General features: G+C 46.5%; 4 protein-coding genes across 9 annotated transcripts in view; 2 read left to right on the top strand and 2 right to left on the bottom strand.

Moving 5' to 3' along the window:
• The window catches only part of LOC115117097 (fibrillin-2), a 261,948-nt gene extending 227,062 nt beyond the window's left edge, over positions 1–34,886 (top strand). Inside the window, exons 52-65 of the mRNA XM_065017208.1 lie at positions 941–1,066; positions 6,188–6,307; positions 6,812–6,934; positions 9,678–9,809; positions 10,321–10,446; positions 12,260–12,466; positions 14,521–14,646; positions 15,187–15,309; positions 16,091–16,207; positions 16,449–16,577; positions 18,867–18,986; positions 21,369–21,597; positions 28,415–28,577; positions 31,813–34,886. Coding sequence (XP_064873280.1) covers positions 941–1,066; positions 6,188–6,307; positions 6,812–6,934; positions 9,678–9,809; positions 10,321–10,446; positions 12,260–12,466; positions 14,521–14,646; positions 15,187–15,309; positions 16,091–16,207; positions 16,449–16,577; positions 18,867–18,986; positions 21,369–21,597; positions 28,415–28,577; positions 31,813–32,196 — 2,225 coding nt within the window. The 3' untranslated portion in view covers positions 32,197–34,886. The remainder of the gene's footprint in view (positions 1–940; positions 1,067–6,187; positions 6,308–6,811; positions 6,935–9,677; positions 9,810–10,320; positions 10,447–12,259; positions 12,467–14,520; positions 14,647–15,186; positions 15,310–16,090; positions 16,208–16,448; positions 16,578–18,866; positions 18,987–21,368; positions 21,598–28,414; positions 28,578–31,812) is intronic.
• A 1,104-nt stretch (positions 34,887–35,990) lies between these two features.
• LOC135571352 (uncharacterized) lies at positions 35,991–130,469 on the bottom strand. Its single transcript, XM_065017129.1, has 5 exons — positions 130,440–130,469; positions 129,970–130,008; positions 129,834–129,872; positions 129,740–129,744; positions 35,991–37,140 (listed from the first exon to the last, which is right to left on the bottom strand). The coding sequence occupies exons 1-5, from the start codon at positions 130,467–130,469 to the stop codon at positions 35,991–35,993; spliced, it is 1,263 nt and encodes a 420-aa protein (XP_064873201.1).
• A 7,978-nt stretch (positions 130,470–138,447) lies between these two features.
• mapkap1 (MAPK associated protein 1) lies at positions 138,448–268,885 on the bottom strand. Of its 2 annotated transcripts, XM_065017205.1 has the most exons (12): positions 268,695–268,885; positions 255,031–255,603; positions 250,504–250,593; positions 249,984–250,132; positions 233,642–233,814; positions 223,424–223,600; positions 208,486–208,595; positions 179,758–179,865; positions 178,699–178,839; positions 161,845–161,982; positions 143,108–143,205; positions 138,448–140,533 (listed from the first exon to the last, which is right to left on the bottom strand). In XM_065017205.1, the coding sequence occupies exons 2-12, from the start codon at positions 255,296–255,298 to the stop codon at positions 140,420–140,422; spliced, it is 1,566 nt and encodes a 521-aa protein (XP_064873277.1). In that variant the 5' UTR covers positions 255,299–255,603; positions 268,695–268,885; the 3' UTR covers positions 138,448–140,419. The 2 variants fall into 2 exon arrangements, with proteins under 2 accessions (XP_064873277.1, XP_064873278.1); XM_065017206.1 differs by lacking the exons at positions 255,031–255,603; positions 268,695–268,885 and adding an exon at positions 251,405–251,586.
• A 9,140-nt stretch (positions 268,886–278,025) lies between these two features.
• Positions 278,026–279,494, top strand: part of LOC115126271 (pre-B-cell leukemia transcription factor 3-like) — a 172,890-nt gene continuing 171,421 nt past the window's right edge. For all 5 annotated transcript variants that reach the window (XM_065017203.1, XM_065017201.1, XM_065017202.1 and 2 more), the window contains exons 1-2: positions 278,026–278,971; positions 279,419–279,492. In XM_065017203.1, coding sequence (XP_064873275.1) covers positions 278,772–278,971; positions 279,419–279,492 — 274 coding nt within the window. In that variant the 5' untranslated portion in view covers positions 278,026–278,771. The remainder of the gene's footprint in view (positions 278,972–279,418; positions 279,493–279,494) is intronic.

The following is a 279,494-nucleotide window of genomic DNA, read 5'->3' as shown; positions in this document are numbered from 1 at the left end:
ATGAATGATATCACTGTAAAGGTTTGGAATGAATGATATCACTTTAAAGGTTTGGAATGAATGATATCACTGTAAAGGTTTGGAATGAATGATATCACTGTAAAGGTTTGGAATGAATGATATCACTGTAAAGGTTTGGAATGAATGATATCACTGTAAAGGTTTGGAATGAATGATATCACTGTAAAGGTTTGGAATGAATGATATCACTTTAAAGGTTTGGAATGAATGATATCACTGTAAAGGTTTGGAATGAATGATATCACTTTAAAGGTTTGGAATGAATGATATCACTGTAAAGGTTTGGAATGAATGATATCACTGTAAAGGTTTGGAATGAATGATATCACTGTAAAGGTTTGGAATGAATGATATCACTTTAAAGGTTTGGAATGAATGATATCACTGTAAAGGTTTGGAATGAATGATATCACTGTAAAGGTTTGGAATGAATGATATCACTTTTGGAAGGTTTGGAATGAATGATATCACTGTAAAGGTTTGGAATGAATGATATCACTTTAAAGGTTTGGAATGAATGATATCACTGTAAAGGTTTGGAATGAATGATATCACTGTAAAGGTTTGTAATGAATGATATCACTGTAAAGGTTTGGAATGAATGATATCACTTTAAAGGTTTGTAATGAATGATATCACTGTAAAGGTTTGGAATGAATGATATCACTTTAAAGGTTTGGAATGAATGATATCACTTTAAAGGTTTGGAATGAATGATATCACTTTAAAGGTTTGTAATGAATGATATCACTGTAAAGGTTTGGAATGAATGATATCACTTTAAAGGTTTGGAATGAATGATATCACTTTAAAGGTTTTGTTTTTGTGTCGAACCTTTGATGTGATTACATGAAACAGCATGAATGTGATTTGAATAGATGTTGGGATGGATAATACTCTTAACATTGCACATCTCCAGACTTGAATGAGTGTGTGGAGAACCCAGGCATCTGTAACAACGGACACTGTATCAACACAGACGGCTCCTTCCGCTGCGAGTGTCCAATAGGCTACACTCTCAACTACACTGGGGTACACTGCATCGGTGAGACACACCCCTACACAACACACCTATTCTATATGAATTAACTGCCTATAGAGTTAACAGGAAACCTGTTCCACAGTCAACTACACTGGGGTACACTGCATGGGTGAGACACAACCCTACACAACACACCTATTCTATATGAATTAACTGCCTATAGAGTTAACAGGAAACCTGTTCCACAGTCAACTACACTGGGGTACACTGCATGGGTGAGACACAACCCTACACAACACACCTATTCTATATGAATTAACTGCCTATAGAGTTAACAGGAAACCTGTTCCACAGTCAACTACACTGGGGTACACTGCATCGGGTGAGACACAACCCTACACAACACACCTATTCTATATGAATTAACTGCCTATAGAGTTAACAGGAAACCTGTTCCACAGTCAACTACACTGGGGTACACTGCATGGGTGAGACACAACCCTACACAACACACCTATTCTATATGAATTAACTGCCTATAGAGTTAACAGGAAACCTGTTCCACAGTCAACTACACTGGGGTACACTGCATGGGTGAGACACACCCCTACACAACACACCTATTCTATATGAATTAACTGCCTATAGAGTTAACAGGAAACCTGTTCCACAGTCAACTACACTGGGGTACACTGCATGGGTGAGACACAACCCCTACACAACACACCTATTCTATATGAATTAACTGCCTATAGAGTTAACAGGAAACCTGTTCCACAGTCAACTACACTGGGGTACACTGCATGGGTGAGACACAACCCCTACACAACACACCTATTCTATATGAATTAACTGCCTATAGAGTTAACAGGAAACCTGTTCCACAGTCAACTACACTGGGGTACACTGCATGGGTGAGACACAACCCTACACAACACACCTATTCTATATGAATTAACTGCCTATAGAGTTAACAGGAAACCTGTTCCACAGTCAACTACACTGGGGTACACTGCATGGGTGAGTCACAACCCTACACAACACACCTATTCTATATGAATTAACTGCCTATAGAGTTAACAGGAAACCTGTTCCACAGTCAACTACACTGGGGTACACTGCATGGGTGAGACACAACCCCTACACAACACACCTATTATATATGAATTAACTGCCTATAGAGTTAACAGGAAACCTGTTCCACAGTCAACTACACTGGGGTACACTGCATGGGTGAGACACACCCCTACACAACACACCTATTCTATATGAATTAACTGCCTATAGAGTTAACAGGAAACCTGTTCCACAGTCAACTACACTGGGGTACACTGCATGGGTGAGACACAACCCCTACACAACACACCTATTCTATATGAATTAACTGCCTATAGAGTTAACAGGAAACCTGTTCCACAGTCAACTACACTAGGGTACACTGCATGGGTGAGACACAACCCTACACAACACACCTATTCTATATGAATTAACTGCCTATAGAGTTAACAGGAAACCTGTTCCACAGTCAACTACACTGGGGTACACTGCATCGGTGAGACACAACCCTACACAACACACCTATTCTATATGAATTAACTGCCTATAGAGTTAACAGGAAACCTGTTCCACAGTAAACTACACTGGGGTACACTGCATGGGTGAGACACACCCCTACACAACACACCTATTCTATATGAATTAACTGCCTATAGAGTTAACAGGAAACCTGTTCCACAGTCAACTACACTGGGGTACACTGCATTGGTGAGACACACCCCTACACAACACACCTATTCTATATGAATTAACTGCCTATAGAGTTAACAGGAAACCTGTTCCACAGTCAACTACACTGGGGTACACTGCATGGGTGAGACACAACCCCTACACAACACACCTATTCTATATGAATTAACTGCCTATAGAGTTAACAGGAAACCTGTTCCACAGTCAACTACACTGGGGTACACTGCATGGGTGAGACACAACCCCTACACAACACACCTATTCTATATGAATTAACTGCCTATAGAGTTAACAGGAAACCTGTTCCACAGTCAACTACACTGGGGTACACTGCATGGGTGAGACACAACCCTACACAACACACCTATTTACATTTTTTTTTATATATTCAAGTTTTAAAACACTCACCTAGTGGTCAATACAAATTTAAATCCATGAGCGATTAGACAAATACAACCTGTTAGAACCAGCTCCCTTTAGTTTCCTTTCAATGTATTATTTTCATGTTAGGAGAAGAGCAGAAGGCACTAAACCAATGTGAGACGAGATGCAGACCATGTTAGGAGGGGAGCAGAAGGCACTAAACCAATGTTAGACGAGATGCAGACCATGTTAGGAGAAGAGCAGAAGGCACTAAACCAATGTGAGACGAGATGCAGACCATGTTAGGAGGGGAGCAGAAGGCACTAAACCAATGTGAGACGAGATGCAGACCATGTTAGGAGGGGAGCAGAAGGCACTAAACCAATGTGAGACGAGATGCAGACCATGTTAGGAGGGGAGCAGAAGGCACTAAACCAATGTGAGACGAGATGCAGACCATGTTAGGAGGGGAGCAGAAGGCACTAAACCAATGTGAGACGAGATGCAGACCATGTTAGGAGGGGAGCAGAAGGCACTAAACCAATGTGAGACGAGATGCAGACCATGTTAGGAGAAGAGCAGAAGGCACTAAACCAATGTGAGACGAGATGCAGACCATGTTAGGAGGGGAGCAGAAGGCACTAAACCAATGTGAGACGAGATGCAGACCATGTTAGGAGGGGAGCAGAAGGCACTAAACCAATGTGAGACGAGATGCAGACCATGTTAGGAGGGGAGCAGAAGGCACTAAACCAATGTGAGACGAGATGCAGACCATGTTAGGAGGGGAGCAGAAGGCACTAAACCAATGTGAGACGAGATGCAGACCATGTTAGGAGGGGAGCAGAAGGCACTAAACCAATGTGAGACGAGATGCAGACCATGTTAGGAGGGGAGCAGAAGGCACTAAACCAATGTGAGACGAGATGCAGACCATGTTAGGAGGGGAGCAGAAGGCACTAAACCAATGTGAGACGAGATGCAGACCATGTTAGGAGAGGAGCAGAAGGCACTAAACCAATGTGAGACGAGATGCAGACCATGTTAGGAGGGGAGCAGAAGGCACTAAACCAATGTGAGACGAGATGCAGACCATGTTAGGAGGGGAGCAGAAGGCACTAAACCAATGTGAGACGAGATGCAGACCATGTTAGGAGGGGAGCAGAAGGCACTAAACCAATGTGAGACGAGATGCAGACCATGTTAGGAGGGGAGCAGAAGGCACTAAACCAATGTGAGACGAGATGCAGACCATGTTAGGAGGGGAGCAGAAGGCACTAAACCAATGTGAGACGAGATGCAGACCATGTTAGGAGGGGAGCAGAAGGCACTAAACCAATGTGAGACGAGATGCAGACCATGTTAGGAGGGGAGCAGAAGGCACTAAACCAATGTGAGACGAGATGCAGACCATGTTAGGAGGGGAGCAGAAGGCACTAAACCAATGTGAGACGAGATGCAGACCATGTTAGGAGGGGAGCAGAAGGCACTAAACCAATGTGAGACGAGATGCAGACCATGTTAGGAGGGGAGCAGAAGGCACTAAACCAATGTGAGACGAGATGCAGACCATGTTAGGAGGGGAGCAGAAGGCACTAAACCAATGTGAGACGAGATGCAGACCATGTTAGGAGGGGAGCAGAAGGCACTAAACCAATGTGAGACGAGATGCAGACCATGTTAGGAGGGGAGCAGAAGGCACTAAACCAATGTGAGACGAGATGCAGACCATGTTAGGAGGGGAGCAGAAGGCACTAAACCAATGTGAGACGAGATGCAGACCATGTTAGGAGGGGAGCAGAAGGCACTAAACCAATGTGAGACGAGATGCAGACCATGTTAGGAGAAGACTCATATAGGACAGGCTCTACCAGGTGGTGCTCATATAGGACAGGCTCTACCAGGTGGTGCTCATATAGGACAGGCTCTACCAGGTGATGCTCATATAGGACAGGCTCTACCAGGTGGTGCTCATATAGGACAGACTCTACCTGTCATGTATTGTCATGTTATGTCTTGTCCCTGTGCTTTCTCTTCTCTTCGTTTCCCCCTGCTGGTCGTATTAGGTTACTTTCTCTCTCTCTCTCTATCTCTCTCTCTCTCTATCGTTCCGTTCCTGCTCCCAGCTGTTCCTCATTCTCCTAACGACCTCGTTTACTCTCTCACACCTGTCCCCTCTTTTGCCCTCTGATTAAGTCTCTATTTCTCTCTCTGTTTCTGCTTTTGTCCTTGTCGGATTCTTGTTTGCTTTGCCCTTGTCCCGTCCTGTCGTAATCTGCCTCTTCATCAGATGCTGCGTGTGAGCAGGTGTCTCTGTCCTCTACGGCCCGCGCCTACCCGGAGGGACCAGCAGTCTGTTGCCGCTAGCCCTGCTATTCTCCTCTACTACTAGAAGGGGGACTCTCCTGTAAAGATAGAGGATTTATGTTTTCCCTGTTTGGACATCTCCTGTAAAGATTGAGGATTTATGTTTTCCCTGTTTGGACATTAAAAGACTCTGTTTCTGTTAAATCGCTTTTGGGTCCTCACTCACCGGCATAACACTACCAGGTGGTGCTCATGTAGGACAAGCTCCACCAGGTGGTGCTCATATAGGACAGTCTCTACCAGGTGGTGCTCATATAGGACAGGCTCTACCAGGTGGTGCTCATAGGTGCTCATATAAGACAGGCTCTACCCGGTGGTGCTCATATAGGAGCTATACAGAGGAAACACTCTACTACACCAGAATGCACTGTGTCCTCTAACGCCACTAAACCTTGACATACCTCCTCTGTACTGTGCCATCTCATAGCGTCTATATTGAAGAAAACATATGGAGTTGACCAAACAATTAGGTTCATGCATCTAAATAACAGGTTTCCCCAGACACATATTAAACCTAGTATTGGACTGGAAAACATGGTCAATGGAGAATCTCCGTAATATTAATCTGTGTCTGGATAACCGCCCCATAAAGTACAATAAACGTTGGTTTTCTGTGCAATACTGTGATCTGGAAATTCTACTGTAATCTTATCCTTGACTAGTCCAGTTACAGTTTGGTTAATTGTCCAACCGTGTGGTCCTGACCAGATGTTGACGAGTGTTTGGTGGGGAGCCTATGTGGCAACGGGACGTGCTCTAACGTGATTGGAGGGTTCGAGTGTAACTGTGAGGAGGGCTTTGAGCCAGGCCCCATGATGACCTGTGAAGGTGGGTGGAAGTGGAAACCTATTGGACATGTTGTCAATGTGGTGGAGATTTATTTCTTTAGTATTGTGTTGCAGTCATTGTAATTTAAACACGTTTTCATCAAGTATGTGATTCAGTATTTACATTTTTTTTTATATACTTTTATTTTCCGAGTTTTAGTATATTGAAAATCAAATAAAATCATGATCTTAACATTGGCAAACGTGTTTAATTGCAAATGGAACATATTAATATTATATTAATCTAGTGTGAAATGTTCAGTAGGAAAGTTAAACCATATGGATATAAATATATGAATATATAAATATGTGCTGGATGTATTGAAGGCAGGATGCAAATTTAAATGCAGAAATGTTCTAATGAGACTGATTATTTGCCTGAAGGTTGTGCTGTGTTGTGTGCGTGTGTGTGTGCGTGTGTGTGCGCGCGTGGTTCATGGGATATCGATTTTGACTGCTCGTGTTGTCCTCTGTCTGTCTGTCTACGTCCCGTTCTCTGGGTCAGATGTCAACGAGTGTGCAATCAGCCCCCTGCTGTGTGCATTCCGCTGCATCAACACCTTCGGAGGATACGAGTGCATGTGTCCCGGTGGCTACACTCTGAGAGAGAACCAGAGGATGTGCCAGGGTGAGATGCACACGCTACATGCTCCACACTTACACACATTATTACTCTTCACCCTGAAGGGATAGTTCAACCAAATGACGAGTCACGCTAACTCCCAAAACACACACACACACACGGACGGACACGCTTACACACGCTTACACACTCTACACACTCTACACACTCTACACACTCTACACACTTCACAATCTACACACTCTACACACTCTACACACTCTACACACTTCACACTCTACACACTTCACACTCTACACACTCTACACACTCTACACACTCTACACTCTACACACTTCACACTCTACACACTCTACACACTCTACACACTTCACACACTCTACACACTCTACACACTCTACACACTTCACACTCTACACACTCTACACACTTCACACTCTACACACTCTACACACTCTACACACTCTACACACACTTCACACTCTACACACTCTACACACTCTACACACTCTACACTCTACACACTTCACACTCTACACACTCTACACACTCTACACACTACACACTCTACACACTCTACACACTCTACACACTCTACACACTCTTCACAAACGCTGCTGCTGCTCTGTTTACTATCTATCTTGATTGCCTAGTTACTTTTCTACATGTACATGTTACCTCCATTACCTCCACTACTTCGTTCCCCTGCACATTGACTTGATACCGGTACTCCTTGTATATAGTTATTTAAAAATATATATTTATTTCCTTCTTTATTTTTGTATTATTCTTTTTTAAATGTATTGTATTGTAGAAACACCAGTATACATACAAGAAGTATACCAACAGACAATGATAACATATGCTAGTGGATACAACAAATGACAGATTATACAAAGACCTTAGTCAACACTTTTTGTTTTGGTTACTACATGATTCCATATGTGTTATTTCATAGTTTTGATGTCTTCACTATTATTCTACAATGTAGAAAATAGTACAAATAAAGAAAAAAAAACTTGAATTGAGTAGGTGTGTCCACACTTTTGACTGGTACTGTATGTGTCATCAGCCCCAGGAGATGTATTCTTGTTTAAGGTGTTCATTTAGAACAAATGACCTCTTCAACTATAATAGGGTCATCACATTGTACCCTTTCAGCCTCCACAACTGATTTCACATCCCGCAGATAATACCAACAAACAAAGAAAAAAGAGGTGAGGTCACCTCACAGTACTTAGAACTATCTACAAAACAACAGCTTTGTTTCCCCATCATTTCTCCCCGTGGGCATATAATATTAAAACAACTCAGACTATGGTGGGTTTTTACACACATCCAAACCTTTCACAGTAGCTGGACAAAGATCCAATATAAATACCAACGGGAGAATGTCCACTCACCGTTTTACTGCTTTCAAATAGGCCTGTGTTTTTTATGAACATAATCGGAACCATCTTACAGTTAAAATCGTGTTTTCTCGTCTCCAGAAGTTGCATTGCAAACACGCGACGTGAATCATCCTAATAAGTTCGGTTGTAATAAACTTAAATGAAAAACAAACTGTTTTTTTTTTTTTTTTAGCTAAACAACAAGTAAAAATGTAATGAGATGATAAAATCTCCAGGATAAATAAGACGCATGTCGAACCAACCTTTGGTTATAGAATGCTTAAGGGAGAGCTTGAGTTTTTTACCATATGAAATGGAGAAAGAAAAACATTTTTTTACAGGTAACTTCTAAATACAAGGGTCACCAGTATTCACCGATAAATAAGACGCATGTCGAACCAACCTTTGGTTATAGAATGCTTAAGGGAGAGTTTGAGTTTTTTACCATATGAAATGAACTTCTAAATACAAGGGTCACCAGTATTCACCGAGGTACTCATCTCTCATTTCATGATCGGCACGTAGCCTACTGTACATCATGGAAGGTTTTTTTCTTCGCATGTCCAAAATGGGATCTGCGCATGGCTAAAATAATGTGGGCCTGTCTACAATGCTTAGATTAAAAGGGAACGTTAGCTCACTGGTTTACTCCACTCAAACTTTAATATTTTAATAAAGCTTTAGTGATTAAGATTGATTTTCCAAGCGGTCTCAGGAGCCAAACCCTTTATCGAAAGACTAAATCGCGATTGCATTGGGCAGACAAAGAAAAGCCTTCATTGAGAGGAAGGGATGCTATGCTTGGTTTTTAATCTAACACATTTTTATACATTTGTTTTTTATTATATCTAAATAGGAAGTATACAGGCACCAAAAGCACTTTAGGCTACACTTATTCCATGTTCATATGGGCAGTGTGTGTCACGGCTGGATAGACTGCATTTCCACTGTCTAAATTCATGCCATAACCCATCTGCGTTACTGCTAAAACCAGCTTTTGGTTGATCTTAAATATCCCCATCAGTACTGCTGGAAATTAGCACTGGATCATGTTTTTAAGGACACACCTCAAATACTTCCACCTCGCCCATGTGAGCTCAAGCCAGCTGATATAAGACAGGTCAATTGCTGCGTTATGGCTTCAAAAATGCCAGTGTGGCAGGTTTTACATGACGAAATTACAAACAAACGTGCGTTTGACACTAGCTTCGTCTTAACGCCAGCCGGAAATAGAGCCCATTGGGTGTGAATCGTTTCGGAAGGCACTGTATAACACGAGGTACATTTGTCATTTCGGATGAACGTTAAGTCTACAGACAAGGCTGAGAAAAATTGTTCATACTCACTAAAAAAACATATTTCTTCCATACAAAAGTACCGTGCTATCATTTCCTCAGATCTGGATGAGTGTTCCGAGGGGCTCCACGACTGTGAGTCCAGAGGCATGACCTGCAAGAACCTCATCGGCACCTTCATGTGTGTGTGCCCGCCGGGGATGGTGCGGCGCCTGGACAACGAAGTGTGCGAGGGTAAGGAAAGGGTCTACAGTACATTGATAGGACTGTTCAACAGTGACGTGTTCCCATTTCGCTGTGGTCATTGATAGGACTGTTCAAGACTGATCCCACTGGGCAGAGATGTCAGTTCAATGTTTCGTTTTTGATTTACAATTGGTTGAATTTTCAACTAGCGTGAATTCAACGTAAAATCAATGTAATTGGATTTAGGTTAAAAGTTAGGTGAAAAATTTAGCAAATCTAAATCAGTTTTCCACGTTGATTCAACGCCATCGCATAGATGGGTTGAAATAATGTGGGAAGAATGTTAATTCAACCAGTTTTCGCCTAACTTTTTTGGAGGGGAAATGCAAAGTTTGATTTTAAACATATATCTCCCCTCCTACTGAATCTTTAACTTTATATTTGTCTTTCTCTCTCTAACCCCTTTCATCTTTCTCTCTCTCTCTCTCTCCATCACATTCTCACCTCCCTTTTATCCCTCCCTCTGTCTCTCTCTCTCTTGCTCTGTTTCTCCATTCAGATGAGAATGAGTGTCGTAGCAAGCCGGGGATCTGTGAGAATGGTCGTTGTATCAACACGATAGGCAGCTACATGTGCGAGTGTGGAGGCGGATATGAGTCTGACTCTACACGGACACAGTGTCTCGGTAAGAATCATACACACTCCTCCGGAACACACTTCTACTGTGTGTGTGTGTGTGTGTGTGTGTGTGTGTGTGTGTGTGTGTGTGTGTGTGTGTGTGTGTGTGTGTGTGTGTGTGTGTGTGTGTCTGTGTATCTGTGTGTGTGTGTGTGTGTGTCTGTGTCTGTGTCTGTGTCTGTGTGTGTGTGTGTGTGTGTGTGTGTGTGTGTGTGTGTGTGTGTGTGTATCTGTGTGTGTGTGTCTGTGTCTATGTATCTGTGTATCTGTGTGTGTGTGTGTGTGTGTGTGTCTGTGTATCTGTGTGTGTGTGTGTGTATCTGTGTGTGTGTGTGTCTGTGTCTATGTATCTGTGTATCTGTGTGTGTGTGTGTGTGTCTGACAGTCAGTGTTCTGTACAGTATATGTCTAAAATGAGCTATAAGTCGTTTATTTAGTTAGTGATACAACAGTTTTTCTCCCGCCCACTTGAGAAACAACTAGAGCAGATTGTAGTCTTCTTATTTTTGTTAGCGCCTGTGCTACATCTGGACGGTTACATTTCCTCTCCTGTATAAATGTCTGTGTTTAAAAAAAAAAATGTAAATGGAGAAAAATGTCTTACAAACGCCTGTTCTTTTTTTCATGTGTAATGTGTTGAATGACTTGTTTAAATGTCTGTCTGTTCTGTATAGAGCCTGTGTTCTAACGCCAACGCTCCTGGTTGCTCTCAACCAATCATAGTCTTCCCTCACCGGGAAAACAGGCTTCAATCCCCCACAACGTCCTTTCTGTCTCTCCCACTTATCTGCCTCCCCCCTCTGTTTCATAACACCTGCATTGCTGGCTGTTTGCTTGCTGTTGGCTTGCTGTTTGCTTGCTGTTTGCTTGCTGTTTGCTTGCTGTTGGCTGGCTGTTAGCTTGCTGTTTGCTTGCTGTTTGCTTGCTGTTGGCTTGCTGTAGGCTGGCTGTTTGCTTGCTGTTGGCTTGCTGTTTGCTGGCTGTTTGCTTGCTGGGTTTCTGTACAGCCCTTTGTGACATCAGCTGATTTAAGAAGGGCGTTATAAATACATTTGACAAGTGCCTCAATAAAGTTTCAAAAATACCCCAATATATATATATATATATATATATATATATATATATATATATATATATATATATATATATATATATATAGAGAGAGAGGAAATTAGCATTTCACTACACTCGCATTAACATCTGCTAACCATGTGTATGTGACCAGTATCATTTTATTTGATTTAGAATATTTTCACTGAGTGTACAAAATATTAAGGACACATTTATAATATTGAGTCCCCCCCGCCCCCCTGCTCTCACAACAGCCTCAATTTGTCGGGGCATGGACTCTACAAGGTGTTGAAAGCGTTCCACAGGAATGCCCATGTTGACGCCAGTGCTTCCCACAGTTTTGCCAAGATGGCTGGTTGTCCTTTGGGTGGTGGACCATTCTTTATACACACAGGAAACTGTTGAGTGTGAAAAACACAGCAACGTTGCAGTTCTTGACACACTCAAACCGGTGCTCCTGGGCCCTACTACCATAACTGGTTTAAAGGCACTTACATATTTTGTCTTGTCCATTCACCCTCTGAATGGCACACATATACAATCCATGTTTCAATTGTCTCAAGCCTTAAACATCCTTCTTTAACCTGTCTCCTCCCCTTCCTCTGGACTCATTCAATGGATTTAACAAGTGCCATCAATAAGGGATCATAGCTTTCACCTGATCAGCCTATGTCATAGAAATAGGTGTTCTTAATGTTTTGTACACTCAGTGTATAGATGCAGTCTGTCTGTTCTGCCCCTCTCTCTAGACTACAGGGAGGGCTTCTGCTTTACCGAGGTGCTCATGACTATGTGCCAGATGTCTTCCAGCAGCCGGACCCCCACCACCAAGTCCCAGTGCTGCTGTGACGGAGGCCGCGGTTGGGGTAACCAGTGTGAGCTCTGTCCCCTGGCTGGCACGGCAGGCTACAGGAAGCTCTGTCCCCACGGCCCGGGATACGCCACCGACGGCATGGGTGAGAGGTCAAAGGGTTGAACAGTGGAAGTGCCTGTTGGCAGAAGTGCCTTGATGATAATGCTTGAGATACAGGTTAAATGTGTATGGCTTTCGGTCAGCTGGTCAATAGTTTCTTCTAGGCTTTTTAAATAATTCCAAATAGGCCATTATTCCATTCCCCTAGGCACTAGTGTAGATCTAAAATGATAGGATAGGTGTAAGCGATATGGCAACATGCCCATCCGACTATTCAAAAGGCAAGATGTAGCAATTACCACATATAAGTTCAAGGAATGATCCAGTGAAAGGAATGTCACCTCGCCCTAGGCCAGGACGAGTGTTTCAGTGTTATTTTTAGAGTGTCAACTTGTAATTCATACTATTTTTTTTTCTCTCGGGTTGTCCACTAGAATGCAAGAGTAACCTCGCAAACTTAATAAACCCTTGAATTGAATCAAGATTAGTAATCGGAAAACAAGAAATTATACATGGGACACGGAACAAGCCGATTAAATTGACCCTATAGACGATGGCCACGCAACTTTTTCAGTGGAATTTTTTTTATTTTCTAAATGTTATTTTTTAAAATTTATTATTATTATAATTTATTTTTTTACCCCATTTTCTCCCCAATTTCATGGTATCCAATGGTTAGTAATTACTATCTTATCTCATCGCTACAACTCCCGTACGGGCTCGGGAGAGACGAAGGTCGAAAGCCATGCGTCCTCCGAAACACAACCCAACCAAGCCGCACTGCTTCTTAACACAGCGCGCATCCAACCCGGAAGCCAGCCGCACCAATGTGTCGGAGGAAACACCGTGCACCTGGCGACCTTGGATAGCGTGCACTGCGCCCGGCCCGCCTAAATGGTTTTGATTTAGGAAATCTGTTCCCAAGTATTACCACAAATCAATAGAGAAGTGATCATGTCTCAATGTAATCAAGGTATGAAATGATTATGTTATTGTTCAAAAACAATATCTGTTTGGGCTTACTTCCACTCAATTTACAGTGTACAAATGTGTTTCGGGCCCTATGACCATCCATTCAGAAAATAATTACTCCATGGCTGAATCTAATTGTCACCCCTGCTTTAGACTATGGGTATATTTCTTATTCAGCTGAATCCTGAATGGTCCCGTCCTCTCTGAATGGTCCCGTCTTCTCTGAATGGTCCCGTCTTCTCTGAATGGTCCCGTCCTCTCTGAATGGTCCCGTCTTCTCTGAATGGTCCCGTCTTCTCTGAATGGTCCCGTCCTCTCTGAATGGTCCCGTCCTCTCTGAATGGTCCCGTCTTCTCTGAATGGTCCCGTCTTCTCTGAATGGTCCCGTCCTCTCTGAATGGTCCCGTCTTCTCTGAATGGTCCCGTCTTCTCTGAATGGTCCCGTCCTCTCTGAATGGTCCCGTCTTCTCTGAATGGTCCCGTCTTCTCTGAATGGTCCCGTCCTCTCTGAATGGTCCCGTCCTCTCTGAATGGTCCCGTCCTCTCTGAATGGTCCCGTCTTCTCTGAATGGTCCCGTCTTCTCTGAATGGTCCCGTCTTCTCTGAATGGTCCCGTCTTCTCTAAATGGTCCCGTCTTCTCTGAATGGTCCCGTCTTCTCTGAATGGTCCCGTCCTCTCTGAATGGTCCCGTCTTCTCTGAATGGTCCCGTCCTCTCTGAATGGTCCCGTCTTCTCTGAATGGTCCCGTCTTCTCTGAATGGTCCCGTCTTCTCTGAATGGTCCCGTCCTCTCTAAATGGTCCCGTCTTCTCTGAATGGTCCCGTCTTCTCTAAATGGTCCAGTCTTCTCTGAATGGTCCCGTCTTCTCTGAATGGTCCCGTCTTCTCTGAATGGTCCCGTCTTCTCTGAATGGTCTCCTCTTCTCTGAATGGTCCCGTCTTCTCTGAATGGTCCCGTCTTCTCTGAATGATCCCGTCTTCTCTGAATGGTCTCCTCTTCTCTGAATGGTCCCGTCTTCTCTGAATGGTCCCGTCTTCTCTGAATGGTCCCGTCTTCTCTGAATGGTCCCGTCTTGTCCCGTCTTCTCTGAATGGCCCTGTGCTCTCTGCCTTTTTGTCCTACAGATATAGACGAGTGTAAGGTAATCCCTGACACGTGTAAGAATGGACGCTGCATCAACACCATGGGATCCTACCGCTGCCACTGCAAACTGGGCTACACTTCCACCATCACTGGAACGGCCTGCGTGGGTAAGGCACATTCCACTGTTACACTTCTATTGGTCAGAACAGTATTATGATGCGACATGGAGTCTGTTGTGAAACCTACTGAGTGGTTGTGATTGAAGCCCATTGTGACTGTTTTTAAAAACCTGGTGAGTGGTTGTGATTGAAGGTTATTGTAACTGTTTTTAAAAACCTGGTGAGTGGTTGTAATTGAAGGTTATTGTAACTGTTTTTAAAAACCTGGTGAGTGGTTGTAATTGAAGGTTATTGTAACTGTTTTTAAAAACCTGGTGAGTGGTTGTAATTGAAGCCCATTGTGAATGCAACCAAATCTATGATTTGTTGTATCAGCGATTTATTGCAGGGCGGGAGCAAAATTGCACTCCAATACCAAGGCTGTGTTGGGATACATGGAAAATACATCGTTCTCTCCTTGCCTCTTTGAAGTCGTCACTAATTTGACCATTTCCCCTTTCACCTATCAGATCATAGATAAATGATTACAACATTATAACATTATAACCCTCCCTCCCCTGTTGATCTTCTGTGTTCTCTTCCTGTCAGATCTGGATGAGTGTGTCATGTCCCCCAAGCCGTGTAATTTCATCTGTAAGAACACCGAGGGGAGTTACACTTGCTCCTGTCCCCGTGGTTACGTGCTCCAAGAGGACGGCAGGACCTGCAAAGGTACAGGGAAACTACAGTTCCCATGATGCAAAGCAACAGTCTTTTTTTTTTTTTGCTCGATGGCTGTCTGCTGGATTTCTAGATTGGATAAGGTTACTTAGCGGTATTATAGCCTGGTCCTAGATCTGAGTGTTCTGTGCTGCAAACGTCTATGGTCATTGTCACGTCACGACACAACAGATCTAGGACCAGGTTAGAGGTTTTACAGATCAAACCCAACATCTATCAACTTCATTTCAACGGTACCTGCTGAACTGTGTATGCGACCAATAAACTTAAGATTTTTATTAGATTTTTACTAGCTAGCTAAAATGATCTCTTCATTATTAGTGAGTGATTAGTGAGTGCTGTCCACACTATAGGAATAGATTAATGAGATGACAGATGCTGCTCAACAGCCAGTCATTACTGTAGTTGATTGTCCTGTATCACAACGTGGCGACAGACCTAAATCACAGTGACTGAATACACTGGTTGAATGAGTCATGAACAGTGCTGGAATGAATTGAATCGCAGCATAGGGGGCTCTGTCCATTGAAAAGGGGTCAACACAAAATAATCGAATGTTGTGTAATAACAGGGTGTAATGTTTTGTGTGTTTGATCTGAGAGCTTTGGTTTACTGTGTGTGTGTGTGTGTGTGTGTGTGTGTGTGTGTGTGTGTGTGTGTGTGTGTGTGTGTGTGTGTGTGTGTGTGTGTGTGTGTGTGTGTGTGTGTGTGTGTGTGTGTGTGTGTGTGTGTGTGTGTGTGTGTGTGTGTGTGTGTGTGTGTGTCCGTTTAGATTTGGACGAGTGCCAGACCAAGAGGCACAACTGTCAGTTCATGTGTGTCAACACCGTGGGCGGATTCACCTGCAAGTGTCCCCCTGGCTTCACCCAGCACCACACTGCATGCATAGGTAAGGCAATACGTCTGTAGTGTCCGTGTCTTTAAACTGCAGCTATAAGGGTTACCATGGTTATGTTCAATAGGACACACCCTTTTAAAACGGAAAACAAAAAATGACCATTTCTTATTGGACAAGTTCAACAAAGTCCCAACCCTGTTTCAGTCTGTCCTTTTTAAAATTCTGTTTGGTGCTCAATGAACACAACTCAGGTAAAATACAAACTACATAAATGCAATGCTCTCTCTGTCAGATAATAATGAGTGTGTCGGGGAACCCTCCCTGTGTGGCACCAAGGGCATCTGTCAGAACTCCCCTGGTAGCTTCAACTGTGCGTGCCAGCGGGGTTACGAACTGGACGACACCGGACTGCACTGTGATGGTAGCTACAATTTAGTTTTTATTTCTTCCTTTCGTCATTCCATTTCTTACGGGAAACATCCACATGACACACTTCATATGAATTATGCTTTTTGTTTCAATAAATCGGGGAGGCAGGTAGCCTAGTGGTTAGAGCGTTGGGCCAGTAATCGAAAGGTTGCTAGATCGAATCCCCCGAGCTGACAAGGTAGAACTCTGTCGTTCTGCCCCTGAACAAGGCAGTTAACCCACTGTTCCTAGGCCGTCATTGTAAATAAGAATTTGTTCTTAACTGACTTGCCTAGTTAAATTTTAAATAAATATAGAATTAGCATCATTGAACAATCATAAGGAATTGTTCAATATTTTTGCCATATCATCATCTTACTCTATGTAACCTGATGGCTAAGTTTGCATTGCACCGTTGCCTCACCTCCCTAAAACCTGAAGATATGATGTCCCCCGATCAACCAATGCCATGGTTTTGGCTACGTTTGCATTGCACCGTTGCCTCACCTCCCTAAAACCTGAAGATATGATGTCCCCCGATCAACCAATGCCATGGTTTTGGCAACGTTTGCATTGCATCGTTGCCTCACCACCCTAAAACCTGAAGATATGATGTCCCCCGATCAACCAATGCCATGGTTTTGGCTAAGTTTGCATTGCATCGTTGCCTCACCACCCTAAAACCTGAAGATATGATGTCCCTGATCAACCAATGCCATGGTTTTGGCTAAGTTTGCCTTGCATCGTTGCCTCACCACCCTAAAACCTGAAGATATGATGTCCCCCGATCAACCAATGCCATGGTTTTGGCTAAGTTTGCATTGCATCGTTGCCTCACCACCCTAAAACCTGAAGATATGATGTCCCCCGATCAACCAATGCCATGGTTTTGGCTAAGTTTGCATTGCATCGTTGCCTCACCTCCCTAAAACCTGAAGATATGATGTCCCCCCCCCGATCAACCAATGCCATGGTTTTGGTGAGCTAGTGGTGAAATCTGTATCTTAAGCATACAGTGGGGCAAAAAAGTATTTAGTCAGCCACCAATTGTGCAAGTTCTCCCACTTAAAAAGATGAGAGAGGCCTGTAATTTTCATCATAGGTACACTTCAACTACGACAGACAATATGAGGGGGAAAAAATCCAGAAAATCACATTGTAGGATTTTTAATGAATTTATTTGCAAATTATGGTGGAAAATAAGTATTTAAGAAGAACTGTGGGATTGAACCTCAGTGGCAGAGATAAACCTCCTGGTAAACAAAATGTTTTTGGCAGTTTGGTGGTAGTTTTTCCACCTGTATTGTCAGAAGCAACATATTTAAAAAATACATAAACAATGAAGTTAAAAGATGAAAATATATATTTATATTTATATTATACATATATTTTAAAGACTTCTCAAAGTGGCACTACTGTCGTAAAAGCGTAGGAAATCAAGGCCTACTTGACTGTTCTCTCTAACAGCATTTGGCTGACTGCGACTTCAAGGCCTCAAACATTTCGCCAACTCTCCTTTTATTGAAGTCTCCACAGAGTGGCAATGCCCAAAACCACAAGTCCTACTGGCAATATCTAAATGAACTCTGTGCCATCGCTCCACAAACAAAATAATTCACTTTCAAAACTCAACAAAAAATATTTTGTTACAGGTTGACTGTAAGTATTGTACGGGGAGAGAATTCAGGGCAGTGGTTTGGTTTGTGCCATGGACTCTGTAAAAGCTCAAATCCAGGTTGAACGTTATCCTCTGTTTTGAGCTAAAGTTTACCTGGTTTGCGTTACTCGAAAGCAGTGGGGATGAATGGATATGATTTTTGTTTGACTAAATGAAAAGCATTCGGCTTAAATAGGCCATTTTCCCACATCTATAGGAGTGTGTATTAGAAACAGATGGCGAGTCAACCTGCCAATTCATTATGAAGGGTCAATTGTACACACCAAGGGAATCCATACAACTAGGCAGCTAAAGGCAGATTTGTTCTACTAGCATTTTGGGTGTAAACGCAATTGAAATACCCTAACATAGATTTCAAGCTCATATATATATTTTAGAGGAGCTGATGCAGGAAACTCACAATTGCATCATACTGCATTGTACAGTAGCTTAAGGGTATATTAATGTTCCAATCTAAATATGCAATGTAACCAGGATGGGAACGGTGATGATGATGAATAGAAATTAGGAATATGGTGATGATAATGATGAAGATTAGGAAAGTAACGTTGATGATGATTATTAGGATGGTGAAGATGACGGATGGGCCAATGCATATGTGTTCTTCTGCCTTTTGACCGTTAGACGTGAACGAGTGTGACAGTAACGACAGGTGTCAACATGGCTGCCAGAACATGCTGGGAGGCTACCGTTGTAACTGCCCTCAGGGCTACACACAGCACTACCAGTGGAACCAGTGTGTGGGTGAGTACCACACACACGCACACAGAGGGCGCCATCGAAAACTTGTGTTAAAGCAATGACAGGAAGTCTACAGCAACAACTAGCATACCAGCAGTTCCAGTAGACTTCCAGCCATTTCTCTAACGCTAGTTAGCCATTGCTCTAACGCTAGTTAGCCATTGCTCTAACGCTAGTTAGCCATTTCTCTAACGCTAGTTAGCCATTGCTCTAACGCTAGTTAGCCATTGCTCTAACGCTAGTTAGCCATTGCTCTAATGCTAGTTAGCCATTTCTCTCTAACGCTAGTTAGCCATTGCTCTAATGCTAGTTAGCCATTTCTCTCTAACGCTAGTTAGCCATTGCTCTAACGCTAGTTAGCCATTGCTCTAACGCTAGTTAGCCATTTCTCTCTAATGCTGGTTAGCCATTGCTCTAATGCTAGTTAGCCATTTCTCTCTAACGCTAGTTAGCCATTGCTCTAACGCTAGTTAGCCATTTCTCTAACGCTCGTTAGCCATTGCTCTAACGCTAGTTAGCCATTGCTCTAATGCTAGTTAGCCATTGCTCTCTAACGCTAGTTAGCCATTGCTCTAACGCTAATGCGATTTAGCAACTTCCTTCAAACTGCACACAGGGATTGGAAGGTTGGGAGTTCGATCCCCAGCAGAGTCATACCAAAGACTGTAAAAATGGGACCCGATGAGCTTTAAGACTGTAAATTGGGGGTAAGGCCCTGTGATAGACTAGCGTCCTGTCCAGGGGCTGTACTTGTATTTCAAGCTGTCTCACGCTACAGAAACAGGAAATAGGCTCCTGCTCCCATGAGCTGTTCTGGGTCACACAAGCGAAGACTTGTGCAAGGCTACTTACTTATATTGACGGTTGGGTTAAGACTTGTTTTGCGTTATACGTTTGCAACCTGGCCATTGATTAAATCTGTGCATTGGTTTTACTTCGCTGGGCGTCATTAAAGTGTCCATCACAAGCTGAGTCGCCCTTTCCTGCAGTCAAGGACCAAAAGCACCTTCTTTGACCTCATAGGTGGAATGTTATTCATAAATTATTTATTTATTTTTAAACGACCAAAATCCGGTGTTTCTATGTCAAATAGTTTTGTTAGTTTTCAGTCTTCTGTGATGTATATAAAGTGTAATATTGGGATGAAAACTCGAAATGTAATACATTTCAACTTTACATCTGACATGGTACAGGTTTCTTCTTTATTTAAGCCCATAACCATGTGTGTGAGGTGTATACTTTTGTTTCAAACTAGATTTGTTTTTAAGACTACCGAGAAGCACTCTGTGTGACCCTGTTTTAACCCACTCAGTAAAAGGTTGATAGCCATTTAATAAATCATAGTTTTTGGGGGTTTGTGTGCTCGTAAAATGAGTTGTACAGTAGAGGACGGGAGTATTATATTTCTTAATCATTGTAAATTAACATTCTCTGTTAGATGCATTATCATCTTGTCTGTTGGGGGTGATATCTAACTTTTACTTAAGTCGTATTTTCACTTAGTTAAACATTGTTGTCAATAGGAGATAAATAAAAAAAGCATTTGGAAGTTAGGATTCAGCACATAGAGTTAAGATAAACCAAAGGTTATTTAGATAATAAAGTAAGTTTCTGTTGTATGGTGAAATTCATTGTCACAGAAAATGATGTAAAAGTGCTATGTGTGCATTGGCAGAAGGGTACTTTCAACTACTTGCTGCAAACAAATGTTTTTGAAAACAATATTGGACTACCTTCCATTTACAGGTCGAGTAAACAGAACCACATTGCCACCTGCTGGACAATAAGAGAAAGGTTCTCTCTCTCTCTCGTACCAATGGGTTCCAGAACGTTGATATTATTACAGTAGTGTTCTAATGTTCTATAGATTCATTGTGATCCACTGTCAAAAAGCAAATGCATTGTCACCTAGATTCAGACATTTTAGCTTAAGATGTATTTTCCAATGCTGCTTTAACCCTGGGGGTGTGGGTCACAGCAAGGTGTGGGGGGTGTGGGTCACAGCAAGGTGTGGGGGTGTGGGGGTGTGGGTCTCAGCAAGGTGTGGGGGTGTGGGTCACAGCAAGGTGTGGGGGTGTGGGTCACAGCAAGGCGTGGGGGTGGGGGGTGTGGGTCACAGCAAGGTGTGGGGGGTGTGGGTCACAGCAAGGTGTGGGGGTGTGGGGGTGTGGGTCACAGCAAGGTGTGGGGGTGTGGGTCACAGCAAGGTGTGGGGGTGTGGGTCACAGCAAGGTGTGGGGGGTGTGGGTCACAGCAAGGTGTGGGGGGTGTGGGTCACAGCAAGGTGTTTCAATCATTCTATGTCCTGGTTGACCTCAATAACAAGTCAAACTAATTCTCCTACCCCCTCTCTTAACTCCTCCACCCCCTCCTCCCCTCTCTCAGATGAGAACGAGTGCTCCAACCCGGGCAGCTGTGGATCGGCCTCCTGTTACAACACGCTAGGCAGCTTCAAGTGTGCCTGCCCCTCAGGCTACAGCTTCGACTCATTCAGCAGCAGCTGTCAGGATGTCAACGAGTGCTCCAACAAGAACCCCTGTAGCTACGGCTGCTCCAACACAGAGGGAGGCTACCTGTGTGGTTGCCCGCTGGGCTATTTTCGCATGGGCCAAGGGTAAGGAGGCAGGGACCTGGAGCTAACTCTGCAAATAGCACTGCTGGGTGATTTGAAAAGTCATAATCAATCTATCATTTATATAATAATGCTCTTAGCAAAAAAATTGTATCTTTAATTGACAATCTGTAGAAACTATGAGAATAGAAAGTTTCAGAACGTTTTGTGAAACATCACAGAAAAATACATGGCAAATAGAATGGTGTTCTGAGATAGATGGGAGGGGTTGAGGGGACTGGATGGTGTTCTGAGATAGATGGGAGGGGTTTGATGGGACTGGATGGTGTTCTGAGATAGATGGGAGGGGTTTGATGGGACTGGATGGGGTTCAGAGATAGATGGGAGGGGTTTGATGGGACTGGATGGTGTTCTGAGATAGATGGGAGGGGTTGAGGGGACTGGATGGTGTTCAGAGATAGATGGGAGGGGTTTGATGGGACTGGATGGTGTTCAGAGATAGATGGGAGGGGTTTGATGGGACTGGATGGTGTTCAGAGATAGATGGGAGGGGTTTGATGGGACTGGATGGTGTTCTGAGATAGATGGGAGGGGTTTGATGGGACTGGATGGTGTTCTGAGATAGATGGGAGGTGTTTGATGGGACTGGATGGTGTTCTGAGATAGATGGGAGGGGTTTGATGGGACTGGATGGTGTTCTGAGATAGATGGGAGGGGTTTGATGGGACTGGATGGTGTTCAGAGATAGATGGGAGGGGTTTGATGGGACTGGATGGTGTTCTGAGATAGATGGGAGGGGTTTGATGGGACTGGATGGTGTTCTGAGATAGATGGGAGGGGTTTGATGGGACTGGATGGTGTTCAGAGATAGATGGGAGGGGTTTGATGGGAACTGAAGGATAGGACTGGATGGTGTTCAGAGATAGATGGGAGGGGTTTGATGAGACTGGATGGTGTTCAGAGATAGATGGGAGGGGTTTTATGGGACTGGATGGTGTTCAGAGATAGATGGGAGGGGTTTGATGGGACTGGATGGTGTTCAGAGATAGATGGGAGGGGATTGATGGGAACTGAAGGATAGGACTGGATGGTGTTCAGAGATAGATGGGAGGGGTTTGATGGGACTGGATGGTGTTCAGAGATAGATGGGAGGGGTTTGATGGGACTGGATGGTGTTCAGAGATAGATGGGAGGGGTTTGATGGGACTGGATGGTGTTCTGAGATAGATGGGAGGGTTTGATGGGACTGGATGGTGTTCAGAGATAGATGGGAGGGGTTTGATGGGACTGGATGGTGTTCAGAGATAGATGGGAGGGGTTTGATGGGACTGGATGGTGTTCAGAGATAGATGGGAGGGGTTTGATGGGACTGGATGGTGTTCAGAGATAGATGGGAGGGGTTTGATGGGACTGGATGGTGTTCTGAGATAGATGGGAGGGGTTTGATGGGACTGGATGGTGTTCTGAGATAGATGGGAGGTGTTTGATGGGACTGGATGGTGTTCTGAGATAGATGGGAGGGGTTTGATGGGACTGGATGGTGTTCTGAGATAGATGGGAGGGGTTTGATGGGACTGGATGGTGTTCAGAGATAGATGGGAGGGGTTTGATGGGACTGGATGGTGTTCAGAGATAGATGGGAGGGGTTTGATGGGACCGGATGGTGTTCAGAGATAGATGGGAGGGGTTTGATGAGACTGGATGGTGTTCAGAGATAGATGGGAGGGGTTGAGTGGAGCCGAAGGATGGGACTAAAAATAAACAAAAGACAACTATTGGGAAATGTGTCTGTAAAATGTATATAATATGTATAAGCTGGAAGTAGAAGCCTAAGTATTGTTGTCCATTACTTTACTCAAATTAGGGGAGGTATGGCAGGGTTAGGGGAAATATATATATTTAAAAACAATACATATACACTACCAGTCAAAAGTTTGGACACACCTACCAGTTCCCATGGGGCGGCAGGGTAGCCTAGTGGTTAGAGTGTTAACCCCCGAGAGTTCAAACCCCCGAGCTGACAAGGTACAAATCTGTCGTTCTGCCCCTGAACAGGCAGTTAACCCACTGTTTCTAGGCCGTCATTGAAAGTAAGAATTTGTTCTTAACTGACTTGCCTAGTTAAATAAAGGTAAAATAAAATAAAAATTCAAGTTTATTTTTTTACTATTTTCTACAAGACATAAAAAATATGAATAACAACAATGGAATTATGTAGTAACCAAAAAAGTGTTAAACAAATCTAAAGATATTTGAGATTCTTCAAATAGCCACCCTTTGCCTTGATGACAGCTCTGCACACTCTTGGCATTCTGTCAATCAGCTTCACCTGGAATGCTTTTCCAACAGTCTTGAATGAGTTCCCACATATGCTGAGCACTTGTTGGCTGCTTTTCCTTCACTCTGTGGTCCAACCCATCCCAAACCATCTCAATTGGGTTGAAGTTGGGTGATTGTTGAGGCCAGGTCATCTGATGCAGCACTCCATCACTCTCCTTCTTGGTAAATAGCCCTTACACAGCCTGGAGGTGTGTTGAGTCATTGTCCTGTTGAAAATCAAATCAAATCAAATGTATTTATATAGCCCTTCGTACATCAGCTGATATCTCAAAGTGCTGTACAGAACCCCAGCCTAAAACCCCAAACAGCAAGCAATGCAGGTGTAGAAGCACGTTGGCTAGGAAAAACTCCCTAGAAAGGCCATAACCTAGGAAGAAACCTAGATAGGAACCAGGCTATTCTGGCTGTGCCGGGTGGAGATTATAACAGAACATGGCCAAGATGTTCAAATGTTCATAAATGACCAGCATGGTCAAATAATAATAATCACATGCAGAACAGTTGAAACTGGAGCAGCAGCACGGCCAGGTGGACTGGGGACAGCAAGGAGTCATCATGTCAGGTAGTCCTGAGGCATGGTCCTAGGGCTCAGGTCCTCCGAGAGAGAGAAAGAAAGAAAGAGAGAATTAGAGAGAGCATAATTAAATTAACTCAGGACACCGGATAGGACAGGAGAAGTACTCCAGATGTAACAAACTGACCCTAGCCCCCCGACACATAAACTACTGCAGCATAAATACTAGAGGCTGAGACAGGAGGGGTCAGGAGACACTGTGGCCCCATCCGATGACACCCCCGGACAGGGCCAAACAGGAAGGATATAACCCCACCCACTTTGCCAAAGCACAACCCCCACACCACTAGAGGGATATCTTCAACCACCAACTTACCATCCTGAGACAAGGCCGAGTATAGCCCACAAAGATCTCCGCCACGGCACAACCCAAGGGGGGGCGCCAACCCAGACAGGAAGATCACATCAGTGACTCAACCCACTCAAGTGACGCACCCCTCCTAGGGACGGTATGAAAGAGCCCTAGTAAGCCAGTGACTCAGCCCCTGTAATATGGTTAGAGGCAGAGAATCCCAGTGGAGAGAGGGGAACTAGCCAGGCAGAGACAGCAAGGGCGGTTCGTTGCTCCAGAGCCTTTCCGTCCACCTTCACACTCCTGGGCCAGACTACACTCAATCATATGACCAACTGAAGAGATGAGTCTTCAGTAAAGACTTAAAGGTTGAGACCGAGTTTGCGTCTCTCACATGGGTAGGCAGACCATTCCATAAAAATGGAGCTCTATAGGAGAAAGCCCTGCCTCCAGCTGTTTGCTTAGAAATTCTAGGGACAATTAGGAGGCCTGCGTCTTGTGACCGTAGCGTACGTGTAGGTATGTACGGCAGGACCAAATCAGAGAGATAGGTAGGAGCAAGCCCATGTAATGCTTTGTAGGTTAGCAGTAAAACCTTGAAATCAGCCCTTGCCTTGACAGGAAGCCAGTGTAGGGAGGCTAGCACTGGAGTAATATGATCACATTTTTTGGTTCTAGTCAGAATTCTAGCAGCCATATTTAGCACTAACTGAATTTTATTTAGTGCTTTATCCGGGTAGCCGGAAAGTAGAGCATTGCAGTAGTCTAACCTAGAAGTGACAAAAGCATGGATTAATTTTTCTGCATCATTTCTGGACAGAAAGTTTCTGATTTTTGCAATGTTACGTAGATGGAAAAAAGCTGTCCTTGAAACAGTCTTGATATGTTCGTCAAAAGAGAGATCAGGGTCCAGAGTAATGCCGAGGTCCTTCACAGTTTTATTTGAGACGACTGTACAACCATTAAGATTGATTGTCAGATTCAACAGAAGATCTCTTTTATTCTTGGGAAATTGGAAAATAAATGATAGTCAGTTAGTGCTAAATATGGCTGCTAAGCCCAAACCAAATGGGATTGCGTATCTGTAACGGTTGTCTTCGGTGGAAGGAGAGGAGGACCAAAGCGCAGCGTGGTATGTGTTCATGATATATATATATATATATTTTTTGTTTGTTTTTGTTTAGAATTTTACCCCTTTTTCTCCCCAATTTCGTGGTCTCCAATTGTTGTAGTAGCTACTATCTTGTCTCATCGCTACAACTCCCGTACGGGCTCGGGAGAGATGAAGGTTGAAAGTCATGCGTCCTCCGATACACAACCCAACCAAGCCGCACTGCTTCTTAACACAGCGTGCATCTAACCCGGAAGCCAGCCGCACCAATGCGCCGGAGGAAACACCGTGCACCCGGCCACCTTGGTTAGCGCACACAGGAGTCGCTGGCGCGCGATGAGACAAGGACACCCCTACCGACCAAGCCCTCCCTAACCCGGGCGACGCTAGGCCAATTGTGCGTTGCCCCACGGACCTCCCGGTCGCGGCCGGTTACGACAGAGCCTGGGCGCGAACCCAGGGCACAGTACAGCGCCCTTAACCACTGCGCCACCCGGGAGGCCATCATGATATATTTTAATGAAATATCACTGGACACAGAAAACAAAAGGAACAAGAGAAATAAATGAAAACCGACACAGTCCCGTGTGGAACAAACACTGACACGGAAAAATAAACACCCACAAAACACAGGTGGGAAAAGGCTTCCTAACTATGATTCTCAATCAGAGACAACGACACCTGCCTCTGATTGAGAACCATACCAGGCCAAACACAAAACCACAACATAGAAAAAGGAACATAGACTAGTCACCCCAACTCACGCCCTGACCAAACTAAAACAAAGACATAACAAAGGAACTAAGGACAGAACGTGACAGTATCGCTGCATAATGCTATGGTAGCCATGCTGGTTAAGTGTGCCTTGAATGCTAAATAAATCATGACAGTGTCACCAGCAAAGCACCCCCACCCCATCACACCTCCTCCTCCATGCTTCACGGTGGGAACCACGTATGCAGAGATCATCCATTCACCTACTCTGCGTCTCACAAAGACACGGCAGTTGGAAACAAAATCTAAAATTTGAACTCATCAGACCAAAGGACAATTGCTCGTGTTTCTTGGCCCAAGCAAGTCTCTTCTTCTTATTGGTGTCCTTTAGTAGTGGTTTCTTTACAGCAATTTGACCATGAAGGCCAGATTCTCGCAGTCTCCTCTGAACAGTAGATGTTTAGATGTGTCTATTACTTGAACTCTCTGAAGCATTTATTTGGGCTGCAATTTCTGAGGCTGGTAACTTTAATGAACTTATCCTCTGCAGCAGAGATAACTCTGGGTCTTCCTTTCCTGTGGCGGTCCTCATGAGAGCCAGTTCCATCATAGCGCTTAATGGTTTTTGCGACTGCACTTGAAGAAACTTTAAAAGTTCTTGAAATTTTTCGGATTGACTGACTTTCATGTCTTAAAGTAATGATGGACTGTCGTTTCTCTTTGCCTATTTGAGCTGTTCTTGCCATAATATGGACTTGGTCTTTCACCAAATAGGGCTATCTAGAGATATACCAAACCCTACCTAGTCACAACACAACTGATTGGCTCAAACGCATTAAGAAGAAAGAAATATCACAAATGAACTTTTAACAAGGCACACCTGTTAATTAAAATGCATTCCATGTGACTACCTCATGAGGCTGGTTGAGAGAATGCCAAGAGTGTGCAAAGCTGTCATCAAGGCAAAGGGTGGCTACTTTGAAGAATCTAAAATCTAAACTATATTTAGATTTGTTTATCACTTTTTTGGGTTACTACATGATTCCATATGTGTTATTTCATAGTTTTGACGTCTTCACTATTATTCTACAATGTAGAAAATAGTAAAAATAAAGAAAAACCCTGGAATGAGTATGTGTCCAAACTTTGACTGGTACTGTATTTACCACAAAACATATATGTGGGATTGGAAATAATGCAGGCAATTACATTGATGGAAGCTACAATCTATCTGCAATATCAAACTGATCTACCCCCCCCCCAAAAAAAAAACAATACCAAAGGAGGCATTCTGCCAGATGACAGATGGCTGGTCCATATTTAGCCCAGTGGGTCTAAATTGGGATTTTAGAGTAGAAGTATCATTATTTATCTTATAATGAGGGCATCAAGGGGGGGGGGGGGAGAGCCGTGTTTTAGACATGCCAGGGACGATTCGTAAGGAGTGGATGGGATTGGGGTCAGGGCCCTTAGAAACACTTGTTGGGACGGGCCCATCAGGAACAGCTTAGCTTTTGACTTGTGTTTCCCAATCTGTTTCTCTGGGATTTCTGCAAATATTTGTTCTACCCCTGCACTAGCACACCTGACTGTTATGTTTCATGTATAATTTCATGGGTCAGAAGGATTTCCATTGTTGTAATGAAGAAGTTGTCGACTGCACTCTCCAATGCACTCTCTCATGCTCGTCTGTGTGCGTGCCTGTCTGACTGTGTGTCTCTGTGTGCGTGTGTGCCTGTCTGGCTGTGTGTCTCTGTGTGCATGCGTGCCTGTCTGACTGTGTGTTTCTGTGTGCCTGTCTGACTGTGTGTTTCTGTGTGTTGTTCAGTCACTGTGTGTCAGGCTTGGGCTTTGGGAAGGGCCAGTATGAGGGGCCAGAGATAGAAGACAACACTCTCTCCCCAGAGACCTGCTACGAGTGTAAGATCAACGACTACCCCAAGAAGCACGGCCGCAAGAGGCGCAACGCCAATGGAACGCAACCCATAGAGGTACAGTATATTGGGAGCATTGACACTTATAACAGTAGCGGTAACATGTTGGAGTGTCTGTTCTCTATTCTGGAGATGTATAGATGTATGTATATAGAGAGGTGAAAGGTTACTGCCCACTTTCATATGATGCAGAGAACTCTCATTCCATTAGTGATTCTCCGTTATTCCATTAGTCTGTGTGAACTATCTTGTCTCACATTTCAGTTCGCACCGGCCTAATGCACACTGACATTACATAGTCCTTCTTAGTTAGTTATGCCAAAGTGTAACACAGCAAAGCAAAATTGGTTCTGTGAAAGTTCCCAGAACATTTCCTAGGTCGGGCGACAAGTGTTCTCATAAAACAAAAAATATAATAATAAATTCAGTCGTGCTGATGATCATAGAAAGTTTGTATAAAACGTTTGCCTGATGTTGCAAGAACGTTCCTAGAACCCATTTACTTGGTTCTTTAAAAGGTTGACGGAATGTTTCTTTTAGGTTGTGGGAACATTGTGGGGATATGACAAGAGATAGGTTTCCAAAACGCTAACACTGACCATGTTTCTGTCAGGGTGCACAAAGCATTTGTTAGAAGAGGGTATGAGGAAGGAGCATGTGTTAGAAGAGGGTATGACGAAGGAGCATGTGTTAGAAGAGGGTATGAGGAAGGCACCATCCGTACGGTGAAGCATGGTGGTGGCAGCATCATGCTGTGGGGGTGTTTTTCAGCGTCAGGGACTGTGAGACTAGTCAGGATCGAGGCAAAGATGAACGGAGAAAAGTACAGAGAGATCCTTGATGAAAACCTGCTCCAGAGTGCTCAGGACCTCAGACTGGGGTGAAGGTTCACCTTCTAACAGGACAACAACCCTAAGCACACAGCCAAGACAACGCAGGAGTGTTAATATCTGTTGTTAAAAAAAGTAGATTTGCTCGAAAGTAGAGTCTATCTTGTCCGATATGAGAATGATCTGTTATCACTGTATCATACGTTTTTGAATCCAGTAAATTGTTGAATGTATTTTTGCAAATAAAAATGTAGTCAATTCTTTCTAGCTGAAATAATAAATGTAATACAAATATTATATAAATGTCATGAAGCAAAAATATACACAAATGAATACATTATCTGATCAAATGTATTTAGAAAGGGGCACAAGACAGGGTTGTCCTCTCTCCCCACTCCTTTTTGCACAGCTATTGAACCGCTAGTAGAAAGAATTAGACAGGACCCAAACGTAACAGGTATTGGTAAACACGAACATAAACTAATTGCAGATGATCTCCTGTTATACCTGACCAATATTAAAAACGCAATGCCCCCTTTGCTAAAAAAAATTTACATTTTCAGAATACTCTAAATTCTCAGGATATAAAATGATCATGGAGAAAACAAAATAATGGCAATAAGAAAAAGAAAAATAACAACTCACAATAACTCACGTTACTTTTCATTTACTTTAAATTCGTCTGTCTGCATATTTCAAGAAATAGCATATGAGGTTGCACTGAGATACCTGATGGGTTGGGCGATACTTTTCTCATCAATCATCTTTAAAAAAACATATACTTAAAAACTGGCAATCAACCAATCCTCCATCCTTTACATAATGGAAAGTGTGTTGGCGACGGAGAGAAACAAAATGATGCAGTTTGAGGCCATGTGTCGGAAAGTGATGCGGGCGCTGGAGAAGGGGGTGTGTGCTAGTGGGTCTAGGCAGGGGTGGTGTAGTTGATGTTTGCATGATGTTGTCGTTTGTATGTGTATGTTTCGTATTGTTTATAAAACATTCAATAAAATCGTACAAAAACAATCATCTTTTGATGATGCTAGAATGTTGACAGAACAGCCTTTCTGAGTTCTTTAAAGATTCCCTGACCATTTTAATTAGGCTGTGGGAACAGTGTGGGGACATTACAAGAGAGAGGTTCCCAAAATAAAAAATATGCTCAGTTGTTTAAGTTAGGTTGCACAGGACATTCCCTTAAATGTTGTAAGAATGTTGACAAAACCAAGGTTCCCAGAACATTTAAATAAGTTATGGGAGTTGTCTGGGGGGTTGTTGCCAGAATATTCTTGTGATATTCACATAGGTTGCACACAACATAATATTCCATTAATGTTCATGCAATATACATCTCAACTCATCTTGGAGGTCCTCAGAACATTTCAAGAAAATTTAGGAAATGTTATATTTAAATTTGACCAAATATCACCACAACATTCTCAGGATGCAAATGTATAGCTTCTTAAAGCAGGTTGGAATCCCCATTTTGTTTCTCTCCAGATTTAAATGGCAAAAAAATATGCTATGAACGTCATAAAAACAAACAGACTTAATTTGGAAATTGTGGAACATTATGCAACATTGTGGTAATGTTCTGTGCAACCTTTGCGAATATCACAAGAATATTCTTGCAACATTAAGGGAATGTCCCCTGCAACCTAACTTAAACATTGTATGAATATCATATTTTGAAAACGTTTATGTTTTGGGAACCGCTCTCTTGTATCCACACCGTTCCCACAACCTAATTAAATGGTCTGGGAACCTTTTTAAAGAACTCAAAGGTTGTTCTGTCAACATTTTTGCAACATCAAAAGGAATGTTTTGCGCACCCTGATACAAACATTATCTGAATGTCAGCACAACTGGACAGTTGTGTTTTGGGAACATATCTTTTGTGATGTTCCCACAATGTTCCGATCTGAATGTTACCACAACCTAATGAAACATTCTGGGAACCTTTAAAGAACAGACAAAATGTGTTCTGGGAACATTCTTGCAACATCACCCGACTCTTTTATACAAACATTGTATAATCAGCACGACTGGACAGTTTTTATGTTATGTGAACATTTGCTGCAACCTAATGAATGTTCTGTGAACTTTCACTTTCACAGAACCAATTTTGGTTTTCTGGGAAAACATTACTGGTACATTGTGTTATTACGTTACCTGGAAACCTAATGAGAACGTTTGGGGAACGTTCTGTGGTGGTTGTTACAGATTGTTGTTTACGACATTTTAGTGAACGTTAGAACATTCCAAGGATATTTCATTTAAAAAAACAAAAAATGATTTTGTCATCCTAATATTGGATAAACACTAATTAGAACTTAATGGGAATCTAATGTTCTGGGAATGTTCCCGGTTTGCTGGGAACCCTGTGCCTCTCATTGACAGAGTCCATGGTTACTTAGTAAGTTAGTAACCCCACGGCGTAACCCTGTCTGTCTCACCATCAGCACAACCAGGTGAGCCTAGCCAGTCTGGACATGGAAGTTCCTGTCACCCTGCTGCTCAACGTGTCCCAGCTCAACCCCAAGGAGCACATCCTGGAGCTGGTGCCTGCCATCAAGCCCTTGGTGGGCCACGTGCACTACGTCATCACCAGCGGCAACCGCAAAGGCCTGTTCCGCATCCAGCAGCGTGACGGCCTCTGCTACCTACACAGCACCAAGAGGAAGGGGGCACTGGCGGCACCGCAGGATCACACGCTGGTGATCGCCAGCTTGCCGCTCTACGGCAAAGCCCAGTTCAAAGAGCTGGAGGACCGCCGGGACCAAGACTACCTTACGGGGGAACTGGGGGAGAACCTGCGCATGAGGCTGCACATCCGACTGCAATAGCTGGAGTGGGATTGGGGAAACACAGGGAAACAACCCTTGTTTTCCCTTCAAACTGGTGTTTTTCAGTTCACCATTTTAAAGCCAAATGAGTGGAAGGAATGGGGTTTTTCTCTTCTTCTGTTTGGCATTTTTTTCTTGTTTTTTGCGTTTTTGACCTCAAAGTACTGTCCAGAATCTCTCTAGGGCAGCCCAATTCTAAAAAATAATAATAAACTTTCACTGATTTGTTTTTCAGTGGAAAATATATCAGAATTGAGCTGCCTATGTAAACACAGCCTAGGAAAAGAGTGAACATGAGACTTTACATCTTTCACAGGTTCTCCCTCGCTGTGAGTGACCTCATGCCATGACCATGTACACGAGTGGAAGACCAAGAGCAAGACATGATGTTCAAATTACCTGGACAGTTTAGTTGGTCAGTTCATGGTAAGGAAATAGCATGTGATGTTCTGGCGATAGGCAGGCTCTGAAAGTACACACGGCTAGTACATCTGCAGCATGGTGGGTTGCTACAATACAGTTGGACAATTTTACGGAGGTCAGCTTGGTTATTTTAGTGACTAGACACACTCTTGGTGAATTCCTAGTTGACTGTTGTAGAGCTGCCACAGTCCCACATTAATTTTGTAGTGGTCCGACAGACTATTGCAGCTCTGTGGCTGTGAACTTGTGAATTGAGCATTACAGGGCATAGCACCCTCCTGTAAGAGTTGGTAGTTAGCTATTGGTCGTGGTAGAACATTGTCAATATGGGATTTGGTGCCTTCAAAAAGGGAAACTGATATTTTAGGACACAACATGGAATCACATCATTATAAAGAATAATAGTAATTAAACATAAAAATTGTATTCTTACATATGTACATATTAACAATCAGTATTTCAATTATTGTGAACTGATTTTTTTTGTATTTATTTTAGTATTTAATACAAAGTTGTACACTATTGGTCAAATTCACATCTAATAAAATGACACACAAAAAAAAAGTGGCATTTACGTTTTTACACACCCTCAATGTGTATTCTCTTTGTGTATTACAGAAAGACACATCAGTTGTTAGAAACACATGTGTTTTGTATAATATACAGGAGTATGTATGTTCATATTGCACAATTACCTCAACGTTTAGTCTCTACAGATAAGGCTATGTGACCAATGAAAGCATGTATCAATCCAATTTCTTAAATCAGCTGTTGAAGGATATGGGTTTATTAGAATTTAGTTTATGTTGAAATTGATCATGGAAGTCATTGAGAAAGAGGTGGGCGCTATCCCACTTAGGGAGATGCTTCACTCATTGAAACGTTTGACCAAAGAGAAGTGTGTTTCAGTAATAAATATGAAGCTGTCTGGAGGTGTAATGTACGGTCATATGTAATCAAGGACTGTAGATGTGGTGAACACCTTGTTTTGCTTTTTGTTTTGTCTTCCATTTAAAAGCTTTTATTTCATTTCTCCCGTGGCATCAGTTCTCAAAATGTAAGTCGCATTTGGTTGCAGGATTTCTATACTCGCAAAGAAGCAATAGCAAGTAGCCCACAGAAACCAGGACATTTATTTTGTTGTCATTTTGTTTACATGTTTAAATATATCTACACAGAGTAAACTAACAGGGGTACAGTCAATAATGTATATAAACACTAGATCACCCACATGGGGTGTTGTTTTGAAGCCACTGCGCCACCATCTTTGTTCTCCTCCACCATCTTTGTTCTCCTCCACCATCTTTGTTCTCCTCCACCATTGTTTTAAAGGTTTTGGAAAATATAGAAATGCATTTATCAATGTCTATATTGCAGACACCTTATCACATACTTTTTACATTATATTTTATGAACTGAACTAACCCGTAAAGTATACTTTTTTGAAAGTACTGCTACTGTTCCCGCTACAACAAAGAAATACTTAGATCCATGTAATTTTATTCTTTTAATATTCCATTCATTCATATGGAACACTGCGCCTTCTGAGCAGTACACTTTTAGAAGAAAAAAAAACGATAAAAAAAACCCAAAAAGAGGGTTATTTCGACTGTCCCCATAGGAACCAAAAAGGGTTCTTCAAATGGTTATCCTGCTCAGAAGGAAGAAGAGCCGAAGAACTCTTTTCGGTTCAGAACCTTTTTTTTTTCCTAATATGGTGGCAATGGCTTCAGAGCCTCTCATTGGCCAATACATAGCATCAGCAATCTAGTATTTATATACATCATTGGGTACAATGACTCATGTAAGTGCACAAACATGCAATAGCCTTTTGTTCTACAGCTTTTTTTGGGGGGCGGCGATGTCCTACTAACAATGTGTAATACATTTACGTAACGATGCTACATCAACAGTAAGTAGGAGTATTGCTACTAGTATTATAAATGCTCCCTACTTAGGATGTTGTTAACGAAACCATTAGACAATATAGAGGTACTGTAGCGATGTCGAACTGGTGCTCAATGATGGCAGTATTGTATACACAGACATTTTCAGAAGTTACAAACTTACTGCATCGATGCGAAGACATGTCAAAACAAATGTATAACAGTCGGTTTGTTGTTGTATTTTTGAACTCTTGAACTGAACGTATTCTTTTTTACATGTTACCATGCAGTTGCTCACAAATAGATATGTTTGAATCTTTGTACTCATGTCCAGTTTTATTCATTGTAAATCTTTTTACAGTAAAGGTGTTTTTTTTTTGAGGTGTATTTCTTGGGACTATTCACTTTGCAAAATAATATTTGTGCTGTTGAACATAGCATGCGACACCAGTATCTAAATATGTGACGGCACAGTTCTATGTGAGCTTAAGTTAAAAATATATATCTTTTTTAGAATATTTAGGTTTGATAAAAGTACAGACTCAGAGATTCAAACCAGTGTAGTTGGAGAAAACATGGGAAAGTCATGCTGCTGGGAAAGATTTTTGCTGTGATTTTCACACTAAGAGAGACCTTCTTTGTTTACGCCCATTCAGCATCATTCACACCCTCTTAAACCTCACCAATCTCTAAGAATTCACATGTCAACGCATGTGAGTCATTATGGCTCAAAGTCGTTTCTACTTTAAGTTTCTCCCTCTGTGCTTTGTCCAGGTACATTCAGGGCAGCAATGTTGTTGAGAGCTGTAGCAACACTTTTGCGGTAGCAAAGATGATCTATATACTGACCAGGGAATCCCCCTTTCTGTTATAGGGGCAGGTTGTTTCGCATGGCTCGGTGCCCCAGATGGAATGGTCTGAAATATGCAAACTCCTCCCACCAGGGGCACTGGGCTTGCAAAACAAACTCCGCCCACCAGGGGCGCTGGGCCTGCAAAACAAACTCCGCCCACCAGGGGCGCTGGGCCTGCAAAACAAACTCTGTCCATAGACAGAAGCCTGTATGCTAGAGGCGTCACTACAGAGCCTGGTTCATTTCCAGCCTGTATCACATCCGGCCGTGATTGGGAGTAACATAGGGCGGCGCACAATTGGCCCAGCGCTGTCCGGGTTTGGCCGGGGGTAGGCCGTCATTGTAAATAAGAACTTGTTATTAACTGACTTAGCCTAGCTAAATAAAGGTTAAACATTTATTTTATTTTATTAAACATCATTGCCATGGATGAGACAGCAGTGTGGTTTGACGTGATCGGCTCAACAACGGTGGATACAAGAGGCGTAACAAGTGCTGGACCTCCATGCTGGCCTCCCCCTGATCACCCGCTGGCCTCCCCCTGACCACCCGCTGGCCTCCCTCTGACCACCCGCTGGCCTCCCCCTGATCACCCGCTGACCTCCCTCTGACCACCCGCTGGCCTCCCCTGATCACCCGCTGACCTCCCCTGACCACCCGCTGGCCTCCCCTGACCACCCGCTGGCCTCCCCCTGACCACCCGCTGGCCTCCCTCTGACCACCCGCTGACCTCCCCCTGACCACCCGCTGGCCTCTCCCTGACCACCCGCTGGCCTCTCTCTGACCACCCGCTGGCCTCTCTCTGACCACCCGCTGGCCTCTCTCTGACCACCCGCTGGCCTCTGACCACCCGCTGGCCTCCCTCTGACCACCCGCTGGCCTCTCTCTGACCACCCGCTGGCCTCTCTCTGACCACCCGCTGGCCTCTCTCTGACCACCCGCTGGCCTCCCTCTGACCACCCGCTGGCCTCCCCCTGACCACCCGCTGGCCTCCCTCTGACCACCCGCTGGCCTCCCCCTGACCACCCGCTGACCTCCCTCTGACCACCCACTGGCCTCCCCCTGACCACCCGCTGGCCTCCCTCTGACCACCCGCTGGCCTCCCCCTGATCACCCGCTGACCTCCCCCTGACCACCCGCTGGCCTCCCCCTGACCACCCGCTGGCCTCCCCCTGACCACCCGCTGGCCTCCCCTGACCACCCGCTGGCCTCCCCTGACCACCCGCTGGCCTCCCCCTGACCACCCGCTGGCTGACCACCCGCTGGCCTCCCCTGATCACCCGCTGACCTCCCCTGACCACCCGCTGGCCTCCCCTGACCACCCGCTGGCCTCCCCTGACCACCCGCTGGCCTCCCCTGACCACCCGCTGGCATCCCGCTGACCACCCGCTGGCCTCCCCCTGACCACCCGCTGGCCTCCCCTGATCACCCGCTGACCTCCCCTGATCACCCGCTGACCTCCCCTGACCACCCGCTGGCCTCCCCCTGACCACCCGCTGACCTCCCCTGATCACCCGCTGGCCTCCCCTGACCACCCGCTGACCTCCCCTGATCACCCGCTGGCCTCCCCCCTGATCACCCGCTGACCTCCCCTGATCACCCGCTGACCTCCCCTGACCACCCGCTGACTTCCCCTGACCACCCGCTGACCTCCCCCTGATCACCCGCTGGCCTCCCCTGACCACCCGCTGGCCTCCCCTGACCACCCGCTGGCCTCCCCTGACCACCCGCTGACCTCCCCTGACCACCCGCTGACCTCCCCTGATCACCCGCTGGCCTCCCCTGATCACCCGCTGACCTCCCCCTGATCACCCGCTGACCTCCCCTGACCACCCGCTGACCTCCCCCTTACTACCCGCTGGCCTCCCCTGATCACCCGCTGACCTCCCCTGACCACCCGCTGGCCTCCCCTGACCACCCGCTGACCTCCCCTGATCACCCGCTGGCCTCCCCTGATCACCCGCTGACCTCCCCTGACCACCCGCTGGCCTCCCCTGACCACCCGCTGGCCACCCCCTGACCACCCGCTGACCTCCCCTGACCACCCGCTGACCTCCCCTGATCACCCGCTGACCTCCCCCTGACCACCCGCTGACTTCCCACTGTTACCCTAGTCTCAATCCTGTTACCCTAGTCTCAATCCTGTTACCCTAGTCTCAACCCTGTTACCCTAGTCTCAACCCTGTTACCCTAGTCTCAACCCTGTTACCCTAGTCTCAATCCTGTTACCCTAGTCTCAACCCTGTTACCATCTTCAACCCTGCTGCCCTAGTCTCAACCCTGTTACCCTAGTCTCAACCCTGTTACCCTAGTCTCAACCCTGTTACCCTAGTCTCAACCCTGTTACCCTAGTCTCAATCCTGTTACCCTAGTCTCAACCCTGTTACCATCTTCAACCCTGCTGCCCTAGTCTCAACCCTGTTACCCTAGTCTCAACCCTGTTACCCTAGTCTCAATCCTGTTACCCTAGTCTCAACCCTGTTACCATCTTCAACCCTGTTGCCCTAGTCTCAACCCTGTTACCCTAGTCTCAATCCTGTTACCCTAGTCTCAATCCTGTTACCCTAGTCTCAACCCTGTTACCATCTTCAACCCTGTTGCCCTAGTCTCAACCCTGTTACCCTAGTCTCAAACCTGTTACCCTAGTCTCAACCCTGTTACCATCTTCAACCCTGTTGCCCTAGTCTCAACCCTGTTACCCTAGTCTCAACCCTGTTACCCTAGTCTCAACCCTGTTACCATTTTCAACCCTGCTGCCCTAGTCTCAACCCTGTACCCTAGTCTCAACCCTGTTACCCTAGTCTCAATCCTGTTACCCTAGTCTCAACCCTGTTACCATCTTCAATCCTGTTGCCCTAGTCTCAACCCTGTTACCCTAGTCTCAATCCTGTTACCCTAGTCTCAACCCTGTTACCATCTTCAACCCTGTTGCCCTAGTCTCAACCCTGTTACCATCTTCAACCCTGTTGCCCTAGTCTCAACCCTGTTACCCTAGTCTCAACCCTGTTGCCCTAGTCTCAACCCTGTTGCCCTAGTCTCAACCCTGTTACCATCTTCAATCCTGTTACCATGGTCTCAACCCTGTTACCCTAGTCTCAACCCTGTTACCCTAGTCTCAACCCTGTTACCATCTTCAAACCTGTTACCATAGTCTCAACCCTGTTACCCTAGTCTCAACCTTATTACCCTAGTCTCAACCCTGTTACACTAGTCTCAACCCTGTTACCCTAGTCTCAATCCTGTTACCCTAGTCTCAATCCTGTTAACCTAGTCTCAACCCTGCTGCCCTAGTCTCAACCCTGTTACCCTAGTCTCAACCCTGTTGCCCTAGTCTCAACCCTGTTACCATCTTCAACCCTGTTGCCCTAGTCTCAACCGTTGCCTTAGTCTCAACCATGTTACCCTAGTCTCAACCCTGTTACCCTAGTCTCAATCCTGTTACCCTAGTCTCAACCCTGTTACCATCTTCAACCCTGCTGCCCTAGTCTCAACCCTGTTACCCTAGTCTCAACCCTGTTACCCTAGTCTCAAGCCTGTTACCTAGTCTCAACCCTGTTACCATCTTCAATCCTGTTACCATAGTCTCAACCCTGTTACCCTAGTCTCAACCCTGTTACCCTAGTCTCAACCCTGTTGCCCTAGTCTCAACCGTTGCCCTAGTCTCAACCCTATTACCCTAGTCTCAACCCTGTTACCCTAGTCTCAACCCTGTTGCCCTAGTCTCAATCCTGTTACCATAGTCTCAATCCTGTTACCCTAGTCACAACCCTGTTACCCTTGTCTCAACCCTGTTACCCTTTTCTCAACCCTGTTGCCCTAGTCTCAACCCTGTTACCCTAGTCTCAACCCTGTTACCCTAGTCTCAACCCTGTTACCATCTTCAATCCTGTTACCATAGTCTCAACCCTGTTACCCTAGTCTCAACCCTGTTACCCTAGTCTCAACACTGTTGCCCTAGTCTCAACCCTGCTGCCATAGTCTCAACCCTGTTACCCTAGTCTCAACCCTGTTACCCTAGTCTCAACCCTGTTACACTTGTCTCAACCCTATTACCCTAGTGTCAACCCTGTTACCATCTTCAACCCTGTTACCCTAGTCTCAACCCTGTTACCCTAGTCTCAACCCTGTTACCCTAGTGTCAACCCTGTTACCATCTTCAACCCTGTTACCCTAGTCTCAACCCTGTTACCCTAGTCTCAACCCTATTACCCTAGTCTCAACCCTGTTGCCCTAGTCTCAACCCTGTTACCCTAGTGTCAACCCTGTTACCCTAGTCTCAACCCTGTTACCATCTTCAACACTGCTGCCCTAGTCTCAACCCTGTTACCCTAGTCTCAACCCTGTTACCCTAGTCTCAACCCTGTTACCCTAGTCTCAACCCTGTTACCATCTTCAACCCTGCTGCCCTAGTCTCAACCCTGTTACCCTAGTCTCAACCCTGCTACCCTAGTCTCAACCCTGTTACCCTAGTCTCAAACCTGTTACCCTAGTCTCAATCCTGTTACCCTAGTCTCAACCCTGTTACCATCTTCAACACTGCTGCCCTAGTCTCAACCCTGTTACCCTAGTCTCAACCCTGTTACCCTAGTCTCAACCCTGTTACCCTAGTCTCAACCCTGTTACCATCTTCAACCCTGTTGCCCTAGTCTCAACCCTGTTACCCTAGTCTCAATCCTGTTACCCTAGTCTCAACCCTGTTACCATCTTCAACCCTGTTGCCCTAGTCTCAACCCTGTTACCCTAGTCTCAACCCTGTTACCCTAGTCTCAATCCTGTTACCCTAGTCTCAACCCTTTTACCATCTTCAACCCTGTTGCCCTAGTCTCAACCCTGTTACCCTAGTCTCAAACCTGTTACCCTAGTCTCAACCCTGTTACCATCTTCAACCCTGTTGCCCTAGTCTCAACCCTGTTACCCTAGTCTCAACCCTGTTACCCTAGTCTCAACCCTGTTACCATTTTCAACCCTGCTGCCCTAGTCTCAACCCTGTACCCTAGTCTCAACCCTGTTACCCTAGTCTCAATCCTGTTACCCTAGTCTCAACCCTGTTACCATCTTCAACCTCAACCCTGTTACCCTAGTCTCAACCCTGTTACCATCTCAACCCTGTTACCATCTTCAACCCTGTTGCCCTAGTCTCAACCCTGTTACCATCGTCTCAACCCTGTTACCCTAGTCTCAACCCTGTTGCCCTAGTCTCAACCCTGTTGCCCTAGTCTGAAACCCTGTTACCCTAGTCTCAACCCTGTTACCATCTTCAACCCTGTTGCCCTAGTCTCAACCCTGTTACCCTAGTCTCAATCCTGTTACCCTAGTCTCAACCCTGTTACCATCTTCAACCCTGTTGCCCTAGTCTCAACCCTGTTACCATCTTCAACCCTGTTGCCCTAGTCTCAACCCTGTTACCCTAGTCTCAACCCTGTTGCCCTAGTCTCAACCCTGTTGCCCTAGTCTCAACCCTGTTACCCTAGTCTCAACCCTGTTGCCCTAGTCTCAACCCTGTTGCCCTAGTCTCAACCCTGTTGCCCTAGTCTCAACCCTGTTACCCTAGTCTCAACCCTGTTACCATCTTCAAACCTGTTACCATGGTCTCAACCCTGTTACCCTAGTCTCAACCCTGTTACCAGTCTCAACCCTCTCTTCAAACCTGTTACCATAGTCTCAACCCTGTTACCCTAGTCTCAACCTTATTACCCTAGTCTCAACCCTGTTACCCTAGTCTCAACCCTGTTACCCTAGTCTCAACCCTGTTACCATCTTCAACCCTGCTGCCCTAGTCTCAACCCTGTTACCCTAGTCTCAACCCTGTTACCCTAGTCTCAAACCTGTTACCCTAGTCTCAACCCTAGTCTCAACCCTGTTACCATCTTCAACCCTGTCTCAACCCTGTTACCCTAGTCTCAACCCTGTTACCAGTCTCAACCCTGTTGCCCTAGTCTCAACCCTGTTACCCTAGTCTCAACCCTGTTACCATCTCAACCCTGTTACCCTAGTCTCAATCCTGTTACCCTAGTCTCAACCCTGTTACCCTAGTCTCAACCCTGTTGCCCTAGTCTCAATCCTGTTGCCCTAGTCTCAACCCTGTTACCATCTCAACCCTGTTACCCTAGTCTCAACCCTGTTACCCTAGTCTCAACCCTGTTACCCTAGTCTCAACCCTGTTGCCATCTTCAACCCTGTTGCCCTAGTCTCAACCCTGTTACCCTAGTCTCAACCCTGTTACCCTAGTCTCAACCCTGTTACCATCCCTTCTCAACCCTGTTACCCTAGTCTCAACCCTGTTACCCTAGTCTCAACCTGTTACCCTAGTCTCAACCCTGTTACCATCTTCAACCTGTTGCCCTAGTCTCAACCCTGTTACCCTAGTCTCAATCCTGTTACCCTAGTCTCAACCCTGTTACCATCTTCAACCCTGTTGCCCTAGTCTCAACCCTGTTACCATCGTCTCAACCCTGTTACCCTAGTCTCAACCCTGTTGCCCTAGTCTCAACCCTGTTGCCCTAGTCTCAAACCCTGTTACCCTAGTCTCAACCCTGTTACCATCTTCAACCTGTTGCCCTAGTCTCAACCCTGTTACCCTAGTCTCAATCCTGTTACCCTAGTCTCAAACCTGTTATCATCTTCAACCCTGTTGCCCTAGTCTCAACCCTGTTACCTTATCTTCAACCCTGTTGCCAGTCTCAACCCTGTTACCCTAGTCTAGTCTCAACCCTGTTGCCCTAGTCTCAACCCTGTTACCCTAGTCTCAACCCTGTTGCCCTAGTCTCAACCCTGTTGCCCTAGTCTCAACCCTGTTGCCCTAGTCTCAACCCTGTTACCTAGTCTCAACCCTGTTACCATCTTCAAACCTGTTACCATGGTCTCAACCCTGTTACCCTAGTCTCAACCCTGTTACCCTAGTCTCAACCCTGTTACCATCTTCAACCCTGTTACCCCTAGTCTCAACCCTGTTACCTAGTCTCAACTTTAGTCTCAACCCTGTTACCCTAGTCTCAACCCTGTTACCCTAGTCTCAACCCTGTTACCTCAACCCTGTTACCAGTCTCAATCCTGTTACCATAGTCTCAACCCTGTTACCCTAGTCTCAACCCTGTTGCCCTAGTCTCAACCCTGTTATCATCTTCAACCCTGCCCTAGTCTGTTACCCTAGTCTCAACCCTGTTACCCTAGTCTCAACCCTGTTGCCCTAGTCTCAACCCTGTTACCCTAGTCTCAATCCTGTTACCCTAGTCTCACCCTGTTACCATCTTCAACCCTGTTGCCCTAGTCTCAATCTTTACAACCCTGTTACCCTAGTCTCAACCCTGTTACCTAGTCTCAACCCTGTTGCCCTAGTCTCAACCCTGTTACCCTAGTCTCAACCCTGTTACCATCTTCAACCCTGTTACCCTAGTCTCAACCCTGTTTGCCCTAGTCTCAACCCTGTTACCCTAGTCTCAACCCTGTTACCCTAGTCTCAATCCTGTTACCCTAGTCTCAACCCATCTTCAACCCTGTTGCCCTAGTCTCAACCCTGTTACCCTAGTCTCAACCCTGTTACCCTAGTCTCAACCCTGTTACCATCTTCAACCCTGTTACTCAGTCTCAACCCTGTTACCCTAGTCTCAACCCTGTTACCATCTTCAACCCTGTTACCCTAGTCTCAACCCTGTTACCCTAGTCTCAACCCTGTTACCCTAGTCTCAACCCTGTTCACCCTAGTCTCAACCCTGTTACCCTAGTCTCAACCCTGTTACCCTAGTCTCAACCCTGTTACCCTAGTCTCAACCTCATCTTCAACCCTGTTACCCTAGTCTCAACCCTGTTACCTAGCTTAGTCTCAACCCTGTTACCATCTTCAACCCTGTTACCCTAGTCTCAACCACCCTAGTCTCAACCCTGTTACCCTAGTCTCAACCCTGTTGCCCTAGTCTCAACCCTGTTACCCTAGTGTCAACCCTAGTCTCAACCCTGTTACCCTAGTCTCAATCCTGTTACCCTAGTCTCAATCCTGTTACCCTATCTTCAACCCTGTTACCTAGTCTCAACCCTGTTACCTTAGCTTAGTCTCAACCCTGTTACCTTAGTCTCAACCCTGTTACCTAGTCTAACAACCCTGTTACCATCTTCAATCCTGTTACCATAGTCTCAACCATGTTACCCTAGTCTCAACCCTGTTGCCCTAGTCTCAACCCTGCTGCCCTAGTCTCAACCCTGTTACCCTAGTCTCAACCTGTTACCTAGTCTCAACCCTGTTACCATCTCTCAACCCTGTTGCCCTAGTCTCAACCCTGTTACCCTAGTCTCAACCCTGTTACCCTAGTGTCAACCCTGTTACCATCTTCAACCCTGTTACCCTAGTCTCAACCCTGTTACCCTAGTCTCAATCCTGTTACCCTAGTGTCAACCCTGTTACCATCTTCAACCCTGTTACCCTAGTCTCAACCCTGTTACCCTAGTCTCAACCCTAGTCTCAACCCTGTTGCCCTAGTCTCAACCCTGTTACCCTAGTCTCAACCCTGTTACCCTAGTCTCAACCCTGTTACCCTAGTCTCAATCCTGTTACCCTAGTCTCAAACCTGTTATCATCTTCAACCCTGTTCCATCTTCCCTAGTCTCAACCCTGTTACCTTAGCTTAGTCTCAACCCTGTTACCCTAGTCTCAACCCTGTTACCAGTCTCAACCCTGTTGCCCTAGTCTCAACCCTGTTACCCTAGTCTCAACCCTGTTACCATCTTCAAACCTGTTACCATGGTCTCAACCCTGTTACCCTAGTCTCAACCCCGTTACCCTAGTCTCAACCCTGTTACCATCTTCAACCTGTTACCATAGTCTCAACCCTGTTACCCTAGTCTCAACCTTATTACCCTAGTCTCAACCTGTTGCCCTAGTCTCAACCCTGTTACCCTAGTCTCAACCCTGTTAGTCTCAACCTGTTACCTAGTCTCAATCCTGTTAACCTAGTCTCAACCCTGCTGCCCTAGTCTCAACCCTGTTACCCTAGTCTCAATCCTGTTACCCTAGTCTCAACCCTGTTACCATCTTCAACCCTGCTGCCCTAGTCTCAATCCTGTTACCCTAGTCACAACCCTGTTACCCTTGTCTCAACCCTGTTACCCTTGTCTCAACCCTGTTGCTGTTCACCCTGTTGCCCTAGTCTCAACCCTGTTACCCTAGTCTCAACCCTGTTACCATCTTCAATCCTGTTACCATAGTCTCAACCATGTTACCCTAGTCTCAACCCTGTTGCCCTAGTCTCAACCCTGCTGCCCTAGTCTCAACCCTGTTACCCTAGTCTCAATCCTGTTACCCTAGTCTCAACCCTGTTACCATCTTCAACCCTGTTGCCCTAGTCTCAACCCTGTTACCCTTGTCTCAACCCTATTACCCTAGTGTCAACCCTGTTACCATCTTCAACCCTGTTACCCTAGTCTCAACCCTGTTACCCTAGTCTCAATCCTGTTACCCTAGTGTCAACCCTGTTACCATCTTCAACCCTGTTACCCTAGTCTCAACCCTGTTACCCTAGTCTCAACCCTATTACCCTAGTCTCAACCCTGTTGCCCTAGTCTCAACCCTGTTACCCTAGTGTCAACCCTGTTACCCTAGTCTCAACCCTGTTACCCTAGTCTCAATCCTGTTACCCTAGTCTCAAACCTGTTATCATCTTCAACCCTGTTCCCCTAGTCTTAACCCTGTTACCTTAGCTTAGTCTCAACCCTGTTACCTTAGTCTCAACCCTGTTGTTAGTCTCAACCCTGTTACCTAGTCTCAACCCTGTTGCCCTAGTCTCAACCCTGTTGCCCTAGTCTCAACCCTGTTACCCTAGTCTCAACCCTGTTACCATCTTCAAACCTGTTACCATGGTCTCAACCCTGTTACCCTAGTCTCAACCCTGTTACCCTAGTCTCAACCCTGTTACCATCTTCAAACCTGTTACCATAGTCTCAACCCTGTTACCCTAGTCTCAACCTTATTACCCTAGTCTCAACCCTGTCTCTCAACCCTGTTACCCTAGTCTCAACCTGTTACCTAGTCTCAATCCTGTTACCTAGTCTCAACCCTGTTACCCTAGTCTCAACCTGTTACCCTAGTCTCAACCCTGTTGCCTAGTTAACCCTGTTAGTCTCAACCCTGTTGCCCTGTCTCAACTGTTACCTAGTCTCAACCCTGTTACCTAGTCTCAATCCTGTTACCCTAGTCTCAACCCTGTTACCATCTTCAACCCTGCTGCCCTAGTCTCAATCCTGTTACCCTAGTCACAACCCTGTTACCCTTGTCTCAACCCTGTTACCCTTGTCTCAACCCTGTTGCCCTAGTCTCAACCCTGTTGCCCTAGTCTCAACCCTGTTACCTAGTCTCAACCCTGTTACCATCTTCAATCCTGTTACCATAGTCTCAACCATGTTACCCTAGTCTCAACCCTGTTGCCCTAGTCTCAACCCTGCTGCCCTAGTCTCAACCCCTGTTACCCTAGTCTCAATCCTGTTACCCTAGTCTCAACCCTGTTACCATCTTAACCCTGTTGCCCTAGTCTCAACCCTGTTACCCTTGTCTCAACCCTATTACCCTAGTGTCAACCCTGTTACCATCTTCAACCCTGTTACCCTAGTCTCAACCCTGTTACCCTAGTCTCAACCCCCTAGTGTCAACCCTGTTACCATCTTCAACCCTGTTACCCTAGTCTCAACCCTGTTACCCTAGTCTCAACCCTATTACCCTAGTCTCAACCCTGTTGCCCTAGTCTCAACCCTGTTACCCTAGTGTCAACCCTGTTACCCTAGTCTCAACCCTGTTACCCTAGTCTCAATCCTGTTACCCTAGTCTCAATCCTGTTATCATCTTCAACCCTGTTCCCCTAGTCTTAACCCTGTTACCTTAGCTTAGTCTCAACCCTGTTACCTTAGTCTCAACCCTGTTACCCTAGTCTCAACCCTGTTACCCTAGTCTCAACCCTGTTGCCCTAGTCTCAACCCTGTTGCCCTAGTCTCAACCCTGTTACCCTAGTCTCAACCCTGTTACCATCTTCAAACCTGTTACCATGGTCTCAACCCTGTTACCCTAGTCTCAACCCTGTTACCCTAGTCTCAACCCTGTTACCATCTTCAAACCTGTTACCATAGTCTCAACCCTGTTACCCTAGTCTCAACCTTATTACCCTAGTCTCAACCCTGTTACCCTAGTCTCAACCCTGTTACCCTAGTCTCAACCCTGTTACCCTAGTCTCAATCCTGTTACCCTAGTCTCAATCCTGTTAACCTAGTCTCAACCCTGCTGCCCTAGTCTCAACCCTGTTACCCTAGTCTCAACCCTGTTGCCCTAGTCTCAACCCTGTTACCATCTTCAACCCTGTTGCCCTAGTCTCAACCGTTGCCCTAGTCTCAACCCCTGTTACCCTAGTCTCAACCCTGTTACCCTAGTCTCAATCCTGTTACCCTAGTCTCAACCCTGTTACCATCTTCAACCCTGCTGCCCTAGTCTCAATCCTGTTACCCTAGTCACAACCCTGTTACCCTTGTCTCAACCCTGTTACCCTTGTCTCAACCCTGTTGCCCTAGTCTCAACCCTGTTGCCCTAGTCTCAACCCTGTTACCCTAGTCTCAACCCTGTTACCATCTTCAATCCTGTTACCATAGTCTCAACCATGTTACCCTAGTCTCAACCCTGTTGCCCTAGTCTCAACCCTGCTGCCCTAGTCTCAACCCTGTTACCCTAGTCTCAATCCTGTTACCCTAGTCTCAACCCTGTTACCATCTTCAACCCTGTTGCCCTAGTCTCAACCCTGTTACCCTTGTCTCAACCCTATTACCCTAGTGTCAACCCTGTTACCATCTTCAACCCTGTTACCCTAGTCTCAACCCTGTTACCCTAGTCTCAATCCTGTTACCCTAGTGTCAACCCTGTTACCATCTTCAACCCTGTTACCCTAGTCTCAACCCTGTTACCCTAGTCTCAACCCTATTACCCTAGTCTCAACCCTGTTGCCCTAGTCTCAACCCTGTTACCCTAGTGTCAACCCTGTTACCCTAGTCTCAACCCTGTTACCCTAGTCTCAATCCTGTTACCCTAGTCTCAAACCTGTTATCATCTTCAACCCTGTTCCCCTAGTCTTAACCCTGTTACCTTAGCTTAGTCTCAACCCTGTTACCTTAGTCTCAACCCTGTTACCCTAGTCTCAACCCTGTTACCCTAGTCTCAACCCTGTTGCCCTAGTCTCAACCCTGTTGCCCTAGTCTCAACCCTGTTACCATCTAGTCTCAACCCTGTTACCATCTTCAAACCTGTTACCATGGTCTCAACCCTGTTACCCTAGTCTCAACCCTGTTACCCTAGTCTCAACCCTGTTACCATCTTCAAACCTGTTACCATAGTCTCAACCCTGTTACCCTAGTCTCAACCTTATTACCCTAGTCTCAACCCTGTTACCCTAGTCTCAACCCTGTTACCCTAGTCTCAACCCTGTTACCCTAGTCTCAACCTGTTACCCTAGTCTCAATCCTGTTAACCTAGTCTCAACCCTGTTGCCCTAGTCTCAACCCTGTTACCATAGTCTCAACCCTGTTGCCTAGTCTCAACCCTGTTGCCCTAGTCTCAACCCTGTTACCCTAGTCTCAACCCTGTTACCCTAGTCTCAACCCTGTTACCCTAGTCTCAACCCTGTTACCCTAGTCTCAACCCTGTTGCCCTAGTCTCAACCCTGTTACCCTAGTCTCAACCCTGTTACCATCTTCAACCCTGTTACCCTTGTCTCAACCCTGTTGCCCTAGTCTCAACCCTGTTGCCCTAGTCTCAACCCTGTTACCCTAGTCTCAACCCTGTTACCCTTCAATCTCAAGTCTCAACCATGTTACCCTTGTCTCAACCCTGTTGCCCTAGTCTCAACCCTGCTGCCCTAGTCTCAACCCTGTTACCCTAGTCTCAATCCTGTTACCCTAGTCTCAACCCTGTTACCATCTTCAACCCTGTTGCCCTAGTCTCAACCCTGTTACCCTTGTCTCAACCCTATTACCCTAGTGTCAACCCTGTTACCATCTTCAACCCTGTTACCTAGTCTCAACCCTGTTACCCTAGTCTCAATCCTGTTACCCTAGTGTCAACCCTGTTACCATCTTCAACCCTGTTACCCTAGTCTCAACCCTGTTACCCTAGTCTCAACCCTATTACCCTAGTCTCAACCCTGTTGCCCTAGTCTCAACCCTGTTACCCTAGTGTCAACCCTGTTACCCTAGTCTCAACCCTGTTACCCTAGTCTCAATCCTGTTACCCTAGTCTCAATCCTGTTATCATCTTCAACCCTGTTCCCCTAGTCTTAACCCTGTTACCTTAGCTTAGTCTCAACCCTGTTACCTTAGTCTCAACCCTGTTACCCTAGTCTCAACCCTGTTACCCTAGTCTCAACCCTGTTACCCTAGTCTCAACCCTGTTGCCCTAGTCTCAACCCTGTTACCCTAGTCTCAACCCTGTTACCATCTTCAAACCTGTTACCCTAGTCTCAACCCTGTTACCCTAGTCTCAACCCTGTTGCCATCTTCAAACCTGTTACCATAGTCTCAACCCTGTTACCCTAGTCTCAACCTTATTACCCTAGTCTCAACCCTGTTACCCTAGTCTCAACCCTGTTACCCTAGTCTCAACCCTGTTACCCTAGTCTCAATCCTGTTACCCTAGTCTCAATCCTGTTAACCTAGTCTCAACCCTTGCCCTAGTCTCAACCCTGTTACCCTAGTCTCAACCCTGTTGCCCTAGTCTCAACCCTGTTACCATCTTCAACCCTGTTGCCCTAGTCTCAACCGTTGCCCTAGTCTCAACCCTGTTACCCTAGTCTCAACCCTGTTACCCTAGTCTCAATCCTGTTACCCTAGTCTCAACCCTGTTACCATCTTCAACCCTGCTGCCCTAGTCTCAATCCTGTTACCCTAGTCACAACCCTGTTACCCTTGTCTCAACCCTGTTACCCTTGTCTCAACCCTGTTGCCCTAGTCTCAACCCTGTTGCCCTAGTCTCAACCCTGTTACCCTAGTCTCAACCCTGTTACCATCTTCAATCCTGTTACCATAGTCTCAACCTGTTACCCTAGTCTCAACCCTGTTGCCCTAGTCTCAACCCTGCTGCCCTAGTCTCAACCCTGTTACCCTAGTCTCAATCCTGTTGTTACCCTAGTCTCAACCCTGTTACCATCTCAACCCTGTTGCCCTAGTCTCAACCCTGTTGCCCTAGTCTCAACCCTGTTACCCTAGTCTCAACCCTGTTACCATCTTCAATCCTGTTACCCTAGTCTCAACCCTGTTACCCTAGTCTCAACCCTGTTGCCCTAGTCTCAACCCTGTTAGTCTCAACCCTGTTACCCTAGTCTCAACCCTGTTACCCTTGTCTCAACCCTGTTGCCCTAGTCTCAACCCTGTTGCCCTAGTCTCAACCCTGTTACCCTAGTCTCAACCCTGTTACCATCTTCAATCCTGTTACCATAGTCTCAACCATGTTACCCTAGTCTCAACCCTGTTGCCCTAGTCTCAACCCTGTTGCCCTAGTCTCAACCCTGTTACCCTAGTCTCAATCCTGTTACCCTAGTCTCAACCCTGTTACCATCTTCAACCCTGTTGCCCTAGTCTCAACCCTGTTACCCTTGTCTCAACCCTGTTACCCTAGTGTCAACCCTGTTACCATCTTCAACCCTGTTACCCTAGTCTCAACCCTGTTACCCTAGTCTCAATCCTGTTACCCTAGTGTCAACCCTGTTACCATCTTCAACCCTGTTACCCTAGTCTCAACCCTGTTACCCTAGTCTCAACCCTATTACCCTAGTCTCAACCCTGTTGCCCTAGTCTCAACCCCTGTTACCCTAGTGTCAACCCTGTTACCCTAGTCTCAACCCTGTTACCCTAGTCTCAATCCTGTTACCCTAGTCTCAATCCTGTTATCATCTTCAACCCTGTTCCCCTAGTCTTAACCCTGTTACCTTAGCTTAGTCTCAACCCTGTTACCTTAGTCTCAACCCTGTTACCCTAGTCTCAACCCTGTTACCCTAGTCTCAACCCTGTTGCCCTAGTCTCAACCCTGTTGCCCTAGTCTCAACCCTGTTAGTCTCAACCCTGTTACCATCTTCAAACCTGTTACCATGGTCTCAACCCTGTTGCCTAGTCTCAACCTGTTGCCCTAGTCTCAACCCTGTTACCATCTTCAAACCTGTTACCATGTCTCAACCCTGTTGCCCTAGTCTCAACCTTATTACCCTAGTCTCAACCTGTTGCCCTAGTCTCAACCCTGTTACCCTAGTCTCAACCCTGTTACCCTAGTCTCAATCCTGTTACCCTGTCTCAATCCTGTTAACCTAGTCTCAACCCTGCTGCCCTAGTCTCAACCCTGTTACCCTAGTCTCAACCCTGTTGCCCTAGTCTCAACCCTGTTACCATCTTCAACCCTGTTGCCCTAGTCTCAACCGTTGCCCTAGTCTCAACCCTGTTACCCTAGTCTCAACCCTGTTACCCTAGTCTCAACCCTGTTACCCTAGTCTCAACCCTGTTACCATCTTCAACCCTGTTGCCCTAGTCTCAACCTGTTACCCTAGTCTCAACCCTGTTACCCTTGTCTCAACCCTGTTACCCTAGTCTCAACCCTGTTGCCCTAGTCTCAACCCTGTTACCCTAGTCTCAACCCTGTTACCCTTCAATCCTGTTACCATAGTCTCAACCATGTTACCCTAGTCTCAACCCTGTTGCCCTAGTCTCAACCTGTTGCCCTAGTCTCAACCCTGTTACCCTAGTCTCAATCCTGTTGCCCTAGTCTCAACCCTGTTACCCTATCTTCAACCCTGTTGCCCTAGTCTCAACCCTGTTACCCTAGTCTCAATCCTGTTACCCTAGTCTCAACCCTGTTACCATCTTCAACCCTGTTGCCCTAGTCTCAACCCTGTTACCCTAGTCTCAACCCTGTTACCCTAGTGTCAACCCTGTTACCATCTTCAACCTGTTACCCTAGTCTCAACCCTGTTACCCTAGTCTCAACCCTGTTACCCTAGTCTCAACCCTGTTACCTAGTCTCAACCCTGTTACCCTAGTCAACCCTCAAGTCTCAACCCTGTTACCCTAGTCTCAATCCTGTTACCATCTCTCAACCCTGTTCCCCTAGTCTTAACCCTGTTACCTTAGCTTAGTCTCAACCCTGTTACCTTAGTCTCAACCCTGTTACCCTAGTCTCAACCCTGTTACCCTAGTCTCAACCCTGTTGCCCTAGTCTCAACCCTGTTGCCCTAGTCTCAACCCTGTTACCCTAGTCTCAACCCTGTTACCATCTTCAAACCTGTTACCATGGTCTCAACCCTGTTACCCTAGTCTCAACCCTGTTACCCTAGTCTCAACCCTGTTACCATCTTCAAACCTGTTACCATAGTCTCAACCCTGTTACCCTAGTCTCAACCTTATTACCCTAGTCTCAACCCTGTTACCCTAGTCTCAACCCTGTTACCCTAGTCTCAACCCTGTTACCCTAGTCTCAATCCTGTTACCCTAGTCTCAATCCTGTTAACCTAGTCTCAACCCTGCTGCCCTAGTCTCAACCCTGTTACCCTAGTCTCAACCCTGTTGCCCTAGTCTCAACCCTGTTACCATCTTCAACCCTGTTGCCCTAGTCTCAACCGTTGCCCTAGTCTCAACCCTGTTGCCCTAGTCTCAACCCTGTTGCCCTAGTCTCAACCCCTGTTACCCTAGTCTCAACCCTGTTACCATCTTCAACCCTGCCCCTAGTCTCAATCCTGTTACCCTAGTCTCAACCCTGTTACCCTTGTCTCAACCCTGTTACCCTAGTCTCAACCCTGTTGCCCTAGTCTCAACCCTGTTGCCCTAGTCTCAACCCTGTTACCCTAGTCTCAACCCTGTTACCATCTTCAATCCTCAAGTCTCAACCATGTTACCCTAGTCTCAACCCTGTTGCCCTAGTCTCAACCCTGCTGCCCTAGTCTCAACCCTGTTACCCTAGTCTCAACCCTGTTACCCTAGTCTCAACCCTGTTGCCCTAGTCTCAACCCTGTTGCCCTAGTCTCAACCCTGTTACCCTAGTCTCAACCCTGTTACCCTAGTCTCAACCCTGTTACCATCTTCAACCCTGTTGCCCTAGTCTCAACCCTGTTACCCTAGTCTCAATCCTGTTACCCTAGTGTCAACCCTGTTACCATCTTCAACCCTGTTGCCCTAGTCTCAACCCTGTTACCCTAGTCTCAACCTGTTACCCTAGTCTCAACCCTGTTACCATCTTCAACCCTGTTACCCTTGTTTGCCCTAGTCTCAACCCTGTTGCCCTAGTCTCAACCCTGTTACCCTAGTCTCAACCCTGTTACCAGTCTCAATCCTGTTACCCTAGTCTCAACCCTGTTACCCTGTCTTAGTCTCAACCCTGCTGCCCTAGTCTCAATCCTGTTACCCTAGTCTCAACCCTGTTACCCTTGTCTCAACCCTGTTGCCCTTCAACCCTGTTGCCCTAGTCTCAACCCTGTTGCCCTAGTCTCAACCCTGTTACCCTAGTCTCAACCCTGTTACCATCTTCAATCTCCAAGTCTCAACCATGTTACCCTAGTCTCAACCCTGTTGCCCTAGTCTCAACCCTGCTGCCCTAGTCTCAACCCTGTTACCCTAGTCTCAATCCTGTTACCCTAGTCTCAACCCTGTTACCATCTTCAACCCTGTTGCCCTAGTCTCAACCCTGTTACCCTTGTCTCAACCCTATTACCCTAGTGTCAACCCTGTTACCATCTTCAACCCTGTTACCCTAGTCTCAACCCTGTTACCCTAGTCTCAATCCTGTTACCTAGTGTCAACCCTGTTACCATCTTCAACCCTGTTACCCTAGTCTCAACCCTGTTACCCTAGTCTCAACCCTGTTACCCTAGTCTCAACCCTGTTGCCCTAGTCTCAACCCTGTTACCCTAGTGTCAACCCTGTTACCCTAGTCTCAACCCTGTTACCCTAGTCTCAATCCTGTTACCCTAGTCTCAATCCTGTTATCATCTTCAACCCTGTTCCCCTAGTCTTAACCCTGTTACCTTAGCTTAGTCTCAACCCTGTTACCTTAGTCTCAACCCTGTTACCCTAGTCTCAACCCTGTTACCCTAGTCTCAACCCTGTTGCCCTAGTCTCAACCCTGTTGCCCTAGTCTCAACCCTGTTACCCTAGTCTCAACCCTGTTACCATCTTCAAACCTGTTACCATGGTCTCAACCCTGTTACCCTAGTCTCAACCCTGTTACCCTAGTCTCAACCCTGTTACCATCTTCAAACCTGTTACCATAGTCTCAACCCTGTTACCCTAGTCTCAACCTTATTACCTAGTCTCAACCCTGTTACCCTAGTCTCAACCCTGTTACCTAGTCTCAACCCTGTTACCCTAGTCTCAATCCTGTTACCCTAGTCTCAATCCTGTTAACCTAGTCTCAACCCTGCTGCCCTAGTCTCAACCCTGTTACCCTAGTCTCAACCCTGTTGCCCTAGTCTCAACCCTGTTACCATCTTCAACCCTGTTGCCCTAGTCTCAACCGTTGCCCTAGTCTCAACCCTGTTACCCTAGTCTCAACCCTGTTACCCTAGTCTCAATCCTGTTACCCTAGTCTCAACCCTGTTACCATCTTCAACCCTGCTGCCCTAGTCTCAATCCTGTTACCCTAGTCACAACCCTGTTACCCTTGTCTCAACCCTGTTACCCTTGTCTCAACCCTGTTGCCCTAGTCTCAACCCTGTTACCCTAGTCTCAACCCTGTTACCATCTTCAATCCTGTTACCATAGTCTCAACCATGTTACCCTAGTCTCAACCCTGTTGCCCTAGTCTCAACCCTGCTGCCCTAGTCTCAACCCTGTTACCCTAGTCTCAATCCTGTTACCCTTGTCTCAACCCTGTTGCCCTATCTTCAACCCTGTTGCCCTAGTCTCAACCCTGTTACCCTAGTCTCAACCCTGTTACCCTAGTCTCAACCCTGTTACCATCTTCAACCCTGTTGCCCTAGTCTCAACCCTGTTACCCTTGTCTCAACCCTATTACCCTAGTGTCAACCCTGTTACCATCTTCAACCCTGTTACCCTAGTCTCAACCCTGTTACCCTAGTCTCAACCCTATTACCCTAGTCTCAACCCTGTTGCCCTAGTCTCAACCCTGTTACCCTAGTGTCAACCCTGTTACCCTAGTCTCAACCCTGTTACCCTAGTCTCAATCCTGTTACCCTAGTCTCAATCCTGTTATCATCTTCAACCCTGTTCCCCTAGTCTTAACCCTGTTACCTTAGCTTAGTCTCAACCCTGTTACCTTAGTCTCAACCCTGTTACCCTAGTCTCAACCCTGTTACCCTAGTCTCAACCCTGTTGCCCTAGTCTCAACCCTGTTCAACCCCCTAGTCTCAACCCTGTTACCATCTTCAAACCTGTTACCATGGTCTCAACCCTGTTACCCTAGTCTCAACCCTGTTACCCTAGTCTCAACCCTGTTACCATCTTCAAACCTGTTACCATAGTCTCAACCCTGTTACCCTAGTCTCAACCTTATTACCCTAGTCTCAACCCTGTTGCCCTAGTCTCAACCCTGTTACCCTAGTCTCAACCCTGTTACCCTAGTCTCAACCTGTTACCCTAGTCTCAACCCTGTTAACCTAGTCTCAACCCTGTGCCCTAGTCTCAACCCTGTTACCCTAGTCTCAACCCTGTTGCCCTAGTCTCAACCCTGTTACCATCTTCAACCCTGTTGCCCTTGCCCCTAGTCTCAACCCTGTTACCCTAGTCTCAACCCTGTTACCCTAGTCTCAATCCTGTTACCCTAGTCTCAACCCTGTTACCATCTTCAACCCTGTTGCCCTAGTCTCAATCCTGTTACCCTAGTCTCAACCCTGTTACCCTAGTCTCAACCCTGTTACCCTTGTCTCAACCCTGTTGCCCTAGTCTCAACCCTGTTGCCCTAGTCTCAACCCTGTTACCCTAGTCTCAACCCTGTTACCCTAGTCTCAACCTGTTATCATCTTTGTCCCCTAGTCTTAACCCTGTTACCTTAGCTAGTCTCAACCCTGTTACCTTAGTCTCAACCCTGTTACCCTAGTCTCAACCCTGTTACCCTAGTCTCAACCCTGTTGCCCTAGTCTCAACCCTGTTGCCCTAGTCTCAACCCTGTTACCCTAGTCTCAACCCTGTTACCATCTCAAACCTGTTACCATGGTCTCAACCCTGTTACCCTAGTCTCAACCCTGTTACCCTAGTCTCAACCCTGTTACCATCTTCAAACCTGTTACCATAGTCTCAACCCTGTTACCCTAGTCTCAACCTTATTACCCTAGTCTCAACCCTGTTACCCTAGTCTCAACCCTGTTACCCTAGTCTCAACCCTGTTACCCTAGTCTCAATGTTACCCTAGTCTCAATCCTGTTAACCTAGTCTCAACCCTGCTGCCCTAGTCTCAACCCTGTTACCCTAGTCTCAACCCTGTTGCCCTAGTCTCAACCCTGTTACCATCTTCAACCCTGTTGCCCTAGTCTCAACCCTAGTCTCAACCCTGTTACCCTAGTCTCAACCCTGTTACCCTAGTCTCAATCCTGTTACCCTAGTCTCAACCCTGTTACCATCTTCAACCCTGCTGCCCTAGTCTCAATCCTGTTACCCTAGTCACAACCCTGTTACCCTTGTCTCAACCCTGTTACCCTGTTCAACCCTGTTGCCCTAGTCTCAACCCTGTTACCCTAGTCTCAACCCCTGTTACCATCTTCAATCCTGTTACCATAGTCTCAACCATGTTACCTAGTCTCAACCCTGTTGCCCTAGTCTCAACCCTGCTGCCCTAGTCTCAACCCTGTTACCCTAGTCTCAATCCTGTTACCCTAGTCTCAACCCTGTTACCATCTTCAACCCTGTTGCCCTAGTCTCAACCCTGTTACCCTTGTCTCAACCCTGTTACCCTAGTCTCAACCCTGTTACCATCTTCAACCCTGTTACCCTAGTCTCAACCCTGTTACCCTAGTCTCAATCCTGTTACCCTAGTGTCAACCCTGTTACCATCTTCAACCCTGTTACCCTAGTCTCAACCCTGTTACCCTAGTCTCAACCCTATTACCCTAGTCTCAACCCTGTTGCCCTAGTCTCAACCCTGTTACCCTAGTGTCAACCCTGTTACCCTAGTCTCAACCCTGTTACCCTAGTCTCAATCCTGTTACCCTAGTCTCAACCTGTTATCATCTTCAACCCTGTTCCCTAGTCTTAACCCTGTTACCTTAGCTTAGTCTCAACCCTGTTACCTTAGTCTCAACCCTGTTACCCTAGTCTCAACCCTGTTACCCTAGTCTCAACCCTGTTGCCCTAGTCTCAACCCTGTTGCCCTAGTCTCAACCCTGTTACCCTAGTCTCAACCCTGTTACCATCTTCAAACCTGTTACCATGGTCTCAACCCTGTTACCCTAGTCTCAACCCTGTTACCCTAGTCTCAACCCTGTTACCATCTTCAAACCTGTTACCATAGTCTCAACCCTGTTACCCTAGTCTCAACCTTATTACCCTAGTCTCAACCCTGTTACCCTAGTCTCAACCCTGTTACCCTAGTCTCAACCCTGTTACCCTAGTCTCAATCCTGTTACCCTAGTCTCAATCCTGTTAACCTAGTCTCAACCCTGCTGCCCTAGTCTCAACCCTGTTACCCTAGTCTCAACCCTGTTGCCCTAGTCTCAACCCTGTTACCATCTTCAACCCTGTTACCCTAGTCTCAACCCTGTTACCCTAGTCTCAACCCTGTTACCCTAGTCTCAACCCTGTTACCCTAGTCTCAATCCTGTTACCCTAGTCTCAACCCTGTTACCATCTTCAACCCTGCTGCCCTAGTCTCAATCCTGTTACCCTAGTCACAACCCTGTTACCCTTGTCTCAACCCTGTTACCCTTGTCTCAACCCTGTTGCCCTAGTCTCAACCCTGTTGCCCTAGTCTCAACCCTGTTACCCTAGTCTCAACCCTGTTACCATCTTCAATCCTGTTACCATAGTCTCAACCATGTTACCCTAGTCTCAACCCTGTTGCCCTAGTCTCAACCCTGCTGCCCTAGTCTCAACCCTGTTACCCTAGTCTCAATCCTGTTACCCTTGTCTCAACCCTGTTGCCCTAGTCTCAACCCTGTTAGTCTCAACCCTGTTACCCTAGTCTCAACCTGTTACCCTAGTCTCAACCCTGTTACCATCAACCCTGTTGCCCTAGTCTCAACCCTGTTACCCTTGTCTCAACCCTATTACCCTAGTTCAACCCTGTTACCCTTCAACCCTGTTACCCTAGTCTCAACCCTGTTACCCTAGTCTCAATCCTGTTACCCTAGTGTCAACCCTGTTACCATCTTCAACCCTGTTACCCTAGTCTCAACCCTGTTACCCTAGTCTCAACCCTATTACCCTAGTCTCAACCCTGTTGCCCTAGTCTCAACCCTGTTACCCTAGTGTCAACCCTGTTACCCTAGTCTCAACCCTGTTACCCTAGTCTCAATCCTGTTACCCTAGTCTCAATCCTGTTATCATCTTCAACCCTGTTCCCCTAGTCTTAACCCTGTTACCTTAGCTTAGTCTCAACCCTGTTACCTTAGTCTCAACCCTGTTACCCTAGTCTCAACCCTGTTACCCTAGTCTCAACCCTGTTGCCCTAGTCTCAACCCTGTTGCCCTAGTCTCAACCCTGTTACCCTAGTCTCAACCCTGTTACCATCTTCAAACCTGTTACCATGGTCTCAACCCTGTTACCCTAGTCTCAACCCTGTTACCATCTTCAAACCTGTTACCATAGTCTCAACCCTGTTACCCTAGTCTCAACCTTATTACCCTAGTCTCAACCCTGTTACCCTAGTCTCAACCCTGTTACCCTAGTCTCAACCCTGTTACCCTAGTCTCAATCCTGTTACCCTAGTCTCAATCCTGTTAACCTAGTCTCAACCCTGCTGCCCTAGTCTCAACCCTGTTACCCTAGTCTCAACCCTGTTGCCCTAGTCTCAACCCTGTTACCATCTTCAACCCTGTTGCCCTAGTCTCAACCGTTGCCCTAGTCTCAACCCTGTTACCCTAGTCTCAACCCTGTTACCCTAGTCTCAATCCTGTTACCCTAGTCTCAACCCTGTTACCATCTTCAACCCTGCTGCCCTAGTCTCAATCCTGTTACCCTAGTCACAACCCTGTTACCCTTGTCTCAACCCTGTTACCCTTGTCTCAACCCTGTTGCCCTAGTCTCAACCCTGTTGCCCTAGTCTCAACCCTGTTACCCTAGTCTCAACCCTGTTACCATCTTCAATCCTGTTACCATAGTCTCAACCATGTTACCCTAGTCTCAACCCTGTTGCCCTAGTCTCAACCCTGCTGCCCTAGTCTCAACCCTGTTACCCTAGTCTCAATCCTGTTACCCTAGTCACAACCCTGTTACCCTTGTCTCAACCCTGTTACCCTTGTCTCAACCCTGTTGCCCTAGTCTCAACCCTGTTGCCCTAGTCTCAACCCTGTTACCCTAGTCTCAACCCTGTTACCATCTTCAATCCTGTTACCATAGTCTCAACCATGTTACCCTAGTCTCAACCCTGTTGCCCTAGTCTCAACCCTGTGCCCTAGTCTCAACCCTGTTACCCTAGTCTCAATCCTGTTACCCTAGTCTCAACCCTGTTACCATCTTCAACCCTGTTGCCCTAGTCTCAACCCTGTTACCCTTGTCTCAACCCTATTACCCTAGTGTCAACCCTGTTACCATCTTCAACCCTGTTACCCTAGTCTCAACCCTGTTACCCTAGTCTCAATCCTGTTACCCTAGTCTCAACCCTGTTACCATCTTCAACCCTGTTACCCTAGTCTCAACCCTGTTACCCTAGTCTCAACCCTATTACCCTAGTCTCAACCCTGTTGCCCTAGTCTCAACCCTGTTACCCTAGTGTCAACCCTGTTACCCTAGTCTCAACCCTGTTACCCTAGTCTCAATCCTGTTACCCTAGTCTCAATCCTGTTATCATCTTCAACCCTGTTCCCTAGTCTTAACCCTGTTACCTTAGCTTAGTCTCAACCCTGTTACCTTAGTCTCAACCCTGTTACCCTAGTCTCAACCCTGTTACCCTAGTCTCAACCCTGTTGCCCTAGTCTCAACCCTGTTGCCCTAGTCTCAACCCTGTTACCCTAGTCTCAACCCTGTTACCATCTTCAAACCTGTTACCATGGTCTCAACCCTGTTACCCTAGTCTCAACCCTGTTACCCTAGTCTCAACCCTGTTACCATCTTCAAACCTGTTACCATAGTCTCAACCCTGTTACCCTAGTCTCAACCTTATTACCCTAGTCTCAACCCTGTTACCCTAGTCTCAACCCTGTTACCCTAGTCTCAATCCTGTTACCCTAGTCTCAATCCTGTTAACCTAGTCTCAACCCTGCTGCCCTAGTCTCAACCCTGTTACCCTAGTCTCAACCCTGTTGCCCTAGTCTCAACCCTAGTCTTCAACCCTGTTGCCCTAGTCTCAACCTGTTGCCCTAGTCTCAACCCTGTTACCCTAGTCTCAACCCTGTTACCCTAGTCTCAATCCTGTTACCCTAGTCTCAACCCTGTTACCATCTTCAACCCTGCTGCCCTAGTCTCAATCCTGTTACCCTAGTCTCAACCCTGTTACCCTTGTCTCAACCCTGTTACTTGTCAACCCTGTTGCCCTAGTCTCAACCCTGTTGCCCTAGTCTCAACCCTGTTACCCTAGTCTCAACCCTGTTACCATCTTCAATCTCCATAGTCTCAACCATGTTACCCTAGTCTCAACCCTGTTGCCCTAGTCTCAACCCTGCTGCCCTAGTCTCAACCCTGTTACCCTAGTCTCAATCCTGTTACCCTAGTCTCAACCCTGTTACCCTTGTCTCAACCCTGTTACCCTTGTCTCAACCCTGTTGCCCTAGTCTCAACCCTGTTGCCCTAGTCTCAACCCTGTTACCCTAGTCTCAACCCTGTTACCATCTTCAAACCTGTTACCATAGTCTCAACCCTGTTACCCTAGTCTCAACCTTATTACCCTAGTCTCAACCCTGTTACCCTAGTCTCAACCCTGTTACCCTAGTCTCAATCCTGTTACCCTAGTCTCAACCCTGTTACCATCTTCAACCCTGTTGCCCTAGTCTCAACCCTGTTACCCTTGTCTCAACCCTATTACCCTAGTGTCAACCCTGTTACCATCTTCAACCCTGTTACCCTAGTCTCAACCCTGTTACCCTAGTCTCAATCCTGTTACCCTAGTGTCAACCCTGTTACCATCTTCAACCCTGTTACCCTAGTCTCAACCCTGTTACCCTAGTCTCAACCCTATTACCCTAGTCTCAACCCTGTTGCCCTAGTCTCAACCCTGTTACCCTAGTGTCAACCCTGTTACCCTAGTCTCAACCCTGTTACCCTAGTCTTAATCCTGTTACCCTAGTCTCAATCCTGTTATCATCTTCAACCCTGTTACCCTAGTGTCAACCCTGTTACCCTAGTCTCAACCCTGTTACCCTAGTCTCAATCCTGTTACCCTAGTCTCAATCCTGTTACCATCTTCAATCCTGTTACCATAGTCTCAACCATGTTACCCTTGTCTCAACCCTGTTACCCTTGTCTCAACCCTGTTGCCCTAGTCTCAACCCTGTTGCCCTAGTCTCAACCCTGTTACCCTAGTCTCAACCCTGTTACCATCTTCAATCCTGTTACCATAGTCTCAACCATGTTACCCTAGTCTCAACCCTGTTGCCCTAGTCTCAACCCTGCTGCCCTAGTCTCAACCCTGTTACCCTAGTCTCAACCTGTTACCCTAGTCTCAACCTGTTGCCTAGTCTCAACCCTGTTGCCCTAGTCTCAACCCTGTTACCCTAGTCTCAATCCTGTTACCCTAGTCTCAACCCTGTTACCATCTTCAACCCTGTTGCCCTAGTCTCAACCCTGTTACCCTTGTCTCAACCCTATTACCCTAGTGTCAGTGTTACCATCTTCAACCCTGTTACCTAGTCTCAACCCTGTTACCCTAGTCTCAATCCTGTTACCCTAGTGTCAACCCTGTTACCATCTTCAACCCTGTTACCCTAGTCTCAACCCTGTTACCCTAGTCTCAACCCTGTTACCCTAGTCTCAACCCTGTTGCCCTAGTCTCAACCCTGTTGCCCTAGTGTCAACCCTGTTACCCTAGTCTCAACCCTGTTACCCTAGTCTCAACCCTGTTACCCTAGTCTCAATCCTGTTATCATCTTCAACCCTGTTCCCCTAGTCTTAACCCTGTTACCTTAGCTTAGTCTCAACCCTGTTACCTTAGTCTCAACCCTGTTACCCTAGTCTCAACCCTGTTACCCTAGTCTCAACCCTGTTGCCCTAGTCTCAACCCTGTTGCCCTAGTCTCAACCCTGTTACCCTAGTCTCAACCCTGTTACCATCTTCAAACCTGTTACCATGGTCTCAACCCTGTTACCCTAGTCTCAACCCTGTTACCATCTTCAAACCTGTTACCATCTTCAACCCTGTTACCCTAGTCTCAACCTTATTACCCTAGTCTCAACCCTGTTACCCTAGTCTCAACCCTGTTACCCTAGTCTCAACCCTGTTACCCTAGTCTCAATCCTGTTACCCTAGTCTCAATCCTGTTAACCTAGTCTCAACCCTGCTGCCCTAGTCTCAACCCTGTTACCCTAGTCTCAACCCTGTTGCCCTAGTCTCAACCCTGTTACCATCTTCAACCCTGTTGCCCTAGTCTCAACCGTTGCCCTAGTCTCAACCCTGTTACCCTAGTCTCAACCCTGTTACCCTAGTCTCAATCCTGTTACCTAGTCTCAACCCTGTTACCATCTTCAACCCTGCTGCCCTAGTCTCAATCCTGTTACCCCTAGTCACAACCCTGTTACCCTTGTCTCAACCCTGTTACCCTTGTCTCAACCCTGTTGCCCTAGTCTCAACCCTGTTGCCCTAGTCTCAACCCTGTTGCCCTAGTCTCAACCCTGTTACCATCTTCAATCCTGTTACCATAGTCTCAACCATGTTACCCTAGTCTCAACCCTGTTGCCCTAGTCTCAACCCTGCTGCCCTAGTCTCAACCCTGTTACCCTAGTCTCAATCCTGTTACCCTAGTCACAACCCTGTTACCCTTGTCTCAACCCTGTTACCCTTGTCTCAACCCTGTTGCCCTAGTCTCAACCCTGTTGCCCTAGTCTCAACCCTGTTACCCTAGTCTCAACCCTGTTACCATAGTCTCAACCATGTTACCCTAGTCTCAACCCTGTTGCCCTAGTCTCAACCCTGCTGCCCTAGTCTCAACCCTGTTACCCTAGTCTCAATCCTGTTACCCTAGTCTCAACCCTGTTACCATCTTCAACCCTGTTGCCCTAGTCTCAACCCTGTTACCCTTGTCTCAACCCTATTACCCTAGTGTCAACCCTGTTACCATCTTCAACCCTGTTACCCTAGTCTCAACCCTGTTACCCTAGTCTCAATCCTGTTACCCTAGTGTCAACCCTGTTACCATCTTCAACCCTGTTACCCTAGTCTCAACCCTGTTACCCTAGTCTCAACCCTATTACCCTAGTCTCAACCCTGTTGCCCTAGTCTCAACCCTGTTACCCTAGTGTCAACCCTGTTACCCTAGTCTCAACCCTGTTACCCTAGTCTCAATCCTGTTACCCTAGTCTCAATCCTGTTATCATCTTCAACCCTGTTCCCCTAGTCTTAACCCTGTTACCTTAGCTTAGTCTCAACCCTGTTACCTTAGTCTCAACCCTGTTACCCTAGTCTCAACCCTGTTACCCTAGTCTCAACCCTGTTGCCCTAGTCTCAACCCTGTTGCCCTAGTCTCAACCCTGTTACCCTAGTCTCAACCCTGTTACCATCTTCAAACCTGTTACCATGGTCTCAACCCTGTTACCCTAGTCTCAACCCTGTTACCCTAGTCTCAACCCTGTTACCATCTTCAAACCTGTTACCATAGTCTCAACCCTGTTACCCTAGTCTCAACCTTATTACCCTAGTCTCAACCCTGTTACCCTAGTCTCAACCCTGTTACCCTAGTCTCAACCTGTTACCCTAGTCTCAATCCTGTTACCCTAGTCTCAATCCTGTTAACCTAGTCTCAACCCTGCTGCCCTAGTCTCAACCCTGTTACCCTAGTCTCAACCCTGTTGCCCTAGTCTCAACCCTGTTACCATCTTCAACCCTGTTGCCCTAGTCTCAACCGTTGCCCTAGTCTCAACCCTGTTACCCTAGTCTCAACCCTGTTACCCTAGTCTCAATCCTGTTACCCTAGTCTCAACCCTGTTACCATCTTCAACCCTGCTGCCCTAGTCTCAATCCTGTTACCCTAGTCACAACCCTGTTACCCTTGTCTCAACCCTGTTACCCTTGTCTCAACCCTGTTGCCCTAGTCTCAACCCTGTTGCCCTAGTCTCAACCCTGTTACCCTAGTCTCAACCCTGTTACCATCTTCAATCCTGTTACCATAGTCTCAACCATGTTACCCTAGTCTCAACCCTGTTGCCCTAGTCTCAACCCTGCTGCCCTAGTCTCAACCCTGTTACCCTAGTCTCAATCCTGTTACCCTAGTCACAACCCTGTTACCCTTGTCTCAACCCTGTTACCTTGTCTCAACCCTGTTGCCCTAGTCTCAACCCTGTTGCCCTAGTCTCAACCCTGTTACCCTAGTCTCAACCCTGTTACCATCTTCAATCCTGTTACCATAGTCTCAACCATGTTACCCTAGTCTCAACCCTGTTGCCCTAGTCTCAACCCTGCTGCCCTAGTCTCAACCCTGTTACCCTAGTCTCAATCCTGTTACCCTAGTCTCAACCCTGTTACCATCTTCAACCCTGTTGCCCTAGTCTCAACCCTGTTACCCTTGTCTCAACCCTATTACCCTAGTGTCAACCCTGTTACCATCTTCAACCCTGTTACCCTAGTCTCAACCCTGTTACCCTAGTCTCAATCCTGTTACCCTAGTGTCAACCCTGTTACCATCTTCAACCCTGTTACCCTAGTCTCAACCCTGTTACCCTAGTCTCAACCCTGTCTCAACCCTGTTGCCCTAGTCTCAACCCTGTTACCCTAGTGTCAACCCTGTTACCCTAGTCTCAACCCTGTTACCCTAGTCTCAATCCTGTTACCCTAGTCTCAATCCTGTTATCATCTTCAACCCTGTTACCCTAGTGTCAACCCTGTTACCCTAGTCTCAACCCTGTTACCCTAGTCTCAATCCTGTTACCCTAGTCTCAATCCTGTTATCATCTTCAACCCTGTTCCCCTAGTCTTAACCCTGTTACCTTAGCTTAGTCTCAACCCTGTTACCTTAGTCTCAACCCTGTTACCCTAGTCTCAACCCTGTTACCTTAGTCTCAACCCTGTTGCCCTAGTCTCAACCCTGTTGCCCTAGTCTCAACCCTGTTACCCTAGTCTCAACCCTGTTACCATCTTCAAACCTGTTACCATGGTCTCAACCCTGTTACCCTAGTCTCAACCCTGTTACCCTAGTCTCAACCCTGTTACCATCTTCAAACCTGTTACCATAGTCTCAACCCTGTTACCCTAGTCTCAACCTTATTACCCTAGTCTCAACCCTGTTACCCTAGTCTCAACCCTGTTACCCTAGTCTCAACCCTGTTACCCTAGTCTCAATCCTGTTACCCTAGTCTCAATCCTGTTAACCTAGTCTCAATCCTGCTGCCCTAGTCTCAACCCTGTTACCCTAGTCTCAACCCTGTTGCCCTAGTCTCAACCCTGTTACCATCTTCAACCCTGTTGCCCTAGTCTCAACCGTTGCCCTAGTCTCAACCCTGTTACCCTAGTCTCAACCCTGTTGCCTAGTCTCAACCCTGTTGCCCTAGTCTCAACCCTGTTACCCTAGTCTCAACCCTGTTACCATCTTCAAACCTGTTACCATGGTCTCAACCCTGTTACCCTAGTCTCAACCCTGTTACCCTAGTCTCAACCCTGTTACCATCTTCAAACCTGTTACCATAGTCTCAACCCTGTTACCCTAGTCTCAACCTTATTACCCTAGTCTCAACCCTGTTACCCTAGTCTCAACCCTGTTACCCTAGTCTCAACCCTGTTACCCTAGTCTCAATCCTGTTACCCTAGTCTCAATCCTGTTAACCTAGTCTCAACCCTGCTGCCCTAGTCTCAACCCTGTTACCCTAGTCTCAACCCTGTTGCCCTAGTCTCAACCCTGTTACCATCTTCAACCCTGTTGCCCTAGTCTCAACCGTTGCCCTAGTCTCAACCCTGTTACCCTAGTCTCAACCCTGTTACCCTAGTCTCAATCCTGTTACCCTAGTCTCAACCCTGTTACCATCTTCAACCCTGCTGCCCTAGTCTCAATCCTGTTACCCTAGTCACAACGCTGTTACCCTTGTCTCAACCCTGTTACCCTTGTCTCAACCCTGTTGCCCTAGTCTCAACCCTGTTGCCCTAGTCTCAACCCTGTTACCCTAGTCTCAACCCTGTTACCATCTTCAATCCTGTTACCATAGTCTCAACCATGTTACCCTAGTCTCAACCCTGTTGCCCTAGTCTCAACCCTGCTGCCCTAGTCTCAACCCTGTTACCCTAGTCTCAATCCTGTTACCCTAGTCTCAACCCTGTTACCATCTTCAACCCTGTTGCCCTAGTCTCAACCCTGTTACCCTTGTCTCAACCCTATTACCCTAGTGTCAACCCTGTTACCATCTTCATACCTGTTACCCTAGTCTCAACCCTATTACCCTAGTCTCAACCCTGTTGCCCTAGTCTCAACCCTGTTACCCTAGTGTCAACCCTGTTACCCTAGTCTCAACCCTGTTACCCTAGTCTCAATCCTGTTATCATCTTCAACCCTGTTCCCCTAGTCTTAACCCTGTTACCTTAGCTTAGTCTCAACCCTGTTACCTTAGTCTCAACCCTGTTACCCTAGTCTCAACCCTGTTACCCTAGTCTCAACCCTGTTGCCCTAGTCTCAACCCTGTTGCCCTAGTCTCAACCCTGTTACCCTAGTCTCAACCCTGTTACCATCTTCAAACCTGTTACCATGGTCTCAACCCTGTTACCCTAGTCTCAACCCTGTTACCCTAGTCTCAACCCTGTTACCATCTTCAAACCTGTTACCTAGTCTCAACCCTGTTACCCTAGTCTCAACCTTATTACCCTAGTCTCAACCCTGTTACCCTAGTCTCAACCCTGTTACCCTAGTCTCAACCCTGTTACCCTAGTCTCAATCCTGTTACCTAGTCTCAACCCTGTTGCCCTAGTCTCAACCCTGTTACCCTAGTCTCAACCCTGTTGCCCTAGTCTCAACCCTGTTACCATCTTCAACCCTGTTGCCCTAGTCTCAACCGTTGCCCTAGTCTCAACCCTGTTACCCTAGTCTCAACCCTGTTACCCTAGTCTCAATCCTGTTACCCTAGTCTCAACCCTGTTACCATCTTCAACCCTGCTGCCCTAGTCTCAATCCTGTTACCCTAGTCACAACCCTGTTACCCTTGTCTCAACCCTGTTGCCCTAGTCTCAACCCTGTTGCCCTAGTCTCAACCCTGTTGCCCTAGTCTCAACCCTGTTACCCTAGTCTCAACCCTGTTACCATCTTCAATCCTGTTACCATAGTCTCAACCATGTTACCCTAGTCTCAACCCTGTTGCCCTAGTCTCAACCCTGCTGCCCTAGTCTCAACCCTGTTACCCTAGTCTCAATCCTGTTACCCTAGTCTCAACCCTGTTTCCATCTTCAACCCTGTTGCCCTAGTCTCAACCCTGTTACCCTTGTCTCAACCCTATTACCCTAGTGTCAACCCTGTTACCATCTTCAACCCTGTTACCCTAGTCTCAACCCTGTTACCCTAGTCTCAATCCTGTTACCCTAGTGTCAACCCTGTTACCATCTTCAACCCTGTTACCCTAGTCTCAACCCTGTTACCCTAGTCTCAACCCTGTTACCCTAGTCTCAACCCTGTTGCCCTAGTCTCAACCCTGTTACCCTAGTGTCAACCCTGTTACCCTAGTCTCAACCCTGTTACCCTAGTCTCAATCCTGTTACCCTAGTCTCAATCCTGTTATCATCTTCAACCCTGTTCCCCTAGTCTTAACCCTGTTACCTTAGCTTAGTCTCAACCCTGTTACCTTAGTCTCAACCCTGTTACCCTAGTCTCAACCCTGTTACCCTAGTCTCAACCCTGTTGCCCTAGTCTCAACCCTGTTGCCCTAGTCTCAACCCTGTTACCCTAGTCTCAACCCTGTTACCATCTTCAAACCTGTTACCATGGTCTCAACCCTGTTACCCTAGTCTCAACCCTGTTACCCTAGTCTCAACCCTGTTACCATCTTCAACCTGTTACCATAGTCTCAACCCTGTTACCCTAGTCTCAACCTTATTACCCTAGTCTCAACCCTGTTACCCTAGTCTCAACCCTGTTACCCTAGTCTCAACCCTGTTACCCTAGTCTCAACCTGTTACCCTAGTCTCAACCTGTTACCATCTTCAACCCTGCTGCCCTAGTCTCAATCCTGTCTCAACCCTGTTACCCTAGTCTCAACCCTGTTACCCTAGTCTCAACCCTGTTGCCCTAGTCTCAACCCTGTTGCCCTAGTCTCAACCCTGTTACCCTAGTCTCAACCCTGTTACCATCTTCAATCCTGTTACCATAGTCTCAACCATGTTACCCTAGTCTCAACCCTGTTGCCCTAGTCTCAACCCTGCTGCCCTAGTCTCAACCCTGTTACCCTAGTCTCAATCCTGTTACCCTAGTCTCAACCTGTTACTGTTACCCTTGTCTCAACCCTGTTACCCTTGTCTCAACCCTGTTGCCCTAGTCTCAACCCTGTTGCCCTAGTCTCAACCCTGTTACCCTAGTCTCAACCCTGTTACCATCTTCAATCCTGTTACCTAGTCTCAACCTGTTACCCTAGTCTCAACCCTGTTGCCCTAGTCTCAACCCTGTTGCCTAGTCTCAACCCTGTTACCCTAGTCTCAACCCTGTTACCCTAGTCTCAACCCTGTTACCATCTTCAACCCTGTTGCCCTAGTCTCAACCCTGTTACCCTTGTCTCAACCCTATTACCCTAGTGTCAACCCTGTTACCATCTTCAACCCTGTTGCCCTAGTCTCAACCCTGTCTCAATCCTGTTACCTGTCAACCCTGTCTCAACCCTGTTACCCTAGTCTCAACCCTGTTACCCTAGTCTCAACCCCATTACCTAGTCTCAACCCTGTTGCCCTAGTCTCAACCCTGTTGCCCTAGTCTCAATCCTGTTACCCTAGTCTCAATCCTGTTATCATCTTCAACCCTGTTCCCCTAGTCTCAACCCTGTTACCTTAGCTAGTCTCAACCCTGTTACCTTAGTCTCAACCCTGTTACCCTAGTCTCAACCCTGTTACCCTAGTCTCAACCCTGTTGCCCTAGTCTCAACCCTGTTGCCCTAGTCTCAACCCTGTTACCCTAGTCTCAACCCTGTTACCATCTTCAAACCTGTTACCATGGTCTCAACCCTGTTACCCTAGTCTCAACCCTGTTGCCCTAGTCTCAACCCTGCTGCCCTAGTCTCAACCCTGTTACCCTAGTCTCAATCCTGTTACCCTAGTCTCAACCCTGTTACCATCTTCAACCCTGTTACCCTAGTCTCAACCCTGTTACCCTAGTCTCAACCCTGTTACCCTAGTGTCAACCCTGTTACCATCTTCAACCCTGTTACCCTAGTCTCAACCCTGTTACCCTAGTCTCAACCCCCCTAGTTCAACCCTGTTACCATCTTCAACCCTGTTGCCTAGTCTCAACCCTGTTACCCTAGTCTCAACCCTATTACCCTAGTCTCAACCCTGTTGCCCTAGTCTCAACCCTGTTACCCTAGTCTCAATCCTGTTACCCTAGTCTCAATCCTGTTATCATCTTCAACCCTGTTCCCCTAGTCTTAACCCTGTTACCTTAGCTTAGTCTCAACCCTGTTACCTTAGTCTCAACCCTGTTACCCTAGTCTCAACCCTGTTACCCTAGTCTCAACCCTGTTGCCCTAGTCTCAACCCTGTTGCCCTAGTCTCAACCCTGTTACCCTAGTCTCAACCCTGTTACCATCTTCAAACCTGTTACCATGGTCTCAACCCTGTTACCCTAGTCTCAACCCTGTTACCCTAGTCTCAACCCTGTTACCATCTTCAAACCTGTTACCATAGTCTCAACCCTGTTACCCTAGTCTCAACCTTAACCCTAGTCTCAACCCTGTTACCCTAGTCTCAACCCTGTTACCCTAGTCTCAACCCTGTCTACCTGTTACCCTCAATCCTGTTACCTAGTCTCAATCCTGTTAACCTAGTCTCAACCCTGCTGCCCTAGTCTCAACCCTGTTACCCTAGTCTCAACCCTGTTGCCCTAGTCTCAACCCTGTTACCATCTTCAACCCTGTTGCCCTAGTCTCAACCCTGTTTGCCCTAGTCTCAACCCTGTTACCCTAGTCTCAACCCTGTTACCCTAGTCTCAATCCTGTTACCCTAGTCTCAACCCTGTTACCATCTTCAACCCTGCTGCCCTAGTCTCAATCCTGTTACCCTAGTCACAACCCTGTTACCCTTGTCTCAACCCTGTTACCCTTGTCTCAACCCTGTTGCCCTAGTCTCAACCCTGTTGCCCTAGTCTCAACCCTGTTACCCTAGTCTCAACCCTGTTACCATCTTCAATCCTGTTACCATAGTCTCAACCATGTTACCCTAGTCTCAACCCTGTTGCCCTAGTCTCAACCCTGCTGCCCTAGTCTCAACCCTGTTACCCTAGTCTCAATCCTGTTACCCTAGTCTCAACCCTGTTACCATCTTCAACCCTGTTGCCCTAGTCTCAACCCTGTTACCCTTGTCTCAACCCTATTACCCTAGTGTCAACCCTGTTACCATCTTCAACCCTGTTACCCTAGTCTCAACCCTGTTACCCTAGTCTCAATCCTGTTACCCTAGTGTCAACCCTGTTACCATCTTCAACCCTGTTACCCTAGTCTCAACCCTGTTACCCTAGTCTCAACCCTATTACCCTAGTCTCAACCCTGTTGCCCTAGTCTCAACCCTGTTACCCTAGTGTCAACCCTGTTACCCTAGTCTCAACCCTGTTACCCTAGTCTCAATCCTGTTACCCTAGTCTCAAACCTGTTATCAGCTTCAACCCTGTTCCCCTAGTCTTAACCCTGTTACCTTAGCTTAGTCTCAACCCTGTTACCTTAGTCTCAACCCTGTTACCCTAGTCTCAACCCTGTTACCCTAGTCTCAACCCTGTTGCCCTAGTCTCAACCCTGTTACCCTAGTCTCAACCCTGTTACCATCTTCAAACCTGTTACCATGGTCTCAACCCTGTTACCCTAGTCTCAACCCTGTTACCCTAGTCTCAACCCTGTTACCATCTTCAAACCTGTTACCATAGTCTCAACCCTGTTACCCTAGTCTCAACCTTATTACCCTAGTCTCAACCCTGTTACCCTAGTCTCAACCCTGTTACCCTAGTCTCAACCCTGTTACCCTAGTCTCAATCCTGTTACCCTAGTCTCAATCCTGTTAACCTAGTCTCAACCCTGCTGCCCTAGTCTCAACCCTGTTACCCTAGTCTCAACCCTGTTGCCCTAGTCTCAACCCTGTTGCCCTAGTCTCAACCCTGTTACCATCTTCAACCCTGTTGCCCTAGTCTCAACCGTTTCCCTAGTCTCAACCCTGTTACCCTAGTCTCAACCCTGTTACCCTAGTCTCAATCCTGTTACCCTAGTCTCAACCCTGTTACCATCTTCAACCCTGCTGCCCTAGTCTCAATCCTGTTACCCTAGTCACAACCCTGTTACCCTTGTCTCAACCCTGTTACCCTTGTCTCAACCCTGTTGCCCTAGTCTCAACCCTGTTACCCTAGTCTCAACCCTGTTACCATCTTCAATCCTGTTACCATAGTCTCAACCATGTTACCCTAGTCTCAACCCTGTTGCCCTAGTCTCAACCCTGCTGCCCTAGTCTCAACCCTGTTACCCTAGTCTCAATCCTGTTACCCTAGTCTCAACCCTGTTACCATCTTCAACCCTGTTGCCCTAGTCTCAACCCTGTTACCCTTGTCTCAACCCTATTACCCTAGTGTCAACCCTGTTACCATCTTCAACCCTGTTACCCTAGTCTCAACCCTGTTACCCTAGTCTCAATCCTGTTACCCTAGTGTCAACCCTGTTACCATCTTCAACCCTGTTACCCTAGTCTCAACCCTGTTACCCTAGTCTCAACCCTATTACCCTAGTCTCAACCCTGTTGCCCTAGTCTCAACCCTGTTACCCTAGTGTCAACCTGTTACCCTAGTCTCAACCCTGTTACCCTAGTCTCAATCCTGTTACCCTAGTCTCAATCCTGTTATCATCTTCAACCCTGTTCCCCTAGTCTTAACCCTGTTACCTTAGCTTAGTCTCAACCCTGTTACCTTAGTCTCAACCCTGTTACCCTAGTCTCAACCCTGTTACCCTAGTCTCAACCCTGTTGCCCTAGTCTCAACCCTGTTGCCCTAGTCTCAACCCTGTTACCCTAGTCTCAACCCTGTTACCATCTTCAAACCTGTTACCATGGTCTCAACCCTGTTACCCTAGTCTCAACCCTGTTACCCTAGTCTCAACCCTGTTACCATCTTCAAACCTGTTACCATAGTCTCAACCCTGTTACCCTAGTCTCAACCTTATTACCCTAGTCTCAACCCTGTTACCCTAGTCTCAACCCTGTTACCCTAGTCTCAACCCTGTTACCCTAGTCTCAATCCTGTTACCCTAGTCTCAATCCTGTTAACCTAGTCTCAACCCTGCTGCCCTAGTCTCAACCCTGTTACCCTAGTCTCAACCCTGTTGCCCTAGTCTCAACCCTGTTACCATCTTCAACCCTGTTGCCCTAGTCTCAACCGTTGCCCTAGTCTCAACCCTGTTACCCTAGTCTCAACCCTGTTGCCCTAGTCTCAACCCTGTTGCCCTAGTCTCAACCCTGTTACCCTAGTCTCAACCCTGTTACCATCTTCAAACCTGTTACCATGGTCTCAACCCTGTTACCCTAGTCTCAACCCTGTTACCCTAGTCTCAACCCTGTTACCATCTTCAAACCTGTTACCATAGTCTCAACCCTGTTACCCTAGTCTCAACCTTATTACCCTAGTCTCAACCCTGTTACCCTAGTCTCAACCCTGTTACCCTAGTCTCAACCCTGTTACCCTAGTCTCAATCCTGTTACCCTAGTCTCAATCCTGTTAACCTAGTCTCAACCCTGCTGCCCTAGTCTCAACCCTGTTACCCTAGTCTCAACCCTGTTTCCCTAGTCTCAACCCTGTTACCATCTTCAACCCTGTTGCCCTAGTCTCAACCGTTGCCCTAGTCTCAACCCTGTTACCCTAGTCTCAACCCTGTTACCCTAGTCTCAATCCTGTTACCCTAGTCTCAACCCTGTTACCATCTTCAACCCTGCTGCCCTAGTCTCAATCCTGTTACCCTAGTCACAACCTGTTACCCTTGTCTCAACCCTGTTACCCTTGTCTCAACCCTGTTGCCCTGTCTGCCCTAGTCTCAACCCTGTTCAACCCTGTTACCATCTTCAATCCTGTTACCATAGTCTCAACCATGTTACCCTAGTCTCAACCCTGTTGCCCTGTTACCCTGCTGCCCTAGTCTCAACCCTGTTACCCTAGTCTCAATCCTGTTACCTAGTCTCAACCCTGTTACCATCTTCAACCCTGTTGCCCTAGTCTCAACCCTGTTACCCTTGTCTCAACCCTATTACCCTAGTGTCAACCCCTGTTACCATCTTCAACCCTGTTACCCTAGTCTCAACCCTGTTACCCTAGTCTCAATCCTGTTACCCTAGTGTCAACCCTGTTACCATCTTCAACCCTGTTACCCTAGTCTCAACCCTGTTACCCTAGTCTCAACCCTGTTGCCCTAGTCTCAACCCTGTTGCCCTAGTCTCAACCCTGTTACCCTAGTGTCAACCCTGTTACCCTAGTCTCAACCCTGTTACCCTAGTCTCAATCCTGTTACCCTAGTCTCAAACCTGTTATCATCTTCAACCCTGTTCCCTAGTCTTAACCCTGTTACCTTAGCTTAGTCTCAACCCTGTTACCTTAGTCTCAACCCTGTTACCCTAGTCTCAACCCTGTTACCTAGTCTCAACCCTGTTGCCCTAGTCTCAACCCTGTTGCCCTAGTCTCAACCCTGTTACCCTAGTCTCAACCCTGTTACCATCTTCAAACCTGTTACCATGGTCTCAACCCTGTTACCCTAGTCTCAACCCTGTTACCCTAGTCTCAACCCTGTTACCATCTTCAAACCTGTTACCATAGTCTCAACCCTGTTACCCTAGTCTCAACCTTATTACCCTAGTCTCAACCCTGTTACCCTAGTCTCAACCCTGTTACCCTAGTCTCAATCCTGTTACCCTAGTCTCAATCCTGTTAACCTAGTCTCAACCCTGCTGCCCTAGTCTCAACCCTGTTACCCTAGTCTCAACCCTGTTGCCCTAGTCTCAACCCTGTTACCATCTTCAACCCTGTTGCCCTAGTCTCAACCGTTGCCCTAGTCTCAACCCTGTTACCCTAGTCTCAATCCTGTTACCCTAGTCTCAATCCTGTTACCCTAGTCTCAACCCTGTTACCATCTTCAACCCTGCTGCCCTAGTCTCAATCCTGTTACCCTAGTCACAACCCTGTTACCCTTGTCTCAACCCTGTTGCCCTAGTCTCAACCCTGTTGCCCTAGTCTCAACCCTGTTGCCCTAGTCTCAACCCTGTTACCCTAGTCTCAACCCTGTTACCATCTTCAATCCTGTTACCATAGTCTCAACCATGTTACCCTAGTCTCAACCCTGTTGCCCTAGTCTCAACCCTGCTGCCCTAGTCTCAACCCTGTTACCCTAGTCTCAATCCTGTTACCCTAGTCTCAACCTGTTACCATCTTCAACCCTGTTGCCCTAGTCTCAACCCCTGTTACCCTTGTCTCAACCCTATTACCCTAGTGTCAACCCTGTTACCATCTTCAACCCTGTTACCCTAGTCTCAACCCTGTTACCCTAGTCTCAATCCTGTTACCCTAGTGTCAACCCTGTTACCATCTTCAACCCTGTTACCCTAGTCTCAACCCTGTTACCCTAGTCTCAACCCTATTACCCTAGTCTCAACCCTGTTGCCCTAGTCTCAACCCTGTTACCCTAGTGTCAACCCTGTTACCCTAGTCTCAACCCTGTTACCCTAGTCTCAATCCTGTTACCCTAGTCTCAATCCTGTTATCATCTTCAACCCTGTTCCCCTAGTCTTAACCCTGTTACCTTAGCTTAGTCTCAACCCTGTTACCTTAGTCTCAACCCTGTTACCCTAGTCTCAACCCTGTTACCCTAGTCTCAACCCTGTTGCCCTAGTCTCAACCCTGTTGCCCTAGTCTCAACCCTGTTACCCTAGTCTCAACCCTGTTACCATCTTCAAACCTGTTACCATGGTCTCAACCCTGTTACCCTAGTCTCAACCCTGTTACCCTAGTCTCAACCCTGTTACCATCTTCAAACCTGTTACCATAGTCTCAACCCTGTTACCCTAGTCTCAACCTTATTACCCTAGTCTCAACCCTGTTACCCTAGTCTCAACCCTGTTACCCTAGTCTCAACCCTGTTACCCTAGTCTCAATCCTGTTACCCTAGTCTCAATCCTGTTAACCTAGTCTCAACCCTGCTGCCCTAGTCTCAACCCTGTTACCCTAGTCTCAACCCTGTTGCCCTAGTCTCAACCCTGTTACCATCTTCAACCCTGTTGCCCTAGTCTCAACCGTTGCCCTAGTCTCAACCCTGTTACCCTAGTCTCAACCCTGTTACCCTAGTCTCAATCCTGTTACCCTAGTCTCAACCCTGTTACCATCTTCAACCCTGCTGCCCTAGTCTCAATCCTGTTACCCTAGTCACAACCCTGTTACCCTTGTCTCAACCCTGTTACCCTTGTCTCAACCCTGTTGCCCTAGTCTCAACCCTGTTGCCCTAGTCTCAACCCTGTTACCCTAGTCTCAACCCTGTTACCATCTTCAATCCTGTTACCATAGTCTCAACCATGTTACCCTAGTCTCAACCCTGTTGCCCTAGTCTCAACCCTGCTGCCCTAGTCTCAACCCTGTTACCCTAGTCTCAATCCTGTTACCCTTGTCTCAACCCTGTTGCCCTAGTCTCAACCCTGCTGCCCTAGTCTCAACCCTGTTACCCTAGTCTCAATCCTGTTACCCTAGTCTCAACCCTGTTACCATCTTCAACCCTGTTGCCCTAGTCTCAACCCTGTTACCCTTGTCTCAACCCTATTACCCTAGTGTCAACCCTGTTACCATCTTCAACCCTGTTACCCTAGTCTCAACCCTGTTACCCTAGTCTCAATCCTGTTACCCTAGTGTCAACCCTGTTACCATCTTCAACCCTGTTACCCTAGTCTCAACCCTGTTACCCTAGTCTCAACCCTATTACCCTAGTCTCAACCCTGTTGCCCTAGTCTCAACCCTGTTACCCTAGTGTCAACCCTGTTACCCTAGTCTCAACCCTGTTACCCTAGTCTCAATCCTGTTACCCTAGTCTCAATCCTGTTATCATCTTCAACCCTGTTCCCCTAGTCTTAACCCTGTTACCTTAGCTTAGTCTCAACCCTGTTACCTTAGTCTCAACCCTGTTACCCTAGTCTCAACCCTGTTACCCTAGTCTCAACCCTGTTGCCCTAGTCTCAACCCTGTTGCCCTAGTCTCAACCCTGTTACCCTAGTCTCAACCCTGTTACCATCTTCAAACCTGTTACCATGGTCTCAACCCTGTTACCCTAGTCTCAACCCTGTTACCCTAGTCTCAACCCTGTTACCATCTTCAAACCTGTTACCATAGTCTCAACCCTGTTACCCTAGTCTCAACCTTATTACCCTAGTCTCAACCCTGTTACCCTAGTCTCAACCCTGTTACCCTAGTCTCAATCCTGTTACCCTAGTCTCAATCCTGTTAACCTAGTCTCAACCCTGCTGCCCTAGTCTCAACCCTGTTACCCTAGTCTCAACCCTGTTGCCCTAGTCTCAACCCTGTTACCATCTTCAACCCTGTTGCCCTAGTCTCAACCGTTGCCCTAGTCTCAACCCTGTTACCCTAGTCTCAATCCTGTTACCCTAGTCTCAACCCTGTTACCATCTTCAACCCTGCTGCCCTAGTCTCAATCCTGTTACCCTAGTCACAACCCTGTTACCCTTGTCTCAACCCTGTTACCCTTGTCTCAACCCTGTTGCCCTAGTCTCAACCCTGTTGCCCTAGTCTCAACCCTGTTACCCTAGTCTCAACCCTGTTACCATCTTCAATCCTGTTACCATAGTCTCAACCATGTTACCCTGTCTCAACCCTGTTGCCCTAGTCTCAACCCTGCTGCCTAGTCTCAACCCTGTTACCCTAGTCTCAATCCTGTTACCCTAGTCACAACCCTGTTACCCTTGTCTCAACCCTGTTACCCTTGTCTCAACCCTGTTGCCCTAGTCTCAACCCTGTTGCCCTAGTCTCAACCCTGTTACCCTAGTCTCAACCCTGTTACCATCTTCAATCCTGTTACCATAGTCTCAACCATGTTACCCTAGTCTCAACCCTGTTGCCCTAGTCTCAACCCTGCTGCCCTAGTCTCAACCCTGTTACCCTAGTCTCAATCCTGTTACCCTAGTCTCAACCCTGTTACCATCTTCAACCCTGTTGCCCTAGTCTCAACCCCTGTTACCCTTGTCTCAACCCTATTACCCTAGTGTCAACCCTGTTACCATCTTCAACCCTGTTACCCTAGTCTCAACCCTGTTACCCTAGTCTCAATCCTGTTACCCTAGTGTCAACCCTGTTACCATCTTCAACCCTGTTACCCTAGTCTCAACCCTGTTACCCTAGTCTCAACCCTATTACCCTAGTCTCAACCCTGTTGCCCTAGTCTCAACCCTGTTACCCTAGTGTCAACCCTGTTACCCTAGTCTCAACCCTGTTACCCTAGTCTCAATCCTGTTACCCTAGTCTCAATCCTGTTATCATCTTCAACCCTGTTCCCCTAGTCTTAACCCTGTTACCTTAGCTTAGTCTCAACCCTGTTACCTTAGTCTCAACCCTGTTACCCTAGTCTCAACCCTGTTACCCTAGTCTCAACCCTGTTGCCCTAGTCTCAACCCTGTTGCCCTAGTCTCAACCCTGTTACCATCTTCAAACCTGTTACCATGGTCTCAACCCTGTTACCCTAGTCTCAACCCTGTTACCCTAGTCTCAACCCTGTTACCCTAGTCTCAACCCTGTTACCATCTTCAAACCTGTTACCATAGTCTCAACCCTGTTACCCTAGTCTCAACCTTATTACCCTAGTCTCAACCCTGTTACCCTAGTCTCAACCCTGTTACCCTAGTCTCAATCCTGTTACCCTAGTCTCAATCCTGTTAACCTAGTCTCAACCCTGCTGCCCTAGTCTCAACCCTGTTACCCTAGTCTCAACCCTGTTGCCCTAGTCTCAACCCTGTTACCATCTTCAACCCTGTTGCCCTAGTCTCAACCGTTGCCCTAGTCTCAACCCTGTTACCCTAGTCTCAACCCTGTTACCCTAGTCTCAATCCTGTTACCCTAGTCTCAACCCTGTTACCATCTTCAACCCTGCTGCCCTAGTCTCAATCCTGTTACCCTAGTCACAACCCTGTTACCCTTGTCTCAACCCTGTTACCCTTGTCTCAACCCTGTTGCCCTAGTCTCAACCCTGTTGCCCTAGTCTCAACCCTGTTACCCTAGTCTCAACCCTGTTACCATCTTCAATCCTGTTACCATAGTCTCAACCATGTTACCCTAGTCTCAACCCTGTTGCCCTAGTCTCAACCCTGCTGCCCTAGTCTCAACCCTGTTACCCTAGTCTCAATCCTGTTACCCTAGTCACAACCCTGTTACCCTTGTCTCAACCCTGTTACCCTTGTCTCAACCCTGTTGCCCTAGTCTCAACCCTGTTGCCCTAGTCTCAACCCTGTTACCCTAGTCTCAACCCTGTTACCATCTTCAATCCTGTTACCATAGTCTCAACCATGTTACCCTAGTCTCAACCCTGTTGCCCTAGTCTCAACCCTGCTGCCCTAGTCTCAACCCTGTTACCCTAGTCTCAATCCTGTTACCCTAGTCTCAACCCTGTTACCATCTTCAACCCTGTTGCCCTAGTCTCAACCCTGTTACCCTTGTCTCAACCCTATTACCCTAGTGTCAACCCTGTTACCATCTTCAACCCTGTTACCCTAGTCTCAACCCTGTTACCCTAGTCTCAATCCTGTTACCCTAGTGTCAACCCTGTTACCATCTTCAACCCTGTTACCCTAGTCTCAACCCTGTTACCCTAGTCTCAACCCTATTACCCTAGTCTCAACCCTGTTGCCCTAGTCTCAACCCTGTTACCCTAGTGTCAACCCTGTTACCCTAGTCTCAACCCTGTTACCCTAGTCTCAATCCTGTTACCCTAGTCTCAATCCTGTTATCCTTCAACCCTGTTACCCTAGTCAACCCTGTTACCCTAGTCAACCCTGTTACCCTAGTCTCAATCCTGTCTAGTCTCAATCCTGTTATCTGTTACCAGTCTTAACCCTGTTAGCTTAGTCTCAACCCTGTTACCTTAGTCTCAACCCTGTTACCCTAGTCTCAACCCTGTTACCTTAGTCTCAACCCTGTTGCCCTAGTCTCAACCCTGTTGCCCTAGTCTCAACCCTGTTACCCTAGTCTCAACCCTGTTACCATCTTCAAACCTGTTACCATGGTCTCAACCCTGTTACCCTAGTCTCAACCCTGTTACCCTAGTCTCAACCCTGTTACCATCTTCAAACCTGTTACCATAGTCTCAACCCTGTTACCCTAGTCTCAACCTTATTACCCTAGTCTCAACCCTGTTACCCTAGTCTCAACCCTGTTACCCTAGTCTCAACCCTGTTACCCTAGTCTCAATCCTGTTACCCTAGTCTCAATTACCCCTGTTCACCCTGTTGCCCTAGTCTCAACCCTGTTACCCTAGTCTCAACCCTGTTGCCCTAGTCTCAACCCTGTTACCATCTTCAACCCTGTTACCCTAGTCTCAACCCTGTTACCCTAGTCTCAACCCTGTTACCCTAGTCTCAACCCTGTTGCCCTAGTCTCAACCCTGTTGCCCTAGTCTCAACCCTGTTACCCTAGTCTCAACCCTGTTACCATCTTCAAACCTGTTACCATGGTCTCAACCCTGTTACCCTAGTCTCAACCCTGTTACCCTAGTCTCAACCCTGTTACCATCTTCAAACCTGTTACCATAGTCTCAACCCTGTTACCCTAGTCTCAACCTTATTACCCTAGTCTCAACCCTGTTGCCCTAGTCTCAACCCTGTTACCCTAGTCTCAACCCTGTTACCCTAGTCTCAATCCTGTTACCCTAGTCTCAATCCTGTTAACCTAGTCTCAACCCTGTTGCCCTAGTCTCAACCCTGTTACCCTAGTCTCAACCCTGTTGCCCTAGTCTCAACCCTGTTACCATCTTCAACCCTGTTGCCCTAGTCTCAACCATAGTCTCAACCCTGTTACCCTAGTCTCAACCCTGTTACCCTAGTCTCAATCCTGTTACCCTAGTCTCAACCCTGTTACCATCTTCAGTGCTAGTCTCAATCCTGTTACCCTAGTCACAACCTGTTACCCTTGTCTCAACCCTGTTACCCTTGTCTCAACCCTGTTGCCCTAGTCTCAACCCTGTTGCCCTAGTCTCAACCCTGTTACCCTAGTCTCAACCCTGTTACCATCTTCAATCCTGTTACCATAGTCTCAACCATGTTACCCTAGTCTCAACCCTGTTGCCCTAGTCTCAACCCTGCTGCCCTAGTCTCAACCCTGTTACCCTAGTCTCAATCCTGTTACCCTAGTCTCAACCCTGTTACCATCTTCAACCCTGTTGCCCTAGTCTCAACCCTGTTACCCTTGTCTCAACCCTATTACCCTAGTGTCAACCCTGTTACCATCTTCACCCTGTTACCCTAGTCTCAACCCTGTTACCCTAGTCTCAATCCTGTTACCCTAGTGTCAACCCTGTTACCATCTTCAACCCTGTTACCCTAGTCTCAACCCTGTTACCCTAGTCTCAACCCTATTACCCTAGTCTCAACCCTGTTGCCCTAGTCTCAACCCTGTTACCCTAGTGTCAACCCTGTTACCCTAGTCTCAACCCTGTTACCCTAGTCTCAATCCTGTTACCCTAGTCTCAACCCTGTTATCATCTTCAACCCTGTTCCCCTAGTCTTAACCCTGTTACCTTAGCTTAGTCTCAACCCTGTTACCTAGTCTCAACCCTGTTACCCTAGTCTCAACCCTGTTACCCTAGTCTCAACCCTGTTGCCCTAGTCTCAACCCTGTTGCCCTAGTCTCAACCCTGTTACCCTAGTCTCAACCCTGTTACCATCTTCAAACCTGTTACCATGGTCTCAACCCTGTTACCCTAGTCTCAACCCTGTTACCCTAGTCTCAACCCTGTTACCATCTTCAAACCTGTTACCATAGTCTCAACCCTGTTACCCTAGTCTCAACCTTATTACCCTAGTCTCAACCCTGTTACCCTAGTCTCAACCCTGTTAAGTCTCAATCCTGTTACCCTAGTCTCAATCCTGTTAACCTAGTCTCAACCCTGCTAGTCTCAACCCTGTTACCCTAGTCTCAACCCTGTTGCCCTAGTCTCAACCCTGTTACCATCTTCAACCCTGTTGCCCTAGTCTCAACCCCTAGTCTCAACCCTGTTACCCTAGTCTCAACCCTGTTACCCTAGTCTCAATCCTGTTACCCTAGTCTCAACCCTGTTACCATCTTCAACCCTGCTGCCCTAGTCTCAATCCTGTTACCCTAGTCACAACCCTGTTACCCTTGTCTCAACCCTGTTGCCCTAGTCTCAACTGTTGCCTAGTCTCAACCCTGTTGCCCTAGTCTCAACCCTGTTACCCTAGTCTCAACCCTGTTACCATCTTCAATCCTGTTACCATAGTCTCAACCATGTTACCCTAGTCTCAACCCTGTTGCCCTAGTCTCAACCCTGCTGCCCTAGTCTCAACCCTGTTACCCTAGTCTCAGTCCTGTTACCCTTGTCTCAACCCTGTTTCCATCTTCAAACCTGTTACCATAGTCTCAACCCTGTTACCCTAGTCTCAACCTTATTACCCTAGTCTCAACCCTGTTACCCTAGTCTCAACCCTGTTACCCTAGTCTCAACCCTGTTACCCTAGTCTCAATCCTGTTACCCTAGTCTCAATCCTGTTAACCTAGTCTCAATCCTGCTGCCCTAGTCTCAACCCTGTTACCCTAGTCTCAACCCTGTTGCCCTAGTCTCAACCCTGTTACCATCTTCAACCCTGTTGCCCTAGTCTCAACCGTTGCCCTAGTCTCAACCCTGTTACCCTAGTCTCAACCCTGTTGCCCTAGTCTCAACCCTGTTGCCCTAGTCTCAACCCTGTTACCCTAGTCTCAACCCTGTTACCATCTTCAAACCTGTTACCATGGTCTCAACCCTGTTACCCTAGTCTCAACCCTGTTACCCTAGTCTCAACCCTGTTACCATCTTCAAACCTGTTACCATAGTCTCAACCCTGTTACCCTAGTCTCAACCTTATTACCCTAGTCTCAACCCTGTTACCCTAGTCTCAACCCTGTTACCCTAGTCTCAACCCTGTTACCCTAGTCTCAATCCTGTTACCCTAGTCTCAATCCTGTTAACCTAGTCTCAACCCTGCCCCTAGTCTCAACCCTGTTACCCTAGTCTCAACCCTGTTGCCCTAGTCTCAACCCTGTTACCATCTTCAACCCTGTTGCCCTAGTCTCAACCGTTTACCCTAGTCTCAACCCTGTTACCCTAGTCTCAACCCTGTTACCCTAGTCTCAATCCTGTTACCCTAGTCTCAACCCTGTTACCATCTTCAACCCTGCTGCCCTAGTCTCAATCCTGTTACCCTAGTCACAACGCTGTTACCCTTGTCTCAACCCTGTTACCCTTGTCTCAACCCTGTTGCCCTAGTCTCAACCCTGTTGCCCTAGTCTCAACCCTGTTACCCTAGTCTCAACCCTGTTACCATCTTCAATCCTGTTACCATAGTCTCAACCATGTTACCCTAGTCTCAAGCCTGTTGCCCTAGTCTCAACCCTGCTGCCCTAGTCTCAACCCTGTTACCCTAGTCTCAATCCTGTTACCCTAGTCTCAACCCTGTTACCATCTTCAACCCTGTTGCCCTAGTCTCAACCCTGTTACCCTTGTCTCAACCCTATTACCCTAGTGTCAACCCTGTTACCATCTTCATACCTGTTACCCTAGTCTCAACCCTGTTACCCTAGTCTCAATCCTGTTACCCTAGTGTCAACCCTGTTACCATCTTCAACCCTGTTACCCTAGTCTCAACCCTGTTACCCTAGTCTCAACCCTATTACCCTAGTCTCAACCCTGTTGCCCTAGTCTCAACCCTGTTACCCTAGTGTCAACCCTGTTACCCTAGTCTCAACCCTGTTACCCTAGTCTCAATCCTGTTACCCTAGTCTCAAACCTGTTATCATCTTCAACCCTGTTCCCCTAGTCTTAACCCTGTTACCTTAGCTTAGTCTCAACCCTGTTACCTTAGTCTCAACCCTGTTACCCTAGTCTCAACCCTGTTACCCTAGTCTCAACCCTGTTGCCCTAGTCTCAACCCTGTTGCCCTAGTCTCAACCCTGTTACCCTAGTCTCAACCCTGTTACCATCTTCAAACCTGTTACCATGGTCTCAACCCTGTTACCCTAGTCTCAACCCTGTTACCCTAGTCTCAACCCTGTTACCATCTTCAAACCTGTTACCATAGTCTCAACCCTGTTACCCTAGTCTCAACCTTATTACCCTAGTCTCAACCCTGTTACCCTAGTCTCAACCCTGTTACCCTAGTCTCAATCCTGTTACCCTAGTCTCAATCCTGTTAACCTAGTCTCAACCCTGCTGCCCTAGTCTCAACCCTGTTACCCTAGTCTCAACCCTGTTGCCCTAGTCTCAACCCTGTTACCATCTTCAACCCTGTTGCCCTAGTCTCAACCGTTGCCCTAGTCTCAACCCTGTTACCCTAGTCTCAATCCTGTTACCCTAGTCTCAATCCTGTTACCCTAGTCTCAACCCTGTTACCATCTTCAACCCTGCTGCCCTAGTCTCAATCCTGTTACCCTAGTCACAACCCTGTTACCCTTGTCTCAACCCTGTTGCCCTAGTCTCAACCCTGTTGCCCTAGTCTCAACCCTGTTGCCCTTGTCTCAACCCTGTTACCCTAGTCTCAACCCTGTTACCATCTTCAATCCTGTTACCATAGTCTCAACCATGTTACCCTAGTCTCAACCCTGTTGCCCTAGTCTCAACCCTGCTGCCCTAGTCTCAACCCTGTTACCCTAGTCTCAGTCCTGTTACCCTTGTCTCAACCCTGTTTCCATCTTCAACCCTGTTGCCCTAGTCTCAACCCTGTTACCCTTGTCTCAACCCTATTACCCTAGTGTCAACCCTGTTACCATCTTCAACCCTGTTACCCTAGTCTCAACCCTGTTACCCTAGTCTCAATCCTGTTACCCTAGTGTCAACCCTGTTACCATCTTCAACCCTGTTACCCTAGTCTCAACCCTGTTACCCTAGTCTCAACCCTATTACCCTAGTCTCAACCCTGTTGCCCTAGTCTCAACCCTGTTACCCTAGTGTCAACCCTGTTACCCTAGTCTCAACCCTGTTACCCTAGTCTCAACCCTGTTGCCCTAGTCTCAACCCTGTTGCCCTAGTCTCAACCCTGTTACCCTAGTCTCAACCCTGTTACCATCTTCAAACCTGTTACCATGGTCTCAACCCTGTTACCCTAGTCTCAACCCTGTTACCCTAGTCTCAACCCTGTTACCATCTTCAAACCTGTTACCATAGTCTCAACCCTGTTACCCTAGTCTCAACCTTATTACCCTAGTCTCAACCCTGTTACCCTAGTCTCAACCCTGTTACCCTAGTCTCAATCCTGTTACCCTAGTCTCAATCCTGTTAACCTAGTCTCAACCCTGCTGCCCTAGTCTCAACCCTGTTACCCTAGTCTCAACCCTGTTGCCCTAGTCTCAACCCTGTTACCATCTTCAACCCTGTTGCCCTAGTCTCAACCATGTTGCCCTAGTCTCAACCCTGTTACCCTAGTCTCAATCCTGTTACCCTAGTCTCAACCCTGTTACCCTAGTCTCAACCCTGTTACCATCTTCATCCCTGCTGCCCTAGTCTCAATCCTGTTACCCTAGTCACAACCCTGTTACCCTTGTCTCAACCCTGTTGCCCTAGTCTCAACCCTGTTGCCCTAGTCTCAACCCTGTTACCCTAGTCTCAACCCTGTTACCATCTTCAATCCTGTTACCATAGTCTCAACCATGTTACCCTAGTCTCAACCCTGTTGCCCTAGTCTCAACCCTGCTGCCCTAGTCTCAACCCTGTTACCCTAGTCTCAATCCTGTTACCCTTGTCTCAACCCTGTTTCCATCTTCAACCCTGTTGCCCTAGTCTCAACCCTGTTACCCTTGTCTCAACCCTATTACCCTAGTGTCAACCCTGTTACCATCTTCAACCCTGTTACCCTAGTCTCAACCCTGTTACCCTAGTCTCAATCCTGTTACCCTAGTGTCAACCCTGTTACCATCTTCAACCCTGTTACCCTAGTCTCAACCCTGTTACCCTAGTCTCAACCCTATTACCCTAGTCTCAACCCTGTTGCCCTAGTCTCAACCCTGTTACCCTAGTGTCAACCCTGTTACCCTAGTCTCAACCCTGTTACCCTAGTCTCAATTCTGTTACCCTAGTCTCAATCCTGTTATCATCTTCAACCCTGTTCCCCTAGTCTTAACCCTGTTACCTTAGCTTAGTCTCAACCCTGTTACCTTAGTCTCAACCCTGTTACCCTAGTCTCAACCCTGTTACCCTAGTCTCAACCCTGTTGCCCTAGTCTCAACCCTGTTGCCCTAGTCTCAACCCTGTTACCCTAGTCTCAACCCTGTTACCATCTTCAAACCTGTTACCATGGTCTCAACCCTGTTACCCTAGTCTCAACCCTGTTACCATCTTCAAACCTGTTACCATAGTCTCAACCCTGTTACCCTAGTCTCAACCTTATTACCCTAGTCTCAACCCTGTTACCCTAGTCTCAACCCTGTTACCCTAGTCTCAACCCTGTTACCCTAGTCTCAATCCTGTTACCCTAGTCTCAATCCTGTTAACCTAGTCTCAACCCTGCTGCCCTAGTCTCAACCCTGTTGCCCTAGTCTCAACCCTGTTACCATCTTCAACCCTGTTGCCCTAGTCTCAACCGTTGCCCTAGTCTCAACCCTGTTACCCTAGTCTCAACCCTGTTACCCTAGTCTCAATCCTGTTACCCTAGTCTCAACCCTGTTACCATCTTCAACCCTGCTGCCCTAGTCTCAATCCTGTTACCCTAGTCACAACCCTGTTACCCTTGTCTCAACCCTGTTACCCTTGTCTCAACCCTGTTGCCCTAGTCTCAACCCTGTTGCCCTAGTCTCAACCCTGTTACCCTAGTCTCAACCCTGTTACCATCTTCAATCCTGTTACCATAGTCTCAACCATGTTACCCTAGTCTCAACCCTGTTGCCCTAGTCTCAACCCTGCTGCCCTAGTCTCAACCCTGTTACCCTAGTCTCAATCCTGTTACCCTAGTCACAACCCTGTTACCCTTGTCTCAACCCTGTTACCCTTGTCTCAACCCTGTTGCCCTAGTCTCAACCCTGTTGCCCTATTCTCAACCCTGTTACCCTAGTCTCAACCCTGTTACCATCTTCAATCCTGTTACCATAGTCTCAACCATGTTACCCTAGTCTCAACCCTGTTGCCCTAGTCTCAACCCTGCTGCCCTAGTCTCAACCCTGTTACCCTAGTCTCAATCCTGTTACCCTAGTCTCAACCCTGTTACCATCTTCAACCCTGTTGCCCTAGTCTCAACCCTGTTACCCTTGTCTCAACCCTATTACCCTAGTGTCAACCCTGTTACCATCTTCAACCCTGTTACCCTAGTCTCAACCCTGTTACCCTAGTCTCAATCCTGTTACCCTAGTGTCAACCCTGTTACCATCTTCAACCCTGTTACCCTAGTCTCAACCCTGTTACCCTAGTCTCAACCCTATTACCCTAGTCTCAACCCTGTTGCCCTAGTCTCAACCCTGTTACCCTAGTGTCAACCCTGTTACCCTAGTCTCAACCCTGTTACCCTAGTCTCAATCCTGTTACCCTAGTCTCAATCCTGTTATCATCTTCAATCCTGTTCCCTAGTCTTAACCCTGTTACCTTAGCTTAGTCTCAACCCTGTTACCTTAGTCTCAACCCTGTTACCCTAGTCTCAACCCTGTTACCCTAGTCTCAACCCTGTTGCCCTAGTCTCAACCCTGTTGCCCTAGTCTCAACCCTGTTACCCTAGTCTCAACCCTGTTACCATCTTCAAACCTGTTACCATGGTCTCAACCCTGTTACCCTAGTCTCAACCCTGTTACCCTAGTCTCAACCCTGTTACCATCTTCAAACCTGTTACCATAGTCTCAACCCTGTTACCCTAGTCTCAACCTTATTACCCTAGTCTCAACCCTGTTACCCTAGTCTCAACCCTGTTACCCTAGTCTCAACCCTGTTACCCTAGTCTCAATCCTGTTACCCTAGTCTCAATCCTGTTAACCTAGTCTCAACCCTGCTGCCCTAGTCTCAACCCTGTTACCCTAGTCTCAACCCTGTTGCCCTAGTCTCAACCCTGTTACCATCTTCAACCCTGTTGCCCTAGTCTCAACCCTGTTACCATCTTCAATCCTGTTACCATAGTCTCAACCATGTTACCCTAGTCTCAACCCTGTTGCCCTAGTCTCAACCCTGCTGCCCTAGTCTCAACCCTGTTACCCTAGTCTCAATCCTGTTACCCTAGTCACAACCCTGTTACCCTTGTCTCAACCCTGTTACCCTTGTCTCAACCCTGTTGCCCTAGTCTCAACCCTGTTGCCCTAGTCTCAACCCTGTTACCCTAGTCTCAACCCTGTTACCCTAGTCTCAACCCTGTTACCATAGTCTCAACCATGTTACCCTAGTCTCAACCCTGTTGCCCTAGTCTCAACCCTGCTGCCCTAGTCTCAACCCTGTTACCCTAGTTTCAATCCTGTTACCCTAGTCTCAACCCTGTTACCATCTTCAACCCTGTTGCCCTAGTCTCAACCCTGTTACCCTTGTCTCAACCCTATTACCCTAGTGTCAACCCTGTTACCATCTTCAACCCTGTTACCCTAGTCTCAACCCTGTTACCCTAGTCTCAACCCTGTTACCCTAGTCTCAACCCTATTACCCTAGTCTCAACCCTGTTGCCCTAGTCTCAACCCTGTTACCCTAGTGTCAACCCTGTTACCCTAGTCTCAATCCTGTTACCCTAGTCTCAATCCTGTTATCATCTTCAACCCTGTTCCCCTAGTCTTAACCCTGTTACCTTAGCTTAGTCTCAACCCTGTTACCTTAGTCTCAACCCTGTTACCCTAGTCTCAACCCTATTACCCTAGTCTCAACCCCATTACCATCTTCAGTCATGCGATGATATGGTGTGTGGTCCTCCCACTACGACTCAGGAAAAGCATGCAGTTTACTAGGCTACAGATTAAATAATTTACGAACTTCACAGGATGGTGACATGTTACTGTTAACTTGATCTTCATGACCAAACAGTAGATGGTGTCATAGAGCTAAAAAAAAAAAAAAACACGCCTAGCAACAACGAGATTAAAATGTTCCAATTATTGTGAATCAACCCATTGTATTAAGGAGTGTTGATAGTTCAGGAGGCAATGACTTGTCCAACTTCTACTCTTTATTTGATTTAAGCCTTCAATCCAATAGTAGTAGTAGTTCTGTACATTTTGTAATGTAGGATTTTGGCTGTATGTAGAACAAAGCGAGGGACATTCCAACATCTAATACAGGGCAACGGTTAAAAAGCTACTATGTATTTTGAGCTGGGTGGTATGTAGGTATGAGGTTGGGCTGGGCTGGCCTGCGTGGTATGTAGGTATGAGGTTGGGCTAGCCTGGGTGGAATGTAGGTATGAGGTTGGGCTGGGCTAGCCTGGGTGGTATGTAGGTATGAGGTTGGGCTAGCCTAGGTGGAATGTAGGTATGAGGTTGGGCTGGGCTGGGCTGGCCTGGGTGGTATGAGGTTGGGCTGGGCTGGGCTAGCCTGGGTGGTAATGTAGGTATGAGGTTGGGCTGGCCTGGGTGGTATGTAGGTATGAGGCTGGGCTGGCCTGGGTGGTATGTAGGTATGAGGTTGGGCTGGCCTGGGTGGTATGTAGGTATGAGGTTGGGTTGGGCTGGGCGGTATGTAGGTATGAGGTTGAGCTGGGCGGTATGTAGGTATGAGGTTGGGCTGGGCGGTATGTAGGTATGAGGTTGGTTTGGGCTGGGTGGTATGTAGGTATAAGGCTGGGCGGTATGTAGGTATGAGGTTGGGCTGGTCTGTGTGGTATGTAGGTATGAGGCTGGTTTGGGCTGGGTGGTATGTAGGTATGAGGCTGGGCTGGATGGTATGTAGGTATGAGGTTGGTTTGGTCTAGGTGGTATGTAGGTATGAGGTTGGTTTGGGCTGGATGGTATGTAGGTATGAGGTTGGTTTGGTCTAGGTGGTATGTAGGTATGAGGTTGGTTTGGGCTGGATGGTATGTAGGTATGAGGTTGGTTTGGGCTAGGTGATATTTTTTTTAATTATTTTTTTTTATTTCACCTTTATTTAACCAGGTAAGCAAGTTGAGAACAAGTTCTCATTTACAATTGCGACCTGGCCAAGATAAAGAAAAGCAGTTCGACACATACAACGACACAGAGTTAGACATGGAGTAAAACAAACATACAGTCAATAATACAGTAAAAAAAAAAAAATTTTTAAAAAAGTCTATATACAATGTGAGCAAATTAGGTGAGAAGGGAGGTAAAGGCAAAAAAGGCCATGGTGGCAAAGTAAATACAATATAGCAAGTAAAACACTGGAATGGTAGTATTGCAATGGAAGAATGTGCAAAGTAGAAATAAAAATAATGGGGTGCAAAGGAGCAAAATAAATAAATAAATTAAATACAGTTAGGAAAGAGGTAGTTGTTTGGGCTAAATTATAGGTGGGCTATGTACAGGTGCAGTAATCTGTAAGATGCTCTGACAGTTGGTGTTTAAAGCTAGTGAGGGAGATAAGTGTTTCCAATTTAAGAGATTTTTGTAGTTCGTTCCAGTCATTGGCAGCAGAGAACTGGAAGGAGAGGCGGCCAAAGAAATGTAGGTATGAGGTTGGTTTGGGCTGGATGGTATGTAGGTATGAGGTTGGTTTGGGAAATATGTAGGTATGAGGTTGGTTTGGGCTAGGAGGTATATCGGTATGAGGTTGGTTTGGGTTGGTTGGTATGTAGGTATGAGGTTGGTTTGGGCTGGATGGTATGTAGGTATGAGGTTGGTTTGGGCTGGATGGTATGTAGGTATGAGGTTGGTTTGGTCTAGGTGGTATGTAGGTATGAGGTTGGTTTGGGCTAGATGGTATGTAGGTATGAGGTTGGTTTGGGCTGGATGGTATGTAGGTATGAGGTTGGTTTGGGCTAGATGGTATGTAGGTATGAGGTTGGTTTGGGCTAGGTGATATGTAGGTATGAGGTTGGTTTGGGCTGGATGGTATGTAGGTATGAGGTTGGGTTGGGCTAGATGGTATGTAGGTATGAGGTTGGTTTGGGCTAGGTGATATGTAGGTATGAGGTTGGTTTGGGCTGGATGGTATGTAGGTATGAGGTTGGTTTGGTCTAGGTGGTATGTAGGTATGAGGCTGGGCTGGATGGTATGTAGGTATGAGGTTGGTTTGGTCTAGGTGGTATGTAGGTATGAGGTTGGTTTGGGCTGGATGGTATGTAGGTATGAGGTTGGTTTGGTCTAGGTGGTATGTAGGTATGAGGTTGGTTTGGGCTGGATGGTATGTAGGTATGAGGTTGGTTTGGGCTAGGTGATATGTAGGTATGAGGTTGGTTTGGGCTGGATGGTATGTAGGTATGAGGTTGGTTTGGTCTAGGTGGTATGTAGGTATGAGGTTGGTTTGGTCTAGGTGGTATGTAGGTATGAGGCTGGGCTGGATGGTATGTAGGTATGAGGTTGGGCTGGGCTGGCCTGCGTGGTATGTAGGTATGAGGTTGGGCTAGCCTGGGTGGAATGTAGGTATGAGGTTGGGCTGGGCTAGCCTGGGTGGTATGTAGGTATGAGGTTGGGCTAGCCTAGGTGGAATGTAGGTATGAGGTTGGGCTGGGCTGGCCTGGGTGGTATGAGGTTGGGCTGGGCTGGGCTAGCCTGGGTGGTAATGTAGGTATGAGGTTGGGCTGGCCTGGGTGGTATGTATGTATGAGGCTGGGCTGGCCTGGGTGGTATGTAGGTATGAGGTTGGGCTGGCCTGGGTGGTATGTAGGTATGAGGTTGGGTTGGGCTGGGCGGTATGTAGGTATGAGGTTGAGCTGGGCGGTATGTAGGTATGAGGTTGGGCTGGGCGGTATGTAGGTATGAGGTTGGTTTGGGCTAGATGGTATGTAGGTATGAGGTTGGTTTGGCTAGGTGATATGTAGGTATGAGGTTGGTTGGGGCTGGATGGTATGTAGGTATGAGGTTGGTTTGGTCTGGGTGGTATGTAGGTATGAGGCTGGGCTGGATGGTATGTAGGTATGAGGTTGGTTTGGTCTAGGTGGTATGTAGGTATGAGGTTGGTTTGGGCTGGATGGTATGTAGGTATGAGGTTGGTTTGGTCTAGGTGGGTTGGTTTGGGCTGGATGTAGGGTATGAGGTTGGTTTGGGCTAGGTGATATGTAGGTATGAGGTTGGTTTGGGCTGGATGGTATGTAGGTATGAGGTTGGTTTGGTCTATGGTATGAGGTTGAGGTTGGTTTGGTCTAGGTGTGGGTATGTAGGTGGTATGAGGTTGGTTTGGGCTGGCCTGGTATGTAGGTATGAGGTTGGTTTTGGTGGAATGTAGGTATGAGGTTGGGCTGGGCTAGCCTGGGTGGTAGGTATGAGGTTGGTTTGGGCTAGGTGGAATGTAGGTATGAGGTTGGGCTGGGCTGGCCTGGGTGGGTTGGTTGGGCTGGGCTGGGCTAGCCTGGGTGGTAATGTAGGTATGAGGTTGGTTTGGTATGTATGTATGAGGCTGGGCTGGCCTGGGTATGTAGGTATGAGGTTGGTTTGGCCTGGGTGGTATGTAGGTATGAGGTTGGTTTGGGCTGGGCGGTATGTAGGTATGAGGTTGAGCTGTTATGAGGTTGGTTTGGGCTGGATGGTATGTAGGTATGAGGTTGGTTTGGGCTGGGTGGTATGTAGGTATAGGTTGGTTTGTAGGTATGAGGTTGGGCTGGTCTGTGTGGTATGTAGGTATGAGGTTGGTTTGGGCTGGATGGTATGTAGGTATGAGGCTGGGCTGGATGGTATGTAGGTATGAGGTTGGTTTGGGCTAGGTGGTATGTAGGTATGAGGTTGGTTTGGGCTGGATGGTATGTAGGTATGAGGTTGGTTTGGTCTAGGTGGTATGTAGGTATGAGGTTGGTTTGGGCTAGGTGATATGTAGGTATGAGGTTGGTTTGGGCTGGATGGTATGTAGGTATGAGGTTGGTTTGGGCAATATGTAGGTATGAGGTTGGTTTGGGCTAGGTGGTATATCGGTATGAGGTTGGTTTGGGTTGGTTGGTATGTAGGTATGAGGTTGGTTTGGGCTGGATGGTATGTAGGTATGAGGTTGGTTTGGGCTGGATGGTATGTAGGTATGAGGTTGGTTTGGTCTAGGTGGTATGTAGGTATGAGGTTGGTTTGGGCTGGATGGTATGTAGGTATGAGGTTGGTTTGGGCTAGGTGATATGTAGGTATGAGGTTGGTTTGGGCTGGATGGTATGTAGGTATGAGGTTGGTTTGGGCTGGATGGTATGTAGGTATGAGGTTGGTTTGGTTGGTGGTATGTAGGTATGAGGTTGGTTTGGGCTGGATGGTATGTAGGTATGAGGTTGGTTTGGGCTAGATGGTATGTAGGTATGAGGTTGGTTTGGGCTGGATGGTATGTAGGTATGAGGTTGGTTTGGGCTAGATGGTATGTAGGTATGTAGGTATGAGGTATGAGGTTGGTTTGGGCTGGATGGTATGTAGGTATGAGGTTGGTTTGGGCTAGATGGTATGTAGGTATGAGGTTGGTTTGGGCTAGGTGATATGTAGGTATGAGGTTGGTTTGGGCTGGATGGTATGTAGGTATGAGGTTGGTTTGGTCTAGGTGGTATGTAGGGCTATGAGGTTGGTTGGTTTGGTCTAGGTGGTATGTAGGTATGAGGTTGGTTTGGGCTGGATGGTATGTAGGTATGAGGTTGGTTTGGTCTAGGTGGTATGTAGGTATGAGGTTGGTTTGGGCTGGATGGTATGTAGGTATGAGGTTGGTTTGGGCTAGGTGATATGTAGGTATGAGGTTGGTTTGGGCTGGATGGTATGTAGGTATGAGGTTGGTTTGGTCTAGGTGGTATGTAGGTATGGTATGTAGGTTGGTTTGGTCTAGGTGGTATGTAGGTATGAGGCTGGGCTGGATGGTATGTAGGTATGAGGTTGGTTTGGGCTAGGTGATATGTAGGTATGAGGTTGGTTTGGGCTGGATGGTATGTAGGTATGAGGTTGGTTTGGTCTAGGTGGTATGTAGGTATGAGGTTGGTTTGGTCTAGGTGGTATGTAGGTATGAGGTTGGTTTGGTCTAGGTGGTATGTAGGTATGAGGTTGGTTTGGGTCTAGGTGGTATGTAGGTATGAGGTTGGTTTGGGCTGGATGGTATGTAGGTATGAGGTTGGTTTGGGCTAGGTGATATGTAGGTATGAGGTTGGTTTGGGCTGGATGGTATGTAGGTATGAGGTTGGTTTGGTCTAGGTGGTATGTAGGTATGAGGTTGGTTTGGTCTAGGTGGTATGTAGGTATGAGGCTGGGCTGGATGGTATGTAGGTATGAGGTTGGTTTGGTCTAGGTGGTATGTAGGTATGAGGTTGGTTTGGGCTGGATGGTATGTAGGTATGAGGTTGGTTTGGGCTAGGTGATATGTAGGTATGAGGTTGGTTTGGGCTGGATGGTATGTAGGTATGAGGTTGGTTTGGGCTGGATGGTATGTAGGTATGAGGTTGGTTTGGGTTGGTTGGTATGTAGGTATGAGGTTGGTTTGGGCTGGATGGTATGTAGGTATGAGGTTGGTTTGGGCTAGATGGTATGTAGGTATGAGGTTGGTTTGGGCTGGATGGTATGTAGGTATGAGGTTGGTTTGGGCTAGATGGTATGTAGGTATGAGGTTGGTTTGGGCTAGGTGATATGTAGGTATGAGGTTGGTTTGGGCTGGATGGTATGTAGGTATGAGGTTGGTTTGGGCTAGATGGTATGTAGGTATGAGGTTGGTTTGGGCTAGGTGATATGTAGGTATGAGGTTGGTTTGGGCTGGATGGTATGTAGGTATGAGGTTGGTTTGGTCTAGGTGGTATGTAGGTATGAGGCTGGGCTGGATGGTATGGGTATGAGGTTGGTTTGGTCTAGGTGGTATGTAGGTATGAGGTTGGTTTGGGCTGGATGGTATGTAGGTATGAGGTTGGTTTGGGCTGGATGGTATGTAGGTATGAGGTTGGTTTGGGCTAGGTGGTATGTAGGTATGAGGTTGGTTTGGGCTGGATGGTATGTAGGTATGAGGTTGGTTTGGGCTGGTGGTATGTAGGTATGAGGCTGGTTTGGTCTAGGTGGTATGTAGGTATGAGGTTGGTTTGGGCTGGTGGTATGTAGGTATGAGGTTGGTTTGGGCTGGATGGTATGTAGGTATGAGTTGGTTTGGGCTATGTATGTAGGTATGAGGTTGGTTTGGGCTGGTGGTATGTAGGTATGAGGTTGGTTTGGTCTAGGTGGTATGTAGGTATGAGGTTGGTTTGGGCTGGTGGTATGTAGGTATGAGGTTGGTTTGGTATGAGGTTGGTTTGGGCTAGGTGATATGTAGGTATGAGGTTGGTTTGGGCTGGATGGTATGTAGGTATGAGGTTGGTTTGGTCTAGGTGGTATGTAGGTATGAGGTTGGTTTGGTCTAGGTGGTATGTAGGTATGAGGTTGGTTTGCTGGTGGTATGTAGGTATGAGGTTGGTTTGGTCTAGGTGGTATGTAGGTATGAGGTTGGTTTGGGCTGGATGGTATGTAGGTATGAGGTTGGTTTGGGCTAGGTGATATGTAGGTATGAGGTTGGTTTGGGCTGGATGGTATGTAGGTATGAGGTTGGTTTGGTCTAGGTGGTATGTAGGTATGGTTGGTTTGGTCTAGGTATGAGGTTGGTTTGGGCTGGATGGTATGTAGGTATGAGGTTGGTTTGGTCTGGTGGTATGTAGGTATGAGGTTGGTTTGGGCTGGATGGTATGTAGGTATGAGGTTGGTTTGGGCTAGGTGATATGTAGGTATGAGGTTGGTTTGGGCTAGATGGTATGTAGGTATGAGGTTGGTTTGGGCTAGGTGATATGTAGGTATGAGGTTGGTTTGGGCTGGATGGTATGTAGGTATGAGGTTGGTTTGGGCTAGATGGTATGTAGGTATGAGGTTGGTTTGGGCTAGGTGATATGTAGGTATGAGGTTGGTTTGGGCTGGATGGTATGTAGGTATGAGGTTGGTTTGGTCTAGGTGGTATGTAGGTATGAGGCTGGGCTGGATGGTATGTAGGTATGAGGTTGGTTTGGTCTAGGTGGTATGTAGGTATGAGGTTGGTTTGGGCTGGATGGTATGTAGGTATGAGGTTGGTTTGGTCTAGGTGGTATGTAGGTATGAGGTTGGTTTGGGCTGGATGGTATGTAGGTATGAGGTTGGTTTGGGCTAGGTGATATGTAGGTATGAGGTTGGTTTGGGCTGGATGGTATGTAGGTATGAGGTTGGTTTGGTCTAGGTGGTATGTAGGTATGAGGTTGGTTTGGTCTAGGTGGTATGTAGGTATGAGGCTGGGCTGGATGGTATGTAGGTATGAGGTTGGTTTGGGCTAGGTGATATGTAGGTATGAGGTTGGTTTGGGCTGGATGGTATGTAGGTATGAGGTTGGTTTGGTCTAGGTGGTATGTAGGTATGAGGTTGGTTTGGGCTAGGTGATATGTAGGTATGAGGTTGGTTTGGGCTGGTGGTATGTAGGTATGAGGTTGGTTTGTCTAGGTGGTATGTAGGTATGAGGTTGGTTTGGGCTGGATGGTATGTAGGTATGAGGTTGGTTTGGGCTAGATGGTATGTAGGTATGAGGTTGGTTTGGGCTGGATGGTATGTAGGTATGAGGTTGGTTTGGTCTAGGTGGTATGTAGGTATGAGGTTGGTTTGGGCTGGGCTGGTATATGTAGGTATGAGGTTGGTTTGGGCTAGGTGGTATGTAGGTATGAGGTTGGTTTGGGCTGGATGGTATGTAGGTATGAGGTTGGTTTGGGCTAGGTGATATGTAGGTATGAGGTTGGTTTGGGCTGGAGGTTGGTTTGGGCTGGATGGTATGTAGGTATGAGGTTGGTTTGGGCTAGATGGTATGTAGGTATGAGGTTGGTTTGGGCTGGATGGTATGTAGGTATGAGGTTGGTTTGGGCTAGGTGGTATGTAGGTATGAGGTTGGTTTGGGCTGGATGGTATGTAGGTATGAGTTGGTTTGGGCTAGGATGGTATGTAGGTATGAGGTTGGTTTGGGCTGGATGGTATGTAGGTATGTAGGTATGAGGTTGGTTTGGTCTAGGTGGTATGTAGGTATGAGGTTGGTTTGGCTAGATGGTATGTAGGTATGAGGTTGGTTTGGGCTAGGTGGTATGTAGGTATGAGGTTGGTTTGGTCTAGGTGGTATGTAGGTATGAGGTTGGTTTGGGCTGGATGGTATGTAGGTATGAGGTTGGTTTGGGCTAGGTGATATGTAGGTATGAGGTTGGTTTGGGCTGGATGGTATGTAGGTATGAGGTTGGTTTGGTCTAGGTGGTATGTAGGTATGAGGTTGGTTTGGTCTAGGTGGTATGTATGTGGTTTGGGCTGGAGGTATGTAGGTATGAGGTTGGTTTGGGCTGGATGGTATGTAGGTATGAGGTTGGTTTGGGCTGGATGGTATGTAGGTATGAGGTTGGTTTGGGCTAGGTGATATGTAGGTATGAGGTTGGTTTGGGCTGGATGGTATGTAGGTATGAGGTTGGTTTGGGCTAGGTGGTATGTAGGTATGAGGTTGGTTTGGGCTAGATGGTATGTAGGTATGAGGTTGGTTTGGGCTGGATGGTATGTAGGTATGAGGTTGGTTTGGGCTAGATGGTATGTAGGTATGAGGTTGGTTTGGGCTAGGTGATATGTAGGTATGAGGTTGGTTTGGGCTGGATGGTATGTAGGTATGAGGTTGGTTTGGGCTAGATGGTATGTAGGTATGAGGTTGGTTTGGACTAGGTGATATGTAGGTATGAGGTTGGTTTGGGCTGGATGGTATGTAGGTATGAGGTTGGTTTGGTCTAGGTGGTATGTAGGTATGAGGCTGGGCTGGATGGTATGTAGGTATGAGGTTGGTTTGGTCTAGGTGGTATGTAGGTATGAGGTTGGTTTGGGCTGGATGGTATGTAGGTATGAGGTTGGTTTGGTCTAGGTGGTATGTAGGTATGAGGTTGGTTTGGGCTGGATGGTATGTAGGTATGAGGTTGGTTTGGGCTAGGTGATATGTAGGTATGAGGTTGGTTTGGGCTGGATGGTATGTAGGTTGAGTTTGTTTGGCTAGGTGGTATGGTATGAGGCTGGGCTGGAGGTATGAGGTATGAGGTTGGTTTGGGCTGGTGGTATGTAGGTATGAGGTTGGTTTGGGCTGGTGGTATGTAGGTTTTGGTTTGCTAGGTGGTATGTAGGTATGAGGTTGGTTTGGTCTAGGTGGTATGTAGGTATGAGGTTGGTTTGGTCTAGGTGGTATGTAGGTATGAGGTTGGTTTGGGCTGGATGGTATGTAGGTATGAGGTTGGTTTGGGCTAGGTGATATGTAGGTATGAGGTTGGTTTGGGCTGGATGGTATGTAGGTATGAGGTTGGTTTGGGCTAGGTGGTGGTATGTAGGTATGGTATGGGTATGGTTTGGTTTGGTCTATGGTGGTATGTTGGTTTGGTCTAGGTATGAGGTTGGGCTTTTGGGCTGGATGGTATGTAGGTATGAGGTTGGTTTGGTCTAGGTGGTATGTAGGTATGAGGTTGGTTTGGGCTGGATGGTATGTAGGTATGAGGTTGGTTTGGTCTAGGTGGTATGTAGGTATGAGGTTGGTTTGGGCTGGATGGTATGTAGGTATGAGGTTGGTTTGGGCTGGATGGTATGTAGGTATGGTATGGTAGGTATGAGGTTGGTTTGGTCTAGGATGGTATGTAGGTATGAGGTTGGTTTGGGCTGGATGGTATGTAGGTATGAGGTTGGTTTGGGCTAGGTGATATGTAGGTATGAGGTTGGTTTGGGCTGGATGGTATGTAGGTATGAGGTTGGTTTGGGCTAGGTGGTATGTAGGTATGAGGTTGGTTTGGTCTTGGTTATGAGGTTGGTTTGGTCTGGTGGTATGTAGGTATGAGGTTGGTTTGGGCTGGATGGTATGTAGGTATGAGGTTGGTTTGGTCTAGGTGATATGTAGGTATGAGGTTGGTTTGGGCTGGATGGTATGTAGGTATGAGGTTGGTTTGGTCTAGGTGGTATGTAGGTATGAGGTTGGTTTGGTCTGGATGTAGGTATGTTTGGTCTAGGTATGAGGTTGGTTTGGTCTAGGTGGTATGTAGGTATGAGGTTGGTTTGGGCTAGGATGGTATGTAGGTATGAGGTTGGTTTGGTCTAGGTGGTATGTAGGTATGAGGTTGGTTTGGGCTGGATGGTATGTAGGTATGAGGTTGGTTTGGTCTAGGTGGTATGTAGGTATGAGGTTGGTTTGGGCTGGATGGTATGTAGGTATGAGGTTGGTTTGGTCTAGGTGGTATGTAGGTTGGTTTGGGCTGGATGGTATGGTTGGTTTGGGCTGGATGGTATGTAGGTATGAGGTTGGTTTGGGCTAGGATGGTATGTAGGTATGAGGTTGGTTTGGGCTAGGTGGTATGTAGGTATGAGGTTGGTTTGGGCTGGATGGTATGTAGGTATGAGGTTGGTTTGGTCTAGGTGGTATGTAGGTATGAGGTTGGTTTGGGCTGGTGGTATGTAGGTATGAGGTTGGTTTGGTCTAGGTGGTATGTAGGTATGAGGTTGGTTTGGTCTAGGTGGTATGTAGGTATGAGGCTGGGCTGGATGGTATGTAGGTATGAGGTTGGTTTGGGCTAGGTGATATGTAGGTATGAGGTTGGTTTGGGCTGGATGGTATGTAGGTATGAGGTTGGTTTGGTCTAGGTGGTATGTAGGTATGAGGTTGGTTTGGTCTAGGTGGTATGTAGGTATGAGGCTGGGCTGGATGGTATGTAGGTATGAGGTTGGTTTGGGCTGGAGGTGGTATGTTGGTTTGGGTTGGTTGGTAGGTATGAGGTTGGTTTGGGCTGGATGGTATGTAGGTATGAGGTTGGTTTGGGCTAGGGTATGTAGGTATGAGGTTGGTTTGGGCTGGATGGTATGTAGGTATGAGGTTGGTTTGGGCTAGATGGTATGTAGGTATGAGGTTGGTTTGGGCTAGGTGATATGTAGGTATGAGGTTGGTTTGGGCTGGATGGTATGTAGGTATGAGGTTGGTTTGGTCTAGGTGGTATGTAGGTATGAGGCTGGGCTGGATGGTATGTAGGTATGAGGTTGGTTTGGTCTAGGTGGTATGTAGGTATGAGGTTGGTTTGGGCTGGATGGTATGTAGGTATGAGGTTGGTTTGGTCTAGGTGGTATGTAGGTATGAGGCTATGGGCTGGATGGTATGGTGATATGGGTATGAGGTTGGTTTGGGCTGGATGGTATGTAGGTATGAGGTTGGTTTGGGCTGGATGGTATGTAGGTATGAGGTTGGTTTGGTCTAGGTGGTATGTAGGTATGAGGTTGGTTTGGGCTGGATGGTATGTAGGTATGAGGTTGGTTTGGGCTAGGTGATATGTAGGTATGAGGTTGGTTTGGGCTGGATGGTATGTAGGTATGAGGTTGGTTTGGTCTAGGTGGTATGTAGGTATGAGGTTGGTTTGGTCTAGGTGGTATGTAGGTATGAGGCTGGGCTGGATGGTATGTAGGTATGAGGTTGGTTTGGTCTAGGTGGTATGTAGGTATGAGGTTGGTTTGGGCTGGATGGTATGTAGGTATGAGGTTGGTTTGGTCTAGGTGGTATGTAGGTATGAGGTTGGTTTGGTCTAGGTGGTATGTAGGTATGAGGTTGGTTTGGTCTAGGTGGTATGTAGGTATGAGGTTGGTTTGGTCTAGGTGGTATGTAGGTATGAGGTTGGTTTGGTCTAGGTGGTATGGTATGAGGTATGAGGTTGGTTTGGTCTAGGTGGTATGTAGGTATGAGGTTGGTTTGGGCTGGGTGGTATGTAGGTATGAGGTTGGTTTGGGCTGGATGGTATGTAGGTATGAGGTTGGTTTGGTCTAGGTGGTATGTAGGTATGAGGCTGGGCTGGATGGTATGTAGGTTGAGGTTTGGGCTGGTGGTATGTAGGTATGAGGTTGGTTTGGGCTGGATGGTATGTAGGTATGAGGTTGGTTTGGGCTAGGTGGTATGTAGGTATGAGGTTGGTTTGGGCTGGATGGTATGTAGGTATGAGGTTGGTTTGGGCTGGATGGTATGTAGGTATGAGGTTGGTTTGGGCTGGATGGTATGTAGGTATGAGGTTGGTTTGGGCTAGGTGGTATGTAGGTATGAGGTTGGTTTGGGCTGGATGGTATGTAGGTATGAGGTTGGTTTGGTCTAGGTGGTATGTAGGTATGAGGTTGGTTTGGGCTGGATGGTATGTAGGTATGAGGTTGGTTTGGGCTAGGTGATATGTAGGTATGAGGTTGGTTTGGGCTGGATGGTATGTAGGTATGAGGTTGGTTTGGGCTAGGTCTATGGTATGTAGGTATGAGGTTGGTTTGGGCTGGATGGTATGTAGGTATGAGGTTGGTTTATGTAGGGCTGGATGGTATGTAGGTATGAGGTTGGTTTGGGCTAGGATGGTATGTAGGTATGAGGTTGGTTTGGGCTAGGTGGTATGTAGGTATGAGGTTGGTTTGGGCTGGATGGTATGGTATGAGGTTGGTTTGGGCTATGATATGGGTATGAGGTTGGTTTGGGCTGGTGGTATGTAGGTATGAGGTTGGTTTGGGCTGGATGGTATGTAGGTATGAGGTTGGTTTGGGCTGGATGGTATGTAGGTATGAGGTTGGTTTGGGCTAGATGGTATGTAGGTATGAGGTTGGTTTGGGCTAGGTGGTATGTAGGTATGAGGTTGGTTTGGGCTGGATGGTATGTAGGTATGAGGCTGGTTTGGTCTGGATGGTATGTAGGTATGAGGTTGGTTTGGGCTAGGTGGTATGTAGGTATGAGGTTGGTTTGGGCTGGATGGTATGTAGGTATGAGGTTGGTTTGGTCTAGGTGGTATGTAGGTATGAGGTTGGTTTGGGCTGGATGGTATGTAGGTATGAGGTTGGTTTGGTCTAGGTGGTATGTAGGTATGAGGTTGGTTTGGTCTAGGTGGTATGTAGGTATGAGGTTGGTTTGGTCTAGGTGGTATGTAGGTATGAGGTTGGTTTGGGCTGGATGGTATGTAGGTATGAGGTTGGTTTGGGCTGGATGGTATGTAGGTATGAGGTTGGTTTGGTCTAGGTGGTATGTAGCTGAGGCTGGGCTGGATGGTATGTAGGTATGAGGTTGGTTTGGTCTAGGTGGTATGTAGGTATGAGGTTGGTTTGGGCTGGATGGTATGTGGGCTGGAGGTATGAGGTTGGTTTGGTCTAGGTGGTATGTAGGTATGAGGTTGGTTTGGGCTGGATGGTATGTAGGTATGAGGTTGGTTTGGGCTAGGTGATATGTAGGTTGAGGTTGGTTTGGGCTGGATGGTATGTAGGTATGAGGTTGGTTTGGGCTGGATGGTATGTAGGTATGAGGTTGGTTTGGTCTAGGTGGTATGTAGGTATGAGGTTGGTTTGGGCTGGATGGTATGTAGGTATGAGGTTGGTTTGCTGGATGGTATGTAGGTATGAGGTTGGTTTGGGCTAGGTGATATGTAGGTATGAGGTTGGTTTGGGCTGGATGGTATGTAGGTATGAGGTTGGTTTGGTCTAGGTGGTATGTAGGTATGAGGTTGGTTTGGTCTAGGTGGTATGTAGGTATGAGGTTGGTTTGGTCTAGGTGGTATGTAGGTATGAGGTTGGTTTGGTCTAGGTGGTATGTAGGTATGAGGTTGGTTTGGGCTGGATGGTATGTAGGTATGAGGTTGGTTTGGGCTAGGTGATATGTAGGTATGAGGTTGGTTTGGGCTGGATGGTATGTAGGTATGAGGTTGGTTTGGTCTAGGTGGTATGTATATGAGGTTGGTTTGGTCTAGGTGGTTTGGTCTATGTAGGTATGAGGCTGGGCTGGATGGTATGTAGGTATGAGGTTGGTTTGGTCTAGGTGGTATGTAGGTATGAGGTTGGTTTGGGCTGGATGGTATGTAGGTATGAGGTTGGTTTGGGCTAGGTGATATGTAGGTATGAGGTTGGTTTGGGCTGGATGGTATGTAGGTATGAGGTTGGTTTGGGCTGGATGGTATGTAGGTTTGGGCTGGTGGTATGAGGTTGGTTTGGGCTGGATGGTATGTAGGTATGAGGTTGGTTTGGGCTGGATGGTATGTAGGTATGAGGTTGGTTTGGGCTAGGTGGTATGTAGGTATGAGGTTGGTTTGGGCTTGGTATGTAGGTATGAGGTTGGTTTGGGCTGGTGGTATGTAGGTATGAGGTTGGTTTGGGCTGGATGGTATGTAGGTATGAGGTTGGTTTGGGCTAGATGGTATGTAGGTATGAGGTTGGTTTGGGCTAGGTGGTATGTAGGTATGAGGTTGGTTTGGGCTGGATGGTATGTAGGTATGAGGTTGGTTTGGTCTAGGTGGTATGTAGGTATGAGGCTGGGCTGGATGGTATGTAGGTATGAGGTTGGTTTGGTCTAGGTGGTATGTAGGTATGAGGTTGGTTTAGGCTGGATGGTATGTAGGTATGAGGTTGGTTTGGGCTGGATGGTATGTTGGTATGAGGTTGGTTTGGGCTGGATGGTATGTAGGTATGAGGTTGGTTTGGTCTAGGTGGTATGTAGGTATGAGGTTGGTTTGGGCTGGATGGTATGTAGGTATGAGGTTGGTTTGGGCTAGGTGGTATGTAGGTATGAGGTTGGTTTGGGCTGGATGGTATGTAGGTATGAGGTTGGTTTGGTCTAGGTGGTATGTAGGTATGAGGTTGGTTTGGGCTAGGTGATATGTAGGTATGAGGTTGGTTTGGGCTGGATGGTATGTAGGTATGAGGTTGGTTTGGTCTAGGTGGTATGTATGGTATGAGGTTGGTTTGGTCTAGGTGGTTTGAGGCTGGGCTGGATGGTATGTAGGTATGAGGTTGGTTTGGGCTAGGTGATATGTATGAGGTTGGTTTGGGCTGGATGGTATGTAGGTATGAGGTTGGTTTGGTCTAGGTGGTATGTAGGTATGAGGTTGGTTTGGTCTGGTGGTATGTAGGTATGAGGTTGGTTTGGTCTAGGTGGTATGTAGGTATTTGGTTTGGTCTAGGTGGTATGTAGGTATGAGGTTGGTTTGGGCTGGATGGTATGTAGGTATGAGGTTGGTTTGGGCTAGGTGATATGTAGGTATGAGGTTGGTTTGGGCTGGATGGTATGTAGGTATGAGGTTGGTTTGGTCTAGGTGGTATGTAGGTATGAGGTTGGTTTGGTCTAGGTGGTATGGGTTTGGGCTGGATGGTATGTAGGTATGAGGTTGGTTTGGTCTAGGTGGTATGTAGGTATGAGGTTGGTTTGGGCTGGATGGTATGTAGGTATGAGGTTGGTTTGGGCTAGGTGATATGTAGGTATGAGGTTGGTTTGGGCTGGATGGTATGTAGGTATGAGGTTGGTTTGGGCTAGATGATATGTAGGTATGAGGTTGGTTTGGGCTGGATGGTATGTAGGTATGAGGTTGGTTTGGGCTAGATGGTATGTAGGTATGAGGTTGGTTTGGGCTAGGTGATATGGTATGAGGTTGGTTTGGGCTGGATGGTATGTAGGTATGAGGTTGGTTTGGTCTAGGTGGTATGTAGGTATGAGGCTGGGCTGGATGGTATGTAGGTATGAGGTTGGTTTGGTCTAGGTGGTATGTAGGTATGAGGTTGGTTTGGGCTGGATGGTATGTAGGTATGAGGTTGGTTTGGTCTAGGTGGTATGTAGGTATGAGGTTGGTTTGGGCTGGATGGTATGTAGGTATGAGGTTGGTTTGGGCTAGGTGATATGTAGGTATGAGGTTGGTTTGGGCTGGATGGTATGTAGGTATGAGGTTGGTTTGGTCTAGGTGGTATGTAGGTATGAGGTTGGTTTGGTCTAGGTGGTATGTAGGTATGAGGCTGGGCTGGATGGTATGTAGGTATGAGGTTGGTTTGGGCTATGATATGTAGGTATGAGGTTGGTTTGGGCTGGATGGTATGTAGGTATGAGGTTGGTTTGGTCTAGGTGGTATGTAGGTATGAGGTTGGTTTGGTCTAGGTGGTATGTAGGTATGAGGTTGGTTTGGTTTGGTATGTAGGTATGAGGTTGGTTTGGTCTGGGTGGTATGTAGGTATGAGGTTGGTTTGGGCTGGATGGTATGTAGGTATGAGGTTGGTTTGGGCTAGGTGATATGTAGGTATGAGGTTGGTTTGGGCTGGATGGTATGTAGGTATGAGGTTGGTTTGGTCTAGGTGGTATGTAGGTATGAGGTTGGTTTGGTCTAGGTGGTGTAGGTATGAGGCTGGGCTGGATGGTATGTAGGTATGAGGTTGGTTTGGTCTAGGTGGTATGTAGGTATGAGGTTGGTTTGGGCTGGATGGTATGTAGGTATGAGGTTGGTTTGGTCTAGGTGATATGTAGGTATGAGGTTGGTTTGGGCTGGATGGTATGTAGGTATGAGGTTGGTTTGGGCTGGATGGTATGTAGGTATGAGGTTGGTTTGGGTTGGTGGTATGTAGGTATGAGGTTGGTTTGGGCTGGATGGTATGTAGGTATGAGGTTGGTTTGGGCTGGATGGTATGTAGGTATGAGGTTGGTTTGGGCTTTATGGGTATGAGGTTGGTTTGTATGGTATGGGTATGAGGTTGGTTTGGGCTAGATGGTATGTAGGTATGAGGTTGGTTTGGGCTGGATGGTATGTAGGTATGAGGTTGGTTTGGGCTAGATGGTATGGAGGTTGGTTTGGGCTAGGTGATATGTAGGTATGAGGTTGGTTTGGGCTGGATGGTATGTAGGTATGAGGTTGGTTTGGTCTAGGTGGTATGGTATGTAGGTATGAGGCTGGGCTGGATGGTATGTAGGTATGAGGTTGGTTTGGTCTAGGTGGTATGTAGGTATGAGGTTGGTTTGGGCTGGATGGTATGTAGGTATGAGGTTGGTTTGGTCTAGGTGGTATGTAGGTATGAGGTTGGTTTGGGCTGGATGGTATGTAGGTATGAGGTTGGTTTGGGCTAGGTGGTATGTAGGTATGAGGTTGGTTTGGGCTGGATGGTATGTAGGTATGAGGTTGGTTTGGTCTAGGTGGTATGTAGGTATGAGGTTGGTTTGGTCTAGGTGGTATGTAGGTATGAGGCTGGGCTGGATGGTATGTAGGTATGAGGTTGGTTTGGGCTAGGTGATATGTAGGTATGAGGTTGGTTTGGGCTGGATGGTATGTAGGTATGAGGTTGGTTTGGTCTAGGTGGTATGTAGGTATGAGGTTGGTTTGGTCTAGGTGGTATGTAGGTATGAGGTTGGTTTGGTCTAGGTGGTATGTAGGTATGAGGTTGGTTTGGTCTAGGTGGTATGTAGGTATGAGGTTGGTTTGGGCTGGATGGTATGTAGGTATGAGGTTGGTTTGGTTTGGGTGGTGGTATGTAGGTATGAGGTTGGTTTGGGCTGGGTGGTATGTAGGTATGAGGTTGGTTTGGTCTAGGTGGTATGTAGGTATGAGGCTGGGCTGGATGGTATGTAGGTATGAGGTTGGTTTGGTCTAGGTGGTATGTAGGTATGAGGTTGGTTTGGGCTGGATGGTATGTAGGTATGAGGTTGGTTTGGTCTAGGTGGTATGTAGGTATGAGGTTGGTTTGGGCTGGATGGTATGTAGGTATGAGGTTGGTTTGGGCTAGGTGTATGTAGGTATGAGGTTGGTTTGGGCTGGATGGTATGTAGGTATGAGGTTGGTTTGGTCTGGTGGTATGTAGGTATGAGGTTGGTTTGGTCTAGGTGGTATGTAGGTATGAGGCTGGGCTGGATGGTATGTAGGTTGGTTTGGTCTGGTGGTATGTAGGTTGGTTTGGGCTGGTGGTATGTAGGTATGAGGTTGGTTTGGGCTGGATGGTATGTAGGTATGAGGTTGGTTTGGGCTAGGTGGTATGTAGGTATGAGGTTGGTTTGGTCTAGGTGGTATGTAGGTATGAGGTTGGTTTGGTCTAGGTGGTATGTAGGTATGAGGTTGGTTTGGTCTGGATGGTATGTAGGTATGAGGTTGGTTGGTTTGGTATGTAGGAGGTTGGTTTGGGCTATGATATGTAGGTATGAGGTTGGTTTGGGCTGGATGGTATGTAGGTATGAGGTTGGTTTGGTCTAGGTGGTATGTAGGTATGAGGTTGGTTTGGTCTAGGTGGTATGTAGGTATGAGGCTGGGCTGGATGGTATGTAGGTATGAGGTTGGTTTGGTCTGGTGGTATGTAGGTATGAGGTTGGTTTGGGCTGGATGGTATGTAGGTATGAGGTTGGTTTGGGCTGGGTGATATGTAGGTATGAGGTTGGTTTGGGCTAGATGGTATGTAGGTATGAGGTTGGTTTGGGCTAGGTGATATGTAGGTATGAGGTTGGTTTGGGCTGGATGGTATGTAGGTATGAGGTTGGTTTGGGCTAGATGGTATGTAGGTATGAGGTTGGTTTGGGCTAGGTGATATGTAGGTATGAGGTTGGTTTGGGCTGGATGGTATGTAGGTATGAGGTTGGTTTGGTCTAGGTGGTATGTAGGTATGAGGCTGGGCTGGATGGTATGTAGGTATGAGGTTGGTTTGGTCTAGGTGGTATGTAGGTATGAGGTTGGTTTGGTCTGGTGGTATGTAGGTATGAGGTTGGTTTGGTCTAGGTGGTATGTAGGTATGAGGTTGGTTTGGGCTGGATGGTATGTAGGTATGAGGTTGGTTTGGGCTAGGTGATATGTAGGTATGAGGTTGGTTTGGGCTGGATGGTATGTAGGTATGAGGTTGGTTTGGTCTAGGTGGTATGTAGGTATGAGGTTGGTTTGGTCTAGGTGGTATGTAGGTATGAGGCTGGGCTGGATGGTATGTAGGTATGAGGTTGGTTTGGGCTAGGTGATATGTAGGTATGAGGTTGGTTTGGGCTGGATGGTATGTAGGTATGAGGTTGGTTTGGTCTAGGTGGTATGTAGGTATGAGGTTGGTTTGGTCTAGGTGGTATGTAGGTATGAGGTTGGTTTGGTCTAGGTGGTATGTAGGTATGAGGTTGGTTTGGTCTAGGTGGTATGTAGGTATGAGGTTGGTTTGGGCTGGATGGTATGTAGGTATGAGGTTGGTTTGGGCTAGGTGATATGTAGGTATGAGGTTGGTTTGGGCTGGATGGTATGTAGGTATGAGGTTGGTTTGGTCTAGGTGGTATGGTATGGTTGGTTTGGTCTAGGTGGTATGTGGTATGAGGCTGGATGGTATGTAGGTATGAGGTTGGTTTGGTCTAGGTGGTATGTAGGTATGAGGTTGGTTTGGGCTGGATGGTATGTAGGTATGAGGTTGGTTTGGGCTAGGTGGTATGTAGGTATGAGGTTGGTTTGGGCTGGATGGTATGTAGGTATGAGGTTGGTTTGGGCTGGATGGTATGTAGGTATGAGGTTGGTTTGGGTTGGTTGGTATGTAGGTATGAGGTTGGTTTGGGCTGGATGGTATGTAGGTATGAGGTTGGTTTGGGCTAGATGGTATGTAGGTATGAGGTTGGTTTGGGCTGGATGGTATGTAGGTATGAGGTTGGTTTGGGCTAGATGGTATGTAGGTATGAGGTTGGTTTGGGCTGGATGGTATGTAGGTATGAGGTTGGTTTGGGCTGGATGGTATGTAGGTATGAGGTTGGTTTGGGCTAGATGGTATGTAGGTATGAGGTTGGTTTGGGCTAGGTGATATGTAGGTATGAGGTTGGTTTGGGCTGGATGGTATGTAGGTATGAGGTTGGTTTGGTCTAGGTGGTATGTAGGTATGAGGCTGGGCTGGATGGTATGTAGGTATGAGGTTGGTTTGGTCTAGGTGGTATGTAGGTATGAGGTTGGTTTGGGCTGGATGGTATGTAGGTATGAGGTTGGTTTGGTCTAGGTGGTATGTAGGTATGAGGTTGGTTTGGTCTAGGTGGTATGGGGCTGGATGGTATGGTATGAGGTTGGTTTGGGCTAGGTGATATGTAGGTATGAGGTTGGTTTGGGCTGGATGGTATGTAGGTATGAGGTTGGTTTGGTCTAGGTGGTATGTAGGTATGAGGTTGGTTTGGTCTAGGTGGTATGTAGGTATGAGGTTGGTTTGGTCTAGGTGGTATGTAGGTATGAGGTTGGTTTGGTCTAGGTGGTATGTAGGTATGAGGTTGGTTTGGGCTGGATGGTATGTAGGTATGAGGTTGGTTTGGGCTAGGTGATATGTAGGTATGAGGTTGGTTTGGGCTGGATGGTATGTAGGTATGAGGTTGGTTTGGTCTAGGTGGTATGTAGGTATGAGGTTGGTTTGGTCTAGGTGGTATGTAGGTATGGATGGTATGTAGGTATGAGGTTGGTTTGGTCTAGGTGGTATGTAGGTATGAGGTTGGTTTGGGCTGGATGGTATGTAGGTATGAGGTTGGTTTGGGCTGGTGGTATGTAGGTATGAGGTTGGTTTTTGGTCTAGGTGGTATGTAGGTATGAGGTTGGTTTGGGCTAGGTGGTATGGTATGGTATGAGGTTGGTTTGGTATGGTATGGGTTGGTTTTGGGCTAGGTGGTATGTAGGTATGAGGTTGGTTTGGGCTGGATGGTATGTAGGTATGAGGTTGGTTTGGGCTAGGTGGTATGTAGGTATGAGGTTGGTTTGGGCTGGATGGTATGTAGGTATGAGGTTGGTTTGGGCTGGATGGTATGTAGGTATGAGGTTGGTTTGGGCTAGATGGTATGTAGGTATGAGGTTGGTTTGGGCTGGATGGTATGTAGGTATGAGGTTGGTTTGGGCTGGATGGTATGTAGGTATGAGGTTGGTTTGGGCTATGGTATGTAGGTATGAGGTTGGTTTGGGCTAGGTGGTATGTAGGTATGAGGTTGGTTTGGGCTGGATGGTATGTAGGTATGAGGTTGGTTTGGTCTAGGTGGTATGTAGGTATTGGGCTGGATGGTATGTAGTTTTGGTTTGGTCTAGGTGGTATGTAGGTATGAGGTTGGTTTGGGCTGGATGGTATGTAGGTATGAGGTTGGTTTGGTCTAGGTGGTATGTAGGTATGAGGTTGGTTTGGGCTGGATGGTATGTAGGTATGAGGTTGGTTTGGGCTGGATGGTATGTAGGTATGAGGTTGGTTTGGGCTGGATGGTATGTAGGTATGAGGTTGGTTTGGTCTAGGTGGTATGTAGGTATGAGGCTGGGCTGGATGGTATGTAGGTATGAGGTTGGTTTGGACTAGGTGATATGTAGGTATGAGGTTGGTTTGGGCTGGATGGTATGTAGGTATGAGGTTGGTTTGGGCTAGATGGTATGTAGGTATGAGGTTGGTTTGGTCTAGGTGGTATGTAGGTATGAGGTTGGTTTGGTCTAGGTGGTATGTAGGTATGAGGTTGGTTTGGGCTGGTGGTATGTAGGTATGAGGTTGGTTTTGGTTTGGTCTAGGTGGTATGTAGGTATGAGGCTGGGCTGGATGGTATGTAGGTTGGGTTTTTGGTCTAGGTGGTATGTAGGTATGAGGTTGGTTTGGGCTGGATGGTATGTAGGTATGAGGTTGGTTTGGGCTAGGTGATATGTAGGTATGAGGTTGGTTTGGGCTGGATGGTATGTAGGTATGAGGTTGGTTTGGGTTGGTTTGGTGTAGGTATGAGGTTGGTTTGGGCTGGATGGTATGTAGGTATGAGGTTGGTTTGGGCTAGATGGTATGTAGGTATGAGGTTGGTTTGGGCTGGATGGTATGTAGGTATGAGGTTGGTTTGGGCTAGATGGTATGTAGGTATGAGGTTGGTTTGGGCTAGGTGGTATGTAGGTATGAGGTTGGTTTGGGCTGGATGGTATGTAGGTATGAGGTTGGTTTGGGCTAGATGGTATGTAGGTATGAGGTTGGTTTGGGCTAGGTGGTATGTAGGTATGAGGTTGGTTTGGGCTGGATGGTATGTAGGTATGAGGTTGGTTTGGTCTAGGTGGTATGTAGGTATGAGGCTTGGTTTGGGTCTAGGTGGTATGTAGGTATGAGGTTGGTTTGGGCTGGATGGTATGTAGGTATGAGGTTGGTTTGGTCTAGGTGGTATGTAGGTATGAGGTTGGTTTGGGCTGGATGGTATGTAGGTATGAGGTTGGTTTGGTTGGTGATTGTAGGTATGAGGTTGGTTTGGGCTGGATGGTATGTAGGTATGAGGTTGGTTTGGTCTAGGTGGTATGTAGGTATGAGGTTGGTTTGGGCTGGATGGTATGTAGGTATGAGGTTGGTTTGGTCTAGGTGGTATGTAGGTATGAGGTTGGTTTGGTCTAGGTGGTATGTAGGTATGAGGTTGGTTTGGTCTAGGTGGTATGTAGGTATGAGGTTGGTTTGGTCTAGGTGGTATGTAGGTATGAGGTTGGTTTGGGCTGGATGGTATGTAGGTATGAGGTTGGTTTGGGCTAGGTGATATGTAGGTATGAGGTTGGTTTGGGCTGGATGGTATGTAGGTATGAGGTTGGTTTGGTCTAGGTGGTATGTAGGTATGAGGTTGGTTTGGTCTAGGTGGTATGTAGGTATGAGGCTGGGCTGGATGGTATGTAGTATGAGGTTGGTTTGGTCTAGGTGGTATGTAGGTATGAGGTTGGTTTGGGCTGGATGGTATGTAGGTATGAGGTTGGTTTGGGCTAGGTGATATGTAGGTATGAGGTTGGTTTGGGCTGGATGGTATGTAGGTATGAGGTTGGTTTGGGCTGGATGGTATGTAGGTATGAGGTTGGTTTGGGCTAGATGGTATGTAGGTATGAGGTTGGTTTGGGCTGGATGGTATGTAGGTATGAGGTTGGTTTGGGCTAGATGGTATGTAGGTATGAGGTTGGTTTGGGCTAGGATGGTATGTAGGTATGAGGTTGGTTTGGGCTGGATGGTATGTAGGTATGAGGTTGGTTTGGGCTAGATGGTATGTAGGTATGAGGTTGGTTTGGGCTAGGTGGTATGTAGGTATGAGGTTGGTTTGGGCTGGATGGTATGTAGGTATGAGGTTGGTTTGGTCTAGGTGGTATGTAGGTATGAGGCTGGGCTGGATGGTATGTAGGTATGAGGTTGGTTTGGTCTAGGTGGTATGTAGGTATGAGGTTGGTTTGGGCTGGATGGTATGTAGGTATGAGGTTGGTTTGGTCTAGGTGGTATGTAGGTATGAGGTTGGTTTGGGCTGGATGGTATGTAGGTATGAGGTTGGTTTGGGCTAGGTGATATGTAGGTATGAGGTTGGTTTGGGCTGGATGGTATGTAGGTATGAGGTTGGTTTGGTCTAGGTGGTATGTAGGTATGAGGCTGGGCTGGATGGTATGTAGGTATGAGGTTGGTTTGGGCTAGGTGATATGTAGGTATGAGGTTGGTTTGGGCTGGATGGTATGTAGGTATGAGGTTGGTTTGGTCTAGGTGGTATGTAGGTATGGGTTGGTTTGGTCTATGGTATGTAGGTATGAGGTTGGTTTGGGCTGGATGGTATGTAGGTATGAGGTTGGTTTGGGCTAGGTGGTATGTAGGTATGAGGTTGGTTTGGGCTGGATGGTATGTATGGTATGAGGTATGAGGTTGGTCTAGGTGGTATGGGTATGAGGTTGGTTTGGTCTAGGTGGTATGTAGGTATGAGGTTGGTTTGGGCTGGATGGTATGTAGGTATGAGGTTGGTTTGGGCTGGATGGTATGTAGGTATGAGGTTGGTTTGGGCTTGGTTGGATGGTATGTAGGTATGAGGTTGGTTTGGGCTGGATGGTATGTAGGTATGAGGTTGGTTTGGGCTAGATGGTATGTAGGTATGAGGTTGGTTTGGGCTAGGTGATATGTAGGTATGAGGTTGGTTTGGGCTGGATGGTATGTAGGTATGGTTGGTTTGGTCTAGGTGGTATGTAGGTATGAGGCTGGGCTGGATGGTATGTAGGTATGAGGTTGGTTTGGGCTAGGTGGTATGTAGGTATGAGGTTGGTTTGGGCTGGATGGTATGTAGGTATGAGGTTGGTTTGGTCTAGGTGGTATGTAGGTATGAGGTTGGTTTGTAGGCTGGATGGTATGGACTAGGTATATGTAGATGAGGTTGGTTTGGGCTGGATGGTATGTAGGTATGAGGTTGGTTTGGGCTAGATGGTATGTAGGTATGAGGTTGGTTTGGGCTGGAGGTGGTATGTAGGTATGAGGTTGGTTTGGTCTAGGTGGTATGTAGGTATGAGGTTGGTTTGGGCTGGATGGTATGTAGGTATGAGGTTGGTTTGGGCTAGGTGATATGTAGGTATGAGGTTGGTTTGGGCTGGATGGTATGGTAGGTATGAGGTTGGTTTGGTCTAGGTGGTATGTAGGTATGAGGTTGGTTTGGTCTGGTGGTATGTAGGTATGAGGCTGGGCTGGATGGTATGTAGGTATGAGGTTGGTTTGGTCTAGGTGGTATGTAGGTATGAGGTTGGTTTGGGCTGGATGGTATGTAGGTATGAGGTTGGTTTGGTCTAGGTGGTATGTAGGTATGAGGTTGGTTTGGGCTGGATGGTATGTAGGTATGAGGTTGGTTTGGTCTAGGTGGTATGTAGGTATGAGGTTGGTTTGGTCTAGGTGGTATGTAGGTATGAGGTTGGTTTGGTCTAGGTGGTATGTAGGTATGAGGTTGGTTTGGTCTAGGTGGTATGTAGGTATGAGGTTGGTTTGGTCTAGGTGGTATGTAGGTATGAGGTTGGTTTGGGCTGGGTGGTATGTAGGTATGAGGTTGGTTTGGGCTGGATGGTATGTAGGTATGAGGTTGGTTTGGTCTAGGTGGTATGAGGCTAGGTATGAGGTTGGTTTGGGCTGGATGGTATGTAGGTATGAGGTTGGTTTGGTCTAGGTGGTATGTAGGTATGAGGTTGGTTTGGGCTGGATGGTATGTAGGTATGAGGTTGGGCTGGGCTGGATGGTATGTAGGTATGAGGTTGGTTTGGGCTGGATGGTATGTAGGTATGAGGTTGGTTTGGTCTAGGTGGTATGTAGGTATGAGGTTGGTTTGGGCTGGATGGTATGTAGGTATGAGGTTGGTTTGGGCTAGATGGTATGTAGGTATGAGGTTGGTTTGGGCTGGATGGTATGTAGGTATGAGGTTGGTTTGGTCTAGGTGGTATGTAGGTATGAGGTTGGTTTTTGGTCTAGGTGGTATGTAGGTATGAGGCTGGGCTGGATGGTATGTAGGTATGAGGTTGGTTTGGTCTAGGTGATATGTAGGTATGAGGTTGGTTTGGGCTGGATGGTATGTAGGTATGAGGTTGGTTTGGTCTAGGTGGTATGTAGGTATGAGGTTGGTTTGGTCTAGGTGGTATGTAGGTATGAGGCTGGGCTGGATGGTATGTAGGTATGAGGTTGGTTTGGGCTGGATGGTATGTAGGTATGAGGTTGGTTTGGGTTGGTTGGTATGTAGGTATGAGGTTGGTTTGGGCTGGATGGTATGTAGGTATGAGGTTGGTTTGGGCTAGATGGTATGTAGGTATGAGGTTGGTTTGGGCTGGATGGTATGTAGGTATGAGGTTGGTTTGGGCTAGATGGTATGTAGGTATGAGGTTGGTTTGGGCTAGGTGATATGTAGGTATGAGGTTGGTTTGGGCTGGATGGTATGTAGGTATGAGGTTGGTTTGGTCTAGGTGGTATGTAGGTATGAGGCTGGGCTGGATGGTATGTAGGTATGAGGTTGGTTTGGTCTAGGTGGTATGTAGGTATGAGGTTGGTTTGGGCTGGATGGTATGTAGGTATGAGGTTGGTTTGGTCTAGGTGGTATGTAGGTATGGTATGTAGGTATGAGGTTGGTTTGGGCTGGAGGTGATATGTAGGTATGAGGTTGGTTTGGGCTGGATGGTATGTAGGTATGAGGTTGGTTTGGGCTTGAGGTTGGTTTTGGTTTGGATGGTATGTAGGTATGAGGTTGGTTTGGTCTAGGTGGTATGTAGGTATGAGGTTGGTTTGGGCTGGATGGTATGTAGGTATGAGGTTGGTTTGGGCTAGGTGATATGTAGGTATGAGGTTGGTTTGGGCTGGATGGTATGTAGGTATGAGGTTGGTTTGGTCTAGGTGGTATGTAGGTATGAGGTTGGTTTGGTCTAGGTGGTTGTAGGTTGAGGCTGGGCTGGATGGTATGTAGGTATGAGGTTGGTTTGGTCTAGGTGGTATGTAGGTATGAGGTTGGTTTGGGCTGGATGGTATGTAGGTATGAGGTTGGTTTGGTCTGGGTATGTAGGTATGAGGTTGGTTTGGTCTAGGTGGTATGTAGGTATGAGGTTGGTTTGGTCTAGGTGGTATGTAGGTATGAGGTTGGTTTGGTCTAGGTGGTATGTAGGTATGAGGTTGGTTTGGTCTAGGTGGTATGTGGTATGAGGTTGGGTATGGTAGGTTGGTTTGGTCTAGGTGGTATGTAGGTATGAGGTTGGTTTGGGCTGGGTGGTATGTAGGTATGAGGTTGGTTTGGGCTGGATGGTATGTAGGTATGAGGTTGGTTTGGTCTAGGTGGTATGTAGGTATGAGGCTGGGCTGGATGGTATGTAGGTATGAGGTTGGGCTGGGCTGGATGGTATGTAGGTATGAGGTTGGTTTGGGCTGGATGGTATGTAGGTATGAGGTTGGTTTGGTCTAGGTGGTATGTAGGTATGAGGTTGGTTTGGGCTGGATGGTATGTAGGTATGAGGTTGGGCTGGGCTGGATGGTATGTAGGTATGAGGTTGGTTTGGGCTGGATGGTATGTAGGTATGAGGTTGGTTTGGTCTAGGTGGTATGTAGGTATGAGGTTGGTTTGGGCTGGATGGTATGTAGGTATGAGGTTGGTTTGGTCTAGGTGGTATGTAGGTATGAGGTTGGTTTGGGCTGGATGGTATGTAGGTATGAGGTTGGTTTGGTCTAGGTGGTATGTAGGTATGAGGTTGGTTTGGTCTAGGTGGTATGTAGGTATGAGGCTGGGCTGGATGGTATGTAGGTATGAGGTTGGTTTGGTCTAGGTGGTATGTAGGTATGAGGCTGGGCTGGATGGTATGTAGGTATGAGGTTGGTTTGGTCTAGGTGATATGTAGGTATGAGGTTGGTTTGGGCTGGATGGTATGTAGGTATGAGGTTGGTTTGGGTTGGTGGTATGTAAGTATGAGGTTGGTTTGGGCTAGGTGATATGTAGGTATGAGGTTGGTTTGGGCTGGATGGTATGTAGGTATGAGGTTGGTTTGGGTTGGTTGGTATGTAGGTATGAGGTTGGTTTGGGCTAGGTGATATGTAGGTATGAGGTTGGTTTGGGCTGGATGGTATGTAGGTATGAGGTTGGTTTGGGCTGGATGGTATGTAGGTATGAGGTTGGTTTGGACTGGATGGTATGTAGGTATGAGGTTGGTTTGGGCTAGGTGATATGTAGGTATGAGGTTGGTTTGGGCTAGGTGGTATGGAGGTTGGTTTGGGCTGGATGGTATGTAGGTATGAGGTTGGTTTGGTCTAGGTGGTATGTAGGTATGAGGTTGGTTTGGTCTAGGTGGTATGTAGGTATGAGGCTGGATGGTATGTAGGTATGAGGTTGGTTTGGGCTAGGTGATATGTAGGTATGAGGTTGGTTTGGGCTGGATGGTATGTAGGTATGAGGTTGGTTTGGTCTAGGTGGTATGTAGGTATGAGGTTGGTTTGGTCTAGGTGGTATGTAGGTATGAGGTTGGTTTGGTCTAGGTGGTATGTAGGTATGAGGTTGGTTTGGTCTAGGTGGTATGTAGGTATGAGGTTGGTTTGGGCTGGATGGTATGTAGGTATGAGGTTGGTTTGGGCTAGGTGATATGTAGGTATGAGGTTGGTTTGGGCTGGATGGTATGTAGGTATGAGGTTGGTTTGGTCTAGGTGGTATGTAGGTATGAGGTTGGTTTGGTCTAGGTGGTATGTAGGTATGAGGCTGGGCTGGATGGTATGTAGGTATGAGGTTGGTTTGGTCTAGGTGGTATGTAGGTATGAGGTTGGTTTGGGCTGGATGGTATGTAGGTATGAGGTTGGTTTGGGCTAGGTGATATGTAGGTATGAGGTTGGTTTGGGCTGGATGGTATGTAGGTATGAGGTTGGTTTGGGCTGGATGGTATGTAGGTATGAGGTTGGTTTGGGCTAGATGGTATGTAGGTATGAGGTTGGTTTGGGCTGGATGGTATGTAGGTATGAGGTTGGTTTGGGCTAGATGGTATGTAGGTATGAGGTTGGTTTGGGCTAGGTGATATGTAGGTATGAGGTTGGTTTGGGCTGGATGGTATGTAGGTATGAGGTTGGTTTGGGCTAGATGGTATGTAGGTATGAGGTTGGTTTGGGCTAGGTGATATGTAGGTATGAGGTTGGTTTGGGCTGGATGGTATGTAGGTATGAGGTTGGTTTGGTCTAGGTGGTATGTAGGTATGAGGCTGGGCTGGATGGTATGTAGGTATGAGGTTGGTTTGGTCTAGGTGGTATGTAGGTATGAGGTTGGTTTGGGCTGGATGGTATGTAGGTATGAGGTTGGTTTGGTCTAGGTGGTATGTAGGTATGAGGTTGGTTTGGGCTGGATGGTATGTAGGTATGAGGTTGGTTTGGGCTAGGTGATATGTAGGTATGAGGTTGGTTTGGGCTGGATGGTATGTAGGTATGAGGTTGGTTTGGTCTAGGTGGTATGTAGGTATGAGGCTGGGCTGGATGGTATGTAGGTATGAGGTTGGTTTGGGCTAGGTGATATGTAGGTATGAGGTTGGTTTGGGCTGGATGGTATGTAGGTATGAGGTTGGTTTGGTCTAGGTGGTATGTAGGTATGAGGTTGGTTTGGTCTAGGTGGTATGTAGGTATGAGGTTGGTTTGGTCTAGGTATGTAGGTATGAGTTGGTTTGGTCTAGGTGGTATGTAGGTATGAGGTTGGTTTGGGCTGGATGGTATGTAGGTATGAGGTTGGTTTGGGCTAGGTGATATGTAGGTATGAGGTTGGTTTGGGCTGGATGGTATGTAGGTATGAGGTTGGTTTGGTCTAGGTGGTATGTAGGTATGAGGTTGGTTTGGTCTAGGTGGTATGTAGGTATGAGGCTGGGCTGGATGGTATGTAGGTATGAGGTTGGTTTGGTCTAGGTGGTATGTAGGTATGAGGTTGGTTTGGGCTGGATGGTATGTAGGTATGAGGTTGGTTTGGGCTAGGTGATATGTAGGTATGAGGTTGGTTTGGGCTGGATGGTATGTAGGTATGAGGTTGGTTTGGGCTGGATGGTATGTAGGTATGAGGTTGGTTTGGGTTGGTGGTATGTAGGTATGAGGTTGGTTTGGGCTGGATGGTATGTAGGTATGAGGTTGGTTTGGGCTAGATGGTATGTAGGTATGAGGTTGGTTTGGGCTGGATGGTATGTAGGTATGAGGTTGGTTTGGGCTAGATGGTATGTAGGTATGAGGTTGGTTTGGGCTAGGTGATATGTAGGTATGAGGTTGGTTTGGGCTGGATGGTATGTAGGTATGAGGTTGGTTTGGGCTGGATGGTATGTAGGTATGAGTTTGGGTATGAGGTTGGTTTGGGCTGGATGGTATGTAGGTATGAGGTTGGTTTGGTCTAGGTGGTATGTAGGTATGAGGCTGGGCTGGATGGTATGTAGGTATGAGGTTGGTTTGGTCTAGGTGGTATGTAGGTATGAGGTTGGTTTGGGCTGGATGGTATGTAGGTATGAGGTTGGTTTGGTCTAGGTGGTATGTAGGTATGAGGTTGGTTTGGGCTGGATGGTTTGGGCTGGTGATATGTAGGTATGAGGTTGGTTTGGGCTGGATGGTATGTAGGTATGAGGTTGGTTTGGTCTAGGTGGTATGTAGGTATGAGGTTGGTTTGGTCTAGGTGGTATGTAGGTATGAGGTTGGTTTGGTCTATGGTATGTAGGTATGAGGTTGGTTTGGTCTAGGTGGTATGTAGGTATGAGGTTGGTTTGGGCTGGATGGTATGTAGGTATGAGGTTGGTTTGGGCTAGGTGATATGTAGGTATGAGGTTGGTTTGGGCTGGATGGTATGTAGGTATGAGGTTGGTTTGGTCTAGGTGGTATGTAGGTATGAGGTTGGTTTGGTCTAGGTGGTATGTAGGTATGAGGCTGGGCTGGATGGTATGTAGGTATGAGGTTGGTTTGGTCTAGGTGGTATGTAGGTATGAGGTTGGTTTGGGCTGGATGGTATGTAGGTATGAGGTTGGTTTGGGCTAGGTGATATGTAGGTATGAGGTTGGTTTGGGCTGGATGGTATGTAGGTATGAGGTTGGTTTGGGCTGGATGGTATGTAGGTATGAGGTTGGTTTGGGCTAGATGGTATGTAGGTATGAGGTTGGTTTGGGCTGGATGGTATGTAGGTATGAGGTTGGTTTGGGCTAGATGGTATGTAGGTATGAGGTTGGTTTGGGCTAGGTGATATGTAGGTATGAGGTTGGTTTGGGCTGGATGGTATGTAGGTATGAGGTTGGTTTGGGCTAGATGGTATGTAGGTATGAGGTTGGTTTGGGCTAGGTGATATGTAGGTATGAGGTTGGTTTGGGCTGGATGGTATGTAGGTATGAGGTTGGTTTGGTCTAGGTGGTATGTAGGTATGAGGCTGGGCTGGATGGTATGTAGGTATGAGGTTGGTTTGGTCTAGGTGGTATGTAGGTATGAGGTTGGTTTGGGCTGGATGGTATGTAGGTATGAGGTTGGTTTGGTCTAGGTGGTATGTAGGTATGAGGTTGGTTTGGGCTGGAAGGTATGTAGGTATGAGGTTGGTTTGGGCTAGGTGATATGTAGGTATGAGGTTGGTTTGGGCTGGATGGTATGTAGGTATGAGGTTGGTTTGGTCTAGGTGGTATGTAGGTATGAGGCTGGGCTGGATGGTATGTAGGTATGAGGTTGGTTTGGGCTAGGTGATATGTAGGTATGAGGTTGGTTTGGGCTGGATGGTATGTAGGTATGAGGTTGGTTTGGTCTAGGTGGTATGTAGGTATGAGGTTGGTTTGGTCTAGGTGGTATGTAGGTATGAGGTTGGTTTGGTCTAGGTGGTATGTAGGTATGAGGTTGGTTTGGGCTGGATGGTATGTAGGTATGAGGTTGGTTTGGGCTAGGTGATATGTAGGTATGAGGTTGGTTTGGGCTGGATGGTATGTAGGTATGAGGTTGGTTTGGTCTAGGTGGTATGTAGGTATGAGGTTGGTTTGGTCTAGGTGGTATGTAGGTATGAGGCTGGGCTGGATGGTATGTAGGTATGAGGTTGGTTTGGTCTAGGTGGTATGTAGGTATGAGGTTGGTTTGGGCTGGATGGTATGTAGGTATGAGGTTGGTTTGGGCTAGGTGATATGTAGGTATGAGGTTGGTTTGGGCTGGATGGTATGTAGGTATGAGGTTGGTTTGGGCTGGATGGTATGTAGGTATGAGGTTGGTTTGGGTTGGTTGGTATGTAGGTATGAGGTTGGTTTGGGCTGGATGGTATGTAGGTATGAGGTTGGTTTGGGCTAGATGGTATGTAGGTATGAGGTTGGTTTGGGCTGGATGGTATGTAGGTATGAGGTTGGTTTGGGCTAGATGGTATGTAGGTATGAGGTTGGTTTGGGCTAGGTGATATGTAGGTATGAGGTTGGTTTGGGCTGGATGGTATGTAGGTATGAGGTTGGTTTGGTCTAGGTGGTATGGGTATGAGGCTGGGCTGGAGGTATGTAGGTTGAGGTTGGTTTGGTCTAGGTGGTATGTAGGTATGAGGTTGGTTTGGGCTGGATGGTATGTAGGTATGAGGTTGGTTTGGTCTAGGTGGTATGTAGGTATGAGGTTGGTTTGGGCTGGATGGTATGTAGGTATGAGGTTGGTTTGGTCTAGGTGGTATGTAGGTATGAGGTTGGTTTGGTCTGGTGGTATGTAGGTATGAGGTTGGTTTGGGCTGGATGGTATGTAGGTATGAGGTTGGTTTGGGCTAGGTGATATGTAGGTATGAGGTTGGTTTGGGCTGGATGGTATGTAGGTATGAGGTTGGTTTGGTCTAGGTGGTATGTAGGTATGAGGTGGGCTGGATGGTATGTAGGTATGAGGTTGGTTTGGTTTGGGCTAGGTGGTATGTAGGTATGAGGTTGGTTTGGGCTGGATGGTATGTAGGTATGTTGGTTTGGGCTAGGTGGTATGGTATGAGGTTGGTTTGGGCTGGATGGTATGTAGGTATGAGGTTGGTTTGGGCTGGATGGTATGTAGGTATGAGGTTGGTTTGGGCTAGATGGTATGTAGGTATGAGGTTGGTTTGGGCTGGATGGTATGTAGGTATGAGGTTGGTTTGGGCTAGGATGGTATGTAGGTATGAGGTTGGTTTGGGCTAGGTGGTATGTAGGTATGAGGTTGGTTTGGGCTGGTGGTATGTAGGTATGAGGTTGGTTTGGGCTGGATGGTATGTAGGTATGAGGTTGGTTTGGTCTAGGTGGTATGTAGGTATGAGGTTGGTTTGGGCTGGATGGTATGTAGGTATGAGGTTGGTTTGGTCTAGGTGGTATGTAGGTATGAGGCTGGGCTGGATGGTATGGTTGAGGTGGTTTGGTCTAGGTGGTATGTAGGTATGAGGTTGGTTTGGGCTGGATGGTATGTAGGTATGAGGTTGGTTTGGTCTAGGTGGTATGTAGGTATGAGGTTGGTTTGGGCTGGATGGTATGTTTGGGTATGAGGTTGGTTTGGGCTAGGTGATATGTAGGTATGAGGTTGGTTTGGGCTGGATGGTATGTAGGTATGAGGTTGGTTTGGTCTAGGTGGTATGTAGGTATGAGGCTGGGCTGGATGGTATGTAGGTATGAGGTTGGTTTGGGCTAGGTGGTATGTAGGTATGAGGTTGGTTTGGGCTGGATGGTATGTAGGTATGAGGTTGGTTTGGTCTATGGTATGTAGGTATGAGGTTTTTGGTCTAGGTGGTATGTAGGTATGAGGTTGGTTTGGTCTGGGTGGTATGTAGGTATGAGGTTGGTTTGGGCTGGATGGTATGGGTATGAGGTTGGTTTGGGCTAGGTGATATGTAGGTATGAGGTTGGTTTGGGCTGGATGGTATGTAGGTATGAGGTTGGTTTGGTCTAGGTGGTATGTAGGTATGAGGTTGGTTTGGTCTAGGTGGTATGTAGGTATGAGGCTGGGCTGGATGGTATGTAGGTATGAGGTTGGTTTGGTCTAGGTGGTATGTAGGTATGAGGTTGGTTTGGGCTGGATGGTATGTAGGTATGAGGTTGGTTTGGGCTAGGTGGTGTAGGTATGAGGTTGGTTTGGGCTGGATGGTATGTAGGTATGAGGTTGGTTTGGGCTGGTATGTAGGTATGAGGTTGGTTTGGGTTGGTTGGTATGTAGGTATGAGGTTGGTTTGGGCTGGATGGTATGTAGGTATGAGGTTGGTTTGGGCTAGGTGGTATGTAGGTATGAGGTTGGTTTGGGCTTGGATGGTATGTAGGTATGAGGTTGGTTTGGGCTGGATGGTATGTAGGTATGAGGTTGGTTTGGTCTAGGTGGTATGTAGGTATGAGGTTGGTTTGGTCTAGGTGGTATGTAGGTATGAGGTTGGTTTGGTCTGGTGGTATGTAGGTATGAGGTTGGTTTGGGCTGGATGGTATGTAGGTATGAGGTTGGTTTGGTCTAGGTGGTATGTAGGTATGAGGTTGGTTTGGGCTGGATGGTATGTAGGTATGAGGTTGGTTTGGGCTGGATGGTATGTAGGTATGAGGTTGGTTTGGTCTAGGTGGTATGTAGGTATGAGGTTGGTTTGGTATGAGGTGGTATGTATGGTATGAGGTTGGTTTGGTCTAGGTGGTATGTAGGTATGAGGTTGGTTTGGTCTGGTGGTATGTAGGTATGAGGTTGGTTTGGTCTAGGTGGTATGTAGGTATGAGGTTGGTTTGGTCTAGGTGGTATGTAGGTATGAGGTTGGTTTGGTCTAGGTGGTATGTAGGTATGAGGTTGGTTTGGTCTAGGTGGTATGTAGGTATGAGGTTGGTTTGGTCTAGGTGGTATGTAGGTATGGTTGGTTTGGTCTAGGTGGTATGTAGGTATGAGGTTGGTTTGGGCTGGATGGTATGTAGGTATGAGGTTGGTTTGGGCTATGTAGGTATGAGGTTGGTTTTGGGCTGGTGGTATGTAGGTATGAGGTTGGTTTGGGCTGGATGGTATGTAGGTATGAGGTTGGTTTGGGCTGGTGGTATGTAGGTATGAGGTTGGTTTGGTGGATGGTATGTAGGTATGAGGTTGGTTTGGGCTGGATGGTATGTAGGTATGAGGTTGGTTTGGTCTGGATGGTATGTAGGTATGAGGTTGGTTTGGATGGTATTTTTGGTCTAGGTGGTATGTAGGTATGAGGTTGGTTTGGGCTGGATGGTATGTAGGTATGAGGTTGGTTTGGTCTAGGTGGTATGTAGGTATGAGGTTGGTTTGGGCTGGATGGTATGTAGGTATGAGGTTGGTTTGGTCTAGGTGGTATGTAGGTATGAGGTTGGTTTGGGCTGGATGGTATGTAGGTATGAGGTTGGTTTGGTCTAGGTGGTATGTAGGTATGAGGTTGGTTTGGGCTGGATGGTATGTAGGTATGAGGTTGGTTTGGTCTAGGTGGTATGTAGGTATGAGGTTGGTTTGGTATGCTAGGTGAGGTTGGTGTAGGTGGTATGAGGTATGGGTTGGTTTGGGCTGGATGGTATGTAGGTATGAGGTTGGTTTGGTCTAGGTGGTATGTAGGTATGAGGTTGGTTTGGGCTGGATGGTATGTAGGTATGAGGTTGGTTTGGTCTAGGTGGTATGTAGGTATGAGGTTGGTTTGGGCTGGATGGTATGTAGGTATGAGGTTGGTTTGGGTTGGTATGTAGGTATGAGGTTGGGTTGGTTTGGGCTGGTGGTATGTAGGTATGAGGTTGGTTTGGGCTAGGTGGTATGTAGGTATGAGGTTGGTTTGGGTTGGTGGTATGTAGGTATGAGGTTGGTTTGGGCTAGGTGGTATGTAGGTATGAGGTTGGTTTGGGCTGGTGGTATGTAGGTATGAGGTTGGTTTGGGCTGGATGGTATGTAGGTATGAGGTTGGTTTGGTCTAGGTGGTATGTAGGTATGAGGTTGGTTTGGGCTGGATGGTATGTAGGTATGAGGTTGGTTTGGGTATGAGGTTGGTTTGGTCTAGGTGGTATGTAGGTATGAGGTTGGTTTGGTCTTGGCTGGATGGTATGTAGGTATGAGGTTGGTTTGGTCTAGGTGGTATGTAGGTATGTTGGTTTGGGCTGGTGGTATGTAGGTATGAGTTTGGGCTAGGTGGTATGTAGGTATGAGGTTGGTTTGGTCTAGGTGGTATGTAGGTATGAGGTTGGTTTGGTCTAGGTGGTATGTAGGTATGAGGTTGGTTTGGTCTAGGTGGTATGTAGGTATGAGGTTGGTTTGGGCTGGTGGTATGTAGGTATGAGGTTGGTTTGGGCTGGTGGTATGTAGGTATGAGGTTGGTTTGGTCTAGGTGGTATGTAGGTATGAGGTTGGTTTGGGCTGGATGGTATGTAGGTATGAGGTTGGTTTGGTCTAGGTGGTATGTAGGTATGAGGTTGGTTTGGGCTGGATGGTATGTAGGTATGAGGTTGGTTTGGTCTAGGTGGTATGTAGGTATGAGGTTGGTTTGGTCTAGGTGGTATGTAGGTATGAGGTTGGTTTGGTCTAGGTGGTATGTAGGTATGAGGTTGGTTTGGTCTAGGTGGTATGTAGGTATGAGGTTGGTTTGGGCTGGATGGTATGTAGGTATGAGGTTGGTTTGGTCTAGGTGGTATGTAGGTATGAGGTTGGTTTGGTCTGGTGGGCTGGTTTGGGTGGTAGGTATGAGGTTGGTTTGGTCTAGGTGGTATGTAGGTATGAGGTTGGTTTGGGCTGGATGGTATGTAGGTATGAGGTTGGTTTGGGCTAGGTGGTAGGTATGAGGTTGGTTTGGGCTGGATGGTATGTAGGTATGAGGTTGGTTTGGTCTAGGTGGTATGTAGGTATGAGGTTGGTTTGGGCTAGGATGGTATGTAGGTATGAGGTTGGTTTGGTCTAGGTGGTATGTAGGTATGAGGTTGGTTTGGGCTGGTGGTATGTAGGTATGAGGTTGGTTTGGGTCTTGGTGGGCTGGATGGTATGTAGGTGATGAGTTGGTTTGGTCTGGGTGGTATGTAGGTATGAGGTTGGTTTGGGCTGGATGGTATGTAGGTATGAGGTTGGTTTGGTCTGGTGGTATGTAGGTATGAGGTTGGTTTGGGCTGGATGGTATGTAGGTATGAGGTTGGTTTGGGCTGGTGGTATGTAGGTATGAGGTTGGTTTGGTCTAGGTGGTATGTAGGTATGAGGTTGGTTTGGTCTGGTGGTATGTAGGTATGAGGTGGGTCTATGGTATGTAGGTATGAGGTTGGTTTGGGCTAGGTGGTATGTAGGTATGAGGTTGGTTTGGGCTGGATGGTATGTGGTAGGTATGAGGTTGGTTTGGGCTAGGTGATATGTAGGTATGAGGTTGGTTTTTGGGCTAGGTGGTATGTAGGTATGAGGTTGGTTTGGGTTGGATGGTATGTAGGTATGAGGTTGGTTTGGGCTGGGTGGTATGTAGGTATGAGGTTGGTTTGGGCTGGGTGGTATGTAGGTATGAGGTTGGTTTGGGCTAGGTGGTATGTAGGTATGAGGTTGGTTTGGTCTAGGTGGTATGTAGGTATGAGGTTGGTTTGGTCTAGGTGGTATGTAGGTATGAGGTTGGTTTGGGCTGGATGGTATGTAGGTATGTAGGTATGAGGTTGGTTTGGTCTAGGTGGTATGTAGGTATGAGGTTGGTTTGGGCTGGTGATGGTATGTAGGTATGAGGTTGGTTTGGTCTAGGTGGTATGTAGGTATGAGGTTGGTTTGGGCTGGATGGTATGTAGGTATGAGGTTGGTTTGGTCTAGGTGGTATGTAGGTATGAGGTTGGTTTGGTCTAGGTGGTATGTAGGTATGAGGTTGGTTTGGTCTAGGTGGTATGTAGGTATGAGGTTGGTTTGGGCTGGTGGTATGTAGGTATGAGGTTGGTTTGGTCTAGGTGGTATGTAGGTATGAGGTTGGTTTGGTCTAGGTGGTATGTAGGTATGAGGTTGGGCTGGATGGTATGTAGGTATGAGGTTGGTTTGGTCTAGGTGGTATGTAGGTATGAGGTTGGTTTGGTCTAGGTGGTATGTAGGTATGAGGTTGGTTTGGGCTGGATGGTATGTAGGTATGAGGTTGGTTTGGTCTAGGTGGTATGTAGGTATGAGGTTGGTTTGGGCTGGATGGGTTTGGTCTGGATGGTATGTAGGTATGAGGTTGGTTTGGTCTATATGTAGGTATGAGGTTGGTTTGGGCTGGATGGTATGTAGGTATGAGGTTGGTTTTGGTTTGCTGGTGGTATGTAGGTATGAGGTTGGTTTGGGCTGGATGGTATGTAGGTATGAGGTTGGTTTGGTCTAGGTGGTATGTAGGTATGAGGTTGGTTTGGGCTGGATGGTATGTAGGTATGAGGTTGGTTTGGTCTAGGTGGTATGTAGGTATGAGGTTGGTTTGGGCTGGATGGTATGTAGGTATGAGGTTGGTTTGGTCTGGTGGTATGTAGGTATGAGGTTGGTTTGGGCTGGTGGTATGTAGGTATGAGGTTGGTTTGGGCTGGATGGTATGTAGGTATGAGGTTGGTTTGGTCTAGGTGGTATGTAGGTATGAGGTTGGTTTGGGCTGGTGAGGTATGTAGGTATGAGGTTGGTTTGGGCTAGGATGGTATGTAGGTATGAGGTTGGTTTGGGCTGGATGGTATGTAGGTATGAGGTTGGTTTGGGCTGGATGGTATGTAGGTATGAGGTTGGTTTGGGCTGGATGGTATGTAGGTATGAGGTTGGTTTGGGCTAGGTGATATGTAGGTATGAGGTTGGTTTGGGCTGGATGGTATGTAGGTATGAGGTTGGTTTGGGTTGGTGGTATGTAGGTATGAGGTTGGTTTGGGCTGGGTGGTATGTAGGTATGAGGTTGGTTTGGGCTGGTGGTATGTAGGTATGAGGTTGGTTTGGGCTGGATGGTATGTAGGTATGAGGTTGGTTTGGACTGGATGGTATGTAGGTATGAGGTTGGTTTGGGCTAGGTGATATGTAGGTATGAGGTTGGTTTGGGCTAGGTGATATATAGGTATGAGGTTGGTTTGGGCTGGATGGTATGTAGGTATGAGGTTGGTTTGGTCTAGGTGGTATGTAGGTATGAGGTTGGTTTGGGCTGGATGGTATGTAGGTATGAGGTTGGTTTGGTCTAGGTGGTATGTAGGTATGAGGTTGGTTTGGTCTAGGTGGTATGTAGGTATGAGGTTGGTTTGGTCTAGGTGGTATGTAGGTATGAGGTTGGTTTGGGCTGGATGGTATGTAGGTATGAGGTTGGTTTGGTCTAGGTGGTATGTAGGTATGAGGTTGGTTTGGGCTGGATGGTATGTAGGTATGAGGTTGGTTTGGTCTAGGTGGTATGTAGGTATGAGGTTGGTTTGGGCTGGATGGTATGTAGGTATGAGGTTGGTTTGGTCTAGGTGGTATGTAGGTATGAGGTTGGTTTGGTCTAGGTGGTATGTAGGTATGAGGTTGGTTTGGTCTAGGTGGTATGTAGGTATGAGGTTGGTTTGGTCTAGGTGGTATGTAGGTATGAGGCTGGGCTGGATGGTATGTAGGTATGAGGTTGGTTTGGTCTAGGTGGTATGTAGGTATGAGGTTGGTTTGGTCTAGGTGATATGTAGGTATGAGGTTGGTGTGGGCTAGGTGATATGTAGGTATGAGGTTGGGCTGGATGGTATGTAGGTATGAGGTTGGTTTGGTCTAGGTGGTATGTAGGTATGAGGTTGGTTTGGGCTAGATGGTATGTAGGTATGAGGTTGGTTTGGTCTAGGTGGTATGTAGGTATGAGGTTGGGCTGGGTGGTATGTAGGTATGAGGTTTTAGGGTCTTGTGGGTGGATGGTATGTAGGTATGAGGTTGGTCTGGGTGGTATGTAGGTATGAGGTTTTAGGGTCTTGTGGGTGGATGGTATGTAGGTATGAGGTTGGTCTAGGTGGTATGTAGGTATGAGGTTGGGCTGGGTGGTATGTAGGTATGAGGTTGGGCTAGATGGTATGTAGGTATGAGGTTGGTTTGGTCTAGGTGGTATGTAGGTATGAGGTTGGTCTAGGTGGTATGTAGGTATGAGGTTTTAGGGTCTTGTGGGTGGATGTTATTGTTATTGTTTACACCATTTCACTTCAATTGAGGAAGAACAATGTTTTGTGTTGTAAATCCATTTTTGTAGAGGAAATATGGTAATTCCAAGCCTCTCTCATATCCACACCCTCACACCAACGTCAATCGCAGCACTCGTGCTAAGACATTTCACTTGCCTCAGAACTAGTGGTCAAAGCGGTCTCATTTCTTCTTGTGGTGCGGTTGAAGCATAGGTCAGGGAGACCGTCTTCAACGTTCACAAAGGAACTAAGAGCAGCACAGCAAACGGTTACCTCCAGACGTCTCAGACGGATCGCGGCTTACGAGTCCATGTTTGAATTAACAGCTCGGGCCCTTCACAAAGACAAGGGGCTGTTAGACATGGATCTACACCAACGAGGTCATTTCCATAACCCTTTGTGTGACGGAGATGATTTCATGTGGTCTATTGCGGCAATCTTTCAGGGCTAGAGACATAGAGCTGATTAGTTCACTCTTTGAAAAATGGGTTCCAAAAGGGTTCTTCAGCTGTCCCCAGTGGAGACAGGGTTCTACCTGGAACCAAAAAGGGTTCTTCAAAAGGTTATGCTATGGGGACAGCCAAATAACCATGTTTTTCTATGAGTGTTGAAGCTATTAGAGAGGTGTTGGAAGGTGCAGCCCACCGGAGCGACTTGGCTCAAGAACCACCCATTTCAACTTTAGGGGTTATGTAGGTGATGACTAAAGTGACTACACGATGTGGAAATCAGAAGTTTATAGGCCTAGATTAAATACAAAATGCGGAAGATTTAAAGGCAATGTTCCCGCGTTCCTGGAAACTGCATTCACGGTAAACGCAGCATATGTCGACTCATTCGGGCATTACCTTTTAATTCCGCTAATAACGCGAATCTTCTGTGATACGGACTGAATCTTTAATGTGTAACGGTTTGGTTTGGAAGAAAAGTTAGGACTATTGCACCATCAGGACAGTTTGAAAAAAGTGAACTTTTATCCCCTAGATGGCAGGCTTGCTATTCGTGAACATAGGAATTTATTCATGAACTCTGATGAATAAAGCTCTGATACAGTATGAGAAAAGGTTTTGTTTTCATAGCAAAGATATTATCACATGATCAGTAAATAGTAATAGTGTACTGTTGGGCATCACTGTAATAGTGTTCTGTTGGGCATCACTGTAATAGTGTACTGTTGGGCATCACTGTAATGGTGTACTGTTGGGCATCACTGTAATAGTGTTCTGTTGGGCATCACTGTAATAGTGTACTGTTGGGCATCACTGTAATAGTGTACTGTTGGGCATCACTGTAATAGTGTACTGTTGGGCATCACTGTAATAGTGTACTGTTGGGCATCACTGTAATAGTGTACTGTTGGGCATCACTGTAATAGTGTTCTGTTGGGCATCACTGTAATAGTGTACTGTTGGGCATCACTGTAATAGTGTACTGTTGGGCATCACTGTAATAGTGTACTGTTGGGCATCACTGTAATAGTGTACTGTTGGGCATCACTGTAATAGTGTACTGTTGGGCATCACTGTAATAGTGTTCTGTTGGGCATCACTGTAATAGTGTTCTGTTGGGCATCACTGTAATAGTGTACTGTTGGGCATCACTGTAATAGTGTACTGTTGGGCATCACTGTAATAGTGTTCAACTGAAATGGAACAATGACATCGACAGATGTGTGAACATGCAAGCTACAGTCTGTGATCTGGGAACCTACTTGAAGGGGGCAATCTGCAGTTCAAAAAAATATCAAAACGGTCAGCATGCCTCTTTTTTGTGGGGTGAGCGAAATGTAACCACTCAAACTCGTAGACAGAGCTACGGATGCAAGGATTGACCACCAACGATACAGAAATTAGGCCAAGATTCAATCAGATCAGCGTTATCCTGCGGCAACCGACAACGGCATAGGATATTGTTTTTGTTTCGGCAATGAGGAAGGTGTTACTGCGTTGGAACTGTCAAATCCACAAGCGGCTCCCGTCGTTATACCATTAAACGCACAGAGTCACATGAATAGAAATCCCATTGCAGCCGTGTTACGAGTTTGAAACCCCAGCATGTGTGATGTAATCTACACCTCAGGCTGATAGAATTCCTTATTATTTAGTTCCCCAGCCCCATCCCAAAGCTGTACACCTGGTCTGCCATTTTGCAACAACAAAATAGATCTTTAATGTTATTTTTAATGTTAGTTCAATGTCAGTTAAAATGGACCTCAGTAGGAAGTGGTGCTTTGGAACATTACGAATGGAGCCACGTTTCTGGAATTCACTGTGAATCTCTTGATTCACAACAAGTGAATAATGATTTGGCGCTCACTATTCATCAAATGGTGGCTCGCCATCAAATGGTGGCTCGCCATCAAATGGTGGCTCGCCATCAAATGGTGGCTCGCCATCAAATGGTGGCTCGCCATCAAATGGTGGCTCGCCATCAAATGGTGGCTCGCCATCAATGGTGGCTCGCCATCAATGGTGGCTCGCCATCAATGGTGGCTCGCCATCAAAAGGTGGCTCCCCATTTTGGAATGTCTACATGGTAATTAATAGTGACGCTGACAATATAGTGTGAATGTACGAAACTGACATAGTACCAAGTAGAATCCTGTGTTAAAGCTGAACTGACATTGTGGCACTGAGAATGTGTACCAAAACCTAACTGACATGGCCTGGAGAATGTACGTGGTAGCTTAGAATGAGTGTGTGAACAATGTGTTTGCTATGACAGAGCTGGTTTGCCAGAGGTGACGAGAGATGTTAGCAATGATAAGACAACAGACCGAACCTGAGAACAAGAGAACCAGAGAACAAGAGAATCTGAGAACAAGAGAATCTGAGGACAAGAGAACAAGAGAATCTGAGAACAAGAGAAACTGAGGACAAGAGAACAAGAGAATCTGAGAACAAGAGAATCTGAGGACAAGAGAACAAGAGAATCTGAGAACAAGAGATTCTGAGAACAAGAGAATCTGAGGACAAGAGAACAAGAGAATCTGAGAACAAGAGAAACTGAGGACAAGAGAACAAGAGAATCTGAGAACAAGAGAATCTGAGAAAAAGAGAACAAGAGAATCTGAGAACAAGAGATTCTGAGAACCTAAGAACAGGAGACAGAATATTTTTGTGTTACACTGGGATGAGAGAAAAACTGTCCTTTTTCTAGATGAGTTGTCATTGTGCATTACTGTAAATGTCTGAGAACATTTCAGGGATATTTTCAACTGTGTTCTGCGTCTGTCTTACAATAGAACATAAGTACTTAACTCATCCAAAGGGTTCACATCCAAACCAATGTTAAACTGGATTAAATAAAACATCACATTTCATCATATTGTATCATATCATTGTGATATGATGGAACACTTTCTGTTATTATGGGAGCAGTCCAACGACCAGAAGAGATGGCAACCCACGCTCTGAGTTTGCATACAAAATAACAGCAGCATGGACTAAACTGTCTGCCAATAACAATCACCTCACAGTGACAAACATTTGCGATCCCTTAGACATTCGCAAACGATAATCCACATCAAAGCTTTTATTTTGTGATTTTTGCAGTTTAACCGGTTAATTCATACAACTACAGAGATGACAGGGATGTGGATAAAGCCCAGCAGAGGAGGCATAATACCTATTATTCTCCTCTGAAGGTATTTCATGTGTTAACACTCCATTGCACTGCACTGCTGCCCAATGAACCTCACACTGAACCTTACCAACCTCACACTGAACCATACCAACCTCACACTGAACCATACCAACCTCACACTGAACCTTACCAGCCTCACACTGAACCTTACCAACCTCACACTGAACCATACCAACCTCACACTGAACCTTACCAGCCTCACACTGAACCTTACCAGCCTCACACTGAACCTTACCAGCCTCACACTGAACCTTACCAACCTCACACTGAACCTTACCAACCTCACACTGAACCTTACCAGCCTCACACTGAACCTTACCAACCTCACACCGAACCTTACCAGCGGCAACACTGACAGTACCAAGGAATTCTGTCTGTTCTCCTGGGTGAGGATAGTAGTAGAGTGATCCGTTTAGGGTCAAGCCTATTACATGTCCAGACAGTTTGCCATCAGGGACTACATGCGAATGCGTGTGCTCACTTTACGGTATTTTTGCATTGCGTAGCATACTGGGTTTTGTGTATTTGTATGCTGACCTCAGACGAATACATTTCTCTGCAAATGGACAATAACGTTATCTTATTGTGATCGAGTCCCTAATAGGGGTGAACAACATGACTCTAGTGGGTTAAGGTTAGGGATCCATTTGAAATGGATCTACTGTGCTGACCTGTGTGTGAACTGGACTTGTTCTGTTATTGCATTAGGTCTGACAGTACAGACCTGTGATAAAGCTCTATCCAGACATGGTGTAGAATCTCAATCCCCCCACCTTTCTAGCTCACATGTATGATTACCAGTTAATATAGATTACCAGTAAATGTAGATAACTGCCAATCTATATTGATTCATAATCTAGATGTACCAGTAAATATACACTACCAGCTAATATACAGTGCATTTGGAAAGTATTCAGACCCCATACACACAATGACAAAGCAAAAACTTGTTTTTATACAAATATATATATATATATATATTTTTTTAAATACTGAAATATCACATTTACATAAGTATTCAGACATTTTACTCAGTAGTTTGTTGAAGCACCTTTGGCAGCGATTACAGCCTCGATAGTTTTTGGGTATGACGCTGCAAGCCTTGCACACCTGTATTTGGGGAGTTTCTCCCATTCTTGCCTGCAAATCCTCTCAAGCTCTGTCAGGTTGAATGGGGAGCATTGCTGCACAGCTATTTTCAGGTCTCTCCAGAGATGTTCGATCGGGTTCAAGTCCGGGCTCAGGCTGGGCCACTCAAGGACATTCAGAGCCACTCCTGCGTTGTCTTGGCTGTGTGCTTAGGGTTGTTGTCCTGTTGGAAGGTGAACCTTCACCCCAGTCTGAGGTCTTGAGCACTCTGGAGCAGGTTTTCATCAAGGATCTCTCTGTACTTCGCGCCATTCATCTTTGCATCGATCCTGACATGTCTCCCAGTCCCTGCCGCTGAAAAACATCCCCACAGCATGATGCTGCCACCACCATGCTACACCGTAGGGCATTCAGGCCAAATCGTTCAATCTTGCTTTCATCAGACCAGAGAATCTCGTTTCTCATGGTCTGAGAGTCTTTAGGTGCCTCTTGGTAAACTCCAAGCAGGCTGTCATGTGCCTTTTACTGAGGAGTGGCTTCTGTCTGGCCACTCTACCATAAAGGCCTGATTGGTGGAGTGCTGCAGAGATGGTTGTCCTTCTGGAAGGTTCTCCCATCTCCACAGAGGAACTCTGGAGCTCTGTCAGAGTGACCATCGGGTTCTTGGTCACCTCCCTGACTAAGGCCCTTCTCCCTGATTGATCAGTTTGGCCCGGCCTCCAGGTCTAGGAAGAGTCTTGGTGGTTCCAAACTTCTTCCATTTAAGAATGATGGAGGCCACCATGTTCTTGGGGACCTTCAATGCTGCTGACTTTTTTGGTACCATTCCCCAGATCTGTGCCTCGACACAATCCTGTCTCTGAGCTCTACGGACAATTCCTTTGACCTCATGGCTTGGTTATTGCTCTGAAATGCACTGTTCACTATGGAACCTTTTCAGACAGGTGTGTGCCTTTCCAAATCATGTCCAATCAATTGAATTTACCACAGGTGGACTCCAATCAAGTTGTAGAAACATCTCAAGGATGATCAATGGAAACAGGATGCACCTGAGCTCAATTTTGAATCTCATAGCAAAGGATCCGAATACTTATCTAAATAAGGTATCTGTTTTTTAAAACCTTTTATACATTTGCAAGAATAAAAAAAACAACTGTTTTTGCTTTGTCATTATGGGGTATTATTGTGTGTAGATTGATGAGAAAAAAACATCTTAGAATAAGGCTGTAACATAACAAAATGTGGAAAAAGTCTAGGGGTCTGAATACTTTCCGAAGGCACTGTAGATTACCATATAGATAGAGATTACCAGTAGATAGAGATTACCATATAGATAAAGATTACCAGTAGATAGAGATTACCAGTAAATACAGTTGAAGATGGAAGTTAACATACATTTAGGTTAGTGTCATTAAAACTCGTTTTTCAACCACTCCACAAACTTCTTGTTAACCAACTATAGTTTTGGCAAGTTGGTTAGGACATCTACTTTGTGCATGACACAAGTCATTTTTCCAACAACTGTTAAAAGACAGATTGTTTCACTTGTAATTCTTGTAATGTTGTAATGTACATCCACTAAGTTGACTGTGCCTTTAAACAGCTTGGAAAATTACAGCAAATGATATCATGGCTTTAGAAGCTTCTGATTCACAAAAGTTATAGAACACCTACTTATTCAAGGATTTTCCTTTATTTGTACTATTTTCTACATTGTATAACAATAGTGAAGACATCAAAACTATGAAATAACACATATGGAATTATGTAGTAACCAAAAAAGTGTTCAACAAATTAAAATATATTTTATATGAGATTCTTCAAATAGCAACTCTTTGCCTTGATGACACCTTTGCACACTCTTGGCATTCTCTCAACCAACTTCACCTGGAATGCTTTTCCAACAGTCTTGAAGGAGTTCCCACTTATGCTGAGCACTTGTTAGCTGCTTTTCCTTCACTCTGCGGTACGACTCATCCCAAACCATCTCAATTTGTTTGAGGTTGGGGGATTGTGGAAGCCAGGTCATCTGATGCAGCACTCCATCACTCTCCTTCTTGGTAAAATAGCCCTTACACAGCCTGGAGGTGTGTTGGGTCATCGTCCTGTTGAAAAACAAATGATAATCCCAATAAACCCAAACCAGATGGGATGGTGTATCGCCGCAGAATGCTGTGGTAGCCATGCTGGTTAAGTGTACCTTAAACTCTAAATAAATCAGTGTCACCAGCAAAGCACCCCCACACCATAACACCTCCTCCTCCATGCTTCATGGTGGGAAATACACATGCGGAGATCATCCGTTCACCCACACCACGTCTCACAAATACATGGCGGTTGGAACCAAAATTCTCCAAGTTGGACTCCAGACCAAAGGACAAATTTCCACCGGTCTAATGTCAATTGCTCGTGTTTCTTGGCCCAAGCAAGTCTCTTCTTCTGTCCTTTAGTAGTGGTTTCTTTGCAGCAGTTCAACCATGAAGGCCTGATTCACGCAGTGTCCTCTGAACAGTTGATGTTGAGATGTGTTTGTTACTTGAACTCTGTGAAGCAATTTTTTAGGCTGGAATTTCTGAGTAACTCTAATGAACTTATCATTTGCAGCAGAGGTAACTCTGGGTCTTCCTTTCCTGTGGCGGTCCTCATGAGAGCCAGTTTCATCATAGCGCTTGATGGTTTTTGCGACTGGACTTGAAGAAACATCTTGAAATATTCTGTATTGACGGACCTTCATGGCTTAAAGTAATGATGGACTGTCGTTTCTCTTTGCTCATTTGAGCTGTTCTTGCCATAATATGGACTTGGTATTTTACCAAATAGGGCTATCTTCTGTATACACACCCTACCTTGTCACAACACAACTGATTGGCTCAAACGCATTAAGGAAAGGAATTCCACAAATTAATTTAAGGCACACCTGTTAATTAAAATGCATTCCAGGTGACTACCGCATGAAGCTGGTTGAGAGAATTGCAAGAGTGTGCAAAGCTGTCATCACGGCAAAGGGTGGCTATTTGAAGAATCTCAAATATAACATATACTTTGATTTGTTTAACACTTTTTTGGTTACTACATGATTCCATATATGTTATTTCATATTTTTGATGTCTTCACTATTATTACACAATGTAGAAAATAGTACAAATAAAGAAAAACCTTTGAATGAGTAGGTGTTCTAAAACTTTTGACCAGTAGTGTAAATTACCAGTCAACCAGTAAATATAGATTACCAGTAAATATAGATGACCAGTTAACAAGTAAATAGAGATTACCAGTTAATAGAGATTACCAGTTAATATAGATTTACAGTTAGAGATTACCAGTTAATATAGATTTACAGTTAGAGATGACCAGTTAATATAGATTTACAGTTAATAGAGATTACCAGTTAATATAGATTTACAGTTAATAGAGATTACCAGTTAATATAGATTCAGTTAATAGAGATTTACAGTAAATATCTGTTACCAGCTAATATAGATTTACAGTAAATATCTATTACCAGTTAATATAGATTTACAGTAAATATATGTTACCAGTTAATATAGATTTACAGTAAATATCTATTACCAGTTAATATAGATTTACAGTAAATATCTGTAACCAGCTAATATAGATTTACAGTAAATATCTATTACCAGCTAATATAGATTTACAGTAAATATCTATTACCAGTTAATATAGATTTACAGTAAATATCTGTTACCAGTTAATATAGATTTACAGTAAATATCTTACCAGTTAATATACATTTACAGTTAGAGATTACCAGTTAATATAGATTTACAGTAAATATCTGTTACCAGTTAATATAGATTTACAGTAAATATCTGTTACCAGCTAATATAAATTTACAGTTAGAGATTACCAGTTAATATAGATTTACAGTTAGAGATGACCAGTTAATATAGATTTACAGTAAATATCTGTTACCAGCTAATATAGATTTACAGTTAGATTACCAGTTAATATAGATTTACAGTAAATATCTGTTACCAGTTAATATAGATTTACAGTAAATATCTGTTACCAGTTAATATAGATTTACAGTAAATATCTGTTACCAGCTAATATAGATTTACAGTAAATATCTGTTACCAGTTAATATAGATTTACAGTAAATATCTGTTACCAGCTAATATAAATTTACAGTAAATATCTGTTACCAGTTAATATAGATTTACAGTAAATATCTGTTACCAGCTAACTGCTGTATTTTGACGTATTTGCCTTCCTGTGTCAAAACGTTGGATCCCCTGAACATTATTTTGTTCCTTTCCATAACCAGTAGTGTTGTGCAGTGGATTTGCTCACCATGACAACTATACAGCATTACCCATCTGACTCCAAAACTAAAATGGACATAGCCGTTTTTGTCACGCTGCTTAATACATTGCCCGTTGACACAGCACAGGGTGGTGTGATGGCAATTTGGTGCTCTGTGGAACATTTGGTTGCCCTCTGGCCTAAGAGTCACTTCCTGGAGAGAGAGAGTTGATCAGAGTGACATGGAGGATTTGTGGGACTGGGCACCACCCGAAAACCGCCTCAGGTGAAATGTTAGCCACTGCTCCTGGTCCACACGAGAAAAACACACACACACACACGCCTATATAGGTCACAGGTCGCCAGAAATTCGTTTTTCATAAATGACACCAACTGTATTTTGTTTTCATGGTCAAATTAAAAGCAAACCAATAATTCTACTGTCTGATAGCAACAGCAAATGACACGGTATGTACAATAACTAATGTTTCAAATACCTTCTCCATATCTGGTAAATTGTATTTATTCCGTGTAAAGAGACAGTTCAGACCTTTTTAGAAATGTGTTTTCTTTTCAGAAACTTTTTCAGATTTCTCTTGCCAATGGAATAGTCCCCAAAAGTGCAAACCCTACCCATCTTGCACTACAAGACAGGCTCAATCACAAGCTCAAAAGTAAAATGTCAAATTCTACTTGAACCCAGGTCTGGTAGGGATAGCGAGAGATAGACTGTGTTGACCTCCTGTGATCCTGGCTGAGTGCATCAGCTGTGACCCCCAGGGGTCTGACAATCACATAGCCATCTTAAACCAAACAATAAACAACATTATATAAACAGCAACTGCTATCATTATTTTCCTGTCAGGCGCATGAGGAGCAACTTGAAGCAAAGTGACCCTACAAAGCTATGGTAAATTTATTTTGAAAGGAAAAATGTTTGCAACCCTCATGCAATTTAATTACAAATATGTTCTTAAAGCCACAATCTGTAAAAATGTTCATATACACATATGTAGAAGTTTTAGAAATGACTAGAAATCTAGACTTGTGGCTTTATAAGATCAATATTTGGACTACTCGGGTAAGTTAATCAAGGACCTGCCTGTCCACAAAATGTATTAATGAGAAAGGACAAGATAGGCCTAACACTAGTACAATAAGCAACACATAAACTACAAGACATTCTGAGCCGGACAAATTGCAACTTCATCAACATTGGGAGTTTAACCTCGGTGGAGGTTGGGGAGGGACGGTGGAGGTTGGGGAGGGACGGTGGAGGGACGGTGGAGGTTGGGGAGGGACGGTGGAGGTTGGGGAGGGACGGTGGAGGTTGGGGAGGGACGGGGGAGGTTGGGGAGGGACGGGGGAGGTTGGGGAGGGACGGGGGAGGGACGGTGGAGGTTGGGGAGGGACGGTGGAGGTTGGGGAGGGACGGGGGAGGTTGGGGAGGGACGGTGGAGGTTGGGGAGGGACGGGGAAGGGACGGTGGAGGTTGGGGGGGACGGGGAGGGACGGTGGAGGTTGGGGAGGGACGGGGAGGTTGGGGAGGGACGGGGAGGTTGGGGAGGGAGGGACGGGGAGGGACGGTGGAGGTTGGGGAGGGACGGTGGAGGTTGGGGAGGGACGGGGGAGGTTGGGGAGGGACGGTGGAGGTTGGGGAGGGACGGGGGGAGGGACGGTGGAGGTTGGGGGGGACGGGGAGGGACGGTGGAGGTTGGGGAGGGACGGTGGAGGTTGGGGAGGGACGGTGGAGGTTGGGGAGGGACGGGGAGGTTGGGGAGGGACGGTGGAGGTTGGGGAGGGACGGGGAGGGACGGTGGAGGTTGGGGAGGGACGGTGGAGGGACGGTGGAGGTTGGGGAGGGACGGTGGAGGTTGGGGAGGGACGGGGGACAGATTTACTGTTGCAGCCACTTCAGGAGCCACTGAGTCATCAGCTTCGTCCCCCATATTTCCAGGTCTGGAAACTGACAAGCCAGTTTGTGTTAGAGCCCCCAGGAGTCCCATTCATTAAACATCACTTATACGCCATGCCGGGAGGAGGAGAGAGAAGCCCGACACCACACCTGGCTCCGTCCTCCACATAAGCCTCCCAGAAAAAGGGACAGATTTGTGGTTTGCTTTACGATGGGAGTTTGGGACTGAATATGTTGAGAAGACAGCTTGAAGCTTGCCACACAACAACTGCAGTGTATGATGGGAAGTCTCCTTTTTTTCCACCCCATGTGATATTTTTATACCAGTGAGATCGGATGTTTACACTTCATGCCCGAATTGTGCCTCGTGGATCATTCAAGTTGTATTGCGTTTGAATTTAGAATGAGTGGAAAGCTCTGCTATACACTTCTATCAGCAGACGCTGCCCTGCTTTGTGTCTTCTGAACGTATCCCAGAGGCACTTCAAGCTGTTCTGTTGCAGATGACACTATAAGAAACGCGTTTAAAAAAAGAAAAAGGGAGAGAAAGACGACAAAAGGCAACAACATATGAGCAGAATTTATATAATGTCATTGTATTAACAACATCAACAAAATGCTGTAAATGTAATACATTCCTTATGTGCCTCCCATCGGGACAGTCTGAACATACATGATCTGTTCAACAGACAGTGCTTCATTCATTATTTTACAGTCCATAGATACAATGAAGAAAAAAATTATTGTATAGATCACAGTAAAAAGTACAGGTAATAAGTACATTTTTTTTGTTTGTTTTGTTTGAAATCATAAAAATCTGTCAGGTCGTACCCCTTCCTATCCCCTTGCTACCTTTATTCACAATAAGTCGTTTTGAGAGTTTTCTTTCAGACTCGAAAGTATGGAAAATGCCTTCCTTTATGTACTCGTCTTGCTTGTGTTTTTAAAAACCCTCACAGCACCTCAGCAGAACTGGCATTGATTGGTAGTGAGCCACTATTTTAAAGGTTTCAGGCACTGAATGTACTATGGCCAAAGCAGGTTTCATCATATCATTTAATTAACCCCTGAATGTAATCATTATCTATATACAAATAAAAATGTAAGGATGTTCCCTTTACATACCAATGTACAACATAAGACTGATTAAGTTTACATCTCCATACGTAGAGAAGAGCAGAAGCGAGGGATTTAGTATTTTCATTGTCCTGATGGCTTCGCTTTTCACTCGAGCCATCGGTATATGCATTCAACTCTCAAATGTAGAATTGATTTGTAGGCGGTGGATGGAACAAGGTTTCGTTGATTGACACTGGTGTTAAAGCAACACCGTGGTCCTCTGATCCATCCTGAGTTCATGGGATTGACAATAACAGGGGGGAGTTGCATTCCGTCATCTCCTTCAGAATAGGACTACAAGCCTTGTTCTTGTTTTCTATGTTTAAGCATTCCTAAAAGGACAAAGGGCAGGCAGGGAACATTAGATCTGATATGGCTAGCGAGTGGAGACCCTTTTGTGAAGACATTGGAGTTTAGGAGGCAGCTCTTTAATTATCTAGGATCAAGACGCATCTCCCTCATAGCTGCGAGAAGTAAGGGTGTCGAGGGTGCTACAGCACCCCCTGATGAATCTACATAAAATATATATTTTTCAAAATTAGTGAACTAGGCCTTTACTGTATGAGCAGAGAACGAAAAAACATCTTCCTGCGGCCTTGATCTCCCTCTCTTTTTATTTCTCATCATCTCTCACTCTTATTATATCTCTGACTGTGACACTCTTCACTCTCTCCCTTGGCCCTCTGCTGTGAGAGTGAAGTCAGTGGCTCCAGGGTCTAGACAGTGGCTCCAGGGTCTAGACAGTGGTCCCAGGGTCCAGACAGTGATTCCAGGGTCTAGACAGTGGCCCCAGGGTCTAGACAGTGGCCCCAGGGTCTAGACAGTGGCTCCAGGGTCTAGACAGTGGCTCCAGTGTCCAGACATTGGCTCCAGGGTCCAGACAGTGGCTCCAGGGTCCAGACAGTGGCTCCAGGGTCCAGACAGTGGCTCCAGGGTCCAGACAGTGGCCCCAGGGTCTAGACAGTGATTCCAGGGTCTAGACAGTGGTCCCAGGGTCTAGGCAGTGGCTCCAGGGTCCAGACAGTGGCCCCAGGGTCTAGACAGTGGTTCCAGGGTCTAGACAGTGGCTCCAGGGTCTAGACAGTGGCTCCAGGGTCTAGACAGCGATTCCAGGGTCTAGACAGCGGCTCCAGGGTCTAGACAGCGGCTCCAGGGTCTAGACAGTGGCTCCAGGGTCTAGACAGCGGCTCCAGGGTCTAGACAGCGGCTCCAGGGTCTAGACAGCGGCTCCAGGGTCTAGACAGTGGCTCCAGACAGTGGCTCCAGGGTCCAGACAGTGGCTCTAGACAGTGGCTCCAGGGTCTAGACAGTGGCTCCAGGGTCTAGACAGTGGCTCCAGGGTCTAGACAGTGGCTCCAGGGTCTAGACAGTGGCCCCAGGGTCTAGACAGTGGCTCCAGACAGTGGCTCCAGGGTCTCTCCTCTACTTCTTCTCCTTCTGGAAGCTGAAACTGGTGCGCCGGCTCAGTTTACGCTGCTTCTGGGCAAAGTAGTCCGCCCGCGACGTGCTGGCCCGAGACTCCAGGATGTAGTTCACCTGAGAATGATAAAACAAGGGATTGTGGGAAGTGTTTCGATCAAAATATATAGAAACATATGTATACTACGCTACATAGTACAACTGGTTATTTGTGACACAGAAAAAAAAAAAACATATTTGGTGTTGAAATTTCAACTAGTCACAATTAATAAAAACTATTAGAAAATCCAATAGCAGGACATAATAGCTTTTTCAAGGGGCATGGGAAACCAGATGACAGACAGTCAGAATGACACACTCATGTCTCGTTACATCCAGTAGATGTCACTAAATGGGAACACATGCTACTTTAAGGAGAAACATGGACGGCTCATAAAAGGCAGACTTAAGAGCAGGGACGGCGGAGGTGACGATAACGTTGATCATTTTAACGGAGGTTTAATGCCTAGACCCGAGATATAAAAAGTTAAGCCTTAAAGAGAGAAGGGATACTTCAAAAAACGAGTTTTAAAGGCGGAATTACCACGCCCTGTGGGATCCTCCTCATCCATGCTGTTTTATGGGTAAAGGCATAAACATGGTGTCAATAATTTCATGGCTAGTAAAATCCTTGGCATTCACATGGAAACCCTGTGCTTTGACCAAAACATTCACACTCAGGTTTTTTTTTTATATGGTCTGGTGTTTGGTTATAATGTGCCTCAAGGGCACAGCTGTGATGTGTGTGTGTGTGTGTGTGTGTGTGTGTGTGTGTGTGTGTGTGTGACTACAGCTTTTATGATGACGGGAAGTGAGGGGGCCCACTCAAACGAGACAGATGAGAGGTATGAGTTTGGATCAGGTGAACATTCAAATACTCAAGAGAAATATTGTTGCTGGAAATATATCATAACTTTATATTTAATTTTTTTAAGTAAAATGTTTGTTTCTAATGTCCTCTCCTCTCATCTGCTTTATACGGAGGTATAGATATATTTATAAATTTATTGCTCTTCTTTTTCGACCCCCCCAAGCCACATTGGCTTGTAGTAATGAAAGCATTATTCCCCGCAATGTGTGGTCACGCTCAAGAGGAATACCCCAGGGGTCAACTCCGGGCCCACTGAGATTTCAAAATGGAATCATCAGGATAAGGACACTCATGGGTCACACCTGCCAACCCCGGTTGACATGCCTCCACGGCGATGACACGCTACTTAAAGCCCTGTCCCCTGAGAGTAGGGGACTAGAGTCCTCGCAATTACCTGCAATTTCACCCTAACTTCTCTGGCCTTCAATCTTCACCCCACCTGCCCTGGTCTTCAATCTTCACCTCACCTGCCCTGGTCTTCAACCTTCACCCCACCTGCCCTGGTCTTCAACATTCACCTCACCTGCCTTCAACCTTCACCCCACCTGCCCTGGCCTTCAAAATTCACCTCACCTGCCCTGCCCTGCCCTTCAACATTCACCTCACCTGCCCTGGCCTTCAACATTCACCCCACCTGCCCTGGCCTTCAACATTCACCTCACCTGCCCTGCCCTTCAACATTCACCTCACCTGCCCTGCCCTTCAACATTCACCTCACCTGCCCTGCCCTGCCCTTCAACATTCACCTCACCTGCCCTTCAACATTCACCTCACCTTCCCTGGCCTTCAACATTCACCTCACCTGCCCTGGCTTTCAACATTCACCTCACCTGCCCTGCCCTTCAACATTCACCTGCCCTGCCCTGTCCTTCAACATTCACCTCACCTGCCCTTCAACATTCACCTGCCCTGGCCTTCAACATTCACCTCACCTGCCCTGGCCTTCAACATTCACCTCACCTGCCCTGGCCTTCAACATTCACCCCACCTGCCCTGGCCTTCAACATTCACCCCACCTGCCCTGCCCTTCAACATTCACCTCACCTGCCCTGGCCTTCAACATTCACCTCACCTGCCCTGCCCTTCAACATTCACCTCACCTGCCCTGGCTTTCAACATTAACATTCACCTGCCCTGCCCTGTCCTCCAACATTCACCTCACCTGCCCTGTCCTTCAACATTCACCTGCCCTGCCCTGTCAACATTCACCTCACCTGCCCTTCAACATTCACCTGCCCTGGCCTTCAACATTCACCTGCCCTGGTCTTCAACATTCACCTCACCTGCCCTGGCCTTCAACATTCACCTGCCCTGGCTTTCAACATTCACCTGCCCTGGCCTTCAACATTCACCTCACCTGCCCTGGCCTTCAGGAGATGCTTTTCCCATGCCCCACTTTCAAGACTTATTACAGAAAGGTCCTTAAAAGTAAATTAATCATCATTAATGCTAATTAAAGAGAGTATCATTATCTTCCCTATTTTAATGGTTACAGTTGAATTATCATACGCCGATGTGGTAAAAATGCCTCACGGCCTTAATCTACATTTTTAATAGGATATTTCATATTTGCATCTCTGAGTGCGCATACAATTAGGTTTTTTAGCCCTACGGGTATATGTGGGAGACTGCATAATAATATTGTCAAACCGTCAATATCTGTCAATAGTGACTTGTACCCTGCAGACCTGACTTTGTAAAGTAGAGGAAGTGGTTGCTAAAACAACATATTTCCATGTGATATGGAGGCAAAAGGCACATGGAACCTCCCTATTACTCACCTTAAGCACGATCTCATTGACAGTAGCAGCATCACACTCAAAGTACAAGGGCTTGTAGTCGTGGTTACTGAGGTATGTGAGCTTGAATATTGCATGACCTGCAACACAAGGAGGAAGAGGATGTGAAATACAAGACAGTAAAACAAGGAATTTACACAAACCAAGAGACTGTAAAATCATTGTTCCCACAGTTGGGATAAGGCTCACCTTTATATTACAGTCAAGAGACAGGGCCTAGACCTTTATATTACAGTCAAGAGACAGGGCCTAGACCTTTATATTACAGTCAAGAGACAGGGCCTAGACTTTTATATTACAGTCAAGAGACAGGGCCTAGAGACAGGGCCTAGACCTTTATATTACAGTCAAGAGACAGGGCCTAGAGACAGGGCCTAGACCTTTATATTATAATCAAGAGACAGGGCCTAGAGACAGGGCCTAGACCTTTATATTACAGTCAAGAGACAGGGCCTAGACCTTTATATTACAGTCAAGGGACAGGGCCTAGACCTGTATATTATAGTCAAGAGACAGGGCCTAGACCTTTATATTATAGTCAAGAGACAGGGCCTAGAGACAGGGCCTAGACCTTTATATTATAGTCAAGGGACAGGGCCTAGACCTTTATATTATAGTCAAGAGACAGGGCCTAGACCTTTATATTATAGTCAAGGGACAGGGCCTAGACCTTTATATTACAGTAAGAGACAGGGCCTAGACCTTTATATTATAGTCAAGGGACAGGGCCTAGAGACAGGGCCTAGACCTTTATATTATAGTCAAGGGACAGGGCCTAGACCTTTATATTATAGTCAAGAGACAGGGCTTAGACCTTTATATTATAGTCAAGGGACAGGGCCTAGACCTTTATATTACAGTCAAGAGACAGGGCCTAGACCTTTATATTACAGTCAAGGGACAGGGCCTAGATTGCGGGAGCACTACAGAGTACCACATCTATTAATGGAAAAAGTGCTTTTAGCCAAATAAAAGCTAAGGTGACGCATTAAACCCCCAACGTGAGGCAGTAAACCCAACGCACAAATCAATAACATCTACTGGCAGTTCAATGTGCGTATGATAAATAAATAAAATGGGGACGACTATACACAGTACTGTACACACAAACATCATATTCTACTACACATGTTGTCCAAGAGTGAACGGTAGAAGTTCCTCCTTTAAGGAACATTTCTATGGTAATGAATTCATGCTATGTCGTTACTGATTGATGGGGGCTTTTAATTCAGCTTCCTGGAGCATCTCTGTGCAATCCACTACAATGAAAGTTTACATCAACTGAGTTAACTCTGTTGGCTATGTTTCCTCGTTTCTACCCTCCCTTGTCTTTTGGTCTCTCCTGTAGGGCGTTTCTGATTTCATGGCTAACCTTGTGCTCTGAACAACCCATTCATTACTGTTAATGCATTGCCATCTCATGTAAATCAACCAGGGGGCTCAATAAGCAAGTGAAGGCTAACATATGCAGATGTACAATTCCCAAAAGTATCACCCCCCCAACCCCATATATCTGAGAGTCTAGCCAATTAGCCACAATCAATTCTGGGGGATTTAAGTGGCTGGTATTAATTCATTTTTCTGCCCGCAACTTTCCTCAAAAGAGGTTTGGTCTACGAAGAACAGGACCCTAGAATCATGCATCTTGGGCAATAAAAATCTGTGCAAAGACAACATGTCAAAGCTGGGGAAAAACGGCTCTTGCTAATGGATTCGCAACAGAAAATAGCTTTTAAGTAATCAATCTTTTAGTTTTTTTATTCAAGAAAAAACAAATCTTTCTCATTAAAGGAGCTGGGTGTCATAGCCTCTTTGTGGCTATATGGCGTAATGAAAACGGCATTACCATTGATCACAATTATAAGGGTTCATGCTGATATCCCGTCGATTACCACACCACTTCCTTGTTTCACTAACAAATACGTAAGCAGATTAATTTCAACTCCCTTGCAGCCACTCTGAAATACACATTTTGAATAATACCCAAGATAGGAAAAAGAACGATTAACATACACTGAACAAAAATATAAATGCACCATGCAACAATTTAAACAATTTCACAATTTCATATTAGGAAATCGGTCAATTTGAATGAATTCATTAGGCCCTAATCTATGTCTTTCACGTGACTGGGCAGGGGCGCAGCCATGGGTGGGCCTGGGAGGGCATAGGCCCACCCACTTGGGAGCTATGCCCAACCAATCAGAATTCGTTTTTTCCACACAAAATGGCTTTTTTTTTACAGACAGAAATACTTCTCAGTTTCATTAGCTGTCCGGGTGGCTGGTCTCAGACGATCCCGTAGGTGAAGAAGGATGTGGAGGTCCTGGGCTGTCGTGGTTACACGTGGTTTGTGGTTGTGAGGCTAGTTGGACTTACTGACAAATTCTCACAAACCGACGTGGGAGGCGGCTTATGGTAGAGAAATGAACATTAACATTTTTGGCAACAGCTATGGAGAATATTCCTGCAGTCAGCATGCCAATTACACGCTCGCTCAACACTTGACACCTGTGGCATTGTGTTGTGTGACAAAACTGCACATTTTAGAATGGCCGTTTATTGTCCCCAGCACAAGGTTCATCTGTGTAATGACCATGTTGTTTAATCCGTTTCTTGATTTGCCACACCTGTCAGGTGGATGGATTATTTTGGCAAAGATAAGCTTTCTGTGCGTATAGAACATTTCTGGGATCTTTTATTTCAGCTCATGAAACATGGGACCAACACTTTACATGTTGCCTTTATATTTTGGTTCAGTATAGTAACCATTTCAATAATTTTAACCTTTTAAGACGCATTTAGAAATTATACTTCTCATTGTGAGAAGCGTGGTCGACCCACACGCATCAAAGAGATGTCAAGAGGTTGATCTGTAACTATTGAGAATTATTCTATTCAAGCATCAAAGCGATGTCACGTGGTTGATCTGTAACTATTGAGGATTATTCTAGTCAAGCAAAGAGATGTCAAGAGGTTGATCTGTAACTATTGAGGATTATTCTACTCAAGCAAAGAGATGTCAAGAGGTTGATCTGTAACTATTGAGGATTATTCTAGTCAAGCAAAGAGATGTCAAGAGGTTAATCTGTAACAATTGAGGATTATTCTATTCAAGCAAAGAGATGTCAAGAGGTTGATCTGTAACTATTGAGGATTATTCTAGTCAAGCATCAAAGCGATGTCACTTGGTTAATCTGTAACAATTGAGGATTATTCTACTCAAGCAAAGAGATGTCAAGAGGTTGATCTGTAACTATTGAGGATTATTCTACTCAAGCAAAGAGATGTCAAGAGGTTGATCTGTATCACCCTCAATGCCATTGGTAGACACTGCATGTAGTGTTCGCACAGCTCTATGTCCCAACACCAGAATCTCTTCTATATAAAAAGGAAAGTGACTCGGCCTCCTATTAGACACCAGTACTCTACCAGAGACCATTTTCTAGCGGAACCGGCGACGTGGAACAAATGTCTCGCCCAAAGTGGAGAAGGCAGTGCAAGGAGGAAGACAATGGAGGAGGCGCGCTGTGGCTTTCTTCCCTCGACGTGTGTCTGCAGAAAGGAGCAAGGCCTTCATTAACTCTGACACCGGCTCTTAAGTATCCCTTTATTAGAGGGGGTAAGAATAGAGACTCTTATGTATCCCTTTATTTGAGGGGTAAGAATAGAGACTTTACGTATCCCTTCATTAGAGGGCCTGCTCATTGACTACAGCCTTCAACACCATAGTACCCTCCAAACTCATCGTTAAGCTTGAGACCCTGGGTCTCGACCACGCCCTGTGGTCCTGGACTTTCTGGCCGGCCGCCCCCAGGTAGTGAACCCCGCTGATCCTCAACATTAGGGCCCCCACAAGGGTGCGTTCTCAGCCCTCTCCTGTAGTCCCTGTTCACCCACGACTGCATGGCCATGCACGCCTCCAACTCAATCATCAAGTTTGCAGACGACACTACAGTGGTAGGCTTGATTACCAACAACGACAAGACTGCCTACAGGGAGGTGGTGAGGGCCCTCGGAGTGTGGTGTCAGGAAAATAACCTCTCACTCCACGTCAACAAAACAAAGGAGATGATCGTTGACTTCAGGAAACAGCCGAGGTAGCTGCCCCATATCCACCGACGGGACAGTAGTGGAGAAGGTGGAAAGTAGAGGTCGACCGATTAATCTGCATGGCTAAGAATGGGTAATCAGCCTTTTTGGATGCCGATTATGGTCGATTAAATTGCAATCCACAAGGAAACTGCGGTGCAGGCTGACCACCTGTTACGCGAGTGCAGAATCAAAATGACCTTGTGGCTGCAAGGAGCCAAGGTAAGTTGCTAGCTAGCATTAAACTTATTTTATAAAAAACGATCAATCTTCACATTAACCTCTCTGGGACGCTTGGCCAAAAGCCAGTGAAAATGCAGAGCGCCAAATTCAAATAAATTACTATAAAAATCTAACTTTCATTAAATCACACATGCAAGATAGCAAATTAAAGCTACACTCGTTGTGAATCCAGCCAACATGTCAGATTTCAAAAAGGAAAAAAAAGCAAAAGCATAAGATGCTATTATCTGATGATAGCACAACAGTAAACAATGAGAGAGTAGCATATTTCAACCCTGCAGGCGCGACACAAAACGCAGGAATAAAATATAAATCATGCCTTACCTTTGACAAGCTTCTTTTGTTGGCACTCCAATATGTCCCATAAACATCACAAATGGTCCCTTTGTTCGATTAATTCCATCCATATATATCCAAAATGTCCATTTATTTGGCGCGTTTGATCCAGAAAAACACTGGTTCCAACTTGACCAATGTCACTACAAAATATCTCAAAAATATCTGTAAACTTTGCCAAAACATTTCAAACTACTTTTGTAATACAACTTTAGGCATTTTTAAATGTAAATAAGCGATAAACTTGAAGATGGGATGATCTGTGTTCAATACAAAAAGAAAAACTGACGCTACTTTTCTGGTTATGCGCCTCTCTCAAACAGTCCACTTCAAGTGACTGCGACCTGTTCGATAAAATATTGAACGGTTCCGTATTTCACTGAAAAAAATCAACATTTTGTATTCGAAATTATAGTTTCCGGATCTGACCTAAGGCTCGTATTTCTGTGTGTTTATTATAATTAAGTCTATGATTTGAAATTTGATAGAGCATTGATAGTCTGACTAAGCGGTGGTAGACAGCAGCAGGCTCGTAAGCATTCATTAAAACAGCACTTTACTCCGTTTCAACTTCCGAGATTAGGCTGGTAATACTAAAGTGCCCACAAGAACATCCAATAGTCAACGGTATATGAAATGCAAATGGTTTAGAGGGAAATAGTTGTCATAAATTGTATAATATCTACAACCTAAAATTTCCTAACGGGGTATATTGAAGACTCATGTTAAAAGGAACCACCAGCTTTTATATGTTCTCATGTTCTGAGCAAGGAACTGAAACGTTAGCTTTCTTACATGGCACATATTGCACTTTTACTTTCTTCTCCAACACCATTTTTTTTTGCATTATTTAAACCAAATTGAACATGTTTCATTATTTACTTGAGACTAAATTGATTTTATTTATATTAAGTTAAAAATAAAAGTGTACATTGTTCATTCAGTATGGTTGTAATTGTCATTATTACAAATATATATATATATAAATCTGCCAATGAATCGGTATCTGCTTTTTTTGGTCCTCCAATAATCAGTATCGGTGTTAAAAAATCATATTCGGTCGACCTCTAGTGGAAAGTTTAAAGTTCCTCGGTGTACACATCATGGGCAAACTGGAATGGTCCACCCATACAGTCATCGTGGTGAAGGTGCAACAGCGCCTCTTCAACCACAGGAGGCTTAAGAAATGTGGCTTGTCACCTAAAACCCTCACAAACTTTTACAGATGCACAATCGAGAGCATCTTGTCGGGCTGTATCACTGCCTGGTACGGCAACTGCACCGCCCTCAACTGCAAGGCTCTCCAGAGGGTAGTGCGGTCTGCACAGCGCATCACTGGGGGCAAACTACCTGCCCTCCAGGACACCTACACCACCCGATGTCACAGGAAGGACAAAAAGATCATCAAGGACAACAACCACCCGAGCCACTGCCTGTTCACGCTGCTATCATCCAGAATGTGAGGTCAGTTCAGGTGCATCAAAGCTGGGACAGAGAGACTGAAAAACAGCTTCTATCTTAAGGCCATCAGACTGTTAAACAACCATCACTTACATAGAGAGGCTGCTGCCAACATACAGACTCAAATTACTGGCCACTTAAATAAATGGATTTAATAAAGGTATCCCTAGTCACTTTAAATAATGCCACTTGAGTAATGTAGGATATGTAAACATTATTAATCTCACATGTGTATACTGTATTTTATACCATCTAAAGCATCTTGCCTATGCCGCATAGTCATCGTGCATCCATATATTTATATGTACATATTCTTATTCCATCCCCTTACATTTGTGTGTATGGTTGTCGTTGTGAATTTGTTCGATATTACTGCACTGCCGGAACTAGAAGTACAAGCATTTCACTACACTCGCATTAACATCTGCTAACCATGTGACCAATAACATTATATTTGAAAAATAGAGACTCTTACGTATCCCTTCATTAGGGGGGGGTAAGATTAACTCAGACACCGGCAAGAATAGAATCTGGTTCCAGAGAGTGGGTCGCTAAGCCGTAACTGACGCAGCCATGTGGAAAATCTTTGTGGGAGTGTGTCATGACACTATTCTGCACCCCCCTTAGTTCCATCCTATCAGCCATCAGTCAATTTTATCACAGAACTAATTGCTTTATACTTGCTAAATTGAATGCAGGAAAACTGAAATCTGTTTTACCTAATTTCGTCCAGCATGTCACCTGGGCAATTAGAGGGGTAAAGAAAACTCTAAATTACTTTTACTCCACATGCAGAGACTTATAAAAAGCTCTCCCTCCATTTTGTCAAATCGGACCATAACTTTATCCTCGAAATTAGGTTTTTCATGCAAAAACACACAAAGTACCAGTGAAGTGCTTCATTTGGTCTGATGAAGTGTAAAATAAACCCACAGGACTGTTTTGCTAGCAATTCCTGGAATATGTTCCAGGATTAATCTGATAACAATGAGGAGTATTTACCTTAATAACGTGTATTGTTCATTTACCACATCAGTCACCAGCCATGGATTACAGGCAACATCCGCACTGAGCTAAAGGTTAGAGCTGCCACTTTCAAAGAGAGAGACACTCACTAAAAACGCTTATAAGAAATCCCACTACACTCTCCGACGAACCATCAAACAGGCAAAGATCAACACAGGACTAAGATCGAATCCTGCTACACCGGCTCTGACGCTCGTCAGACGTGTCAGGGCTTGCAAACTATCACGGATTACAAAAGGAAACCCAGTGACAGAAGCCTACCAGATGAGATAAATGCCTTCTATGCTAGCTTCAAGGCAAGGAACACTGAGCCATGCGTGAGAACACCAGCTGTTCAGGACGACTGTGGCTCTCCGTAGCCGCTGTAGGACCTTTAAACAGGTTATCATTCACAAGGCCGCAGACAGATTACCACTATGCGTACTTAGATCATGCGCTGATCTGGATCCTGGACTTCCTAACGGGCCGCCCCCATGTGGTGAAGGTAGGCAGCACACATCCGCCACAACACATCCTCAACACGGGGCCCCTCAGGGGTGTGTGCTTAGTCCTGTCCTGTTCTCCCTGTTGACCTAGTACTTCAGTGTCCACATCACTAAGGACCTATCATTGTCCAAACACACCAACACAGTCATGAAGAGGGCACAACATCCACATGTTCCCCTCAGAAGGTTGAATATATTTGTCAGGGCCCTCAGATCCTCAAAAAGTTCTACAGCTGAGCATATTGACTGGCTGCATCACCGCTTGGTATGGCAACTGCTTGGCATCTGACCGCAAAGTGCTACAGAGGGTAGTGTATACGGCCTAGTACAACACTGGGGCCGAGCTCCCGGTCATCCAGAACCTCTATACCAGGCGATGTCAGAGGAAGGCCCCAAAAAATTGACAAAGACTCGTTCAAAGGCACTTCAATCTTTTGTCTTGCCCATTCACCCTCTGAATGGCACACATACACAATCTATGTCTCAATTGTCTCAAGGCTTAAAATCCTTCTTTAACCTGTCTCCTCCTCCTTCATCTACACCGATTGAAGTGGATTTAAAAAGTATTTCTGAAATGCATTTGGGGAATTGGTTCAGTTAAAATCAACTGACACCGCGTGACAATATACTAGAAAGTGACGACGACTGCATATAAAACTGGACATGGCTTTTCTTCTATGCTTCTGGTGTCTTTTATCACAAACCTAATCAAACCTGCATGAGACCTTAGTTGCCCTCGTATTCCCCAGAGGCTCTGGTGTACCTCAGGGCTCAAAACCAAGACCTCCTGAAATGACTCAGGATATCTCCGCCTCCCTCCCTTTTCTACTCCCCATCCCTGGAGAGGGACCCAGGCGGTCGACCCCCCCCCCCATTTTGAGGAGCAGTTGATGAATAGATCAGAGGCGCGATGAGCACCTCTTGCGACGCTCGCCAACCGCGACTCCCTTTCACCGTCTGCACCTCATTAATCACGCTATTGTCTGATTTGAAAGGCAAGCCATGTAAGTGTCATATCCACTCAAAGCCAAGGAGAGGCCTAGCCGAGGGGATGCGAACACCATCAAAATAAGACAAAAAATCTTCAATATAAACCACAAAGAGAAACAGACATAGGTCCTTAGTTACTAAAAGGTCTAGGGACTGGTTCGTTAATGAGCCCGAGGTAAAGCTGTACCATCTAATTGGGCAAAATAAGCTGTCAGAATGTATTTTTCATTTAATAGGTTAAAGTGGGGGAAAAAAATATATAAATATTATTCAATTTATTTGCACTTTATTTTTTTATAACTATGATTGCATAGCAACAGGCCAAATGCCCACAGCATAAAGCGGTGTTGATAACGTACTTGTGGACTGGAAGAAAAAACAAAAACAAAGAAAAGCGAATGTCATATTTGTACTTCCCTGCAGGCGAAAAAATATCCTTGTCAGGTGCCACAGGGTGCACACAGAAACATATGCACGGGTTACGTTTGTCAAGAGGCTTGGAGGAAAAAGTGATTGAGTGGGGTGGGCAGCGGAGGTGGGGGGGTGGCTGACTGCTTGTTTGGTGTGATACTGATTATGGGAACATGAGACTTTTGGGGTCTTTCATAGCAACACATGCTTCCCATTTAAAGTCAATAACTCCATTCTTCCCCCCCGCTTGGCGATGTGACAGTGAACGCTTGTCCCAAGTTCAAGGTTCATTGTAATCATTTACACCCCCCCCCCCCCTGCAAAAACCACTTTTCAAATGAAGAGAAAAGTCTACTTTGGTCACTGCTGTTCTCGTCCTCACCTCCCCCACCCCCCATGTGCAAACACACACCACTGAAACCATACACCCCCCCACACCCCCACACCCCCCCACACCCCCAACCCCATACACACCAAACCCCCACACTCACACCCAACCCCAACCCCCCACACATACACCCAACCCTAACGCCCCCCCCACACACACCCAACCCTACACACAAAACATCCCTTGGAGAGTATACAAACCCTTCATGTCCTGGAGCAGGTCATGACCATACTGGAAAAAAAGTCTTAAAGCTACAATGTCACTTTTTGGGCGACCTGACAAATTCACATAGAAATGTGTGTTATTGATCTGTCATTCTCGTTGACAGCAAGTCTAAGAAGTGGTAGATCTGTTACATGTGCTCTATTTCTAGGCTTCACGTTCTTAACTTTATTTTTTTACGGTTTCGTACACAAAGCTTTATTTAAACAGTTAAAAACACAATATCTGTGGTTCTGGAAAATATATTTCACAGTGGTTTAGATGCTACAATGATTCTCTACACTACACATTGTTGGTTTTGTCACATAAACTGAAATTAAGCAAACTATTAGAATTTATAGCAACCAGGAAATGGATGAGTGATTTCTGCAATAGTGCACATATAAAGTTGATTCCTGAATGTAAATGCTGCCTTACAGTGCCATGATTTTACTTGTCTGGGGAAAAAAATTCAGCCACACCAATCATTTTTTAAATTTTTATCGTACGTTAAGAATCAGGTTACAAGGACGTTTACCAACATATCAGGCGTTCTCTCTCTCTCTCTCTGGTCACCCCCAAAAATCAATTCTTCCTTTGGCCACCTCTCCTTCCAGTTCTCTGCTGCCAATGACTGGAACGAACTACAAAAATCTCTGAAACTGGAAACACTTATCTCCCTCACTAGCTTTAAGCACCAGCTGTCAGAGCAGCTCACAGATTACTGCACCTGTACATAGCCCATCTATAATTTAGCCCAAACAACTACCTCTTCCCTTACTGTATTTATTTTGCACCCCATTATTTCTATCTCTACTTTGCACATTCTTCCACTGCATATCTAGCATTCCAGTGTTTTACTTGCTATATTGTATTTACTTTGCCACCATGTCCTTTTTTTTGCCTTTACCTCCCTTCTCTCACCTCATTTGCTCACAATTTATATAGACTTATTTTTCTACTGTATTATTGACTGTATGTTTGTTCTACTCCATGTATAACTCTGTATGTGTTAAACTGCTTTGCTTTATCTTGGCCAGGTCGCAATTGTAAACGAGAACTTGTTCTCAACTTGCCTACCTGGTTAAATAAAGGTGAAAAAAAATAAAAAATAAAAATAGGCCAGACTATTTTACGAGGGTGCCATAATTAAAGTGCAAATGTACAGACATCAAGCACAGACCAAGTCAAACAAAGCATAAGTCAAACATAATATATAAAGACATCCAAGAGATCCCGTATACCATGAAACACAGCACAAAGCACATAGAGTAGATACACTTTCTGACCGGTGACACAAAGACTCCTTTACCAAACTGTTCCCCACGGAACTCGAAGAGAAAACCTAACAGATCCTCACAAAGATGCACCATCGAGAGCATCCTGTCCGATTGCATCACCGCCTGGTATGGCAACTGCTCGGCATCCGACCGTAAGGCGCTACAGAGGGTAGTGCGTACGGCACAGTACATCACTGGGGCCAAGCTTCCTGCCACCCAGGACCTATATAGTAGGCGGTTTCAGAGAAAAGCCACAAAAATGGTCAAAGACTCCAGTCACCCAAGTCATAGACTGTTCTCTCTGCTACCGCACGGCAAGCGGTACAGGAGCGCCAAGTCTAGTACCAAAAGGCTCCTTAACAGCTTCTACCCCCAAGCCATAAGACTGTTGAACAAATAATCAAGATGGCCACCAGGACTATTTACATTGACCCCCCTCCATTTGTGTTTACACTGCTGCTACTCGTTGTTTATTATCCATGCATATAGTCACTTCACCCCTACATAGATGTACAAATTACCTCAACTAACCTGTACCCCCGCCCACTGACTCGGTACCGGTACCCCCTGTATATAGCCTCCTTAATGTTAATTTATTGTGTTATTTTTGTATAATATTTCCTTAACTGTTTCTTGAACTGCACTGTTGGTTAAGGATGTGTGCTGTAAGTAAGCATTTCACGATAAGGTCTTACACCTGAATTTGACGCATGTGACAAAGTTTAATTTGATTTTCATTTGACGACGTAGAAAACCTGTAGAAAACCTGCAGAACCCTATCAATCGCATTGCCTTACAAAACAGGCACTGGTTAGCCATGAAGCAAACATGTCAAGAATATGACAACACAACCAAATTAGTGGATTACATAACAAAAATCTGTAACAGAGGCAATGAAAGAGACACTGTGACAACTACAGTTCTAACTTCCACTCAGTGTCGAAAAGCAGCATTCCCCCCCATCCCTTCCCTCCCCTCCTCCTTCACACTCATCCCCCTTTCACTCCTGCATTAGCCGGCCTTCATTAATCTTCGTGCAGTCTTCTTTACCTAGTCATGTAGAACCGCTCGATAGAGAGAGAGAGACAGAGAGAGAGAGACAGAGAGAGAGAGAGAGAGAGAGAGAGAGAGAGAGAGAGAGAGAGAGAGAGAGAGAGAGAGAGAGAGAGAGAGAGAGACAGATCTGGGCCCCTGTGCCAATTACCAGGTCAACGGAGTGTTGAGTCCCAGCGACGCAGAGGAATGAGCTCTTAGAGGGAGATGTGGGTTAACCGGGGAGATGTGGGGTAGCCGGGGAGATGTGGGGTAGCCGGGGAGATGTGGGTTAGCCGGGGGATGTGGGGTAGCCGGGGAGATGTGGGTTAGCCGGGGAGATGTGGGTTCGCCGGGGAGATGTGGGAGATGTGGGTTAGCCGGGGAGATGTGGGTTAGCCGGGGGAGATGTGGGGTAGCCGGGGGAGATGTGGGGTAGCCGGGGCCAATATTGATGGACACGGGTAGGAGAAGAGAAGAGGTAAGCAGGGGACGTGGGGGGAAAGAGGGTTGGGGGGTACAGGATTAGGTCCTTAGGGGAGAGGTGGATGCTGTCTATGTGAAGAAAATGGTGGAATAGGTAGTGGAATGAGTTGCATGATATACAATGGGGCAAAAAAAGTATTTAGTCAGCCACCAATTGTGCAAGTTCTCCCACTTAAAAAGATGAGAGAGGCCTGTAATTTTCATCATAGGTACACTTCAATACTTATTTTCTACCACAATTTGCAAATAAATTCATTAAAAATCCTACAATGTGATTTTCTGGATTTTTTTCTCTCATTTTGTCTGTCATAGTTGAAGTGTATCTATGATGAAAATTACAGGCCTCTCATCTTTTTAAGTGGGAGAACTTGCACAATTGGTGGCTGACTAAATACTTTTTTGCCCCACTGTAGTTGAATGTACAATGATATTTTTGTCCTCTGTATTTTCCTAATTTTCATAAATGTAATCTTCAGTTGCTCGTACTATATCATGCTACGTACTACAGCGGTAGTATTATACTGCCCCACAGGATCGAATCCCACCTGACACTTACCTTCTTATTCCAATCTCTGTACACCGTTCTCTCTATCGTCTAACCTGAGAGACGACACACCATAATACAGACGACACACCATAATACAGAGAGACGACATACCATAATACAGAGACGACGCACCATAATACAGAGAGACGACGCACCATAATACAGAGAGACGATGCACCATAATACAGAGAGACGACGACACCATAATACAGAGAGACGACACACCATAATACAGAGAGACGACACACCATAATACAGAGAGACGACGCACCATAATACAGAGAGACGACGCACCATAATACAGAGAGACGACACCATAATACAGAGAGACGACGACACACCATAATACAGAGACACGACGACACACCATAATACAGAGACGAGAGACGACACACATAATACAGAGAGACGACACCATAATACAGAAAGACGACACACCACAATACAGAGAGACGACACACCATAATACAGAGACGACACACCATAATACAGAGAGACGACAAGCCATAATACAGAGAGACGACACACCATAATACAGAGAGACGACAAGCCATAATACAGAGAGACGACACACCACAATACAGAGAGACGACAAACCATAATACAGAGAGACGACACACCACAATACAGAGAGACGACACCATAATACAGAGAGACGACACCATAATACAGAGAGACGACACCATAATACAGAGAGACGACGACACACCATAATACAGAGAGACGACACACCATAATACAGAGAGACGACACACCATAATACAGAGAGACGACGACACACCATAATACAGAGAGACGACGCACCACAATACAGAGAGACGACACACCACAATACAGAGAGACGACGCACCATAATACAGAGACGACACACCACAATACAGAGAGACGACACACCAAAATACAGAGAGACGACGACACACCATAATACAGAGAGACGACGCACCATAATACAGACACGACGACACACCATAATACAGAGAGACGACGACACACCATAATACAGAGAGACGACACACCATAATACAGAGACGACACACCACAATACAGAGAGACGACACACCACAATACAGAGAGACGACGACACACCATAATACAGAGAGACGACTACACACCATAATACAGAGAGACGACGCACCATAATACAGACACGACGACACACCATAATACAGAGAGACGACGACACACCATAATACAGAGACGACGCACCACAATACAGAGACGACGCACCATAATACAGAGACGACGCACCACAATACAGAGAGACGACGCACCATAATACAGAGAGACGACACCATAATACAGAGAGACGACGCACCATAATACAGAGAGACGACACACCACAATACAGAGAGACGACACACCACAATACAGAGATACGACGACACACCATAATACAGAGATACGACGAAACACCATAATACAGAGAGACGACGACACCATAATACAGAGAGACGACACACCATAACACAGAGAGACGACGACACACCACAATACAGAGAGACGACACACCACAATACAGAGAGACGACACACCATAATACAGAGAGACGACACACCATAATACAGAGAGACGACGATACCATAATACAGAGACGACACACCATAATACAGAGAGACGACACACCATAATACAGAGAGACGACACACCATAATACAGAGACGACACACCATAATACAGAGAGACGACACACCATAATACAGAGAGACGACGCACCATAATACAGAGAGACGACGCACCATAATACAGAGAAACGACATACCATAATACAGAGAGACGACGCACCATAATACAGAGACGGCAACACACCATAATACAGAGAGACGACGCACCACAATACAGAGAGACGACACACCATAATACATACGACACACCATAATACAGAGAGACGACACACCATAATACAGAGAGACAACGCACCATAATACAGAGAGACAACACACCATAATACAGAGAGACGACGACACACCATAATACAGAGAGACGACGACACACCATAATACAGAGAGACGACGCACCATAATACAGAGAGACGACGCACCATAATACAGAGAGACGACACACCGTAATACAGAGAGACGACGATACCATAATACAGAGACGACACACCATAATACAGAGAGACGACACACCATAATACAGAGACGACACACCATAATACAGAGAGACGACACACCATAATACAGAGAGACGACACACCATAATACAGAGAGACGACGCACCATAATACAGAGAGACGACGCACCATAATACAGAGAAACGACATACCATAATACAGAGAGACGACGCACCATAATACAGAGACGGCAACACACCATAATACAGAGAGACGACGCACCACAATACAGAGAGACGACACACCATAATACATACGACACACCATAATACAGAGAGACGACACACCATAATACAGAGAGACGACACACCATAATACAGAGAGACGACACACCATAATACAGAGAGACGACACACCATAATACAGAGAGACGACACACCATAATACAGAGAGACGACACACCATAATACAGAGAGACGACACACCATAATACAGAGAGATGACACCATAATACAGAGAGACGACACACCATAATACAGAGAGACGACACACCATAATACATACGACACACCATAATACAGACGACACACCATAATACAGACGACACACACTCTTCGTGTCTTCATCTCCCATTCCTGGGAATCCAGATACCTCATTCAGTCAAACCCTTGTTTTCCAAGGCATCCACCCTCCTCCCCACCCCTTGGCTTCTAATGTCTGTTACATACATAGATACATCTGTAGATAATGATCGGTGCTGGGCGGAGATAGATACTGGGTATTGGTAAAGCAGTGTGAATAGAGGGGGGAGAGATAGAGACTAAGTGTTGGTAAAGCAGTGTGAATAGAGGGGGGAGAGATAGAGACTGAGTGTTGGTAAAGCAGTGTGAATAGAGGGGGGAGAGATAGAGACTGGGTGTTGGTAAAGCAGTGTGGATAGAGGGGGGAGAGATAGAGACTAAGTGTTGGTAAAGCAGTGTGAATAGAAGGGGAGAGATAGAGACTAAGTGTTGGTAAAGCAGTGTGAATAGAAGGGGAGAGATAGAGACTGGGTGTTGGTAAAGCAGTGTGAATAGAGGGGGAGAGATAGAGACTGGGTGTTGGTAAAGCAGTGTGAATAGAGGGGGAGAGATGGAGAGATAGAGACTGGGTGTTGGTAAAGCAGTGTGAATAGAGGGGGAGAGATAGAGACTGGGTATTGGTAAAGCAGTGTGAATAGAGGGGGAGAGATAGAGACTGGGTGTTGGTAAAGCAGTGTGAATAGAGGGGGAGAGATAGAGACTAAGTGTTGGTAAAGCAGTGTGAATAGAGGGGGGAGAGATAGAGACTGAGTGTTGGTAAAGCAGTGTGAATAGAGGGGGAGAGATAGAGACTGGGTGTTGGTAAAGCAGTGTGAATAGAGGGGGAGAGATAGAGACTAAGTGTTGGTAAAGCAGTGTGAATAGAGGGGGAGAGATAGAGACTGGGTGTTGGTAAAGCAGTGTGAATAGAGGGGGAGAGATAGAGACTGGGTGTTGGTAAAGCAGTGTGAATAGAGGGGAGAGATAGATAGAGACTGGGTGTTGGTAAAGCAGTGTGAATAGAGGGGGAGAGATAGAGACTGGGTGTTGGTAAAGCAGTGTGAATAGAAGGGGAGAGATAGAGACTGGGTGTTGGTAAAGCAGTGTGAATAGAGGGGGAGAGATAGAGACTGGGTGTTGGTAAAGCAGTGTGAATAGAGGGGGAGAGATAGAGACTGGGTATTGGTAAAGCAGTGTGAATAGAGGGGGAGAGATAGAGAGACTGGGTGTTGGTAAAGCAGTGTGAATAGAGGGGGAGAGATAGAGACTAAGTGTTGGTAAAGCAGTGTGAATTGAGGGGGAGAGATAGAGACTGAGTGTTGGTAAAGCAGTGTGAATAGAGGGGGGTGATAGAGACTGGGTGTTGGTAAAGCAGTGTGGATAGAGGGGGAGAGATAGAGACTAAGTGTTGGTAAAGCAGTGTGAATAGAAGGGGAGAGATAGAGACTAAGTGTTGGTAAAGCAGTGTGAATAGAGGGGGAGAGATAGAGACTGGGTGTTGAAAGCAGTGTGAATAGAGGGGGAGAGATAGAGACTGGGTGTTGGTAAAGCAGTGTGAATAGAGACGGGAGAGATAGAGACTGGGTGTTGGTAAAGCAGTGTGAATAGAAGGGGAGAGATAGAGACTGGTGTTGAAAGCAGTGTGAATAGAGGGGGAGAGATAGAGACTGGTGTTGGTAAGCAGTGTGAATAGAGGGGGAGAGATAGAGACTGGGTGTTGGTAAAGCAGTGTGAATAGAGAGGTGAGAGATCTACAGAGACTGGGTGTTGGTAAAGCAGTGCTCTATAGAGGGGGTGAGATAGAGACTGCGGTGTTGATAAAGCAGTGTGAATAGAGGGGGAGAGATGGAGAGATAGAGACTGGGTGTTGAAAAGCAGTGTGAATAGAGGGGGAGAGATAGCGGATGGTGATTGAAAGCAGTGCTGAATAGAGGGGGATTGAGAGATAGAGACTGGTGTTGGTAAAGCAGTGTGAATAGAGGGGGAGAAGATAGAGACTGGGTATTGGTAAAGCAGTGTGAATAGAGGACGGTGAGATAGAGACTGGGTGTTGGTAAAGCAGTGTGAATAGAGGGGGTGAGATAGAGATAGAGACTGGGTGTTGGTAAGCAGTGTGAATAGAGGGGGGAGAGATAGAGACTGGGTATTGGTAAAGTAGTGTGAATAGAGGGGGGGAGAGATAGAGACTGGGTACAGCAGACGGTGATTGAAGCAGGCTCTATAGCGGATGGTGATTGAAGCAGGCTCTATAGCGGACGGTGATTGAAGCAGGCTCTACAGCGGACGGTGATTGAAGCAGGCTCTACAGCAGACGGTGATTGAAGCAGGCTCTATAGCAGACGGTGATTGAAGCAGGCTCTATAGCAGACGGTGATTGAAGCAGGCTCTATAGCAGACGGTGATTGAAGCAGGCTCTACAGCAGACGGTGATTGAAGCAGGCTCTACAGCAGACGGTGATTGAAGCAGGCTCTATAGCGGACGGTGATTGAAGCAGGCTCTATAGCGGATGGTGATTGAAGCAGGCTCTACAGCAGACGGTGATTGAAGCAGGCTCTATAGCAGACGGTGATTGAAGCTAGGGCGGCGGAGGCTCGGAGAGAAAAGAGAGGAGGTCTTCGACTACAGGACTTTATTACAGATGGCAGGAGATGATGGTGGGTTAACAAACATACGCTAACACACACACACACACACACCTAGGTTCTTTCAGCCTGGTGGACGTATGTGGGGGGGGGGCGTTGTAGAAATGCTAGGCAGCTTCAACGATTACAATCTGTATTAGATGTCAGTTCAAATACGACATCTGCTTAGTCGCAAAGTACAATCTGAAGAGAGATCACTGAATCCAGTACCCCTATTGACTTGCAATATAGGCTATTTTCACTGACTGCTAGTACATGCAGTTTCAGCTGAATCGTCTGGTGTTTTACAGTCACTTATGGAAGGTCTCAGCACTGCTGAGTCAAACCAGAGGAATAAACAGTCAAAGATGACTTAATGAATATGATCCCGAGAAAGATGAGTGCTTTCAGTATGAGGGTGATGTGTGTTTACCAGTCAGTGACCTTGTGTGTTACCACACACACACACACACACACACACACCCACACACAACAGTGGTACTCACTGGGGCTCCTCTCCTCCACAAGGTCACAGGCACAGAGGTGGTCTGAGTCGATGGAGATGGGTTTCTGTCGGATCCAGAACTTGGTGCTGGTCTTCTGGTTGGTGACGGGGTCGATCTCCACCTTCTCCCCCGAGATGCCTGCAGGAGGGACAGGGAGTGAGAAAGGAGGGGAAAGAGTGGAGGGGGGGGGGAAGAGAGAGAGAGAGAGAGATGACAGAGGTCAAATCATCTAGTCTACACCGAATGTTCTCTCCATCCTCCATTTTGTGGTGGGACACAACAGCATCTCTCGTGGATTGTCACTGCGTAAAGCGTTGGCGTAATCAGTTTTTTTGTTTTTGTGAAAATGATGGTGCTGTGTGGCGTTTAATGGCCATTCACAATGCTAATCTGTCATCACTGTCGCCTGGCCCCTGCTGCTGCTGGCTGTGCACACAAATACCCACACAAATATACCCCCACACACACAGTAAAATGGATGCTCGAGATGTCCATAGACCTAGAGGTCTGACACAGTAGATTAAGTACAGACAGATTCCCCAGGAGGGAGATCTATAGTGGCTCCTATTCAATCAAAATCGTTAACCAGGTTTACGGGACAAATGGTATTCCTCACACATTGCGAGAAAGCAGGTTTGAAATTAAAGGTTCAAGGCCTTTTTTGGACTTTTAAATGAAAGATAAACCCATTGACTGTTGAAGAATATGACGTATAGGATACCTCGTCAGCTTAATTCAACTATCGTACTCCGACAAAACACAAAATAAAAGCCTGCAGCGTCATTTGACCTTTTAGTTAATTTTTAAGGGTTCTGCTCAGTCAGTAAGTTCTTCCTAAATACCCGTTTGAAAAGACGTGGAGATGCGCACATTTGATCATCATTGAAAAGGAAAAAAGGGAACGTTTTATTTAAGCAAAAATGTAAAAAGCTTGATGTTTCTGCCATTAACGGCCTTTTTTCAGACTCAACGGCCCTTTGATAAACAACTTGGTAACCAAAGCAACAACGTCATAAAAGTGAGGACATTTAGTGTTGATATGTGTCATTAGGCTGAGGAAACGTATTTTAAAACCGCTAATCTATTGAATTACTATTTATTTTAACTGTTGTGCCGGTACATGGCCATAAAAATAGCACCTTAAATTCCCTGAACGGGATGGACTCGACAGAATGGGGACATCTCGGGCTCTTGCAATGCCTCCAATGGAGACAGGTTTGGTATACTTTGTGTGATTTTCTCCTGTTTTGTTAATGTTTTCATTTGGTTATCAGGCAAGCCAGTGGGTTGGATGAGAACTGCATTTTGATGCTCTCTATAAAAGGTAATGGAGAATAGGCTAGACACACACACACAGGCACACAAACACAGGCACACACACACACAGAGAGAGAAAGAGAGTGGGGCCTATGGTCTATGACAGATGTGTCAGCTGTCAATCAGAGCGGTTAATGTGAGGCAAAAGGAGAGATGAACCCATGGATTTGTTCGGCATTGAAATCCTTGGGCAGGCCACACTGAAAATACATTGGGAAAAAAAAGCTTTCAGTGTTAAACATAAATGACTAAACAAGATAGAAAAAAATAATGGATCTATATATTTTAACAATCACCAAAAATAAAAGCTAGATAGTCAGGAAGAACTGAAAATTCCCAAAACAATGAGTTTATCAGTACTGATTATTATTATGTTTGAGCAAAAAAACACAGCATTAGCCATGGCAGAATATGTCAAATTGCAGGAAATTTCCTTAAATATATACACTACCAAGATGGGGAGGGGGAGGGGCCTCAAAAATGATCTGGAATCCAGCACCCATTGTCACGCCCATGCCACACCCATTAATATCCAGAAAGAACCCTGGAACCCGGCTGTCAATCAGAGCGGTTAATGTGAGGGACTGCAGGCAAAAGGGCAGAAAGATGATTCCAGCTGTCAATCAAACGATGGTCAACATTCCACAGGAAACAGAAAGATGATTCCGGCTGTCAATCAAACGATGGTCAACATTCCACAGGAAACAGAAAGATGATTCCGGCTGTCAATCAAACGATGGTCAACATTCCACAGGAAACAGAAAGATCCTGTACCGTGTCTCAAATGGCTTCCTATTCCCTATTTAGTGCACTACTTTTGGCCAGAGCCCTACGGTCAAAAGTAGTGCACTATTAGTGAATAGGGTTGCCATTTTGGGACGCAGCCACACGGAGTACTGGGAGAAAACATGGAGACAACATGGAGTACTGGGAGACAACATGGAGACAACATGGAGACAACATGGAGTACTGGGAGACAACATGGAGTACTGGGAGACAACATGGAGTACTGGGAGACAACATGGAGACAACATGGAGTACTGGGAGACAACATGGAGACAACATGGAGTACTGGGAGACAACATGGAGTACTGGGAGACAACATGGAGTACTGGGAGACAACATGGAGACAACATGGAGTACTGGGAGACAACATGGAGACAACATGGAGACAACATGGAGACAACATGGAGTACTAGGAGACAACATGGAGACAACATGGAGTACTGGGAGACAACATGGAGTACTGGGAGACAACATGGAGACAACATGGAGTACTGGGAGACAACATGGAGTACTGGGAGAAAACATGGAGACAACATGGAGTACTGGGAGAAAACATGGAGACAACATGGAGTACTGGGAGACAACATGGAGACAACATGGAGTACTGGGAGACAACATGGAGACAACATGGAGTACTGGGAGACAACATGGAGTACTGGGAGACAACATGGAGTACTGGGAGACAACATGGAGACAACATGGAGTACTGGGAGACAAATGGAACTGCTTTGATGGAGGAAGTCTGTTTTTTGTCTGTCATCATTGTCGCTTCCCTTCACCCCTTATTCTTCTCTATAAGGTTGAGTTCTGTTGAGTTTTCTGTAAAAATGTGTATTTTAGAGGTAAGGCCACTAGTGCCTCTTCCATTGCCTCAATTCAAAATGCCAGAATTAGTCATTTTGACGGATTCAAATTCAAAAAGTGTTGCGTTTCGGTGTACATGGCATGTTCATGTTCAAGTTCCACGTTGGTAAATAGTGTGTCATCCTAAGTGTATACATCTTAGGCAAATGACATTAATTACCCGGATAAAATATCTGATTAAAGATTTTTTTTTTTTTTTTTTTCTTCTGCTCTACAGGATTGACAATTACAGATCACCACTAAAGGGGAATCAGAAGGATCCCGGCAGACCCTATTCTCACTTCCACTCTATACATCACAGCCACTGATGTAATATGGACTCAGTCACTTGTATTGATGATAATGGTTATTAAATTGCCACCCTATTTTTCCTTGGCCACATGGAATTGGTTGCTATAACAAGCCCTAATCCAATTCCGTGACAGAGGCCTCGCCTAATGCTATGTGAAGGGGGCAGATTGAGCATCACCATTGAGGGTTATTAGAAAAATTAAGATGTGGGGGCTGGCACCCCCAGACCCCCCTGTCTTACATGACCGTCCACCCCCTCCCGATCTCCTCTATAACTGCCTTCCAGGGCCATCAGCCCATTCTCTTATAGGGGGAGAAGAGAGGACCGCCAACCATCCGTGAGTGAGTTGTTCCAAACTGTAACGAGAGACGACACTTTTCCAATAACCGCCCCGGTAATTCGGCCCATTCATTTCCCTCACCGCGGTTAACAAGCTTTATTAAACCAGCAGCATTGCATGGATGCCGCCACCATCTTTTCTAATTTGCATCAATTAGGAAGAAGCCCAGAGCTTTGCTCTCTGGGTGGAGGTGGACCCCAGCAGTGACGCAGGGCAGAGTATTCTGTTACGGAGGTTGTCTTTTGGGGGAAAAGCAGATAGAACCAGTGTCGTCAGTCAAAGACAGTAGCTGGGACCAAGAGACTGAAAAACAGCTTCTATCTCAAGAACATCAGATTGTTAAAAACAGCCATCACTAGCACAGAGAGACGACTGCCTACCTACAGACTTGATATCATTGGCCACTTTAATACATGGATCACTAGTCACTTTAACAATGTTTACATATCTTGCATTACTCATCTCATATATATGTATTGTATACTGCATCCTACACTATATATTCTATACTATCTATTGCATCTTAGCCTCTCTGTCACTGCTCATCCATATATGTTATACATATATATTCTCATCCCATTCCTTCACTAGATTGTGTGTATTAGGTTTTGTTGTGGAATTTGTTAAATATTAGGTTTTGTTATGGAATTTGTTAAATATTACCTGTTAGATATATTACTGCACTGTTGGGATCTAGAAGCATAAGCATTTCACTACACTCACACAATAACATCTGCTAACCATGTGTATGTGACCAATAACATTTGATTTGGCGTGCCGCGGCCCCTCCCACATTTGACAGTGTCCAGATACAAGCACACACAGACAGAGATTTTGCAGACTTGTGCACACTGTCTGGTACTAATGCCTCTGGCTCAATCCACATAAATCCTAGAGCTATGGGACACAGGGACATTCCTGCCTCCGTGAATCTGGACTTTCCCTCCCGGTGTTGACATTAAGTAACATCAGTTTGTACCACTAGCTAGCAACACAGGACACTGCCCACTTTCCACTCTAAATGTCTCTCCTGATTATTGGGGGGGGGGTTCAGCTTTAATACTGCAGATAGATAATGGCTTCTATCAATGGAATTGTTTGGATAATTTCCAATCCCCCATATATTTATTTATTTTATTTTACCTTTATTTAACTAGGCAAGTCAGTTAAGGTCAAATTCTTATTTTCAATGACGGCCTAGGAACAGTGGGTTAACTGCCTGTTCAGCGGCAGAACGACAGATTTGTACCTTGTCAGCTCGGGGGTTTGAACTTGCAACTTTCCGGTTACTAGTCCAACGCTCTAACCCCTAGACTACCCTGCCGCCCCATATATATATATATATATATACAGTTGAAGTTGGAAGTTTACATACACTTTAGTCAACTACATTTAAACTCAGTTTTTCACAATTCCTGACATTAAATCCTAGTAAAAATTCCCTGTCTTCAGTTAAGATCATCGCTTTATTTTAAGAATGTGAAATGTCAGAATAATAGTAGAGAGAATTATTTATTTCAGCTTTTATTTCTTTCATCGCATTCCCAGTGATGCCATGATGCCATCTATTTTGTGAAGTGCACCAGTCCCTCCTGTAGCAAAGCACCCCCACAACATGATGCTGCCACCCCCGTGCTTCACGGTTGGGATGGTGTTCTTAGGCTTGCAAGCCTCCCCCTTTTTCCTCCAAACATAACGATGGTCATTATGGCCAAAAAGTTCTATTTTTGTTTCATCAGACCAGAGGACATTTCTCCAAAAAGTAGCATCTTTGTTCCCATGTGCAGTTGCAAACCATAGTCTTGCTTTTTTATGGCGGTTTTGGAGCAGTGGCTTCTTCCTTGCTGAGCGGCCTTTCAGGTTGTTGATATAGGGCTCATTTTACTGTGGATATAGATACTTTTGTACCTGTTTCCTTCAGCATCTTCACATCTCTAGGAGACAGAACGCGTCTCCTTCATGAGCGGTATGACGGCTGCGTGGTCCCATGGTGTTTATACTTGCGTACTATTGTTTGTACAGATGAATGTGGTACCTTCAGGCATTTGGAAATTGATCCCAAGGATGAACCAGACTTGTGGAGGTCCACAATTTTTTTCTGAGGTCTTGGCTGATTTCTTTTGATTTTCCCATGATGTCAAGCAAAGAGGCACTGAGTTCGAAGGTACACCTCCAATTGACTCAAATTATGTCAATTAGCCTATCAGAAGATTCTAACGCCATGACATCATTTTATGGAATTTTCCAAGCTGTTTAAAGGCACAGACAATTTAATGTATGTAAACTTCTGACCCACTGGAATTGTGATACAATGAATTTTAAGTGAAATAATCTGTCTGTAAACAATTGTTGGAAAAATGACTTGTGTCATGCACAAAGTAATGTCTTAACCGACTTGCCAAAACCATAGTTTGTTAACAAGAAGTTTGTGGAGTGGTTGAAAAACGAGTTTTAATGACACTAACCTAAATGTATGTAAACTTCAGACTTCAACTGTATATATTTAGATTTGTATTTTTAAAACCATTTTTAAAATATATTTCCCGTCTTTATTATGTTCCCCTAACCCTACCACCCCTCCCCTAACCCTACCACCCCTCCCCTAACCCTACCATCCCTCCCCTAACCCTACCATCCCTCCCCTAACCCTACCACCCCTCCCTAACCCTACCACCCCCTCCCCTAACCCTACCACCCCTCCCCTAACCCTACCACCCCTCCCCTAACCCTACCACCCCTCCCCTAACCCTACCACCCCTCCCCCTAACCCTACCATCCCTCCCTAATTGGAGTAAACTAATGGACAACAACACTTGGGCTTCTACTTCCAGATTATACATATTATATACATTTTACAGACACAGTATATTTTACATTAGTTCTCTTTTGTTTGTTTTTAGTCCCATCCTTCAATTCCCATCAAACCCCTCCCATCTATCTCTGAACACCATCCAGTCCCATCCTTCAGTTCCCATCAAACCCCTCCCATCTATCTCTGAACACCATCCAGTCCCATCAAACCCCTCCCATCTATCTCTGAACACCATCCAGTCCCATCCTTTAGCTCCCATCAAACCCCTCCCATCTATCTCTGAACACCATCCAGTCCCATCAAACCCCTCCCATCTATCTCTGAACACCATCCAGTCCCATCCTTTAGCTCCCATCAAACCCCTCCCATCTATCTCTGAACACCATCCAGTCCCATCCTTCAGTTCCCATCAAACCCCTCCCATCTATCTCTGAACACCATCCAGTCCCATCCTTTAGCTCCCATCAAACCCCTCCCATCTATCTCTGAACACCATCCAGTCCCATCCTTCAGTTCCCATCAAACCCCTCCCATCTATCTCTGAACACCATCCAGTCCCATCAAACCCCTCCCATCTATCTCTGAACACCATCCAGTCCCATCAAACCCCTCCCATCTATCTCTGAACACCATCCAGTCCCATCCTTCAGTTCCCATCAAACCCCTCCCATCTATCTCTGAACACCATCCAGTCCCATCCTTTAGCTCCCATCAAACCCCTCCCATCTATCTCTGAACACCATCCAGTCCCATCCTTCAGTTCCCATCAAACCCCTCCCATCTATCTCTGAACACCATCCAGTCCCATCAAACCCCAGTCCCATCTATCTCTGAACACCATCCAGTCCCATCAAACCCCTCCCATCTATCTCTGAACACCATCCAGTCCATCAAACCCCTCCCATCTATCTCTGAACACCATCCAGTCCCATCAAACCCCTCCCATCTATCTCTGAACACCATCCAGTCCCATCAAACCCCTCCCATCTATCTCTGAACACCATCCAGTCCCATCAAACCCCTCCCATCTATCTCTGAACACCATCCAGTCCCATCAAACCCCTCCCATCTATCTCTGAACACCATCCAGTCCCATCCTTCAGTTCCCATCAAACCCCTCCCATCTATCTCTGAACACCATCCAGTCCCATCAAACCCCTCCCATCTATCTCTGAACACCATCCAGTCCCATCAAACCCCTCCCATCTATCTCTGAACCACCCCATCCAGTCCCCATCAAACCCCTCCCATCTATCTCTGAACACCATCCAGTCCCATCAAACCCCTCCCATCTATCTCTGAACACCATCCAGTCTCATCAAACCCCTCCCATCAATCTCAGAACACCATCCAGTCCCATCCTTCAGTTCCCATCAAACCCCTCCCATCTATCTCTGAACACCATCCAGTCCCATCAAACCCCTCCCATCTATCTCTGAACACCATCCAGTCCCATCAAACCCCTCCCATCTATCTCTGAACACCATCCAGTCCCATCAAACCCCTCCCATCTATCTCTGAACACCATCCAGTCCCATCAAACCCCTCCCATCTATCTCTGAACACCATCCAGTTTTGATTTCTATTTGCCATATATCTTTGCAACTGTGCTGTTCTGAACCTTTATATTCTCAAAGGCCCTCGCTACATATTCGTTGCCAGACCAACTGGCTCCAGGTCATCTACAAGTCCATGCTAGGTAAAGCTCCGCCTTATCTCAGTTCACTGGTCACGATGGCAACACCCACCCGTAACCCTCCGCAGGTCTATCTCACTGATCATTCCTAAAGCCAACACCTCTATTTGAACACCCTTCCAGTTCTCTGCTGCCTGTGACTGGAACTCTGCAAAAACCATTGAAGTTGGAGACTTTTTTTTTTTTTAACCGATCGCTGCAGCTGTACATAGTCCCTCTGTAAATAGCCCACCCAATCTACCTACCTCATCCCCATACTGTTTTTATTTATTTACTTTTCTGCTCTTTTGCACACCAGTATCTCCACCTGCACATGACCATCTGATCATTTATCACTCCAGTGTTAATCTGCTAAAATTGTCATTATTCGCCTACCTCCTCATGCCTTTTGCACACAATATATATACTCTTTTTTTCTACTGTGTTATTGACTTGTTTATTGTTTACTCCATGTGTAACTCTGTGTTGTTGTCTGTTCACACTGCTTTGCTTTATTTTGGCCTGAACTTGTTCTCAACTAGCCTACCTGGTTAAATAAAGGTTAAATAAAATAAAAAATAGTTTCTAAAAAATAGTGAAAATGTTCAAATCTTTCATTGACAAAGAGTATTGTTTTTATATTATTGATCGATTGACTATGGGTTTTCAAGTTAACCAGCAGTGCTATTTGCAGAGTTAGCGCCAGGTCAATGTTGCAATCCTTTCAGCCATTCCTGAACCTGCGACCAGAAACAAGCTACCTAAAATAAGTGACCTAATGAGTCCACCTCTCCTTTTTCTTCAGAGCTTTGGACTGTAATATAATCCCTCCGACGCCATCATACAGTCAGAACGGAGTGCCCTCTTGGAAAAGACATCATGACGCTAAAGGCAGAGTAGGAGGTGTCGGATGGGTTTGAAAAAAGACAAACCCCACAACCATTACAAAACCCCTCAATGGTTTGTCAGCAAGGCTTAGGGCCGCCACCCCTCTGAACACCATCCATTTTCTGCTCTTCTCCAACTTGGTTTAATCTGACACGCTGAACGCATCTGTTGATGGTTAAGCCGTGGTGTTTGCTAGCTGCCGTCGCCTCTGAAACCCCAGGAAACCCCCTATCTCTGAGAAACACTGGGGAGAACATCCGACAGGTCGTTTGGTTTAAGAACCCATCCTCTGTCAGCCTAGGGAGGGAGAGGAGGCTCCACAAAGCTGGCAGCCTGGTTTCAATTCAATAATATCAGCATGAATGCAAAAAAAAAAAAAAAAAACGTCTAAAATATGTGAAAATGCGAGGCGTTGTCGTTACGTGTCTGACAGCTGATGGGTAACACTGTGAATGAGATAAATAATTCATTTGAATATGAAACATTTGCCAAAAAAAAGCCAATAAATGATGGGTTGGCAAAGCCTCAGGTTGAGTTTTTTTTTTTTTTAAATCAAACCTGAAACATCAGAATTACTATTCATTCTACTTTACAAGTACAGTTCAATGAAATGCTAATCAATTTGCTATTGGCTGTGACAGAGAGGGGTTAACAGGTGGACAGTGAGAGAGGGGGGGGGGGGTTAAGAGTAGAGGGTATTTGTCCCCTGTGTTGGTTATGACCAGAGTAACAGAGTAGAGGGTATTTGTCCCCTGTGTTGGTTATGACCAGAGTAACAGAGTAGAGGGTATTTGTCCCCTTTTGGTTATGACCAGAGTAACAGAGTAGAGGGTATTTGATCATTTATGACCAGAGTAACAGAGTAGAGGGTATTTGTCCCCTGTGTTGGTTATGACCAGAGTAACAGAGTAGAGGGTATTTGTCCCCTGTGTTGGTTATGACCAGAGTAACAGAGTAGAGGGTATTTGTCTCCTGTTTTGGTTATGACCAGAGTAACAGAGTAGAGGGTATTTGTCCCCTGTGTTGGTTATGACCAGAGTAACAGAGTAGAGGGTATTTGTGGTTTGTCCTCTGACAAATCAACTGTAAATTTTGTAAAAAATAGTTTGTTTTAGGACCAATTGTTTTCACTAATATTTTACCTTTCATGTTATTCAAAACATAATGTTAACTTTCACTGCTATGCGGATGACACACAGCTGTACATTTCAATGAAACATGGTGAAGCCCCAAAATTGCCCTTCTGAACATGTGTTTCAGAAAAGGAAGTGGATGGCTGCAAACTTTCTACTATTAAACTCGACAAAACAGAGATGCTTGTTCTTCCCAGAAACAAAGAGATTTCTGTTGAATCTGACAATTAATCTTAATGGTTGTACAGTCGTCTCAAATAAAACTGTGAAGGACCTCAGAACTCTGGACCCTGCCCTCTTTTGAAGAACATATCAAGACCATTTCGAGGCAGCTTTTTGTCCATCTACGTTTGAAAAATCAGAAACTTTCCCAAAAATTATGCAGAAAAATTAATCCATGCGTTTGTCACTTCTAGGTTAGACTACTGCAATGCTCTATTTTCCGGCTACTTCTCCCAAGCACTAAATAAACTTCAGTTAGTGCTGAATACGGCTGCTAGAATCCTGACTAGAACCAAAAAATTTGATCATATTACTCCAGTGCTAGCCTTCTACACTGGCTTCCTGTCAAAGCAAGGGCTGATTTCAAGGTTTTACTGCTAACCTACAAAGCATTACATGGGCTTGCTCCTCCGATCTCTCTGATTTGGTCCTAAGCCCATACCTCTGTCAGCCTACGGAGGGACGAGGCCTCCTAATTGTCCCTAGAATTTCTAAAAACAGCTGGCAGGCAGGGCTTTCAATCCAATAGAGCTCATTTTTATGGAACGGTCTGCCTACCCATGTCAGAGACGCAAACTCGGTCTCAACCTTTAAAATTTACTGAAGACTCATCTCTTCAGTGGGTCATGATTGAGCTGATCTGGCCCAGGAGTGGGAAGGTAAACGGAAAGGCTTTGGAGCATATGAACCGCCCTTGCTGTCAATCTGCCTGGCCGATTCCCCTCTTTCCACTGGGATTCTCTGCCTCTACCCTGTTACGGGGCTGAGTCACTGGCTTACTGGGGCTCTCTCATGCCGTCCCTGGGGGTGCGTCACCTGGGTGGGTTGATTCACTGTTGTGGTCGGCCTGTCTGGGTTGGCGCCCCTTGGGTTGTGCCGTGAAAGATCTTTGTGGGCTATACTATTTGTCTCAGGATGGTAAGTTGGTGGTTGAAGATATCCCTCAATTTGGTGTGGGGGGCTGTGACAAAGTGGGTGGGGTTATATCCTTCCTGTTTGGCCCTGTCCGGGGTGTCCTCGGATGGGGCCACAGTGTCTCCTGACCCCTCCTGTCTCAGCCTCCAGTATTTATGCTGCATTAGTTTATTGTGACTAGGGTCAGTTTGTTATATCTGAGTACTTCCCTGTCCTATTATGACCAGTGTAACAAGTAGTGGGTTCTTTGTCCCCTTCTCTTTTCTTTGACCAGAGTAACACCTGAGCCCTAGGACCATGCCCCAGGACTACCTGACATGATGACTCCTTGCTGTCCCCAGTCCACCTGGCCATGCTGCTGCTCCAGTTTCAACTGGCCTGGGCCCTAGGACCATGTCCCAGGACTATTTGATCCCTTGCTGTCCCCAGACCTGGCCATGCTGCTAACCAGTTTCAACTGTTTTGTCTTACTATTATTCAACCATGCTGGTCATTTAGTGAACATTTGAACATCTTGTCCCCTGTTATAATTCCACCCGGCCAGCCAGAAGAGGACTGGCCACCCCACATATGCTCCCCTAATTTCTCTTCTTTCTGACTCGAGGACCTGAGCCCTAGACCGTGCCCCAGGACTACCTGTGTGACTCCTTGACCAGAGTAACTGTGCTGCTGCTCCATTTCAACTGTTCTGCCTTATTATTACCAGATGCTGGTCATTTATGAACATTTGAACATCTTGGTCATGTTCTGTTATAATGGTTATACCCGACAGCCAGAAGAGGGTACTTTGTCCCCACATAGCCTGGTTCCTCTCTAGGTTTCTTCCTAGGTTTTGGCCTTTCTAGGGAGTTTTTCCTAGCCACCGTGCTTTTACACCTGCATTGTTTGCTGTTTGGGGTTTTAGGCTGGGTTTTGTACCCTTTGAGATATGGTTGATGACCAGAGTAACAAATAAATTTGATTTGATTTGATTTGTCCCCTGTGTTGGTTATGACCAGAGTAACAGAGTAGAGGGTATTTGTCCCCTGTGTTGGTTATGACCAGAGTAACAGAGTAGAGGGTATTTGTCCCCTGTGTTGGTTATGACCAGAGTAACAGAGTAGAGGGTATTTGTCCCCTGTGTTGGTTATGACCAGAGTAACAGAGTAGAGGGTATTTGTCTCCTGTGTTGGTTATGACAAGAGTAACAGATTAGAGGGTATTTGTCTCCTGTGTTGGTTATGACCAGAGTAACAGATTAGAGGGTATTTGTCCCCTGTGTTGGTTATGACAGGGTCTACATTCAATCACGGACTACAAGAAGAAACCCAGCCCAGTCACGGACCAGGATGTCTTGCTCCCAGGCAGACTAAATAACTTTTTTGCCCGCTTTGAGGACAATACAGTGCCACTGACACGGCCTGCAACGAAAACATGCGGTCTCTCCTTCACTGCAGCCGAGGTGAGTAAGACATTTAAACGTGTTAACCCTCGCAAGGCTGCAGGCCCAGACGGCATCCCCAGCCGCGCCCTCAGAGCATGCGCAGAGCATGCGCAGACCAGCTGGCCGGTGTGTTTACGGACATATTCAATCAATCCCTATACCAGTCTGCTGTTCCCACATGCTTCAAGAGGGCCACCATTGTTCCTGTTCCCAAGAAAGCTAAGGTAACTGAGCTAAACGACTACCGCCCCGTAGCACTCACTTCCGTCATCATGAAGTGCTTTGAGAGACTAGTCAAGGACCATATCACCTCCACCCTACCTGACACCCTAGACCCACTCCAATTTGCTTACCGCCCAAATAGGTCCACAGACGATGCAATCTCAACCACACTGCACACTGCCCTAACCCACCTGGACAAGAGTAATACCTATGTGAGAATGCTGTTCATCGACTACAGCTCGGCATTCAACACCATAGTACCCTCCAAGCTCGTCATCAAGCTCGAGACCCTGGGTCTCGACCCCGCCCTGTGCAACTGGGTACTGGACTTCCTGACGGGCCGCCCCAGGTGGTGAGGGTAGGCAACAACATCTCCTCCCCGCTGATCCTCAACACGGGGCCCCACAAGGGTGCGTTCTGAGCCCTCTCCTGTACTCCCTGTTCACCCACGACTGCGTGGCCACGCACGCCTCAACTCAATCATCAAGTTTGCGGACGACACAACAGTGGTAGGCTTGATTACCAACAACGACGAGACGGCCTACAGGGAGGAGGTGAGGGCCCTCGGAGTGTGGTGTCAGGAAAATAACCTCACACTCAACATCAACAAAACTAAGGAGATGATTGTGGACTTCAGGAAACAGCAGAGGGAACACCCCCCTATCCACATCGATGGAACAGTAGTGGAGAGGGTAGCAAGTTTTAAGTTCCTCGGCATACACATCACAGACAAACTGAATTGGTCCACTCACACTGACAGCGTCGTGAAGAAGGCGCAGCAGCGCCTCTTCAACCTCAGAAGGCTGAAGAAATTCGGCTTGTCACCAAAAGCACTCACAAACTTCTACAGATGCACAATCGAGAGCATCCTGGCGGGCTGTATCACCGCCTGGTACGGCAACTGCTCCGCCCTTAACCGTAAGGCTCTCCAGAGGGTAGTGAGGTCTGCACAACGCATCACCGGGGCAAACTACCTGCCCTCCAGGACACCTACACCACCCGATGTTACAGGAAGGCCATAAAGATCATCAAGGACATCAACCACCCGAACCACTGCCTGTTCACCCCGCTATCATCCAGAAGGCGAGGTCAGTACAGGTGCATCAAAGCTGGGACCGAGAGACTGAAAAACAGCTTCTATCTCAAGGCCATCAGACTGTTAAACAGCCACCACTAACATTGAGTGGCTGTTGCCAACACACTGTCATTGACACTGACCCAACTCCAGCCACTTTAATAATGGGAATTGATGGGAAATGATGTAAATATATCACTAGCCACTTTAAACAATGCTACCTTATATAATGTTACTTACCCTACATTATTCATCTCATATGCATACGTATATCCTGTACTCTACATCATCGACTGCATCCTTATGTAATACATGTATCACTAGCCACTTTAACTATGCCACTTTGTTTACTTTGTCTACATACTCATCTCATATGTATATACTGTACTCGATACCATCTACTGTATGCTGCTCTGTACCATCACTCATTCATATATCCTTATGTACATATTCTTTATCCCCTTACACTGTGTATAAGAGAGTAGTTTTGGAATTGTTAGTTAGATTACTTGTTGGTTATCACTGCATTGTCGGAACTAGAAGCACAAGCATTTCGCTACACTCGCATTAACATCTGCTAACCATGTGTATGTGACAAATAAAATTTGATTTGATTTGATTTGACCAGAGTAACAGAGTAGAGGGTATTTGTCTCCTGTGTTGGTTATGACCAGAGTAACAGAGTAGAGGGTATTTGTCCCCTGTGTTGGTTATGACCAGAGTAACAGATTAGAGGGTATTTGTCTCCTGTGTTGGTTATGACCAGAGTAGAGGGTATTTGTCTCCTGTGTTGGTTATGACCAGAGTAACAGAGTAGAGGGTATTTGTCTCCTGTGTTGGTTATGACCAGAGTAACAGAGTAGAGGGTATTTGTCCCATGTGTTGGTTATGACCAGAGTAACAGAGTAGATGGTATTTGTCCCATGTGTTGGTTATGACCAGAGTAACAGATTAGAGGGTATTTGTCCCCTGTGTTGGTTATGGTAGGAGTAACAGAGTATCCAATGCACCATGTAAAAACTTCACGACTAGAAAAGACTGAGACTTTGATTCAAATCTCAGTTCCAAAATAGTGCGCAAGTACAACTGTGAACGTGGACTGTGTGGTTTGAGCACTTCTCCGGTACAGAGGACATGTTCCCGCTCATGGACATCAGTCAGACCAGGAGGAGACACAACGCTTCCCAAACGCCACCATATTCCCTAAACAGTGTACTACGTTTGACCAGAGCACTATGGGTTCCCTACACTAAACAGTGTACTACGTTTGACCAGAGCACTATGGGTTCCCTACACTAAACAGTGTACTACGTTTGACCAGAGCACTATGTGTTCCCTACACTAAACAGTGTACTACGTTTGACCAGAGCACTATGGGTTCCCTACACTAAACAGTGTACTACGTTTGACCAGAGCACTATGGGTTCCCTACACTAAATAGGGAATATGGTGCCATTTGGAACGCAGACAGTCTCCTCCTGGTCTGAATTAACGCTCATTACCAAAGCCAACGGGCCAGTAGGGGGGGGGGTACCGAGGTTACCATGGCAGATTGTTGTAAACAACAAGATTGATCCTGCTTTCCAGGAAGTGACCCGGTGACCCTGGTCTGACCTGTGGCAACGTGATTGGAGGGGAGATTTAGTTTCTTTCTCATGCCGTACCTACGGCCTCCGACTGAAACCTAACCTGAGGTAAACGACTGCCTGACTAATTCAAAACAGAGAGAGACCCAACTTAGAAAACTATTAAGGTATAAACAGCATTTCATAGCATCACCAGATGTTTAACCTTAATCTACATTCAAGTCAAAAAGGTCTCTATTTTTTTTATATAATGCCCGTGGAAGGCTGGACCAACGTGTGGTCTGTGGGCTCCAAAGGACAGAATGGAGAGCAGGGTCGGGCCAGTGTGGGGTGGGGGGAGCAGGGTCGGGCCAGTGTGGGGTGGGCAGGGTCGGGCCAGTGTGGGGTGGGGGGGGAGTAGGGTCGGGCCAGTGTGGGGGGGGAGTGGGGTCGGGCCAGTGTGGGGTGGGGAGTAGGGTCGGGCCAGTGTGGGGTGGGGAGTAGGGTCGGGCCAGTGTGGGGTGGGGGTAGCAGGGTCGGGCCAGTGTGGGGTGGAGGTGGGCAGGGTCGGGCCAGTGTGGGGTGGGGGTAGCAGGGTCGGGCCAGTGTGGGGTGGAGGTGGGCAGGGTCGGGCCAGTGTGGGGTGGGGGGAGTAGGGTCGGGCCAGTGTGGGGTGGGGAGTAGGGTCGGGCCAGTGTGGGGTGGGGAGTAGGGTCGGGCCAGTGTGGGGTGGGGGGTAGGGTCGGGCCAGTGTGGGGTGGAGGTAGTAGGGTTAGGGTTAGGGTGTGGGGTGGAGGTAGTAGGGTTAGGGTTAGGGTGTGGGGTGGAGGTAGTAGGGTTAGGGTTAGGGTGTGGGTGGAGGTAGTAGGGTTAGGGTTAGGGTGGGTGGAGGTAGTAGGTTAGGGTTAGGGTGTGGGGTGGAGGTAGTAGGGTTAGGGTGTGGGGTGGAGGTAGTAGGGTTAGGGTTAGGGTGTGGGGTGGAGGTAGGGTTAGGGTTAGGGTGTGGGGTGGAGGTAGTAGGGTTAGGGTTAGGGTGTGGGGTGGAGGTAGTAGGGTTAGGGTTAGGGTGTGGGGTGGAGGTAGTAGGGTTAGGGTTAGGGTGTGGGGTGGAGGTAGTAGGGTTAGGGTTAGGGTGTGGGGTGGAGGTAGTAGGGTTAGGGTTAGGGTGTGGGGTGGAGGTAGTAGGGTTAGGGTTAGGGTGTGGGGTGGAGGTAGTAGGGTTAGGGTTAGGGTGTGAGGTGGAGGTAGTAGGGTTAGGGTTAGGGTGTGGGGTGGAGGTAGTAGGGTTAGGGTTAGGGTGTGGGGTGAAGGTTTGGAGTATTTACCGAGCTGTACGTCAGTGGTGAAGCGGAGCTTGTGGATCATGCTGATCTTGAAGGACTTGTAGCGGTGGCTACTCAGCATGTCCTGCACCGTGGTGATGTCCATGGGAGGATCCTCCTCTGAACTGTCCTCTCCTCTGGAGCCTGACAGAGAGAACAGAGAGACAAACAGGGGAGAAAAACAGAGAGAAAGAGAGGGTCGGAAAGAGAGAAAAAGGGGTTTGGAGAGAGAGAGAAAGAGAGGGTGGAAAGAGAGAGAGAAAGGGAGGGTGGGAGAGAGAGAGAGAAAGGGGGGTGGGAGAGAGAGCGAGAAAGAGGGGGTGGGAGAGAGAGAGAGAAAGAGGGGTGGGAGAGAGAGAGAGGGTAAGAGAGAGAGGAGGAGAGAAAAACCAGAGACTACTTTCAAAACCAAGAGTAGGTGAAACCTTGCATTGAAGAAAAAGTTAAGCACAGACTATAAAAATATGTTCAGATGAGAGATATTCAGGCCATTAGTGGTCTGGACTCTACCCAGGAGGATCCTCTGTGTAAGGTGAAGGTGCCCCTAGATGCTGATCTTGGGTCAGTTTTTTTTTATTTCTGTCACTAATTGTTAAGGGCTACGGTTGGGGGAAGGTGAAGCTGATCCTAGATCACACCGGTGCAGAATACTCACTGTGGGGTAGGTAGTAGGGTTGGGCCAGTGTGGGGTGGGGGTAGGTAGTAGGGTTGGGCCAGTGTGGGGTGGGGGTAGGTAGTAGGGTTGGGCCAGTGTGGGGTGGGGGTAGGTAGTAGGGTTGGGCCAGTGTGGGGTAGGTAGTAGGGTTGGGCCAGTGTGGGGGGTGGGGGTAGGTAGTAGGGTTGGGCCAGTGTGGGGTGGGGGTAGGTAGTAGGGTTGGGCCAGTGTGGGGTGGGGGTAGGTAGTAGGGTTGGGCCAGTGTGGGGTGGGGGTAGGTAGTAGGGTTGGGCCAGTGTGGGGTGGGGGTAGGTAGTAGGGTTGGGCCAGTGTGGGGTGGGGGTAGGTAGTAGGGTTGGGCCAGTGTGGGGTGGGGGTAGGTAGTAGGGTTGGGGGGGAATACTCACTGTTTTCCCTGACCAGGCAGAACTCTAGGGTGCTCTGGCTCTCGAGGCTGCAGTCCAGATCCACGGGCACGTTGGGCTCCGTCTGCCTCTCCAGACGGTACATGGGACCTGTGGCACAGCGAATACAGGGTCAAACGCAATGCAACAACTGACTCCACGGAGACCCATGGATTACCATATACAGTCGACTGCTAGGGCTATCTGTACACCTATACACACACCAGCTTTTAACGAGGAAGTAAAAATAACCGACAATACTTTTAACATCTTTTAAAGTTTACACTACGGTGTGATTTAGAATAGTTGATGTTTTGTGTACGTGCGTCTGTTGGACGTCGACAAAAAGAACCAAACCGAAACCGGGGAGAAAGGGATGAAGGCAGACAGAGGAAGAGGAGGAGGTGGAGGAAGGGGAATTAGCGGGGGATAAGCAACAGAGATGCTCTTTGGCTCCCAACACACTCGTCAAGTCCAAGGCCAACAGGGGTCACAGCTCCTCTCTTCTTCCTATACCCACAATCCCATCCCCATCCTGGCCACTCCTTTGGTTCAGCTCAAACAAAAGGCTGCATTCAGCGCCTCTCTCTCTCTCTCCCTCTCTCTCTCTCTCTCCCTCTCTCCCTCTCTCTCTCTCTCTCTCTCTCTCTCCCTCTCTCCCTCTCTCCCGTCTCTATTCATCTCTGGCTCCAGGCATGTCAAGGCCCTCCCTCCCTCACTCCCTCTCCTCCCCCCAGTCTCTATTCATCTCTGGCTCCAGGCATGTCAAGGTCAGCGCTCCACCTCCGTATTTAGACGGCCGTAACCGGGAGCCCAATTAGATTCCCAAACCTTTTCTTTTCTTTGTGGCGACTCCGAGCTTCCATAATGGGGACCCATTTTTAGGTGACCTCTTTGGGCCCAGGAGATGCAATTATATCCCCTCGGAAAATGACCAACAAAGAAATAAAGTCAAACTGTACGTCGGTAACAGAAGAAACGATACTAGATGAGGGACTGGGAGTTGGGCGTCCTCTGCTCCAGCTTTTTGCTGTTACTCTTTAGAGTTTGACGGGGCTGGCTCTCTTCAGCGCCGGCATGCAAGAGCAGGAAAACGTTACATTTACAGACGCAAAAGTACACATTGGATAAAGCACAGGCGAAAATGTCCACTGAAGTTAGGTGACATTTTGCATTCTGTCTGCAAGGCCAAAAAAAAAAAAAAGCACTCTACCAGTGATCAGTCAAGCAGTTGATTTACTCGGGAAAGCATTCATTTATGACATGTAGCGGTGGTGATGTCATAGCTTTTTTAAACAAAAACCAGAGAGTCTTTAAAAAGAAGTATCAGCGACAAAGAGAGATTAAATTAACAAGTAACTGGTGATGTGAAACAGGCACATCGTATTATATCTAAAGATATAATTTTAATCAAATTTGTCCTTCAGAATCAATACATGTTGCTTCTGAAAGATGGCACAGGATGTAGACATTCCGGGTGGTTGGTTATCTCTATCTGAAAGCCCCTCGCCGTCCAACCCGCCCAGCAATGTTCCCATGTTATGTAACGGTGGCCTAAAAGAAAATACACCACTTTCTTTCTCACAATTTTTTTTTTTTTTTAATAGTAAAAGAAGTAAAAAAAGAAGCAAAATTCTAAAATCGGGAAAAAGACTTTGGGCAATATTTACCCTTTCTCATATACCGCGGGTTTCAAAAATGTCACCCGAGCCTCAGCGAGCCATCAAAAGAATATGCCTGTAAGTCCTGGGAGCGTATCGTCCGTCACAAGGTAAACCAACACGAACGTGCGAAAAGCAGCTGTATCATAGTGGTGGGTCAAATATTGTAATGTAATATCATAATCATTTGCTCTCATCACCGTTTGACTCAGAGCAGCGAAATCTACGACTTTGAATTGGGTGTAGAATACGCTAGAAGGTGCAGGAGAATTATACCCGGTGTTTTCGGTAGAGAGGCCGCGAACCTCGAGGGGGGGGGTCACTGCTTAGATGTGGAGTCGGAGTGGAGGGCGAAAGAGTGTGACTAATGGCGAACACGGAAAATGACCTTTTCTCTTTCCTGCATGACGCGGAGCACGATGGTGAGCGGCTGGGGTGAGCCTTGATAAAGGACATGACGCGGAGCACGATGGTGAGCGGCTGGGGTGAGCCTTGATAAAGGACGTGACGCGGAGCACGATGGTGAGCTGCTGGGGTGAGCCTTGATAAAGGACATGACGCGGAGCACGATGGTGAGCGGCTGGGGTGAGCCTTGGTAAAGGACATGACGCGGAGCACGATGGTGAGCGGCTGGGGTGAGCCTTGATAAAGGACATGACGCGGAGCACGATGGTGAGCGGCTGGGGTGAGCCTTGGTAAAGGACATGACGCGGAGCACGATGGTGAGCCTTGATAAAGGACATGACGCGGAGCACGATGGTGAGCCTTGATAAAGGACGTGACACGGAGCACGATGGTGAGCCTTGGTAAAGGACGTGACGCGGAGCACGATGGTGAGCCTTGATAAAGGACGTGACGCGGAGCACGATGGTGAGCCTTGATAAAGGACGTGACGCGGAGCACGATGGTGAGCCTTGGTAAAGGACGTGACGCGGAGCACGATGGTGAGCAGCTGGGGTGAGCCTTGATAAAGGACATGACGCGGAGCACGATGGTGAGCCTTGGTAAAGGACGTGACGCGGAGCACGATGGTGAGCCTTGGTAAAGGACGTGACGCGGAGCACGATGGTGAGCCTTGGTAAAGGACGTCACGCGGAGCACGATGGTGAGCAGCTGGGGTGAGCCTTGATAAAGGACATGATGCGGAGCACGATGGTGAGCAGCTGGGGTGAGCCTTGGTAAAGGACGTGACGCGGAGCACGATGGTGAGCCTTGATAAAGGACGTGACGCGGAGCACGATGGTGAGCGGTTGGGGTGAGCCTTGATAAAGGACGTGACGCGGAGCACGATGGTGAGCCTTGATAAAGGACGTCACGCGGAGCACGATGGTGAGCGGCTGGGGTGAGCCTTGGTAAAGGACGTCACGCGGAGCACGATGGTGAGCGGCTGGGGTGAGCCTTGGTAAAGGACGTCACGCGGAGCACGATGGTGAGCCTTGATAAAGGACGTCACGCGGAGCACGATGGTGAGCGGCTGGGGTGAGCCTTGATAAAGGACATGACGCGGAGCACGATGGTGAGCGGCTGGGGTGAGCCTTGATAAAGGACATGACGCGGAGCACGATGGTGAGCGGCTGGGGTGAGCCTTGATAAAGGACGTGACGCGGAGCACGATGGTGAGCGGCTGGGGTGAGCCTTGATAAAGGACGTGACGCGGAGCACGATGGTGAGCGGCTGGGGTGAGCCTTGATAAAGGACATGACGCGGAGCACGATGGTGAGCTGCTGGGGTGAGCCTTGATAAAGGACATGACGCGGAGCACGATGGTGAGCGGCAGGGGTGAGCCTTGATAAAGGACATGACGCGGAGCACGATGGTGAGCGGCTGGGGTGAGCCTTGATAAAGGACATGACGCGGAGCACGATGGTGAGCGGCTGGGGTGAGCCTTGATAAAGGACATGACGCGGAGCACGATGGTGAGCCTTGATAAAGGACGTGACGCGGAGCACGATGGTGAGCGGCTGGGGTGAGCCTTGGTAAAGGACATGACGCGGAGCACGATGGTGAGCGGCTGGGGTGAGCCTTGATAAAGGACATGACGCGGAGCACGATGGTGAGCGGCTGGGGTGAGCCTTGATAAAGGACATGACGCGGAGCACGATGGTGAGCGGCTGGGGTGAGCCTTGGTAAAGGACGTGACGCGGAGCACGATGGTGAGCCTTGATAAAGGACATGACGCGGAGCACGATGGTGAGCCTTGGTAAAGGACGTGACGCGGAGCACGATGGTGAGCCTAAGCCTTGAGGACGTGACGCGGAGCACGATGGTGAGCTGGGGTGAGCTTGGGGACATGACGCCGATGGTGAGCCTTGGTAAAGGACGTGACGCGGAGCACGATGGTGAGCAGCTGGGGTGAGCCTTGATAAAGGACATGACGCGGAGCACGATGGTGAGCAGCTGGGGTGAGCCTTGGTAAAGGACGTGACGCGGAGCACGATGGTGAGCCTTGATAAAGGACGTGACGCGGAGCACGATGGTGAGCGGCTGGGGTGAACCTTGATAAAGGACGTGATGGTGAGCCTTGATAAAGGACGTCACGCGGAGCACGATGGTGAGCCTTGATAAAGGACGTCACGCGGAGCACGATGGTGAGCGGCTGGGGTGAGCCTTGATAAAGGACGTGACGCGGAGCACGATGGTGAGCCTTGATAAAGGACGTCACGCGGAGCACGATGGTGAGCGGCTGATAAAGGACGCCTTGAGGTGAGCGGCTGATGTGAGCCTTGGTAAAGGACGCCACGCGGAGCACGATGGTGAGCGGCTGAGCCTTGATAAAGGACGTGACGCGAGCACGATGGTGAGCCTTGATAAAGGACATGACGCGAGCACGATGGTGAGCGGCTGGGGTGAGCCTTGATAAAGGACATGACGCGGAGCACGATGGTGAGCAGCTGGGGTGAGCCTTGATAAAGGACATGACGCGAGCACGATGGTGAGCGGCTGGGGTGAGCCTTGATAAAGGACGTGACGCGAGCACGATGGTGACGGCTGGTGAGCCTTGATAAAGGACGTGACGCGGAGCACGATGGTGAGCGGCTGGGGTGAGCCTGATAAAGGACATGACGCTGGTGGCGCGGGTGAGCACGATAAAGTGAGCGGCTGGGGTGAGCCTTGATAAAGGACGGACGCGGAGCACGATGGTGAGCGGCTGGGGTGAGCCTTGATAAAGGACATGACGCGGAGCACGATGGTGAGCGGCTGGGGTGAGCCTTGATAAAGGACATGACGCGGAGCACGATGGTGAGCGGCTGGGGTGAACCTTGATAAAGGGACGTAGCCTAAAGGACGTGCGGACGCGGAGCACGATGGTGAGCGGCTGGGGTGAGCTGGGGAGCACGATGAGCCTTGATAAAGGACATGACGCGGAGCACGATGGTGATGGTGAGCCTTGATAAAGGACGTGACGCGGAGCACGATGGTGAGCGGCTGGGGTGAGCCTTGATAAAGGACGTGACGCGAGCACGATGGTGAGCGGCTGGGGTGAGCCTTGATAAAGGACGTGACGCGGAGCACGATGGTGAGCGGCTGGGGTGAGCCTTGATAAAGGACGGACGCGAGCACGATGGTGAGCGGCTGGGGTGAGCCTTGATAAAGGACGTGACGCGGAGCACGATGGTGAGCGGGATGAGCTGGGGTGAGCCTGGTGATAAAGGACGTGACGCGGAGCACGATGGTGAGCGGCTGGGGTGAGCCTTGATAAAGGACATGACGCGAGCACGATGGTGAGCCTGGGGTGAGCCTTGATAAGGACGACGCGGAGCACGATGGTGAGCCTGGGGTGAGCCTTGATAAAGGACATGACGCGGAGCACGATGGTGAGCGGCTGGGGTGAGCCTTGATAAAGGACATGACGCGAGCACGATGGTGAGCGGCCTGGGGTGAGCCTTGATAAAGGACGTGACGCGGAGCACGATGGTGAGCGCGGAGCCTTGACGACGCGGAGCACGATGGTGAGCCTTGATAAAGGACATGACGCGGAGCACGATGGTGAGCAGCTGGGGTGAGCCTTGATAAAGGACATGACGCGGAGCACGATGGTGAGCAGCTGGGGTGAGCCTTGATAAAGGACGTGACGCGGAGCACGATGGTGAGCCTTGATAAAGGACGTGAGCGGAGCACGATGGTGGCGGTGAGCCTTGATAAAGGACGTGATGGTGAGCCTTGATAAAGGACGCACGCGAGCACGATGGTGAGCCTTGATGGGGTGAGCCTTGATAAAGGACATGACGCGAGCACGATGGTGAGCGGCTGGGGTGAGCCTTGATAAAGGACGTGACGCGAGCACGATGGTGAGCGGCTGGGGTGAGCCTTGATAAAGGACGTGACATGACGCTGAGCACGATGGTGAGCCTTGGTAAAGGAGCGGCTGGTGAGCCTTGATAAAGGACGTGACGCGAGCACGATGGTGAGCAGCTGGGGTGAGCCTTGATAAAGGACATGACGCGAGCACGATGGTGAGCCTGGTGAAGGGCGGGTGGCCTGAGCCTAAAGGACATCACGCGGAGCACGATGGTGAGCAGGGGGTGAGCCTTGATAAAGGACATGACGCGAGCACGATGGTGAGCGGCCTTGATAAAGGGTGAGCCTGGTGATAGCCTTGAAAAGGACGTGAGCACGCGGAGCACGATGGTGAGCAGCTGGGGTGAGCCTTGGTAAAGGACGTGACGCGAGCGGCTGGTGAGCGGCTGAGCCTTGGTAAAGGAACGGAGCACGATAAAGGACGTGAGCGGAGCACGATGGTGAGCCTTGATAAAGGACGTGACGCGAGCACGATGGTGAGCGGCTGGGGTGAGCCTGATAAAGGACATGACGCGCCTGATAAAGGGACACGATGGTGAGGACGACGCTGGTGAGCCTTGATAAAGGACGTGACGCGAGCACGATGGTGAGCGGCTGGGGTGAGCCTAAAGGACGACGCGAGCACGATGGTGAGCCTTGATAAAGGACTGTGAGCCTTGATAAAGGACATGACGCGGAGCACGATGGTGAGCGGCCCTTGATAAAGGACGACGCGGAGCACGATGGTGAGCGGCTGGGGTGAGCCTTGATAAAGGACGTGACGCGGAGCACGATGGTGAGCGGCTGAGCCTTGATAAAGGACGTGACGCGGAGCACGATGGTGAGCGGCTGGGGTGAGCCTTGGATAAAGGACGTGAAGGAGCACGATGGTGACGCTGGGGTGAGCACTTGATAAAGGTGACGCGGAGCACGATGGTGAGCGGCTGAGCCTTGATAAAGGACATGACGCGAGCACGATGGTGAGCGGCTGGGGTGAGCCTTGATAAAGGACGCGCTGAGCACGATGGTGAGCGGCTGGGGTGAGCCTTGATAAAGGACATGACGCGAGCACGATGGTGAGCGGCTGGGGTGAGCCTTGGTAAAAGACGTGACGCGTGAGCCTTGATAAAGGACGTGACGCGGAGCACGATGGTGAGCCTTGAGCCTTGAAAAGGACGTGACGCGGAGCACGATGGTGAGCCTTGATAAAGGACGTCACGCGGAGCACGATGGTGAGCGGCTGGGGTGAGCCTTGATAAAGGACATGACGCGGAGCACGATGGTGAGCGGCTGGGGTGAGCCTTGATAAAGGACATGACGCGGAGCACGATGGTGAGCGGCTGGGGTGAGCCTTGATAAAGGACATGACGCGGAGCACGATGGTGAGCGGCTGGGGTGAGCCTTGATAAAGGACGTGACGCGGAGCACGATGGTGAGCCTTGATAAAGGACATGACGCGGAGCACGATGGTGAGCCTTGGTAAAAGATGTGACGCGGAGCACGATGGTGAGCCTTGATAAAGGACGTGACGCGGAGCACGATGGTGAGCCTTGGTAAAGGACGTGACGCGGAGCACGATGGTGAGCCTTGGTAAAGGACGTGACGCGGAGCACGATGGTGAGCAGCTGGGGTGAGCCTTGATAAAGGACATGACGCGGAGCACGATGGTGAGCCTTGGTAAAGGACGTGACGCGGAGCACGATGGTGAGCCTTGGTAAAGGACATCACGCGGAGCACGATGGTGAGCAGCTGGGGTGAGCCTTGATAAAGGACATGACGCGGAGCACGATGGTGAGCAGCTGGGGTGAGCCTTGGTAAAGGACGTGACGCGGAGCACGATGGTGAGCCTTGATAAAGGACGTGACGCGGAGCACGATGGTGAGCGGCTGGGGTGAACCTTGATAAAGGACGTGATGGTGAGCCTTGATAAAGGACGTCACGCGGAGCACGATGGTGAGCCTTGATAAAGGACGTCACGCGAGCACGGTGATGGTGAGCCTTGATAAAGGACGTGGGCGTGAGCCTTGAGCCTAAAGGGCGTGACGCGAGCACGATGGTGAGCGGCTGGGGTGAGCCTTGATAAAGGACATGACGCGGAGCACGATGGTGAGCGGCTGGGGTGAGCCTTGATAAAGGACATGACGCGGAGCACGATGGTGAGCGGCTGGGGTGAGCCTTGATAAAGGACGTGACGCGGAGCACGATGGTGAGCGGTTGGGGTGAGCCTTGATAAAGGACGTGACGCGGAGCACGATGGTGAGCGGTTGGGGTGAGCCTTGATAAAGGACGTGGCCACGCGGAGCACGATGGTGAGCGGCTGGGGTGAGCCTTGATAAAGGGCGTCCACGACACGATGGTGAGCCTTGATAAAGGACGTCACGCGGAGCACGATGGTGAGCGGCTGGGGTGAGCCTTGGTAAAGGACGTCACGCGGAGCACGATGGTGAGCCTTGATAAAGGACGTCACGCGGAGCACGATGGTGAGCGGCTGGGGTGAGCCTTGATAAAGGACATGACGCGGAGCACGATGGTGAGATAAAGGACGGCTGGGGTGAGCCTTGATAAAGGACGTGACGCGGAGCACGATGGTGAGCGGCTGGGGTGAGCCTTGATAAAGGACGTGACGCGGAGCACGATGGTGAGCGGCTGGGGTGAGCCTTGATAAAGGACGTGGCGAGCACGATGGTGAGCGGCTGGGGTGAGCCTTGATAAAGGACATGACGCGGAGCACGATGGTGAGCGGCTGGGGTGAGCCTTGATAAAGGACATGACGCGATGGTGCACGAAAGGACATGGTGAGGTGAGCGGCTGGGGTGAGCCTTGATAAAGGACATGACGCGGAGCACCTTGATGGTGACGCGCGATGGTGAGCTGGGGTGAGCCTTGATAAAGGACATGACGCGGAGCACGATGGTGAGCGGCTGGGGTGAGCCTTGATAAAGGAGGACATGACGCGAGCACGATGGTGAGCACGCTGGGGTGAGCCTTGATAAAGGACGTGACGCGGAGCACGATGGTGAGCCTTGGTAAAGGACGTGGGGTGAGCCTTGATAAAGGACATGAGCGATAAAGGACATGACGCGGAGCACGATGGTGAGCCTGGGGAGCCTTGATAAAGGACATGACGCGGAGCACGATGGTGAGCGGCTGGGGTGAGCCTTGATAAAGGACATGACGCTGAGCACGATGGTGAGCGGCTGGGGTGAGCCTTGATAAAGGACATGACGCGAGCACGATGGTGAGCGGCTGGGGTGAGCCTTGATAAAGGACATGACGCGGAGCACGATGGTGAGCGGCTGGGGTGAGCCTTGATAAAGGACATGACGCGAGCACGATGGTGAGCCTTGATAAAGGACATGACGCGGAGCACGATGGTGAGCCTTGGTAAAGATGTGACGCGAGCACGGAGCCTTGGTAAAGGATGTGACGCGAGCACGATGGTGAGCCTTGATAAAGGACGTGACGCGAGCACGATGGTGAGCCTTGATAAAGGACGTGACGCGGAGCACGATGGTGAGCCTTGGTAAAGGACGTGACGCGGAGCACGATGGTGAGCAGCTGGGGTGAGCCTTGATAAAGGACATGACGCGGAGCACGATGGTGAGCCTTGGTAAAGGACGTGACGCGGAGCACGATGGTGAGCCTTGGTAAAGGACATCACGCGGAGCACGATGGTGAGCAGCTGGGGTGAGCCTTGATAAAGGACATGACGCGGAGCACGATGGTGAGCAGCTGGGGTGAGCCTTGAAAGGACGTGAAGCGGAGCACGATGGTGAGCCTTGATAAAGGACGTGACGCGGAGCACGATGGTGAGCGGCTGGGGTGAGCCGTGATGGTGAGCCTTGATAAAGGACGTCACGCGGAGCACGATGGTGAGCCTTGATAAAGGACGTCACGCGGAGCACGATGGTGAGCGGCTGGGGTGAGCCTTGATAAAGGACATGACGCGGAGCACGATGGTGAGCGGCTGGGGTGAGCCTTGATAAAGGACATGACGCGAGCACGCGGTGAGCACCTTGATAAAGGACGTGACGCGGAGCACGATGGTGAGCGGCTGGGGTGAGCCTTGATAAAGGACGTGACGCGGAGCACGATGGTGAGCGGCTGGGGTGAGCCTTGATAAAGGACGTGACGCGGAGCACGATGGTGAGCGGCTGGGGTGAGCCTTGATAAAGGACGTGACGCGGAGCACGATGGTGAGCGGCTGGGGTGAGCCTTGATAAAGGACATGACGCGGAGCACGATGGTGAGCTGCTGGGGTGAGCCTTGATAAAGGACATGACGCGGAGCACGATGGTGAGCGGCTGGGGTGAGCCTTGATAAAGGACATGACGCGGAGCACGATGGTGAGCGGCTGGGGTGAGCCTTGATAAAGGACATGACGCGGAGCACGATGGTGAGCGGCTGGGGTGAGCCTTGATAAAGGACATGACGCGAGCACGATGGTGAGCCTTGATAAAGGACGTGACGCTGAGCACGATGGTGAGCGGCTGGGGTGAGCCTTGGTAAAGGACATGACGCGGAGCACGATGGTGAGCAGCTGGGGTGAGCCTTGATAAAGGACATGACGCGAGCACGATGGTGAGCGGCTGGGGTGAGCCTTGATAAAGGACATGACGCGGAGCACGATGGTGAGCGGCTGGGGTGAGCCTTGATAAAGGACGTGACGCGGAGCACGATGGTGAGCGGCTGGGGTGAGCCTTGATAAAGGACGTGACGCGGAGCACGATGGTGAGCGGCTGAGCCTGATAAAGGACGGACGCGGAGCACGATGGTGAGCGGCTGGGGTGAGCCTTGATAAAGGACGTGACGCGGAGCACGATGGTGAGCGGCTGGGGTGAGCCTTGATAAAGGACATGACGCGGAGCACGATGGTGAGCTGCTGGGGTGAGCCTTGATAAAGGACATGACGAGGAGCACGATGGTGAGCGGCTGGGGTGAGCCTTGATAAAGGACATGACGCGGAGCACGATGGTGAGCGGCTGGGGTGAGCCTTGATAAAGGACATGACGCGGAGCACGATGGTGAGCCTTGATAAAGGACGTGACGCGGAGCACGATGGTGAGCGGCTGGGGTGAGCCTTGATAAAGGACATGACGCGGAGCACGATGGTGAGCGGCTGGGGTGAGCCTTGATAAAGGACATGACGCGGAGCACGATGGTGAGCGGCTGGGGTGAGCCTTGATAAAGGACATGACGCGGAGCACGATGGTGAGCGGCTGGGGTGAGCCTTGATAAAGGACATGACGCGGAGCACGATGGTGAGCGGCTGGGGTGAGCCTTGATAAAGGACGTGACGCGGAGCACGATGGTGAGCGGCTGGGGTGAGCCTTGATAAAGGACGTGACGCGGAGCACGATGGTGAGCGGCTGGGGTGAGCCTTGATAAAGGACGTGACGCGGAGCACGATGGTGAGCGGCTGGGGTGAGCCTTGATAAAGGACATGACGCGGAGCACGATGGTGAGCCTTGATAAAGGACATGACGCCACGATGGTGAGCGGCTGGGGTGAGCCTTGATAAAGGACATGACGCGAGCACGATGGTGAGCGGCTGGGGTGAGCCTTGATAAAGGACAAAGGCGGAGCACGATGGTGAGCGGCTGGAGCCGATAAAGGACATGACGCGAGCACGATGGTGAGCCTTGATAAAGGACGTGACGCGGAGCACGATGGTGAGCGGCTGGGGTGAGCCTTGATAAAGGACATGACGCGGAGCACGATGGTGAGCGGCTGGGGTGAGCCTTGATAAAGGACATGACGCGGAGCACGATGGTGAGCGGCTGGGGTGAGCCTTGATAAAGGACATGACGCGGAGCACGATGGTGAGCGGCTGGGGTGAGCCTTGATAAAGGACATGACGCGGAGCACGATGGTGAGCCTTGATAAAGGACGTGACGCGGAGCACGATGGTGAGCGGCTGGGGTGAGCCTTGGTAAAGGACATGACGCGGAGCACGATGGTGAGCGGCTGGGGTGAGCCTTGATAAAGGACATGACGCGGAGCACGATGGTGAGCGGCTGGGGTGAGCCTTGATAAAGGACATGACGCGGAGCACGATGGTGAGCGGCTGGGGTGAGCCTTGGTAAAGGACGTGACGCGGAGCACGATGGTGAGCCTTGATAAAGGACATGACGCGGAGCACGATGGTGAGCCTTGGTAAAAGATGTGACGCGGAGCACGATGGTGAGCCTTGATAAAGGACGTGACGCGGAGCACGATGGTGAGCCTTGGTAAAGGACGTGACGCGGAGCACGATGGTGAGCCTTGGTAAAGGACGTGACGCGGAGCACGATGGTGAGCAGCTGGGGTGAGCCTTGATAAAGGACATGACGCGGAGCACGATGGTGAGCCTTGGTAAAGGACGTGACGCGGAGCACGATGGTGAGCCTTGGTAAAGGACATCACGCGGAGCACGATGGTGAGCAGCTGGGGTGAGCCTTGATAAAGGACATGACGCGGAGCACGATGGTGAGCAGCTGGGGTGAGCCTTGGTAAAGGACATGACGCGGAGCACGATGGTGAGCCTTGATAAAGGACGTGACGCGGAGCACGATGGTGAGCGGCTGGGGTGAACCTTGATAAAGGACGTGATGGTGAGCCTTGATAAAGGACGTCACGCGGAGCACGATGGTGAGCCTTGATAAAGGACGTCACGCGGAGCACGATGGTGAGCGGCTGGGGTGAGCCTTGATAAAGGACATGACGCGGAGCACGATGGTGAGCGGCTGGGGTGAGCCTTGATAAAGGACATGACGCGAACACGATGGTGAGCGGCTGGTGAGCCTTGATAAAGGACGTGACGCGGAGCACGATGGTGAGCGGCTGGGGTGAGCCTTGATAAAGGACGTGACGCGGAGCACGATGGTGAGCGGCTGGGGTGAGCCTTGATAAAGGACGTGACGCGGAGCACGATGGTGAGCGGCTGGGGTGAGCCTTGATAAAGGACGTGGACGCGATGGTGAGCGGCTGGGGTGAGCCTGATAAAGGACATGACGCGAGCACGATGGTGAGCTGCTGGGGTGAGCCTTGATAAAGGACATGACGAGGAGCACGATGGTGAGCTTGATAAAGGACATGACGCGCTGGAGCACGATGGTGAGCGGCTGGGGTGAGCCTTGATAAAGGACATGACGCGGAGCACGATGGTGAGCGGCTGGGGTGAGCCTTGATAAAGGACATGACGCGGAGCACGATGGTGAGCCTTGATAAAGGTGACGCACGATGGTGAGCTGGGGTGAGCCTTGATAAAGGACATGACGCGGAGCACGATGGTGAGCGGCTGGGGTGAGCCTTGATAAAGGACATGACGCGGAGCACGATGGTGAGCGGCTGGGGTGAGCCTTGGTAAAGGGCGTGACGCCACGATGGTGAGCCTTGATAAAGGACATGACGCGGAGCACGATGGTGAGCCTTGGTAAAAGATGTGACGCGAGCACGATGGTGAGCCTTGATAAAGGACGTGACGCGAGCACGATGGTGAGCCTTGATAAAGGACGGACGCGGAGCACGATGGTGAGCCTTGGTAAAGGGCGTGAGCACGATGGTGAGCAGCTGGGGTGAGCCTTGATAAAGGACATGACGCGGAGCACGATGGTGAGCCTTGGTAAAGGACGTGACGCGGAGCACGATGGTGAGCCTTGGTAAAGGACATCACGCGGAGCACGATGGTGAGCAGCTGGGGTGAGCCTTGATAAAGGACATGACGCGGAGCACGATGGTGAGCAGCTGGGGTGAGCCTTGGTAAAGGACGTGACGCGGAGCACGATGGTGAGCCTTGATAAAGGACGTGACGCGGAGCACGATGGTGAGCGGCTGGGGTGAACCTTGATAAAGGACGTGATGGTGAGCCTTGATAAAGGACGTCACGCGGAGCACGATGGTGAGCCTTGATAAAGGACGTCACGCGGAGCACGATGGTGAGCGGCTGGGGTGAGCCTTGATAAAGGACATGACGCGGAGCACGATGGTGAGCGGCTGGGGTGAGCCTTGATAAAGGACGTGACGCGGAGCACGATGGTGAGCGGCTGGGGTGAGCCTTGATAAAGGACGGCTGAGCGATAAAGGAGCACGATGGTGAGCGGCTGGGGTGAGCCTTGATAAAGGACGTGACGCGGAGCACGATGGTGAGCGGCTGGGGTGAGCCTTGATAAAGGACGTGACGCGGAGCACGATGGTGAGCGGCTGGGGTGAGCCTTGATAAAGGACGTGACGCAGGAGCAAAAATGCGATGGTGAGCTGCTGGGGTGAGCCTTGATAAAGGACGTGACCTGCCTGGAGCACGATGGTGAGCTGCTGGGGTGAGCCTTGATAAAGGACATGACGCGGAGCACGATGGTGAGCGGCTGAGCCTGTAAAGTGACGCGGAGCACGATGGTGAGCGGCTGGGGTGAGCCTTGTAAAGGACATGACGTGTGATGGTGAGCGGCTGGGGTGAGCCTTGGTAAAGGACATGACGCGAGTTTGTTGAGCCTGATAAAGTGACGCGGAGCACGATGGTGAGCGGCTGGGGTGAGCCTTGGTAAAGGACATGACGCGGAGCACGATGGTGAGCGGCTGGGGTGAGCCTTGGTAAAGGACATGACGCGGAACACGATGGTGAGCGGCTGGGGTGAGCCTTGATAAAGTGACCACCAGGATAAAAAAAATGCCAAAGCTCTCCCAACAAAAACCATATGCTGAGAGGAAAAGATGCCCTGCCTTGGTGTGTGAATAATACGTTTGATACCGTGTGTGTGTGTGTATAATACGTTTGTTACTGTGTGTGTGTGTGTGTGTGTATAATATGTTTGTTACTGTGTGTGTGTGTGTGTGTGTATAATATGTTTGTTACTGTGTGTGTGTGTGTGTGTGTGTGTGTGTGTGTGTGTATAATATGTTTGTTACTGTGTGTGTGTGTGTATAATATGTTTGTTACTGTGTGTGTGTGTGTGTGTGTTTGTGTGTGTGTGTGTGTATAATATGTTTGTTACTGTGTGTGTGTGTGTGTGTGTGTATAATATGTTTGTTACTGTGTGTGTGTGTGTGTGTGTGTTTGTTACTGTGTGTGTGTAATATGTGTTGTTACTGTGTGTGTGTGTGTGTGTGTGTGTATAATATGTTTGTTACTGTGTGTGTGTGTGTGTGTGTGTATAATATGTTTGTTACTGTGTGTGTGTGTGTGTGTGTGTGTATAATATGTTTGTTACTGTGTGTGTGTGTGTGTGTGTGTATAATATGTTTGTTACTGGGTGAACGTGTGTGTTTATAATACCATTGAAAGGACGGTGTAGGTGTGAGCTATAACTGCGCAGTTCATAGTTGTAAAACCAACTCGCACAACTAGAATGAAACGATGACTGAAACTGAACGCTGGAAAGAAAACTGCCATCCTTAGTTAAGCCTGGGTGCAACTAACATCTGATTGGTTAACGAGACCGGCTCCATCAGGCCAACTGCCCATCATGTAGTTTACTGTTGACAAGACTTTTCTATACATTCATTCATTGTTCACATACAACAATCAACAAAAACAAAAATGTAAATAAACTAAAAAAGTAACACCCTTTTAACTGCCCTTCGTGAACTAACGGTTCACTTTGTCCTATTAGCTGATCGCTATTTTATTGAGGAAATATACACTTAGTATAACTGAGATGTGGTTGTCTCGCCTGGCCAGCTTAAGATGAATGAACCAATCGTAAACAACTCTGGATTAAAGCATCTGTTTAATGACTAACATGTAGAAACATAAAAAATAAAAATAAAAAGTAAAATGTGGACAGTTGACTCTCAAACACAAATAGACACACCTACTCACGTTAGACAAAGGCAAGGTGCGCACACACACACACACACACACACACACCTCCCCCCGAGCTTCAGACCTCATCTGCAGTTCAGACACACGCGTCGTCCTAGGCCCAGCCATCACCTCCTCCCCAAATGTCACCACAGTTTGCTCGATAATGTGCTCGAGCCCCATTCAATACCCCCTTATCTTCTGGCACAGACCCACCCGTTTTATATCCCCCTCTCTCTCACCTTCACACACCACGTCATATTTCATATCATTTAGAGAATCCACGTCGGGCCACTTCATTCAGTTTACCTTTTATAAACATGTCGGGTTGCAGGGTGATTTTGTTTCTTCATGTGATATTTTGGGGGACGTTTGAGTGTTTCGAACGTCCTTATGGACTGGGGGCCCATCTGATTATAAGCAGATTTAGTGGAGGGGAGAAAGGAGTGGAGAGAGGGGAGTGGAGAGAGGGGAGTGGAGAGAGGGCTGTCGGTGATAAGCACTCTGCCCTTAAGGAAGGAGAGGTCGTGTCACCTTGCAGAGTACCGAGATGAATTTCATACATAAAATGGTTGCATGGCTACCTTCAATTGGATCCCGGGTCTGTCTAGACGAATTCTGAACAGCACGTTATGATGAAGTATGTTTGGTTCCTGGCAATTCTTCACTGTTGCTGTTGGTTTGACCTAACGGGTGTTTGGTAGAACTGGGATTAACACGATCAGTCAAGGAGAGCACATTTATGTTAAGCTCCCGCTATAGAAAAAAAGGAATGGAAAGATGCTACTATGCAAAAGGATTCTGTGAAAAAGGTCACTTCATCAGCCAATGAAACCTAAAATGGCCAATACCAGTATTTTTTGGGAGCAAACTCAGCCCGTTGATCCCATTTTATACGGAAACCACTGGAGGTAAAAAAATATATATAATTTTTATTTTTTATTTTTTGTAAAAAACGCAGAGGTAAAAATGATCATTCAAGCACGGCAAGATGGCGAGACCTTGAACTCTTATTGTGAAAAGAAAGCGAAGGAGAGATTGAAAGAGAGCATGAGAGACAAAGAAGATTGGAAAAGAGTCTCACTCTAGTGAGTAAATAAATAATCAATACTCATCTAAATGTAAATGAGAGAGTAGCCCTCTCTTTGATGGTGTGTGTGTGTGTGTGTGTGTGAGAAAGAGAGAGAGAGAGAGAGAGAGAGAGAGAGGTGGTGTTTGGGGTTATCAACCAGACCATTTTCCACAGACACTGGGGCCACAACCTAATCACCATCACTCAGGTTCCTGGACTGCAAAATGGATCTAGAAATAAATCCAAAGCATCACCTGAGCTCCCACCATGCTAGCCAGGTCAGGCAAGGAGGCCACGCTTCACTGGACTCAAAGGGTTCTCTCTGTGAGATTTGGTGGGTGTCTGTGTAGACGTATGGCAGCGTTGGTAATGGCACCAGATAGAGCAGGTACAGAGTGAAAATGAAAAGGGGATCGGGACTAAGCCCTGTGGTACTCCATTGTATCTCTTTACAGAAGAGGCATGCGTCGACCTTTGACCCCTGTCTGTTTTGCAGCTGGCTGAAAAGGATCAGAAGTGCCACTGCTCGGGGAAGACGACGCAAAAATGTTGAGGGCAAAGGTTAGACATACGGCGTAGTCTAACACCAACATTTAGAGCGAAAAATAAATACAAAATAATCATAATTTGGGAAGTCTTACTGGAAATAAAATAAATCACAAGGGTGCAAGTTTTTGTGAGAACATCTGTGGGTGACTATACTCCCGAGAGGAACACATTGGTTTTAAAAAACAAGGACATAAAAGACCATACTCTGGGATGTCCCCATGAACACAAACACATGTAGAGAAGACATGTAGCTAAAGTTGACAGGAAACACTTAAAAGAGGACATGTGCTCAAAAGTAGCTAGATACAGTATAACTTCAAGCTATACAGTATGTCCTAGACGATATGGTGTGTCTGACCAACAGAGAGCCAGAGTGTTGGTGTGTCTGACCAACAGAGAGCCAGAGTGTTGGTGTGTCTGACCAATAGAGAGCCAGAGTGTTGGTGTGTCTGACCAATAGAGAGCCAGAGTGTTGGTGTGTCTGACCAATAGAGAGCCAGAGTGTTGGTGTGTCTGACCAACAGAGAGCCAGAGTGTTGTCTGACCAACAGAGAGCCAAGTGTTGACCAATAGAGAGCCAGAGCTGACCAGAGAGCCAGAGTGTTGGTGTGTCTGACCAATAGAGAGCCAGAGTGTGTTGGTGTGTCTGACCAATAGAGAGCCAGAGTGTGTTGGTGTGTCTGACCAATAGAGAGCCAGAGTGTGTTGGTGAGAGCCAGAGTGTTGGTGTGAGAGCCAGAGTCTGACCTGAAATAGAGAGCCAGAGAGCCAGAGTGTTGGGTGTGTCTGACCAATAGAGAGCCAGAGTGTTGGTGTGTCTGACCAATAGAGAGCCAGAGTGTTGGTGTGTCTGACCAATAGAGGAGCCAGAGTGTTGGTGTGTCTGACCAATAGAGAGCCAGAGTGTTGGTGTGTCTGACCAATAGAGAGCCAGAGTGTTGGTGTGTCTGACCAATAGAGAGCCAGAGTGTTGGTGTGTCTGACCAATAGAGAGCCAGAGTGTTGGTGTGTCTGACCAATAGAGAGCCAGAGTGTTGGTGTGTCTGACCAATAGAGGAGCCAGAGTGTTGGTGTGTCTGACCAATAGAGAGCCAGAGCGTTGGTGTGTCTGACCAATAGAGAGCCAGAGTGTTGGTGTGTCTGAGTGTGGTATAGTGTCCGCTGAGCTCACTGTTATTGTAATGATTATCTGTTATTATCTTTAATCGCTGGCACATTATACAGTCAGTGTCGTGTTACCCACAAGGAGGAAGATTCTCCATTAAAATGGCTGCCTTGCTTGGCATAGCTAGACATTCAGAAATACTCTGTCTTCCCTTTCCTTTTGTGCACTCTTTCGCACTTAACCTATTCAATTCCCAGAGGAACTGGCAACCCTCTGGTTCTATTCACAGGCAGCTCTCACCTGAAACGAGAGCTAAAAGTGACACTTTTGAAGACGTAAAAGCCCAAATCTGGAAACGTTACAGGGATAATGGCCCCCCACTCAGTAGCTGTGAAAGAGCTCCCCCTGTTTCTGGAAGGTCGGGGAGCTGGTGATGTAGTTTACCTCAGGAGACCGTGAGGTATTTATCCTTCGCCAAGGCGCTGCAGAGGGGCTTTCATGATTAAACAAGTTCAAGTTTTTTTTTCCCTTTCCGTCAAATGAGCAATTGGGAACGCTTTGACGAATTAGATCATTTCAAACACTTTTGTGTATGTGTATGTGTGTGTGTGTGTGTGTATGTGTGTGTGTGTGCGTGCGTCTTATGCGCGAGCATGAACATCTGTGTCTTAAGGGTAGGGGGCTGTAGAATAATATTTATTCCCGTAGCCATTGAGGCAATTTCAGTCAAATTGGGGACAGGTTTCAGTTGCAATCCAAGAGGGTTCTTCTGGTCCCAATTCTCATAACTATTCCTGTAACTATGACTTCACACTTCAAGCAAAAAGCCCCCAGAAAGTGAAAAAGTAGTCCTCCTTTATGTTAGGGATTAGACGATATATCGGTGAACGTATCGGAATCGGCCGATATTAGCTAAAAATGCCAACATCGGTATTGGCCGATGTCTATTCTTATCCGTATTTTTTTTAAACGGCTCTGTTGGTTAGGGGCTTAAGTAAGTAAGCATTTCACTGCAAGGTCTACACCTTGCTTGTATTCAGCGCATGTGACTCATAAAATTTGATTTGATGTCTAGTTTAACGTCGATGTTAAAGGTACCATTCATACCTATATAACGTAGGTACATGACTTAATAACGGCACGTAATATTTTGCGCTACACGTGCAACACAGCATTTCGAACCTAGTCCACACAACGCCTGCTGTGTGAAACGAGCAGTCAACAAGTCAATCAGTCATTTGAAAGAGTAAGAACATTTCAGGGAGACGACTCAGAGGCGAAATCCATTAAAGCCAAGATAATGGAATTTCGTTGCCCTTGACAATCAACCGTTACACCGGTACACACAACCGGCACCGGTACACACTACCAAGATCGCTAATTTTCCGATGTTGTACAACCAGAGTTACACAGTAATAGCGTCACTGCTATTAGCTTCACGACATACATACTATAGAACGCCATTTGGGGTCTTTGTGTGTCAAAAAAAGATACAGTAGCACTGTCAAAGCTGTACAAAATAGTCCGAAAACAAGTAAACACCGGCCACGAACGATGTGTTTACAATACAGCGTTGGTAATAAAGCATAATTTGTTCGACTGCAACTTCTGGGGTAGTTAGCTTTAGCTTGGTACCTAGCTAACACCAATACAAACCGATTGAAAACAATGACCAGTAGAAACTGCAGTCATTTTCATCATTCTTAGCAATGATTTAGGAATCCTTGTGAGTAAGTATTAGCTAGGTTGCCACTTGTTGTTCGCTGAATTGATATTGAATTTCAGTTCATGACAATAAATAGCTAGCCAGCTACTTAACCCGGTTGCCCAGCTAGCTTCATCTGGCTAGTGAGGCTCGACCAGTCCGCGGTCCAGGTTGTGTGTTGTGAAGCTAGCCACAATAAGGATTAGGCACAATAGCGGAATTTCCGGTTTGTACTGGTTTATACTGTGGGGTATAAAGATGACTAATACTGTGGGTATAAAGGAGGACTAATACTGTGGGTATAAAGATGACTAATACTGTGGGGTATAAAGGAGGACTAATACTGTGGGTATAAAGAGGGCTAATACTGTGGGTATAAAGGAGGACTAATACTGTGGGTATAAAGAGGGCTAATACTGTTGGTATAAAAGAGGACTAATACTGTGGGTATAAAGAGGGCTAATATTGTGGGGTATAAAGAGGACTAATACTGTGGGTATAAAGAGGGCTAATACTGTGGGGTATAAAGAGGGCTAATACTGTGGGTATAAAGAGGGCTAATACTGTGGGGTATAAAGAGGACTAATACTGTGGGTATAAAGAGGGCTAATACTGTGGGGTATAAAGAGGGCTAATACTGTGGGTATAAAGGAGGACTAATACTGTGGGTATAAAGAGGGCTAATACTGTTGGTATAAAAGAGGACTAATACTGTGGGTATAAAGAGGGCTAATATTGTGGGGTATAAAGAGGACTAATACTGTGGGTATAAAGAGGGCTAATACTGTGGGGTATAAAGAGGGCTAATACTGTTGGTATAAAAGAGGACTAATACTGTGGGTATAAAGAGGGCTAATACTGTGGGGTATAAAGAGGACTAATACTGTGGGTAAAAAGAGGACTAATACTGTGGGTATAAAGGAGGACTAATACGGTGGGTATAAAGATGACTAATACTGTGGGTAAAAAGAGGACTAATACTGTGGGGTATAAAGAGGACTAATACTGTGGGTATAAAGGAGGACTAATACTGTGGGTTTAAAGGAGGACTAATAGGGTGGGGTATAAAGATGACGAATACTGTGGGTACAAAGGAGGACTAATACTGTGGGTACAAAGGAGGACTAATACTGTGGGTATAAAGGAGGACTAATAGGGTGGGGTATAAAGATGACAAATACTGTGGGTACAAAGGAGGACTAATACTGTGGGTATAAAGATGAATAATACTGTGGGTATAAAGGACTAATACTGTGGGTATAAGGAGGACTAATATGGTGGGTAAAAGGAGGACTAATACTGTGGGTATAAAGATGACTAATACTGTGGGTATAAAGATGACTAATACTGTGGGTATAAAGATGACTAATACTGTGGGTATAAACATGACTAATACGGTGAGTAAAAAGAGGACTAATACTGTGGGTATAAACATGACTAATACGGTGAGTAAAAAGAGGACTAATACTTTGGGTATAAAGAGGACTAATATGGTGGGTACAAAGGAGGACTAATACTGTGGGTACAAAGGAGGACTAATACTGTGGGTATAAGGAGGACTAATACTGTGGGTATAAAGGAGGACTAATACTTTGGGGTATAAAGATGACTAATACTGTGGGTACAAAGGAGGACTAATACTGTGGGTATAAGGAGGACTAATACTGTGGGTATAAAGAGGACTAATACTTTGGGGTATAAAGGAGGACTAATACGGTGGGTATAAAGATGACTAATACTGTGGGTATAAAGATGACTAATACTGTGGGTACAAAGGACTAATACTGTGGGTATAAGGAGGACTAATATGGTGGGTAAAAGGAGGACTAATACTGTGGGTATAAAGGAGGACTAATACTGTGGGTATAAAGAGGACTAATACTGTGGGGTATAAAGGAGGACTAATACGGTGGGTATAAAGATGACTAATATGGTGGGTAAAAGGAGGACTAATACTGTGGGTATAAAGGAGGACTAATACTGTGGGTATAAAGAGGGCTAATACTGTGGGTATAAAGAGGACTAATACTGTGGGTATAAAGAGGACTAATACTGTGGGTATAAAGGAGGACTAATACGGTGGGTATAAAGATGACTAATACTGTGGGTATAAAGGATGACTAATACTGTGGGTATAAGGAGGACTAATACTGTGGGTATAAAGAGGACTAATACTGTGGGTATAAAAGGAGGACTAATACTGTGGGTATAAAGATGACTAATACTGTGGGTATAAGAGGACTAATACGATGGGTATAAAGAGGACTAATACGATGGGTATAAAGAGGACTAATACTGTGGGTATAAAAGGAGGACTAATACTGTGGGTATAAAGATGACTAATACTGTGGGTATAAAGGAGTACTAATACTGTGGGGTATAAAACAGCTCACGTCTGGGAAGGGGAGGTTTTAAAAAAAGAGCTCACGTCTAGGAAGGGGAGGCTTGGAAAAAAATAGCTCACGTCTGGGAAGGGGAGGTTTGAAAAAAGAGCTCACGTCTGGGAGGGAGAGGTTTGAAAAAAGAGCTCACGTCTGGGAGGGGGAGGTTTGAAAAAAAGAGCTCACGTCTGGGAGGGAGAGGTTTGAAAAAAGAGCTCACGTCTGGGAAGGGGAGGTTTGAAAAAAGAGCTCACGTCTGGGAAGGGGAGGTTTGAAAAAAGAGCTCACGTCTGGGAGGGAGAGGTTTGAAAAAAGAGCTCACGTCTGGGAGGGGGAGGTTTGAAAAAAGAGCTCACGTCTGGGAGGGGGAGGTTTGAAAAAAGAGCTCACGTCTGGGAAGGGGAGGTTTGAAAAAAGAGCTCACGTCTGGGACGGGGAGGGGCAACCAAAATGATCTTGCCTGTGATTGGACTTCAGCTATTTGGGCTTATTCATAATTATTTAACCCTTTACACTGATAGGAATTGGTCTCCATTGAATTGAGTTTTATTTTTACAGGGACGGGGCACATTAATCAACGTTTTAGTAAAAGTGCCGGTTTTAGCCAGCCGGCTAATTTTCAACCACAGTCCCTGAGTAGGTCATTAAAAACAATAACAATACAGACAATCAATGAGCAGTGAGCACATTGGCCTCCATTCAAATGTTTCTTACAGAAGAAATATGAAATACATAAGCATGGTAGGGAACAGTTTGGAGATCATGGGAAAATTATCAGACCAAAGTTTACGACAACAGTTACCCTGACACAAGACTGAATCTAAACATTACTCTGTTGATTTTTTCGTGCATTTTACATTTATTGTACTTTTTGCCACATTTGTCAATAACGAAACCTGAAAAAACTCTGGATACATTCAGTAAAATTAGTGGTAGGAACCACATAAGATTTAAAAAATGACAAGGGTTTGAGTGAGAGGACTAACCTGAGTCTCCAAGTGGACACACACCTCTCCAAAGTGGGCACAGTTCCTAAGTCATGTCGATGCGTTTTTATGACTCAAAGAAGACTCTTCAACTATAAAGGTGCTTATTTGAGCTCTCCCAGCTCTGCCGTTGAGGAACTACAGCAAGCACACTTGTAATTGTTTTGAACACAGCCCTGCGTCCTCGTCATCACACAATTACTGTTGTTGTTCATTCAATCCAAAAACGGCCCATTATAAATCACAATCGGGGTCAGGTGGGCCTCGTTTTAAACGTTGGTTCTATTGCCAACATGACCAGCTAAGTTCTAAAATACAATGTGACAGAGTTTCACAATTCAATTCAGAGAAACAGATTGTAATTTTGATGAGCATAGAAAGAGGTCATGAGATCATTCAGGTGCCGTGTTCCACAGTGAATTTATCACAATACATCAAACAGACTCATTCTGTTCAGAACGACCCAGGGTATAACACCATGTCATCTGGTAACTGTACATCAAACAGACTCATTCTGTTCAGAACGACCCAGGGTATAACACCATGTCATCTGGTAACTGTTCATCAAACAGACTCATTCTGTTCAGAACGACCCAGGGTATAACACCATGTCATCTGGTAACTGTACATCAAACAGACTCATTCTGTTCAGAACGACCCAGGGTATAACACCATGTCATCTGGTAACTGTTCAACAAACAGACTCATTCTGTTCAGAACGACCCAGGGTATGACAACATGTCATCTGGTAACTGTACAACAAACAGACTCATTCTGTTCAGAACGACCCAGGGTATAACACCATGTCATCTGGTAACTGTACATCAAACAGACTCATTCTGTTCAGAACGACCCAGGGTATAACACCATGTCATCTGGTAACTGTACATCAAACAGACTCATTCTGTTCAGAACGACCCAGGGTATAACACCATGTCATCTGGTACCTGTTCATCAAACAAACTCATTCTGTTCAGAATGACCCAGGGTATAACACCATGTCATCTGGTAACTGTACAACTAACAGACTCATTCTGTTCAGAACGACCCAGGGTATAACACCATGTCATCTGGTAACTGTTCATCAAACAGACTCATTCTGTTCAGAACGACCCAGGGTATAACACCATGTCATCTGGTAACTGTTCATCAAACAAACTCATTCTGTTCAGAACGACCCAGGGTATAACACCATGTCACCATGTCATCTGGTAACTGTACAACTAAACAGACTCATTCTGTTCAGAACGACCCAGGGTATAACACCATGTCATCTGGTAACTGTTCATCAAACAAACTCATTCTGTTCAGAATGACCCAGGGTTCATCAAACAGACACCATGTCATCTGGTAACTGTACAACAAACAGACTCATTCTGTTCAGAACGACCCAGGGTATAACACCATGTCATCTGGTAACTGTTCATCAAACAGACTCATTCTGTTCAGAACGACCCAGGGTATAACACCATGTCATCTGGTAACTGTTCATCAAACAGACTCATTCTGTTCAGAACGACCCAGGGTATAACACCATGTCATCTGGTAACTGTACATCAAACAGACTCATTCCGTTCAGAACGACCCAGGGTATAACACCATGTCATCTGGTAACTGTACAACAAACAGACTCATTCCGTATACCCAGGGTATAACACCATGTCATCTGGTAACTGTACAACAAACAGACTCATTCTGTTCAGAACGACCCAGGGTATAACACCATGTCATCTGGTAACTGTTCATCAAACAGACTCATTCTGTTCAGAACGACCCAGGGTATAACACCATGTCATCTGGTAACTGTTCATCAAACAGACTCATTCTGTTCAGAACGACCCAGGGTATAACACCATGTCATCTGGTAACTGTACAACTAACATAGTGATCATAAACGTTGAACTATATATTCCATCAGTTTTATGAGATGGAAATGTGAAGTGCACATTTGGACTCACAGGTGTTTGGTTTGGTTTGGTTTGTATGACATCAAAGCGGTATTTATTATAATCAACGTCTCATCTTTCAAAATACATAAGAGTCGCCTAATTTACAGCATTTCCCTCCCTCAGACAACAAAACATTTGCCAAAGTTGCCTAATTATCAGGTGAGTTCGGGGCAACTGCTTGGTCACACAGTGCTCAAGTTCAGAACTTCTTTCAGTCAAACCCCCATACAGAGCTGTGAAGAGCAGAGCCTGAACTCTGGCGTCATTTATAGCAGGCTACTGTACAGCCACTGCGTTCCAATTTTGCTGATTTATCAGTGACCAAATCTGCCATTTCCAACCTGTATACGAATACAAGTCTAAAGGATAGATGTTTTCAGACGAGTATATGGAATTGGTGTGATATCCAGACATCAAACCTCTAATGGGGTCTTAGGACTTGACATTTCTAAAGGGTGGAGGTTTTTTAAATGAAAGAGGGTTTGAAGGTGTTAACATTTGTACCACCACAACACTTATGGACAGAGGTGGCCGACATAAGGAAGTTGTGTTGCAAAAACAGAATTTCACTCTCCATATTTCAGGTCCAAATTCTAACACAAACAGATTGGTTCATAATCAACAACAACAACATCTAAATAAACAAAAATCAATGTAGAAATGGTACAGCAAGACGCTCTTCTACTTTTTAGAAGCAGGGCGCTGAAATGAAAGATTCAGTCATCGGCAAAGCACATCCTCTTCAACTCACTTAGCAAAGCATGTCCCGAGAACAGTGGTTCATTCAATTTTCATGGAGTTAAATGGAACTCTGCTTTTAGTAGCCAGAGGCTATGCATACTATTACATTCCTAAAGAAGGCTTTTAGCACAAATTGCATTTATAATAGGATATAAGTTCAAGACACAAACTTCTTCTTCTTTTAACTTCTACTAATAGCGGTGTAGCACTGCATTTTGGGATACCATTTTTTTAAACTTTTTTTTTTTTTTCCAATTCGGTCCAATCTGAGAAGACAAAGACAACAAAATGGTTGTCTTGGTACAAGGACATTGTACACGATATCCCCAAGAAAAGATGAAAAAAACAAAAACAAACACTACAGCAAAAAGGGGTAGGACCAAGCCACTGGCAAGGTTAGTGTTGTGGAGAGGTTAGCTCCGTTTGAGGGAGCTAGTTAGGGGATTGCTAATGTCTTCATCACTCTAGGCCCTGGTAGACAGTAGGCTGAAGTCTCAAGCAATAGAACAGACAATAGGCAGACATGCCATGGCCTTGTCCAGTCTAAGGGGATCGTCGCCATCATCGCCACCATCATCATCATCATCATCAAACATTGTCTTCAGTGGTTGTGACAGCAAACCACGGAGGATGGAGGAGGTCATTAGAACGAGGGGTGGGGGGGGCACGCTGGTGATCAGGTGGGGGCAGATAAAAAAGGGACAGCCAGTTGTAGTACAAGCCGGAGGGGGGGGGGTCAACGAGAGAATAGACCTCCTCCCTTCCACACCTCTCTCCACTCAGTATGTGGGCTGCTCTCTCCACTCAGTATGTGGGCTGCTCTCTCCACTCAGTAGGTGGGGCTGCTCTCTCCACTCAGTATGTGGGCTGCTCTCTCCACTCAGTATGTGGGCTGCTCTCTCCACTCAGTATGTGGGCTGCTCTCTCCACTCAGTATGTGGGCTGCTCTCTCCACTCAGTATGTGGGCTGCTCTCTCCACTCAGTATGTGGGCTGCTCTCTCCACTCAGTATGTGGGCTGCTCTCTCCACTCAGTAGGTGGGGCTGCTCTCTCCACTCAGTATGTGGGCTGCTCTCTCCACTCAGTATGTGGGCTGCTCTCTCCACTCAGTAGGTGGGGCTGCTCTCTCCACTCAGTATGTGGGCTGCTCTCTCCACTCAGTATGTGGGCTGCTCTCTCCACTCAGTATGTGGGCTGCTCTCTCCACTCAGTATGTGGGCTTCTCTCTCCACTCAGTATGTGGGCTGCTCTCTCCACTCAGTATGTGGGCTGCTCTCTCCACTCAGTATGTGGGCTGCTCTCTCCACTCAGTATGTGGGCTGCTCTCTCCACTCAGTATGTGGGCTGCTCTCTCCACTCAGTATGTGGGCTGCTCTCTCCACTCAGTAGGTGGGCTGCTCTCTCCACTCAGTAGGTGGGACTGCTCTCTCCACTCAGTAGGTGGGACTGCTCTCTCCACTCAGTATGTGGGCTGCTCTCTCCACTCAGTATGTGGGCTGCTCTCTCCACTCAGTAGGTGGGCTGCTCTCTCCACTCAGTAGGTGGGCTGCTCTCTCCACTCAGTAGGTGGGCTGCTCTCTCCACTCAGTAGGTGGGCTGCTCTCTCCACTCAGTATGTGGGCTGCCCTCTCCACTCAGTAGGTGGGACTGCTCTCTCCACTCAGTAGGTGGGACTGCCCTCTCCACTCAGTAGGTGGGACTGCCCTCTCCACTCAGTAGGTGGGACTGCCCTCTCCACTCAGTAGGTGGGACTGCCCTCTCCACTCAGTAGGTGGGACTGCCCTCTCCACTCAGTAGGTGGGACTGCCCTCTCCACTCAGTAGGTGGGACTGCCCTCTCCACTCAGTATGTGGGCTGCCCTCTCCACTCAGTATGTGGGCTGCCCTCTCCACTCAGTAGGTGGGACTGCTCTCTCCACTCAGTAGGTGGGACTGCCCTCTCCACTCAGTAGGTGGGACTGCCCTCTCCACTCAGTATGTGGGCTGCTCTTTCCACTCAGTATGTGGACTGCTGTGTGTTGTCTTCTCTACTGTGCTCTGTGCCTCCGTTGCTTCCCGACATGATCCCTTTCAGGCCTTTATCACTGGTTGGGAGGCGGGGGTGGGAGGGGGGTTGAGAGAAAGCGCCAGCCCCACCCCGTGCCGCCCCAGCTTAATCTGTGTCCTGGCGTTGGGAGAGGCGATCGGTTCCGTCTGACTTTTGTATTAAAACCTCAGTTGCTATCAGATCCCCAGGTGATCTGGGCATGACAAATTAAACACTGTGTGGCAGCCCTATCAGAGATCGTACCCTGATGGTTTTTCTGGAGGGGTAGGGGTTGTGGAAATGCTTTGTGTGAAGATAGCAACACAATAAGGGGAGGGCAGACGCAAATTCAAGTACACACACTTGTGCATGCACGCGCACACTCAAATATATGAAGCACACTACTTACTACTTACATGCTACTTTCATTGTTTGGGTGCTTCACAATGGGGTTAATAGGATTTCCATAAGCATGTAATAAAGCCTCTACGCCACCCATACCAGAGCCTTTCTGAGAGCCTTTCCTCTTCTTCAGTGCCTTCTGCAGGATCTCCTTCATGGTCACCTTCAGGCTGTCCACTGGGATGAGAGAAAAACCATGGACAGCATTTCTGTAGGAAAAAAAAACAGGAGAGAGACAGAGACGGAGGGGGAGAGAGAGAGAAAGAGGGGGAGAGAGAGAGAAAGAGGGGGAGACAGAGGGGGGAGACAGAGGGGAGAGAGAGAGGGGGAGGGGAGAGAGAGAGACGGAGGGGGAGGGGAGAGAGAGATGGAGGGGGAGAGAGAGTGGGACAGAGAGAGAGAGACAGAGACCGAGGGGGAGAGAGAGACAGAGACGGAGGGGGAGAGAGAGGGATGGGGGAGAGAGAGAGAGAGAGAGATGGGGAGAGAGAGAGGGGGAGAGAGAGAGAGGGGGAGGGGGAGAGAGAGAGGGAGAGAGAGGGGGAGGGGAGAGAGAGAGAGAGAGAGAGAGAGAGAGAGAGAGGGGGAAGAGAGAGAGAGAGAGAGAGAGGGGAAGAGAGAGAGAGAGAGAGAGAGTGGGACAGAGAGAGAGAGAGAGTGGGACAGAGAGAGAGAGAGAGTGGGACAGAGAGAGAGAGAGAGAGACGGAGGGGAGGGAGAGAGAGAGGGGGAGAGAGACAAAGAGAGGGGGAGAGAGACAGAGACAGGGGGAGAGAGACAGAGACAGAGGGGGAGAGAGAGGGAGGGGGGGGGGTAGAGAGAGGGAGGGGAGGGGAGGGTAGAGAGAGGGAGGGGGAGAGAGAGGGAGAGAGAGAGTGGGACAGAGAGAGTGACAGAGGGGGAGGGACAGAGAGAGGGGGAGAGAGACAAAGAGAGGGGAGAGAGACAGAGACAGGGGAGAGAGACAGAGACAGGGAGAGAGAGAGAGGGAGGGGGAGATAGGAGGAGGGGGAGAGGGGGAGAGAGAGAGGGGGAGAGAGAGAGGGAGATATTAGTTATATAAGTGAAGAAATAATACATCTGCAGACAAAGTGACAACAAAGCGCCCGCCTCAGCAGAAGTGAAACAAATATCAGTAGGCTCTCTCCAGTTGACTCTGGGACACAAACACCTGATTCGTTATCCTAAAAGCGTCACCTCGCATTTATCGGGTTGTTAGGGCCAATAGCACACTTATTTACTAGCACCGCTTGGAGCACTTCATTTTAGGCACTTTCAAAAGATAGGAGCGCTATTTATGATGCCATTAAAGCAGGCGAGTGGGAAGCGGTCTCACAAAACAGTTTAGTCAAAAGAAAGCCCTTGTTCTATTGGATAAGGCCTCCGCAGATTTGTTTTTCCACTATCCATCAATCATGCAGATGCCGTGTCATAACCCAATAACACACGAGGGTATTACGTCATAACAATCGCAGTAGTAAATTCAGGAAGGTTAACCTGCTACTGTTCTGAGTGAATCGGAATGCGTCACCTTCCTAAACGTAAATGATGAAGTGGAAACGATGCAAAGGAAAGATTTAAAGTCGTATAAAGTCAGCATAAAACAAGTGCACAAAGTTAGACCAACAAAATGGAACACGGAAAACTAGACAACATTAAGGCTCCAGATTGGAGCAGCGGTCTAAGACACTGCATCTCAGTGGGCCCCCGAGTGGAGCAGAGGTCTAAGACACTGCATATCAGTGGGCTCCTGAGTGGAGCAGAGGTCTAAGGCACTGCATCTCAGTGGGCCCCCGAGAGGAGCAGAGGTCTAAGGCACTGCATCTCAGTGGGCTCCCGAGTGGAGCAGAGGTCTAAGACACTGCATATCAGTGGGCTCCAGAGTGGAGCAGAGGTCTAAGGCACTGCATCTCAGTGGGTTCCCGAGTGGAGCAGAGGTCTAAGACACTGCATCTCAGTGGGCTCCCGAGTGGAGCAGAGGTCTAAGACACTGCATCTCAGTGGGCTCCCGAGTGGAGCAGAGGTCTAAGACACTGCATATCAGTGGGCTCCAGAGTGGAGCAGAGGTCTAAGGCACTGCATCTCAGTGGGTTCCCGAGTGGAGCAGAGGTCTAAGACACTGCATCTCAGTGGGCTCCCGAGTGGAGCAGAGGTCTAAGGCACTGCATCTCAGTGGGCTCCCGAGTGGAGCAGCTGTCTAAGGCACTGCATCTCAGTGGGCTCCAGAGTGGAGCAGAGGTCTAAGGCACTGCATCTCAGTGGGCTCCCGAGTGGAGCAGCTGTCTAAGGCACTGCATCTCAGTGGGCTCCAGAGTGGAGCAGAGGTCTAAGGCACTGCATCTCAGTGGGCTACGGAGTGGAGCAGAGGTCTAAGACACTGCATCTCAGTGGGCTACCGGGTGGGGCAGAGGTTTAAGACACTGCATCTCAGTGGGCTCCAGAGTGGAGCATCTGTCTAAGGCACTGCATCTCAGTGGGCTCCAGAGTGGAGCAGCTGTCTAAGGCACTGCATCTCAGTGGGCTCCAGAGTGGAGCAGCGCTATAAGACACTGCATCTCAGTGGGCTCCAGAGTGGAGCAGCTGTCTAAGGCAGTGCATCTCAGTGGGCTCCAGAGTGGAGCAGCGCTATAAGACACTGCATCTCAGTGGGCACGCGAGTGGAGCAGCGCTATAAGACACTGCATCTCAGTGGGCTCCCGAGTGGAGCAGCGGTCTAAGGCACTGCATCTCAGTGGGCTACCGGGTGGAGCAGAGGTCTAAGGCACTGCATCTCAGTGGGCTCCCGAGTGGAGCAGCGGTCTAAGGCACTGCATCTCAGTGGGCTACCGGGTGGAGCAGAGGTCTAAGGCACTGCATCTCAGTGGGCTACCAAGTGGTGCAGAGGTCTAAGACACTGCATATCAGTGCTAGAGGAGTCACTACAGACGCTGGTTCGATCCTGGTCTGTATCACAACTGGTTGTTATTGGGAGTCTCATAGGGCGGAGCACAATTGGCCCAGCGTTGTCCGTGTTTGGACAGGGTAGGCCGTCATTGTAAATAAGAATGTGTTAAGTATTTTATACATTTTTTTACCCCTTTTTCTCCCCAATTTCGTGGTTTCCAATTGGTAGTTTACAGTCTTGTCCCATCGCTGCAACTCCCGTACGGACTCGGGCGAAGGACGAGAGCCGTGAGTCCTCCGAAACACGACACCGCCAAGCCGCTCTGCTTCTTGACACAATGCCTGCTTAAACCGGGAGCCAGCCGCACCAATGTGTCGGAGGAAACGTCGTACACCTGGCGACCATGCGCCCGGGCCGAGTGAATGCGTGAATTCACAGAGTGAATGCTAGAGGAGTCACTACAGACGCTGGTTCGATCCTGGTCTGTATCACAACTGGTTGTTATTGGGAGTCTCATAGGGCGGAGCACAATTGGCCCAGCGTTGTCCGTGTTTGGACAGGGTAGGCCGTCATTGTAAATAAGAATGTGTTAAGTATTTTATACATTTTTTTACCCCTTTTTCTCCCCAATTTCGTGGTTTCCAATTGGTAGTTTACAGTCTTGTCCCATCGCTGCAACTCCCGTACGGACTCGGGCGAAGGACGAGAGCCGTGAGTCCTCCGAAACACGACACCGCCAAGCCGCTCTGCTTCTTGACACAATGCCTGCTTAAACCGGGAGCCAGCCGCACCAATGTGTCGGAGGAAACGTCGTACACCTGGCGAGTGAATGCGCCCGGTCCGCCACAGGAGTCGCTAGAGCGCGATGGGAGAAGGACATCCCGGCCGGCCAAACCCTCCCCCTAAACTGGACAACGCTGGGCCAATTGTGCGCTGCCCCATGTGTCTCCAGGTCACGGCCAGCTGTGAGAGATGTGTCCATCTGTCCTGGTTTCAGTCAGGTCTGGACAGAACAGTCCATCCGTCCTGGATTCAATCAGGTCTGGACAGAACAGTCCATTCGCCCTGGTTTCAGTCAGGTCTGGACAGAACAGTCCATTCGCCCTGGTTTCAGTCAGGTCTGGACAGAACAGTCCATTCGCCCTGGTTTCAGTCAGGTCTGGACAGAACAGTCCATTCGCCCTGGTTTCAGTCAGGTCTGGACAGAACAGTCCATCTGCCCAGGTTTCAGTCAGGTCTGGACAGAACAGTCCATCCGCCCAGGTTTCAGTCAGGTCTGGACAGAACAGTCCATCCGTCCTGGATTCAATCAGGTCTGGACAGAACAGTCCATCTGCCCAGGTTTCAGTCAGGTCTGGACAGAACAGTCCATCCGCCCAGGTTTCAGTCAGGTGTGGACAGAACAGTCCATCTGCCCAGGTTTCAGTCAGCTCTGGACAGAACAGTCTATACGCCCTGGTTTCAGTCAGCTCTGGACAGAACAGTCCATACGCCCTGGTTTCAGTCAGCTCTGGACAGAACAGTCCATACGCCCTGGTTTCAGTCAGGTCTGGACAGAACAGTCCCCTGCTATCTGCCTGGGCCTGTCCTCTTCCTAAGGTTGAGCCTTCCAACTTCAGCAACTGGCTGGCTGGCCTTGGTTGTGTGTTCAGAGCTCTTCTTGCTGACCACAGTCCAGCCTTCAGGTCAGTCTGGAAGTCTCCCCTTCTCACCTTGGCCCTCTTTCTTGCCCCCTTGTCCATGTCATCTTATTCATTGTGATTTAAAAAATAAATAGGGTCCTTGACGTACCTCACCCTAGCAGGGATGGGGCCAGGCCCAGAGTGGCGCGTACTTAACCCTCACAGCGCCATGTACTGAGACAAGAGATCCATTCCTATTCACGCCATGCCAAACTTTCATTCCCTTCACACTCCATAGATAGGGCTCAGCATCCTTCACACTCCATAGATAGGGCTCAGCATCCTTCACACTGCTTTACTCCTCAACCAGGGCAACGATTCAGAGCCAAGCTTGATGCTTGGGTTTAGCCTAGCCACCAGATGAAGCGCTTAAAGGGCCCAGCTAGCCACCAGTCGAAGCAATTAAAAGGGCCCAGTTAGCCTAGCCAGTGTAGCCAGCCAAGCCACCAGACGAAGCGCTTAAAGGGCCCAGCTAGCCTAGCCACCAGACGAAGCGCTTAAAGTGCCCAGCTAGCCTAGCCACCAGACGAAGCGCTTAAAGTGCCCAGCTAGCCTAGCCACCAGACGAAGCGCTTAAAGGGCCCAGCTAGCCTAGCCACCAGACGAAGCGCTTAAAGTGCCCAGCTAGAAGTGCCCAGCTAGCCTAGCCACCAGACGAAGCGCTTAGTGCCCAGCTAGCCTAGCCTAGCCACCAGACCAGGCGCTTAAAGTGCCCAGCTAGCCTTGCCACCAGATCAAATCAAATTTAGCTTGTCACATGCGCCGAATATGGAGCGTTTACAGGGCCCAGCTAGCCTAGCCTAGCCACAACTAACATGGGGTGCACAGCTGCAGATTGTTATCAATCCAATAGCATAGTCCGAATTTGTTTACATAAGACAACACTTTGCTCATTGTTTTACTACAGAAATACTGCACCAAACACCTTTTTAGATGTAAAATTGATCAACTAAAACATCCTCAGCAAAAACATCAATAAATTACAGATTATTATCTTATCTTAGATTAATTCTGGGGATTTTAAGAAGCGAAATTGGCTCATGGGGCACAAACATTAACCAAATGCTGACTCAGTCAGGAAACACACTTCCAAGACTGAAATCTCGTATTTCTAATGAGCAACAGAAAAACAGACATGGCAATCAGCGTGTTCTGTGGCTCTTTAAAGGGTCCAGCTAGTCTAGCCATCAGACAGAGCGCTTAAAGAGGCCCTATGGGGGAATCAGTGGATAAAGAGCAGGCTTTTTGGGCCCAGGCCCAATGGTAATATACAGGAGTGCATGTCTGTAAAGCAGAACCAGGGGGGCTCTGTGATTTAAGCTATAACACACACACACACACATTTACCAACACACACACTTTAACACTTGTATACACAAACAAGGCCCCAGAAAGACACACACACAACCTGAGACTCTGGCCATCATCGAGTGCCAACTTCTCCCTGGCAGAGGCAGCCTCTCCAAACCCGATTAGCAATTAAAATGAATAGGAGCTCCTTAAAAAGCTCTCTCCGATAAATTAACACAACTAACTGATTAGAGTACAGTCCCTGGGCACAACACAGAAAAAAATGCTTTAACTGGGGGAACACTGCTCTAACTGGGGGCGCCAGAGGAGATGGCAGCCGTTTTACGGGCTCTTAACCAATTGTGCTAATGTGTGGGGTTTTTTTGCGTTATTTGTCAATTATTTTGTGCAATAATGTTTCTGCCATCATCTCTTATGACATAAAATAGCTTCTGGATATCAGGAGAACGATTACTCGCCCCGTACAGGACAAAGAGCTTCTGGATATCAGGACAGCGATTACTCGCCCCGTACAGGACAAAGAGCTTCTGGATATCAGGACAGCGATTACTCGCCCTGTACTGGACAAAGAGCTTCTGGATATCAGGACAGCGATTACTCGCCCCGTACTGGACAAAGAGCTTCTGGATATCAGGACAGCGATTACTCGCCCCGTACTGGACAAAGAGCTTCTGGATATCAGGACAGCGATTACTCGCCCCGTACTGGACAAAGAGCTTCTGGATATCAGGACAGCGATTACTCGCCCCGTACTGGACAAAGAGCTTCTGGATATCAGGACAGCGATTACTCGCCCCGTACTGGACAAAGAGCTTCTGGATATCAGGACAGCGATTACTCGCCCCGTACTGGACAAAGAGCTTCTGGATATCAGGACAGCGATTACTCGCCCCGTACTGGACAAAGAGCTTCTGGATATCAGGACAGCGATTACTCGCCCCGTACTGGACAAAGATTTTTTTCTTTAACGAGTCGGACACCCGTCAAGGCCATAATCCTCGTCATTCTCGGGAGAAAGAGATGGAGATATCAGGGAAGTAGTTTGGGATGCCTTGTAAGGATCCGACAGTGAGTTGGTAATCTGCCTCTACCATCAGTCCTATTAGCCAACGTACAAAATATTGGATAACAAAATAGATGAACTACAATCACGAATATCCTACCATTGGGACATTAAAAACGAATATCTTATGTTTCTCCAAGTCTTGGCTGAACGACAACATGGATAACATACAGCTGGCGGGGTTTACGCTGCATCAGCAAGATAGAACAGCTGGCTCCGGTAAGACAAGGGGTGGCAATCTGGGTCTATTTGTAAACAACAGCTGGTGCACGAAATCTAATATTAAGGAAGTCTCGAGGTTTTGCCCGCCTGAGGTAGAGTATTTCATGATAAGCTGTAGACCACACTATTTACCAAGAGAGTTTTCATCAATATTTTTCAAAGCTGTCTATTTACCACCACAAATCGATGCTGGCACTAAGACGGTGCTCCTAGTGGCCGGGGATTTTAATGCAGGGAAACTTAAATCTATTTTACCTCATTTCTACCAGCATGTTAAATGTGCAACCAGAAGAAGAAAAAAAACTCTAGATAACCTTTACTCCACACACAGACGCGTACAAAGCTCTCCCTCGCCCTCCATTTGGCAAATCTGACCGTGATTCCTCCTTACAAGTCAAAATACAAGCAGGAATCGCCAGCGACTAGGTCTTTAAAAAAAAGTGGTCAGATGAAGATGCTAAGCTACAGGACTGCTTTGCTATCACAGAATGGAATATGTTCCGGGATTCTTCCGATGGCATTGAGGAGTACACTATATCAGTCACTGGCTTCATCAATAAGCTCATCGATGACGTCGTCCCCACAGTGTCTGCACGTACAGACCCCAAACCAGAAGCCATGGATTACAACATCCGCACTGAGCTAAAGGGAGCGGGACTCAAACCCGGACGCTTATAAGAAATCCCACTATGCTCTCAGACGAACTATCAAACAGGAAAAGTGTCAATACAGGACTAAGATTGAATCGTACGACACCGGCTCCGACGCTCGCATGCAAACGATTACAGACAACAAGGAAGCACAACAACTGCGAGCAGCCCAGTGTCACAAGCCTACCAGACGAGCTAAACTACTTATATGCTCGCTTCGAGGTAAGCAACACTGAAGCATGCATGCATCAGCTGTTCCGGACGACTGTGTGATCACGCTCTCCGTAGCCGATTTAAGACCTTAAGACAGGTTAACATTTGTAATTATTATGGATCCCCATTAGCTGCTGCTTTGGGAGCAGCTACTCTTTCTGGGGCCCAGCGAAATTAGGGAAGTTTATACCATTTATTTTTCAAAATTACAGTACATTCACAGCACACTGTGTGCCCTCAGGCCCCAACTCCACCACTACCACATATCTACAGTACTAAATCCATGTGTATGTAGTATAGTGTGTATGTTATCGTGTGTGTGTGTGAGTATGTGTATGGGCCTGTTTGTGTTTCTTCACAGTCCCCACTGTTCCATAAGGTGTTTTTTCATCTGTTTTTTTGCGTCAGTTACTTGATGTGGAATAGAGTTCCAAGTAGTCATGGCTCTATATAGCACTGTGTGCCTCCCATAGTCTGTTCTGGACTTGGGGACTGTGAAGAGACCTCTTGTGGCATATGCATGGGTGTCTGAGCTGTGTGCCAGTAGTATAGACAGACAGCTTGGTGCATTCAACATGTCAATACCTCTCATAAATAAAAGTAGTGATGAAGTAAGAAGTAATTTTTTGTGGCACCTGACCAAACGACTGAACAGTAGTCAAGGTGCGACAAAACTAGGGCCTGTAGGACCTGCCTTGTTGATAGTGTTGTTAAGAAGGTAGAAACTAGGGCCTGTAGGACCTGCCTTGTTGATACTGTTGTTAAGAAGTCAGAGCAGCGCTTTATTATAGACAGACTTCTCCCCATCTTAGCTACTACTGTATCAATATGTTTTGACCATGACAGTTTACAATCCAGGGTTACTCCAAGCAGTTTAGTCATCTCAACTTGCTCAATTTCCACATTATTTATTACAAGATTTAGTTGAGGTTTAGGGTTTAGTTAACGTTTTATCCCAATTACAATGCTTTGAGTTTTTGAAATATTTAGGACCAACTTATTCCTTGCCACCCATTCTGAAACTAACTGCAGCTCTTTGTTAAGTGTTGCAGTCATTCCAGTCGCTGTAGTAGCTGACGTGTGTAGTGTTGAGTCATCCTCATACATAGTCACTCTGGCTTTACTCAAAGTCAGTGGCATGTCGTTAGTAAAAATTGAAAAAAGGGGCCCAAACGGCTACCCTGGAGAATTCCTGTTTCTAACTGGATTATATTTGAGAGGCTTCCATTAAAAAACACCCTCTGTGTTCTGTTAGACAAGTAACTCTTTATCCACATTTTAGCAGGGGGTGTAAAGCCGTAACACATACGTTTTAGCAGGGGGTGTAAAGCCGTAACACATACGTTTTAGCAGGGGGTGTAAAGCCGTAACACATACGTTTTAGCAGGGGGTGTAAAGCCGTAACACATACATTTTAGCAGGAGGCGTAAAGCCGTAACACATATGTTTTAGCAGGGGGTGTAAAGCCGTAACACATATATTTTAGCAGGAGGTGTAAAGCCGTAACACATATATTTTAGCAGGGGGTGTAAAGCCGTAACACATATCTTTTAGCAGGGGGTGTAAAGCCGTAACACATATGGTTAAGCAGGGGGTGTAAAGCCATAACACATGCGTTTTTACAACAGCAGACTATGATCGATAATGTCAAAAGCTGCACTGAAGTCTAAACAAGACAGCCCCCACAATCATTTCATCATCAATTTCTCTCAGCCAATCATCAGTCATTTGTGTAAGTGCTGTGCTTGCGTGATGTGCTTGTCACAGAGACGGATTACCAGGACGTGAACTCCGAGCACGCGGTGACCAACTGGCATGTGTCTTCACTGACATTTTCAACCTGTCCCTGACTGAGTCTGTAATACCAACAAAGTCCCTGTGCCCAAGAACACTAAGGTAACCTGCCTAAATAACTACAGACCCGTACCACTAACGTCTGTAGCCAAGAAGTGCTTTGAAAGACTGGTCATGGCTCACATCAACACCATTATCCCAGAAAGCCTAGACCCACTCCAATTTGCATAAGGCCCCAACAGATCCACAGATTATGCAATCTCTATTGCACTCCACACTGCCCTTTCCCACCTGAACAAAAGGAACACCAACGTGAGAATGCTGTTCATTGACTACAGCTCAGCGTTCAACACCACAGTGCCCTCAAAGCTCATCACAAAGGTAAGGACACTGGGACTAAACCCCTCCCTCTGCAACTGGATCCTAGACTTCCTGACGGGTCGCCCCCAGGTGGTAAGGTTAGGTAACAACATCACCAACAAACAATGATGGTCCAAACACACCAAGACAGTCGCGAAGAGGGCACGACAAAGCCTATTCCCCATCAAAAGTTTGCACCAAGCCCTCATATCCTCAAAACGTTCTACAGCTGCACCATCGAGAGCATCCTGACTGGTTGCATCACTGCCTGGTATGGCAACTGCTCGGCTTCTGACCGCAAGGCACTAGAGAGGGTAGTGCGTACACCCAGTACATCACTGGGGCCAAGCTTCCTGCTAATCAGGACCTCTATGCCTATAAGGCATTACATGGGTTTGCTCCTACCAATCTCTCCGATTTGGTCCTGCCGTACATACCGACAAGTACGCTACAGTCACAAGACGTTGGCCTCCTTACTGTCCCTTGAATTTCTAAGCAAATTGCTGGAGGCAGGGTTTTCTCCTATAGAGCGACATTTTTATGGAATAGTCTGCCAATCAATGTGAGAGACACAGACTTGGTCTCGACCTTTAAGTCTTTATTGAAGAATCATCTCTTCAGTAGGTCCTAAGATTGAGTGTGTGTGGAGGGGGTAAACTGTTCCAACTGGGGGTAAACTGTTCCAACCGGGGGTAAACTGTTCCAATTGGGGGTAAACTGTTCCAACCGGGGGTAAACTGTTCCAACCGGGGTAAACTGTTCCAACCGGGGTAAACTGTTCCAACCGGGGGTAAACTGTTCCAACCGGGGTAAACTGCTCCAACCGGGGTAAACTGCTCCAACCGGGGTAAACTGCTCCAACTGGGGGTAAACTGCTCCAACATAGGGTAAACTGTTCCAACTGAGGGTAAACTGCTCCAACTGGGGGTAAACTGCTCCAACTAGGGGTAAACTGTTCCAACTGGGGGTAAACTGTTCCAACTGGGGGTAAACTGTTCCAACTGGGGGTAAACTGTTCCAACTGGGGGTAAACTGCTCCAACTGGGGTAAACTGCTCCAACTGGGGGTAAACTGCTCCAACATAGGGTAAACTGTTCCAACTGAGGGTAAACTGCTCCAACTGGGGGTAAACTGCTCCAACTAGGGGTAAACTGCTCCAACTAGGGGGTAAACTGTTCCAACTGGGGGTAAACTGTTCCAACTGGGGTAAACTGCTCCAACTGGGGTAAACTGCTCCAACTGGGGGTAAACTGCTCCAACTGGGGGTAAACTGCTCCAACTGAGGGTAAACCGCTCCAGCGTAGCCTAGTGGTTAGAGCGTTGGAATCCCCACCCCACTCCCAACTGGGGGTAAACTGCTCCAACTGGGGAGGGGGTAAACTGTTCTAACTGGGGTAAAATGTTCTAACTGGGGGTAAACTGTTCTAACTGGGGGTAAATGACTTAAATGTAAATGTAAATGTAAACTGTTCTAACTGGGGATAAACTGTTCTAACTGGGGATAAACTGTTCTAACTGGGGGTAAACTGTTCTAACTGGGGGTAAACTGTTCTAACTGGGGGTAAACTGTTCTAACTGGGGGTAAACTGTTCTAACTGGGGGTAAACTGTTCTAACTGGGGATAAACTGTTCTAACTGGGGGTAAACTGTTCTAACTGGGGGTAAACTGTTCTAACTGGGGTAAACTGTTCTAACTGGGGTAAACTGTTCTAACTGGGGGTAAACTGTTCTAACTGAGGATAAACTGTTCTAACTGGGGGTAAACTGTTCTAACTGGGGGTAAACTGCTCCAACTGGGTGAGGGGGTAAACTGTTCTAATTGGGGGTAAACTGTTCTAACCGGGGTAAACTGCTCCAACTGGGGGTAAACTGCTCCAACTGGGGGTAAACTGCTCCAACTGGGGGTAAACTGCTCCAACTGGGGGTAAACTGTTGGGGGTAAACTGTTCTAACTGGGGGTAAACTGTTCTAACTGGGGATAAACTGTTCTAACTGGGGGTAAACTGTTCTAACTGGGGGTAAACTGTTCTAACTGGGGATAAACTGTTCTAACTGGGGGTAAACTGTTCTAACTGGGGGTAAACTGTTCTAACTGGGGATAAACTGTTCTAACTGGGGGTAAACTGTTCTAACTGGGGGTAAACTGTTCTAACTGAGGATAAACTGTTCTAACTGGGGTAAACTGCTCCAACTGGGTGAGGGGGTAAACTGTTCTAATTGGGGGTAAACTGTTCTTAACTGGGGGTAAACTGTTCTAACTGGGGGTAAACTGTTCTAACTGGGGGTAAACTGCTCCAACTGGGGGTAAACTGCTCCAACTGGGGGTAAACTGCTCCAACTGGGGGTAAACTGCTCCAACTGGGGGTAAACTGCTGCAACTGGGGGTAAACTGCTGCAACTGGGGGTAAACTGCTCCAACTGGGGGTAAACTGTTCTAACTGGGGGTAAACTGTTCTAACTGGGGGTAAACTGTTCTAACTGGGGGTAAACTGTTCTAACTGGGGGTAAACTGTTCTAACTGGGGGTAAACTGTTCTAACTGGGGGTAAACTGTTCTAACTGAGGGTAAGGAAAACAACAAAAAACAAGAGGGCAGATCTGAAAATTCCTATTGACATCAGTATTGTTGAGAATGAGGAGGCTAGAGCTAATCTTGGATTGGTTAAACTTGATTTCAAAAACATCCATTCAAAGTTTATAGAAGTTTTCAAAGGCAAGTTCGATGCTCTCCTCTTTAACCGTCCATGAAATGAACAGTATGTTAAGGGCTGACCCAAATTCTCCACAAACCTAAGCAATCACTGAAATTGATTCCAAAGAACCAAGAGAGACGTTTTCCATGTACTTGACAGAGGAAAAGATGACCACATGTCGGGCTGAGGTTGTGTCACTTCAGCTGGCTTAATACTCACAGAGATGAACATCTCCTAGACCCACTCTCACAGAGAGATTAACATCTCCTAGACCCACTCTCACAGAGAGATTAACATCTCCTAGAACAACTCTCAGAGAGATTAACATCTCCTAGACCCACTCTCACAGAGATTAACATCTCCTACCCCCACTCTCACAGAGAGATTAACATCTCCTAGACCCACTCTCACAGAGAGATTAACATCTCCTAGAACAACTCTCACAGAGAGATTAACATCTCCTAGACCCACTCTCACAGAGAGATTAACATCTCCTAGAACAACTCTCAGAGAGATTAACATCTCCTAGACCCACTCTCACAGAGATTAACATCTCCTAGACCCACTCTCAGAGAGATTAACATCTCCTAGAACAACTCTCAGAGAGATTAACATCTCCTAGACCCACTCTCACAGAGATTAACATATTTTATCACACAGAGATTAAAACACAACAACGTATCTACACATTATGTCAGAGCATATCGCCTGACAATTCAGAAACAAAATCTACTTTGATAACTAAAGCCTGATATAACCATGTCATACTTAATGACTAGCCAATTCATTTATCCAATTCAATAAACAAAGTGTTCCTCGGGAGGAGGGAGAGAAACGGGAGACTGGTTTCCAAACAGGGTAAAAAGGGGGACTGGTTTCCAGACAGGGTCCTGTGCCAAAAAGGAAACCGAGTCAGAGCTGAAAAATTTAGAGCGTAATACAACGTACAACACGAGTTTGCAGCTTGACATCTGGACTTCTGGAATCATTGCGATCGCTGTGATGAATATTCGGGGAAATAAAGGGTGGTGGGAGAGGAGGAGGAGGAGACTTGGTGATGGGGAGGTGGTTGTTTCCTTTCCTGGATTTGCGACTGACGAAATACACATTTCTCATTGGGTAGGAGGAGGGTTCTTTTTTTTTAAACTTTTTTTTTGATTGGCTTTCACTTTTTCATTTTGGCAAGGCTTTCAGAATTCTTAGGCCTTTACACTTTTCCTCTGCTGAAAAACAGAGCCGAAGAGGAGAAAGAAAAAAAAGAAAGGTATGTGAAAGTGAAAAGCTTTTGAAATTGAAAACGGCCTATAATTATAAGCTGGAGGAAATGCATAATCAGAATCTGATTGCTCGTTTTAATCAGACTGTCATTACGGACTGCTTATCGGACGGACCAAGGCCTGTATTTGGACGCTGCTTACAAATTGCTTGACAAATGGTCTTATGAGAAAACATACATATTGGATAAATAATATGTCCATCCGGGGTAACAGCATTTCATCGTCACCATGTATGTGGCTCTTGGTTATGGGGCATAATAACTGTGTGCGTGTGCGTGCGTGTGTGTCAAAATGTTTTTGTGTGCACAATCAATCAGTGAAGGTTTGACAGGTGGAATCTACAGATCAACTGTATTACAAAGCCTGGCTAAAATCTCATATTGTTCTGTTTATCGTGTTTAACAGCTAATATGGAGGCCACATGTTCCCTTATAACGTTCCCTTGGCCAGCCGTTTGCTTTGCTCCAAGAAAAGCACCATGTGAATTGCATGCTGTTTCAGTGGAAATAGACCCTAAAAGGATTGCCTTGTACTGTTTTCCTTCTTCCCCCTTAACAATCTTAACTCAGTCTCAAGATAAAAAAGTAGGTGTTGAAATCTATGGATGTCAAATCTAGGGATGGAAACAGTTGACATTTTTAAAATATATATCATCAGCAGCCGGGGAGTAGTTGTTGTTTGGGGTTAACTGCCTTGCTCAAGGGCACAACGGCACATATTCTGCTTTGTCGGCTTGGGGATTCGAACATGCAATCTTTCAGTTACTGGCCCAACTCTCTTAACCGCAAGGCTACACGCCCTGAATCCAGAACCCTAGCGTTGCTAGCGCTATGCTCTCCCAACTGAGCCAAAGGAAGGACTATGTTATGGTTGCTTTATAAGGACTTACATTCGTACAAAGAGGGACTGCTTGGCGGCCAGGCCGGGGGACGAGTACTTCTCGACCAGGGCCAGAGTGCTGAAACCAAACTTGTGGATGGGCTCATTGGAGTCCAAAGGGGGGAAGTCTGTGTCCACCTCCCCGTCATCCTCTGCTATGTGGAGGCAGTATGCATTCACGTTCTCACTGGAGGAGAGAGAGAGAGAACAGGGGGGAGAGAGAGGAAGGATAGGAGAGAGAGGCAGAGAAAAACAGGTGGGGGGGAAGGATAGGAGAGAGGCAGAGAAAAAGAACAGGGGGAGAGAGAGAGGGAAGGATAGGAGAGAGAGGCAGAGAAAAAGAACAAGGGGAGAGAGAGAGGAAGGATAGGAGAGAGAGGCAGAGAAAAAGAACAAGGGGAGAGAGAGAGGAAGGATAGGAGAGAGAGGCAGAGAAAAAGAACAAGGGGAGAGAGAGAGGAAGGATAGGAGAGAGAGGCAGAGAAAAAGAACAAGGGGAGAGAGAGAGAGGAAGGATAACAGAGAGAGGCAGAGAAAAAAGGGGGGCAGAGGGTTGAGAGAGAAAGAGGGAGGATAGGAAAGAAAGAGAAACAGAGAAATATAGAGACAGAAAAGAGAACGAAAAGCAGGATATGAGAGGGAGGTAGGAGGGACAGAAACAGGGAGGATGAGAGGGAGGTAGGAGGGAAAGAAACAGGGAGGATGAGAGGAAAGTAGGAGGGAGGTAGGAGGGAAAGAAACAGGGAGGATGAGAGGGAAGTAGGAGGGAGGTAGGAGGGACAGAAACAGGGAGGATGAGAGGGAGGTAGGAGGGACAGAAACAAAGAGGATGAGAGGGAGTTAGGAGGGACAGAAACAGGGAGGATGAGAGGGAGGTAGGAGGGACAGAAACAGGGAGGATGAGAGAAAAAGGGAGTGACAATATTTAATATTTGTTACATCAGTGAATAAAGAATAGATCTGCTAGCAAAGTGACCGTGAAGCCAAACTCTGTTAAAGTGAAATGGAGTTCAGTTCAGTGCATGCATGCATTTGTGTATGTACTTTTGTGTGTGTGTGTGTGTGTGTGTGTGTGTGCACACACTTTAAAACAGTCCACACAATCCTGTCAGCAACACTTGTGTCCATAACCTCGCTCTCTGCTAGCATCTCAGTGCTAGAGGTGTCCCTCGAGACCCTGGTTCGAACCCAGGCTGTATCACAACTGGCCGTGATTGGGAGTACCACAGGGCGGTGCACAATTGGCCCAGCGGCGTCCAGGTTTGGTCGGTGTAGGGTGTCATTGTAAATATGAATTTGTTCTTAACTTACTTGCCTAGTTAAATAAAGGTTAAATAAATTGAGTACCCACCCCCTAGTCCCCTCTCTCCACCCCACCCCCTAGTCTCCTCTCTCTGTCCCACTCCACCCCCTAGTCTCCTATCTCCGCCCCCAACCCTAGTCCACTCTCATTCCACCCCCACCCCTAAAGAGTACCCTCTCTCTGCACCCACCCCCTAAAGAGTACCCTCTCTCTGCCCCCACCCCCTAAAGAGTACCCTCTCCCCCCACCCCCTCTCTCTCTGCCCCTACCCTCTAAAGAGTACCCTCTCTCTGCCCCCACCCCCTAAAGAGTACCCTCTCTCTGCCCCTACCCTCTAAAGAGTACCCTCTCTCTGCCCCCACCCCCTAAAGAGTCCCCACACTCTGCCCTACCCCAACCCCCTGAAGCACCGTCTTGGCATCCATTCACGGTTTCCATGAAAACCTTAGAGCGGCTACGACCGCCCCCAGCTTTGGAAAGTAACAATGACAGACACTGAACAAAACAAACAGCGACACGATTTACGCCGTCGGGGCAATTAAAAGAGAGGGTAATTAAAATGGAGACAACAGAGAGGGGCTTGTTCTAGTGGGGTGTATAGAATGGAACAACTTGGGGGTCTGGGAACGCAGAGAGCTCTGTGTGTATCCCTCCAAAAGCCTTTCTTTCCATCACTTCCATCACGTACATTTACACATACTCAGTGTTACCTGGTGATATGGTGCTGTTAGACAACAAACTTAGAATGTTACCTGGTGATATGGTGCTGCTAGTGATAGACAACATACTCAGAATGTTACCTGGTGATATGGTGCTGTTAGTGATAGACAACATACTCAGAATGTTACCTGGTGATATGGTGCTGATAGACAACATACTCAGAATGTTACCTGGTGATATGGTGCTGCTAGTGATAGACAACATACTCAGAATGTTACCTGGTGATATGGTGCTGCTAGTGATAGACAACATACTCAGAATGTTACCTGGTGATATGGTGCTGCTAGTGATAGACAACATACTCAGAATGTTACCTGGTGATATGGTGCTGCTAGTGATAGACAACATACTCAGAATGTTACCTGGTGATATGGTGCTGTTAGTGATAGACAACATACTCAGAATGTTACCTGCTGATATGGTGCTGCTAGTGATAGACAACATACTCAGAATGTTACCTGGTGATATGGTGCTGTTAGACAACATACTCAGAATGTTACCTGGTGATATGGTGCTGTTAGTGATAGACAACATACTCAGAATGTTACCTGGTGATATGGTGCTGCTAGTGATAGACAACATACTCAGAATGTTACCTGGTGATATGGTGCTGTTAGTGATAGACAACATACTCAGAATGTTACCTGGTGATATGGTGCTGTTAGACAACATACTCAGAATGTTACCTGGTGATATGGTGCTGCTAGTGATAGACAACATACTCAGAATGTTACCTGGTGATATGGTGCTGCTAGTGATAGACAACATACTCAGAATGTTACCTGGTGATATGGTGCTGCTAGTGTTAGACAACATACTCAGAATGTTACCTGGTGATATGGTGCTGCTAGTGATAGACAACATACTCAGAATGTTACCTGGTGATATGGTGCTGCTAGTGATAGACAACATACTCAGAATGTTACCTGGTGATATGGTGGTGCTAGTGATAGACAACATACTCAGAATGTTACCTGGTGATATGGTGCTGCTAGTGATAGACAACATACTCAGAATGTTACCTGGTGATATGGTGCTGCTAGTGATAGACAACATACTCAGAATGTTACCTGGTGATATGGTGCTGTTAGACAACATACTCAGAATGTTACCTGGTGATATGGTGCTGCTAGTGTTAGACAACATACTCAGAATGTTACCTGGTGATATGGTGCTGCTAGTGATAGACAACATACTCAGAATGTTACCTGGTGATATGGTGCTGCTAGTGTTAGACAACATACTCAGAATGTTACCTGGTGATATGGTGCTGCTAGTGTTAGACAACATACTCAGAATGTTACCTGGTGATATGGTGCTGCTAGTGATAGACAACATACTCAGAATGTTACCTGGTGATATGGTGCTGCTAGACAACATACTCAGAATGTTACCTGGTGATATGGTGCTGCTAGTGATAGACAACATACTCAGAATGTTACCTGGTGATATGGTGCTGCTAGTGATAGACAACATACTCAGAATGTTACCTGGTGATATGGTGCTGCTAGTGATAGACAACATACTCAGAATGTTACCTGGTGATATGGTGCTGTTAGACAACATACTCAGAATGTTACCTGGTGATATGGTGCTGCTAGTGATAGACAACATACTCAGAATATTACCTGGTGATATGATGCTGCTAGTGATAACATACTCATTCCAAAACACTATATATCCATTTTCATAAATGTTGATCAATTAGCTTTTATTGTTTAATTAAGGAAATTATGAAAGAGATTGGTGTGCTTTTTCACTATCTAATCATGGCATGGGGTTGTTCAATGACAGACATGTATTTGTTTAAAATCTATCACTTGATGATTTCAGAGACAAATAATTATGTATTTTCGCAATATATCCACCTCACTCTCAGAAAAATAAGTGTACTGCTAGGTTTCACACAGTCAACTGGAACAAATAACTACATATTTAATAGAGAACTGTACAAATGATACATTTATGATATCAATATTAAAACAATGTTTAAAAAACATTTAATTCAATATAGTAATATGAGATCTGTATGTAAAACATTTACATTTGACATTTTTGTCATTTAGCAGGTGCTCATCCTGTCAGTCAGTCTGGTGGTGCTGGTCCTACCTGTCAGTCAGTCTGGTGGTGCTGGTCCTACCTGTCAGTCAGTCTGGTGGTGCTGGTCCTACCTGTCAGTCAAAAAATACATCATGTCAGTCAGTCTGGTGGTGCTGGTCCTACCTGTCAGTCAAATGGTGGTGCTGGTCCTACCTGTGCTCTGGTGGTGCTGGTCCTACCTGTCAGTCAACTGGTGGTGCTGGTCCTACCTGTCAGTCAGTCTGGTGGTGCTGGTCCTAACAGTAAAAGACATCCTGTCAGTCAGTCTGGTGGTGCTGGTCCTACCAGTCAGTCAGTCTGGTGGTGCTGGTCCTACCTGTCAGTCAGTCTGGTGGTGCTGGTCCTACAGTAAAGACATCCTGTCAGTCAGTCTGGTGGTGCTGGTCCTACCTGACATCAGTCAGTCTGGTGGTGCTGGTCCTACCTGTCAGTCAGTCTGGTGGTGCTGGTCCTACCTGTCAGTCAGTCTGGTGGTGCTGGTCCTACCTGTCAGTCAGTCTGGTGGTGCTGGTCCTAACAGTAAAATACATCCCGTCAGTCAGTCTGGTGGTGCTGGTCCTACCTGTCAGTCAGTCTGGTGGTGCTGGTCCTACCTGTCAGTCAGTCTGGTGGTGCTGGTCCTACCTGTCAGTCAGTCTGGTGGTGCTGGTCCTACCTGTCAGTCAGTCTGGTGGTGCTGGTCCTACCTGTCAGTCAGTCTGGTGGTGCTGGTCCTAACAGTAAAAGACATCCTGTCAGTCAGTCTGGTGGTGCTGGTCCTAACAGTAAAATACATCCCGTCAGTCAGTCTGGTGGTGCTGGTCCTACCAGTAAAGACATCCTGTCAGTCAGTCTGGTGGTGCTGGTCCTACCTGTCAGTCAGTCTGGTGGTGCTGGCTATACCAGTAAAGACATCCTGTCAGTCAGTCTGGTGGTGCTGGTCCTACCAGTAAAGACATCCTGTCAGTCAGTCTGGTGGTGCTGGTCCTAAAGACCCTGTCAGTCAGTCTGGTGGTGCTGGTCCTACCAGTAAAGACATCCTGTCAGTCAGTCTGGTGGTGCTGGCCATACCAGTAAAGACATCCTGTCAGTCAGTCTGGTGGTGCTGGTCCTACCAGTAAAGACATCCTGTCAGTCAGTCTGGTGGTGCTGGTCCTACCAGTAAAGACATCCTGTCAGTCAGTCTGGTGGTGCTGGCCATACCAGTAAAGACATCCTGTCAGTCAGTCTGGTGGTGCTGGTCCTACCAGTAAAGACATCCTGTCAGTCAGTCTTGGTGGTGCTGGCCCTACCATTAAAGACATCCTGTCAGTCAGTCTGGTGGTGCTGGTCCTACCAGTAAAGACATCCTGTCAGTCAGTCTGGTGGTGCTGGCCCTACCATTAAAGACATCCTGTCAGTCAGTCTGGTGGTGCTGGTCCTACCTGTCAGTCAGTCTGGTGGTGCTGGTCCTAACAGTAAAAGACATCCTGTCAGTCAGTCTGGTGGTGCTGGTCCTACCTGTTAGTCAGTCTGGTGGTGCTGGTCCTAACAGTAAAAGACATCCTGTCAGTCAGTCTGGTGGTGCTGGTCCTAACAGTAAAGACATCCTGTCAGCCAGTCTGTCACCCAGACAGACAGAGACAGAGAGACAGAAAGAAAGAGAGAGAGAGAGAGCAGGTGGAGCGAGGGAGGCAGGGAGGGAGGGAGAGAGAGGGTGGAGAGGAGAGAGAGGGTGGAGAGGAGAGGGTGGAAAGGAGAGAGAGGGTGGAAAGGAGAGAGAGGGGTGGAGAGGAGAGAGGGGAGAGAGGGGGTGGAGAGGAGAGAGAGAGGGTGGAGAGGAGAGAGAGAGGGTGGAGAGAGGGTGGAGAGGAGAGAGAGGGGTGGAGAGGAGGAGAGGGTGGAGAGGAGAGGAGGGTGGAGAGGAGAGAGAGGTGGAGAGGAGAGAGAGGGTGGAGAGGAGAGAGAGAGGGTGGAGAGGAGAGAGAGGGGTGGAGAGGAGAGAGGAGAGGGGGGTGGAGGAGAGAGAGAGAGAGGTGGAGAGAGAGAGAGGGGTGGAGAGGAGAGAGAGGGGGAGAGAGAGAGAGAGAGAGGGTGGAGAGGAGAGAGAGGGTGGAGAGGAGAGAGAGAGGGTGGAGAGGAGAGAGGGGGTGGAGAGGAGAGAGAGAGGGTGGAGGTGGAGAGAGAGAGAGAGGGGTGGAGAGGAGAGAGAGAGGGTGGAGAGGAGAGAGAGAGGGTGGAGAGGAGAGAGAGGGTGGAGAGGAGAGAGAGAGGGTGGAGAGGGAGAGAGAGAGGGTGGAGAGAGAGGAGAGGAGAGAGAGGGGTGGAGAGGAGAGAGAGAGGGTGGAGAGGGTGGAGAGGAGAGAGGAGGGTGGAGAGGAGGAGAGGGTGGAGAGAAGGGTGGAGGGTGGAGAGGAGAGAGAGAGGGTGGAGAGAAGAGAGAGAGGGTGGAGAGGAGAGACAGGGTGGAGAGGGGAGAGAGGGTGGAGAGAGGGGGCGAGAGAGGTGGGACGTAACGAGAGAGATTTGAAAGAGATGTGGGGGACGGGAAAATCGCAAACCCATCCGACAAGTCAGTTTCCACACCCAACACCGACTGTACCACAATTATCCCTGTACCGCTTTCCCTCTCTCCTTTCCCTCGCTCCTCCCACCTCTTTCAGTCATTCTCACAGCACATCGTCTCGTCTGGTTCCCTGTCGTACAAACACTCACTGTTTCCCGAAAGACAAGAGAGTAAAGACAAGCATCCCTCGAGCCACAAGTCACAAGTACTGTTCTAGAAATTAGAAGATAAGTACAGAAATACAAAACTTTGAAACAGACTGTATATTCTATTTGCAACCATCTAGTCTCAAGGGGATTTGTGCTCCGCCTACATTCGGAGAAACACTTCTTCCACTAATAGCGCTCTTCATGAACGTGGCGTATTGATTCACACAAGCTTAACAAACTGCTAACTTTTATCATTTACCAGTTTTGTAAAACAACAATCACTCCACCTCATCCCTTCAGTCTTTCTTTATTCTGCAATTTGGTGGTGGTGGTGGGGGTCAAAGGTCACTGTCATTTCCACAGAAGGGAGGGGTGATTATACCCTCTATCTGTTCCTCTCCTCTGCACGTGGCAGGGCCCTCCAGGGGACCAAGGACTCATTTGCTACCTTCTTTTAAATATCAAACACTTTTCATTGGAATGGCCAGCATGTCAATTTCATTATCCATGTAGACGTGCCAAGTTAACGAAGAACTTTCTAATTTGCACCCATTATAAAGAGCGACTTGGTATTTTTTGTTTCTAATATGAAGATTTAAGAGCACCTTTGAACTCTGGCGTAGCTAGCGAATAACGCCTTGTAACCACTCAGCAAGCACTCTCAGGGTTCATCTACGCACTGCATCTCAGCACCTAGAGCTCTCCACTGTCTCCAGCCTTCATCAGATCCATTATCATAGTGGCCCAGGGCTCTTCCCTAGGGACAAGAACTGCTTTAGGTGGTGGTGGTGGGGGGTGGGTTCAAAGGTCATGTCATTTCTACAGAAAGGAGGGGTGAGTGTACCCCCTATCATCCTTGATCTGTACCTCTTCTCTCCTTCTCATCCCTTCCTCTTCACTGTGTATGGCAGGGCCCTCCAGGGGACTAAAGGCTCATTGCTATGCCACTCATGTCCCACCTCAACCTCCCAACTGTCCACATTGGGCTTTGTGCTGGCTGGGTGTTTTGTTGTTGTTTTGTTACACCCCCCCCCTCTCTCTCTCTTATTATGCATTCTTTCTCTGTCCCCCCCCCCCCCCCTCTCCTCCTCCCCTCCAAACAGTATCCACTTTCAGACTGGCTATCTAATAAATCCTGATGTTGTGCCACAGACCGAGGAGTTGCATTCTTCCACGGTTGATTGTGTGAACCGTGGAGACTATTCAAGTAAACAAGGGGAGAAATCTTAGTGTTGTGATGATGAGACGCTGGCGATCGATAGGGGAACACATTAGACCAGATATCACAGACAGATGATTATCCAAAGAAAGTATTTTACTGTTCAAATCAGGGTTGGGGTCAATTCCATTTTAAATTCAGTGAGTTCAGCAAGTAAACCCGAAATGACAATATTCCTCAATTTTTTGGACTTTCGGTTTCTGCGCTGACCCCAACCCTGGCTCAAACACATCCACTAGTTCATAATGTTATTATATTGTCATTTTTGTGTTTGTATTTTCATAAATTATGTTGGTGTATTTTTTGTTTGAGTGGTCACTACTTCCCACAAGTCTAAAAGCATTGAATTACTGGAAGCATAGGCTATGGCAAGGGGTCCCCGAGCTGCAATTCTATTTCAAATAGGCATATACTTCTCTACCCTGCAACTCTTTCCCAAGGCCTTGGTGTACAAGAGACATGTTATCTTTTAATATACCTTGTCAAATAATGGACAACAAAACACTAAGAGGCCGCATGAAATTATATTTGACTCTCAATATTACAATTATTCATAGAGAAACAACTAAAATGTATGTTCTGAGTCCATGTCAATGCCTAAATCACACCAGAAGACCGATTTTGGAGGTCAGATTTTTGTGGGGTGTATTTAGAAAGAGGAATGTGTCGGTCTTAGTGATGTTTCTGTCAGGTTTTTGTGGGGTGTATTTAGAAAGAGGAACGTGTCGGTCTTAGTGATGTTTCTGTCAGGTCGACCGATACAGCACACGTCATGGCAGAATGTGCAAAAACAAGGGCCACTTAATCCATATAAATATTCATGATGTCTTTCTGTCAGGTAAGTCTACTTTGAAGTTAATATTTAATTGAGAAGGTTTCGGGGGAAAGTCTTTGTCTACCCATAAGATGGTCATCATTAAATAGCATCGATAGACAACTCTGCACCCCAAATAGACAAACAGCAATATTGTTAAATTTGGCTTTTTAAGCCAATAGTGGCTAAGCAGGGCTAGGATAATGTCAATGTGGCTTCTGATTGGATAGAAGGCGGGAGCTATATGTTTATGACAGTTTGCGATGGAACATATTAAAAACAAATGCATGTACTTTCAGAATTGCTTGGTGAGATACTCATAGGGGAGCTGAGAGCTATGGGTAGTCCCCTGGGCTAGAGGGAGATCTACCTGTGAGAAACCCCTGGGCTAGAGGGAGATCTACCTGTGAGAAACCCCTGGGCTAGAGGGAGATCTACCTGTGAGAAACCCCTGGGCTAGAGGGAGATCTACCTGTGAGAAACCCCTGGGCTAGAGGGAGATCTACCTGTGAGAAACCCCTGGGCTAGAGGGAGATCTACCTGTGAGAAACCCCTGGGCTAGAGGGAGATCTACCTGTGAGAAACCCCTGGGTTAGAGGGAGATCTACCTGATGGAAAACCCTGAGCTAGAGGGAGATCTACCTGTGAGAAACCCCTGGGCTAGAGGGAGATCTACCTGTGAGAAACCCCTGGGCTAGAGGGAGATCTACCTGTGAGAAACCCCTGGGTTAGAGGGAGATCTACCTGTGAGAAACCCCTGGGCTAGAGGGAGATCTACCTGTGAGAAACCCCTGGGCTAGAGGGAGATCTACCTGTGAGAAACCCCTGGGTTAGAGGGAGATCTACCTGTGAGAAACCCCTGGGCTAGAGGGAGATCTACCTGTGAGAAACCCCTGGGCTAGAGGGAGATCTACCTGTGAGAAACCCCTGGGCTAGAGGGAGATCTACCTGTGAGAAACCCCTGGGCTAGAGGGAGATCTACCTGTGAGAAACCCCTGGGTTAGAGGGAGATCTACCTGATGGAAAACCCTGAGCTAGAGGGAGATCTACCTGTTAGAAACCCCTGGGTTAGAGGGAGATCTACCTGATGGAAAACCCTGAGCTAGAGGGAGATCTACCTGATAGAAACCCCTAGGTTAGAGGGAGATCTACCTGTTAGAAACCCCTGGGTTAGAGGGAGATCTACCTGATGGAAACCCCTGGGTTAGAGGGAGATCTACCTGTTAGAAACCCTAGGCTAGAGGGAGATCTACCTGTTAGAAACCCCTGGGCTAGAAAGAGTTTACACCATATTTCTTATGTCAGTCATTTCTTTTCAAATCAGAGAAAGATATTGAACAAGTGCACACTTGGGGGGGATAGATAATTGGGACAGGCCATACTGTCAATGGACACTCACTTGAGTTTGGGTTCGCGGCCCTCGCTGGTGTACTGCCAGCAGATGAGGCCAATGAGGTCGTGGACCCGAGCGTTGGCGATGGTCACCACCATCATGGGATGCAGTTTCTCCTGTGCAGACTGCATCGAGAGGTAGACGTCAATTTTTTTGGTTGCGGTTGTACCTACGTGGCCCTGCAGGAGAGAAAAGGGGGGGGGGGGGAGATACAGGTAATGTTACACTGTACATTAAACGTCATATTCACTTATCGGTCAAATTCTAGCTGAGGATATGTCTGCCTAACTGAAAATAAGTATATAACTGCCATTTAAATGCATGCAAAGATGCTGACGTTAAATCTCAGGTTCAAATTGTTGATAATGAAAAGATTCCCCTGACATGAATGCACTGTGGACCAATAAGATACTCTAAATAATTGCTGGTGGTAAGGTCCTCCAGCCTTTCTTTGGCAGACGACTTTCATTGAATACATTACAGTTGCTTGTGGCTTTAAAAAAATAAAAATAAATGTAAGCCGCAATATAATTTACATTTGTCCTCGTATCAGGAACAACAGGGTACATTATAACTCAGCCTCTGTGTGTTTAATCGCTCCAAGGGGCTTGATACATGACGTCCCTTTTTTAAGTGTTATAGGCTAATTTATCTGGCAGAAGATCAGCTCGAACCAGCGTAGAATATATCACCATAAACATACAGGTGGACATACTGAATGTGGATTTCTACACAAAACACTAACAAAATGGTGGTAAGCCTGCTGCTTAGTTAAAGCCCGGACCAAGCCTCCACCGAAAATGTCTACATGATATGATTGGGTAGACCAGCTGAGATAAAGATCAAGACTCCCATATGCATGTCTGTTGATTCATTCGTTTAAGCTCATCTCTTCGGGCAGCCAAGACAAGCCAGTAATTAGAATTAATACACAATATAGTGTCCCTCCCATGCCTAGGAATGAGCCGGTTGAACACAATAGCAGAAAGTGTGACATCATAGAGAGTTACAGCAAAGAAAGGAAGACAATAGTTAGATCAATTTAATTCAAAGGAAAATAGCACCCCAGTGCTTGCATGAAACGATGCACAATGACAAATCTACAAGGAAAACCGTAAGCTGTCAGAAAATGAAAGAGGAGGCTATTTGCGATGCTGAAAACAGGTAGAACTTTGAGGGCCAAGGTGTGAGGAGGACCCAGGGCTGAATTTAATATGCGGTGACAGCACGGTTCAATAAGCTGAGGCCTGGAAATTAATTTGACCCCAGGAGATTTTTGCCAAGTGTCTGAAGAGGAACAGACAACAATTACAGAGGTTTCTTCTAGCAGTTTCTCATAAGATTTTTTCCATCTGAGGAAATGCTTTATAACATTTGATCAACCAGTATTTTAAAACTGTCCACATTCCCTGTATATATATATTATCAGTGTATCAACTTGTGTATCTATGTTTTGTAAAGGATTAAGCACAATAAAAATGTCAAACCAACGTGCTACGCACAGTACCGACCATGAGTTACTAGTCCTACTGAAAAGTGATACTGTTGAAATCTGAGTTTTTTTGCACAAAAGGGATCAGACGGGGGTAGGTTTTATACCGTTTATTTATCATTTCCACATGCAATCAGAAAGGGAAATCGAGAACAAGTTCTCATTTCCAAATGGTACTTCATTAACTGGGAGCCAGAAATCAGTTCTGCTGGAACAATACATTAGGACATAATACATTACTGTATTTGGAGAGAAAAAACAACCTCCCTTCAGTGCCAAGCAGCATTCAATAAATTCCACAATTTATTTATTAAATTACTAAAATTATTTTTTGGGGTAAAGGCCTTTCATTAGCTCCTCCACATAATGGGTTTTATGCACGCATCGTGCTTCCCGTTGACAGCGGCAATTTCTTAAATGACGCATTTATAGTTTTTTAATCATGCCAGAAAGCCCGAGTTGCAGGCACTTTTTCTACTGACCCGCGAATAATGATGCATCAAGCGTTTCGACTGACTGGAAGTGCCAAATTATAGAGTCATTTGGACCAAAAACGTAATTTTTCCCATCAAAGGGCCCAGATGTTTTCAGAGGCTCCAGTGGTCCCGGGGAGAGAGAGGAGCGCGTGGCGACGTCATCGGCATGGTGATCATCACAACAGCGCCGCCAGGCTCCGTCTCCGCTCTGTGCTCAGGCCCGTGTTTTCTCCTGACCCTGCATTTGATAAAGGACTTCATTACACGACAAAAGAAAACCATAAAAGATAAGCAGTCACCGTCTAGCCTCGAGTCCATCCTCTTGTCTTACTAAGGAGGAAGAATTCAATATCTACTGGCATATTTCAACTCTGGGGAAAACATAGCAGCACCAACATTTGAAAGGGAAACTAAAATATAATTTCAGGTGGAATAAATAAATGTTGACATCAGATTTTATGTCCGCAAAATTGTGCTGTTCACTTACCTTAATTAAATACAAAACAAGACACTGGGTATGCTCTCGAAGTTCAAGACGTCATATTTCCTAGGTGTACCAGACCACAATTCTGTCCGTTGCTAAGTAAAAGACATTCTATTGTCACAACAATTACATTATACAATTCCCCTCTATATCTGTGATGTATTACACAGAGAGGGCGATAAGTTTAACCTCCACGGGTCTATCAATTTAATCTCATGGGTTTTAGTACGGCTTCGGAAAGTGTTCATACCCAATGTTCCCTCTAAACTGCCCCGAGACAGCAGTGCAGTTCGCCCAGGTCTGCTGTGCAGAACAAATATCATAAGGAGATGAGATTGAAATTCACTCAACTTTCTAGAGTTTTCCCTCTCTCTTAGTTATTAACACGTTTCCCTTTAGTGTGGCAATTGCGATCGAATCAACTTGATATTTGCCACTTTCAATGCAGAAACAAAACAAATTATGCAAGACTTAAGTATGCAAAACTATGCAAGATATTTTTTTGTTTTAGGCAGAATGCATCAGAGTACGACTCAGCACATACACTACCGTTCAAAAGTTTGGGGTCACTGAGAAATGTCTTTATTTTTTAAAGACAAGCACATTTTTTTGTCCATTAAAATATACATCAAATTGATCAGAAATACAGTGATGACAATGTTAATGTTGTAAATTACTTTTGTTGCTGGAAACGGCTGATTTTCTATGGAATATCTACATAGGCGTACAGAGGCCCATTATCAGCAACCATCACTCCTGTGTTCCAATGGCACGTTGTGTTAGCTAATCCAAGTTTATCATTTTAAAAGGATAATTGATCATTAGAAAACCCTTTTGCAATTATATTAGCACAGATGAAAACTGTACCCGCAAAACTCCAGAATGGTACTTGCAAAAAACCAGTCTCAACGTCAACAGTGAGGAGGCGACTCCGGGATGCTGGCCTTCTAGGCAGAGTTCCTCTGTCCAGTGTCTGTGTTCTTTACCCATCTTAATATTTTATTTTTATTGGCCAGTCTGAGATGTTCTTTTCTTTGCAACTCTGCCTAGAAGGCCAGCATCCCGGTGTCGCCTCTTCACTGTTGACGTTGAGACTGGTGTTTTGCGGGTACTATTTAATGAAGCTGCCAGTAGAGGACTTATGAGGCGTCTGTTTCTCAAACTTGACACTCAAATGTACTTGTCCTACATTTAACATTTAACAGTCCTCTTGCTCAGTTGTGCACCGGGGCCTCCCACTACCTATTTGCGCTGTTCTGTGAAGGGAGTAGTACACAGCGTTGTACGAGATCTTCAGTTTCTTAGCAATGTCTTGCATGGAATAGCCTTCATTTCTCACAACAAGAACAGACTTTCAGAAGAAAGTTATTTGTTTCTGGCCATTTTGAGCCTGTAATCGAACCCACAAATGCTGATGCTCCAGATACTCAACTAGTCTAAAGAAGGCCAGTTGTATTGTTTCTTTAAAAATCAGCACAACAGTTTTCAGCTGTGCTAACATAATTACAAAAGGGTTTTCCAATGATCAATTAGCATTTAAAATGATAAACTTGGATTAGCTAACACAACGTGCCATTGGAACACAGGAGTGATGGTTGCTGATAATGGGCCTCTACACCTATGTAGATATTCCAGATAAATCTGCCGTTTCCAGCTACAACATTAACAAAAAAACTAAAAAATTGCTTTTGAAAGGTAGTGTAAGCTCAGCGTTCAACACCATAGTGCCCACAAAGCTCATCACTAAGCTAAGGACTCTGGGACTAAACACCTCCCTCTGCAACTGGATCCTGGACTTCCTGGATCCTTCAGGTGGTAAGGGTAGGCAACAACACATCCGCCAAGCTGACCCTCAACACGGGGGCCCCTCAGGTGTGCGTGCTTAGTCCGCTCCTGTACACCCTGTTCACTCATGACTGCAAGGCCAAGCACGACTCCAACACCATCATCAAGTTTGCTGACGACACAACAGTGGTAGGCCTGATCACCTGATCACTGACAACAATGAGACGGCCTATAGGGAGGAGGTCAAAGACCTGGCAGTGTGGTGGCAGGACAACAACCTCTCCCTCCATTTTTGTATTTTTTTAATTAACGGGTTGGGTTAACTGCCTGTTCAGGGGCAGAATGACAGATTTGTACCTTATCAGCTCTGGGGTTTGAACTTGCAACCTTCCGATTACTAGTCCAACGCTCTAACCACTAGGCTACCCTGCCGCCCCTCAATGTGAGCAAGACAAAGGAGCTGATCGACGGGGATGTAGTGGAGCGGGTCGAGAGTTTCAAGTTCCTTGGTGTCTACATCACCAACGAACTATCATGGTCCAAACACACCAAGACAGTCGTGAAGAGGGCACGACAACACCTTTTCCCCCTCAGGAGACTGGAAAGATTTGGCATGGGTCCCCAGATCCTCAAAAAGTTCTACAGCTGCACCATCAAGAGCATCCTGACAGGTTGCATCACTGCCTGCTATGGCAACTGCTCGGCATCCGACCGTAAGGCGCTACAGAAGGTAGAGCGCACGGCCCAGTACATCACTGGGGCCATAAAAAGACTCCAGTCACCCAAGTCATAGACTGTCCTCTCTGCTACCACTCAACAAGCTGTACCGGAGCGCCAAGTCTAGGACCAAAAGGCTCCTTAACAGCTTCTAACCCCAAGCCATAAGACTGCTGAACAATTAATCAAATGGCCACCCTGACTATTCACCCCCCCCTTTGTTTTTACACCGCTGCTACTCGCTGTTGATTATCTATGCATAGTTCCTTTACCCCCTACCGACATTTACAAATTACCTCGACTAACCTGTACACCCGCACATTGACTCGGTACCGGTACCCCCTGTATATAGCCTCATTGTTACTTTATTGAGTTACTTTTTACTTTAGTTTATTTAGTAAATATTTTAACTCCATTTCTTGAACTGCATTGTTGGTTAAGGGCTTGTAAGGAAGCATTTCACGGTAAGGTCTACACCTGTTGTATTCGGCACGTGACAAATAAAATTTGAATTGAAGTCAGGCTAATATAACAGCTCGGGGGTAACGTAACAGCATGTCGTCGGGCTAACGTAACAGCATGACGTCGGGCTAACGTAACAGCATGACGTCGGGCTAACGTAACAGCATGACGTCGGGCTAACGTAACAGCATGAAGTCGGGCTAACGTAACAGCATGTCGTCGGGCTAACGTAACAGCATGTCGTCGGGCTAACGTAACAGCATGTCGTCGGGCTAACGTAACAGCATGTCGTCGGGCTAACGTAACAGCATGAAGTCGGGCTAACGTAACAGCATGAAGTCGGGCTAACGTAACAGCATGAAGTCGGGCTAACGTAACAGCATGAAGTCGGGCTAACGTAACAGCATGAAGTCGGGCTAACGTAACAGCATGAAGTCGGGCTAACGTCAGCATGAAGTCGGGCTAACGTAACAGCATGTCGTCGGGCTAACGTAACAGCATGACGTCGGGCTAACGTAACAGCATGACGTCGGGCTAACGTAACAGCATGACGCCGGGCTAACGTCAGCATGAAGTCGGGCTAACGTAACAGCATGTCGTCGGGCTAACGTAACAGCATGTCGTCGGGCTAACGTAACAGCATGACGTCGGGCTAACGTAACAGCATGACGTCGGGCTAACGTAACAGCATGAAGTCGGGCTAACGTAACAGCATGTCGTCGGGCTAACGTAACAGCATGTCGTCGGGCTAACGTAACAGCATGTCGTCGGGCTAACGTAACAAAATGAAGTCGGGCTAACGTAACAAAATGGAGTCGGGCTAACGTAACAGCATGTCGTCGGGCTAACGTAACAGCATGTCGTCGGGCTAACGTAACAGCATGTCGTCGGGCTAACGTAACAGCATGTCGTCGGGCTAACGTAACAGCATGTCGTCGGGCTAACGTAACAGCATGACGTCGGGCTAACGTAACAGCATGTCGTCGGGCTAAGGTAACAGCATGACGTCGGGCTAACGTAACAGCATGACGTCGGGCTAACGTAACAGCATGACGTCGGGCTAACGTAACAGCATGACGTCGGGCTAACGTAACAGCATGACGTCGGGCTAACGTAACAGCATGACGTCGGGCTAACGTAACAGCATGGAGTCGGGCTAACGTAACAAAATGAAGTCAGGCTAACGTAACAAAATGGAGTCGGGCTAACGTAACAGCATGTCGTCGGGCTAACGTAACAGCATGTCGTCGGGCTAACGTAACAAAATGAAGTCGGGCTAACGTAACAGCATGTCGTCAGGCTAACGTAACAGCATGGAGTCGGGCTAACGTAACAAAATGGAGTCCGGCTAACGTAACAAAATGGAGTCCGGTTAACGTAACAAAATGGAGTCCGGCTAACATAACAAAATGAAGTCAGGCCCCCAAGCCATTTGTATGTGATTTGAGAACCAGCACACTGGCCAAAAATAGAGTCTAGTTGTATAGTGTATAGACAGCCTTAGTGGTGAAGTGTCTGCTTTAATCAGTTAACACAGTACCTTGAAGTTTAACAACTGGGCATTGAGAACAAACGGTTTACAGTGCATGCCAGGGTATAGCCACTCATGTCATATCACAACCACTCATCCAATCAACGAGTGGACTCATCCAATCGATATGCTCCACAACAAAACATCTTGAAATCACTACACATGGGTTCATTTCTCAAGTGATGCAAATCTTCAACCAAAAAAAGAAAAGCCCTCAAACTGTCTCTGGTGCAAAATGAAAAGAACCTGGATGGATGGCGTCCACAACAGAAGAGAAATATGCATCGGTGCCACCATCAATTAATCCTTAAGAAGTCTCGAGAGGTATTTGTTCTGTTAAAAAGTGATTGTGATGTTTTCTGTCTCCATGGTGATGATGAATCAAATACACAAGACTCCATTTCACTAATTTACATTTACATTTAAGTCATTTAGCAGACGCTCTTATCCAGATCATCACCATAATTAGTTGGTCCCTGTGTCGCCGGGCTACAGTCTCAGGATGGTTGCTATGGTAATGTCAGGATGGGGAAGCTGGGGCCTTGATGTGTTTTTTTTGTTGGGGGGGGGGGGTTGGTGTCTGGGCCTTCGACAATAAGTCTGAGGGGGGGGTTGGGGAAGTAGACGAGCAACCCCACCCCCAGGCGGACGATGCCGTGTGCACAGGTGCCGATGTCATCTAGAATATGACTCTAGCTGTTCAGGGACTACGTTGAAAGCAACTATTATCTATTATTTTTGCTGCTTGCTTTCTCTTTTACGCAGTCTTCCTCCAGTCTACGGAGCAGAGTGGGGTTCAGTCTCTCGGATGTCATAAGGTGAATGCACCAATTTGTAAGTCGCTCTGGATAAGAGCGTCTGCTAAATGACTTAAATGTAATTGATGTAAATGTCTACGGAGCAGAGTGGGGTTCAGTCTTCCTCCAGTCTACGGAGCAGAGTGGGTTTCAGTCTTCCTCCCGTCTACGGAGCAGAGTGGGGTTCAGTCTTCAGTCTACGGAGCAGAGTGGGGTTCAGTCTTCCGTCTACGGAGCAGAGTGGGGTTCAGTCTTCCGTCTACGGAGCAGAGTGGGGTTCAGTCTTCCGTCTACAGAGCAGAGTGGGGTTCAGTCTTCCGTCTACGGAGCAGAGTGGGGTTCAGTCTTCCTCCCGTCTACGGAGCAGAGTGGGGTTCAGTCTTCCTCTCGTCTACGGAGCAGAGTGGGGGTTCAGTCTTCCTCTCGTCTACGGAGCAGAGTGGGGTTCAGTCTTCCTCCCGTCTACGGAGCAGAGTGGGGTTCAGTCTTCCTCCCGTCTACGGAGCAGAGTGGGGTTCAGTCTTCCTCCCGTCTACGGAGCAGAGTGGGGTTCAGTCTTCCTCCCGTCTAGGAGCAGAGTGGGGTTCAGTCTTCCTCCCGTCTACGGAGCAGAGTGGGGTTCAGTCTTCCTCCCGTCTACGGAGCAGAGTGGGGTTCAGTCTTCCTCCCGTCTACGGAGCAGAGTGGGGTTCAGTCTTCCTCCCGTCTACGGAGCAGAGTGGGGTTCAGTCTTCCTCCCGTCTACGGAGCAGAGTGGGGTTCAGTCTTCCTCCGTCTACGGAGCAGAGTGGGGTTCAGTCTTCCTCCCGAGTGGGGTTCAGTCTTCCTCCCGTCTACGGAGCAGAGTGTCTTCCTCCCGGAGTGGGGTCAGTCTTCCTCCGTCTACGGAGCAGAGTGGGGTTCAGTCTTCCTCTCAGAGTGGGGTTCAGTCTTCCTCCCGTCGGAGCAGAGTGGGGTTCAGTCTTCCTCCGCCTACGGAGCAGAGTGGGGTTCTCTTCCTCTCCTCGTCTACGGAGCAGAGTGGGGTTCAGTCTTCCTCTCGTCTACGGAGCAGAGTGGGGTTCAGTCTTCCTCTCGTCTACGGAGCAGAGTGGGGTTCAGTCTTCCTCCCGTCTACGGAGCAGAGTGGGGTTCAGTGTTCCTCCCGTCTACGGAGCAGAGTGGGGTTCAGTCTTCCGTCTACGGAGCAGAGTGGGGTTCAGTCTTCCGTCTACGGAGCAGAGTGGGGTTCAGTCTTCCGTCTACGGAGCAGAGTGGGGTTCAGTCTTCCGTCTACGGAGCAGAGTGGGGTTCAGTCTTCCGTCTACGGAGCAGAGTGGGGTTCAGTCTTCCGTCTACGGAGCAGAGTGGGGTTCAGTCTTCCGTCTACGGAGCAGAGTGGGGTTCAGTCTTCCGTCTACGGAGCAGAGTGGGGTTCAGTCTTCCGTCTACGGAGCAGAGTGGGGTTCAGTCTTCCGTCTACGGAGCAGAGTGGGGTTCAGTCTTCCTCTCGTCTACGGAGCAGAGTGAGGTTCAGTCTTCCTCCCGTCTACGGAGCAGAGTGGGGGTTCAGTCTTCCTCCCGTCTACGGAGCAGAGTGAGGTTCAGTCTTCCTCCCGTCTACGGAGCAGAGTGAGGTTCAGTCTTCCTCCCGTCTACGGAGCAGAGTGGGGGTTCAGTCTTCCTCCCGTCTACGGAGCAGAGTGAGGTTCAGTCTTCCTCCCGTCTACGGAGCAGAGTGAGGTTCAGTCTTCCTCCCGTCTACGGAGCAGAGTGGGGTTCAGTCTTCCTCCCGTCTACGGAGCAGAGTGGGGTTCAGTCTTCCTCTCGTCTACGGAGCAGAGTGGGGGTTCAGTCTTCCTCCCGTCTACGGAGCAGAGTGAGGTTCAGTCTTCCTCCCGTCTACGGAGCAGAGTGAGGTTCAGTCTTCCTCCCGTCTACGGAGCAGAGTGGGGTTCAGTCTTCCTCCCGTCTACGGAGCAGAGTGGGGTTCAGTCTTCCTCTCGTCTACGGAGCAGAGTGGGGTTCAGTCTTCCTCCCGTCTACGGAGCAGAGTGGGGTTCAGTCTTCCTCCCGTCTACGGAGCAGAGTGAGGTTCAGTCTTCCTCCCGTCTACGGAGCAGAGTGAGGTTCAGTCTTCCTCCCGTCTACGGAGCAGAGTGGGGTTCAGTCTTCCTCCCGTCTACGGAGCAGAGTGGGGTTCAGTCTTCCTCCCGTCTACGGAGCAGAGTGGGGTTCAGTCTTCCTCCCGTCTACGGAGCAGAGTGGGGTTCAGTCTTCCTCTCGTCTACAGAGCAGAGTGGGGTTCAGTCTTCCTCTCGTCTACGGAGCAGAGTGGGGTTCAGTCTACCTCTCGTCTACGGCGCAGAGTGGGGTTCAGTCTTCCTCCCGTCTACGGAGCAGAGTGGGGTTCAGTCTTCCTCCCGTCTACGGAGCAGAGTGGGGTTCAGTCTTCCTCCCGTCTACGGAGCTTAGTGGGGTTCAGTCTTCCTCTCGTCTACGGAGCAGAGTGGGGTTCAGTCTTCCTCTCGTCTACGGAGCAGAGTGGGGTTCAGTCTTCCGTCTACGGAGCAGAGTGGGATTCAGTCTTCCTCCCGTTTACGGAGCAGAGTGGGGTTCAGTCTTCCTCTCGTCTACGGAGCAGAGTGGGGTTCAGTCTTCCTCTCGTCTACGGAGCAGAGTGGGGTTCAGTCTTCCTCCCGTCTACGGAGCAGAGTGGGGTTCAGTCTTCCTCCCGTCTATGGAGCAGAGTGGGGTTCAGTCTTCCTCTCGTCTACAGAGCAGAGTGGGGTTCAGTCTTCCTCCCGTCTACGGAGCAGAGTGGGGTTCAGTCTTCCTCTCGTCTACGGAGCAGAGTGGGGTTCAGTCTTCCTCTCGTCTACGGAGCAGAGTGGGGTTCAGTCTTCCTCTCATCTACGGAGCAGAGTGGGGTTCAGTCTTCCGTCTATGGAGCAGAGTGGGGTTCAGTCTTCCGTCTACGGAGCAGAGTGGGGTTCAGTCTTCCTCTCGTCTACAGAGCAGAGTGAGGTTCAGTCTTCCTCTCGTCTACAGAGCAGAGTGAGGTTCAGTCTTCCTCCCGTCTACGGAGCAGAGTGGGGTTCAGTCTTCCTCCCGTCTACGGAGCAGAGTGGGGTTCAGTCTTCCTCTCGTCTACGGAGCAGAGTGGGGTTCAGTCTTCCTCTCGTCTACGGAGCAGAGTGGGGTTCAGTCTTCCTCTCGTCTACGGAGCAGAGTGGGGTTCAGTCTTCCTCCCGTCTAGTGCGTGTTTCCAACTCCTGGGAAGTCCTTGACAAACCAGGTCCCACTAAAAAGTCATTGTTATTGGTGCAGACAGGAGGTAAGAGAAGTATAAACGACAAAAAATGTATTCTGTCAAAGTTATTGAAAGATAATCTTTTTAAATGTAGCAGGGACATTTTTCCTATACAACCCACATTTCAGTTGATTTCCAGCTCCGGCAGTAAATTCTAAAGAAATGGCTTTTCGTTAGCTTTTTCCTCATCCAAAAACAAACAGATATTGCCTCATTTTTGCCTACCCTCCATATCTTTTCAACAGGTCTAAATTCCTTTAAATCTTCGGCCACTGATTGTGTTCCCATAGAATATCTCTAACTTTTCCAGTTAATGAGAGTCACCTGTAGTATTGAAATGGAGGATGTCAGGTCCTCTTTGGCTGCTGTTATTCCAGATGGGAGAAATCTATTTCACTCAGGCATCAGGCATTCACAGCTCAATGAGCCAAACGAAGAGGATCTGAACAGATTACATGGCAAAAGAGTTGAGTGTATTCTCAATTTTCTAAAGTAACAGACCAGCTTCATGGAGCTGTTCTCTACTCGTGTGTGCAGAGAGACCAGCTTCATGGAGCTTTTCTCTACTCGTGTGCAGAGAGACCAGCTTCATGGAGCTTTTCTCTACTCGTGTGCAGAGAGACCAGCTTCATGGAGCTTTTCTCTACTGGTGTGTGTAGAGGGACCAGCTTTGGAACCCATTCGACACCTAAGGAGACCAAAAGATAGGAAACTAGACAGGTGTACTGTTCAATTGTTTTCCAACTCCCATCTGACAAAAGGTCCTTGAAGCTAGCTGCCACTCTGCCCCTCCTGCCATGTAGCAGCTTCATTTCAGCCCTTCGTTAAAGGGAAGAGTTGGTGCTGTTAGGTAATGAGCAGATCAATTCTCCCTGTCTGACAGGCGGAACTTTGGGTTCTGTGCCTTCGTACCGAGCCACCACCTCTGAACGATGACAACGTGTGATCAACTGTAGGTCAGAGGTACTCTGAGGCCTCCTTTGGAAGTGACAGTCCTAAGTGGTGGGTCTCTTACAGCCCCTGGGGGCCTCTCCACACGCCTTCGGCCTGCTCTTTCCACTGAGGGCCATGGTTAATAATATCCAATGAACTCAACGTTGGGCTAGCCGGTAGTTTTGGTGGCTATTAACCCTTCCTCGAGGGCAAATTATACATTTCTGTTTGGAGGTGTAGTTATTGTTGAGAGGACATATTAGCTAGGGGGCTGGTTGGGAGGGAGGAGGGTACATAGGTTTGGTTAGGGGACTGGTTGGGAGGGAGGCGAGTACTTAGGTCTGGTTAGGGGGCTGGTGGGGAGGGAGGAGGGTACATAGCAGAGGTCGACCGATTATGATTTTTCAACGCCGATACCGATAAAGATTATTGGAGGACCAAAAAAAGCCGATACCGATTATTCAGACGATTTTATTTATTTATTTGTAATAATGAAAATTACAACAATACTGAATGAACACTTATTTTAACTTAATGTAATACATCAATAAAATCAATTTAGCCTCAAATAAATAATCAAACATGTTCAATTTGGTTTAAATAATGCAAAAACAAAGTGTTGGAGAAGAAAGTAAAAGCGCAATATGTGCCATGTAAGAATGCTAACGTTTAAATTCCTTGCTCAGAACATGAGAACATATGAAAGCTGGTGGTTCCTTTTAATTAACAGCGTCTTCAATATTCCCAGGTAAGAAGTTTTAGGTTGTAGTTATTATAGGATTTTTCGAACTATTTCTCTCTATACCATTTGTATTTCATATACCTTTGACTATTGGATGTTCTTATAGGCTATAGTATTGCCAGTGTAACAGTATAGCTTCCGTCCCTCTCCTCGCTCCTCCCTGGGCTCGAACCAGGAACACATCGACAACAGCCACCCTCGAAGCAGCATTACCCATGCAGAGCAAGGGGAAAAACCACTCCAAGTCTCAGAGCGAGTGACCTTTGAAACGCTATTAGCGTGCACCCCGCTAACTAGCTAGCCATTTCACATCGGTTACACCAGCCTAATCTCGGGAGTTGATAGGCTTGAAGTCATAAACAGTGCAATGCTTGAAGCACAGCGAAGAGCTGCGGGCTAAACGCACAGAAGTGCTGTTTGAATAAATGCTTACGAGCCTGCTGCTGCCTACCATCACTCAATCAGAATGCTCTATCAAATCATAGACTTAATTATAACATAATAACACACAGAAATATGAGCCTTAGGTCATTAATATGGTCAAATCCAGAAACTATCATTTCGAAAACAAGACGTTTATTCTTTCAGTGAAATATGGAACTGTTCCGTATTTTATCTAACGGGTGGCATCCATAAGTCTAAATATTCCTGTTACATTGCACAACCTTCAATGTTATGTTATAATTATGTAAAATTCTGGCAAATTAGGCGGCCCAAACGGTTGCATATACACTGACTCTGCGTGCAATGAACGCAAGAGAAGTGACACAATTTCACCTGGTTAATATTGCCTGCTAACCTGGATTTCTTTTAGCTAAATATGCAGGTTTAAAAATAGATACTTCTGTGTATTGATTTTAAGAAAGGCATTGCTGTTTATGGTTTGGGACACGTTGGAGCAACGACACTCCTTTTTCCGCGAATGCGCACCGCATCGATTATATGCAACGCAGGACACGCTAGATAAACTAGTAATATCATCAACCATGTGTAGTTAACTAGTGATTATGATTGATTGTTAGCAACTTACCTTGGCTTACTGCATTAGCGTAACAGGCAGGCTTCTCGTGGAGTGTAATGTAATCAGGTGGTTAGAGCGTTGGACTAGTTAACTGTAAGGTTGCAAGATTGAATCCCCGAGCTGACAAGGTAAAAATATGTTGTTCTGCCCCTGAATGTGTTCTTAACTGACTTGCCTAGTTAAATAAAGGTGTAAAAAAATATTATTTTTTTTTTAAATCGGCCAAATCGGTGTCCAAAAATACCGATATCCGATTGTTCTGAAAACTTGAAATCGGCCCTAATTAATCAGCCATTCTGATTAATCGATCGACCTCTAGTACATAGGTCTGGTTAAGGGGCTGGTTGGGAGGGAGGAGGGTACATAAGTCTGGTTTGGGGGCTGGTTGGGAAGTAGGAGGGTACATTGTTCAGGTTAGGGGGCTGGTTGGGAGGGAGGAGGGTACATAGGTCAGGTTAGGGGGCTGGTGGGGAGGGAGGAGAGTACATAGGTCTGGTTTGGGGGCTGGTTGGGAGGGAGGAGGGTACATTGGCCAGGTTAGGGAGCTGGTTGAGAGGGAGGAGTGTACATTGGAAAAGAAAGACCATCGTGCGTGCCACAGGTACACATCAATAGAGTCAGACACACTGTCGGGATGAGGCTACCATAAATATAGCTTTGTGGCAAGAGACTACCCAGGTGCTCCCTAACAATACAAAAAGGGCTACATTTTGTGGAGAGATTAGTCAAAGTGAATAAGAGTCTTATGTAAGAATGTAAAAAGGGCATTGATGGTCAACAAGTCAGATTACATACAATATATGTCTTCAAATCGTGATATGTTTATTTTCTAGAGAATATCAATAGTCCCCCCTAGCAACCATTATCCTGTCACCACCACAAAACTGTATAAAAACTGGGGGTTGGGGGTGTTATTTCTGAGCAATTGAACAGCGTGTTCGATTATTTCCTGAGATAGCCTCATTTGCATTTTCAAGGCTTAATGATCTCTTGCTCTCTCTCTCACATTCTCCTTTTAATCTCTACAATCATTTTTCTCCACTGACAAAAGAACCAGGGGATAAAAAATTTTTTTTTTTAAACTGTCCATCTTTTCTATGATTCAGTATTACTGGAAAAGCTGCAGTCGAGAGAAAGACTTCATTTACTTCCATTGCTCTTGGGGATTTACTCACTAGTAAACAGTTCTAGGAAGACCTTCCTCCAGGAAATGCAAAGAATGGGTTTAAAAACACTGGGGGGGTGTGGAGGTGGGGGTGAGGGTGGGGGTGTGGGGGTGGGGGTGTGGGGGTAAAAAGAAGCCCATCACTCTTTGCTCTACCTGTCTACACATTAATCTTAAAACGCAGTTTAATTCGATCTGTGTCCTCCTCCCTGACGCGGCCCGCCACGAGATTCGATTACGGTGACTATACTTTTTAACTGCTGTCAGAGCCGGGCGGGCGAGGTCTGTGTAAACATCTGCCCGAGCACATGGACGCCTCTCATTACCCGGGCATTAAATCAAACCGCCGCAATGAATCTTTATCTACGACCGACGCCCCCCCCGGCTTCGTACACGTAGACCCAAATGAACGCAAGCCGTATTAAAAAACGCTCATCTTCCCGCTCTAAAAAGTACAACTGTAAACGTGACGTCTTCGCGACCAGCTGTTACTGGTACTGGTGGAGAGACGTGTCTTTGAGCAAACTTGGCTAATCGGCAACCAGATGTCACAGAGAGACGAAAAAGTGACACACCGACTACCTCCTTGCCGAACGAAAATAACGTATCAATGAACAAAAAAAAAAAAAAAAGTGAGGTGGATCTCTGAATCATATTTCACTGATGAAATGTTAACACAGCTCATGTGCTTTTAAGCCCATAAGCCGATGTAGAAAACTGGAGACAAGAGATGGGAGCGGTGGATTATGAAAGGTAATCTGTAATGTAAATATTATTTCTAGTATTGGGGTGTATTGCAGAGGCAAAGGCAGGCTCGTCCCCTGGTTCCTTCAGCAGAGGCCGTCTTTGGCATGAATCAAAGGCTATTTGTTTAATCTGAGCCACCAGGTTGTCTGCGAGCTGCCAAGGCACTTTGCCGCGACCTTTGCTCTTTTACACAAATCCCTGTAAAAGGCCCGAGCAATTCACCCTGACATTTATTCGACACACAATTCTCCCAGTCTGCTCTTTTCTCTGGATCATGCGAGTCTAAGAGCAAAATGACAGAAATAAGGTCACCGAGCCTTCAGAGACTTTCGCCTGTGCCATTAGCGATGAGAAGCTGCTCCAAAATTGCAATATACATTCGGAGATTGTTTCCAAGTTTTGGAATTACTGCCTAAGTGCTTGTAAATGACATTGCCATAGCAGGGAAAAGGCCTGACGCATCTGGGGAGGAATCAGAAAAAGAAGCAAAATCTTTAGTTTAGAGAGCAGGAGCAAACGTTTGCTAGTTTTTTTTTTTATGTATGCATGTGAAACATGGCACCGATTGGCATCAAACATGATTCGTCTTTCTTTGCAGCACAAAAAAAAAAATACCGTTTCAAGCTTTCGAGATACATGAAGTAATTCAGCGTAGTTTTATACCAGAATCAGATATATATTACCAGACATCTGGGAGCACCTACCTTGCCGTCGAATTTGGAGTATTCGTTGAAAGGGTTGTTGAGCTGCTGGGGGCATTGCTCGAGCCGGAGAGAGAGGGTCGACTTGGTACCAGTGCTCCTGGGTCTACCTTTAAAGTCCCTCTTCTCAAATAGGGAACCCAGGTCCTCCGCTGTGACAGAAGCGATGGAGACAGAAAATGAAGCGGAGACATTGGCGGAAACCAAGACTGATTGAACAACTTACTTATATTCTCCCATGTTATTGATTGTGCCAAGATTCCAAGTCAAACAGGACTTTATAGCATTAGGCCTAGATATTGTACAGTATTACATTTCATTATATGCAGTCGGCTAGGTTTGACAGTTTCTATAACATGCTATCGGATGTTGTAACATCACGTGGAGATTGATCAATGCAAAATAACAATGAATAGTCCCTATGCAGCACTGTAGTTGTCTGAGATCAGTGTAAAGCAAGGGACAATTCAAGCAATTTGCTTCATTGAAACAAATATTTCTGGAGAGGAGAAATGTAGTGTACCTGATTGCGAGGACGACCTCTCCTTCCATTGAATGTTTTTGCATTTGATCTGGTTCTGTCGCTCCTTCCTTAACCGTTCAAGTCTTTGAGCTTTAAAAGAAGTAAATAAAACAGTGCTTACAAGTAATGAAACAAAGATTTTAAAAAGCCAGATCAACAAAGTCATTCTTGTCTTTTTTCTTCTTTTTTTTACCTTTGTCAGGGTCATTTTTGACCTTTGTCAGGGTCATTAAAAAAAAAAGTTTAAAAAAAAGAAAACTTTGTCGGAGTCATTTTTTAAATATTTTTTACCTTTGTCATTGGTAAGGGCTATGCAGCCACACACTTACAAAAGGAGAATGACAACAGAAACTGAAGTTTATTTAAAGTACATTTGACACAGCGGAACACTCTCCCGGTGGACACTGATGGTAAACAACATCTTGGGAGGTGTGAGATATGCTAAGAGGAACACTGGAGGGCGACTAGAAACACTCGCTGGGCCGTGTCAAACCTGTCCGCCCAACACAGATGACCACTCCCACCCTACCCAATGGTTTTTCCTGCAGCGATGGCAGTTACCTGGACGGGGGTCTTCCTGGGACATACAGCTACACTATAGAATTTACACTTTATAAAATAGATCTATACATCTACACTATAGAATTTACACTTTATAAAATAGATCTATACAGTTACATTATAGAATTTAAATTAAATTAAATAGATCAATACATCTACATTATGGAATTAAAATGTAATATAAAATAGATCTATACAGCTACATTATAGAAATAAAACAACTACACAATTCAGGCACTCTTGAGTCAAACAGTCACACTTACATTTTTCTAGAAAAAAACATTTTATACCAGGTTTTATACAGACTTGTGTCCCCTCTCCCCTTTATTTTGATTCTTACCAGCCACCCCTGGTTTCTCGCGCCTTTCTTGTTGACGTCCTGGTGAGACAGTCAGCCACTTCAGGTGAAGTCTCGGCAGAAGAACACTCAGTCCCCAAAACACCACTGCTTCCCCAAACACAACAAGAGCCAAGGGAGCCAAAAGGAGATCGTCTACTAGCCAGACTTCAGATGGCCTTTGGACTCCCTCTGATTCTGGCAGTAACCCCAAGCACCTCACAATAGATCAAAAATGTGCTCCAGGCATTTGAACTCTCATTGGTTCCCAGTTAATTCCATACAAAGCCACCTTGCACACCTCTGCCTTTGAAGAGGATTCATAGCACACAAGCATCCTCCTGACTCAAGTGAACCCACATCATGGAAATCGTGGAGGTTTATGGCTGGCCTATAGTGCATAGTGTGTACGAGTAACACATCATTCGCTTAGCGAGCTACATAACCTTGAGGGTCACGTTTGACACAGCACCACTGTAGAAACCAATTAGGCTATTCCCATCAATTTGGTGGGCTGACTAGATTCTCCGTTCAACAAAAATTAGTTACTGTAGCCTATCCCTATAAGGTTGAATACGTAATATCATGGGCTTGAATCTCACTCCATCAATTGTGTGATCATAAAACGTACCTTCGTTGAATAACAGAGGATTATCCATGACTACTCAATAACATGTTATCCATGGCTCCTCAATAACATGTTATCCATGGCTCCTCAATAACATGTTATCCATGGCTCCTCAATAACATGTTATCCATGGCTCCTCAATAACATGTTATCCATGGCTCCTCAATAACATGTTATCCATGGCTCCTCAATAACATGTTATCCATGGCTCCTCAATAACATGTTATCCATGGCTCCTCAATAACATGTTATCCATGGCTACTCAATAACATGTTATACATTATCCATTAGCCTACCTCTACAGATAACCCTTCATTGATAAGCACTTCAAGGTCCTCAAGAGCTGATGTCCATGAGTGAAAGGGTTAACGACAAAAAGGCAGGTCCTTTTTCATTTGGGCAACAGAGCGAACAAAAGGCATAATTTCCATTTACATACAAATCAAGCCCCGGCGACCCCCTGATTGCCATGGCTTCTGCCCACAACTGCTGCGCCAACCGTCCATAAAACCAAGAGAAGAAGGAGAGAGAAAAATAAACAAAGACATTAAGAAAAACGTCGTGGACCATGAAGGCCTCGGGAGCCGTGAACCCAAACTTGAATTTGTCCAAGAAAACATATTATTGTCCGTTTGATTTTTGAGACAACCAATCAGCATTCACTGTACCAAGTACAGCGTGGTTTAATTTCTTGGATAATAAATTCTGACACCTGAACTACCAAGAGGAAGGCCACAGGTCCAATACACACCTTACTTCACAACGGCAGGTAGCCTAGTGGTTAGAGCGTTGGACTAGTAACTGAAAGGTTGCTAGATTGAATCCCAGAGGTTAAAAAAAAAAAAAAAAAAAAATGTCGTTCTGCCCCTGAACAGGCAGTTAACCCACTGTTCCCCAGTAGGCCATCATTGTAAATAAGAATTTGTTCTTAACTGGCTTGCCGAGTTAAATAAAAATACATTTAAAAAAAAAAACACAATCTACCCTCATCCTGACCCAAACAATTAAAACATTGGTGTGAAATCGTTCACAAAATAAGAATCCTTCTCAGTATAGTGGTGCTTTGTTGACTGTACTACAAAGTGGCACTGCAAACCAAACACAATGTATCGCTTCAAGCACTGGGCGAAGCACAAATATATTGGCAGGGGCACCGTTGCACTTTTCTTAAATAATTCCCTATTTCTTGTGGGCTCCCGAGTGGCGCAGCGGTCTAAGGAACTGCATCTCAGTGCTAGAGGCGTCACTACAGACCCTGGTTCGATTCCAGGCTGTATCACAACTGTCCCGGCGTCGTCCAGGTTAGTGTTTGGCCAGTGTATGCCAAACTAAATAAAAATGTGTTCTTAACTGACTTGCCTAGTTAAATAAAGGTTAAATAAAAATAAATAAATACAATTCTCCTCAAATGAGTTGAAATTTTAAAAACCTTTTGGTCTCTACAAATTGGTATTGGATTGTCAAAACTACAGAAAATGTTTTTTTTCGGGGTCACTTAAGATTACAATTAGAATGAAGAAAATAAAAACCAATGGTATTGACAAAATGGTTGGCAACCAATAGCTAATAGTTGGTTCAACAGCCTTTGCTGAAGACATCTGCAGACAAATGCTTCTTGTAGCTGAAGCTTTCTGCTGGCAATTTGGCCCACTCTTTAGTTGCAAACTGCTATCAATTTGTCAATGTTTGAGTGGTGCCTTCTGACAACTGTTGTTTTCAACTCTGAACTCATCGCTGGCCACTCCAGAACAGGCTAGTGTTATTTCTTGAACCATTCATGGGTGCTTTTTTAAAATGTTTGTTTTGAGTTGTTGTCCTGCTGGAAGGCCCAAAAACCTAGACCCAGTTTAAGGACACTGGGTTGAAAATTGCACCCCAAAAATACTTTGATAATTTCCTAATGTCTTGTACACATTCAAGGCCCCCAGTACCAGAGGCAGCAAAACAACCCCACAGTATTACCAAACCCCCCCATGTATGATTGTAGGGAGGGTGTTCTTTTCAATGAATGCTTCATTTGGTCATTGGTAAACACTGAAAGAGAAAATAACCCCCCCCCCCCCCCCATTGAACTTTACGAAAACCCATCGAAACAAGCCTAAATGGGGAAATATTCTGTGGACCAATGAAACAAAATAAGAAAAATCAATGCTAAGTTTACCAAAGACCAAATGAAGCATTCAAAATAAACGTGTAAAAATGTAAACGTCCACCTCTGAAAATCACAAGCCCAGGGACATTAAATGAGCAGCGTGTACCAAGCAGCCTCTGTCAAACACCACTTTCACAGCCACTAGGCCCAACTGTTCTGAGTTCTGCTCGGTGCACCCAACCACAATAATTCCTCTGGGGTAACATGGTCAATAAACCCCAAGCCTGGGTTCAAATTGTATTTGTTTTATTTCAAATACTTTAGCGGCGCTCGATTGAGCTTGCCTGACGCAAGGGAACAAATGGAATAGTTCCAAAAGTGTAAACCCCACCCACCTAGCGCTCCAAGCAGGCTTGCTCAAACGCTCAAAGTAGTTGTAAGAAAACAAAATACTTTTGAAACCCACGTCTGATTAACACCAGGCTTTTGTCAGAGAAACTTTTATTTAGTCTAATTGTATAATTATATTTCCCTGGTGGTTTATATAAGCTTGTTCATGGGGTAATACATGTGATTTTCAAAGACAGACTTTACAGCTGGGGTCAATTCCATTCCAATTCAGTCCAATTAATTCAGGAAGGGAATGACATATTGACCACTATTTTCTATGTGGACTTCTGCAATTCATTCACAAGGCTAATTAGGAAGTGACCCCAACCTGCTCTCTACTAAACATACTGCATTAACCTGTTGTATTGCTGCCTTCTATAACAAAAAGCACCACACCACCGGCCAACTAGCCTCTGTGAGTAAACCACTGATCTGGATTCCGCACGGCAGGCCCCAACAAACGGCTCGCTCGTCCACTAACTGGTTCTCCCGCCACAGTCAGAGCCCCCTATTGTTTACCTGTGTTGGAGCGCCGACGGATGCCAAAGTCCCAGCTGGAGGTGATGTCCAATGACTGGGAGAGGTCGCAGCCCGGGTTCTCCCCTTCGCCTAGGGAGCCCGAACCCAGTGAACCCCCACTGCTGCCGGGCACCGAGGCCAGCTGCCACTTCTCCAGGTCCACGTCGTGGTCGATTAGCACCATCTCACACATGCCCGTGTCATCGCTGGTCACATGGGACTGCCGGATGTGGGCCAAGATAATGGCTGGGTTGTCCAAGAAAGCCATTGTTTGTTTCACTGCTTTGTTTCTGTTTCCCCCTTCGATCTTACCTGTCTGTCTGTCTGTCTGTCTGTCTGTCTGTCTGTCTGTCGCTCTCTCTCTCTCGCGCTCTCTCTCTCTCTCGCTCTCTCTCTCTCTCTCTCGCTCTCTCTCTTCTCGCTCTCTCTCGCTCTCTCTCTCTCTCTCTCTCTCTAGCTCTCTCTCTCTCTCAGAGTGCTTGATCACTTTAGGAGCCGGGCAACAGAGACGTCTTCTTTTTCCTTCTCCTCTTCGGGGTTATTTTCTCCTCTCCATGGGACATGTGTGCCAGCCTGTTGGGGCAGAGTTAGGAGAGATTAGTGTCTGCCCACAATATGCAACACAAGGAAGGGAAATTATGTATTCAATTCATTAGCCACGCTCTCCATATTTCTTCTGAGGCTAACTAAACACCTGTTTAAGAGCGAAGCATTTTCACCAGTTGCTTTCTTAGAGCAGGGGTGAGCAATTGGTGGACAGACACACCTTTTGTAGGCCTGTGGATCAATACTTTGATTTCTAGATCTGTTAAGGTGCAATTTGGAAATGTGGTTCTTCATCAGTAGTTCTAATGTTATGACAGTCACTGACAGTCATTCAATTGGCCCATTTCAGCAAAACAGTTTTAGATTGGTAAGTTAGTCTCATGACCAGCTACATTACATGATCAAAAGTATGTGGACACCTGCTTGTGGGCATTAATATGGAGTTGGTCCCTCCTTTGCTGCTATAACTGCCTCCAATCTTCTGGGAACATTGCTGTGGGGACTTGCTTCCATGCAGCCACAGGAGCATTGGTGAGTTTGGACATTTATGTTGTGCTATTAGGCCTGGCTCGCAGTCAGCGTTCCAATTCATGGGGTTGAGGTCAGGACTCTGTGCAGGCCAGTCAAGTTATTCCATACTGATCTCGACAAACCATTTCTGTATGGACCTCGCTTTGTACACTGGGGCATTGTCATGCTGAAACAGGAAAGGGTCTTCCCCAAACTGTTGCCACAAAGTTGGAAGCACAGAATCGTCTAGAATATCATTGTATGCTGCAGCGTTAAGATTCCCCTTCGCTGGAACTAAGGGGCCCGAACCATGAAAAACAGCTCCAGACCATTATTCCTCCTCCACCAAACTTTACTGTTGGCACTATGCATTGGGACAGGTAGAGTTTCTCCTGGCATCCGCCAAACCCAGATTCGTCCGTCTGATTGCCAGATGGTGAAGAGTGATTCATCACTCCAGAGAACGCGTTTCCACTGCTCCAGAGCCCAATGGCGGCGAACTTTGCACCACTCCAGCCAACGTACGGTATAGCGCATGGTGATCTTATGCTTGTGTGCGGCTGCTCGGCCATGGAAACTCATTTCATGAAGCTCCTGACAAACAGTTATTGTGCTGACGTTGCTTCCAGAGGCCGTTTGGAACTCGGTAGTGAGTATTGCAAACCAGGACACAGATTTGTTCGAGCTACGCACTTCAGAGATCCCGTTCCGTGAGCTTGTGTGGCCTACCACTTCACGGCTGCATCGTTGTTGCTCCAAGATGTATCCACTTCACAATAACAGCACTTATTACAGTTGACCGGGGTCAGCTCTAACAGGGCAGAAATTTGACAAACTGACTTGTGCCACATTGAAAATCAAGCTCTTCAGTAATGGCCATTCTACTGCCAATGTTTGTCTATGGAGATTGCATGGCTGTGTGCTTGATTTTAAACTCCTGTCAGCAACGGGTGTCGCATACTTTTCAATATATAGAAAAGTATCTGAACTTGGATTAAGCATGGTCGAATTTACGACCGGGGGGTGGGCCCCATTGATAATCAGATATCATAAGAGAAACAGCCATTTTCTCTCTCCACCCCACAACAAAAATTAAATTGCATGAAATGAGTTGTAAAAGTTGCAAAATCTTCTCTCCACCTCATGGAAAAATGTGTAGAAATTAACTTTAAAAAACGTTCAAATATTTGTTGTCCTCACTGTGAAGAGGGGAGCCGCTAAAACGTTTTGCTCCAAGACGAGTTGAGATGTTTTGAGGCCCCTCCCACGGCCATCAAAGTTTAGATGTTTTGTGGCCCCTCCCACGGCCAAAGTTTAGATGTTTTGTGGCCCCTCCCACGGCCATCAAAGTTTAGATGTTTTGTGGCCCCTCCCACGGCCATCAAAGTTGCCCATCCCTGTTCTAGAGGAAATGAGAAAAAAGGTGGGAACCAAATGTAAAAAAAAATATTTAAAAAAGATAAGACATTAGGTAAAGAGAGTGAATGATTTTGATTCCCTTCTGAATCTGAACACAACGGGAAAATGTTCACTAGGCCTAAAAATCTGGTGAAAAGACGAGCACTAACAAAAAGGATGGTTGATGGAGCCTAAGTCTAGAGCCTAATGCAAGGAAAACGTGCCGCACGCCAAGTAAAACCAATCTGTCCGTGGTTACATAACTCTGATCGGCAGTTTCATCTCAAACGGCCTCAGATCAAGCAGAACACACCCCAAACAGAACAAAGGGAGCGACGGGCAAGGAGAGACAGAGTTCTAGGCACAGCGACTGTTTCAGAGTCTAGGTCGAATACAATAAGAACTCCTTCAACAACCAATCCAAAACCTGCTATATGTTAGCTTCCAGTAGGAAAACAACTGTTAATCTAGCCTACTACTCCAGCACCATCTCACTTAGACCGGCACATAGCATTACATAACTATAGAGCATTGCTAATTGGCTAATTAAAAAAAGGTAATTAAATAATGATGGCTTTGCTGAGGGACGCCTAGGTGAAATATGACAACACCTCTCCCGCTTTCTGTGGAACCTGTACGCCAGTCAGGCTGTCACGGCAAAAACACTTTAGCAGTCGTAAGTAGGTGATGAAGTGGTGTCAATCAGACAGATCGCCCGGCCTTAGAAGTCCTATCATGATGTGGAAAGGGACGAGGAGAACACAGAATAGCCTATGTCAGGGGTCTCCAACCCTGTTCCTGTAGAACTGCCCTCCTGTAGGTTATAACTCCAACCCTGTTCCTGTAGAACTGCCCTCCTGTAGGTTTTAACTCCAACCCTGTTCCTGTAGAACTGCCCTCCTGTAGGTTTTAACTCCAACCCTGTTCCTGTAGAACTGCCCTCCTGTAGGTTTTAACTCCAACCCTGTTCCTGTAGAACTGCCCTCCTGTAGGTTTTAACTCCAACCCTGTTCCTGTAGAACTGCCCTCCTGTAGGTTTTAACTCCAACCCTGTTCCTGTAGAACTGCCCTCCTGTAGGTTTTAACTCAACTCCAGTTGTAACTAACCTGGTTCAGCTTATCAACCAGCTAATTATTACAATCAGGTGTTCTAGACTGGGGTTGGAGTGAAAACCTACTGGACAGTAGCTCTCCAGGAACAGGATTGGAGTGAAAACCTACAGAACAGTAGCTCTCCAAGAACAGGGTTGGAGTTGACCTACAGTATACCTACAGTATGGTAGCTTCCAGGAACAGGGTTGGAGTGAAAACCTACAGAACAGTAGCTCTCCAGGAACAGGGTTGGAGTGAAAACCTACAGAACAGTAGCTCTCCAGGAACAGGGTTGGAGTGAAAACCTACAGAACAGTAGCTCTCCAGGAACAGGGTTGGAGTGAAAACCTACAGAACAGTAGCTCTCCAGGAACAGGGTTGGAGTGAAAACCTACAGAACAGTAGCTCTCCAAGAACAGGGTTGGAGTTGACCTACAGTATACCTACAGTATGGTAGCTTCCAGGAACAGGGTTGGAGTGAAAACCTACAGAACAGTAGCTCTCCAGGAACAGGGTTGGAGTGAAAACCTACAGAACAGTAGCTCTCCAGGAACAGGGTTGGAGTGAAAACCTACAGAACAGTAGCTCTCCAGGAACAGGGTTGGAGAGCCCTGGCCTATGTCATCTGTAAACCATGAAGGAGGCGGAAAATACGTTCACTCCGCCTAATCAATACCTAGGCTAGAATACGTTCACTCCGCCTAATCAATACCTAGGCTAGAATACGTTCACTCCGCCTAATCAATACCTAGGCTAGAATACGTTCACTCCGCCTAATCAATACCTAGGCTAGAATACGTTCACTCCATCTGATCAATACCTAGGCTAGAATACGTTCACTCCGCCTAATCAATACCTAGGCTAGAATACGTTCACTCCATCTGATCAATACCTAGGCTAGAATACGTTCACTCCATCTGATCAATACCTAGGCTAGAATACGTTCACTCCATCTGATCAATACCTAGGCTAGAATACGTTCACTCCACCTAATCAATACCTAGGTTAGAATACGTTCACTCCATCTGATCAATACCTAGGCTAGAATACGTTCACTCCATCTGATCAATACCTAGGCTAGAATACGTTCACTCCATCTGATCAATACCTAGGCTAGAATACGTTCACTCCGCCTAATCAATACCTAGGCTAGAATACGTTCACTCCATCTGATCAATACCTAGGCTAGAATACGTTCACTCCATCTGATCAATACCTTGGCTAGAATACGTTCACTCCGCCTAATCAATACCTAGGCTAGAATACGTTCACTCCATCTGATCAATACCTAGGCTAGAATACGTTCACTCCATCTGATCAATACCTTGGCTAGAATACGTTCACTCCATCTGATCAATACCTTGGCTAGAATACGCTCACTCCTTCTGATCAATACCTAGGCTAGAATACGTTCACTCCATCTGATCAATACCTAGGCTAGAATACGTTCACTCCATCTGATCAATACCTAGGCTAGAATACGTTCACTCCATCTGATCAATACCTTGGCTAGAATACGTTCACTCCGCCTAATCAATACCTAGGCTAGAATACGTTCACTCCATCTGATCAATACCTAGGCTAGAATACGCTCACTCCATCTGATCAATACCTTGGCTAGAATACGTTCACTCCTTCTGATCAATACCTAGGCTTGAATATGTTCATTCCTTCTGATCAATACCTAGGCTAGAATACGTTCACTCCATCTGATCAATACCTAGGCTAGAATACGTTCACTCCATCTGATCAATACCTAGGCTAGAATACGCTCACTCCATCTGATCAATACCTTGGCTAGAATACGTTCACTCCTTCTGATCAATACCTAGGCTAGAATACGCTCACTCCATCTGATCAATACCTAGGCTAGAATACGTTCACTCCATCTGATGAATACCTAGGCTTGAATACGTTCACTCCTTCTGATCAATACCTTGGCTAGAATACGTTCACTCCTTCTGATCAATACCTAGGCTTGAATATGTTCATTCCTTCTGATCAATACCTAGGCTAGAATACGTTCACTCCATCTGATCAATACCTAGGCTAGAATACGTTCACTCCATCTGATCAATACCTAGGCTAGAATACGCTCACTCCATCTGATCAATACCTTGGCTAGAATACGTTCACTCCTTCTGATCAATACCTAGGCTAGAATACGCACTCCATCTGATCAATACCTAGGCTAGAATATCTGATGAATACCTAGGCTTGAATACGTTCACTCCTTCTGATCAATACCTAGGCTAGAATACGTTCACTCCTTCTGATGAATACCTAGGCTTGAATATGTTCATTCCTTCTGATGAATACCTAGGCTTGAATACGTTCACTCCTTCTGATCAATACCTAGGCTAGAATACGTTCACTCCTTCTGATGAATACCTAGGCTTGAATATGTTCATTCCTTCTGATCAATACCTAGGCTAGAATACGTTCACTCCATCTGATCAATACCTAGGCTTGAATATGTTCACCTTGTCTGATCAATAGATGGTAATAGGGCTGCAGGATATGGGCAAAAACTCTAATTATGATTTTTTTTTTTAATCTAAATATTGCGATTTCAATTGCTTTTTAGATCAAAATACTTGGGTTGCCAGGATCGTGAGTTGGATTCCCGAGACAACCAATATGTAAAAACAAATGCACACATAAGTTGCTTTGGATAAAAGCGTCTGCTAAATGGTATATATATATAATTATATGATTGGTGTTGTTTGGCATGACAATAAATAAAAAGCCAGGTATAAGAGTTGTTGTGACAGGGTCCTAGGAACCAAAGTGTTGGTCAGTGTTTCCCAGGGGACCCTAATTACATTTGAATTCATGTTACATTCAGACAAAGGTTTTAGAATATGCTTCCACTCTGATTCAGAACATTGTTGCACAAACAACATGCTGACACCACTAGAGCTAACATTTGCTAGCCAGATTTCCCTTCCTAGCTCAATAATATTTGCAAGTTTTGTGCATTTATTTAGCCAGTTAGCTAGTTAGAGATAAGCATGAGATTTGTTTTTTAAGCACATGTGGATCTTGCTAAGACTAACTAGCGTTTTGCAGAGATACATTTACACAAACCAATAATATAATACAGAAAACGTTGATTTATACAAAGAAGCAAAGTTGAAAACAGCTTTGTTTTTTACTGCATGCAGTGGCTAACAGAAGCATGAAGACTCAAATTGAGAGACTGAATGCAACAGTCAAGCCAACTGTGCCTGCTTGAGTGACAAGGTACAGGGTTTGGTGTGTGGGAAAGCAGTGAAGAGACGAAAAACAGAATAAACTATAAAAACGGACTGTGTGGCGTTCCCCTCAAAAGAAATCACAGCATCTTGCAATATGGATATTGCAGGTCAATATCACAATTTCGATAAAAATGTTGATTAATTGTGCAGCCCTAGATGGTAATAGTGTATCTAAGTCAGGGAAAGGGGGATACCTAGTGAGTTGTAAAACAATGCATTCACCTGAAATGCGTCTTCCGCATTTAACCCAACCCCTCTGAATAAGAGAGGTGCATTAGCCAACGGTGACAGCTAGTCTTCCTGGGGTACGAGACATTACAGACAAAAATATTTTCCAATTCATATACATTTAAAAACATTAACATATAAATTAGACTTATATATACACAGTATATACAGTGGGGCAAAAAAGTATTTAGTCAGCCACCAATTGTGCAAGTTCTCCCACTTAAAAAGATGAGAAGCCTGTAATTTTCATCATAGGTACACTTCAACTATGACAGACAAAATGAGAAGAAAAAAATCCTGAAAATCACATTGTAGGATTTTTAATGAATTTATTTGCCCCCTCACCTTATTAATTCAGACAGCTTGCTTAGATAACTAGTAAGTTAAAAACTTAGTAGAAGTGCTGCAGAGATGGTTGTCCTTCTGGAAGGTTCCCCTATCTCCACAGAGGAACTCTGGAGCTCTGTCAGAGTGACAATCAGCTTCTTGGTCACCTCGCTGACCAAGGCCCTTCTCCCCTGATTGCCCAGGCGGCCAGAACTAGGAATAGTCTTGGTGGTTCCAAACTTCTTCCATTTAACAAATGATGGAGGCCACTGTGTTCTTGGGGACTTTTGGTTCACTTCCCCAGATCTGTGCCTTGACACAATCCTGTCTCAGAACTATATGGACAATTCCTTAATCCTCATGGCTTTGTTTTTGCTCTGACTTGCACTGTCAACTGTGGGACCTTACATAAACAGGTGTGTGCCTTTCCAAATCATGTCCAATCAATTGAATTTACCACAGGTGGACTCCAATTAAGCTGTAGAAAGATCTCAAGGATGATCAATGGAAACAGGATGAACCTGAGCTCAATTTCGAATCCCATAGCAAAGGGTAAATAAGGCATTTCTGTTTTTAATACATTTTCAAAACAATTCTAAAAACCTGCTTTCACTTTGTCATTATGGGGTATTGTGATGTCATTATGGGTTATTGTGTGTGGATTGATGAGGGGAGAAAAAATTTAATCAATTTTAGAATAAGGCTGTAACATAACAAAATGTGGAAAAAGGGAAGGGGTCTGAATACTTTCCGAATGCATTGTAACTACAACAATTGTGGATAACTATTGCTAACCCCCCCGGATACAACATCAACAACAACCAATCAAAAACGTGTTCTATTGAAGCGCTCCAGGTTATAGGTGCGTGAGGAATAGCCACTCGAATGGGAGAGGACAAGCAAGGTGCACAGTGAGCTTTCCTTCGTAACTGGTAATACTTGAGAGACAGATGATCCATGACTGACAGAGTCAGAAGGAGCCTACTAGCAAACCACTTGAGCAACGAGGCAAGCAATGACATGATGTAAAAATGTAAGACGCACAGGCTGACGGGATGCCCCCAGGTGGTAGGTAACAACACATCTACCACACTGATCCTCAACACTGGGGCCCCTCAGGGGTGCGTGCTCAGTCCCCTCCTGTACTCCCTGTTCACCCACGACTGCATGGACAGGCACACGACTCCGACACCATTATTAAGCCATTACAACACAACAGTTCACTGGCCTGATCTACTACACCTGTTGTATTCAGCCTTTCACTGTAGGAGGTCAGACACCTGGCCGTGTGGTGCCAGGACAACAACCTCTCCTGAACGTGATCAAGACAAAGGAGATGATTGTGGACTACAGGAAAAGGAGGTAAAGAGCTACATCCCCCATTCTCATTTCACTGGGGATGTAGTGGAGCACCTGTTGTAGAGCAAACTAGAATGGTCCAAACACACCAATACAGCCATAAAGAGGGTCTACTACACCTGTTGTAAGCCTATTCCCCTTCAGGAGACTGAAAAGATCTTGGCACCTGGGTCCTCAGATCCTCAAAAGTTATACAGCTGCACCATTGAGAGCATCACCACTGGTCTACTACACCTGTTGTATGCATCACTGCCTGGTATGGCAACTGCTTCGGGTCATCCGACCGCAAGGTCACTACACCTGTTGTATTCAGCACTTCACTGCCCAGGTCTACTCACCTGTTGTATTCAGCTTCACTGCCATCTACACACCTGTTATACCAGGCAGTGTCAGATGAAGGTCTACTAAAAATTGTCCAGACACCACTGTCATAGGGTCTACTACACCTGTTGACAAACGGCACCAGCTGTAAGTCTATGCCCCTGGCTTGTATTCAGCATTTCACCCCCAAGCCATAAGACTCCTGAACAGCTAATCAAATGGCTACCCAGACTATTTGTATTGTCCCACCCCCTCTTTTACACTGCTGCTACTCTTTATTATCTATGCATAGTCACTTTAACTCTACCTACAAGTACAAGTACAGATTACCTCAACTAACCTGTGCCCCTGCACATTGACTCTGTACTGGTACCCCCTGTATATAGCCTCGATACTGTTATTTTACTGCTGCTCTTTATTTCTTTTATTTTCTTACTTTTGTTGGTTAAGGGCTTGTATGTAAGCATTTCACTGTAAGGTCTACTACACCTGTTGTATTCAGCATTTCACTGTAAGGTCTGCTACACCTGTTGTATTCAGCATTTCACTGTAAGGTCTACTACACCTGTTGTATTCAGCATTTCACTGTAAGGTCTACTACACCTGTTGTATTCAGCATTTCACTGTAAGGTCTACTACACCTGTTGTATTCAGCATTTTACTGTAAGGTCTACTACACCTGTTGTATTTAGCATTTCACTGTAAGGTCTACTACACCTGTTGTATTCAGCATTTCACTGTAAGGTCTACTACACCTGTTGTATTCAGCATTTCACTGTAAGGTCTACTACACCTGTTGTATTCAGCATTTCACTGTAAGGTCTACTACACCTGTTGTATTCAGCATTTCACTGTAAGGTCTACTACACCTGTTGTATTCAGCATTTCACTGTAAGGTCTACTACACCTGTTGCATTCAGCATTTCACTGTAAGGTCTACTACACCTGTTGTATTCAGCATTTCACTGTAAGGTCTACTACACCTGTTGTATTCAGCATTTCACTGTAAGGTATTATCTGTTGTATTCAGCATTTCACTGTAAGGTCTACTACACCTGTTGTATTCAGCATTTCACTGTAAGGTCTACTACACCTGTTGTATTCGGAGCATGTAACAAATAAAATGTTATTTAATAAGCTGCGTTTGTTGTCGAATTGCTACATTTAAATGTGGGTTTCTATCTTATTTTTCATTACATGTACATTGAAGTATTATTTGTAGTTGTCACTATAACAAAACACTTGAATTTCCCCACATTATTAATAGACCTACAGCGTGCAGTAGGATAGTTGATCAATTGATTGACAGGAGCACAGTAGAACGATAAACTGTCCTCTAGTGTGAATGCCCGCCAACGTTTTATAGTTATGTGTAGTTTAAGTTCCTTGGTGTCCACATCACCAACAAACTAGAATGGTCCAAACACACCAATACAGCCATAAAGAGGGCACGACAAAGCCTATTCCCCTTCAGGAGACTGAAAAGATTTGGCATGGGTCCTCAGATCCTCAAAAAGTTATACAGCTGCACCATTGAGAGCATCATCACTGGTTGCATCACTGCCTGGTATGGCAACGGGGGCTGAGTCACTGGCTTACTGGGGCTCTCTCATGCCGTCCCTGGGGGGGGGTGCGTCACCTGGGTGGGTTGATTCACTGTTGTGGTCGGCCTGTCTGGGTTGGCGCCCCCCCCTTGGGTTGAGCTGTGGCGGAGATCTTTGTGGGCTATACTCGGCCTTGTCTCAGGATGGTAAGTTGGTGGTTGAAGATATCCCTCTAGTGGTGTGGGGGCTGTGCTTTGGCAAAGTGGGTGGGGTTATATCCTTCCTGTTTGGCCCTGTCCGGGGGTGTCCTCGGATGGGGCCACAGTGTCTCCTGACCCCTCCTGTCTCAGCCTCCAGTATTTATGCTGCATTAGTTTATGTGTCGGGGGGCTAGGGTCAGTTTGTTATATCTGGAGTACTTCTCCTGTCCTATTCGGTGTCCTGTGTGAATCTAAGTGTGCGTTCTCTAATTCTCTCCTTCTCTCTTTCTTTCTCTCTCTCGGAGGACCTGAGCCCTAGGACCATGCCCCAGGACTACCTGACATGATGACTCCTTGCTGTCCCCAGTCCACCTGGCCATGCTGCTGCTCCAGTTTCAACTGGCCTGGGCCCTAGGACCATGTCCCAGGACTACCTGACATGATGACTCCTTGCTGTCCCCAGTCCACCTGGCCATGCTGCTGCTCCAGTTTCAACTGTTCTGCCTTACTATTATTCAACCATGCTGGTCATTTATGAACATTTGAACATCTTGGCCACGTTCTGTTATAATCTCCACCCGGCACAGCCAGAAGAGGACTGGCCACCCCACATATGCTCTCTCTAATTCTCTCTTTCTTTCTCTCTCTCGGAGGACCTGAGCCCTAGGACCGTGCCCCAGGACTACCTGACATGATGACTCCTTGCTGTCCCCAGTCCACCTGACTAGGCTGCTGCTCCAGTTTCAACTGTTCTGCCTTACTATTATTCCACCATGCTGGTCATTTATGAACATTTGAACATCTTGGTCATGTTCTGTTATAATCTCTACCCGGCACAGCCAGAAGAGGACTGGCCACCCCACATAGCCTGGTTCCTCTCTAGGTTTCTTCCTAGGTTTTGGCCTTTCTAGGGAGTTTTTCCTAGCCACCGTGCTTTTACACCTGCATTGTTTGCTGTTTGGGGTTTTAGGCTGGGTTTCTGTACAGCACTTTGAGATATCAGCTGATGTACGAAGGGCTATATAAATAAATTTGATTTGATTTGATTTTAAATCGGTATAGTTATCGTCCTTGGTGTGGACCGCCCTTTACTGTGTCAGTGACCACTTGAATGATGGGGACAAATCCTTTTCTGTCCTTTTTTGCAGAGGTGAGCAACAGGTAGGCTATGGCATCATTCTCCTCCACCGCATCCTACTTGTGCTTAAATATGCCCCAATACATCCAACAACAACGAAGTCCTCCACTTTTTTTTCGGAGCAGAAGATTAAGATGCTGGTTACAGTAGGCTAAATGGAGAGAGACAGGGTAGGCTCATAGGTAAGTGTCAGTCAGAGGCGGGATAGGTGCTATTATCTGGAGAGAGACAGACAGAGAGAGAGAGAGACAGACAGAGAGAGAGAGACTTCTACTGTACTACTACATACACAACACCTAGCTATGCCAGATTGATAGCGGCTGCTTACTTTGTAATGTTCAACAACAAAAAATGCAACCTTCTTTACAGTCAATAACTGAACTGAAAACCTGTTTCACAGCCTGAGTGTTGACATCCTAAACATGCACCAGAAAAGGAGGTGCAAACGTGTCACCAGTGTCTTGTATTGCCACAAAGTGTGTACATTTTGTTTTGTCTGCTAGCTAGCTGATAACCACCCACAGTTCTGACACCCTAGCTATGGGTCAGTATCAGGGTGTTATCTTTGAGCTGGGAGGTAGGGGGCTCAATTGACTGTCACCAATGTCAGCTAACATTTTTTAGATTGGTAAATTTGTTTAGCAGCCAGTTGTAGTAATCAAGGTCGAATTATGGACCCGGGTCTCCAAGGTCGAATTATGGACCCGGGTCTCCAAGGTCGAATTATGGACCCGGGTCTCCAAGGTCGAATTATGGACCCGGGTCTCCAAGGTCGAATTATGGACCCGGGTCTCCAAGGTCGAATTACGGACCCGGGTCCCCCCATTGATTGATAGTAAATCTCACTCAGATATCATTAAAAAAACGGCAAACATTTATTTCCACCCAATGGCAAAATTGCAGGAAATGTGTTGTAAAACTGCTCATTTTAATTTCTCCACCCCATGGGAAAATGAGTAGAATTACAATTCAATTGCTAAATCTTCTGTCCACCCCTGTCAAAATGTGTAGAACTGCAGAAAATTTGCTTTAAAACTGCAACATCTTCTCTACTGCCTATAGCAAAATATGTAGAATTGCTGGAAATGAACAAAAAGGGGGCTCCCCTAAAGTGTTCCCCTCTCAAAGTGGTGGTGGAGGGGAGGGGTACAAAGGCCCCCCCAAAAGGCTAGGGCCGGCTCTGACTGCATGTGTGTAGGTATGCAGATCAGCAAGCCACTGCGGCCTATCATCAGTTGCCCATCCCTGAGTAACACGAACGAAGCAGACAACTCAAACTTCCTCGCGTGCTTGTAGCTAACTGGCTACAAACCCACTGCACACTAAGCTAGGCAGTAACGTTAGCAAGCTAACAGCAGCATCATCATCATAATTTGTGCAAAACACAATAGCCGGTAGAAGATAGTTAGTAAATTCGCTAGAAAATTGGGTATAGTACCTATCTACTGGGTTGTTTGGCTAAACCCCTAAACCAACTCGCGCGCTAACTAGCTAACTACCTGCATATATTTTGGTTACTTTAGCTAGGTAGCCATCTAGATGGAGCTTGTCGAAATAGCCAAAAGATGTAAACGAGCAAGCGTAAACACTTATCTAACTACTGTAGTTATATAATTCCTAATAAACAGAGGCTAAACTAGCTAGCTAATGGTAATCTTACTGTAGCTAGCTAACGTTAGCAAGGCCCTGGCTTGCGCTAGCTACTATTAGGTATTTGTGCCTTACAAACCTGCTAACCTACCGTTATGCATGCCTTATCCGAGGAAGAGAAAGTTCCGAGATACACTGTACCATCTGTGCATACGTCCAGTTACAGTGTCTCATTTCAATAACGCTAAAATAAAAACTTTAACTCTTAGAAAATCAACAATAAACTCCATGACAATGTATTTCCTCTGTTGACAGTGTTGATGCAGTTCCTACACACCGGAAGTGGAGTGTCAAAGCAAGATGGGAGGGACCCATCCCCAAACACAACACCCCAGACAAAACTTGACTGACGTTTGGCTAAACCAATAATATTTAAGGAAATAATTAACGCGCTCACCTATAGCCAATTAATAAATTGCAATGAACAGTCACAGAGAATTGAACAACTTTTTATTTTCTTTACAATTAGGTTTGAAATTCATAGTGTAGATTGCAGAAAATTGTCTTTAATATTTATATAGTGTGTGTGTGTGATATACTAGTGTGCAAACGTATCACCACACACATTTGTTAAGAGACAGTATGTATGATGAGAGAAATAGGCATATGTGTGAATGCAAGCTTGTCTGTCCATAGCATTATACATTACGTGCTTGTGAGAGTGTTTTGCATGTGTGTAGATAGGCTAACCATCTTTGGTGTGAGTGTTCATGCATTTGTGTTTATGTTTATGCATGTGTGCAATGGTGTCTGTGTTTGTGCCTGCATGCATACAATACATCATTTGCATAGGGTGTTCAATCCATAACAACAAGGAATAACTTATATATTTCATATGACACAAAAAAATGTAATGTGGTAACTAGCCATCCACTCACAGCCCTCTGACTGGGGCTCCGTTTACTCTGTAGGCTACCTGGGAACTCGTACAGGCTCTGTGGATATAGAGTGGGGTTTGACAGGAGCATATTTCAGTGATGAATGCTGCATCCATAACAGGAGCTCCTCTCTCCCTCAACTCCTGGGAGTGGTACGCTGCTACTTCAAGGTCAAGTGAAAAGACAGTGTCATCGTATAGCTCAAGGGAGGAAAAGTCAGAAAAACATTCCACCCCGCACCTCTGCAACAGTTTCAGAGGGATTGCGAGAGTATCAACAAAGAGTGTCTGTCCTTACTTGGGAATAGGCCTCTCGCTTGAAACCGTGGCAACATTAAAGTGGAAATATTTACAAAATGTTAAAATGATTTAATGTTGGAATGTTGAATCAGGCACAGGGCTAAAAGCTCTCAGTTGTATTTTTCCCCTACTGTGTTATGACACGATAGACATACTGTATAGAAAGAAAATATGATTTTAATACTGTATTAGCCAGACTTAGTCAAACGGACTGGATAATTACAGTATCTTTCCCATTGTAAAGGATATGGTCATAATGAACATGGTCCTGAAATCTGGATTTACAAGCAAATTGTATGGGAGCGAAATATAATTAATCAATAAGGCACAATATACCACAACAAATAGCTGTTCATATGCACGACGCAACACGGAGTGCCTGGACACAGACCTTAGCCGTGGTATATTGGCCATATATCACAAACCCCAGAGGTGCCTTATTGCTGTTATAAACAGTTTACCAACATAATTAGAGCAGTAAAAATAAATGTTTTGTCATACCTGTGGTATACATTCTGATATACCACGCCTGTCAGCCAATCAACATTCAGGGCTCGAACCCTCCAGTTTATAATAGTGGTTGGGATATGGAATAACAACATATTATTCATTATGTTTCAGTGGTTGGGATATGGAATAACAACATATTATTCATTATGTTTCAGTGGTTGGGATATGGAATAACAACATATTATTCATTATGTTTCAGTGGTTGGGATATGGAATAACAACATATTATTCATTATGTTTCAGTGGTTGGGAATATATTAATAACAATATATTTATTCATTATGTTTCAGTGGTTGGGATATGGAATAACAATATATTATTCATTATGTTTCAGTGGTTGGGATATGGAATAACAACATATTATTCATTATGTTTCAGTGGTTGGGATTATAACAACATATTATTCATTATGTTTCAGTGGTTGGGATATGGAATAACAACATATTATTCATTATGTTTCAGTGGTTGGGATATGGAATAACAACATATTATTCATTATGTTTCAGTGGTTGGGATATGGAATAACAACATATTATTCATTATGTTTCAGTGGTTGGGATATGGAATAACAACATATTATTCATTATGTTTCAGTGGTTGGGATATGGAATAACAATATATTATTCATTATGTTTCAGTGGTTGGGATATGGAATAACAATATATTATTCATTATGTTTCAGTGGTTGGGATATGGAATAACAACATATTATTCATTATGTTTCAGTGGTTGGGATATGGAATAACAACATATTATTCATTATGTTTCAGTGGTTGGGATATGGAATAACAACATATTATTCATTATGTTTCAGTGGTTGGGATATGGAATAACAACATATTATTCATTATGTTTCAGTGGTTGGGATATGGAATAACAACATATTATTCATTATGTTTCAGTGGTTGGGATATGGAATAACAACATATTGTTCATTATGTTTCAGTGGTTGGGATATGGAATAACAATATATTATTCATTATGTTTCAGTGGCTGGGATATGTAATAACAACATATTATTCATTATGTTTCAGTGGTTGGGATATGGAATAACAACATATTGTTCATTATGTTTCAGTGGTTGGGATATGGAATAACAATATATTATTCATTATGTTTCAGTGGCTGGGATATTGCATAACCATTGAATACACATTAAAAGGAGATTATTCATTTGATTGTAGAATTCAACACCACATCATTCAAAACCAATATTTGTACTGTAATTTGAAACCTGAATGGGACAAGCACAATAAATATGTGTCATTGTAATATCAAACTCAAGTGATAATGTGCTATGACATCATGCTATTCTCCTCTGCCGTGGGAAAAGAAATTACATGCAGATTGTAAATCTCATTAGGAAATCACTCATTCTATATTTGAGATTGACAAACAACAGGTGAAGGTGATATGCATTATCACTTTTCAGGCTATAGAAACAGAAGAAAGACCGCGACCGGGAGGTCCGTGGGGCGACGCACAATTGGCCTAGCGTCATCCTGGTTAGGGAGGGCTTGGTCGGTAGGGATGTCCTTGTCTCATCGCGCACCAGCGACTTCTGTGGCGGGCCGGGCGCAGTGCGCGCTAACCAAGGTTGCCAGGTGCACGGTGTACCCTCCGACACATTGGTGCGCCTGGCTTCCGGGTTGGATGCGCGCGGTGTTAAGAAGCAGTGCGGCTGGTTGGGTTGTGTATCGGAGGACGCATGACTTTCAACCTTCGTCTCTCCCGAGCCCGTACGGGAGTTGTAGCGATGAGACAAGATAGTAGCTACTACAACAATTGGATACCACAAAATTGGTGAGAAAAAGGGGTAAAATAAAAATAAAGAAAAAAGAAAAAATATAAAAAAGAAACAGAAGAAAGTTACGCACCATGACTGATATATGGTTCACACATCGTACAAAAGCATTTAATCAATGACTTCAAGTGTTATACCAATAAATATCAGTAATATTTTCCAAGCACACTGACTACAATGAATCCCATATAGCTGTATGATGTATGATTCTCTCTGCATGTGTGGTTTATGGTATCTCTTTACAGTCAACCTGCCCATAAACAACCATGTTGATTCACATGCTATTATATATGTTAAGCAATTAGGCCTGAGGAGGTTTGGTATATGTCCAATATACTGTACCACAGCTAAGGGCTGTTCTTAGGCACATATACAAATAACAAAAAGACATAACAACTACCTTGCGTCTCTGGCAACCTAACCGATGGATTGAATAGCCAGCAAGCTTGGCTAGCAACCATGGATGCGTCTGATTAGGCCTGTATTTTCATCAAGGGATGAAATAATAGCCTATGAATACATTTATTAAAATACAGAATTTTATTTAGTTGGTAACCCGTTGTAGAACAGCAATTGTACAATGAAGGTTGTGCAAAGTGAAGGTTCAAAGCAAAGCAAATTGTATTGATCACATACACATAGTTAGCAGATGTTATTGATCACATACACATAGTTAGCAGATGTTATTGATCACATACACATAGTTAGCAGATGTTATTGATCACATACACATAGTTAGCAGATGTTATTGATCACATACACATAGTTAGCAGATGTTATTGATCACATACACATAGTTAGCAGATGTTATTGATCACATACACATAGTTAGCATTATGTTATTGATCACATACACATAGTTAGCAGATGTTATTGATCACATACACATAGTTAGCAGATGTTATTGATCACATACACATAGTTAGCAGATGTTATTGATCACATACACATAGTTAGCAGATGTTATTGATCACATACACATAGTTAGCATTATGTTATTGATCACATACACATAGTTAGCAGATGTTATTGATCACATACACATAGTTAGCAGATGTTATTGATCACATACACATAGTTAGCAGATGTTATTGATCACATACACATAGTTAGCAGATGTTATTGATCACATACACATAGTTAGCAGATGTTATTGATCACATACACATAGTTAGCAGATGTTATTGATCACATACACATGTTATTGATCACATACACATAGTTAGCAGATGTTATTGATCACATACACATAGTTAGCATTATGTTATTGATCACATACACATAGTTAGCAGATGTTATTGATCACATACACATAGTTAGCATTATGTTATTGATCACATACACATAGTTAGCAGATGTTATTGATCACATACACATAGTTAGCAGATGTTATTGCGAGTGTAGTGAAATGCTTGTGCTTCTAGTTCAGAAAGTGCAGCAATATCTAACAAGTAATCTAACAATTCCACAACAACTACCTAATGCACACAAATCTAAAGGGATGGAATAATATATGCATATAAATATATGGATGAGCTTCCAACAGGACAATGACCCCAAGCACACAGCGAAGACAACACAGGATTGGCTTCGGGACAAGTCTCTGAATGTCCTCGAGTGGCCCAGCCAGAGCCCGGACTTGAACCTGATCGAACATCTCTGAAGAGGCCTGAAAATAGCTGTGCAGGGACGTTCTCTGTCCAACCTGACAGAGCTTGAGAGGATCTGAAGAGAGGAATTGGAGAAACTCCCCAAATACAGGTGTGCCAAGCATGTAGCGCCATACCCAAGATGACTCTAGGCTGTAATCGCTGCCAAAAGGTGCTTCAACAAAGTACTGAGTAAAGGGTCTGAATACTTATGTAAATGTGATGTTTCAGTTTTACATTTTTTTTATACATTTGTAAAGAATTCTAAAAAACTTGATTTTGCTTTGTTGTTATGGGGTATTGTGTGTAGACTGATGAGGTGGGGGGAAATGATTTAATCAATTTTAGAATAAGGCTGTAACGTAATAAAATATGAAAAAAAGTTTGTTTTAGCTCTCCCTCTCTTGTCAAATTGCTTTACTACCACCATGGATATGTCCCAAAAAAATAGAATCTATGCCAAGGTGCATTGAAGCTGTTCTGGTGGCTCATGATGGCCCAACACCCTATTAAGACATTAAGTTGGTGTGTCCTTTATTCTGTCAGTTACCTGTACCAAAAACCTCTGAGGTGGGTTGGTTATAAACTGGTTAGCAACATAATTAGTCATTTTTGGTCATACTGTGGAATATTTAAGCAATAAGGCACGAGAGGGTGTGGTATATGGCCAATATACCACGGCTAAGGGCTGTTCTTAGGCATGACGTAACGTCCGAGGTGCCTTATTGCTATTTTAAACTGGTCACGACCCACCCAGTTTATAACATCTGATATACCACAGCTTTCAGCCAATCAGCATCCAGGACCCAAACTTGGTTTATAATTGCCAATATACACTGAGTATACATAATATTAAGAACACCTGCTCTTTCCATGACATGCCTTTGAACGGGGTATGTGGTAGGTGCCAGGCGCACTGGTTTGTGTCAAGAACTGCAATGCTGCTGGGTTATTCACGCTCAACAGTTTCCCGTGTTTATCAAGAATGGTCCACCACCCAAAGGACATAAAAAGTCAAGGGTTCTGAATACTTTCCGAACAAAGTGTATAAAGCTCTCCCTCGCCCTCCATTTGGGAAATCTGACCATAATTCTATCCTCCAGATTCCTGCTTAAAAGCAAAAACTAAAGCAGGAAGTACCAGTGACTCACACAACACGGAAGTGGTCCAATGACGCGGATGCTACGCTACAGGACTGTTTTGCTAACACAGACTGGAATACGTTCAGGGATTCATCTGATAACATTGGGGAGTTTACTGCATCAGTCACCGGCTTCATTAATAAGTGCATCGACGACTTTGTCCCCACAGTGACCGTACGTACATATCCCAACCAGAAGCCATGGATTACAGGCAACATCCGCACCGAGCTAAAGGCTAGAGCTGCCGCTTTCGGACACTTATAAGGAATCCCATTATGCCCTCAGACAAACCATCCAACAGGCAAAGCATCAATACAGGACTAAGATTGAATCCTACTGCACAGGCTCTGGCGTTCATCGAATGTGGCAGGGCTTGTAAACTATTACGGACTACAAAGGGAAACCCTACTGCGAGCTGCCCAGTGACACAAGCCTACCAGACGAGCTAAATGCCTTTTATGCTCGCTTTGAGGCAAGCAACACTGACAACTGAGACAACTGAGACAACATGAGAGTACCAGTTGTTCCAGACAACTGCGTGATGACGCTCTCCGTAGCCGATGTGAGCAAGACCTTCACAAGGTCGTCAACTGACTGTTGACGATCAGCTGACGTCAACATTCACAAGGCCGACAGATTACCAGGACGTGTACTCAGAGCGCAGACCAACTGGCAAGTGTCTTCACTGAAGCTCTCCCTGTCCGAGTCAGTAATACGTACATGTTTCAAGCAGACCACCATAGTCCGTGTGCCCAAGAACGCGAAGGTAACCTGCCTAAATGACTACAGACCCGTAGCACTCACGTCTGTAGCCATGAAGTGCTTTGAAAGGTGGGTCATAGCTCACATCAACATCATTATCCCTGAAACCCTAGACCCACTCCAATTTGCATACCGCTCATACAGATCCACAGATGATGCAATCTCTATTGCACTCCACACTGCCCTTTCCCACCTGGACAAAAAGGAACACTTATGTGAGAATGCTATTCATTGACTACAGCATTCAACAGCATGGTTCCCTCAATGATCATCACTAAGCTTGTGGTAGTTATGTAGAGAGATTGTTAGTTTATCTGCCACATTCAAGCATACGTTGGGACTGTTCCATTTAAATCAAATCAAATCTAACTTTATTGGTCACGTGCGCCGAATACAACAGGTGTTTTCGGCGCATGTGACAAATAAAGTTAGATTTGATTTCCCAACATTTGTTTGAATGTGGCAGACACAGGTCAACGTTAAAGATATAAACCATTGACACAATCTAACATTTTCTCTATATACCCTTAACACATGCTGATACGTGACATATTTCAATCAACACATCGTCACTAATCTGCTGTTCATAAGACCGAACTAGCTTTATGGAAGTGAGGTTGAGGCCTAAAAGAAACAGTTTGGGCTTACTTATGTTCTTGTCAAAATGACTCAAAACAATTGCAAGAAAAACATCCATAGTGAAATGCCGAAAGTAAAATACATATCTCATTGGTTGACTAAAAAGTGTGATTGTTCAGATTGCTCAAGGGCCTTACACACTAAAAAGGGAAAACACAGGTAAAGCTGTCTACACCTAGGATACATGCAGGCAGAACAGAAAGTGGCTAACACGACACCTCTGGGTTAGGTCTATCCACCCAAGAAAACAGGATCCAGCCAGCAACACTTGTTCTTGCAAAAGTTACAATATGTTTAACTCGAGAGGCAGAGAAAAAATCCCTGTGCACGCAACGGGCGGCAGCTGACGTCCCTCCCCGTGCCGCTGCCGCCAGGGTTGGAGGCAAATCTGCTGCTAGCTTTACACAGAAGACAATGGAGGCGGCTGCGTTGGCTGTGTGGGTAAGCGGATTCCGGTATTTCCAGTCATGGCGAAGGCAATAAGCAAATAACAGGCCGGTTCCGTGTTTCAATTAGGCTGCGAATGTAGGCTTTTAACACCCAATTCAGTCGAAACTCGCATTGTATAAATCCATATTTCTGTATGTGTTTTGATTTGTTTAATTTATGCATTGTTGCACGTGGAAGCGGACTCTTCCATTGGAGATAAGTTTGTACCTCATTTGAATATGCATTTATTAAAATGCCCTTACTCTCACGTTGCCTACAGTAGGTTAAGGAGGGGATCATTGGAAGGCCAAGGTGCCCACTTTAGTCCGACTCGTCTCCAGAAGACCACATTCCTCCATTTTAGCGCTTAGGCACTGCACATGCATTGATGCCACAACTTTGGCATTTCAAGCATGGTTACATTATGAATCTCCACTTCCTGATCGGAATGCACCATTCCAAGCTTCTTGTTGAAAGCCATTGTTAATCGACGTGATGAGTGCATTCTGTTATTATTTTTCCACCACAGATTTCGGCTGGGCCTATGTGCCATCATATGGAAAGTTGTTGAAAATAAAGCTGAAAAGAAAACCACTCTTTAATCCACATAGGCCTACAATGGTATACCTTTCTTGATGTTAAGTATATCCTTCTCACATAACTATCTACAGTATTTTATTATTGCTGAACTGCCTGAACACTGTCTTTGTCTCTCAAGTTGTGCATCCAATTCTCACAGTTGCTGTCATAGCAACCAAAAAGGAGGACCACCATGCAAATATCACTCGTGACAACGACCAATGGAAAGTTACTGACTGCCCATACAATTATCTTAAGGGTGGGCCATTGACTCTGCTATTCCATCATTGGTGGATTTGACCTTCAGTCCACTTCCGCAGAGAGACGATTGGAGAGAAAAAAAGGCCCTCTCTTTCATGTTTAGAACCTTGCTGCCCTAGAATAGGTCAGGTCGTAGTTGGATCACGTGAGCTACAGAAGGGGGTCATTCTCCACATATAGTTTCATTCTAGCTTTTTTATAGCACTCAACTCGGTAATGTCTGTGCGCCGTAACCTTGAATGTGTTTAAGTGACGACGCGTCTTTTTATGCACGATCAAATTAAGAGTGATACTTTGCGTTGTCTGAATAGGTGTCCTCTTCAGATTAGCATCATCATATCTCAGTGCTATGTGCTGTAGTAAGAGCCGAGGGGGAGGCTACAGGAGGGACAAGGGTTTTACATCTCAGAAAGGGGTGGAGCTTCATACGGTTCTTCTATTTTTTTGATGCTATAGCGTTCAGTCTATCACGTCCTCCCAATCGCTCAGCACACCACCAAAAACCGTTAACTAACCTAAGACTGACGTGATTTTGACAGGAGTAGACCTACAGGAATTTACGCATTGCTATTTGTTGCGCAATCATACCATTTCTTTGTCAAATTTTTAACTTTTAAAAGTGGCCTACTCTTCGCTATTTTTCTAGCATGTTATTACCCTTATTTTAGCATCGGGGAATCCACTGCAACTTTTGAGAAAAGCAAGTGGTGCCTTGTGACATTGTTATTTTCGCTGTAGCACATTGTGTTGGGTTGCAAGTTGCGCTTGGATTGCTGCTTCTATGGAATCTTGGAAGTTCGTATCAAGACCAGAACAACGAGGATGCCAAGAGGATACGCAGGGAGAATCGGTTGAAGACAACATTCAGACTGAAAACAGCACGGACCTTTTGCATGAATAGGCTACCTGCAAGACACACCTCTATTGCCTAGGCTACTCAGATTAATTAGTGTTAGATAATGAATATCATATTGATTTTAGACTGAAACATAATTTTCATTACATGCTGTGAATTGAAGAAAACTATCAGAGAAGATTTTTTATATAGTCGAGTACCGTTCTCGGTAACCTATAATTTACAATTTTCTGTAACAGATCGCGTTCAATTTTCAATGTGCCATCAGCCGGACAATATTGCTCCTGTATGTGATTGAAACATATACAATCTTCTCTTTTTGCCTCGCTGAAAAGCGCATATTGATTGTGTTGCGGCATCATGATGGAGGAACAAGCCCGGATAATGCAGGCGCTCAGCGGCGTGACTCTGGCTGGCCATTCGGTACAAGGAGGCATGGGACTACCGCCGCCCCACGGACACGAGGGGACCGATGGGGACGGAAGAAAACAAGATATTGGGGACATTCTTCATCAAATAATGACAATTACCGACCAAAGTCTGGACGAGGCGCAAGCAAAGTTGGTCCTTTTGAATTATTTTAATTTCGCGAATTAATAATTCTACACACAGTTGGCGAATAATTTAATTGTGGCTTATTCTGTAGACAGAGGCTACAGTCATAGGCTATAGGCCTATGGCAACTTTTTAAATTGTGACAGATTGTTCATTGGTAGCCTAATGTTCAATAAGGTTGCATAGGCATGATGTCTCATGTGCCCTATCTGGCAAATTGCGTCTTTGACCAATTAAAATATTAACATGATAACGACAAAACGTACAGCGATAACTATACAATTCAATTAATGTGAAGTTGCATACAATAGTGGAACTATATATACCATAAACTCTACATGTGCCCTTGAGGCCTATCAATTTGAGTTATTTCCCCAATTTTAAAGGCACAAAACTGATATTGTAGCTAATGTTGTTACTAACAAGCATTTTTTGTTTCTTTACTGACAAAGGAAACATGGATTGAACTGTCACAGAATGAAACCCGCGCTCTTCAGCGTTCTCTGCGAAATCAAAGAGAAAACAGGT

The sequence above is a fragment of the Oncorhynchus nerka genome, linkage group LG4 (assembly GCF_034236695.1).
Source record: "Oncorhynchus nerka isolate Pitt River linkage group LG4, Oner_Uvic_2.0, whole genome shotgun sequence".
Classification (NCBI taxonomy): Eukaryota; Metazoa; Chordata; class Actinopteri; order Salmoniformes; family Salmonidae; genus Oncorhynchus; species Oncorhynchus nerka.
The sequence above is the reverse complement of the archived record's forward strand: the minus strand, read 5'-3'. Positions and strand labels throughout refer to the sequence as shown.

Coding starts and splice junctions, on each gene's coding strand:
- LOC135571352 (XM_065017129.1), bottom strand. CDS start 130,469: ATGTCTAAGGGATCGCAAATGTTTGTCACT. Junction 130,009..130,439: donor GATCGCAAATGTTTGTCACT/GTGAGGTGATTG, acceptor TCTTTTTCTCAG/ATTCTCTTGTTCTCAGATTC. Junction 129,873..129,969: donor CTCTTGTTCTCTTGTCCTCA/GTTTCTCTTGTT, acceptor TCTTGTCCTCAG/ATTCTCTTGTTCTCAGATTC.
- mapkap1 (XM_065017205.1), bottom strand. CDS start 255,298: ATGGCTTTCTTGGACAACCCAGCCATTATCTTGGCCCACATCCGGCAG. Junction 223,601..233,641: donor GGCCGCGAACCCAAACTCAA/GTGAGTGTCCAT, acceptor TCTCTCCTCCAG/TGAGAACGTGAATGCATACT. Junction 179,866..208,485: donor AGGCTCTCAGAAAGGCTCTG/GTATGGGTGGCG, acceptor GCTGTGCCACAG/GTCCCATGTACCGTCTGGAG.